Source organism: Panthera tigris, chromosome B1, assembly GCF_018350195.1.
Source record: "Panthera tigris isolate Pti1 chromosome B1, P.tigris_Pti1_mat1.1, whole genome shotgun sequence".
In the NCBI taxonomy this organism is placed as follows: domain Eukaryota; kingdom Metazoa; phylum Chordata; class Mammalia; order Carnivora; family Felidae; genus Panthera; species Panthera tigris.
In genome coordinates, this window is record NC_056663.1 from 35,663,544 (window position 1) to 35,945,177 (window position 281,634).

General features: G+C 47.5%; 11 protein-coding genes and 2 long non-coding RNA genes across 33 annotated transcripts; 7 read left to right on the plus strand and 6 right to left on the minus strand.

Annotated features, from left to right (window-relative positions):
• The first annotated feature begins 5,662 nt into the window (after window positions 1-5,662).
• LGI3 (leucine rich repeat LGI family member 3) lies at window positions 5,663-13,530 on the plus strand. The gene is made up of 8 exons (XM_007093954.3): window positions 5,663-5,971; window positions 6,878-6,949; window positions 7,801-7,872; window positions 8,218-8,289; window positions 8,393-8,464; window positions 9,227-9,396; window positions 9,545-9,709; window positions 11,884-13,530. Exons 1-8 carry the CDS (start codon window positions 5,766-5,768, stop codon window positions 12,699-12,701), a joined length of 1,647 nt encoding a protein of 548 aa, XP_007094016.3. The 5' UTR covers window positions 5,663-5,765; the 3' UTR covers window positions 12,702-13,530.
• A 4,018-nt stretch (window positions 13,531-17,548) lies between these two features.
• Window positions 17,549-21,646, plus strand: REEP4 (receptor accessory protein 4). 4 transcript variants are annotated; one of them, XM_007093885.3, is made up of 8 exons: window positions 17,553-18,090; window positions 18,863-18,935; window positions 19,325-19,401; window positions 19,496-19,616; window positions 20,044-20,157; window positions 20,564-20,699; window positions 20,860-21,014; window positions 21,101-21,258. In XM_007093885.3, exons 1-8 carry the CDS (start codon window positions 18,059-18,061, stop codon window positions 21,164-21,166), a joined length of 774 nt encoding a protein of 257 aa, XP_007093947.1. In that variant the 5' UTR covers window positions 17,553-18,058; the 3' UTR covers window positions 21,167-21,258. The 4 variants fall into 4 exon arrangements, with proteins under 4 accessions (XP_015398301.1, XP_042838577.1, XP_007093947.1 ...); XM_042982643.1 differs by lacking the exon at window positions 20,860-21,014 and having other exon boundaries at window positions 17,552-18,090; window positions 21,101-21,646; XM_015542815.2 differs by lacking the exons at window positions 20,564-20,699; window positions 21,101-21,258 and having other exon boundaries at window positions 17,549-18,090; window positions 20,860-20,964.
• A 1,326-nt stretch (window positions 21,647-22,972) lies between these two features.
• HRURF (HR upstream open reading frame) lies at window positions 22,973-29,002 on the plus strand. Of its 2 annotated transcripts, none has more exons than XM_042982646.1 (2): window positions 22,973-23,117; window positions 28,400-29,002. In XM_042982646.1, exon 2 carries the CDS (start codon window positions 28,743-28,745, stop codon window positions 28,845-28,847), a length of 105 nt encoding a protein of 34 aa, XP_042838580.1. In that variant the 5' UTR covers window positions 22,973-23,117; window positions 28,400-28,742; the 3' UTR covers window positions 28,848-29,002. The 2 variants fall into 2 exon arrangements, with proteins under 2 accessions (XP_042838580.1, XP_042838579.1); XM_042982645.1 differs by lacking the exon at window positions 22,973-23,117 and adding an exon at window positions 23,598-24,519.
• A 1,283-nt stretch (window positions 29,003-30,285) lies between these two features.
• Window positions 30,286-44,074, plus strand: HR (HR lysine demethylase and nuclear receptor corepressor). Its single transcript, XM_007093883.2, is given in 19 exon segments — window positions 30,286-30,600; window positions 30,603-30,976; window positions 31,708-32,494; window positions 34,144-34,297; window positions 34,377-34,561; window positions 35,989-36,153; window positions 36,929-37,018; window positions 37,195-37,310; window positions 38,113-38,194; window positions 38,534-38,697; window positions 38,815-39,051; window positions 39,264-39,429; window positions 39,621-39,690; window positions 39,880-40,010; window positions 40,130-40,249; window positions 40,349-40,464; window positions 42,462-42,626; window positions 43,059-43,187; window positions 43,342-44,074. Coding segments are annotated over 19 exon segments (3,597 nt in total). The 5' UTR covers window positions 30,286-30,317; the 3' UTR covers window positions 43,405-44,074.
• A 4,841-nt stretch (window positions 44,075-48,915) lies between these two features.
• Window positions 48,916-51,590, plus strand: NUDT18 (nudix hydrolase 18). The gene is made up of 3 exons (XM_007093953.3): window positions 48,916-49,198; window positions 50,062-50,275; window positions 50,540-51,590. Exons 1-3 carry the CDS (start codon window positions 49,037-49,039, stop codon window positions 51,133-51,135), a joined length of 972 nt encoding a protein of 323 aa, XP_007094015.3. The 5' UTR covers window positions 48,916-49,036; the 3' UTR covers window positions 51,136-51,590.
• Window positions 51,591-52,084: 494 nt separating this feature from the next.
• Window positions 52,085-69,945, minus strand: FHIP2B (FHF complex subunit HOOK interacting protein 2B). The gene is given in 18 exon segments (XM_042983294.1): window positions 52,085-54,764; window positions 54,993-55,093; window positions 55,310-55,398; window positions 55,401-55,449; window positions 55,829-55,972; window positions 56,177-56,267; window positions 56,442-56,570; window positions 56,688-56,833; window positions 57,318-57,507; window positions 58,055-58,131; window positions 58,348-58,456; window positions 58,746-58,942; window positions 59,046-59,273; window positions 59,500-59,622; window positions 59,718-59,822; window positions 62,575-62,747; window positions 65,409-65,487; window positions 69,843-69,945. Coding segments are annotated over 18 exon segments (2,214 nt in total). The 5' UTR covers window positions 69,888-69,945; the 3' UTR covers window positions 52,085-54,625.
• Window positions 69,946-70,035: 90 nt separating this feature from the next.
• LOC102971444 lies at window positions 70,036-71,708 on the plus strand. The gene is made up of 2 exons (XR_446498.2): window positions 70,036-70,300; window positions 70,583-71,708. It is a non-coding gene; the product is annotated as an uncharacterized LOC102971444 (long non-coding RNA).
• Window positions 71,709-73,322: 1,614 nt separating this feature from the next.
• DMTN (dematin actin binding protein) lies at window positions 73,323-101,625 on the minus strand. Of its 12 annotated transcripts, none has more exons than XM_042983295.1 (16): window positions 101,322-101,625; window positions 85,100-85,305; window positions 84,741-84,815; window positions 84,216-84,371; window positions 83,253-83,297; window positions 82,823-82,922; window positions 82,406-82,462; window positions 82,023-82,175; window positions 81,388-81,512; window positions 80,666-80,771; window positions 76,871-76,935; window positions 76,654-76,702; window positions 76,460-76,467; window positions 76,216-76,281; window positions 75,862-75,942; window positions 73,323-75,697 (listed from the first exon to the last, which is right to left on the minus strand). In XM_042983295.1, the coding sequence occupies exons 2-16, from the start codon at window positions 85,115-85,117 to the stop codon at window positions 75,584-75,586; spliced, it is 1,218 nt and encodes a 405-aa protein (XP_042839229.1). In that variant the 5' UTR covers window positions 85,118-85,305; window positions 101,322-101,625; the 3' UTR covers window positions 73,323-75,583. The 12 variants fall into 12 exon arrangements, with proteins under 12 accessions (XP_042839229.1, XP_007093940.1, XP_042839230.1 ...); XM_007093878.3 differs by lacking the exon at window positions 101,322-101,625 and adding an exon at window positions 93,430-93,663; XM_042983296.1 differs by lacking the exon at window positions 101,322-101,625 and adding an exon at window positions 91,261-91,281.
• A 217-nt stretch (window positions 101,626-101,842) lies between these two features.
• FGF17 (fibroblast growth factor 17) lies at window positions 101,843-110,676 on the minus strand. 2 transcript variants are annotated; one of them, XM_042982647.1, is made up of 6 exons: window positions 110,641-110,676; window positions 107,448-107,581; window positions 107,235-107,271; window positions 104,050-104,227; window positions 103,704-103,810; window positions 101,843-102,665 (listed from the first exon to the last, which is right to left on the minus strand). In XM_042982647.1, exons 1-6 carry the CDS (start codon window positions 110,674-110,676, stop codon window positions 102,372-102,374), a joined length of 786 nt encoding a protein of 261 aa, XP_042838581.1. In that variant the 3' UTR covers window positions 101,843-102,371. The 2 variants fall into 2 exon arrangements, with proteins under 2 accessions (XP_042838581.1, XP_042838582.1); XM_042982648.1 differs by lacking the exons at window positions 107,235-107,271; window positions 107,448-107,581; window positions 110,641-110,676 and adding an exon at window positions 104,789-105,024.
• A 2,071-nt stretch (window positions 110,677-112,747) lies between these two features.
• On the minus strand, window positions 112,748-127,743 carry NPM2 (nucleophosmin/nucleoplasmin 2). Of its 3 annotated transcripts, none has more exons than XM_042982650.1 (8): window positions 127,584-127,743; window positions 127,148-127,237; window positions 126,961-127,046; window positions 126,685-126,810; window positions 115,187-115,277; window positions 114,197-114,396; window positions 113,114-113,147; window positions 112,748-113,032 (listed from the first exon to the last, which is right to left on the minus strand). In XM_042982650.1, exons 2-7 carry the CDS (start codon window positions 127,203-127,205, stop codon window positions 113,136-113,138), a joined length of 573 nt encoding a protein of 190 aa, XP_042838584.1. In that variant the 5' UTR covers window positions 127,206-127,237; window positions 127,584-127,743; the 3' UTR covers window positions 112,748-113,032; window positions 113,114-113,135. The 3 variants fall into 3 exon arrangements, with proteins under 3 accessions (XP_042838584.1, XP_042838583.1, XP_042838585.1); XM_042982649.1 differs by having other exon boundaries at window positions 127,527-127,743; XM_042982651.1 differs by lacking the exon at window positions 127,584-127,743 and adding an exon at window positions 113,991-114,025 and having other exon boundaries at window positions 127,148-127,255.
• Window positions 127,744-137,003: 9,260 nt separating this feature from the next.
• On the minus strand, window positions 137,004-177,050 carry XPO7 (exportin 7). Of its 3 annotated transcripts, none has more exons than XM_015542799.2 (28): window positions 176,974-177,049; window positions 176,298-176,444; window positions 174,158-174,251; window positions 173,405-173,571; window positions 172,092-172,157; window positions 169,289-169,393; window positions 167,745-167,910; window positions 167,096-167,169; window positions 165,310-165,429; window positions 162,199-162,345; window positions 160,849-161,021; window positions 158,675-158,868; window positions 157,892-157,997; window positions 154,876-155,011; window positions 154,289-154,362; window positions 153,068-153,148; window positions 152,085-152,148; window positions 151,569-151,677; window positions 150,510-150,616; window positions 147,868-147,956; window positions 147,052-147,159; window positions 144,621-144,703; window positions 144,181-144,395; window positions 143,800-143,938; window positions 141,616-141,776; window positions 140,404-140,502; window positions 139,609-139,736; window positions 137,004-138,608 (listed from the first exon to the last, which is right to left on the minus strand). In XM_015542799.2, exons 1-28 carry the CDS (start codon window positions 176,992-176,994, stop codon window positions 138,515-138,517), a joined length of 3,267 nt encoding a protein of 1,088 aa, XP_015398285.1. In that variant the 5' UTR covers window positions 176,995-177,049; the 3' UTR covers window positions 137,004-138,514. The 3 variants fall into 3 exon arrangements, with proteins under 3 accessions (XP_015398285.1, XP_015398284.1, XP_042839239.1); XM_015542798.2 differs by having other exon boundaries at window positions 172,065-172,157; XM_042983305.1 differs by lacking the exons at window positions 147,052-147,159; window positions 147,868-147,956; window positions 151,569-151,677 and having other exon boundaries at window positions 172,065-172,157; window positions 176,974-177,050.
• A 57,539-nt stretch (window positions 177,051-234,589) lies between these two features.
• Window positions 234,590-239,148, plus strand: DOK2 (docking protein 2). Its single transcript, XM_007093874.3, has 5 exons — window positions 234,590-234,786; window positions 235,764-236,045; window positions 236,298-236,385; window positions 237,294-237,478; window positions 237,978-239,148. Exons 1-5 carry the CDS (start codon window positions 234,724-234,726, stop codon window positions 238,596-238,598), a joined length of 1,239 nt encoding a protein of 412 aa, XP_007093936.2. The 5' UTR covers window positions 234,590-234,723; the 3' UTR covers window positions 238,599-239,148.
• Window positions 239,149-252,162: 13,014 nt separating this feature from the next.
• Window positions 252,163-256,277, minus strand: LOC122237619. Its single transcript, XR_006216204.1, has 4 exons — window positions 256,136-256,277; window positions 255,736-255,817; window positions 254,068-254,369; window positions 252,163-252,628 (listed from the first exon to the last, which is right to left on the minus strand). It is a non-coding gene; the product is annotated as an uncharacterized LOC122237619 (long non-coding RNA).
• Window positions 256,278-281,634: the final 25,357 nt, after the last annotated feature.

Consider the following 281,634-nt stretch of genomic DNA (forward strand, 5'->3'; position numbering starts at 1 on the left):
GGGATGAGCTCCAGGAACAGGAGTGAGGAGGCAGTGCCTATGGACCCAGAAAGGCAATGCTGAAGGCAGGTTGTGCTTTGGCATCCCTTGTGGGGGTCCATATATGGCCATTTCTCTGAGAACCTCACGTTTTCAATTCAAGTATGCCACCTGCCTGGCCCCTTCCAGCACATCTGCTACCTAACCTCAGACTTGCCCCTGGTCATTCTTTTCCTAATTCTGAAAACTCTGTCCCCTCTGGCTATAAATTCATACCCACTAATGTGTGGTTTCTTCCTTCTTTGCTTTGGGCTTGTTTGTAAACTGAAGGCCATCCCCCCCCCCCCACCGCTTTTACTTTCATTTCCATTTATTCTATGCTGAATTTATTCCCCGGTCATATACTGTTGTTTCTCCAGTTTCTTCTGGGATATCTTTCTCATCTGTGCAACCTCATCTGGTTTGGCAACAATCTGCTCTGTTTCAGTAAGGATTATCTCAGTGTGGCAAGGAGAGCTCATGCTGGGATTAATCTCACCATGAACCCTGTAAATTTAGTGGCTCATTTTGGGGGCTTTGTTCACCTGGATGTGCTCGATGACCAGAGAATGTACCTCTAAACCCTTAAGTTCAGCATTACTCTCTACATGTTCAAGCAAGTGCAGTAAAAATCCAGCACTCCTTTTAGGCCACTGACCCTGTGCGCAGCCCCACCATTTGGCCTGGACACACCTATCAGCTCCACCATTATGATGATGGAATGGCACACATTGCTTCTATAAAGTGACATCCTTCAGATACTTGGTGGCTTTTCAGATAGATATGCCCTTAATGACCTGGGAAGTTTCATGAGTGTTCTTAAAATGAATGTGAAGATTTGAACCTCTTGATTTGAATGATTTTGTGGGTTTTCTACATCAAGTGAATAGTAACCATTTTCAGAGATCAAGTTGAGGGCTTTTGATAGCAGATTCCACACCTGACAGTTCTTTCTTATACCTCAGCAGCCTTGCACAGGGATGGGTGTGGTGACTGATGGGGTCCCAATCCCCTCTTCCTTGAATCTCATCTGCTTGGTGCTGCCTATGACCCTATTCCTCTGTGTTCCTCTTTTTATACCCTCAGATCCTAAATTTGCCTTGGGAATGCTACTCATTCCAGTATAATCCACTTTCTGGACCTTCTATTTCTCCCTTCTGTCCCTTTACCTCCTTCCTCAAAGCCACTTCTTTTGCTTTGTTGTACTAAACCAAATCTACTAATGGCTGCATCCTTTCTCTTGGGTTCCCCTCCACTTGCCAGGCCAAGTGGTCTCTATAGTCAGTGCCTTTACCTTGGAACTTCCATAAGTGTGTAAGTCAGAGCCCCACTCTCACTCCTCTAGGCTTAACTCCCTTGTCCTCCTGACACTTTACCTCCAACACTTCACCCCAGTTCCTGTCCCTGCCCTGGGGGCTCCCTCCACACCTTGGCCCTACCATTCAGTCATGAGCTGACCCCCAGCTCTCCAGCACTGGCAGGTTGCCCTTCCCCACAAGGACCCTCTCTCCAGCTGGAGGGCCTTCAGCCTCCAGGTTGCACAACAGCATGGCATCTGAGCTGAGAGTGCCTGAGAAGCTCAGGGAAGGAGAGAGGGAAGGGAAGGGTGTTTGCTCCCACCATCCTCCAATAGCCCCAACTACCCCTTTAAGTATTTGCCAAAACCTCTCACAGCAAGTGTCCTAGGAGGAGTGAAGGAGGGAGGGGTCCAGGAAGGAGGGGGAAGCATCCTCCTCTCAACTGTGTGTAGCCTCGGCTGGCTGTGTGCAGGTGCCAGATGTAGGAGACAGCTGCCTGCAGTGCCCACCCCTGCCCGCCCCTGGTTGTCCAGGCAACGCTGGGATTGATTGGCTGACTCACATGCACTGGGCCTAAGCCAGGTGGGCAGGAGGCCAGCAGGAGAGCCAAGGAGGACTGCAAGCATCTCGGGGTCCCTGTGGGCATCTCAGGGGGCCGCATGGTCCAGCTGTGGAGCTTGTTCTGAGCAGGCGCTGTGTGTAGGGCTTGCCGTCATCAGCTGGTGCGGGGAAAGGAATCTCTGTTGGAAAGAAGCCTCTGCTCTCTCAGGTCCTCAGTCTCCCCTGCAGGCTGCCCTTGGGCTGTAATTCTCACAAGCTTTATGGTTCCCCCCCCCCCCCCACACACACACACTTGTTTTTGCCTGTTCAGCAATTGGGGAAAGAACGTTGCCCTCAAATTTCATAAGGGGAGTCCAGATGCTAGCACTGAGACTTCTGGAACTGACCCAGTAGAGGTCTTGCGGTCCTCGTCTTCCTTCTCAGGAAGCGAGGAGGGACCTTTAGCTGAGCACGCATAGCTATCACCTCAGCCCCAACAAGAGCCCTCTGTTGTAGACTTCTCATGTCTTGGTCTTTACTGAGGCCATTTTTCTCCCCTGGAAATCCCACCCTTGATGCCTCTCCACCTCTCTGAGAGCCACCCACCCTAAAAGGCCAGACAAGAGCCAATCGCACCTGCTCTGTGACCACACCACTCCAGGCAGTGTCCCATCCCTCCTCCAAAATCTCCCAGTCTCCTGCTGCTCTTTAACCTGCCACTTAGCATCCACTGCTGTGCTCCTCAGCTATGTGGGTGCTTATTGTTGCCCTATGTTCCCTGGGACTGGCCCTGAGACCATGCTCCCCCGAGGATTCTGTGTACCTGTTGCAGGGCAAGGAGCATGCACACAGCCAACATGGAATTATATTCAGTGGTATAGCCAAACACCAAGTGGCTCTTGGCCAACAGTCGATAGTTTGTTCCTTCAGTATGTGGACATTGCAATGCTTCACTGACAGCTCTGGGACCCTGAAAGAGTCATTCTGCCTTTCTAGGCTTTAGTGTGGACAACTGTGAAATGGGACCAGTCTGCCCATTCTGTCTCCCTCTCCAAGCTCTTGTGAGGATCCAATGACATCATCAAGCTGATCATCATGATTATCATCATCTACTTCGCTGACCCCCCCCCCCAAGACATTTCTTCTCATTAGCTGACAGTAGGACCCAGACTCCCTCTTTTTCTCTGTCTCCAGGTTAAACCCCTCTGGGAGAACCTTGGGTGATGTAAGCCCTATGGTAGCCACTCCTTTTATGTGTGCCTCCTCTTTTCTTCCTTCCAGCTCTTCAGCTGCAGGGGTTAGGACAAGATTCACTCTGCCCTTTGTGTGCTGGGCAGAGCAGTGCCAGGGACCAGTGGGGACGGTTGCCCAGCTGCCCCAGCCACGTTCCCCACCCCCCATTGCTTGTATTCCCACAAGCTGGCATGGGAGGGCAGCACGGGCAGCTGGATGGGCATTGGCAAGTGAGCATCAAAGGGAAGGGACATCCCTGGTTGAGAGAATATGGACATAAGTTCCTACCAGAGAGGCCCCCACTGGCAGAGGCTGGGGACAGCTGGGGACACATCTTAAACCCAGTGATCTTGATCTCAGTTTCCTGGCTTGATGTGGAAAGAATACCAGACTGAGAGCCCAGCCAACCTGACCAAGTCTCCCCTTGTCCTGTACCTGTGAACTTTTGGTACAGTCAGTCCCCATGAGGACCCCCAGGGAGGTATAGAGCAGCGGTTCTCAAACATTTTGAGAACATCCTTCTTTTTCTTCTTTTTTTTAAAGTTTATTTGATTTTTGAGAGAGAGAGAGAGAGAGTGAAAGCGTGTGTGTGAGCTGGGGAGGGGCAGAGAGAGAGGGAGACAGAATCCTAAGCAAGATCCTGACAGTGCAGAGCCCTATGCAGATCATGACCTGAGTTGCAATCAAAAGTCAGACACTTAACCAACTGAGCCACCTAGATGCCCTGGACCCCTTAAAATTCTTAAAAAATACTGAGGGCCCCAAAGAGCTTTTGTTTATGTTATTTTTAAATGTTAGTTAATTAATGAAAATTGCGATAAACTCATTCTATGTTTTAACATAAATAACATAATTTTTAAATAAATTTATTTTACAAAGCAAAAGAAATTAGTAGCAAAAATGTCGTTGCCTTGGATTTCTGTAAATCTCTTTATTTTTTTTAAATGTTTATTTATCTTTGAGACAGAGAGAGAGAGAGAGCATGAACAGGGGAGGGTCAGAGAAAGAGGGAGACACAGAATCTGAAACAGGCTCCAGGCTCTGAGCTGTCAGCACAGAGCCAACGCGGGGCTCGAACCCACAGACCACGAGATCATGACCTGAGCTGAAGTCAGACGCTTAACCAACTGAGCCACCCAGGCGCCCCTCTGTAAATCTCTTTAATTTCTGGCTTAAAAAAATTTTTTTAGTGTTTATTATTTTTGAACGAGAGTGAGACAGAGAACAAGCAGGGGCGGGGCAGAGAGAGAGGGAAACACAGAATCTGAAACAGATTCCAGGCTCTGAGCTGTCAGCACAGAGCCCAACATGGGACTCAAACTCATGAGATGTGAGATAATGACCTGAGCTAAAGTTGGATGCTCAATCGACTGAGCCACCCAGGCACCCCTAATTTCTGGCTTAATAGAAGATATATTGTGTAGCCTTTGGAAAATTCCAGGATACTTTTGTGAAAGCATGAAAGTGAAAAGGTAAAATTATGTTCTAACATTATTAGGACAATTGTTTTGACCTCAGTGACTCCCTGGAAGGTTCTCAAGGCCCCCTGGACTCCCTGGACCACACTTTGAAGACTCCTGGTGTAGAAGTATGACTGTGAACTTTGGCATTGGGCACTGTGGGTTGAAATCCTGGTTCTGTCGCTTTCTTCAGGTACTATCAGCCTCACTCCTCTTATCTGTAAAAGGGGGCTTACTATCATCCTCAAAAGGTTGGAAGGATTACATGCCTAGAGGGCACACCACACAGTGGATGTGACATCTACTGTGGAAAGCTTGGCTGCTTTCCTCCAAGTTTGGGCCTCAGTTTCCTCATTTGTGACAAAGAGATGGACTGGAAAACATCCAAAGCTCTTCCCAGCTTCAACAGTCTGTGGTTGGGTAGTGAGATATGTTCCAGAATTCCACACACTCCCAGTCCAACTCAGTGACAAACATTTCCCTTTTCCCACAGAGACACACAGGCACATTCTGTTCACTGGCTCTTGGAAACAAAAGAACACAGATGCACATACATGGCGCTTATGACACACCCATGAACTCTTGTTTAGAGGATGTGTCCCCTAAGGGCCAGGACAGATATACAGGCACACAGAGCACGTGGACCCACAATGCAGAAATGCCCGCAGCAGGGAGTTTGTGCCCGTTCCCGTGCAGAGGCAGGTGTGTACGCGTGCACAGTCATGCCATCATAGGATGCACATGTATACCTCGCACACCTGCGCTCACGACAGACACTCTGGGTGCCAGACACACAAGCAGATGGCCCCAGAGACCGCTGGTAGTGCATACAGCGGCCAGAGCCGCAACCACTTCTTTCTTTGGCTACTCCCACCCCGGGACTCCCCGCGCCGTCCCCCCACCCCCGCTCCCCGCCCCCCTCGGCCTTGCGCGCGCCCCCGCCGCAGTCCGCGCCCGCCCCCGCCGGTCAGCCCTCGCTCGGCTCCGGGCCCGCGCAGCTCTCCCAGCCGGCTCGCGAGAACGAGCAGGGGAGGGGACGGAGCCCGCGGCCGAGGGCTGGAGGACTCGGCTCTCCGCAGCGGGCAGCCGGGCCCCTAGCTGCGGCAGCGGCTGCTGGCGGCGGTGGCCGGGAGGTGCCAGCCCGCGCTGGGTGGCGGAGAGCCGCGGGGCGGGGGCTGCGGCCGGTGACCCGAGGGAGAGCTTGCTTGCAGTCAGCATGGCGGGGCTGCGGGCCAGGCGGGGCTCCGGGCTCCGGCTGCTGGCGCTGTCCACGCTCGGCTTCTGCCTGATGCTGCAAGTCAGTGCCAAGAGGCCCCCCAAGACGCCCCCCTGCCCGCCTAGCTGCTCCTGCACCAGGGACACCGCCTTCTGCGTGGACTCCAAGGCAGTGCCCAGGAACCTGCCCTCCGAGGTCATCTCTCTGTGAGTGCCGTGGCTTCTGAGGTGGGGGAGCGGAGAGAGGGAGGAAGGCAAGAGCCTCTCTGGGAGTGGATGGGAAAACCCTCGCTCCCAGTCTACAAAGCGTGGGGAGCAGGAATACTCCAGGGGTCCTCAGGACTGGAGATTCAAGGCATCCTCCAGGTAGGGAGTTCTGTAGTCATGCAGGCTCAGCAGCCATGGCTGGGGAAAACAGGAGTTTATGGCCAAGAATGAATCATCACCACCGGCAGCATCAATGAGACCTACTGTGTGCAGGGCTCTGAACATGGGGGAGGGGTTGTTTACAAGAGCATGTGGGCTCCTGCCTGTGATGTCACACCAAGGGCAGAAAGGCTTTTTGTGGAGGGAGGGAGGGTGGAATCAGGGGGAGGGATAGAAGTGGGATATACCCACACAGTGCCCTGTCTGGGGACAGACGCCTGCCACTGGTCTCCCATCCACTCTGGCACTGGGCCAGCCAGCCCGTCACTTGCAGTTAAGTGGCCTCAGGGACTAGATGAGCTGTGTGGTCCTTGAAAGCAGGGTGCTAATCCCCACCGCCATCCCAGTGCCCCATCCCTCCACAGCACCCAGCACACTGTGGGTGTTTGGATGATCTTGAGGGTGTGGGTGATGGAACCTTCTTTTGGCTGAAGGGGAAGCTGAGCCTGGGGCCACTGGTGCTGAGGGAGGCAGTAGGGGAGGATAGTGAGACCGAAGGCAATGAGTTTATGAGGAGAAGAGAAAGATAGCCCTAGGTGGGTGGCCCAGGCTGGTGAAATGAGTGGTTTCCAGGGCAAGTGTGCACAGAACAAATGCCCTGTTCACCTTGTGAACCCCGCCCCTCCCCCCCCTACCCCCCCAGTCCCTGCAAAGTCCCCACAGTACTGACTCAGGTGTCCCCTGCAGGACGCTGGTGAATGCTGCCTTCTCGGAGATCCAGGATGGAGCGTTTTCCCACCTGCCACTGCTGCAGTTCCTGTATGGACAGGGCCTTGAGGAAGGGCTGGTAGGGGGTGGGGCAGTGGAAGGGGGCAGACCCTGGACTGGGGGGAGGAGAGCAAATGAAGATAGCCATTGGAGATTAAGATGCAGGTGTCCCTTACTTTTACTGGATGGGATAGCCACAAAAGGTGCAGCAGCATAGAGTCAGGAAGGGTGAAGGGAGCCGCAGTGGGGAGAAAGAAGGTGGGGGTTGCATGCAAAAGCCAAGAGTGGATATTTAGGGCCCAATTAGGAATGGACTTGCCTCCTCTGGAGACCCAAAAGAACTGGGGTCAGTAACTTGGGCTGGTGCCATAGGATGGACACTGCAGGGAGAAGGGTCATCATAGAGACCGCTGACACCAGGATTTGAAGGAAGAGTTGGGGGTTGAAAGGGAGGGAGGAGAGGGTGTGGAATTGTAATAGGGAATGTTTCTGTTTGGAGAGTCAATTGCAGGAAAGGGTGCTTGTGAGTTACCCCAACTCCTTTTCACTGTGGGTTATCCTCAAACTCACCACCAGTCTGAAAGGGACAGAGTGAGCTGGGGTGAGGGTAGGAGGCAGAGAGTGGTGATGGAGACAGGAATGATGCAGTGGGGAAGGACCCAGCTTGACCGGAGAGATCTGCCCCTGGCTGTTTCTACCCTTGAAGAAGATTCTGGGACTAGAACAGGCTCCTGGCTAGTCTTGCTGCTGGGCTTCTCTGGGGCTCCCGGCTGGGGCTGGGGTCCCAAGGTGGGGTGGCAGGACAGCCAGTCTGTGAGGAATCCCCAGGGTGAGGCAACAGGTTGGGGGCTGGCACAGCGGGCACAGGCTTGGAAGCTCTAATTCTCCCTCTGTCTCTCCAGGTTACTCAACTCCAACAAGTTTACTCTGATTGGAGACAATGCCTTCACAGGACTGTCGCACCTGCAGTACCTGTGTGTGGCAAGGAACCGGGAAATGGGAACTAGAAGGGAGGAGGGAGCTGGGACCTGGGTGGACTGAGAGGGGAGGGTAAATGAGGAAGGCCGGGGGAAGATGGAGGGAGTGGAGAGCCCTTGGATCCTCTGACCACAGGACCCGAGCAGAGGGTCATTTCATCCATCCCTCTGCCTAAACCATCCTGCCTGGATGCCCTGTCACCACAGGCTTAATGTCTCCAGAATCAGAATGGAAGCCTGGCTTAGGACCATGGGCAGGAATCTAGATGGAGCAGAGGGAAATAGCTGGCTGGGGGTCTGGGATGCTGAGTGGCATCTAAGACAAGTTCTCATTTTCTCCAGCTTCATTGAGAACAATGACATCTGGGCACTATCCAAGTTTACCTTCAGAGGACTCAAGTCTTTGACACACCTGTGAGTACATCATGTACATAAGCACACCAGACCAAAGCCCTTCATCTCCTGTGGCCTATGGCCTTAGCCACAATCTTCAGGTGACTCAGGGTCTCTCTTGCAGATCGCTGGCCAACAATAATCTGCAGACACTGCCTAGAGACATCTTTCGGCCCTTGGACATCCTGAGTGACTTGTAAGGCTGAGCCCTACTTCTTTTAACAATGCCACAGAGGGGCGCATCCCTGGAGGGAGCGGTGTGGGAGCCAGAATTGGGAAGATCATAAGGTCTTGAGAGGCTGGGAGGGCTTGGGTTTGGAGATGCCTCCCGGAAGGCTGTGTTCATGCACACGAGACACCATGTGTATATGTTCTTTTTTTAAGTTTATTTATTTATTTTGAGGGGGGGAGGGGCAGAGAGAGAGGGAGAGAGAAAATCCCAAGTAGGTTCCATGATGTCAGTGGGTCTCAATCCCATGAACCATGAGACCACGACCTGAGCCGAAACCAAGAGTCAGGTGCTTAACCCACTGAGCCATCCACGTGCCCCCAAACACGTGCTTTTTAAATCTATGTTTGATTTGAACCTTCACTGAAGTCCTAGAGCATAGCCACAATCAATCGGTACTTACACAAGAAGAAAACCAACCCAGGATTGTGGAAGGTCTGGAGGAACTGAGATGTAACATAATTGTGCAGGTTCTACACTGCAAAAGGCCCCTGACCTAGGAGGCAAGTAGGGACTAAAACTCAGCTCCCACTCCACTGGCCAAGCATGTCTCCACAGGGGTGTACCTACCCCCAGGGGAACCTTTCTCTAATCTGTGCAAAGATGCCATGTGAAAAGCCAGCAGTGGCCTTGATTATACCTACTTCTAAAAACCTAGAGAGCCTGGGTGGGCAGGACAGCTGGGAGCCTGTTCCTTTCTATATTCCCTCCGTCACCCTCATGATCCAGGGACCTGCGGGGCAACTCACTCAACTGTGACTGCAAAGTGAAGTGGTTGGTGGAGTGGCTGGTGCATACCAACACCACGGTGGCTCCCATCTATTGCGCCAGCCCGCCCCGCTTCCAAGAGCACAAGGTGCAGGATTTGCCGCTGCGGGAGTTCGACTGCATCACCACAGGTAGGAGATGCCCCCAGCAGACCTCCCCAGGGCAGCCCCACAGGCACTGCCAGAACCACCCCCAACATTGGCCTTGCAATCCAGCAACCTTATCACCCAACAAGCTCTTACCCTTCTTCACCCCACCCCTCACTTCTTGACCCTGCAGATTTTGTGCTGTACCAGACCCTGCCCTTCCCAGCAGTATCAGCCGAGCCCTTCCTTTACTCCAGTGACCTCTATTTGGCTCTGGCCCAGCCAGGTGCCAGCGCTTGCACCGTCCTCAAGTGGGACTATGTTGAACGGCAGCTTCGAGATTATGATAGAATACCAGGTACCTGCCCCAGTCTGGCTGTGCTGGCCCCACTTTAAGGGGTTGGGGTGGGGATGGGCTTCATTGTTCCTCTCCAGTGGGTTCCTATAGGTAGAGAGATAGATGAGACATGGTCTCTGCCCATAATAACTTTCCAGTCTTTGGGGGAGAGGCCAACATATACACAGATAACATTCATGTAATAGATGGGTGTGAGGAGGGAGATATGTACATGATGCTCTGGGACCGCAAAGGAGAGCTGTACCCTGGACAATCAAGGAAGGCTTCCTAGTGGAGCAGACACCTGAGCTGAGTCTTGAAGGTGAGGGTGAAGGACAAGTCAGAGGTGATGCCCAAGAGCCTGGCTTAAGTAACTGGGTGGGGCCTGTAAACCAAGGAGGAGATGGGAGTGGCTAGTGAGCTCAGTTTGGGATCCACTGAATTTGAGCTGAATCTAGAAGGCTGAGGGATACCTAGCTCAGAGAAAAAATGCAGAAAGTATATTCTGGCAGAGAGAACAACATGAGCAAATTCAAGAAGGAGTGCAACAGCTTAGTGTATGAATGTGTACATGTGTAAACCATAAGCAGCTCATTTGACTGCACCATATGGTTCAAAGTGGAGAGAGGCAGATGAAACCCAAAAGACATGAGGACCAGGTCATGGACAGGTTTTGAGCAGAGTGTGTGAACCAATCCAACCTGTATTTTAGAACACTCTCTCTGTATGCGGCATGGAGAGTGGCTTGGCATGGCCAAGTCATGTGGGCACACTATTAGAGGGATCTGCTGGAACCTGGACTGGGGCAATAGTAGTGGGGTGGAGAGATAGATTTAGAAAGGAGGAGCGAACTGACACAAGATGAAACAGAAAATTTAAATTGCCCTGTATCTCTAAAAGAACTTAAAGTCCTTATTAAAACAAAAGCAAAACAAAACAAAAACTTCCCCGAAAAGGAGACTCCAGGGCCAGATGGTCTCCCTGATAAATTCTATAACACATTTATGGAAAGAAAATAACAGCAATCCTACACAAACTATATTAGAAAGCAGAAGGGAGGATTGACAGGACTCAGGACTAATTAGTTGTGGGTGAGTGAGAGACAGGGAGGTGTTGGGGATAGCTTTAGGTTTCTGGTGGGGGGGACTGGGTGAAGCCACAAACTGAAGCTGAGAACACAGAGGGAGAAGAGGACCAGGTTTGGGGGCACATATCTGCTCAGTAATGGCCAGCTAGAGTTTGAGGTGCTTTTGGGTGTGTGGGCAGGGAGGGTCTGAGCTGCAGCTTGGGTGCTGGGGGAATCATCAGTATCTACACAGGTGCACCAAGGCTGTGGAAGGGATTCGGGGGTGACTGCCAAAGCCTGGGGCTCAGCATGAGCTTTCCTGGGGAGAGAGGAGGGGGGGAGGAGGATGGGTGAAGCAGCACCGGGAAGGAAGAGAGGAGAGGAAAGGAGAAGGGAGGGGAGGGGAGGGGAGAAGGAGAGGGGAGGGGTGGAGAGGAGATGACTGGGGACACCAAGATAGGTAAAGAGTGTGGCCCCATGTGCTTTGGGTGCCTGAGAAGGGGTCAGATCTGTCTGGTTGTTGACAAATACATTTGTGTGGACGTCCTCATACATTAAGGCCCTTTCAAAAGTAGGAGTTCTTAGGAGAATGCATTTTCATACACAACTATCCAAACATCAAGCTGTCATTTTGTATACCTTGGCTCTATCACCAGGCTGTGGATAGGCACAGACTCTTCCTCCTTCCCCTTCCTGGCATCTGGCCAGTCAGGTAGCTTTGGGCAAGTCACTTAGACTCTGAGCCTGCTTCTGGGCAAAATAATAGATTCCACTTCGGAGTGATTAATTGAGGAACTGTGTTCACACTTAGCACAGTGGCTTCACACAATAAAAGTTCAATAATGACATTATGGATAAACAACGGGTCAATAGCTAGGGATACCTATTTTGTGCTTAGTGTCAGCTTATATTTAAACTCTGGGAGCAAGGGCGGAGGGAGCATGATGCTGAAACAGATTATTAGCTGTGAAAAGTGGGTGGGCATCAGGGGGAGGGATGCTCTAGGGGAGAGCCTTAGTTCTGGCCCGGGGCTGGAGGGAACTGACCCCCTTTGCCGAGGGCATGGCGTGGGCTGGGGGCCCGCGGCTGCCTGACACTGCCTCCACCCTGCTTCCCTCCACCCTGGCAGCCCCCTCTGCAGTGCACTGCAAGCCAATGGTGGTAGACAGCCAGCTGTATGTGGTTGTGGCCCAGCTGTTCGGTGGATCTTACATTTACCACTGGGACCCCAACACCACACGCTTCACCAAGCTGCAGGATATCGACCCACAGCGTGTGCGCAAGCCCAACGACCTGGAGGCTTTCCGCATTGACGGCGACTGGTACTTTGCCGTGGCCGACAGCTCCAAGGCGGGTGCCACCAGCCTCTACCGCTGGCACCAGAATGGCTTCTACTCCCACCAGGCCCTGCATGCCTGGCACCGTGACACTGACCTGGAGTTTGTAGATGGCGAGGGCAAGCCACGGTTGATTGTGTCTAGTAGCTCCCAGGCACCTGTCATCTATCAGTGGAGCCGCACCCAGAAGCAGTTTGTGGCCCAGGGTGAGGTGACCCAGGTGCCTGATGCCCAGGCTGTGAAACACTTCCGTGCTGGGCGCGACAGCTACCTGTGTCTCAGCCGCTACATCGGTGACTCCAAGATCCTGCGCTGGGAGGGCACCCGTTTCTCTGAAGTGCAGGCCCTGCCCTCCAGGGGCTCGCTGGCCATGCAGCCCTTCCTCGTGGGTGGCCGCCGCTACCTGGCGCTGGGCAGCGACTTCTCCTTCACGCAGATCTACCAGTGGGATGAGGGGCGCCAAAAGTTTGTGCGGTTCCAGGAGCTGGCTGTGCAGGCCCCTCGGGCCTTCTGCTACATGCCTGCTGGGGATGCTCAGCTGCTCCTGGCCCCTAGCTTCAAGGGACAGACACTCGTGTACCGACACATAGTGGTGGATCTCAGTGCCTAGAGGGGTGCCGAGGCCTCTGTGTTCCTCGGGCAGCCACTCGAGGCTGAACAGAAGTCTCTGTGTGAGCAGCATGTGTGCCCATGTGAAGACACATGTAGCCAACCTGTGTACATGCCCTCACATACACCCTCCGCACCCCCCATGAGCATGGGCCACACTGTGGACTGGCCCAGGAGAGCCACTTGTCATAGTTGTAATCAGCATGAAGACTTGTATATGCACCAGGCAACCCAGCAACCCTGTGCCCTCTCATATGTGGACACTTGTCTGCCCCACACCCTACCTGAAGGCCCCGCCTTGGTCTGCTGCTTTCCCCGTGCTCCGGCCCCAGGGAAGGAGTACGGGAAGGAAGGGCAGGGCCACCCCTCTTGTTTTTCAGCTTATTCTTCCTACTCCCCAGTTTCTCCTGTTGGTGCTCCAGGTGTCTGTTTACCTACTTGTGCTCTGCCCTGCAGCCCACAGCCACATTCTTCACACTGCTGGGCTCACTCACCCATGCTGTACTTCTGCATGCACACGTGGACACACGCACACACACCTGCTGACACTCCCATTTCTGTGTGCACACATGCAGGTTCAGTGCTGCCTAAAGAGGCTCTCTTTCATCACCTTGCCTCTCTTCTTGGAGAAGACACACAGTACCCACCCTCCTCTGCTCATCCCTGGTGTGCCCACCCTGTAGCTGATAAGGATGGGAATGGTGGTGCCAGCCTCTGGACACCAGCTTGATCTCCTGGGGGCAAAGCCCCTCTGCCCAAAGCAATAACAACAGCAGACCCTGACTTCTTTTTTTTTTTTTTGCGTTTATTTATTTTTGAGACAGAGAGAGGCAGAGCATGAACGGGGGAGGGGCTGAGAGAGAGGGAGACACAGAATCGGAAGCAGGTTCCAGGCTCTGAGCTGTCAGCCCAGAGCCCGACGCGGGGCTCGAACTCACGGACCGCGAGATCGTGACCTGAGTTGAAGTCGGACGCTTAACCGACTGAGCCACCCAGGCGCCCCAGACCCTGACTTCTTCTTAGGGCTCTCTGTTCTTACTGGAGTTTCCTGCTCTGATCCTGAATGCTGCTCACCTGTGGACAGGAGACCACCCAGATAAAAGCCTTCCAGCTTTTCTTTACTATAGCTGCCAAAGCCTCAGACCACCCTGTCGTTCAGCCCCACCTTTGGGACTGGACCTTGAGCTGTGTAGGCTCCTTTAGGTGGGTCCAAGAGCTGGCCGAGCCAGGGACTCTGCAAACATGAGCCAACTGGGTGGGTGCCAAGAGTAGAGCAGGGATAGAGAGCATCTTGGGGGATCCTGGGACCTCTCTAGTCCACAGAGACAGGCCCCAGGTGCATTGCCTTCTAAAGCAAGCTGAGTGGTGGAGGGGGTGAGGGTCCTGTGGGAGTAGCACCTGGGAGTCAAGCTTCTGCTGCCCTCTGCTGTATGCTGGGAATAGGTAGTTCTGAGCTGGAGGCCAGTGGAGAAGGCACAGGGTGGGGAAACCTCCCTGTGCCCAAGCTGTGTGAGGGCGTACTGGTGGCAAGATGCCCAGGGGCACTTGGGGGCAATGTTACGACTCACTGCTGCAAATAAAAATTTCCTACCCCATTGCTGGCTCTCAGGTGTCCAGTGGCTTTGGTGGTAGCTGTTTCACTGAGAACAGAGCCAGGGCTGTGCTCTCTGTCCCTGCTATTCACGGAGGTGGGGGGGGGGGCAGCATTAGCGTTCAGACTCCCTTCTTCCATGTTCTCTTTCCTCAGAGGAGCGAGTGGGCACCCCAAGGTCAGCTGGTCCTGGAGTCAGGAGTTCATGGTGATGATACTCAGGTGCAGAGAAAGTGTAACTAGTCTCTACCACCTGTGGGTGACTCATGACCCAGCTGTTTCTTCCTGGAGATCACAGTCTTGGGGCCCACTGAGATTGGAGTCTGTCCCTCTGTTAGGTCAACTCCAACCAACATAGCCAAAGACAAGCTCAGCAGTCCCTCTCCTCTCCTCTCCCCTTCCCCCATTGCTGCCAGCCCTTGCCCTATGTGTGAGATTTCAAGCAAGTTGACTGATTTCCCTGGCCTTTGGTTTCTCCTTCTGTAAAGTAGATAATAAAACGTACACTGTCAGTTCTTGATTCTGCCACTTACTAGCAGGGGTGGCCTCAACCCTGTTACTTAGCCTATTTGTATCTCAGTTTTCTCATCTATGAAAGGTGGATAATCGAGATACATACCTGACAGGGTTAGTGTGAAATGTAAATGCATTAAATATACAATACATTAATATATGAAAGACCCTTGGAATAGTGTGTCTGTCACAGAATTATGATTTGTATTGGTCTTTAGGACCATATGAGATACAGAAGTGGCTCAGAGAAGAGTGCTTGGTGGGAGAGAAGGTTGATCTTTGGGGAGAACTGCTGTCTGTGGCTGAGGGTTCCTTAGCCGTCAGTCTCAGAGCCCCTGTGCCTTATGTCTCACCTGTAGCCTCAGATGCCCAGCCAAGCCTGCCCCTGAAGAGTCCTCAAAGTGGAGTCTCATAGGTGACATGTCTGGGTTTCCACCTCTTCAAACCACATTCATGTGTTCTTGGCTTAGCAGGTGCCCCTCAGGCCCCACAGCCATACTGTCCTGGGAATTCCTGTTCTGCTTTTTCAAATGGGCAATGGACCCTCATATTGTGCCAGGGAGAAGTTGCCAGGGAAAGTGGGTTGAGTCTCTCAGACACGTTGGCACTCTGTTGCCCAGTAGGAAGATAAACATCATTCTGTCACTTCCCCCCCAGGACTCCTTCTAGGGGTGGGAGACACTTCTCTCCCCGAATGCCCAGCTTTCTTCTCTCCCCGAATGCCTGCCTGGTCACCTGCCCTGGGGGTTCATCTGTGTGTCCAGAGAGTTGCTCAGCAACCCAGTGTAGCTGGGTGACTGTGTCAACATCTCATGACCAAAGGCCGTGAGAGGCAGAGTCCACTCACTCTGCCAAAGCCAAGAAGGATGATACCTCTCAGCTGCCAGCCACACGCCCCTCCATGCTGAGTCCTGCTCTCAGGAGCAAACCTCTGATGTCCCTTAGATTTCCTAAGCACAGTCATCAGGACCAGGAGTCTCCATGTGAGAGATCTTCCCAGCTGGGTAGCCTTCAAATAGGTACAGGGGAGGTCTTTGCCAGCAAGTAGGGGTAGATGCTGAGGTCAGGTCAGGTGACTCTGGAAGGCAGCTGGGAAGGAGGTGGTTCTGTAGCAGGTACCAAAGGACCCAAGGCACACATGCACACAGTCAGCCTAGTACCCTTTCCTCCAGAGGAATGGGTGTCCCTTCCCTCTTCCGCAACCTCCTTGTTCCTTCTAAGCTGGCCCCCTATTAAGTCAGTCACATCCTTCTGCTCCAAGGACACAAGGATGTGTCTCCTTGATGAACCTCAACTTTCACCTCGATCACAATGTCTGTGCCTAGAGATAGATGGTGGGATCCTAGCCTGTGGTGTCTCTTATCCTTCCAACATAGGGTGGGAGCAAGGCCCAAGGTGAGGGGGTGGTTAGATGGGAAGAGCAGGCCTCAGGGGAGTTTCTCCTGTGGGTCAGTTTCACTGCTAGCTCTCACACCCAGCAACACCAATAAAATTGATGATAGTAATTAAAAGAACATAATTACCACGAGTTTATTTATTCCCAGGAAGCCTCCTTTCCCTGGTCCCAGTCATTACGTATTCCATCCTTTCCATAGGTGGTGGGTGTTAACTATAGCTCCAATAAAAAGTAATAACTGCCAAAGTTGCCCACCTCCATGGATCTGGGGAACTCTGCTGTCTCCTTCACGTCAGCCCTATGAAGCAGAGGGGAGGTGGCACAGGGTCTAGGTGGGGGAGGCAAGGTCCCCATTGTCCGAGGGAGGAATGGAGTGCTAGGCAAAAGAGGTACAAGGAGTGCAATCCAATATACAAAGTTCTAGAGGCAACAACTTTTGCCTTCTCTTTTGAGCTCCCACCTTCTTCCCCATATGCACCTCCCCCCAGAGGAACTTCTGAGTTCCCTCTCCCCTTCCAGGTTGGAGCTCAGAAGACTTGATAAGCCAAGCATTATCATCCAGCAATAAATACCACCAGGTGAAGTTACTTTTCATCCCAGAGGGAATGTATTTCCTAAATGGTAAAAAAGGGATCTTTGTAAAGGTCAAGACCCTGCAAACAAAAACTTGCTACAAAGTGGCAATTGTTGATATGATTAAGCTCTTAGGGATATTTGTGTTCTTGACTCCCAGGAATAGGTGGAATTTCAAATTTCTGGTGAAGAAGGCATGGAGAGTACGGCTGCTCAGGGCTCTGCGGAGAATCTCTTAAATCATCATGGTCAGCCCACCCAGATATGTGGGCTCTGGAGAGGTAACTCTGAGAGACATCAACTCCTGAAGCCCACTCTTCAGGGTGAATCTCATGGGGATGTTGAGCCCCTCAGATCCCCTCTCCCTACTTCCTCCCGCTTTCGCTCTAGGTCAACTCAGCGTCTTTGAGGCACTCACGCATCTCCTGGCCCAGTGGTGCAAGACCTGGATTTGTCCAGGCCTAGCCTCCTTCTGAGTGTGCGTGAGCCTGGAAGCGGGGTCCTGCATCCATCCCATGCCCTTTCTCATTTTACAGAAAGGAAAGACAAGGCAAAAGGAGGAAGCCGGTTTTCTGAGAAAACTCTGGAATCCAAATTTCCTTCTTTTCCTCCTCCCCACCTTTTTGTCGCTGTTTCCCACCCTCTAATCTTTGCAATCAGGGCTGCTACTCAACCTATGGACCCCATCCACAAGTAGGAGGTGCATCGCCCCTTTAAGGGGCAGGCCCCTGGCCTCCCTGACCTCGTCCCGCCCCCTCCGGGGCCGCACTGCGCCTGCGCCGAGCGCCGGAGACCTGGGGTTGGGCAGAACCCAGTTCCGTGCAACTTTCAAGTGAGTTGCAAACTCCGCCCCGAGGCCGGAGCCGGTGGCCCAGCGCACTGAGACCTCGGGGACCCGAACGAACGAAGGCCTTGACCGCAACCCGCTGCCTGGGACGCAGCAGCGCCGCGGGGAGAGTCGAACAGCTGGTTCTCCGCAGCAGGAAGTGCGGGTGGGAGCCGTAACTGCTCCGGCAGCGCGGCGAGGCGGCAGAGCGCGCCCGCCCTTACCGGCTCCCTGGTCGGTTTCTCCGAGCCCCGGCCTCCTCGCCTCAGCCCACGGGTCTCCCCATTCTTCAGGCTCCCCGCACTGCAGATTTAGGGGGCGGCCGGCTCCGCCTCTGCCAAGGGGCAGCCGGAGCGCCCCTCTGGTTCTCGCCCTTCCGCTGATTACCCCATCCCAGCCCTGCGTGAGCGTCCCTCTAGGCATCTTGTAGGGGTTCTCCCTTCGTCCTGAGGCTGCGGGATGGTGTCCTGGATGATCTGTCGCCTGGTGGTGTGAGTATGGCCGCTTTCATACCCCCTCTACCTCCAGGTGCCAGGCCGCCCTTGAGGTGGAAGATGGGAACATCTGGTGGGAAAGGGGCTTTTAGTGCCCGCAAGGGTTAACGGACCTTCGGGCCTACCGCGTGGCATCGGGCACCCGTGCTTGTACTCTACCCCCAAAGTCTTCTTGGCTCATGGCGACCGCCCTCTCCCCCGCCCCCCCGCAGTCACATACACTGCAGACAGGAGTGTGGGACAGAGGACCTCACACCAGCCTGCAGCCCCTTGTCAAACAAGGTGTTGTGGCACGTTGTGGGCGGAGATTTCGGGTGCCTGCTTCCTTTCTGAGCAGTCACATGACTCACCACCCTGGCCTCAGCCTCCCCACTCTGTCCTACCTTTCAGTACTCCAGCACCTGGCTCCAAGATCCCTGTCTGCAGCCTGGCAGTGCCAGGTCTGGTGGCCCTGATTGCGTGTCCATGGGAGGGGACAGCCTGGCCCTCTCACCAGCTCAGAAGCCTGCTTCCCACCTACCTGCTGTGTGTGCTCCCGCTCAATAATGCACTCATAGGCCACTGGTGCAGGCTTGGGCAGGCTTGGACTGTTTGTAAACAGCAGGGTGGGGAGGTGGCCTCCAGGGCACTGACTCAGGCACAGGTTGTGCAAGCCAAGCAAGAAGAACAGGGTAGGCCCTTGCTACTTCACACCTTTCAGGGAAGTGGCCACCTGGTGTGGGGGGGGGGGAGGGCATGATGCCCCTCATACTCCCCCTCTGTTTTCTAGGCTGGTGTTTGGGATGCTGTACCCAGCTTATGCTTCCTACAAGGCTGTGAAGACCAAGAACATACGTGAATATGTGAGTGTGGCTGTGGGCAGGAGAGCTTGGTTCAGGTTGGATGGGATGACAGTCAACCTTGGGGGATATGGTAGGCCTTGGCAAGGTGGGGATGGTCTGACCTCGCCTCCCCTTCCTCCAGGAGCATAAGCAGGTGCGTGTAGAGTGGGTGTGGTTGGAGGGCAGGCTATGGGGGTACCTGTGCAGAATCTTGTGGGTGAAGCTTCTTGGGGGTGGGTACAGGAATGAGTGGCAGTTTCTCAGAGGCACCTCTCTAGGGCCAGCCAGGTGCCAGGAGAATGCAGTAGGACAGGCTCTCTGGAATCTCTGGGTCAGCCTGGGACAGGGGAGTTGGCTCTGCAGGCTCAGCTGTTGGCCTCTGACACCCACCCCCCCACCCCCACCCCCAGGTGCGGTGGATGATGTACTGGATAGTCTTTGCACTGTTCATGGCAGTGGAAACCTTCACAGACATCTTTATTTCCTGGTATGCATGCAGGGGGTCTGTGGGCTGTGGGGAGATGATGGGCCACTCTTGGCCCAGCTCCCTGGCTGACCTTACTCCCACTGTGCTCTGACAGGTTCCCTTTCTACTATGAGATCAAGATGGCCTTTGTGCTATGGCTGCTCTCACCTTACACCAAAGGGGCCAGCCTGCTTTACCGAAAGTTTGTCCACCCATCCTTATCCCGTCATGAGAAGGTACCTTGGGGGGAGCCAGGGAGGGAAACATAGGGGTGGGTGTGAAGGAAAGAGCCTTGGACTCGGGGTTCAGGACGCTGGGTGAAACCTGGGTTCTAATCTGAGTCCTGCTGCCCTTCAGCTGTGGGACCTTGATAGAACCTAGCCTTCTTCCTCTTCTGTGATAATCAAATGGGGGCACAAGTGAATGAGCATTTGAAGGTGTGAAACACCAGCTGGAAGTTGTGTTGGGGATGGTGGGAAGAGGCTGAGCATGGTCATTCACTGAAGCATGGGAATGTCTGCTCTTGGTGTGGTTGCTAGTGCACTGTAGGCAGGGGTGGGCAGGGAGGCATGGCACGCACTGGATTCTCTGGGGCTGCAGAGGAGGAGTGACTTCAGTCTTCAGGTGTCCACCTGAGCTCTCTCCCCTTCCCGGCCCCTACAGGAGATTGACACCTGCATCGTGCAGGCCAAGGAGCGCAGCTATGAGACGATGCTCAGCTTTGGGAAACGGGGCCTCAACATTGCTGCTTCAGCTGCTGTACAGGCTGCCACCAAGGTACCTTGGGCCCCAGCCCTCCAGCAGTCCTCCCAACCTCGTGCCTTTTGGGTGAGTCCAGCTCTCTATCAGGGAGCTGAGAGAGAGCAGCTGACCATGCCAGGGAACAGGATGAGAGGTGACAGGTGGGGTGTTGGCAGGAGTGTGGAGCGGGAAGTTGACTTCCTTGGCTGGGACAGTGACTGAGTGGTTGCTCCTGCTCTCTGGGCCTGTTTCCTGTTGGTGCCACAAAGGCACGGGGCTAGAAGGTCACTGGGTTGCTTTTAGTTCTGAGGCCTATGCCCCAGTGATTACCCACCAGTCAGCCCTTGATTTTCCTGAGTAGCTGCCCCGACTCAGACCCCTTCCTACTAGGATCCCCTGCCCCATTCCTCCAGGTGATACAGTGGTTCCCCATCATTTGCAGAGTCAGGGTGCACTGGCTGGAAGGCTGCGGAGCTTCTCCATGCAGGACCTGCGTTCCATCCCTGATGCCCCTGCCCCTGCCTACCAGGATCCCCTCTACCTGGAGGACCAGGTACCTCGCCGCAGGCCGCCCATTGGTAAGTGGACAGAGAGATCCAGAGCTGTTCCGGAAGGAATGCCTCTTCCATGCAAACTGTGGCTTCCCTAAGGGTTAGAAGAAGGTCTATCTTGGCCCTGGGCCTTCAGACTATGGAAATGCCCAGCTTTGCCTCCCTGGCCTCCCTCTCCTCTACACAGGGTATAGGGCAGGGGGCCTGCAGGACAGCGACACTGAGGATGAGTGTTGGTCAGATACAGAGGCAGTCTCCCAGCCACCTGCCCGGCCCCGAGAGAAGCCCCTGAGCCGCAGCCAGAGCCTGCGTGTGGTCAAGAGGAAGCCACCCATGCGGGAGGTCAGTGGCAAGGAAGGCACAAGGGAGGTGGGCTGTCCAGGTACTTAGCCTACACCTCTCAGGTTGTGCCTGCCCTCTCCCCGCAGGGCACCTCGCGCTCACTGAAGGTTCGGACAAGGAAAAAGACCATTTCCTCAGACATGAACAGCTAGGGTCTTCAGAGCCTGGCTCAGTCTTACCTCTTGCCTTGTGGAGCACCAGGTGCTATTTGGAGGGGACCTCTGGCTGCATGTCTGACCTACCTGCACCAGCTGCTCAGGCTCTGCCCCCTTGGCTCCTGCTGCTGGCTAAGGGCTGGGTGCTGCCCAGGCCATGCACAGGACTATACCTGTAATGTACCAAAGCAGGCTGGGCCCAGGATTCTATTTATTGTCTTTTTCATCCTTCTACCTTCCCGGTGTGTGGGACCAGCGCCCTTCTCAAACCTCTGCAAATGAAACCAAAAGTCCACCCAGCTGTGTTCATTCCTTTCTGTCCTTCAAAGTACTTGACAGTCTCCTCCAAGGCCTGTGTGTGTGTGTGTGTGTGTGTGTGTGTGTCCTGGTTGTATGTTTTATGTTGGTGAATGAGGTCAGGTTTATGCAAGTTTTGGTAAATAAATACATAAAAGTGGTCTGTTTGTCCTGGTTTGTACTCCTGGTCCTCATAGCACATATTATTAAACAGCCTTCTACAGGCCAGTCCAGGCCTAGGATGGAGGCTCAAGGGACAGACAGACTGCCAGAGGGGCCCAGTCTAATGGGGGAGGTAGCCATTGACATATAGTTGTAATGGGTCAAGTACTGTCACAGGAAATTCTTGGAGACCTCTGAGAACATAGATGGGGGACAGAGGGAGTAGGTGAACAGCCCTAAGAGGGGTCAGAGTCTAAGAAGATTGCAATCAGGAGATGGGGTTAGATCTTGATGGGAAGTAGAAGCCAGTGGGAACAGAGGTGTGGAGGGAGCTTGGGCAGCACAATAATCCCATGGGGACTAGCTGGAGCTGTAAACAGACCAGGCCAGGGGAGGCCAACTTCCTCCATGGGCCTGAGGTGGTCTCTAGGCAGCTCTGGGGACATTGAGTTCCTGTAAACACCCAGGATAATGCAGAGAACATTGCACCTCTTTGGAGTGGCCGTGAGAGGGCAGCAGTTGCCAAGGTCTGGGCTGCCCCTAGCTTCCAGGTCAAGGAGGGCGGGGTTGGGAGGCTGGCCAGAGCCCTGCCCTACAGGGGCCTGGCCGCTGGCTGGCTGGCTGGCTGGCTAGCTGGCTGGAGAGACGATGCAGAATTCTGGCCTGGCCTCCAATGGCTCTTTCTGCTGTTCCTTCCTGTTGTTTGTGGTCATTGGTCCTGTTTGCCCCCTTCACGGAGTCTCCCCTGTCCTGAGGCCCAGGCTTTTTGCCAGAGCTCGCTCTACTCCATCCCCTCCTCTAATCCCTGGGGCAGTCAGTGCTGGCTTTGCCCTCTCTTGCTCCTGCTCCTAGGTACTGGACTCACTGCGGTGTCCCAGGGCTGCTCCCCTTGCCCACCCCATGCCTGTTCTTCCTTCCCACTTTTGATTAAGCAAAGAGGTGGGTGGGAAGAAGGGAAATGGTGTGGTAACCCGGAGTGACCTGAGGAGTGTGGATTAACTCTTGGTGTGGGGATTATCCAGGTTTTATTTGGGGAAGGCACTTAATCGGTCGGGGTGGTTTAGCTCCTCACGTATTGGTGTTCAATGACTTCCTATGTAGGCATTCCCTTGCATCATGGTGTTGCCTCATTTCTTCATTTCTTCATTCAGAAAGTCTGTTGAGCATCTATCGGGTACCAGGCGTGTTTCCAAATACTCAGAATGCAGTCTAGGAATGGCTAGCACCTAGAATGTGACTCCCCAGCAGGTGCTGCTCTAAGCCCCTAACACATTCACTTGATCTTCATGACAATCTCCTGAGGTAGGTACTATTATTATGACATCCATTTTACAAATAGGAAAACAAGGCACTGAGAGGGCAAGTGATTTGCCTGAGGTTACACAGCTAATAAGTGGCAGAATTAGGCTTTGAACCAGGCAGTCTGGCTCCAGAGTCAGTCCGCTTAACCACTGTGCAGGACTAAAGTAAATGAGGCAAGAAGAAGGAGGTAAGTGTGTAGCAAACATGTAGCTGTGTGTGTAGTTGTGTGCCTGTCCTTGTGCTGGCCATTTTATAGGGATGATCTCCTTGAATCCTCCTGACGAGCCTGAAGGGAGGGGTTAGATCCATTTCACAGATGAAAAAACAGAGACTTGGAGAAGTGAAGCAACTTGTCCCCAGTCATGGCTGCCTGTGGGTGGTGTCCCTGTTTCTTGAGGCAAGCTTGCCCAGAAGTTGCTGCGGTAGACGTGGAATGGCAGGATCCACACTCCAGAACTGGGGGAAGCAAACAGGAATGTGTGGTGAACCGGCAAATGACACAAAAACTCCGAGGAAGGGGAAGGCCTGAAGTTAAAGGGTGTTGAGGGAGCTTTCATGGGAGCTGGAGCTTCACCTGCCCTCATTCCTAGAATGCGCTTTGAGTGGGGAGCAGGGTCTTTTGGGCCCCTAGGCTGAAATGGTGACACTTTCTCAGGCCCAAGATCTCCACCTCCACCCCCCTCCCCGCCAGCCTCTTTGCTAGCCTGGCTGCTCTGCAGCTCCTGCCTTTTCTGACTCCAGAGCACTCAAGTTCATCTGTGCATCCACATCAGCCTCCAGGCCTTTGCTCCAGCTGTATGACTCTCCTGCCCTCTGAACAGTCTTTCTTTCCTGGCCCCCCATAGCCTTCCTTAGAGACCTGCTTTCTCCCAGAAGCCTTCCCTGACTTGCCAACTCCTCTTCAAGCTACTAAAGCTCCTGATCTCTGGCTGGCTCACCAGTCTTGGGCTCACAGTGGGCTGCGTGGGTGTGCCAGTCCCCAGCTGGCCTCCCTTAAACCTGATTTGCTTTGTAATCCCCACCTCATCCAACCGGACTGCCTCATACCTCCATGCTGTTCCCCCTGACATGATCTTCCCCCTCTACTCAACTCTCTGTCCTCCTCCTATGTGCCCTGTGAACCTCACTCAGACACCACCTATCCCAGGAAGCCCTCTGTGAGCACGCCCCCCTGCCTCCTTAGAGTTGATTGGTCATCCAGACCACACCATAGCTATTCTTACACGAACCTCTCTGTTTTTGCCTTGAGCACATCCTATTTTCTCCCCCAATTCATTGTGACTTCATAAAGAACAGACTTGCAACTTACTCACTTTTGTATCCAGCCTGGAATAAGTGGTGGTTAAGCCAAAGTGAAATGTCGTCGTATGTGTGTGGCTCAGTGAAGGCCCACTTATTCTCTGACTTGTGAGCTCCAGCATCACTTCCTCCGTGAAGCTTCCCCCCACTTCCCCAGGGTGGGACTAAGAGCACCTCGTACTCATTTGTTAATATGCCGACTCCAACAGTCACCCCACAGTGCCCAGCACAGGGCCTGACATGTAAGAGGCCCCAGTGAATGTTTGCTGGTAAAAGAACAAAGGCACTAAGTGAGTATAAGCTCCTTGAGGGCAGGGATGGCCTATGCTTTCATCTTTGTGCACTGTACCTCCTTGTGCCCATCACAGAACCTTGAAAATGCCAGGGTCTCTACAACACACACATTTGCCAAATCGCTGCTGCTGCAGTTATACGGGTTCCAAGACATCCTGAGGCCAGAGGGGAAGGGGTAAAGAGAATTCCAAGTTCTGGGGCATTTCTGGCCAAGCATACATGTGATCCTGAGACTAGAGCCTTGGGTGTGGGCTGGGCTTCCCTCAGAGCCTGACCTGTCCCTCTGACAATCACTGAGACGTCTGCCTTCTTCGACACTGCCTCCCTCTGCATGGGGGGCCTGGCCCTAGGGCCCCCTAAGCTCTGGCCTGCCCATAGCCCTCAACCTCCTATTATCCACTAGTATGCCCAGGTAGGATCAAGGCTGGACTTCTGCTGCAATTGACTTAGGGCACAGATGTGCTGGGCTCCATGCTGGGCACCCAGTAGGGAGATGAGACAACCTAGGCCAGCCCCCTTGCAAGAACATACCTCTGCTTGGCCCCGGTACTAGTCCCACTCGGTTTGTGCCCAGGGCTTACTCTCCGGCTTCTCAGTCCACCTTGCCTGCTCGAGGGTCTCCTCCATTGCCTCCCAGTTGCCAGGTGCGTGTGGTCCTGAATTCCTGGCCTCCTCTTTCCTGCCTCTGCACTGCCCCACCTTCTTTTGGACCTTAGACGGCTCCCCCTCTCCCTGCCTCTTCAGCCCCTCTCAGCCTGTGGCCCTTTCATGTCCTGGTCCCCCTTCCTGCCTCTGGCCTCCAGGTGCACTTGGCCCCCTGCTGTAGTCTTACCGCCACTCTTGGGCTGCAGATAGTTAACCTCTTGTTTCAACATGGCCCTGGCCCAAGCTGAGTTGGGGAGTCTGGGCTGGCACTGCCCCACCCATAAGGGGGTTGACAAGAGCACCCAGGCTCTTGCCCCTTGTCCCTGATAAACATCAGGGATAATGGCTGGGTAGGGGGCAGAAATGCCGGCAGGAGGATGATGCCTGCTGCTCAGGAAACCCTGGGGGCCAGAGCCTGGTTGCTAGGCAGAAGGTCTTGAGCCTGGGGCAGAATGAGGTAGCTTTCTCTACTAGGGTGGTTAGATGCAGGGAGGGGAGGGTGGGGGAGGGAGGATGGGGCACTGGGGAGGTGTGGGCTGAGAAGAGGAATTAGGTCAGGGATGTGGGTGGGTGGGCATGAGGGGAGGGGGCATCTACTGTAGAGCTTCCTCCTGGCTTCAAAAGCATTTCCACACTTCCCTTCCTCTCTCCCCCTCACCCCAGGTCCTGGGAGAATTCTCCCCGGTATTCCCCCTCCCCCATGCCCCCCGGTCCAGGCTTTGCCACAAGGGTGGGGGGCAGAGTGGGGGGAGGCCAGCCTCAGCTGTCTGAAGGATGGAGGGGCTGGGGAAGTAGGGCTAGGTGCCCAGACGGCCGCGTGTGTGGGAGGGGATGTCCTCAGATGCCCTCCACCCGGCAGTCCCCGCTCTGACGTGGGTGCCCCCCCCCTCCCCGCCCGGATTAGTGGCAGCTTGGCCTGACTCTCCGGGGCTCCTTCCCCCGCCCCCGCCTGCTGCCCTCCCCTGGGCAGGGGGCTGTTCCACCCGAGGGGCACTGTGCTTGCCCAGGTAAGGGGCTCTGGGGACAGCGTGAGGGCAGCTGGCTCGTGAGTGCTGCTGTGCTTGTCAGCATGAATGTGTGTATCAGAGTGTGTGTGTGTATGTGTGTGTGTGCTCTTGAGGGCTCTATGTGAGCCTGGGGTGGGCCAGTACGCATCTGGGGGTGCTGGTCAGCTTGCCTTTATCCACGAATTCAGCATTGTGTCCCTGCGTGTGTGGCTTTCCTTCTGTGTTTGTGTCTTTTGTGTGTCTCCTTAGATCTGCTCCGTCCTCAGGCACAGAATAGCCGGCTATAAGGGCTCTGTGGGCCGGTGGCATGGGCTGTGAAGCAAGATGGGGAGCTGGGTGAGGGTGGAAAGGGCCTTCTCCCCGCACCTCCCTATAACCCCCTCGGCATTTCAGGAACCTATTCTGAGAGTCCTGTTCTAGTCCAGAGACTGTGACCTAACAAGGCAGACAAGGCAACTGGGGGTGAGGTGGGGGGAGTTGTCTGTCATACTCCCCTGGGATAGTCCCCATCTCCTTTGGGATGACAGTGACAGGCCCTCAGCACCCAGGACAACCCAGAGTCCCACCCTGCCCTTCCCAGCCTCTTCTAGGCCCTAAGCTGAAGGGCCCAGACTTCTCCCCCCTAGACTCTCTGACAAGCTTTGGCTGCCAGAGGACACAGATGGGGGACCACAGGCACACCCCAGCCCCCCATCTGCATCGTGGAGCCAGCCTGGGGGAGGGTCTGGGGCTTGGGATCTTGGCATTGCAGTCTGCATTAGACCCTCCATGATCATATTCCTGGGCACACTCAGGTCCAGGCCACCCCTCAGGGGAGCTGGGGGAGGAAGGGAGTGTTAATAACTTAGTCATGTAAACAACCCCTACCAGCCTGCCCTGCCACAGAAGCGGCCTCTGGGGGGAGGTGGAGGGGCTGAGTGAATCTATGCCAACATGACCCAAGTCCTGCCCAGTGCCTCTTCAGGACTCCTCTTCTTAGGCCCCCTCCTCTTCTCCCCATCTGGGAAAAGGATTCCTGCCTTTGTCTCTTGGGAGGAAGGCTTGCTCCCAGCTCTTCATGGCTCCCCTCTCCAGGGATGTTAGTGTGACTTCGAACCAGGCTAGAGGCATCTGAGAGCTCATCCCTTGGTTGGGATGGGGGTGGGTGGGGTGGTGCTGCCTCTGTCCTAGGCCGGGTGAAGGCAGGCCAAGGACGGCTTCCATAGGGTGGCAGGGGAGCTGTGGGGTGAGAGGTGGGGGGGCCTGAGGGGAAGGGAAGCGCCCGTTGGGCGTGTGGGTTTCTATGTGTGTCTGAATCTGTCTGTGTGTGTTTGAATCTGTCTGTTTGTGTCTGTGCTCTGGAACCACCCCCGCAGAGGAGCCGGGATGCTTCCTCGGGTGGAGGGTGCCCTGCTTTCCCATTTCCTCTCCTCCTCTCTGCTCCCTCCCAGGAGCCACTCCCATGGGCTGCTCTCCAGTGCTGGGCCTGGAAGCACTAGGAACTGGGATAGGGCAGACCCCCGAACACCAGGCTGGAGCAGGTGTTGGGGCTCATGTGGTCCCACCTCCTCTCTGGACACTTGGTGAAACCTAGGCCCATAGAGCAGGGACAGACCAGAGCCTAGGTCTCCCGGAACTGCTAAGGCAGGACATGGGGCCTGCTACTGGGACTTGGAAGGGGGCTTTAGTCAAGAATGGTGAAGAGCAGCTTGGCCAGGTGAGGATGAGGTAGGGCAGACCTGGGCCGCGGGGGGTGTACCCATGTGCCAGAGCTGAAGGACCACAAGCAAGTGGTCCAGCAGGCACAGGGTCGGCTGGCGTGGGTCAGGAGCCCATCACTGACCCGTGAGAACCCGACTGCCCCTGCCAGCTCTGGCACTGCCCCCTCCCAGCCGCCCCGCCCTAGCACCCCGGGGGGCACCCCGCCCCACCATGGCCTGGTCCGGCCCCTCCCGCCCTTTGCTCCAGTTCCCGGGCTTGGCACCTATAGTGGGGGTGCTGCCCGCCTGCCAGGCTCCGGGGCCGGGCCCACGGGAGGGTGGGGCGGCTGGGAAGCTGGCACGCTGCCCCGGGGGAGCCTCTCTCGGCAGGCGCCCGGGTGCCGCGGGGGGGAGGGGGGAACAAAGGGCTCATTCTCCCCGTGCGCAGCCGGTGGCATCGCCGGGGCGTTGGCGGAAGCCCCCAGGGCCCGGGAGGGGGCAGGCCCAGGCGGGGCCGCCGAATCACGGGCTCCTGTTTCCCGCAGGGTGCTGGAGGAGGAAACCGGCGGAGCAGCTTCCCCACTCTCAGTTGCGCGTCTGGCGATGGCGATGAGAGGTCTTGCTGCGCTGTCCGCCGCGCTCTCCCTCCATTAGCCGCGCTGCGCCGTGCTGCGCCCTCTCTGGTGCCTCTCTCCTGGGACCCGGGATCGGGCCCCCCTTCCAGGCACGACCCCCTCCCCCGGCCCTTCGGCCTTTCCCCTGACTCGGCCGTTTCCGACCCGGGGCGCACGTTCCCCCCGGCCCGGCTCCCACTCTCCCTCCGGGGGCACCCGCTCCCTAGCCCCGGCCCGGCCCTCCCCGCGGCGCAGCACGGAGTCTCGGCGTCCCATGGCGCAACCCACGGCCTCGGCCCAGAAGCTGGTGCGGCCAATCCGCGCCGTGTGCCGCATCCTGCAAATCCCGGAATCCGACCCCTCTAACCTGCGGCCCTAGAGCGCCCCCGCCGCCCCGGGGGAAAGAGAACGCGAGCGCGCTGAGCAGAGAGCGGGAGAACGCGTCCTCGCTCGCCGGCCGGGAGGCCCCGGAGCCGGCCCATGGGGAGCGGGCGCCCGGCGCCGGCCACGACGACCGCCGCCGCCGCCCGCGCCGCGCCCGGCCCGCGAAGCCCAGGTAAGGGCCGAGAGGGGGCGCCAGGGGCGGGCCTTCAGGGGATACTCGTAGCGGGGCATTTCTGAGGCAAGCTTGGGCTGCACGCAGCGAGTGAGTTCCCTGTGCTTCTCCAGTGTGCTTCTCCGGGCTAGGCCACAGATCTAAAAGTTAGGATGCCAGACAGGGCTGGACTGCAACGGAGCGGTGGCCCCAGAAAACCCGAGCGACCTCTGCCAAGCCTCTCTGGGCTCCCTCACCTTTCTCCTGGGGGTTCATCCAGCCGGCAGAGGGGGCCGTGCTGGGAGAGCGCTGCGGCTCTGGTGCCACCTGTCATCCTGGTCCTTTGCATGCACGTTCAATTTTCCCTCCTTTGCCTCTCTCTGGGGCCCAGCCCGCTTTCCCCGCCTCCTTCCCTCCCCCTGCCAGGCTGCAGTTACCAGCGGCCGCCAGCGGCCCTGGCACTGCCTGCTGGACTGGAGCGGCTTGACCCATCCCAGCTGAGTCCTCTTAATCCCCCTCTTCAGTGCTGGCTCACTCCTTCCCTTGGGGGCGGTGGTGAAGATCCCAGCCCCCAGCAGTTGCCCGGGGACTCTGCTTCAGAAGCCAAGAAACTGTACAGAGCTGGGAAGAGACACACTAGGGGCTGCCCAAGTGTAGGGAAAGATACCAGCCAGCAGCCCTGCCTGACAGCTCTCCCCAGTGACTCTGGCCTGCCCTGCCTTCACTTCCCACCCCTATAGGCTTGAGTAGGGCTGAGGGGTGGGTAGGCAAACAGTACCCCCAGATCCACAGACTGCAATGTGGGAAGAAGCCTCTGAGACTCCCAATTTCCAAGCCCTATTTTGCACAAGGGCACACTGACGTCCAGAGGAGTGATATGACTTGCCCAAGGTCATGCAGCAGGTGCTGAGTCAGGGGGCCAGGATCTTCTTGTCCCCTTGTGCAGCACCTCCCACCGAGCTCATCTTTTGGGTTCTTCCCCCTTGCCCTTCCCAATGGCTCGTGACCAGGGTCCAGGCTCAGCAATGCAAGGACATGTTATCTTAGAAATGGCAGTCTTTGCTGAGGGGCTCTGGCCCAGGTGGGTTGTCAAGTCCCAGGTATTTGGGCAAAGGGGTGACCTCCCCACACTTGAGCATCCCACCCAGGCAGGTCCTTCGAGTCGCATGTGGGCAGGCAGTGTGGAGTCTAGCTGTGGGTTGGCACTTGCCTTACTGGTTTGAGCTGCCTTGGTGCTGCCAGGGCGGTGCCTGCTCTGTAGCAGGTGGTAGGGTGCTTGGGGCACGTGCCTGAGAAACTCATGCTTTGTCGGTTATGCTCCAGGGATCCCCTCTTGGAGAGCCCCATGAGGGCTGGAGAGTAATGGAGAGTACGCCCAGCTTCCTGAAGGACGCCCCAGCCTGGGAGAAGATAGCCCCTGAGAATGGCATTGTGGGACAGGAGTCGGATACCCTGCCTCGAGATGGCCTGCGTCGTGGGGCACTGTGCCTGGGAGAGTCTGCCCCCTTCTGGAGGGGTGTCCTAAGCACCCCAGACTCTTGGCGTCCCCCTGGCTTTCCCCAGAGCCCCAAGGACACGCTCCCACTGGTGGAGGGAGAAGACCCCGCAATGGGGAGAGGAAGGCCAGCTGGCTGGGTAGCAAAGAGGGTCTGCACTGGAAGGAGGCAATGCTTAACCACCCACTGGCACTCTGTGGCTCCGCGTGCCCGCCTCGCTATGGCCCCCTGATTCCTGAGCATAATGGTGGCCATCCCAAGAGTGACCCTGTGGCCTTCCGGCCCTTGCACTGCCCCTTCCTGCTGGAGACCAAGATCCTGGAGCAAGCTCCCTTCTGGATGCCCACCTGCTTGCCACCCTACCTAGTGTCCAGCCTGCCCCCAGAGCGTCCGTGTGACTGGCCCCTGGCCCCACACCCCTGGGTGTACTCAGGGGGACAGCCCAAAGTGCCCTCTGCCTTTGGCTTAGGCAGCAAGGTGAGTGATGGAGCAGAGAAGGTACCTGAGGCTCAGGCCACACGAGGTAGCTCAGTGATCCCTGAGCAGCCCTGCCAGGGCCACACAACTCTGCTCTTCCATTCTGATGACAAGATAAGACAGCACCCAAGTAGTCAGCTCAGAGTCAACCCCAAGCAATTCTTCTTCTGAGCAATTCCATCTCACAAAGCCTTCCTTGCCTTTGGGCCATTTCAGGGTTGACTCACCCATTGTCCACCCAGAACAAATCCCTGGGAACTGGGATCTCAGAATGTGTGGTCTCATCCTGGGGTTGTGGGGCAGACGAGGCTGTCTGTCTGGGAGTGGGACATGAGGGTGCCCCATGGCCTGTGTCTACGGCACCTCCCCCTGCCCCAGGCAACCCACCCACATGCCTAGGAATAAGATTTAAAATATTTTAAGACCAGCATGGTACTGGTCATCAAACAATCTCAATAGATTCTGGAGGCCCTTTGGGGGTGGCAAGCACTAACTTTTAGTTGCTGGATTTGTGCGGAGGTCTGAGAAATCCTGGGGGAAGGATCTGGGGTGGCCAGGGCAGTGGGGAGGCACTTAGGGAGCGGTGCCTATAAACCAGGCTTGAGTTCTTCAGTGTTTTCACAACCCTTGAGGCCACACAGGCGCACACCTGCTGGTTGTCGGTTCTGCTCGTCCTTTGAAGCACTGGGGATCAAAGTCAGCACTAGCTCCATCCCTTCTCCTCTCTTTAGGGCTTTTACCACAAGGATCCAAGTGTTCTCAGGCTGGCAAAGGAGCCATTGGCAACTGTGGAACCTGGGTTGCTGGGCTTAGCCCCTGGTGGGCGTCTCCAGAGAACTGGGGAAGTGGAACGTCCTTCATTCCATCAGAGAGACGGAGAGGCAGGAGTCAGCAGGCATCAGAATCTTTGCCCATTTCTCCTGGGACATCCAGATGCTGTTCCCCGGAACCCCTGGCCCACTTGTCCCCCAGGCCTGGTTCATACTCTTGGCAACGTCTGGGCTGTACCAGGGGGTGGGAGCCTTGGGTGCCAGCTGGGGCCATCAGCCACGCTGAGGTGCCCCTCTCCTGGGCTTCCTACCACGCAGGTGGGCTGTTGTTCGTCTCACCCACCTGCTAGAGATAGAGATCTTGGCCCTTGTGGGAAGTGCCAGGAGGGCCTGGAGGGGGGCACCATTGGGCCCAGTGAATCCAACGAGGAAGCAAACAAGACCTCTGGTCCCAGGGCCTGCCCACCCAGTCATCATACCAAGCTGAAGAAGACATGGCTCACACGACACTCAGAGCAGTTCAGGTGTCCAGGTGGCTGCCCTGGCGATGAGGAGAACCCATCTGCCCACCTGCAGGCCCTCAAGAGGGCAAGCAGCCCTGAGGTCCAGGGGGCAGGTGGCAGCCCAGCTGCCAAGCGCCCACCCAACCCTTTCCCAGGCAGTGCGGGGCAGGGGGCCAGAGATTGGCAGATGCTCAACTCATCCTTTGGGAACAAAGTGGAGGCAGAACAGCATGATGACCACAGAGGTAAGTGTGCACGGGGCCCTGCTTGGGAGGGGGCAGCTGGGACTGGGGCTTTGTGGGGAAGTGGGGTCATTAGAGGTGTTTATGAGTGGATTGCACAAGTTGTCTGGTTTCCCACCGAAATGTGATAGTTCCCTGGGAGTTCATTAGCATCTACAGGCCAGAGCCTTCTAGAAAGTGGCTTCTTCTTCCCATCTGCCTCCTCCCAAGCTATGATGTGTTGGTGGCAATATAACAACATGGTTCAGAGCATGGGCTCTGGAGTCAGAGTGCCTGGGTCCTGACTTTGCTGACTGGTGCTATGTGACCTTGGGCTAGTTACTGCACCTCTCTGGGCCTCAGTTTGTTCATCTATAAGGTGGGGATAAAGACGGCATCTACCTCATAAAGGCTGCTGCAAAGATGAAATGATATCATTCACATAAAGGGCTTTGAAGAATTCCTGGCACTTTATTGAGTAAGGACTCAGTAAACATTTGTCCTCGTTTTTGTTTTTTTTTAATTATTTTTTTTATGTTTATTTTGAAAAGAGAGAGAGACAGAGTGTGAACCAGGGAAGGGCAGAGAGAGAGGGAGACACAGAATCCAAAGCAGGCTTCAGGCCCTGAGCTGTCAGCACAGAGCCCAATGCAAGGCTCGAACTCACAAGCCGAAGATCATGGCCTGAGCTTAAGTTGGAGGCTTAACCGACTGAGCCACCCAGGCGCCCTGCTAAACATTTGTCTTTGTGATTACTTGTGCCACTTAACCCTGTCTGGCAGATTATCCCTCCTGAAGGACCCCTTGTCCTGCCCCAGGAATAAACAACTACTCCCTTGGGCAATGGGATCATGGAAACTCAATTTGGACTCTGCCAGTATTAGGACTTTGGGCACATCCTGAACCCCTCTGTCATGCTGTGCTCTTCATGGAGGGAGCCGGCACTGATGGCCCATCACCTCAATCTTGACCTCCAGGACTGCTGGACCTGGATCCCAACTCTCAATGGCCTTGCCTAAGCACCCCTGCACCTGGCGTGGGTCTGTCCACACTCTTGCAGGCCTCTGCCTGGGCTGGGAAGCAGTTGGCCCCCTCTCCCTTCTTGGGTTACTGCACCTGTGGCCTATGTTGAAACCCTCAGGCCTTCTCACCTTCCGGCGCCCTCCGTCCCATGCCGGGATTGTCTCCTCAGGCTGACACGACGCCAGAGGTATTGCTAAGCCCACGGCGCAGCAATCCAAAAGTCTACACTGACTGAGGGACGCCTGGCTGGCTCAGTCGGTAAAGCACGTGGCTCTTGATCTCAGGGTTGTGAGTTCAAGCCCCACACTGGGGCAGAGCTTACTTTAAAAAAAAAAAGATATAACAAAGTCCACACTGACTGGATCTTGAACTTGGGGCAGGATAATCATCCCACCTGCTCCAACATTGGGCCCAGCACAGTAGACCCCTCCTCTCAGCCATCTGCCCGTGTCATTCTCAGACTCCCTGCCCAGCCTTTTTTTGTGAAGTTTCTGGCTGCCTGGTTCACTTTCACTAGCTCCAAATCAGGCTTAGTAGACTAGGGCCTAGGGGCTGGGCTGGCTCTGTATGTGGGTGGGCTGAGTGCTAAGGCACGGCCCAGGGTTCACATAAGCCCAGCAAGTCCCTGACCAGCTTCATTGTCTCCTCAGGACCCCAAGATGGTAGGGCCAGCAGCCTCCAGGACCCAGGGCTTCAGGATACACCTTGTTCGGCTCCTCTGGCATGCGTGGCTCAGTGCCAAAGCTGTACCCATGCAGCTGGAGAGGTGGGAGGGCCGGCCTGCCACTCCCGGCAAGTGCTGAGGTGAGCCTGTTGCCCCGGTGTGCCCCCAGCATCTTCCAAGTGGGGGCTCCCTCCTTACCTTCCTGTGCCCTGTCTTCAGATTGCCTCCGGAAGGGGAGCAGCATCAGGAGGAAGACTTAGCAGTCAGCTCTGAGGGAGGAGGGTCTGGCCCTGAGGCCCAGCTCAGCAAGGGCCTTGCCAAGCATCTGCTAAGTGGTTTGGGGGATCGACTATGCCGTCTGCTGCGGAGGGAGCGTGAAGCCCTGGCCTGGGCGCAGCGGGAAGGTGAGCAGGACCCGTGGGGCAGCCAGAAGCCCAAGAGGGCTGGATCCTGCGGTCACTGTGCTTTTACAAGGAGCAGGAGGTCTGCAGAGTGTGGGCCCCTTCCTCCCCTTAACGCTGTCTGTCCTGATAACGGCTCAAGGAGAGCTCCTGCACTGCTTTGCCCTTATTCTTAGCTTAGGCTTCTAGTTAACGTGAGTTCTGAAGTTTCTGGCCTGGGTGAGGGATGTTGGGAGGGTGTGAAACCCGGTCCAGTCCAGCTGCCTAAGAGCTTCTGGGTTTGTTGGGGGAACAAGACTGAGAGCCAGGTATATGTATGAACTCTGGAAGGTGAGGGCCCTCCCTGCGTTTCGAGGCTAATGGGCCCTAAGAAAGCTAGTAGGGTCTGGGCTGATGTGAAGAGACCGGTGGGGAGCCAGACATTCCGTGGGTCCCCCTGGCTTCAGGCTCTCCCTCCTGCTCCCTCTCACAACACTGCATGTGCATTTGAAAATGTGTGCACACACCTGCAGCAAGGTCACAAGCTGGCTCCCTCCTGTCCCAGAAAGTTCAGCTCCCTCCCCCTTTCCTCAGCCCATCTAGCCTGCCACTCCCTCAGCCTGGATTCCCAGCACTCCACATCAGCCAGCAGCCTGTCCTCCTCGGCTCACCCCAGCTTGCCCAGCCCCTCAGGCCTTGGCACTTTCTGTTCCTTCTGTCTGGAATGGCCTTCTCCTCCCTTTCTCCCTGATGAATGAACACTTACTCATCACTCTAGGGGCGCATTTTGTGAAGCTGCCCCCACCATCCCTACCCTCGTCTTTCTATCCCTTTCTCCTACTCCAGCGCCCACCCCGTGGTGCCGTGGTCATTGCCCCGTCTATGGGCCCATCTCCCCTCTTGGAATGTGAGCTCTAGGAGGGCATCTCTGAGCCCTGACCAGCTCTGAGTCCCCAGCGCTCAGCCCCACACAGGACAAGGTGTCTGTTGCATGAGTAAATGAGCGTGTGCTCACTGGCGTCCTTCCACCTACTGCGGAGGGCTTAGTCAGAAACCCCAGGCCAGGGAAGGAGTGGCCGCCTAAGGTTTCCTCTTCTGGTGTACAGAGTCTCCTGCAAGAACGCCACGTCCGGAGGGAGGGAGGTGGGTGAAGGAATGTGTTGGAAATGATGTGGATTGGTAATTCAGGACTGATGGGGGAATCCTTGGGGCAGGAATTGGGGAGGTGAGGCCTGCACTCTCCCTGGGAGGGTTTTCTGGAGACGTGCTGTAGGGAATTTCTTTACAGAGGCTGTCGAGTAGGTGGGGTTGTCTGCAAGGGGCCTGTCTCCCTTCCAGGGTGGCCCCACAGTGGAAGCTGCTCCTGCTCTTCTCCATCCCTGCCTGGAGGTCCTCAAAAGGGACCTATGGCTTGAGCCTCCTCTGACCCTGTTCTCTCCCGTGGTAAGCAGGCCAGGGGCCAACCAGGACAGAGGACAACCCAGGCATTCCACTCTGCTGCAGCAGCTGCCATCGTGGACTCTTCAACACCCACTGGAAATGCCCCCACTGCAGCCACCGGCTGTGTGTGGCCTGTGGTCGCATGGCAGGTGCTAGGAGGGCCAGGGACAAAGCAGGTAGGAAAGGAGCTGGGGGCTGAGGGTGGGAGGGCAGAGACGGGGGCCTCCAAGGGCTGCTCTAAGGTGTGTGGCCATTTCTTGGCTGCCTCTCCTCAAGAAAGCCTCCCTCCCCAGCCCCAGCCTCAGCCACCATGGCTCAATGCCCCTTAGAGCAGACTTTTCCCTCTCCCCAGATCAGAGGGCCACGCCTGTGTCCTTGCCCACCCTTAAGAGAAGTCGAGTGCCTACTCTATGCCTCCCAATTTGCTCAGCTTGCATCTTTTTAAACCTTACAACATTGTGAGGTGGGTATTATTGCCTCAACTTTCCAGATAAGAAAAACTCAGAGAGGTTAAGTGACTTGTTCAAGGTCACACAGCTAGTAAGTGTTAGGTCCAGGATGCAGACTCACGTCTTCTAATCCCAAGTCTTACTCTTTTCATGGTTCTCAGCTTTTTCTCCCTTGGCTCCACTCAGTCACCTGAGGACTTAAAATTTCCCAGTGTTCCAATAGAGATAGCCAAAAGGAGGTGCAGGGTCCGAAATGTTTCAGAACACCGTATTCTATGTGATCATCTTGGAGTCTGGCAATGCATATCAGCATTTTAAAGGCTCTGCATTCTGCAAGCAAAGGATCCTATGTCACTCTTGAACCCAAGTTTCCTAGAAAGCCCATGTTTTATGGATTGTCAAGCCCCTTGATTTAGATATCATGCCCTTGTCCTTCTTCCCTGTCTTTAAGCTGTGGTTACTTTGGTTTCCTGACCTGCACCTTCTCTCTTCCTACCCACAGGCTCTCAGGAGCAGTCCACAGAGGAGTGTCCTCAAGAGGCTGGGCACAGTGCCAGTTCCCTGATGCTCACCCAGTTCATCTCCAGCCAAGGTAAGCCATCTTGGGGAAATGGGGTGTGCAGAGGGCGGGTCCTGGGGAGAGCAGCTTTCTGTGTGGATGTGCCTCAGCCTAATCCCATGCCCTCTTGCTTGGTGAGGCCAAGCAGGACAGGGACAGCCTCCTGTCCACACTCACCACCAAACTCTATCTCCCTTCCCCACTCACAGCTCTGGCAGAATTGAGCACCGCCATGCACCAGGTTTGGGTCAAGTTTGACATCCGGGGGCACTGCCCCTGCCAAGCTGATGCCCGGGTGTGGGCCGCTGGGGATGAGGGCCAGCAGGTAAGAAGCAGGGCATGGGACAGGTGCCAGCACTAGCTGGTTGGTCCCAGGATTGGGCAGTGTGTTTGGAAGTTACTGACCTTGGCAGGGTTTGGCCCGTATCTTTTGATGGGACTGAAGGATATGGAAGCTGGGTAAAATCAAGCTACTTCTCACCTTCCTCTGGGGATTGGGATCCATGGATTGAGCTCTAGCACCTGTCCCACCTCCCTCGCTCCTGCTCAGAGCTCCTATCCACCTTGTGCGTGTTACAGCTTAGCGTTTGCTGGCGGGTCCTGTCTCTCCACTCAGCAGGCATGGACTCCTGAAGGTGGAGTTTGGACCTACCTTCCCTGTGTGCCTTGTGCTTAACACATAGCAGGCACTCAGTATGCATTTTACAAAATTTTATAAAGTTCATGCTTTTATTATAAAAATCATTCATTCAAGAAATGGCTTATTGAATGCATTTCGTGTGCCAGACAGTGTTACATACCCATGATGAAAACTACAAGCAAGTAATAGGAAGAAAACAACAGTAGCCCTATAATGCCACCCTTATCATTGTGACATATTTCTTTCCAGGCACTTGCCTGTATATTCAGTCTGTTTTTGTGTATCTTAGATCAGACTGTGTGTGGCATTCCGTAAGCAACTGTTTCCCACCTAATGTTATATCACATAATACTTTGCTCCTTGTAAACACAGTTTTAGGATTTATAAGAGTCTGTTGTTAATACTTGTGGGTTGGGTTGGACTGAGCTGTGTTTGCTATTTTTAAATCTCTGGTTGGATTGGGGGGGTTGGTGGATGGGTTTAACAGAAGGAGCCGACAGAGAAAACTCCCCCAATTCCACAATCTTCTTGCAACGGGGATACTGACAGGACCAAGGACATCAAGGAAGGTGAGCAGCCCCCCTGGCCCTCGCTCACACTGTGCATGGGGAGGCTGGGCCAGGGCTGGCATCCCCAGGACAGATCGGAATTGCTTTAGCCAGCGCGCCCCTCCCCCCCGCCCTGCCCCCAATAATCTTCCTCACTTTTCTCAAGTCATTCCAGATGAAATAAATCTAAATACAATCTAGGACAAGTCTCCCCACCCCTGTCCAGTCAGAACCCCACTGTGAGCCCCTCCTTTGGAGAGGCAGCAGGAGACAGACTTGGCCAAGAGATGAGGGCAGACCCTATGGGCAGTGGAGCCTCGAAGGGAAGGGGAAGCCTCTCACCATTTTCCTCCCTGCCAGAGACCCCTGACTCCACGGAGACCCCAGCAGAGGACCGTGCCAGCCGAGGGCCCCTGCCTTGTCCCTCTCTCTGTGAACTGCTGGCTTCCACTGCTGTCAAACTCTGCCTGGGGCACGAGAGGATACACATGGCCTTTGCCCCAGTCACTCCTGCCCTGCCCAGCGTGAGCGAGGGCACAGAGGGAGGCCTGGGGGCCCGGGGACAGAGGCTGGGCTGGCCCTCCCTGTGGGGTAAGGCAGGTCCTGAGCTGTTCTGCTCCTCCATCCCTCCCTTCACACAGGACGACCGCATCACCAACATCCTGGACAGCATCATCGCACAGGTGGTAGAACGGAAGATCCAGGAGAAAGCCCTGGGGCCGGGGCTGCGGGCTGGGCCAGGCCTGCGCAAAGGCCTGGGCCTACCCCTCTCGCCAGTGCGGCCACGGCTGCCTCCTCCCGGAGCTTTGCTGTGGCTGCAGGAGCCCAGACCTCAGCGAGGCTTCCACCTCTTCCAGGAGCACTGGAGGCAGGGCCAGGTGAGGCTCCTCACCTCCCAGCTCCCCATTCTCATGGCCTTGGTCACCCTCAGGGCCTCAGGGTCACCATCAGGTAGACCTGGTCCATCACACAGAAGGGGCAGCGGGGTTGGTCCCCACACTGGTCTGGTGTCCCTCACAACATGCTCTGGCCTGGCCAAGTTGGGTGCCTGTCCATTCTCCCTACATCCCTCTTCCTTTCCTCCCTACAGCCCGTGTTGGTGTCAGGGATTCAGAGGACACTGCAAGGCAACCTGTGGGAGACGGAAGCTCTTGGAGCACTTGGAGGCCAAGTGCAGGCACTGACCCCCCTTGGACCTCCCCAGCCCATAAGCCTCCACAGTGCAACGTTCTGGGAGGGATTCTCCAGGCCTGAAAGTAAGTGTCCCTGATGTGGGGTATGGGGAGCTGGGAGACTGAGCCAGGGGGCAGCGAAGTCCCATGGTGACCCTGGGGGGCAGCTGGAAGCAGAGCCCAGGGCAGAAACTAGACTGTCTTGCTGCCAGGGGGCCGGGGTCCTCTGGACAAAGAGGTTCCTCCCCCGGCAAATGGCATGTCTCCTCCTCTAGTTCGCCCAAAGTCAGATGAGGGCTCCGTCCTCCTGCTGCACAGAGCTCTGGGGGACGAGGACACCAGCAGGTGTGTATAGTACCAAGGGCTGGCCCCACTTGCCGAGGCTCTGCCCAGCCCCTTGCTGTCACTTCTCCTTCTTCACCCCCCACCTCAGTGTTCCCTGCTTGCCTCTGGGAGTGACCCCACTAGTGGTGGGCTTTGAGGGGATCTGGGTGCCTGGGTTGAACCTGCTGGGTATAACCCTGCCCCCTTCAGGATGGAGAACCTGGCTGCCAGCCTGCCACTCCCAGAGTACTGTGCCCACCATGGGAAACTCAACCTGGCTTCCTACCTCCCACCTGGTCCTGCCCTGCGTCCACTGGAGCCCCAGCTGTGGGCAGCATATGGTGAGTGCTACTCCACCCTGCCCAGCCCCTGAGCCCATTCCTGTTACCTCTGGGCCCATGTGTGTCTGTGCCAAAGTCCTGGAGCCTGTGCCCAGCTGTCCCTTTTCTGCCTCCATCAGGTGTGAGCCCACACCGTGGGCACCTGGGAACCAAGAACCTCTGTGTGGAGGTGGCTGACCTGGTCAGTGTCCTGGTACGTGCTGAGGCCCCACTGCCTACCTGGCACCGGGCACAGAAAGGTGGGTCCTGGGCCAGAAGCAGGGGTGGGGACAATCTGCAGATTTCAGCGTGCTGTTTCTGCCTACCCTGGGCCCTCCTGAGCTGTTTTTCTTCCACAGACTTCCTCTCAGGCCTGGACGGGGAGGGGCTCTGGTCTCCAGGCAGCCAGGTCAGCACCGTGTGGCACGTGTTCCGGGCACAGGATGCCCAACGCATCCGCCGCTTTCTCCAGATGGTGAGGAAGGAGCTGGGAGCCCTCCTCTTCCCCTGCGCTGCCCTCATGCTCCCTGGGAGTGGGGGTTCCCAGCCCAGGAAGCCCTCCCTGTTGTGTGTGTCCCATGTGCTCACTCTCCCTGCCCCCTAGGTGAGCTGGACAGCCTTGACTCCCACAGACAGGTACAGAGAAGGCAGACTGGGACCTTATGAGTTGTGTGCTGGGGCACGCAGAGAGCAGGGGCTGAGGAGGGACCTTATGATGAAATGAGAGCAGGAGCCATCACAGGCTAGGCACTGTGTAAGAGCCTTGGGTACATTATCTCGGTTAGTCGTCATAACCACTCTGTGTGGCAGGCACTGCTGCTTTCCCATTTTGCAGATGAGGAAACTGAGGCTGAGTGGTAGAGTGGAGACCTGAGCTTATGGCTATTCCCACCTCAGGTCACTACACTGCTCCTCCTGGGAGCAGGCAGCATCCCCTGCATAGGCTGGGGGTGGAGGGGAGCCCGGCAGAGGGCAAAGGGAAGCCCATCTGAGATGTCCTCCTGCTTCTCCCCTGTCCATTATCTACACCTTATGAGGAGGTGCTCTTTGGGGTGCTAGCACTTGAAGGCTGAGGGAGACAGCATGGTAGGTAGAGGGACAGACTGGACAGGATGAGGAGCAGTGAAGGAGAAAATGAGCAGGGGGCAGGAAGCTCCAGGGGGTGGAAGGCGGTGGAAGGCTAGTGTTAAGGGTAGGACAGGCACAGCAGTTCCAAAGGCCAGCTGAACTCTGATTGTCCTGGGAAAAAGACGTCCACCAAGTGTCACCCCTGCTAAGGCACACACATACTTATACACAGACATGCAGGTGTTAAACTTGCTGTCCACCACCACCCTCCTGCCCACAGGCATATGTATCTGCAGACACATCGACAAACACACACAGATCTGTAGATGTACACACAGATGCTAGAACACACAGAGGGAGCAGACAGAAGCACACCTTCATACATAGACAGCCTCATCTAGTCTGGGTGTGGTGCCTCTAGGCAGTCTCATATGGCCAAACCTGATGATTCATGGAGAAGGTTTGAGGGGCATATTCTCACTGGGTGGCCTGGGAAACACTGATCGAACTCCAGGATGCACTCAGAGGGCAAAAGAGCCTGGGCACCTGCCTGGGGCTACCTAGGGTCCAGCCTAACACACCAGCCTCCCCTTTCCCCATGGCCCAGTCTTGGAAGCCTGAGTCCTAAGTCCAGGGACAATTGCTGAGGTCCTACTGAAGGGGTGGATTTGTCCAGCAGCCAGTTGGGGCACGATGCTGGCATTTACCCCTACGGCTATTCCCTGGGCATCTACTTCTCTGTCCCCCGTGAATCCCTGTTTGCCCAAGGAGTTCCCCACTCTGGTTGGGCTGATGAAGGCCTACCCTCCCCATAGCCATGCCTGCTCCAGAGGCCTCAGCCCAGCAGGCAAGGCTGTACTTCCACTGGGCATCAGAACTTCTGTGTGGCCTTTGTTGCATCTAGGATCTTAGAAGAATCTGATAAATGCTTTAGATCATCTCATCTCAAGGATATACAGCTATCTAGTCACCTACAACTTAGCACACAATTCAGGACGTTCACAGGACTCCAAGTCAAGATCTCCTCATGTAGACAGTTTATGAGCTGGGATTATGCAGGGTATCTTTCTGGGTTTTCGAGAAAGGGGCCCAGGACCAGGGACACAGAGGCTACTGAAGGCATCTAGCCCCACGAAAGGTGGGGGTTTAGACTCCCAGCCTCAGAGCCTTAAACCTTTCCTCTAAGCTGTTTCCAGCCAAATCTCTGTTCTGCCAACCTAAGCAGCCCTAGCTTCTCACCACCCAGCCCCTTCTCTCACTCCTATGACCTCCCCTCCTTGCCCCGCAAGACTTGACCCCTTCAGCTCTTGGCCTTTGCGCCCTGACCTTTGGGAAGTCTGTGCCCCATCTGGCAGCCCTGTCCTTGTTTCCCCACCTTCCTCATTCTGCCTTCTCTTCTTTGAGGTGTGCCCGGCCGGAGCAGGCAACCTGGAGCCTGGCACCCCAGGCAGCTGCTACCTGGACGCAGGCCTGCGGCGGCGCCTACGGGAGGAGTGGGGCGTGAGCTGCTGGACCCTGCTGCAGGCCCCTGGAGAGGCCGTGCTGGTGCCTGCGGGGGCTCCCCACCAGGTGCTTCCCCAGCAAGCCAGGGGCTCTGCAGAGAGCTCACACTATGCGAAGCGCCAAGAGCAGACACCACAGTGATACAGCGTTCCCCGGCCTGCTCTGTCTTTGCCCCTCCCGATGCCCTGAGAGCTAGGCAGGGCAGAAAGTCACGCCCCATTGTAAGGAAGAGGAGAAGCTGAGTGGTCTTGAAGTCATCTAGCCCAACTGAGCTTCTTGTCCTCGGTTCCCCACCCTGCCTGTGCCACCTCTGGCATCCCCTGGGCATGGTTTTGGCCTTGCCCTTTGAGGTGCCTGGTGCTGGATCCAGGGCTTCTGCTCTCTGAGAGCTGGGTGGGGGTCATTATGGGAAGTAGACCTCAGGGACAAGAGGAGCAAGGGGAGGATGTGTGACCCCGAGTCTCCACTGACCCTCTGCCTACCTCCTGTCTGGCACAGGTACAGGGCCTAGTAAGCACAGTGAGTGTCACTCAGCACTTCCTGTCCCCGGAGACCTCTGCCCTCTCTGCTCAGCTCTGCCACCAGGGACCCAGCCTGCCCCCTGATCACCGCCTGCTTTATGCCCAGGTGAGTGTGACACTGGCCAGATGGGCAGTTGGGGTGGCATAGCATATCTACTCTGTGCCAAGCAAGCAGCCAGCCTGGGCCTAGGAAGGGCATCCTCAGTGGGAAGAGCCCAGGAATGTGACTGTAAACACCTTGTCCTCTCTTTTTCTCCTAGATGGACTGGGCTGTGTTCCAAGCAGTGAAGGTGGCTGTGGGAACATTACAGGAGGCTAAATAGGGGTATCCCCAGTGTCTGGGGTAGGTTGGGGGGCAAATACTCAGTCCAGGCACAGCTTCAGCAGATAATGATGCTGGGAGACTTGGGGACTTTTGGTCAATCCCTCAAGCACCACTCTGGGCACAGACAGGGCACCCTGTTCCCCGCTCCAACCTAGGCCCTACAGCCAGCAACCACAGTGCCGTCGAAGCTCACACCTGCCCTTCGCAGGCTGGCACCTGCTGTCCCTGCATCCCTTGCCATGGTACCAGGCCCACACTGGGGGTGAATGACTCCCTTCAACCCTTGCCCCCTGAACCCAGGAGGCAAACAGCCCTTCCCTGGGACACCTCGGGAATCATTCTGGCTTAAGCAACACCTTCTTCTGCTGCCTCATCCCCTGCTGTCCCACCCGTGCCCGTGCTCTGCTTACACCACCTGCATCTTCACTGGGCTCCCGGGTGGCCCTTCACACTGCAGGCATGCTGGACAAGGGGCCACTGAAATCCTGCCCTCTCGCCAGAGAACAGTGAGGTGTGGGGAGAGGGTGGCATCAGGACATTGCCCAGGCTTGGCTGGAGGGAATGATATGGGTGATGCCCTGTTCCTGCTCCCTCTTCTCACCTCCCTCCTTCATGATTTCCATTAAAGTCTGTTGTTCTGTGAATGCTGCTGGAGTGGTTGGCCCTGCTCCTGCAGGCCACATGGACTGGGGAGGGGTGGGGAGATAAGGAAGTGGAGTGGGGCAGGGGTGGGGGTGATGACAGGGACCTCAAACACCCCTGCCTACTCTTCTTCCTGGGGCCTGGATCCTTTTCCCACTGAGGAGCAGATGGAACGTTCCAGGGGTCTGCCCCTGAGGATGCTCCTGACAGCAGACGGTGGGCAAGGCACCCTGGGGTGCAGCAGCATGGCAGCTTTCCTGTGCGCACTGGCTGCAGAGATCTAGAGCCCCAACCCGCGGGCAAACTTCAGGCTACCCCAGCTCTCCTGTCTGCCCTGACCTGGAGCACTGGGAGTGCGGCCCAGGAGAGCCCTTGCCTAGCCGTCTGCCCTCGGTGCCCGCGGCTGGCCCCAGGCCCGCTACCCGGGGACTGGCTTGCTGCCTGAGAGACAGTTGACAGGCCCCTCCCCGCCCCCAGGGCCCTCCGGGGTGGCTCGGCCCGCTCCGCTGCCCTTGTACATCTTAGCGCCAGCATACTCCAGCTCTTGTTATACCTAATTGTTCCTGCGGTGGTTCGGGGAGTGGGTTTTTTTTGTTTTTTATGAAATAAAATTTTTTATTATAAATTTAATATACTTTCAGAACATTTAGAAAATAGGAAAAAGTCACTTGTAAGCTCATCTCCACTCACCCCGACCCAACCACTGTTAGCATTATTGGTGTATTTCCTTGTATTTTCTCTAAGGGTTTCATACATGATTGAATTGATGCGTTTTGTACTTGATTTTTCCTTTTAACACTGTGTTGTGGTCACTTTCTGTGTTGCTATGCAACCTTCATTTTAAATAGCTGCTTATATTCCCTTATGTGGCTTTGCTGTGGTTTACATAACCATCCTGCACCTAAAAAATTAGGTTTCTTCATTGTTTGCAAAGCAAGGTTATTTTCATTTTATCATGGGATAGAGAGAAAAGAAAAAATGGAAGCAATCCTACACTTTACTCTGCCACTGTTTTCATTTAATTGATCTCATTTAATCCCTTATCATGGTTTTGAGGTAGATATTATTTATTTATATTTTACAGAAGAGGAAAGAGGCAGGCTGGGGTTGAGTCACCCAAGGTCACGCAGCAATTTTAGTGGCAGGATTGGGATTTGAACCAAGCTTCCGGACTTGAGCCTCGTTTACATTAGTCTCGGCCCTTAATGGACTTTGCAGATGAGCTTGCTGTTCTGTCCTCCTTCCAACACACACACTTTACAGTTGATCATGTTCCAAGTGGCACTGCACGACCATCCTTACTTACACTTCACCTTATATAGCTGTGTCCTAATGTCACCCTAGAACCCCAAACATGGGGTCCTTCCTGCGGGAAGACAGAGATAGCCTAGTCACCAGGCCTCTCTTTTCTGCACACCTCTCTGCTGCCTCCATCTCATGGCAGGTCACAGCACCATCGAGGGCATATTGGATCTGACTCTTGCAAACAGCAGGTGGACCAAATGTTCTAGGACTGGCCCTGGGCATGAAGCCAGTCCAGGTGGGTACTGACCCTGAGACGTCTGGGGACACTTGGTGGCACTGTTCCTCATGGAGGCTCAGCTGGCTCACCCCAGTCCAGCACTGCCCTTGGGGTCTCTGCTTCTCCCAGCATCCCCACTGTCCACTGTCTACTCCAGCCCCTCTCACTCGCCCAGATAACACAGAAGCACAACCCTCAGCGCCGGAAGTGACGTCAGCATGTAGATAAGCAGTGCCGCCTTTTTTTTCTTATAAAGTACCTTTTCAGAGTTTTTATTTTGAAATGATTTTAGATTTACACTCAAGTCACAAAGATAGTACAGGAAGTTCCTGATTACCCTGCATCCAGCTTTGTCCCATGTTAACATCTTACACAAACATGGCACAGTGATCAAAACCAAGAAATCATTATTGACACACTAAACATTTTTAAAAATATTTATTTATTTTTGAGAGACAGAGGGAGACAGAGTGTGAGTAGGGATGGGGCAGAGAAGATACAGAGTCCAAAGCAGGCTCCAGGCTCTGAGCTGTCAGCACAGAGCCCAACACGGGGTTTGAACCCACAAACCCTGAGATCATGACCTGAGCTGAAAAATGCTCAACCGACTGAGCCACCCAGGCGCCCCTATTGATACAACACTATTAACTAAGCAACAGACTTTTGGGATTTCACCAGTTTTCCACTAATGTCCTTTTTCTGTTTCAGGATCCACCTATGCCTGCATGATACAGATGGCCTAGAGGGGAGATGTGGCTCTCCCAAGGTCATTCAGCCAGCTAGTGGCAGAGCACAGGCTGAGCCAAACCTCCCCCTCCCTGTATACCTTGGGCTGCTGCCCTCCTCACACTCCTACTTTGCAGAGGGACAGCATTTGTTGCTCTGTAAAGGCCTCCAGAATCACAGACACCCTTGCCCCACCCTGCCTGCCCATCCCTGGCCCTGTTTCCAAGATTGCCTACACTACCTTCCTGTACATGTGCTCACACGCGCATGTGTGTCCACGTGCTCTGAAATGACTGCCTCAGGCTTTGCTCCCATGGATGCTGGGAGTCCTGTACTCTGTGATCTACCAGTTTGGCCACACTTGTCCATCATGCTGGGCAGCCCCCCCCCCCGTTCCCCCCACCCCACCCCCCACCAGTGCTCTGCTCTCTCTGGGAATGGAGGATACAGAGCAAACTTTAACAAAGAACTTTATTTCTGGTTCTGGAGGCTTCTCCCTCAGCCCCCCTTCCTCCCTCAGCTTTTCTTGTCAGTCTTAGGGCCTCTGCTTAGTCTGGTGTGTTCTGTCTTCCACCCAATGCCTTGAGAAAGTCTACTTTCTGTTGTCCCCCTCTGCACTCCCAGAAGGGCTGGGTACCGTGCCTGGAGAGCCCTCTGCCTGTGCAGCCCTTCTCAGTTTACAAGGGGCTTTCCTGTTGCCTCGTGTGTTCCTCACCACAGGGGTGATTAGGTCCACTTAACAGGGGAGGAGTGTTTTTCCCAGTGATAATGGGGGAGTGGAGCCGTGGTTTCTTGCAGTCTGCTCTTCCAGGCGGCCTGGTGTTTATCTTAGGCTGCCTCTGAGGCTCTCATAGCCCTGCCAGACATGACCTCATTCTCTCTCAAATCATCCCTGGGAGGCAGAAAGGAGTCTGGGACCAATGCAGTCCCCACTTCACAGATGTGAAAACTGACCTGCAGACACACACACACACACAGCAAATACGTTGACAAGTTGCTTTTCAGTCCTAGGGGCCTGACTCAGTCCCGTGAGTTCCGTTGTTTGGGAATGGAGAGATCTTGGATAGGGCTGGGGGCAGCAGTGTTTGCCAAGTACTTCAAAAGACTGTGGGCCTGGCAGGGACATCCCACCTTCAAATGCAGGGCCCTGTCTCCAGGGAACCTGCAGTCAGTTCCCTGGGAGAGAGAATCTGGTGTGACTGGAATTCCTGAGGGTATAGTTCTGTGGCGGTCCTGTAGGCATATTTCATGACAGTGGGCCTTTGTGTGGCAGCAACAAGAGCTGTGGCCAGGAGGACCCACCCTGAGGCTGCCTGGTCATGGTGACCCACACTGGACAGTCTATAGAGCTCCTCCCATGACATCTCACCTTCCCAACAACCCTGTGAAAGAAGAGCTACTATGAATCTACTGTTCAGATGAGGAAACTGAGGCCCACAATTTATCCAGGGGCACATAGCCAGCCAGTGAGCATCTGCTTCCAAGTCCAATGCTTTGCTCCACCAAGCTCCCAAAAGGAAAGTGTGCAAAGCCAGCAGGCAGGGAAAGGGGAGACCCAACTGAGGACAAGAAGCCCAAAGTTGGCTGGCTTCACAGTTTCACTCCAGTTGGCCCTGTCCTCCTGTCCTGAGAGTAGGTTAAGGGAAGCTCTGAGGAGGAAAGGTCAGTCTGGGAGAGAAGTAAGAACTCGCCAAAACAACCCACACCCTGCTCTCATTGTGCCAGGCCACCAGGCCGTGTGAGCTGGGGGCGGGGGGGGGGGGGGGGGACAAAGATGAAGGAGCAGGACCTGGTCCCCACCCTCCACAGGGCTTTCAGTCTGCAGTGGAAAGGGCCCTAAAACTGTGTGGGAAATGCAGTGGGCAGGCCGCCAGGACATCGATGAAGGCTGGACTGGCTGATTCCAGACCTTCTTTCTATCCCGTCCCCTCCTCCCATCTCCAGCCACACCTTGACCATCTCAGCCCTGCTCCCTCCTTCCTCTGAGCACCTGTCACACCTCTTGACCAAGCCAATCATTTGGCACTTGGCTTATAACCCTCAGATGACTTTTTATTATATGTTTATGTCCACCTTCCCAAGGTCAGAATCTCCTCCAAGGCAGGAGCTACTCTTCCTCCTGCGACAGTGACATGAGGTACATATTTAGTGAAGAAAGAAGGTTATTTGGGAAGTGATCAATTTGGGCAATACCATGGTATGTGTATAACCACAGCTGCACAGTATAGGTCCAAGCCACAGCCCCGGGCCTCAGTGATGTCATCGGCTTGCTGTGACGTCATCGTCGCTGGCCACTGTGGCGCTCCTCTGCAGCCTGCAGGCACGATGACGTCACCGTCCGAACTCGCCCAGACAAGTGCTTGCTGGAGGAATTAGCGAAGCTGGCAGCTAGAAATGCCGGAGAGAGGCCGGGGCGGGGCGGGGGGGGGGGCGGCGGGAGGTAACTGAGAGGCAGAGGTCAGTGCGCTGCGCACACCACTCAGACCTGGCTCCTAGACCCCTTACGGACTGGCCCCGCCCCCTCAGTCACTGACGCGAGCCAGCCAATCCGGGCAGCCCGCGGTGACGCGTAGCCTATCAGCGGACAGGGCTCGCCGGGCGCTTCCGCGTTCGCGAGCGCGCCTGGTCCGAGTCGGCAGGGGGAGGGGGCGAGGGCGACTGACTGGGATCTCACCCGCGTCCCACCTCACCCGGCGCGACCCACCTGCGGGGGCCCGTCCGCTGCCTCCCAGGGGACCCGATGGCCTCGGAGGGTCTGGCCGGGGCGCTGGCGGCGGTGTTGGGGGGCCAGGGGCTGAGTGTGCACAGCTGTGACTCGGCACCGGCCGAGGAGCCGCCGGCGCAGGTGCGGCTGCGGAAGAACGTCTGCTACGTGGTGCTGGCCGTGTTCCTCAACGAGCAGGTGAGCGTCCGCCGGGCCCAGCGCCCGGCCCTCTGGAGCACGCAGCCAGCCCCGGTGGGGACAGAGGACCTACCGACAAGAGCCACCGCTTCTTAGTGCGTGGTGCTTCCCAGTTTTGCAAAGCACTGACACTCACACTTACATCTGAGTTTTATACGGCCCAGCCCCGAGACTGTACCTATATACAGAAGAGGGATCTGAGGCCCAGGAACCTGTTTATTTCCTCCCGCTAGGCCTCATTGTCTTGAGAGGAGGGCTGCCTTCTTTCCCCAGAATCTAGCATAGTGCCCGCTTCGGAGTGGGCTCAGATCTGTCCAGCGCTTCAGAGACCTCTGGGTCCCATGGACAGTAATGGCACAACCTGCACTTATACTCAGACTTTCTGCCCCACCGTGTGATGTTCTTTTGTGCTGATCCCTGTACAAGTTGCTGCAACAACAGCTAGAAGGGGCCAGGGCTGTAGGTAGGAGTTGATGGGGTGGGGCCTGGGAGTGTGTTTCAAAGCCTAGGCCCCAGTGTGAGGCCCCTCCATGAGGGGAGGGGGGATGTCTACAATGCATCTACAGACAGGAGTCAGTGCAGGATACATGGCAAGCCTCACTGTGGGGCCTAATCCCCAGCCCCTGAAACAGCTCCCAGGAATCTTAGCCCCTTTCTGAAATGGAAGTCTGAAAGCAAAGAGGGATACATTGCACAGCGAGACAGCTGCAGCCCCCAAGCACACAAGGACCAGTCAACAATTTGAGGTATCCACCAGTAAGGGAGTGTTGGGTGACTCTGTTTGAGCTAGGATCTAACCCCAGGGCAAGGGAAGGTTCCCAGCCCAGCTGTGGTGGGGGTGAGGATCCTCTCTCTCCCCTCAGGATGAGGTGCTACTGATCCAGGAGGCCAAGAAAGAGTGCCGTGGGTCCTGGTACCTACCCGCGGGGAGAATGGAGCCTGGGGAGACCATCGTTGAGGCACTGCAGCGGGAGGTGAAGGAGGAGGCTGGGCTGCACTGTGAGCCTCTGACGTTGCTGTCTGTGGAGGAGCGGGGCCCCTCCTGGATCCGCTTTGTGTTCCTCGCTCAAGCCACAGGTATGGCCCACCTGGTGGCAGTGTTTGGCAGGGGGCAGTTGACACCTTTCCCCCAACTTGTCCTCTGGTGAGATGAGCCCCTTATTCTGACTGGTACAAGCCTGGCATGTCCAGATTCCAGCCTGAAGATTTGACCCCCCAGCCCCCACAGCCCCATGACCCTGGGTCAGGGCTAGAATGCCTGGGTGGCCATTTACTCCGCCAGGCCCAGCATTTCTCTCAACAGAGACCCTTTCCTCCACCCCATCCTCGACATCCCTGCAGGTGGAATTCTCAAGACTCCCAAGGAGGCAGATGCAGAGTCCCTGCAGGCTGGCTGGTACCCTCGGACCTCCCTGCCCACTCCGCTGCGAGCCCAGGACATTCTGCACCTGGTGGAGTTAGCTGCCCAGTACCGCCAGCAAGCCAGGCACCCTCTTATTCTGCCCCAGGAGCTTCCCTGCAGTCTGGTCTGCCAGCGGCTTGTGGCCACCTTTACCAGCGTCCAGACAGTGTGGGTGCTGGTGGGCACAGTGGGGATGCCTCACTTGCCCATCACTGCCTGTGGCTTCACTCCCATGGAGCAGAGGGGTGGCATCAAGATGGCCATCCTGCGGCTGCTACAGGAGTGTCTGACCCTTCACCACTTGGCAGTAGAGACCAAGGGGTTGCTTGGACTGCAGCACCTGGGCAAAGACCATGCAGATGGCATCTGCTTGAACGTGCTGGTGACTGTGGCTTTTCGGAACCCAGGTATGCAGAGGGAGCCCCCAAAGGTTCGGGGTGAGAACTTTTTTTGGTGGAAGGTGATGGAGGAAGACCTACAAAGCCAACTCTTACAGAGGCTTCGGGAATCCTCTGTCATCCCAGTCAACAGATAGGAAGGTGCCATCTCTGTGCAAGGAGCTGGGTGACGGTGCTCCCCCCACCGTGGCTTTGCTTTCCTCTGGGGGAAGCAGGAGGTTGGCAGTCAGGGATCTGGTGGTGTTGGGAGCAGGCAGTTCTCCTGGTTGTCAGGGGAATTTCCTTCTCCATGGAGCTGGTCCCTACATCGCACCGAAAGGACAGTGCCTTTAACCCAACAAGGATTCCAGAGCTCAAGGACCTAATTGCCCCATGGGTACGATGAGGGCCCTCCTCCCTAGGGATGGATGTGAGAACCTTCTGAACCTGAGATGGCTACTCGTCATCATGAACCTACTTGTCATTTTCCATGCTTGCCTCAGGAAAGGCCTACATCTCATTCTCAGGCACTGAGAACATGGACTGGGTGCTGAGGGAGGTCATTCCAAGGGAGTGGGACCCTTGCTGAGTAAATACATGGTACTTACTTCGCTTTCCTGCCTAAATGTCTCTGTGGAGAGGGAGTGAACAGGAAGAGGGGAGCACATCAAAAAAGAAGCTCCTCCCCTTGTCCCACCACCGCCCCGCCCCCCAAGTCTTCCCAGACAGCAGGCCTGTGTCCCCCACTTGCAGGACTGGGGCAGGCCGACTTCCTGCCACCCACTCTAGCGTCTGTGGCCCAGTGGGGTTCTCTTTCTCTTGTCTGCCATGGTGCGAGGTGTCCACATCCCCTCCAAGGTTTAAGCTGTGAGAACACCAGAAACTCCAGGGGGACAAGGAGTTGTGAAAGCTGGCCCTGCCTCTCAGCAGAGTTTCATCTCTTTGGGCTTCCCTGTTCCCTCCCTGCATCACTCTGCCTACCTCTAGGCTCCTGCCTCTGCCATTCTACAACTCTGGACCAAGCCAGACCAAAACCTTTTATTCATTTCCCTTCAGTTCAGAAGAATCTTGATTTAAAAAAAAAAAAAAAATTTTTTTTTTTTTTTTTAAAGAACTTTACTAAAATTTAAGGAAAAAAACCACAGGAAGTGAACAAAGAAAATATATCGTGCTACTCAATGGACGTAATACAGATTTCTGGTTCTGAGCAAGGACACACTTGATGAGGCTTCCCTTCTGAGGTAACTCCATTCTGACACTGAAGACCCAGGATAACCTCCAAGGCCCCCTTCCCATCCCCTCCCCCTGCCATCTTATCTTTCTAGCGTTCGGCTGTGGTAGGAATCCTTTTGTCCCCTCTGAGGACAAACATCTCCCACATGATGGAACCAAACCCTTTCACTCTGGTTCACTTCTCTCAGGGTCTGAGGGACCCACCAGTCTATATCCATGTCGAAGGGCAAACTTTGCTCCCACTTTATTTAGCCTATAGTAGTTTTCAACCCTGGGTGCCCATTAGAATCACCTGGAGAGCTTTAGTAACAATGCTGGGCCGCCCCCCAGAGACACGGCTTTCACTGGTATTGTAAAAAGCAAACCAAGTGATTCTGACATGCACTGAGGTGAGAGCCACTCAGCAGCCCTCTCCAAGTTTCCAACTTGCTCTCTCCCGGAGTTCTCTCAGCTACCCCTCCTGAGTGCACCCCCACACGCATACATTTAGGGACCAGGTTTTTAAAATATGAAGTCCACTAAAGCATTCATACAACTCCCAACATACAAACCTCAAAATGAGACTTGCATACAGATGCTTCAGACGGCCCATTCTTTCCCGGAGTCTCCGAGGCTAGCTGGCTCTCGGCTGTAGGTAAGCTGGGCAGAAATAGTGTGGCTTGGCCAAGAGAGAGCCTGGTTCCTGGCAGGCGCAGAGGAACATCAGATTTGCGCTGCCAGAGCCTGTCTCTATTTACCACCCGCCCCCCAGCACACTGCCCCCCTCCGCTCTAGTGCTGGAAAAGGAATTTGTCATTCTCAGGGAGGAAGATGGGCCCGAATGAGCAGCGGAGGCCTGCGCAGGAGGACACGAACGGTGGAGATCGGGGCAGCTGTGCCCACGCAACCAAACCATTGATTGCTGTGTTGTCTGGGGGGACGCAGTGCGAATGCTGAGGGGGATGGAGGAGGGGAGGATCTGTGACTCCCGGATGCTCAAATGTTTTCTGACTTGAAGAGGTCAGACCCAACTTGCCCCATGAGCTCTGCTCCCCTGTCCCACGCCAACACCCACGTGCGCACACACGCATGCACGCACATGCACGGTGTCCTTCAGAGCGGCAGTTAAGTCCTCCCCAGCTTGGAGGAATGCAGGAGAGGGAGAGGTCACTGAGTTCCTCCTCTTTCATGTCACCTCCTGGCAACCTGCGGCCGGCTTCTAGAAGCGGCATAGGCAGGAAAAGGAAGCGAAAGGGGCTCTGGCCTGCTCCTCCTTGCCCAGGAGCGAAGCCAGCAACTGCAGTCCTGCTGTGAGGTAATGCCTGGCGCCGCCTGTGTGTTCCTGCAGGTTGAGACAGATTCGGGCCGGGTGGGGTGGCAGCCCCAGCTGTGAAGGGCATGCAGGGAGAACAACACTACAACTGGCTGCCTGTGCCCCAGCACCTCCCCGCTAGGCCTTGGGGGCTTGGGGTCAGGTGGGCATCCTGGCCTCATCTCTCCCCTTGGCTCTCTTGCTCCCCTGGAAGAGTATTCCGTCAAGAACTCTGTGGGCTGGGTGAGATGTGGAGGGCCAGGCCTGGCCTCCCCGGGTCTCTGATCCCCTCTGCCCAGGTGTTGAGGACCTGCCGAGACGGGTTCAGAGGCGCCAGAGAGAAACCAGCTGGAGCCAGAGCCTGGCACCCAGCCCCCCACTTCCCAAGCCCTCTCCTGCCCTGGCTGCAGTTGCACCAAGTCTCTCATTAGCAGCTGCCCCCGCCTGGGCGCGGAGCATGCTTTGGGCGTTTGCCATGAGGTGGTTGGGAATTTTGCAACAGCCTCCAAAAGGGCCGGGAAGGGAGAATGGGCTTCTCTGCCATCCACTGCCCCTTCACCACAGGTTAAGTCAAGAAGGCAGGAGAAAAAATGTCAAGTCTCAGCAGCATCTGTGGTACCTAGCAAGACAGAGACAGGGCTCCCACGCCCCCATCTCTCTGGCCTACAGTTCTGACCAGCCTGAGAGCCATCACTCACTCCCTCTGTGCCCCTGGAATTGAGCCACAGGTTTTGGCCCTGGCCACAAATCGTCCGTAGAGACAGGTGATAGGTACGGAACACATGAGGGTTTGGGTCTGGGTGCTCAGCTGGCAATTACCCAGCTCTCCTGAGAAAGCCCCGAGGACACCATGCTGTCTGGGAGGCCATCTCTTTTGCTCCTTGGCTTCTGGTACCTTGGAGACCCACTCCCTGAACCCAGTCTGGTGTGACCGACAGGCCACGGTCTTCTTGAGTTAACCTGGGAGTGGAAGCCCAGGCCTCCTCAGAGGCAGAGGCACCTGGGATGTAGAGGTGGAACCAAGCTCCCACCCTGGGAGGCGGGAGGTGGCAGCCATGCCAGGTGCGAGGCAGCTCTTGGGCAGAGGTGAGGACAGGAGTCCCCCATCTGGTCCTGCTCTTGGCTCAGACGTGCCCTTCCTGGGGTGGGGACAGGTGCAGGTGAGGACTGTGCGGGGGGAACTTGACAAAAGCGATGGCAGCCAGCTCCTTGCAGAATTCCTCAAGAACCACCACGCCCTGGAGGAGAGTCTGGTGGTCCAGCCTGAGGGAGACAGCATGGAAGTCATAGCTGGGAGGCAGCAGGAGTGTACCCAGGATGACAACCCAGTGTCCATGAGGTACATCCCAACGGCGGACACCTCTGAGGGAAGATGGAGTTCGGCAACGGGCCCTCTTTGCCCCCTGGCCTGTGCTCCTCCCACTTCCCTTGAGCACTCTGCCCTCCCACCCCAGGGTCCATCCTTGGGCACCACTTCCCTCGGTTACTTACTGCTCCCCGGGGACCTGACCCATCAGCTGCTTGCGTACCAGGAGCAGTTTGCCTGGGAACTGAGGTACTCTCTGAATTCTCTGCATCAAGTCCCCGATCACCTACAGCAGGAATGAGACAGGACTGAGGGGGGCAGTGGTGACACTCATGCAGGGTCCCCTGGCTCTGCACTACCGTGGCGGGGGAGGGGCTGTGTGCCTGTGCCTTCCCCTGGCGCTGGCCAGGGTTCCCACTCCTGTAGCCCCCCACCCCCTGTCCCATTGCCCTCCCTTCCTGCACCACCAGCGACACACGCCCTTCGGCTCCGGCATCCTTACCCTGACAAGCACAGAGAACAGACTCCTGCACCCAGGGGCCAGGTTGATGTAGGGATCCAGGAGATACTCATGGATAAGGGGGTGGGGAAGAGGGCAAGCCGGGACAGGACTGAGGTCACTTGCAGGTTCAGGCTGTATGGCTGTAGGGAACACAGTGGACAAGCTGAGGGTTGGCAGGGGGCGGTGAGCATTTTTGCACTCCCCCAGCCAGGCGCCTGGCCAGTGTGAACGTGTGCGGGGGTGGGAGTCTCACGTGATGTGTGTGTGTCATGGATTCCCTGGGGCTGAGGGCCAGAACATGTTAGGGCGTGTGGAGCAGAGGCAAGATGGGGCTTCCCGCCTGGAGAACGGAGAGGGGTGGGGTTGGGGGAAGGAGAGTATGGAGCTGAAGAACCAAAGAGGGCTCGACCCCCAGGGTCAGGCCACTCTCCTGAAGGACTCCAGAGGCAAACTGCCTCGAGTTTTCCTGTGGGCCCTCACCTTGTAACCTTGTAGCCAGGGCCCAGTCCTGTTGACTACCTGTTCCAAAATCCGGGACATGCGGTCAAACAGCATTCGGAGGAAGTGACCCTCAAAGAAAGGCCGTTCAGGCTCATGGGGGTCCAGGGGTGTGGGACCGAGGGGCCAGCCCCAAGGGGCGACTCGGGAGCTGCACTCCTGGAACTGAAACAGAAGTGAGAGTTGAGGAGGTGAGCCCAGTGGTCAGGAGGCACCCACAGGCAGAGGAAGCCATGTGGGAAGGATACACTCGAGGTTCTTGGCCGGAGCAGGGAAGAGAGAGAGATCACAGAGGGAGAAGGTGGAATTGATCAATACCACGGCTTTGAGGGATGAGAAGTGGATGTTGGCAGAAGCTTCAACACTTACCAGTCCATAAGCATCGTGAACGTATGTGTCATATCCAGTCTCCTCTAGGAAAGCTGAGGTCTTGGCTTCCTCGGGAACCAGGCAGAGGAAACTGAGAGACAGGACCCTAGGTGTGGAGGAGCTCCGGCTGGGCTGCTCTGTCTTTCCCTTCCCCCTCTCCAGCCCTGAGGGAACACTCCCTCCTGGGCTGCCCCTCATCGGGGCTATGGCCAAAGATAGAACAAACAAACCTCAAGTGACTTGGATTTCCTGACCAGCTCCCTACCTGTTGACGATCTCGGTCACTGCTGTTTTGCCATCTGAGTTGGTGGCAGGAGCTGGGGGAGGCTTTGCAGAGGGCTGAAAGCTGGAGTTGAGGAAGCCGTCCGTGAAGTAGGGGTCTTCCTCCAGATCTCTGTGGCCAGGGCAGATGAGTGGTACCAAGGAATAAATGAGTAAGTGTGGGGGTACTGAGGGCCGTAGTGGGTCCTGGGCAGCCTGAGGCTTCCCAGAGGAACAAGGTTTCACTTACAGGGTGTCCTCGTAGCTCTCGGGCTCAGGTGAGCCTCGGGCCACATAATGGCGGCCCTCGAGGTTGCAGAGGACCAGGCTGCGGAGGACCTGCTCGTGTGGCTTCTGGAGCAGCTCCTCAAACAGCCGCAGCGTGGTGATGCTGATCTGGGTAAGAAAGGGTCAGCAGGCGTACCTAGGAATTGCTCACTTGGATAAGAAAGATCAGACAGCAGGGTTTGGGGGGAGTGGGTGGCTGCTGGTCTAGGAGCCAGAAGTCTGCCGTCCTGGTTCTGTTACTAAGTTGATGTGTGCTATCGGGTAAGCCAACTGGCTTTTCTGTGTCTCAGTTTCCATGTTTGCAAAACGGAATATCGGCCTCACCTAGCTCAGAGTAGATGTAAGCCTCAAACAAGCCAAATGAATATGAAATAGGTCTGGAAAATATAAAGTCACATGGCAAGTATGCGATCACAGAAAACTATGTGACAAAAGCAGTCTGGCCGCCATGACCATGTCACTGTTGGGGGCACAGGTAGGAGTTTCAATGCCTCAAGGTAAGCTAACGACAGTGGGAAGAAGCATGCAGGAAATCCCTTGGGCAGGGGTTGATGGGAGGCAGTAGGATACGCCCCCTCCTGCCCCACCTCACCTCATCAGAGAGGTGATCGCAGTGCCCGATGAGGTGAGCGCACAGAGAGCGGGGGCCATCTTCGGGGGCTGCGAGCTGCGGGTCTGCACCCAGGAGGAAAGCCACAGCCTCTCGCAGCAGCGCAGGGGAGCGGAGCTGGCGCAGCATGGCCGTGAGCAAGGCGGTGGAGGTCAGCACACTCTGCTCAGAACTACAGGGAGACAGGGGCACCTGGTGGCTTAGTCAGTTAGCGTCTGGACAACTGGACAACTGTCAGTGCAGAGCCTGCTTGGGATTCTCTCTCCCTCTCTCTCTCTGTCCCTCTCCTGCTCACTCGTACTCCCTCTCTTTCAAAAGAAATAAATAAATAAACTTGAAAAAAAAAACAAAAAACTACAGGGAAAGAGCACTGAGCCAGGCCTGGGGGCTGAAAGCCAGGCAGGGGACGTAAGACCAAAGAGGCAGCTAGGAGTGAATGAATGTGGTGCTGACAGAACCCCTTCCTGGTTTCCTTCCATCTTGGCTTATATTTCTCGCTCCCTAGCCCTCCTGAGGTCCTAGAGTCCAGGAGCGGGAGGACTTTGTCAGCCCATGTGTGTCAGGGGGCCAAACCTGGCAAACATTAACCATGGAGCCCACAGACCCATGTGACTCTGGCCAAGGAGGTCCCTGGCCTTAGGGACAGGAAAAGGTTTGGTGGGGAGGGGCAGCTGGATCCAGACCATGGCCATGCCCAAGGGGACTGGACATAAACTTACACATGCAGGAGGTGGGGCTGCAGAATCTCCATGAATAATTTCTCAGCTACAGCCTTTGCCAAGGCGTCTGCAACCACCTAGGTGCCAAAGAGCATGTATTAAACACATTTTACCCCATGAGTGCTTTCCACTGAGAAACAACTGTGTCCTTGCAGTGTCTAACATAACAGGCAGACCTAGGGCCCTAGTTCCTGAGAGACCTACTTGTTCCTCAAGGTGGATGCAGTGAAGAGAGTGGGGTGAACCGCGGGGCACCCCCACAGAGAGCCCTGTTGATGTCCGCCCCTGCTCACCACGTGTGCCTCTGTGATGAGGTGGTCGCAGTAATCAAACCAGCCCAAAAAGGCAGCCAAGGCCTCCTTGCCAGGGAAGGAAGCCTCATCAGACGGGGCACTGGGCAACCTGAAGGGGGAAGCAAGAAAGGAGCTGGGAGGCCTGCCTCAGGTACCTTCTGGAATCTGGGCCCCTTCTCCCTGCAACCACTGTTGCTGGGAGAGCAGGTACAGAAGCAAAAGTAGTGTTTTCCTCAAGGGAAAGCTGGGATGGGCTGGGATGGGCTATACCCTCAGGAAGAGGGTGGCCAGCAGGGGTCCCCATCCCTCCTGGGAAATCAGAGGAGTGGCTACCAGAGGACAGGGAGGGCTGCTAGCCACTGAAGATGTAGCCCTGCTTTCCCTGGCCAAGTGCCTACCTCCAGCTGATGCCCTCTAAAGCGGCAATGTCTGCGGGGTCCAGGAAGGTGGGCATGGACTGGTACAGCTGGCAGAGGTGCTCGACGATGGCAGGGCAGCAAGGGCTGCTGTGTACCAGGTAGGTGGCAGCTGCCTGTGAAGCCACACTTACCAGGAGCAGCAGGTTCTCCTGGGCCTTCAGAGCCACCCGACCTTTCTAGGGGTAGGGGTACAACTTCAGGGACATACATCTGAGCCCCCAGATCCCCTCCCAGCAGTTCACCCTCCCCACCCCTCTCCACTCTGTGTGCAGCTAGCACCTTGCTCTTGCACAACCCGATCAGAGAGGTGATCAGGTTGCTTTCCCCAATTCCTCCATCTGGCTCCTCTGTCTCAGCAGGCAGCTGGGCGGTCAAGGCCTGGGCCTTACAGGGACTCATGTCAGGAGACTTGCTGTGGGGGTGGTCCTTGTCTTGGATGCTGGCTGCCTCTCTAGGCAGGGTGATGGGTTCTTTGGATGACTTCTTCCTACTGACAATCTTTTTACCCTGCAAAGAAGGTTGCATGAGGCCAGCTCATGGTACAGACCATTCCCCATGATGCCCCCTTGGGAATACAGGCTGCACACTGGCTGGCAGGGCCTTGCGTGGAGCTAGAGAGGAAGCCGCCTAGGTGCCTGAGTACCTGCTCCATCCTCTACTTCCTCAGAAGGGCCACAGGGGTCTGCCCTGGGGTCTGGGCCCTCCCGCTTCTGTTCCCCACAGAGGTGCTCACTTCCAGGATGTAGGTGAGCAGGGCTGGATCCTGTTGGATCTTGGAGCAGAGAACGGTTGTGAACTGCACCTCCTCCTTTTCTGTTTGGGATCCAGGAACTGTCCCACCAAGTCGGAGAAGCTTCTAGAAGGGAGGCAAGATAGAAACAGAAGGGAATGGGGTAGCAGGGAAGAGAAGGGCTTGACCCTCAGACACCCCTTAGTTTCTTGGTCCCTCACCTGCACAGGCCTGTGGACGTTGAGGTAATGCAGGAGGGGGTGCTGCACCTGGGCCAGAACCTTGCTGAAGAACTGGAACACCTGCTGTCGCATGCCTGGGGGGTACTGGGGGTCAAGGAACAGAGTGCCCATCAGAAGATGAAGCCATGACCATCACCTGGAGTGCTCCTCCCCCATGGGCCATAGCACAATCCTCCCTTCTGTCACTGCTCAGAGGGTGCCTTTTCTGCAAGCCTCCTTCCTTCACTTCCTGGAGATACTACAGGTTTGCTTCCAGAGCACTACAATCAAGTGAGTATTGCAATAGGTGAATATCGCGATAAAGCAAGTCAAATTAATTTTTTGGTTTCCTGGTGAACATAAAAGCTGTGTCTACACTATACTATAGTTTATTAAGTGTGAAATTGCATTATATCTAAAAAGCAATGTACATGATCTTAACTTAAAAATACTTTATTGCTAAAAAATGCTAACCATCATCCACACTTCCAGCGAGTCATAATCTTTTTGCCGGTGGAGGGTCTTGTCCCCAAGTCGGTGGCTGCCGACTGATCAGGGCGGTGGTTGCTGAAGGTCGGGGTGGCTGCGGCAATTCCTGAAAATAATACAATGAAATTTGCCGTGTTGATCGAGTCTTCCGATTTCCCTGCGGCCCGCGATGCTGTTTCATAGCACTTTACTCACAACAAAACTTCTTTCAAAATTGGAGTCAAGCCTCTCAAACCCTGCCGCTGCTCTATCGACTGAGTTTATGTCCTGTCCCGACCCCTCTGTTGTCATTTCAAGCATCTTCACAGCATCTCCACCAGGAGCAGCTCCCACCTCAAGAAACCATAGTCTTTGCTCATCCAGAAGGAGCAACTCCTCACCCGTTCAAGTCTGCTCACGAGACGGCGGCAATTCAGTGCCATGTCCAGGCTCCTCTTCCAGTCCCGGTTCTCTCGCTGTTCCCCCTGACGCACACCCACAGACACCTCCGCCACCACAGTCCGGAAGCCCTCACGGTCCTCCACGGGGGCTGCGATCAAATTCTTCCAAACTTCTGTTCACGTTGCTATTTTGACCTCTTCCCGTGAGTCACGAATGATCTTAATGGCACCTAGAATGGTGACTCCTTTCCAGAAGGTTTCAATTTACTTTGCCCAGATCCATCAGAGGAATCCCTGTCTGCGGCAGCCATAGCCTTACAACATGCATTTCTTAAATAATAAGACTTGAAAGTTGAAATGACTCCTTGACCCACGGGCTGCAGAATGGATGCTGTGTGAGCAAGCACAGAAACCACATTCACCTCGTCGTCCATCTCCATCAGCGCTCATGGGTGACCCGTGCACTGTCAGCGAGCAGTGGACTTAAAACACTCAGTGAGCAGAAGTGTGGTCATTCAGGCTTTGTCGTTCCATGTACAGAGCACAGGCAGAGTGGATGGATTTAGCATCATCCTTATGGGCCCTCGGCCTTCCAGAATAGTAAATGAGCCCTGGCTTCCCTTGAAGTCACCAGCTGCCTGTCCTTTGAAGCTTTGAAGCCAGGCATTGACTTTGCCTCTGTAGCTGTGAAAGTCCTAGGTGGCATCTTCTTCCAACAGAGGCTGCTTCACTACGTTGTAAACCTGTTGTTCAGTGTCGCCGTCCTCATGAATTATCTGAGCCGGATCTTCTGGAGAACCCGCGGCAGCTTCCACATCAGCTCCTGCTGCTTCGCCTTGCACCTTGATGTCACGGAGACGGCTTCCGTCCTCAGACCTCGTCAACCAACCTCTGCCAGCCTCAGACTTTTCTCCTGCAGCTTCCTCACCTCTCTCAGCCTTCACGGAATTGAAGAGAGTCAGGGCGTGCTGGATTAGGCTTTGGTTTAACAGGACGTTGTGGCTGGTTTGATCTTCTATGCAGACCACCCACATTTTCTCAGTAACAGCAACAGGGCTGCTTCGCTTTCTTATCATTCGTGTGTTCACCAGAAAGCACTTTTAATTTCCTTCAAGAACTTTTCCTTCCCATTCACAACCTGGCTAACTGCTCGGTGTGAGAGGCCCAGCTTTTGGTCTATCTCAGCTTTCGACGTGCCTTCTTCACTAAGCTTAATCATTTCTAACTTTTGATTTAGAAACATGCAACTCTTATTTCGCTTGAATACATAGAGGCCATTATAGGGTTATTAATTGGCCGACTTTCAATATTGTTGTGTTTCAGGGAATAGGGAGGCCCAAGGGGAGGGAGAGAGATGGGGAGTGGCTGGTAGGTGGAGCAGTCTTACATGGGCACTGTCTGTGGTGCCCCCAATTATAATACCAACATCAAAGATCACTGATCCCAGATCGCCATAACAGATATAATAACGAAGTTTCAAATATTATAAGAATTACCAAAATGTGACACAGAGACACGAAATGAACAAATGCTGTTGGAAAAATGGTGCCAATAGACTTTCTCAACACAGCACTGCCATAATCCTTCAACTTGTAAAACATGCAGTATTTGTGAAGCACAGTCAAGTGCAGTGCAATAAAACGAAGTCTGCCTGTATGAAACTGGCCTCCCCTGCACTGCCAATTCCCCGTCCCGCTTTATTTTTCTGCATGACCTTGTCATTGTTGAATATACCGCATGCAGGCTCCTCTTATTATCCACCACTCTCTGACTAGAATTTTTGTCTGTTTTAATCACTGCTGTGTCCCCAGCACCTAGGACCCTGCCTTGCACATGGCTGGTTCTTAGTACATCTTCACTGAATGAATGCTGACAGTAATGGGAGCATTTCCTCAACCTAGGTGATGGGAGGACAGGTGGAAGAGCCTGGAACACAGGGGCTCCAGTTTGGGTGGAAGGTTCCAGGGGCACCCCAGGGTCCTGCCCACCTCAGCCTTGCCCAGCGTGCACAGGGTCTCCAGGATTTTGTGCTGCAGCAGGTATTCCAGACAGGGCCCTGCCTCGCCAGCTGCTGTCTGCTGCCTCTCCTCGTAGACCAGGATGTCCAACATCTGCCTCAGCCGCCAGGGAATATCTGTTTTCTTGGCGGGGGTGTTTTCATCTAATAGAGATTCAGGAAACAAAGGTCGGGGGGGAAGAGGGGCACTCTGTGTTGAGGGGGTCAAGCCCACAGTCCCCCTGGAAACACTGGGGGGGGCGCGGAGGGTAAACCTGGAGTAAGGCCAGGTTAACAGTTTGCTTCAAAGACCAAAGGAAATGGAAGTTAGCACTTGGTGCCTCTATATTTAACAAGACAAAAGATCTTTTAGGGGCACCTGGGTGGCTCAGTTGCTTAAGGGTCTGACTTTGGTTTTGGCTCAGGTCATGATCTCACAGTTCATAGGTTCAAGCCCCACGTCGGGCTCTGCGCTGACAGTGTGGAGCCTGCTTGGGATCCTCTCTCTGCCCCTCCCCTGCTCACTTGCTCATTCTTTCTCTCTCTTAAAATAAATAAAATAAACATTAAAAAAATTACAAAAAAGTGGCATCATTTTTCCTCCAAACTCTGGGACATACAGAAGGGTACACTACCCAGGCTGCAGGCCAGCTCTGGGCCAAAGTGACAAGCCATGGGCTTAGGGGTCTCTGTCACATAATGTAGAAGCTGTCTTCTAGCAGCTTCCTGAGAGGTAACCTCCTGTCCTCTTTACACTCACAGGAGACAGTACTCCATTTTTTACAAGGCAGAAAAAGTCCATGCACGACCACAGGTTTGGAGGCAAAGCTGCTTCACTGTGCGAAGGTCTTGGTGGAGAAGCTGGGGCTTTTGTAGTCAGAGTCTCAGATGGAGTGTTCTTGTAAAACTAGTTTTGGTGCTTTGGGACTGGCCTTGGAGCACCCCCTAGCTTTTCTCAAAAGCATTGGTTTTTGAGCAACTTGGCTCACCTCCCCCACATCTGCACCTCTGGTCTAGGTACTGCTCAGGAAATGAATGGATGGGGTCAGATGAAACCTCAGGTGGACCTGAGTCAGTTCTGGATCTTTTCCCACTGTCCTGATAGATTGGGGCTCTCTGTCAAGAGATGTTCAGTCTAAAAGGTACAGACTTCCAGTTAAAAAATAAGTAAGTCCTGGGAATGTTAAGTACAGCATGGTGACTAGAGTTAATGTACTGTATATTTGAAAACTGCTAAGAGTAGATCTTAAAAGTCCTCATCACAAGAAAAAAAAATTGGTAACTATATAGGGTGATGGATATTAACTAGACTTATTGTGATGATAATTTCACAACATATCCATACATTGAATCAGTATGTTGTATATCTGAGTTATATGATATGTTACATCAATTATATCTCAATAAAAAAGGGTCTTCAGTTTAATTTTTTTAATAGCTAATGACATTTCTGATTCCTTTTAAAAATATTTATTTATTTTGGGGGAGAGCGCAAGCAGGGGAGGGGCAGAGACGGGGACAGAGGATCTGATGCTGGCTCTGTGCTGACAGGCTGATAGCAGCAAGCCCGATGTGGGGCTTGAACCCACAAACTGCAAGATCACAACCTGAGCTGAAGTCAGATGTGCAAATGACTGAGCCACACAGATGCCCCTCTGATTCTTTTTTTTCTAATGTTTATTTATTTTGAGAGAGAGAGCAGGGGAGGGGCAGAGAGAAAGAGAGGGAGAGAGAGCAAGAGAGAGAGCGAGAGTGGGGGGGGGGGAGGGAGGAAGAGAGAATCCCAAGCAGGCTCTGCGAGGTCAGCACAGAGCCGAATGTGGGGCTCAATCTCAGGAACCATGAGATCATGACATGATCCGAAATCACGAGTCAGACACTCAACCGACTAAACCACCCAGGTGCCCCAAAAGATCTTCAGTTTAAAGCAGTTGTTCTCAACTGGGGGCGATTTTGCCCCCAGGAACATTTGGCAATTTTTGGAGACATTTATGGTTATCACAATGGGTAGAAGGTGCTACTGGTGTCCAGTGGGTAGAGGCCAGAGCTGCTGCTAAACACGCACCCCCAAAAGCTCCCCCCCACAACAAAGAATGATTAAGTCCAATGTCAACAGTGCCAAGATTCAGAAACGTGATTTAAAAGGACCTTTAGGGGTCCCTCAGAGTGTCCAAAGACTGCTTTTTAATTTCTTGGGCTGGCTCAGGCTGGAAATAAAGTCTTTAGGAAAGATGTAGACTGGAATCAAACCCTAGTCTGAACCAGGAGGTAGAAAGCCAGGGATGCAGGACAGGGTTACCTGGCCACCAGTGTGTATCTGCCAATACCAACATATTGACTACAGAGCAGCCAATCAGATTCTGCCCCTCAGAAAGCCATCCTGATGGGCCCAGATTACCTGAGGCTCTGGCTCTCAGCTAGGGGAGAAGGACACAGGCACGTTACATGCCTGGACTTCAGTTCTCCTCCTACCCTAGATTTCTATAAGGGAAATGCCCTCTAAGTCAGCTCAGGGAAAAGAGGAACAGGTACTTGGGGACTACAGGCCTGGACGTCTGCAGAGCTGGAAGCTAGGGGCAAGTGGGGCTCAACCTCTGCCTTGAAGTATCAGGCCAGTGAGACGCCCAACTTCCTAGTCCCTACTCCCACTTCACTCGGCTCCTCTCCCAAAAGGTCAGGGTGGGGCCAGCCCCCAGTCTGAACTCCTCGGCAGCAGTTGTCACCTTATCCAGGACACCTGCATCTCTGCCTTGCGTGGTGACCCTGCCTACACCTTCCTCCCCACTCCCTGTAGGAGTCCCCCATCCAACAGGAAGCAGGCCCCACCTGTGCTTTCAATGTAGTAGTGCGTGATGCCCTTCCAGTGCTCCACGAAGGCCTCCAGCAGGTCAATGCTGGGCTCCCGCTGTGGAGAGAGCAGAGACACAACCTAAGTAGCCACCACAGTGATCACGGGCTCCGCTGCCACCATCACCCATCAGAACAGATGTTCTACCATTTACCAAGTGTTGGGTCAGTGCTAGGCCCTGGAGGAAGCACAGTGATCCAGGTTCTCAAAGGGAACAATAACACATTTTCCCCAGGACAATCTCTTGGCACCTCTCCTGGACCCCCTCTGTCCTGGAAATGCTGTACTCCTGCTACATGTCATGATTCCACAGTCCCTGTCCTGGAAGAACTAAGAATGTTGGTGGGGGAAACAGACACAGAAACAGATCCTCTCAAGACAGTTACACTACAATAGAAAGACATAGAGGAAAACAGTGAAGCGTCCCCAAAATAACAAAATAAAAATGATACACTTGGAAAACATGGCAGAGACAAAGCTTTTAGGTCCCTCTCAATTTGAGAGTCTGCAAAAATCTGTGTTCAAGGCCACTGAAAGGCTTCATTCAACCAGATGGGTAATGTTAGCATAATATTAATAAAGTGCCTTACTTACAACATGCTTGCATCTTTTATCCAAGGCTGAGAACCGCTGGAGGAGTTAGGGGTGCACAGCCTGAAGCCCCAGGGAATTCTATTCCCATTGTGAGCAAGCCCCAAACCTCTCCCTTTTCCAGAAGTGATCTCTCCATCTCTACACTGAGAGTAGCTTTGAATTGATAACTACTTTCTCTGAAAACTCCAAAAAAGAGTATTTGTTCCCTTTTCTTGCGGAGTAAATGACTACAGGAGAAAAATGCACAAATAATCCCTTACCACAGATGCTCATTTCTACCTCTCCATCTCTGCTCAGGCCACTCCTTTACCCCGGAAGCCCTGCATCCCCCTAAGCTTGCCTAGATCCTAACAGTCACCAGTGAGGTCCGGCTAAGGGCCACCAGTTCCAGAAAGGCCTTGCCAGAGTTCTTGGACACATCTTTCTCTAACCTCACACTTTACTACATCATAGAACTGACAGTCTACTCCTTATTTATTCAGTATCTTTTGAGTGCCCACTGTGTATAAGACGCTATGCTAGACGCTACAAGCAATATAAGGATGTTGAAGAGGGGCGCCTGGGTGGCTCGGTCGGTTAAGCGTCCGACTTCAGCTCAGGTCATGATCTCAGGGTCCGGGAGTTCGAGCCCCGTGTCAGCCTCTGTGCTGACAGCTCAGAGCCTGGAGCCTGTTTCAGATTCTGCGTCTCCCTCTCTCTCTGCCCCTCCCCTGTTCATGCTCTGTCTCTCTCTGTCTCAAAAATAAATAAATGTTAAAAAAAAAAAAATTAAAAAAAAAAAAAAAAAAAAGGATGTTGAAGACCCAGTGCCAGGGAGAAGAGAATATAAAACCACCCTGAATAACTCAGCTACAGGAAGTTGCGTGAGGACACAGGAGAGATGGAACATGATCTCTGGGAAAAGAGCACTGGAACAGAGAAGGCTTTACTGAGGTTACCCTTGAACTAAAACTTGAAGAACAGGGCCCGAGTTCAACAGTTCGAGATGAAGGAAAGACATTTCCTGCAGAAGGAACTCTGCACAGAGTGTCTGGGACGAGGATGGGTTGATGAGTGTATGTGTCCCTGTACATCAAGCCACCAAGTCAGGATTGTTTTTTGCAGGCAGTGGGGGGCAGTCAACGACATCTTCTGAGCAGTGTTCCAGGCAGGGTCATCTGGCAGTTTTGTGTAGGAGATGAAGGCAGGAAGAATGGTTGGAAGGCCATTAAGATAGGAGAAAGAAGCAGTAACACTGAATCAGAGGCCCTGAAACGCTCCCAGACAACCTTGTCTTCTTTCAAAGTTAGCTGTGGGGGGCATGACTCTTACTGGAGTGGCACCTCCAGTAAGTCATTCCAAACACACTTTCCACATGAATTGACTGCATCTTACCACGTCCTGTGTGATACTATTATTGCTGGACTAGTGCTCACCTCTTCTACCAGACTGTGAGCTCCCTGAGGGCTCAGGTTCTGTGTTTTCTACCTCTGCCTGCTCCTAAAGGGCTCTGCACATAGTGACTACTCATTCATATGTACTAAATAGCTCAGCAAACTCCTTAACACCTCCTTTCCATAGTTTCTTGTCTCTTGGAAAGCCCCCTGCTCCTTGACCAGCACTATAATTATCTCACTTTTCTGTGATGGGCTCTCATCTAGTCTCAAAATTCATTGATAGTCTCCTAAAACCTTGAGCTGGACTTACATTAGAAAAGAACAATTGGGTAAGAGGAGAACCCAGAGAACACAGACTGTTAGCAAACTGTAACGGACTGTCACAAAACAGACTGTTGGAAGAAAGCAAGGGAACCTACTATTAGTTATCATAACTCCAAAGGAATTATACCACATGATGATCTTTACTATCTTGGTTAATGATAACAAAGATGTTTTTTTAAAAGAACCATAAGGATTGCTATTCTGTTTTGTCAGAAGAGGGCAGGAAGGAGCACTCTCCCTCCTTATAACAAGGAGTCAAGCAACTTGCTGGGGTCCTAACCTGGTGACCCAGCCAGGGGAAGGGCTATGCCCTGATCTGGGGGGTAGAGAGCAAAAGAGGGGCTCCTATCTCTCCTGACAGCTATACTGGGTCAGCCAAACTTCTCCAGAATTGTCTATATATTGTATACTCAGGAGCAGAAGATCACTTGCCTAAAAATATTTCCCTTGACCACCAGTACCCCCTCCAGCCACTGACGCAGAAATTCCCTCATTGGAAGCATTAGAAATTCACTTCTCAAAACTAAGGCTCTCTCTGGCCCACCTACCCACGCTGTCCATGGAACTTTCCCTGACAGGTATGAAGTAGTTTGTCACATCACTTTCTTTTTTTTTTATTTATTTTTTTTTAATTTTTTTTTATTTAAAAAAAATTTTTTTTTTCAACATTTATTTATTTTTGGGACAGAGAGAGACAGAGCATGAACGGGGGAGGGGCAGAGAGAGAGGGAGACACAGAATCGGAAACAGGCTCCAGGCTCTGAGCCATCAGCCCAGAGCCTGACGCGGGGCTCGAACTCACGGACTGCGAGATCGTGACCTGGCTGAAGTCGGACGCCCAACCGACTGCGCCACCCAGGCGCCCCGTCACATCACTTTCTAAGATGACAGCTGTCTTGATAGGAGACAAGGAGGAGCAGAAGAAGAGATCATTTTAGAACCCCTCCCAAGGGGGGCTTCCCTGGAAGCACCTGGACATTGGGAAGGGCAGGGCTGGGGACAGGAGGAGGAGAGGCAGGAGGAGAAGCTTTTCACTTTCTTCACAAATCTCATTAAGGCTGATCCTGTTCCCATGTACAATAAGCTCTATTTTGGGGGGTGCGTTGAGGAGAAAGGAGGTGAAACACAAGTCTGTTTCTCCAGAGCAACTCTGATACAATATACTAAACCGATCAATTAGAGGAGGACTTCTACTTTGAGACAAAAGAACTGTTAACTCTACAGACAGATTCTTGGCAGGGTTGCTTTAAACAGAAGGCCTCTGGCCTACCCTATCCACACTGCACTTTTATCTCACTGAATGAAGTGAACCCGCCTGTGACCAGCCTTCAACTCCCAACAGAAAATGGCAAAAACACAAACTCTTCCTCACATGGCTGCCCGAAGGCCCCACCAGGCAGGCCTCTCCTGACTCAAGGTCAACTTGGCTCTCGGCTGGTGTGGTGCGGCTAGTGTGGTGGGAGATAACATTCTGTATACAGCCCCTGGGCCCTGCTGTTTCCTGGGCCAGGCACCCACCCACCTCTGGGTTGTGTATACACGGTCAGGGCTTGGGCCATCTGGGCCGGAACTTCTCAAGTGGAGGCTGAGAGACACGCGCCTGACTAAGGTCCTGGGGTTGTCTGGAGGCTCAGAAGGAGGGCAAGGGACGTCTATTTTTCAAGCCCAGGTGACCAGGAAGGGAGGAGCGTGGGCCGAGGAGGAAGGCGAACAGCCTGGGGAGGGGACTTCGGGGAAGAAACTCTTGGGTGACAAGGGAGCCCTCTGGCACAGAAGAGTTGGGGAACTGGGAGCGAACTGGGAACGGGGAGCAGGAAAAAGAGACAGGAAGCCATTTGGGGAGAAGGGTTAGGGGCTGGGGCGATACGGAGACGGGCTGGAAGTCGGAGCGATCGGGAAAGAAGCCACGCGAAGCAGGAGTGCTGTGCGGGGGGCGGGGAGGGGGGCGCGACGGGGGAGAGAGGAGGCCAGGGAAAGGGCGCCGCGGCACGGGTGGGGGTCCACTCCCCGAGGCGGGCCCGCGTCCTCCGCCCGCCCGCCCGCCCGCCGGATCCTCCCCCGGTCCCGCGCCCGCCCTTCCGGCCTAGGCCCCGCGCGCCCCGGCCTCCCTCGCCTCACCGCCCCCACGGCCTCCTGCAGCAGCGCTCCGAGCCGGCTCAGCATGTTGGCGGCCCGGCCCGGCCCGGCTCGGCTCGGCTCCCGGGCGGCGGCGGGCGGCGGCGGCGGCAGCGGCGGCGGAGCTCACAGGCGGAGCGCGGCCCGGGAGGCGCGGCGAGGAGGCGGGGCCCTGCCTGGCCCGCCCCGCCTCGGCCCGCCGGGGCAACCGCTGCCCACCGCCCCAGCCCCGGCCCGGCCTGGCCCGGCCCGGCCCGGCGTGGTCGGGAAGGAGGCCGGGCGCCGACGTGTTTCGCCCGTGGAGAGCCAGGGGGGACGCTGAAGCCCGGCGTCGCAGCGGAGGGGCGCCTTCAAGTGCTGCCAGGGCTCCCTGGGGAGCCAGATGGCAGCGAGAAGGGCGAGTGGGACCGGGAGGTTTCTTCCTCCCGAGGAAGAGAGGCTTGAGAACGTCTGTGGATCCTGTAAGTCTCTAGATGCCCCTGCCCCCGCCCTCTGCCCAACACAGTAGCCACTGGCCGCATGAGGCTGTGGAGCCCTGAAACAAACGCGCTAGGCCTGATTGAGATGTGCCGAAGGTCAAGTACACCTCGGATTCTTAAGACTTAGTACACAAAGAAAATGTAAAATAGCTCACTGATGATGTTTGATGTTGATTACCTGTTGAAATCGTAATATATTAGATATATTGGGTTAAACGGACTAGATTATTAAAATTAATTTCACTTGTTGCTTGTTCCTTTAAGTGGATACACCACTGGTGCAGAGGTTCTGCAGAGGAAGCGACAACTGGCCCGGTTGCCCTTCTAGCAGCACCAAGGAAAGAAACAGAAGATGGGTCTCCCATGTTGAGGCGCCCCCTACCAGGGCAAGGTGAGCCCAAGAATTACACAGGCAGAACCCTCAACAAGAGCAGGGTTTCCTGGAACGTCTGGAGCAGCAACTCTTGACAGTTTAAAGCCCATTTTCCCTACCACCTCCACCTCCAACCCTCAGGAATGGAAAGATCTTTCTGAGAAGAGGGCTGATATCTGTTCAAAATGTATTTCTGCTGACCACTGACATCTGATGAGAGGGTGAGGGGTAGCCTCTATCACAAAGCTGTAGGACCTAGAGCTGGGGGGAGGGGGTCTTGGGGCTTCACCGCACTAGCCCTGCCTTTTGGGCTCCATTTACCAGTCAGGCTGAGGCCCAGGAGACAACGACCTGTCCAGAGATGGCTGTGTACCCTGGAGTGGAGCCTGGAGTCCAGGCTAAGTCACGAGGGATGGGGGGGGGGGGGGGGGGCAGGGTTCTGCCCAGCCCATCCAGAGCTGGCATTTGGATCTCAGTTCTCTGACAACTGCCTGGGAAAAAGAGACCTTTTAAAATAGTCCATCTGCAAATGGGCCCCTGTGAGGAGCCCTATGGGAAACGAGAGGAAGCTTTCAGGACAGAATGTGTAAGAACAAAGGGAAGAAACAAGCCTGTTGTGTACAGAGAGGCCACCTGGAGAGCTGGAGACCTGAGTCCAGTCCTGCACTGTGTTTTTCTGGGCCAGCTTCCTCATAGGTAAGGGAAGCAGCTGAATGGATTAAATCAGCTTTCCCCAAGAAACTCTGGGATATAGTGAAAGTGCATCAGGAATTCATAACCTTTCATTTGGCTTCACTTTAAAAATTTTGTCTTAGAACTTCTAATAAATGTTAGCGGAAACATGTGTTATATGCCAAAAGTGTTGGAGCCCACTGATGTACAGTTGACCCTTGAATAACATGGGTTTGAACCGTACAGGTCTGCTTATACATGCATTTTTTTAGATACAGTGCAACACTCTGTCTGTAATTTCTCATCCTTAAGATTTTTTCTTTTTAAAAAAAAATTTAAAAGGTTTTTTATGTGTGTTTTTGTTTTTTGTTTTAATGTTTATTATTTTTGAGAGAGAGAGAGCACACGTGGGGGAGAGGAAGAGAGAGAGAGGGAGACACACTATCCAAAGCAGGCTCCAGGCTCTGAGCTGTCAGCACAGAACCCAATGTGGGGCTCCAACTCAGGAACCGTGAGATCATGACCTGAGCCGAAGTCGGACACTTAACTGACTGAGCCACCCAGGTGCCCTTATTTTTTTGGTGTGTGTGTGTGTTTGTAATCTCTGCACCCAATGTGGGGCTAAAACTCACAATCCCAAGATCAACAGTTGCATGCTCTTTTGACCAAGCCAGCCAAGTACTCCTCTCCCTTGTGATTTTCATAATATTTTCTTTTCTCTAGCTTACTTTACTCTGAGGATACAGTATATAGTGCATATAACATACAAAACGTGTGTTCATTAACTGTTTTATGTTAGTAAGCCTTCTGGTCAACAGGCTATTAGCAGTTAGATTTGGGGGCAGTAAGAAGTTGTATGTGGATCTTCGACTGCACGGAGGAGTCAGCACCCCTAACCTGCATGCTGTTCAAGGGTCAACTGTAGTTAAAGTCTGACAGATTAGTTCATTGGGGAGAAGACCTTTGAATAAAGCCTTCCCTCCTGTCAGTTTAAATGAGGGTGGAAGGCTATTGGAGGGTGAATAGTTTTAAAGGTGCAAGTCACTTAAGCCCTGATTCAAGAAGAGGGGGCATGGACACTGCCACTCGATGGGAGGAATGAGAATGGATTTGTGTGCATTTTTAAACCACCACAATTTTGTAACTACTTATCTGTATGAATCAGGATTTTCCTGATACTGTACAGCCAAATGCAACAAAAAAGGGCAACTGTCATATACAAATCTCAAAAATTTTTATTCATCAGAGCTTCTTTGTTCTCACTCATTTTTATAATTAACTATAAAATTCTATTTATAAATGTATTCCAATTACTAATAATAAGATGTAATTTTTACTTTTTTAGTGTTTTTATTTAATTTTGAGAGAGTGTGAGCAGGGGAGGGGCAGAGAGAGAGGGGAAAAGAGGATCCGAAGCAGGCTCTGCACTGACAGCAGAGCATGATGCAGAGCTCGAACCTACGAACCGTGATACCATGACCTGAGCCAAAGCCAGAAGCTTAACTAAGCCACCCAGGTGCCCCCAAGATACACTTTTTGAAAAAAGTTTTGCAAACCACTAATTAATCATGAAGATTTTGTATCTGTTCATGTGCATGTGCCTGCGTACGTGTGTGTGTGTGTGTGTGTGTGTGTGTGTGTGTGTGTTGCAGGAAGAGGCACTGAGAGATTCTTCTAAGGTTTTGTTTTAGGGACCCACCTCCACTTCAGGTCTCCAAATCTCAGGAACTTAAAATCCTTTAGGTGTTAGCATGCAGTCTGCCCCACCAAAAGCATCTCCCAGTGAACTGTGATCAAACACTGCCTCAGCATCCCTTGGTGCTCAACACCCTGGGAGTTCCGTGGCCCTGAGGATGCTGGCCTTGTCACTGCTGAATCTCTAATGTTGGAACAGGGTAAGCCCTCCAAACATTGGTTGAACACCTAAAACTGGGTACTGGCGTTGGAGACTATTCTCTCTACGCCTCCTAGTCGGCCCTCCTTGCTACCCCTTGAGAGGGAACTACGTTGGGGAAAGTCCTGGGTTAACAGTGATGAAACCTGGATGTCTGTCTCCATTCTCCACTCATTCACTTACACGTACCTTCAAGCTTCGGCTGAACTCTTCTACAATTTTCTCATTGCCTAAAAGGATTAAAATGATCTATGCTGTTACCTTGCAGGTTGTTGAAAGGATAAAACCATGTTGTAGACGTATGAGAGCTTCTACAGCTTAAAATAATTGTCTGCATTGGAGGGATTCTTATCCCCTTTGCTTTTGTTTCAGCCAAAGGGGATAGAAATTCGTCTCAGGGGTAGCAGACTGGAATCAGGTTCCAGCTCTTAGGTTCATACTCCAGCTCACCTAGACCTTCTGAATGCGCACCTCTTTATGCACCCACATCTGGGTTCTGTTCTGGCCAGGTGAGCCCAGCCCCTCCCTTCAAGCATCCACACCTGAAGTCCTCTGATCTTCCAATCTTCACCTCCTCCACCCACCTCCACACTCCGGTTCCCTGTCTACCGGAGGGTAGACTGTCTCCGGTTCCCTGTCTCTGGTTCCCTGGCCACCGGAGGCCTTGCTAAGTCAACCAAGACCATGTGACCCACCTCCTCCCTCAGCCTCCACTTAACCAGCCGTCCGCTAGATCTCACCCAGCATTTCTCCACTGATTGGTTTTCCCCGCCTGCTCTTCACAAGTCAGCTCACCGCCTACTCCTACACCATTGAACTCTGTGTGTTTGGCCTCCCCATTGAACGGTGAGTATCTTAGGCCCCAGAGGGTGCATTCACGTCAGGTGTTGATGAGCTTGACTGCCAAGGTGAGTATATAGGGCCTCAGCAGAGGACAGACAAGCTTTCCTCCCAGCTGGCTCCTATATCAGGCTCCACAGTGTGACTTTCTGCCCTTCCTCCACACCACCATCACACAGCCCAGAAGAGGAGGCAGACGGGACCCTGCTATGCTAGCTCCTGCTTTTGAGGGCAGTGTGTGTGCTGTCCCCACCTCTTCCGACCCTACGTACTCCCCATTTGAACCCTCACTCCCATGGATTTCCTCATCCTGGTGTCACCTCTCCCTCCTTCCCAGATCTGGTGACTCAGAAAGAACAGATAGATTTGGGGGCCCAGTGCAACCTTTTAATTCCAAGCAGAGTCCCCCTCCCACAGCATTATCACACACACACACAGTGGAAAGGGATGCCAGAGTCTGGGCAGGTACCAAACCCAGCCCCAGGCGAAAATATATATATAATTATATACACATATGTTTCTGTAGAGAAGAAAAGCTGGGAGTGTGATTAAAGTAGGGCAGAGAGTTAGGAGAGAAAGCAGCTGGGGAGGTGCCCCAATAAATTACATTCTTTAGACAGCGTGGTGGGGGATGCGTGGGAATGGACGGGACCTGCTAGCCAGGACACTCAGCCTGGCCTCTTGATCCCATCCAAGGAGCCTGAAGGCCTGGGTTCTGCCCGGGACCTGGGTGCTAGAAGTCTAGCGGACTTTGCCTGCAGGCTGACGGCGGGCTGAGGTTCTGCAACATCTCCACTCTAAGCCAAGGCTTCTGGGGAAGCCACAGGGCTGGAGCAAGAGGCTCTGAAGCTTAGGGGTCACAAGGAGAGGACAAGGTGAGCTGGAGGGCAGGGTGGCCTCCTTGTTAGAGGCTGAGTTCAAGCCTGCTCCTGCTAAGAGTCAGAGAAGCCAGAGGCCCAGGTGTAGGGGAAGCTGTCCAAGGTGAGGTGAGGAGGCGTGCTTGGGTGCACACAGCATCCTGGGGCTCTCCCTGCCTGCCTGGATGCTTCCCACCCTCACCTGCCTCCTAGCAGGTCCGAGGGTCCTACCCACCCATTTGGTCAAGACAGCCAACATGCCTGACCACTAATGCTGCCTCGTTTCTCCTCACTCTCTTGTGGGGACCTTCATGTGAGGTTGGGGTGGGGAGAGGGTACAAACATTAACTCTGTGTGTGCTGGAGTCCAGACTGGGTTTGCCCTGTGCAGTGAGGACCAGGGATGAGGGAAGGAGGCCCCCCCTAGCTCATTATGGGGAAGCAAGTTCATGTCCTACAACCCCAGCACTACAGAGGTCTTGGTTCCTCCTCACCTGGGGAATGGAGCCAACCCTACCTCTGCCCCACCTCCCTGCTCCCCCAAGGGATGATGCTTTGGGGTCTAGTGACCCCAGCTCCAGAGCCCTGAAGCAGCAGGGGACAGGGTCAGTCAAGGAGTGGGAGGGGTGGTCAGAAGAGAGAGGCCTTTTTCTTGAGTTCATTCCTCTTCCACAGGGCCAGCTTGCTAAACTCTTCAGGAGACATGGAAAATACTCTTGAGAAGTCCTCCGCAGACAGATGCCTCTGTAGAGGGGACACGCAGAGGCAGCTTAGGAACAGGGGCGCAGGGTGGGGCTGGCCAAATGACTAAGGGAGCACTCAAAGAGGCCCCCGGTTCTCCCCATCAGGCAGGGGAAGGCACCCCATTAGTGGCACCTAAGCCCACCCCACACATTTCCTCCGCATACCTCAAGCCTCATCCGATCCACACCTGGAGGCAGTTTGGTTCTCCCCTTATTGGTCACCACCAGCATTTCGTAGGGATAGATCTGGGCAGGGAGGGGAAGGGGCAGTCTTAGGCTCATAGAGTTTCCTGTCAGTGTAACCCTTCAATTCCCTGGGCCCCTTATCAGCCTGTAGGGGCCCTCAGGGCTCATGCCATTTTTGCCAGCCATGTCCCCCAACTTCCCTGCTGCCCCTCCCATCATCGACCCCTTAGTGCATTCACTTCCCTGGCTTCTCCCCCCGGCTGGCTGGCCCACCCCCACTGTAGATGGTTCTGTCCCCGGCCCACCACCCCTGACTCTGCCCCTGCCCCTCACCTTCTGCTCCAGCACACAGGGCAGGGAGTTCCCCCGGTCCATCCTCCCCCTCTGGCCCTCTCCGTTCTGGGGAGACCAAAGCCGCAGTGAGCCAGAGTGGGGCAGGGAGACCTCCCCAGCCTTACCCTGGGCTTCTCGAGTCCTTACCAGGCCTCTGTGGCCCCACACCCCCCGCCCCCAATGCTGCCTGTCACTCATCCATGGCTTCTGCTGCTCCATGTGTTCCCCTCCAGGAGGCACTCACCTGCAGGCCTGTGGGAGAGAAGAGTCATTGTCTGGAGGTAGCTCAAAGGTCAGCAGGCCTCCAAGCCTGCCAGCTCAGCCTCCCCAGCCTCCAGTCACAGCCCAGCCCACATCACAGACGCCGAGCTGCCCTGGGGCCTGCTGAGGCCCCTTTCTTTCCCTGCTCGCCTGGTATTGGATGGCCCTGCCTCTCACCTGGGCTTCCAGTCTCACTCCCAGAGGGGCTGAAGTCTGTGGACTGTAGCTAGAAAGGACATGAAGGGATCAGAAGGAAGCTGGAGGATTCCACACTGTTCCCCCTCACTTTAAGGGTCTCCTGTGCCCTCAGGATGCCCAAGTAGCTCAGTCCCTCAGAGGTGCCCAAAGACACACTCTTCCCTGGCAGGCGGTGATCTCTGGTCTGGGACCTTACCCGGCTCAGAGTGGTCCTGCCATAGGCGGGGAGAGAAGATGATTTTGATGTTCCTGCATGCAGGGCTGGAAGAGAGCAAGAGGGCTGGTCGGTGCCTTTGGACAGCCATTCCTGAGAGGGCTGCCTCCCTGGCCTCCCCTGCCAGAGGCAGGGCCGTGAAGGGCAGACCTGGGGGGCCCCGGGAGCCCCTGTTGGCTTTTGGCTCTTGCCCATTACCTTCAGCAAGCGGCACTGTGCTGGCAGCTCTGGGCTGTCTCTCTAAACAAACACACATCTGGACGAAATGCCCAAGTGTTAAAACTGATAGTTGGCCAGTGACAGTCAGATGATGAGGCTCACCGTCATAAGATGAAACTCTGGACTACAGAAATATATCTGAAATTTCATCAAAATGACGGATGGAATCATAATTTACAATTAGCAATGCTAGTAATCACATTTCAGATGTATGACGTTATCATACAGAAACGATCATTTCCTCAGCGCCATCAGCTGCTAGACTGTGGCAGCAGTATACTAGCACAGAAGTCCGTATACACCATGTTTGCGGGGCGCCTGGCCGCCTCAGTGGGTGGAGCATGCGACTCTCAACCTCAGGGTCATGAGTTTGAGCCCCATGCTGGGTGTAGAGATCACTTAAAAATATCTAGAGAGGGACTTCACGTGTGCAAGATCAGATATCACTTTGAACTTACACATTTCATAGGATCATTAGGCGTTCTATCTCTACATATTGTTGGTTTTCAGTAACAGGTTTTCCTAAAGAGAACTTTGTACCTAAGATTCTTAGTTTGCCCAGATCTCAAAACTCTTTCATGTCCAAATGCTAGAAATCATTGGCAATCTATGGCAATCATTTTGATTAACATTTTTTTAAAGTGTATGTATTTATTTATGTAAGTAATCTTTACACCCAATGTGGGGCTTGAACTCACAACCCCAGTATTAAGAGTCACATGCTCCTCTAACTGAGCCAGACATGTGCCCTGATAAACAATTTGTTTGAAGGTTCAGCCTTGACAGATTCAAAATTATAAGGAATTGTCTTCTTAAAACATTCTTTTAAGGGGCACCTGGATGGCTCAGTGGGTTGAGCATCCGACTTCGGCTCAGGTCATGACCTCACAGTTTGTGAATTCAAGCTCCCATCAGGCTCTATGCTGACACCTCAGAGGCTGGAGCCTGCTTTGGACTCTGTGTCTCCCTCTCTCTGTCTCTCTCTATGCCCCTCCCCTGCTCACACTCTGTGTCTCTGTCTCTCAAAAATAAAGAACCGTTAAAAAAATTTTTTTAAATACTTCTTACTTTTGTATAGGAAATTATCTGTTTCTACAATGATCATTCACTATTGAAGCATTTCATTTCTGTGATAAGTATACATTTATATTTCAAATGAATGATAGAATTTCAACCTACAAAGCATATCAGAAGATTTTCACTTGGAATTATTTTTAGAATGCTCATTTACGTTTGAAAGTGACCATTTCAACACTACCATCAAGTCAGAATGACATGCCTGTTCACAATTCTGAAACTGTTGAGGCTGATTAGCTATGACAGTAACATAAGCAGTCAAGCAGTCATGTGATCAGTGGTCACATAGGAGTTCAGGGATGCCAAACATGATGGTGTGGTAGATATTTGGCCATTCAACTCTGCAAGGCCAAAATGGAAGTTAAAGAGCTAATTTTGACTGAATAGCAAATTCTGGTAGAACATGAAGATTGAATCCAACCTTTGGGACATCTCTCTATCTGCTTCTTTCTTCCGGCCTTCACTATTCTACATTCTCTAAAAAGGCCTTACTGTAACTCTTCCCAATCCTACTGAAATATCATCCTGGGGACCTTCAGTCACCCTGTGGATGTCCAAGCACATATGACCCTTACGGCTCCTTGAATCCCACCCCCTCTGTGGCCTTCAACTCAGCCCCATCAGGCAGCCCTTCCAAATGGCCACCCCCTAGGTCTTGTCCCCAACTGCTGCACATTTGAAGCCTGGGAATCCCACTTTGCAGCCACAGCACCTTTCTTGTTTGCGGCTTCCTTGCAGCCTCATTCCCAGCACATCTGTCCATCAGTCTCATGGGGACCTCCAGTGTCTTGATCCCCCTGCTCCCCGCTTCCCCTGGGACCTTTGACCCATGGCGGGGTATATAACCACTTTCACCACCACTCAGCAGTTCACCCAGCCCCTCATCCCTTGACACCTGCCTTATGAAACTCTAACCCTGGATCAGCCAGCTCCTCTTGCCTGCAGGCCACAGAGATAAGGCCCACACTGCGTGGATGATCATCACTACAGTCCGAAAGACTGGCAACGGTTCCCCTCCCCTGCAGCGTCTGGTCCTAACCTTTCCAATCTCACCCAGCCTCACCCTCTTTCCGCTCAGCAGACAACCTCAACTTCCCATGGGGCCTGCTCCCAGACCCGAGTCCCCAGCCCTCAGAGAAAGGGGCCTTTTAAGGCTCACCTCCCACATCCTGAGGCTGGGCCTCCTCCTGGGACCTCCAGCTGGACATTGCTGGGGGTCTTACCACTACATACAAGCTGAAGACTCAACTTGCCCTTCAAGCTTCCAACTCAGTAAGACCCGGCTTTCACCTACATGTACTTCAAGCCCAACATGTTCTAAACCAGTCCCTTCATCTTTCATCCAACCCCTTCCTCCCTCATCACATCAGTTCCAGGTATGTCCCCACCTAGCACCCAAGCCAAGACCCTGACTCGGCTCTCCTTTCCCACAGCCAGTCAACCACTTAGTCCAGTTGATTCCACCTCCTATATATTTCTCAAACCCACTGCCTCTCCTCTGAACCTATGTACAGTTTTAGTCCTTATCCAGACTATTGGGAAATGTGTAGAGTGTCTCCAAAGATGGCTTGCACATTTTCTTCCAGCCCATGAGCCTCTGTACCACTGCCTTCATCAGGCAGTGGAATGCCTCTCCCCTCCCTTGAGTCTAGGCTGTCCCATGAGCTGCTCTGACCAATAGGATGCAGAGGAGTGATGCTGGGTGGCTCCTGAGGCTAGGCTTTTAGAGGCCTCATTGCTGCAGCTTGGGCTTTCTGCTCTCCCTCCCTCTGCTGCAGCCGCCCTGCTCTAGGGAAGTCCAGGCTAAACTCCAGTGATTTAGAGGGCTTAGTACCCAAAGCCCAGGCCACCCCCCCCCCCCCGCCCCGTCTCTCTGGCTAATCCCTGCCACCCCAAGGCACACTCTAGGCTCTGTAACTGCAGGCTCCTGCAGGCCCTGTAAGGTGGCCAGGATGTTTCCTGTTCCTTGCCTTTGCTCGCACACTGTCCTGTGTCCACAATGCCCTTCTCCCCCACTCACTCTTTCTCTTCAAGACCTAGTTACCCTCCTCCCCGACCCTCCAGCCCCAGGCCCAGTCACGATCCTCTCGAAGCACTCACTGTGTGCCTCTCATGTCACCACAACACCTCCCCAAACTGCACTGACCGTAATTCTCATGTCAGCTTCCCCATGGACCAGGAGCTACTGAAGGACAGGACTATATTTTCGACTCTTTATAATCCCCAATGTCTAGCATATGTTGAACACACAATAAGTGTTTGATAAGTTAAACAAAATTTGCTAATTCTGCTTTAGTCTTATTCCACGACTGGCATTCTTGCCCTAAGGAGAACACGAGTGCCTTGAGCCAGTGACATGATCTTTTGTCCCTTACACCGCAGGAGCACAGAGCTGGGCATATGATAAACAAACTCAGACTCCGATTCTGGCCTCAAGGTCTGGCCAGGTGATTCGGAGCCCCCCCACCCCGTGGCACTCACAGGTATGAAAGGGTGTCCGGTCAGGCAGAGAGCGAGTTTTCCTCCGGATAGGCAATGACTTTTCCATCTCTTCTTTCAAGATCATCTTTCCCAAGTTGGAAGTAACCTGGAGAAGGAGAAAGGAAGATGGGTCCAAGACTTCTACCCTCATTTCTCATCTCCAAAAGGTTCAGAGCTGGGTATCTGCAGGCAGGACTGGGGACTGGTTTCCGAGTGGCTCGGTGGTGCCCTGGAGCCTGTGGGGCCTGTCACTGTCTGATGCACTGCCACACTGGGTTTGGCCACCCTGGAGAGCAAGGAATCAGCGCAGCTCATCGTAACTGTATCCTAGTGGCTTCTGCATCCCAGAGCACAAGTCCGTGCCACCGTCAGTGACCTTTCCAGGACCCCCAACACCCTTTCTCCTGCTCTGGAGACCAGTGGCCTGCTCTCTCCTTGCTCCTCTTCCTGTGAACTTAGCCTACTGAAGCCTAGCACTGTGAGGGAGCACCCTTTTCTTTCCTTTTGACCCTAAATTAACTAGTGTTTCCCAAAAGCAGCACGAGGTCCTGGTGTCCATTCAGTAGCAGCAAGCTGAAGTCCTGGGAAGAAGGGGGGGTCCTTGTGTTCCTACAAGGATGTTCTTCAGGCATGACACCATTCAGAACAGAACAGCTAGTGAACCAGAACTTTTGTCCCCAAGAAGATATAGGCAGGGTGTCTGGGGGGTAGTGAGATGCTACCTTACTGAGTTCCTCTCTCTGACGCTCCCTGAGAGCCTTCATCTCTTCCCCAGAGTCGTCATCTTCCTCCTCTTCCTCTTCCTCTGCGCCCCTCCTCGATGCCTTCCGCTTCCTCCATTCTGTCTCTGGGGAACACAGGCAAAAGTAGGCTCATCAATCAGCCATTCGCTCAACAAGCATTTGTCAGGTGCTGGCTTTGTGTGTGGCAACTGGGCTGCACCTTGAAGAGAACACTACAAATTATTTTGTAAAAAAATAAAATAAAGGTAACGTTTTCTAGCCTTGTGGTAAAGCTGAGTAGGCAATGCACATTCACATGACTTAAATTTACAGGGGACTAAGCCCTTGTCTTGCTCCTCTTTCTCTTTCCCAGAGCTCCTGTCACAGAGCTTGGGAGGCAGACTTCTGGTAAATGTCTGCTGAGTGGCCAAATGAAAGGAAAGTGAATGAAAGACTAACAAGCAGGGCCACACACACCAAGAGCCATTGGACCACAGGGAAGGGCGATGAGCTGAGAGGGCCATGAAGGACGTGGGGTGGGCATGGGGAGAGGGTGGGTTCATGGAGCTTCAACAGCGGCTCTCGGGAGGCAGTATCCCAGGCCTCCCTTTCCCCTCTCCAACACAGTGTCCTACCCACGACGGCCAGCGACGGGGGGCATGGCCAATAGTCGGTTTCAATCTTGGCTGGCTGGTTGGGGTCAGGCGGCTGGGCTGCAGGGAACTTGGAGGACTCGATGATGAGGTCCTCGATGAGGTGCTTGCTCTGAGGGCTCCCTCCCATGGACTCTGCAGGTGAAGGTCAGGGTCAGCCCATACCCCCTGCCAGGCCACCTCGGCCTAGCCCAGCCCCTAACTCCCTCTCCTGTCCCCTTTCACACCTGTGAGACCATGGGTGTAAACACAACACACAGCAAAGAATACAGAGCAGAGGTTATATGCTGTTATGAACAGCTATTCTCCCACGGTCCCCTAGCCGGTGGCGCAAAGCAGCCCAGGTCAGTGAGGGGAACCCTCACCTCTCTGCTTGTAGATAGGTGGCTTCTTGTAGATGTTGGAATCTGGGCGGGTTGTCTCTGTGGACAGGGAGCAAGAGCAGATGAGAAGGAGGATATGCTGATGGTCGGTGAGACCAGGCCAATGAGGAGGCACAAATGGAATGGAAGAAGGCAGGAAATTCATGGGCTCCTGCCAAGAGCCAAGACAGAACTGGAGTTCCTAGAGCTGTCCCTCAGGGGATTGGGACTTTTCCCACTTTTCTAGTTGGGTGGGAGGGAAGGCACCATCCACCTGTGGTCCTGCCATCAGGGGTTCCAGCCAATTCCATAGTGAGCATATACCCCAGAGAGTGGGGGACGGACAGTAAAAAGCTTGGGTTCCTGCAGGAAAAAGAGGTCCCAGGGAAAGGGTGCAGCCACAATGACAGTAAAGCTTACCAGGATGGTGGAAATGGGGTAGGCTGGTCCGTGGGGTCCCAGTGGCTCTTGGGGCTGAAACCTGAGAGATGGTTCCAGGGGACCGGCTCTCTGCCCACACCTGCAGAACAGAAGTGTGGTTCACTGAAGCTCCCAGGTCTCCCACCCTACCCTCTCCAACCCAGAGAGACACTGCTTCACCTGACTCCACCATCTCTGTCCCCCCCACCCTAACGGCCCACAAGCCCCCAACCCCAGGGCAGAGGAAGGGTATCCAAGGACTCGACCTACTGATGATGTCTGACCCAGGGAGAAAGGGTTAAATGAGGTCCTGGGTCAGACAGACAGATGGACACAGAGCTGGTCAGCAACAGGATGAGGTCATCCCATGGGCTCTGCATATGTGTGGGGGAGGGGAGCCGGGCAAGTGTCAGGTGTGGGGCAGACTCACCTCTGGGGATGGTGGGGGGGATGTGGATTTGGGTGACAGTGAGCGCTGCGGATGGAGAGGAGGCTGGTCAGAGCCACAAGGGTAGGGGTAAATCCTCATCCCTAGAGCCCCGGAAGGGCCACTTCATCCCCCGCCCAACTCTGCACCCTTGCCTGGCCAATTTCTGAGCCACCTCTTCTCTCTCAGTCCTTGCCAGTTCCCAGAACTGGCCCTCCATCCTTCTTCATCCTAGTGCTCTCCTGGGCAGAGCCCTCTCTTTCTCTGGATGTACGAAGAAGCCATGGATCTTGGAGCAGTGTGCTTGTGCTCTGAGGGCCAATTGAAGGTGGCTCTGACCCTGTCCTCAGAGCCTAGCGCCCAGGGGAAGGGACAAGACCCACAAGCAGCCAGGATGGGGTCTGGGCTCCCAGCAGGGTAGCCCCCAGCCTGCCCCCAGCCCACAGTTCAGTCATGACACTACCCCTTTCTGGAACGCGGCTTACGAAGTAGCTGCCACAAGTTCTCTCTCATACTTAAATAGCTGGTGAGGTGGGAGGGCAGATGTATTGCCTCGATTTACAGGAGGGGAAACTGAAACCATACTTTCACACAGGTCACTCAGCTAGGAATTCCAGCCTTCTCGTCCAGTGCTCCTGAGGGCTTTTGGCAAATTCGCTTTTTCTGTCCACTCACACCCTTTTCCTCCATGACCCCCCCCCTCCCACCGGCTCTGTGAGGCTGCCATTCAAACATGGCCTCCCCACTGTCTGCATGGAGGTTATCCTCCAGCCTCCGGCCTGTCTCTGCCTGCTCTCCACAAACACTGGGTTGACCATTGGTTGATTTCTGCCCACAGTTCCTTTTCTTGTTGTGGAGTCTGGCCACCAGGAAAGGAAGCGTCAGAGGGATTCCACCTCCTACCCGGTGTGGCTGGGGGAACCCTTTCCCCCAAGTCCTGTCCAAGAGGAGCCTCCCACCCCTCACCTCCCGGCTTCTGGGAAGCTCCACATGTTCCAGGAGAGAATAGGTAAAGTGGGGCTCGTAGATCATGAGGTCAGGCCGCTCGATGTCCAGGATGGCCTTGTCCTTGGGGATGGCAGCCAAGTCCTTGTAGCCCAGCACCTGATTGTCCATCTTGGCCTGAAGGGAAATGGTGTGAATGGAACAGATGTGCCAAAAGCCTCACCTAGAATACTGGCCTTAGGAAGAAAATGGGCAGCCAGCTGAGATGTCAACTCTTAAAAGTTAATAATTCTATTATTTTAATTTTAAGAGTTTAGAGAGTCACCTTACAAAACGATAATCCTTCGCCTAGCATTTTGGGTACAATGAGGCAGGACCAGACCAGAGAAGGGGGGTGTGGAGAACCTTCTCTGCATTTCTGGGTTCTCTCTGCCCACCAGCCCTGGCAGGACCATCGTCAGGGAGGCTCTGGGTGAAGTGGCCCAGCAGTGTCCCCACCCCATCCCTGTCCCAGCTTGGGGGTGCTGGTGGCCGAGAAGTACTCACCACGATGCTGGAGGGAGAGCCAGGAACACTGGAGCCTCGGGAGGAGCTGACGCTCCCAGGGGAGGTAAGTGGTTGCTGGGGAGAGTGAAAGGCGGGCGGGTGGGAATGAGCGTGCGTGCCAGGGCCGGGTGCGGGCTGGCTCTCCTCCGGGCGGTGGGAGGGAAGGAGGGTGGGGCTGGGGCAGGGGAGGGCTTCCCTAGGCCTCTGGGGCCCCGAGGTGCGGCTCTGCAGGCAACCAGCAGGTGGCACCGTCGACTCCCGACCTGACCCTCGGCGGGGAAGCCTGGCCCCACCCGGTGCCCAGGCCGCGCACTGCCGGGACGTGGAGGGGGGCGGGGAGGGGGGCAGCTTCCGCGCACCTTCTGCAGCCGTTCCATGCAGCAGGGAGCTGGCCGGTCCGGTCACCCGCAGAGCCCCGTGCGCGAGGGTTGACGACAGGGCGTCAGGCTCTGCCCGGCTCCTGGGCGCTGCGCGCTCGGGGCCACGAGAGCAGAAAGTGCGTTCCACCGGGCTGTGGCGTCCTCATCCCTCAGTGACTCTCCCGGCTGGTGACCGAGTGCCGGGCCTGGGAGGGAAGAACGTGCCAGGGAGGGCGGTGGGGCCCCGGATCTCTGGGAGCTCTGGAGAGCAGGGCGGAAGGGAGCCAGCGCCCTTCAGGGTTCAGGCTTTCCATTCGCTCAGCCCCGGGTAAGCAAGCGAGCGCGCGTGTGGACGGCAAAGCGGGAAAAGCGGAGGGACTGCACTTGTTTTTGAGCCATTGTTCTCTGGCCGGAAAGGAAATGACTGCAGGGGTCACCCGTTCCGGTGCAGCCTCACATTCCGGCTCTGTCACACCTGCCCTGCCCTGGGGCTGCAGTCCGGTTTCAAGCCCTGGTTCTCACTCCTCTCGGCCTTGGCCTCTCTCCCTGGCTCTGTGCTGGCGCCTGTCCTTCTCCCTACTCAATCCATTGTCCATTGTGCCCCCTGTGTCTCAAATCCCAGGCAGGTTTAACACTGAGGGACCTACTGAACCTATCAGGTGAACAGACTGGGTGGAGATGCAGTGAAACTGACTTGGCATGAAGTGGCCCTGTCATGGGCTGGGGGAGGCCTCCTGGAAAAAGGGAGGGGAGTGTGGAGGGACACCACATTCGGTGTCCCTGTCCCTGTCCAGCAGGCAGTCTCACTTGCAGGCATTTGATAGAGTCCCCTTTGGGGTCGAGGCCACATCCCAGCTCTGCACAGCCTTCTGCCTGTGCTGAGGCTGTCCTCTGAATTGCTACTTCTCTACAAGGCAGGGCCCCTAGCTTCAGCAGGAAGGCATCCCAGCTGGCACTGCTGCCTCTTTGTTCCTGGGGAGTTGGGTCTTGTCTGCTGCAGTAGATTATGAGTTCCCTGGGGCCACAGTCCATGTCTTCCCCTTCATCCCTGATTCCCTTAGCAATCTTCCCATCCCCCCACTGCCTGTACTAGACACATAATAACCACTCAGTGAATGCCTGGCTGACTTTCCAGCCATGGTGGCCATGGGCCTTAGAGTGCAGAGAGTTGATGGCTACAGAAGGTACAGGGAAGAGGCAGCATGAACTCTGGACCAGAGTACCTGGGGGTGAGTAGACTCTGCTACTCAGCAGCTGTGTGACCTTGGGCAAGTTACTTACTCTCTCTGTACTTACATTTCTCATCTGTAAAATGGAAGACAGTCATAGTATCTATGTCATGGGGTGGCTCTGTGTATTAGATAAGTTATAAAATGTGAAATGCTTAAAACATTATAAATTCTACTATGTGGAGTATTAACTATTATTATTTCTATTTCCCCAAGGGCTAATGAACTTTTGTGTCTTTTCTGTAGCTGTTCTTTACCACAGGGGGTAATGAAAGACTGAGGTCATTGGTGCTCCCAATCTTATCACCTGTTACTTTGTATCAGGCCATTCTTCTGCTCACCCTCTTTCCCCCACCAAAACCACCTGCTTGCTGCAAAAGCAGCCCTCACTCCCATGTCCCTGCTTTTGCGCATGCCCTTTCCACTATTCTCTGTCCCCTTCCATGTCTCCCAGAACCCACTAGTCCTTCAGGGGCCATCCTAAGTTCTGTTCCTCTGGGAGGCCTCCCCTACTATTCTAGGCCTTCTTATAACACTTCTCAGAATTCCAGTGGGACTGAAAAAGAAACCTGAATAACTTTGCCCTTGATTATATGTTGCCTAATGCCAGAAAATGTTTTTTCACTAACCAGAATGAGTGCTAACTTCTGGAGGACAAAACAATAACAATAGATATCATTTTTTGAATGGTCATGTTAGGTACTTTGATAAGCACTTTTTTTTTTTAAGATTTTATTTTTAAGTAATCTCTATGCCCAGTGTGCGGCTTGAACCTACAACCCTGAGATCAAGAGTCGAGTCGCGTGCTCCACCAACTGAGCCAGCCAGGTGCCTCTGATAAGGACTTTAAAAGAATGATTTTGTTTCATCCCCCCTCAACAACAAAGGTAGACCCATTTTACAGATGAGAAAACTGAGGCTCAGGTTAAAAAGTTGTCCAGAGTCGTGAGCTGAAAATGACTGTGTCTTCAGCATTGGCATGATTCAAAGTGCCTGCCTAGTGCCATGTCAGGTGCACTGTGGGGATAGACTAAAATCTGCCACATTTCTCAAGTCTTTTTGAAATTCTAGAGTCAAGGCTTGTCTAAGACAGGACTCTGGCCATCAGAGTCACACTAGGTATTTGGTTCCCATGGAAAGACTCCATTCCAGAGCTTTATCCTTCTCTTGCCTTCTTAGCTCTCACTTTGTAATGCTTTTAACTAGGTGTCTGAGGATCAGAGTAAACTCTAATACGTATTCAAGAGCTGTTAGTTCTTTTTCACTCCTCTCTGATCTTTACTGTGTTAGCAGCCGTTGTCAAACTAACTATATACTTGGCTTAGCCTTAGAGCCAAACACTCATTCATCCATGTATCTACCCATCCTTCCATCCATCCATCCATCCATCCATCCACCCACCTATCCATCCACCCACCTACCCAGTCATATATTGCTTTATCCATTCATCAAATACTTCCTGAGTACCTAATTCTTCAGTAACCACAGACAACACTCAGTGATAAGCCTTATGGAGAACAGAAAGATGAGTCAGGGGAGCCAAGCTGCCCCTCCAGAAATGAGGCATGTATGTAGATAACTTGCGCGCAAAGCAGAAAATTACATGTGCTAGATAAGATAATATAAGGAGCCATGAGAAGTCACAGGAGGAGGGATCACTCCTGCTGGGGTGTTGAGAAAGGAATAATAAAAAAGATCCCTTAGAGGAGGTATTCGAGGTAGGCCTTGAATGCCCAGTTTGAGTTCATGTAAAAACCGAAGAAATGGATTCTTGAGAGATAAAGCAGCATGAGCAAAAGTAGAGATACGGGGAGCAGCACTGGGTCTGGCTAGGGAACAGCACATATGGCTAAATTATAGAGCTCATAAGGTTGAAATATGTTTGATGCAGGAGGTCAGGGGTCAGATTATGGAGGCCTCCAACCCAGACTAGGGGATTCAGACTGTATTTTGTGGGCAAGAAGAGCCATAGAATGCTTAGAAACTTTTTTCAAATAAAGAAGTGACAGACCCAAGCAGTGCTTTGAATGTGGCTTCAGCCTGGAAGACGAACTGGACAGGAAGGGGCAGTGTGGACAGAGACCAGCCTGGAAGCTACGGCAGCAGTCAGGCAGGGGCTTGTGAGGGCCTTGACTTGGGTATGCGGCCCATGATGGAAAGGAGGCAAAAGGGAGAGATCCTAGAGGCACAATGTGCAAAACAGACTTGATCTGGAGAACCCCTGGGGGAGGGGGAGGTGGCTGCCCTCAGAGACAGAAGGGGAAGCATGGAGTTCACTTTTTGAGGTCGAGGTGGGTGCAGTCGATGAGCCCATGGGAACATCCAGGAGGAACAGGAGGTTGAGGGAGGGGCAGGCTGGAAATAGAGATTTGGAAGCCATCTGACTACAGACAGTACTTTGCACATGAGGTTGTCAAAGGAGAAAAGAAGTTTAAAACCAGCATCCTGGGAAATACCAAGGGGACCAGAATAGTCACAGATGGCATGAAAGGGAGAGGTGAAACGGAATGGCCAGCTCCTTGGGGGCACGGAGTGTATCTAGTGCACAGTAAGAGTGCAATAAATATGGAGAAAAATGGTGGGCAAGTGGGGCTGAGAAAAGAAGGTCATGGAGCCAAGAGTCCCTGGCCCAGAGAAGGCGGGAAGTGTTGCAGGGAGTGAAGGCTCTCTGGTTTGGTGGCCTGTGAGAGCATTTCCAGAGGAGTAGTGAGGCTCCCTTGTCAGGGCTGGCCTAGATAGCACACAGGCAAGAAGAGTGTGACAGAGGGTGGTAGAGGGTTGGAGAGTGGCTCTGGAGGAGGCCAGATTGGCTGAAGGTGTTTAAAGAAAGGGAAGACCTGAACACGCTTGTAGGCATTGAAGAGGGAAGAGGGATCCCAGCAGGGGAGAGGCATGTGGTTCAGGCCCAAGTGGAGGGCTGGATTTGGAAAGAAAACTCTAGGCTTCCCTGGAAGGAGAGGAAAGGGAGAGTTGGGTATCCACAACACAGAGGCATGTAGCCTGGGCCAGTCCCATTGGGAGGCCATTATTTTCCCAGGAAAAGTGACAGATAAGGCCATACACAGATCTGACAGGTTGGTGAGCAGAAGCTAAAGGCAGTAGAAAAGGTCTGGTGGGGAGTGTGGATGGCTGAGCTGCCAGGGAGAACTGAGGGTTTCCATGTGTTCTGAGCCTCAGGCTGAGCCTGGTGGTAGCCCTGGCACCTTCCCCTCAAGCACCAGTGTGTGTGTGTGTGTGTGTGTGTGTGTGTGTGTGTGTGTGTGGCAGGGAGGTACAGGATGAGGCAATGACTGTGTATCAGAGTGGTAACTGCCCAGGCAAGAAGTGAGGGGAAGGGTACCAGACCAGCCACGTCACTGCAGTGCACAATCGCCCTGAACCCACACTCACATGTGCACAAACACTGGCCTTCAGGCACAGCCACTCAGAAACAGGATTCAAAATAATGATGTGTCTGCTCTGTTGCCCAGGCCTTTCCAGAGCTGTCCACAACCCTGTGGCAGTCCCCTGTGCTGGGTCTCATCCCCTTAGCCTCAGTCTCCTCTCCCTTACTCTGAGCCACATTCCTTTGAGCCTGCTTGGCAATGCCCAGTGTGTTAGGAAACACGCTGACAAACTGATCTCTTACTCTTCCAGGGCACTACATTTTAATTTAGGGCTAGCCTTAAGAAGTGAAGTTCTTTCTGGTGAAATTTTAAGGAAAAATGCTTTGGGGTGGAGTTTCTCTCTCTCTCTCTCTCTCTCTCTCTCTCTCTCTCTCTCAGGAGAGAGAGTGAGGGAGAGGGCGAGAGGGAGGAAAGGAGGGATTTCTTGGCTTCTCTCAAATCACATTATGCAGGCAATTGCTTACTCCACCCACAAGAGGCCCCCTCCCCCAAAGCGAATTTCCTCCCAAGTCAACACCCACTCTCCCCTCCTCCAGTCCTGACCCTCTCTCCCGACCGCACACACCCCTTGTGTCTGCACATGCACATGCACATGCACCCCCTCGGTCCCAGAAACTTCCTATGAACCAGACCAAAAGGGCAGGCTGCAGCAGGAAGGGAGGGCAGGATGGAAGGACAGGGAAAGAAAGAAAGGCGGTGGAGGCAGGCAAGCCCAGGTGGTGGAGAGGACTTCCCAGCTGCTCACTCCCATCACACACTGGGGCTCCTCATCCCTCCTTCTCCACCCCACCCTCCCCCAGCCCCGAAGCATTGCCTTATCTGAGCCACCAGCCCAGCCCCACCTCACATTGCCCACCTGCGCATCTCCATGGCAACTAGAACCTCTCAGCTTTGGGCTGGGGGTGATAAGACCTCTGCACCCATCCCAGCCGGCTCCTCCTCCAAATAGGACTAGCCTGGCTGTGCCTCCCTGGACTTGTAGAAATGAAGGCTCAGCGGGCAGAACCACAGCTGGGGACCTCCAGTCCAGCCTCTGCTCATATCCTAAGCCAACCCCCGCTGGCTCTGTGCCAGTCGCTGTGCCGTGGACTTTCATAACATCCTCTTTACCCTCCACACCAGGCTTCCCCACTTAGAGATGAGGAAACTGTGGCTGAGAGGCTGACTTGCCAAAGCCACACAAATAAAAGGCAAGCTGGAATTGCTACCCAGGCCTGTGTCAGGCTAAAGCCAATGGACAGTCTTCTCAGTGGGTCTCTGAAGATCCTACTTCAATCTGAACTTGGGCCTTGGGGCTAACCTTATGTAGTGCTAACCCTACATGGTGGAGCCACCCAGATTCCTGCCCGCTGGCCTGACTTGTGGACAAGGAACAGGGAGACTGGGGGACTGGGGCTTTGTGCCCCTGGGCAGGGTCAAGCCAGCCTGGTGCGGGTGGTGCAGAGAGTAAGCAATTTATGAAACGAGGCAAATGAGCTGTCCAAGTGGGCTGGGGTCAGTGTGGGCAGGAACTTTGCCCCTCTCCCTTTTCCCCAGTTTCACTCACAGTGTGACTGCCTGCCTTGCCCCTTCCCTGCTCCTTCTCCACTCTCTGCTTTCCATTCCCTTTTTCTTCTCTTTCTTCATCTTTCCTCCCTTGGCTCTGTTTCCCTTTCACACTGTCCTGCTCCCAGCCCCACCCCCACAGTTACTGTGGCAACAATTCAGTGCCAGAAATAAAGGAAGGAGCCAGCTAGGTCACTGGTTCCCAAAACAGCATCCCATCCTGGGGTGGAGAGGGGAAGAGTGGGCAGGAGCAGACCAGCAGTAGCCAGGGAGGCCTGAGGGGGTACGTGTGGGTGGGTGGGTGTGGGTGGTTGTTTGCACGCGTGCGCAGGGGGCACCCATGCTTGCTCCAAAAGGACGTGCAAGAAGGCCAGGAGAGGGCTCCCAGCTCTGGGCCAGCAGTTCATGGAGCATCCATCAGGCCTATGCCTGCCCTTCTTCCCTTCTCTTCTCATCCCCATTTTTTAAGGCCTGTTCAATATGCTAGGACTAGGGTTGGTGTTCCTCTAATACCAACATTATATATATATATCACCCTCTCACACTCTGCTGAAGCATCAGGCAGGGCAGGTGGGCCCAGAATCTGGGCCCCAGCCTGAGAACCCACCTGCTCAAGGCCCTGCCCCATCTTTGGTCCTGATGACAGCAGGACTGGGCCCAGGCAGCCCCTTCCACTCCCCCCACTTCACACAAATATGCATCTTTTCATTCAGTTTCTCCTAGACTTCTCTTGTGTTGATGTATCCTTTCTCTATACCTTCCTTCTGAAGAGACCCCTCTTTCTGTGTGCCCCCCAACTCCTCAGGCTTACTTGGTCCTCAGCATGCTTCTGCTCTGGTCTCTACTTATAGCTGGTTCTGTTGGTGCATTGTGGTACCACTGGTACAAAGTAGATTGATAGAGCTGCAGGGAGATGCAAGGATCTTGAGTCCCAAGTTCAGCTTTCTGAATTCTGAGGGTATCCTTACTCTGATGTTTACACACACACACACACACACACACACACACACACACACACACACACACACACACAAGCTCCAAAAGAGGAATTCCTATAGACCTCCATCCCCAGGTGAACTGCCTGACTCAGGTGTTGAACATAAGGAGAGGCCAGCAGCACTGAGGCAAGACACATGTGGACATAGCACTTTGCCCACACAGGCAAGAGCCCACACTGAAACACAGTTGCAGAACCCATGCACCCTGCTTGCAAGATCACGCCCCCACTCTCCCAGCAAGGCCCCCACACAGTGACACACAGTGCTACTGACACCCACTCCCACCCACCCACTGATCCTCTCTTGGCACCCTTTCTCCATGCTCACAACCACTGGCATCACGTGCTGACACCCCCTCCCTGAGCTGTGCACATGTATGCCCCCCATTTACCCACTCCCTGGTGGCTTCCCTGCTCCCCATTCCCAAAGCATGACTGCCTTCCTTCTCCTACACCTGCCCCTGCTCCCCTGACTCTCAAACCCTGGCAACACAGTCCCCTGGGAGGGAAACACTAGGTGCATCTGCCCAGGGAGGGGGCTTGGCCTGCTAGGCTGGCAAGGGGTTGCCTCTGGATCCTCACAGGCCTGAATGTCTGCTCAGCCCCAGCCTCTTCAAGCACTTCAGCAGTGGCCAGGAGTGAGCAGGGGTCAGGCCTGCAGCCACGCCCTACCACCCAACATCATTCTGCATTTGGTTCTCACCCCAGCATGACCAGCTGAGGGCTAGAAAGGGGCTCACCAGGTACCTCCTCCCAAGGAACACACCCCTCACCAACAGCATTCAGGTGTCTGTGTGTAGTGCTTCCCCCTCAAAACCTGCAGCACATTGGGAGCGAGGGGGCAACCCCTACCACTCCCCGTTATTCAGCAAAGAAAGAACAGCTCCCCTGCCCACCCCAGTGCCCCCCCCAATTCCATCACTTGCACTTCTGCCCAGCACAGCTAGGTGAAGGGGGCACTGGGGTGACAGCATGAACCCTCAGCCCTCTTCCTCAAATCAGGCTTGATGAGATCAAACCCAGCTAGTCCCAGGGTTTCTCCCCTTGAACAGCGGCCATAGCTGACCCCTCCTAAGGGGATCCCTGCCACCACCCAGAGCCTCACTCCCAGACAGGGGTTGTGGCCCAAAGTGCCCAGAGAGGGGAAGAGAGACGGGAGACCCTGCCACCTACCTCTTCCCAGACAGTGTCGCCCAGATGCTCTGAGGCCCCAAGACTGGGCTGGGCAGGCACAGGCCCAGATCCCAGCGCTGTCGCTTTTTCTCCAGAGCCAAGGTAATAGGCGTCTCTTCCAGGAACCCAGCCGTGCTTTCCCAGAGCACAAATAGCAGGAAAAACCCGGCTTGGGGTAGGTGGGCGGGTGGGGGGAGCTGGCACAGGAGGGGACCTACCCTCTGAGCCCCCACCCCCTCGTCCCCACCCTGCTTCTCCACAGGCTTGCGCTTGGAGCCTGCGTCTGGCGGTCTGGCGGTCTGGCGGGCGGGCCTCTGGCTCCCCCACTGCACCCTCCCCACCTCCAGCTGATAGCGTGTGGCCGGCCTGAGGGTGTGTGTTTGTATGTGTCTGCGCTTCCACCTAGCTCAAAGCTGCAGTTCAATCCGTTTCAAACAAGAGGAGCATTAACCCGGCATCATGACGAAGCAGAATCGGAAGCAGACTCGCGAGCTGTTGGCCTTTTTCCCTTTCCCACACCCCCAACCCTGCAACATTCCATGCTCACACACTTTCATACACACACACACAGACACACACACAGCCCCTCAAGCCTCCTCATAAACAGAATTTGAGTTGGGGTGGGGGCAGAGGGGGCTCTACTGATAACTGAGAGATGACAACACCTTTTTCTCCCAGCACCTGTATCTCCTTCCTACTCCTTGCCTAAGAGCAGCAACGGAGACCTCTGGGGTCCTGCCTCCCTGGGGTGCTAAAGGGCATAGATTCTCAGCGGTAAGGAGAGGGTAAAGATGCCGGAATTGGTCACTCAAGGAAGGCTTAACCCCCTCCTGGTGAGGGACGAATGGGAAGATCTGAAAAACCAGGTCCTCAGCACAAGAGACTGGGTTGGCCCTTAGATTACCAGAATCCCCTGGCAACTGTGAGAAGGACCCCATCTCTCACTGGGGCAGCTTCATCGAAAGGGAATTTCCGGCCAGGTGATGCCCAGGTCCCAGCACAGAACTACAGGATGTGCCCTCCCTGTCTGGGAAAACCTTCACAAGTCCAGGACCCTGTCATTGGCCTGTTGGTTCTCTGTGGGCACAGAGCAGAGCGTGGTTCATCTTTGACCCCTGGGAGGCAGGGGAGGGAACTCAGCCGGCTGGCCCTGGCCGTGGCCCCAGCAGTCTCTCCACCTCACAGCAGACTTGCCTACCTAGGCAGCCCTTGCTGTTGCCCTGGTAACCACTGCCCACAGCCGGTCAGCTGATGGTATGAGCTGTCCTTCGGGAAATCTAGAATCTGGGGAGGGGGCTCTGGGGTATCTGAATGGAAAATCACAGGGGGAGGGTCTTGAGGGGGACAGGTGAGAGTGTGCTCCAGACCTCTTGCTCAAGGAAAAGAGGACAGGAGCGGACAGGTAGGGACAGTAAGGGAGGGATGTCTGGGTTAGTGAAAGATAGAGAAGAATGAATTTCAAAGGATGGGCTCCAGAAAGAATGGAGAAATGAAGAAGGCAGGCAGCTGAGTGACTGAGGATGGGTAGAAGGAATTCAGGCTTAGCTGCTGGGGAGTGGCTAGGGAGAGGGCCCTGTGGAAAGGAATGAGAAAGCCTGGGGGTGAGAAAAGAAACATCTAACCATGAAAAAAAAGGTCAGGACATGATGCAGGAGGGGGTGTACCTTTGATGTGGCAGGAGGGGCTACAGCCTCGGAGGAGGGGGAATCAGGCCTTTCTGGGTAAACTGCCAACCTCAGACAGCCTCTCTGCTTCCCTCCCTTCAAGCCCACCCTTAAGTGCCCTGGCCCTGCTGCCAACCCTCCAGGAGACCAAGCACCAGGTGCTTTTCCACCTCAGCCCTTTAGGGCCCCTGATTTTTCCCACTACCACGGTTCCTGTCCTGCTCCCACTTGCCCCCCACCAGACAACGCCACCCCAGGAGATTTGTCTTCCAGTGCAAGGGTGACCAGAGGTAGGGCTGGAATGAGCTGGTGTGGGGAAGGACAGCTGTGGACAGGGGCCTGGAATGAGGTAGCTCATGAGAAATGGGTAGGAGTCTCTGTGGCCTGGGAGGAAGGGAGCATTCTCGTCTGTGAAACAAGGCCCTTCTCGGATAGAGTGGGGGAATCCAGGGGAAAGGGCAAGGGGAGGGGGAAGGGAGGGCTCTCCGGTACCTTCAGGGGCCTGGGGCGTGGGGCAGGAGCACGGCAGCTTCCTCGGTGACATACACCTCCATCCCTCTGCGCATCTCCTCTCCGCCTCCCGTTGCCAAGACAACCTGCCGGCTCAGCGGCGGCAGCAGGGAGGGGGGAGGAGGCGGCTGTGACTCCTACTGCCTCTTCAGTGATGGAGGGAGGCGGCCTGAGGTCTGCCTCGGTGCTGAGGTGGGGGTGGGGTAGCTGCAGGGGCCAGGGCTCCCACTGAGTCTCCCCTCCCCATTTCCATAAGGCTCTGGGGTTGGCTCCCAGTATGGCCTCAGGACAGCTCTAATTCAGGGCCATATAGCAGGCCGAACTTGCAAAGGGAGGCAGCACTGGGCAGCATCCTCCATTCCAGAAAGCTTGGTGTGCAGCTGGGAAACAGTGATAGGAACAGGGAGGGATGACCTATGTTAACGGGTCAGAGGGTGGCTTCCAGCAGGAAGGCTGGGGTGGACACAGGGCTTCGGGCCCAGAAGTCTGCCCCGCATCTGACCTCGGCTATCTCTGAGCATCTCCTCCTCTCATTCCCCTTGACCAAGAGGAGAATCAGAGTCTTCCAATCCTGCAAGGCCCATTCTCACTGCCCCCGACTCTACAGGAATGTCCTTCCACAGGGTGGGAGAGCCACCTTGGGCAGGAACAGTCTGCCACCAGCCAGCCCTGGAACCAAGGGGACTGCAGAGTTAGGGCTCCCTCTGTCGACCTGAGGCGTGGTAGCTGTCAAGGTCATTCCTTACTGAGAGGGATCCTGGGGTGTGTGTGTGTGTGTGTGTGTGTGTGTGTGTGTGTGTGTGTGTGTGTTGGGGCTCACAGGGAGGGCACAGCCAGGCCAGGAGACCCTTCTGTTGCCTGCCTCTGCTGCACCTCCACTTCCTCTATTGCCCTACAGTGAGGCTTGCTCTGTCACCAGTGGCTTCCTCCTGGGAAGGCCCTAGACTCCTCAAGACCAGTAGACCACTCCCCCTCCCAGTGCTTGCCTCTCTCCCCTTCAGGCTGGGATAAGAGGGGAGGCAAAATCTTTCCCCTAGAGCCAGGCAACACTGAACACCAGTGCCTACTGTCCAGACCCCAGGGTAGGCTTCCTGGGTACCACTTGGCCATACCCAGCTACTAAGGGGACTAGCATACCTTTAAGTTCAGGAGTGCCTTGAGGCCTTGAGGATGGCCCCTTTCGTCCACAACAAGGGCTGGGGCTCCTGCCCCTCTCAGGCAGGCAGTCCCAGGCCCCAGTCAACTAGATCTTGGCTCCTTTCTGCAGCAAGATCACTGGTGCCAGATGTCCCGACTGGACTTCGGCCCTGCCACCAGCCCCCTCACCAAGGCCTGTGCAACAGGCTTCTCTGTACTCTCTCTGTCTCACTCCATTGCCCCTTGCCCCGCCCCATGCACCAGCCTGCTGGGGCTGGGAGCACCAGGGACTCTCCCCCTGTGCTATCTAAACATTAACTCCTGGAGAGGCTAATGAGGGCACCTGGGCACCTAAGGAGAAGGGCAAGGTGATGAAGAACTGGGCCAAAGGAATAAAGGGAAAGATGAGGGCCTAGAAATGACATTTTCTCCAAAGAGTTTAGAAGTCACACACACACCCCACCCCTATGCACTGGACCCTCTGTCTCAGGGACCCCAGAGCCTTAGTTCACAGCATGCTGCCACCAGACCAGTCTCTCTCCCAACCTCCAACCCCACAATTGCATGGTCACTCTCCTTCTCAAAGCCTCTGCCACACAAAACTCTCTATCATGTAACCCAATCATTTCCTGCCACTTCTCCAGGCAAACTTGCAATTTTATCCAAACCCAGGGACTGCTCACCTTCCCCTGAACACTCCTCACATTTTCCTATCTCAAAACCTTTTTTCTTTTCTTTTTAATGTTTATTCATTTATTTATTTTGAGAGGGGAGGGGCAGAGAGAGAGGGAGAGAAAGAGAATTCCAAGCAGACTTTGGGCTGCCAGTGCAGAGCCTGACTCAGGGCCCGAATTCTGGAACCGAACCGTGTGATCATGACTTGAGCTGAAATCAAGAGTCCAACGCTTAACCACTTAACCGACTAAGCCACCCCAGGAGCCCCTCAAAACCTTTTTTCTCATGCTGTTTTCCCTCTTAAAATTTTCCCTTACATATCTTCTCTGCTAACTGAAATCCTGCTCATTCTTAAAGACCATGCAAACTCCAGCCTTTCCCAGTGTCCCAGCCCCACGTACTCTCCCACCCTGGAGAACCCTTCCTGCTTGGCCACAAGCAGAGAACATCCCACTCAGGTGATGAAGACCGGCAAGAACCTAGACTGTAATGCTCACTAGCTGCAACTGTAGATGAGTTAATATCTCTGAGTCTAAGCTTGTGCACACATTATATGGGAATACCCCCTGAATAAGGGGTTACATGTAAGCACATCTCCAGAGTTCTGTGCACATTAGTGTCCTTATTTCCAATAGCTCCTGTTTCCTTTTTCCCTCTTTTGGGATGTACCAAATGCCACTTTGCTATCTTAGGTATAAGAGAGATTTCCAAAAGTTCCAAAATTTCCAAAAGTGGGTTTATCCCCCCACCTATATTTCAAGTGTCTTGAGATCTTGACCGGGGATGACATAATATCTTGTCCATATTTTTGGTCAGTTGAAGGGCTAGCACAGTGCTTGTACATTGTAGGGGATAAATAAGTATTTGGATAACTGCTTAGGACCCCTCCCCACCCACGTCCACCTAAGGATGGAGGGTGGAGGCAGGATTCTGGTTCTCATTCTGCCTCCATCTTGAGGGACTGCAGGGCTCAGAGCCAATGACTTCTTTCTGGACCTTCAGTCGATTTAATTCCCTCAACAAATACTTATTCTGTGTAACATACTGCACTGGGTACTATGAGGGAGGCAAAGACCTACTACTTCTACATCTGAGACACTTGCTTTGTAGCACAACCATTACACAAGCACAAATAAGTACAGTTCCAGAAAACTGTGATATAGGCCATAAGGGAAGGGCAAGTCGGCAGTCAGAGACACTTGTGGCACCAGAGACTGCCACTAGCCCCAGAGGGGAGGAAAGTCTATGGAGCAGAGGAGACAGCAGCGTGCAAGCATTCTGGAGAAAGGTGTGCTGGGCAGTGGGAACCTCAGGAACAGAGCCAGGCACAGGGTTCTGGTTGGCTATTAAACCAGAGCTCCTGGAACTCCCCAGAGGGGACTTGTAGGGACAGGGCGGGGAAGGGAGGCTGAGCAGGATTGTACAGGAGTTTTGAAAACCATGCTAAGGAGTCTGCTAGTGATCAGGTAACACTGGCAGAGCTGTGGTTTAGGGTTGGGTAGGGCCAGGGAACAAACTGTGTGATGTCCTGGAGGAGGTGGGGGTGTCAGGAGGCAGAGACATGACTTGGAAAGCTGCTGTAGTAACTGAGACAGACCCCAGCGAGGCCTGGCAGTGGTGCAGTTCCCAAATGTGGGAGAGAAAGCAATGGTGTGCAAGGTGGTGACAGCTGACATGTTGCATTGCTAGGAGAGACTCAGCAGGAAGAACAAGGAGAGAAGAGAAAGGCAGAAATCTTAGGGAATGTTTCTCTAAAGAGGAGCCAGGAAGAGTAGGGTCCCAGTGAGAGAATGAAGAAGGAGGAAAGAGCTTCAAAAAGGTGTGTGTGGGGGGGAGGTCCTTCAAAGAGTCCAGGGATATGAGGCTGAGGACAGCCAGGGCTGAAGCCAAGGAGGTCACTGGCCACTGAAAGTATGAGGGACAGGGCTCAACAGAGTGATTTAAATAGTAGCCTGCTTGTGAGGACTAGAAAGTGAGTGGATGTCCCCCTCTGCTCCATCTGGCTGTTGGAGGACAGCACAGAGGAGGGGAGATCAATATGCAGGCTATTCTTAGCTGGAGGTCTTGGTAATCCTAACCAACACAGGATCTGAGGCACCTGCAGCCTGCCTCCCTCCACTTTGTCACATCCTCCCCGAGATGGATGTGCTCATCTTGCCCTAAGTCTTCCCCCACACTGCCCACCCCCACCCACACACTTGCTTAGAACCTTCCGGCACACAGAAGCAGCCAGGGGTAGTCTGTGGTCCTCTGGGAAGTCTTCTCCCCCAACCCCCCTTTCCACATGTTAAGTCCCTTGAGACCCCATTATCAGATCTATTCCTTTGGCTTCTTCCTTTTAGCATCTTTGAACTCACCCCCAGACCAGATGGAATCAGCTGGAATAGATTTCACTAGATATGACAAGGCCCCCTAGGTATGGAGCCTGGACTTGGCAGAGGCACTAAAAGGTGTGGGGAGAAGGTTCAGAGAGCCAAACCAGAGACCCAAGACTTGCCAGGCTTGGTGCTTGGGGAAGGGCAAGACACTCAGGGATGGCACAGGCCTCCAGAGCTGCCTTCCTCCCTCACTCCTCCCTGTCTCAGGCCCTCCCCACCAGGTCTCACCTCAAAAAGCAAGAAAGGAAACAGTGAGGGCTTTCTGGAGCCGGCCCCCAGAGGCCGTCTGTGCTGGGGAGGTCAAAGAGAGGGAGGGAGGGGCCGGAGAAAGGCAGAGAAGAAAGCAGAGGCAAGACAAAGGGCCCAGTCCACCTTTGAAGCTGTCTCTAACCCGAGCCAGGGAGGGTGGGGTGGGTCTGAGAGCCGGGCTGGGGGGAGGCAGTCTAGAGTTTTAAAGAATGTCTCAAATTCCTGCGGAAATCAGAGGGATTGTAAGAGCTCCCCCTCCCCAACACACCTCCTTCTCAGCCCCCTGCCCCTGCCCCCCAAGTCCAGACCTCCACACCTGGGGGCCCCAACCCTTTGTCCTCAGGTAATTGCTGGGCGTTGCCTCTGTGTTTAAAATCCCATTGAACTCGCCAGTTATCAGCTGTGCCTCCAGACCACCCTCCCTACACCGCCCCCCTCCCAGAAAACGACCCCCAACACGTCTCCCGCAGTCTTCAGCAGGATTAAGGCTCTTTGTGATTAGAAGGGGGGAGAGAAAAAAGCAACCTGGTGCAAAGCAATTATGACAAGCTGGAGGGAGAATGTCTGTCCTGGGGCCTGAGAGACCTCCCTCTTGGCTGTTGCCTTCTAAATTGCCCAGAGCTGGGGGCGTCAGACCTCTCTAGTCCTCACCAAAGGAGAGGCGGGGTGGACCCCTGGCCCCCACCGCCTTGGACGGCTGCTTCACTCACCTCCCATTATGACTAAACCAGGCTCCTCCCCAATTGCCCATTCGGACCTTATTTTTGGGCCATTCTTGGGAGAAGTGGGGAGAAGGGATGTCTCTCATCCTTTTCCCTCTCTCTCCGTAATATTTCCCTCCAACAATTTCCCAGAAAGAAGAGGAAGGAGAAACTGAGGCTGGGGGGGGGGGGGTCCATCAACGGAAGAGCGGGCTTGCGCTGGGAGACGTGCTGGAAGGGCCTCCCCCTCAACAAGATTACACGCCGGCGAAAAGGAGGAAAGAGGCGTGTTTTATGGCTCTTAGTTCCACTCCCCTAAAGCACACCTGGAGGCGTCTGGGAAAGCCCACCCGAGAAGCTCCGGCTGGGGGTGGGAGCGCCCTCCCCCCTCCCTCCCGCCGCGGCCACCCCTCCCCCCGGGGCCGCGCGGCCCAGCCCGCCGCCTCTAATTGCATCTTCCCCTCAGGTGTGGCCCCCGCCTCCGCCCCCCGCAGGGGCCTGGGGAACAAGGGGACGCATTCTCGCCCTCTCTCCCCCTTCCGCTCGGCTGAGCCCTCCTCCCCCATCCCCCTCCTCACCGGAAAAAAGCAATCTGGCTACCGGCGAAGAGGCTGCAGAGTCCGCGGGCCGCCCGGGCGCCGCGTCTGCCCGCTCCTCCGCGGGCGCTCCGGCCTGCTGCCCCGGCCCCGGCCGCTCGCCGGCCCCAGGGTTGGGTTTGGTTCGCCCCAACAGGTAGCACGGGACACGCAGTGCCAGCCAGGAAACCGGAGCCCGCGCGGAGGGAGGGGCGCGCCCGCCGGTCCCGGGGCCTGCGCCCGCCCCGGGCCGCCGGCCTCGCGTGGGGCGGAGGTGCGGGGCCTTCCTGGGCCACCCACACCCCGCTTTCCCTCCAGGCGACACTGCCCGCCGCCCCCCACGCGCGCGCGCGCGCGCTCCCCCTCCACCTGCTGGGCCACGCCCGGGCCGGGGCACTTGGCTTCCACGGCTCCCCCGGGCGCCTCTCCGAGAGGAGACTTTGTTACCAATGCCGTTTGGTAGTGGATCCCTCCACCCCGCCTTTAGATAACCCGTTTGCAGGAAAATGGTTTTATTCTGGGGCTCGAAGTCGGGGATGGGGGTGCAGGCCTGGGTAGTGGAATGTGAAGAATGGCCAACCCTCTTTTTTTTTTTTTTTCCTGAAATAAACACAAAAGTCCCTTCCTACAGTCTGGCCAGGAGGAAACTGGAGGCTGGGGGCAGACTGAAGAAGATTTGGGGAGAATTTAAAGAGAGCCAGCTCCAGACAGTGTCTGCAAGGCTTTGAACCTGCTGCCCTTTTCGCCTGTTTCAGGGAGCCTGAGTCCAGGGTAACACTACAGTTCCTCTCCTGGGGGTCTGCCATCCCCCTCCCCCCCCCCCCCCCGGGGCCTATTCCATTGTTGGGTCTGGGGCAGCTGCCCTGACGCCCAGCCCTGCTATGTGGCAGTCCTGTCCCCTTTCTGGCTTGAGGCTCTGACGCTTGTAGTTCCTCAGGGTCCTTCCTCCTTGGGGGCTCTGACTCCCCTCCCTCCGCCCCAGCCCAGTCTTGGGATTAGGAAGGGAAGGGGATGGGAAGGCTGGTGACGGGCAGCTGCCCCCAGTGTCCCTGACTACGTCAGGGGCTGTGGCCTCCGAGTACGCTTGGTCCGGCGGGTGGGGGCTGAGCCCACAAACTCAAACTGCTTCTGCCTTTCAGCGTGGTTGGGGAAGGGCAACTGGCCCTGGTAGAGGCGCTTGATGAAGTGAGCCTCTCGCTGGTTCTGGCGGCTGCGGGAAGCCTGGCGGGGCCGACCCTGCCTGGTGAAGGCCATGAACCAGCCCTCGTGCCGGGCATTCTGGAAGGCCGTGTAGTTGTTCTCCAGCACGATCTCTGTGAACACGCAGTCTTTGCTCTTCCCACTGGGCTGCGGGGAGGAGGGAAGGAACAAGAGGAGGCGAGTTTGTCCACCCAACTTTCTGCCTTACTTGCCTTTGGGGCCTATTTTGTGGGACTGAGGAAGGAATGACAGGAGCCGTGTGCCCAAGGATTTCTGCCTGGTGAGAGGCAGAAGTGGGAGAAAGGAGCAAGCTTTGCTTGGAGTCAGGTCTGAACTTAAATACAGCCTGGTCATTTGGAAGTTGTACACCTTGAGCAAGGTATTTAGCCATGCAGAGCCTGTTTCCCAAGATGTGGCATAAAGATCAAGATTATTATGCAGTTCAGCGCATACCCAGTGGGCACTCTGTACACAAGCACACTCCTCAGTCTGGGCCAATGGTGCTGCTGGGTGGAGGAAAAGGAGGCAACAGTCTTTGATGAAAACAAGGGGCAAATGTTTACAGAATACCAGACTATGTCAGGAGCCACCCCACCACCCATTTGACCCAATAGATAACCTTGACACTATGCCCATTTTTATAGACAAGAAGCCTGAGGCTTAACCAAGGTAAGCAAATAGTTGGTGAGAACAGCCAGAACTGGAAGCCAGGATTGACAAATGTTAAGGGAAGTGGACTTCTCCTACCCAACAGTGCTGGAACTGCCCCTGCAGGGTGGTTACGCTAGCAGGCAGTTAGTGTGCATCTTGCTAGTTGGATCCTGTGGACCCCACTGACCTTGGGGAAACTAGTGGCCTTGTATGAATGTCAACTCTCAACCCTGATCAGCGCTTAAGCCTCAACATAGGGACTGTAATATCATGTAAGTGCTAAAATTCTGACTCCTTGATGTTGGGGAAATACCTCATAAATCAGAGCTGAAGATCCTTATGGGTCAGTAAGGGTCCTCAGAGGGCTTCTTGACCCCACAGGGACTCATTTAAATGGAGAAACCAGAGTGGCCTGGTGTTGGGGTGTGTGCGTAGTCAGTCATGGCTTGGACTTAGTAGAGGGGAGTAGGGGGTGCTGTGGGGCACACAGTAACATTGATTCCTTCATCCACTCCCCCTCCTTCCAGTTCTCACCTTTCCGATGAGCTTGCCCCTCTTGTTCATACAGATGTATTTCTCGCTCTCAGCACCCTTGATGCGCACACGGCTTCCAAATGTGTCTGTCTCCACTATGAGTTTGGCTATGATGGGGGGAGGGGGAGAAAGACCTCCGTCCATTGGGGTTGCCGGCTCAGGTATGGCAGGAGGCCCCCCAACCAGCCTGACCTCCGCACTTGGGTGGGGGGCACCGAGAGGCCCTACTCCAAGAGGCTTCTCCCTGTTCTCCCACTGTGGCCCCTGCCCTGGCACAGGATCTGGGGATGGACCAGGTTAGGCCAGCCAGCAGTGTGAGTGGCCTCTGGTGAGGGCTGGGTCTCACCAAACTTGTTGCCGTCCTCCGCGGTGGCAGAGATGCGACGCCCGGTGACCTGCACGTGCTTGCCACTGGTCCGGCTGTAGAGCTGGTACTCACGGATCTGCCGCCTGCTCAGCTGGTCAGTCATGGCACCCTGGTCCCTCACGTACTGGTTAAAATTAGGAGACGGGTGATTCTCCCCCTTTGCGGTTACCAAGGGAAAAATAGTGTCAATTTGCTTTGGGTGACACCACCACTGGTCCATCCAAGGGAGAGGGGTGTGGAGGTGAGTGTGAGGGGGCCAGGCCGTTTGTCCTGGGAAGCAGAGGTGCAGGGTGAAGGGTGCATATGGCCATGTCTTTCCAGGCCAGCGGATGAGCCAGTCATGACCTCTTGGCTCCCCATCTGCCCTGGAGCAGAGAACTGGTGGCTGCACAGGCTTGGGGCACCCTTGGTGATGCAGTGCAGATCTGGAATCATGACTCTGGTTGCTAGACAGAACCTTCACAGTTATGGTACCCAATTCCAATGTCAAAGAGGTGCCCTGGGTGACCCAGCTGATTAGAGACAGAAGTGCTGTCCTGCCTCTAGGACTGGAGCTTGTCCCTTCTCCAGAATGCCAGGGTCTTGGCTCCATTAGCCAGGATAACCAGATTTTTCCTTCATCCTCCTCACTGGCCTTGAAGGATCCTACCCCCAGGCACACACACATGCACAGGCATATACATACATGTGCATACAGAAGCTGGTCTGTTAGGCTTACCAGAGAGCATTATGGAGGCTCTAAGACCTTTTGTTTAGGCTCCTGTAATGCCCCTGTAAGCATTTCTCTTCAGCGCTAACTGTGGAATCCTGAGCTCCTGCCCATCTCCCCTGCCTTTCCCTCTGGGTGCTCAGGACTCTCAGAGAACCCTGTCCCCCTTTTGGTCAGTGTTCCTCCCGCCACTAGGGGTGAGGTGCCTCCTTGGCAAGGGAGATGGAGGCTGCAGCAGTGAGAGGAGCTATCAGTGGTGGCCCAGGCTCTCCTGCCAGCTGCCTGCCTGTGTCACAATGTAACAGAGGCTCGTGGCCAGTGGGGGCAATACTGTTGCCTGCCCACTAACCAGGTTCTACCCATGCATGGTGCAAAGCCAGGACGATTACCTTCTTCTGGCCTGTCTCACCTATCTGCAACACTGAGTGGGAGAAAAACAGACCCCTTCCTGTCCTCTGTCTCCAGGAAGGTGCAAACCAGATGACATTTCTCAGCTGCTGGTGACAGCCTCAACCCTAGGCTAAAATGTTTCTCTCCCCACCCATATCCTACTGGCCTGTGCTGGAACAGACTTTTGTACCCCAGATCCCTAAGGCCACCTTTATCCCAGGCCCCGTAGAAACCACCTAGACAGACCTCGACCCAGATCAGCATCTGTTAGGGGCCATTCTCTGGTAGAGGGAGGAGCAGGAAGGATCAGCTTTGAGGAAGGGGGCGGTGAGGGAGCGGCTACAGGCTGACCCTGTAACCTGCTCAGGGTTAACCCTTCATGTGTGTCACTGCTCATTTCCGACTCCAGCTAGGCCGGCCACAGGCCAGGAGTGCCACCAGGAGCACCCCCCCCCCCCCATTGCCTATGAGAGCAGGGTCTGGAAACTCAAAGCAGCAAAGTGCACCCTGCACCCCACCCCAGAAAAACCTGAGGCCAGCATTTGGGGTGAGGGCCTCCCTTCCTGCCAGGGGGTGGGGTCTGGCTGGGCCAGGACCCTCGGTGGGGTCCAGCCTATCCCCAGCCCCCATCTCCTGGCCCAGGTTCAGGCCCTCCGCCCCTCTTGGCGGGCAGCCTCCTTCTGGCTGTCTGTTCCAGGTCAGGAGCAGAGAGGCCCCCCTGAAGCCCCCTCCTCTCCTTGTCCCCCTTCAGGCCCTGCACAAAAGCAGCCCCACGCCCCCCCCACAGCCCACAACCCACAAGTCGCTCTCCCCGCGGGACCTGGCCTGTCCCTTTCATGTTCCCGCTGCGGGGGGACCTCCCCTTCCACTGCTGCAGACAGCTGCTTGTCAGACGGCCCCTCAAGCATGGCTATGGTCCGGCCTGCCGGCCCCCCCTCCAAGGGGGGCGAGGGGGCACTTCAAGGGGGAAAGGACAGCTTTGCCACCTTCCCTGAGTCCTGAATGGGGCCTCAGCCAGGCCATAAACGCCCCGGCCAGCCTCACCATTGTGCTAATTCCCCTTCCAGAACAGGTTGGGCCCACCCCCAGCCCCCTCCCGGCCAGGCTGGGGGCTTTCTTCTTGCTCTCCCTGGATGTGTGAAGCAAAAGGCCTGGAACGGGGGCTAGAGCAAAAGGGGGAAGGAAAAGGGGGGGAGTTGTCTCTCTCTCTCTCCCACCCCCCCACTGCTTCAAAGGCAGCCCCTTTCCCTCTCCCAGAGAAAAGGCATTTACCTTCAAAAAAAGTCCCCACTGGATATGAAGAGAAGCGGGCCTCTGGCCTGGGAAAGCCAAGCGATCTCTCCCCAGAGCGGTTCTGGACCAGTGCATTTTAATAGCTGCACTTTTATGGAGGATCACAAAAAGGGACCGAGCCTCGCACAGGGGGCTGAGGCTTGGGGTGGGGGTGTGCATGGGGGGGCTAACATGGGGTGGGGGGAGTGTGGAGATGCAAACCCTGAATCTTGTCCCAAACAAACCCCTTGGGGCTTGACCTCATTGCCCTGTAGGTAAGGAGTCACCCCGCCCTGACTGGGGCTATCCCCCAGGACGGTGATTCCCCAGGACATCTATGGTGGTGAGAGTGGGGTAGTAAGTGGAATACACAACTGGTTTTGCATGAAAACCTGTCTTTTCAGGTACCTCCAAGTACAAGCCTCACCTGAGCCATCACCTCAGCCCTCTTCCTACCACTCCAGACTCCATCCCTCAAGACTGGGTTGCCCCATGCATTTAGCCTTGAGGGGAACACTTGAGGGGGGCCGGATGGAGAGAAAAGCAGAGACCTCAGGACATGTAGAGAGGGTCATGGAGGGAGGACAGATAAAGACCTTAGTCAATCCCCAAATCTGCCATAGCCCTTTCTATACACCTCCAGAGGCTGACACCAGCCCCCACCCTCAAAAACCATCTGGATCCAGGGAGAAGCCAGAACCTGCCTCTGTCCACCAAAAGGAAGCTACCACCCCCCCCCCAGTTGGGTGGGGTGGGAGAGATGGAGAAAAGCTAGTGGGGGGCGCCCGCCTACCTGAGTTTGACAGCAGAGAATCAGTAGCTGCAAGCACCTGTGTGAGAAGACAAGGCAGACCCTGGTGTGGGTGCCAGCAGCCAACCCAGGGTGAGAAGGCAGAGGCCCCCCCCCCCACCTCCTGCCCCTCTGTGTGGGATTCCCGGTAAGATTAGGTCTGCCCCAGGCTGCAAATGGCAACAAAACTTCAGTTCAGAGAGGCAGTGCACTTACAGAGTGAGGTTGGGCAGCAGGCGGGTGGCTCCCATCGCCGGAGAGATTTCTTGGGGCGGTTGCCCTCCTGCCCCCAAACTCAGGAGCAGATATGGGCAGTCCCCAGGGGTAGAGTCCCAGAGAAGCCAAGGTCTCTTCAAGCCACAGGTTTTCAGGGGGGAGAGGAGGAGAGAGAGGGGAGGAGGAGGAGGAGAGAGAAGGGAGGGGAGAAGGAATGGGGGAGGAGGGCGTAATTGGGAGACTGAGGTGTGAGGTGTCCACCTTCCTGGCCAGTGAGACAGCAAAGCAGCCGCTGGCTGGCGGGGTCTGCCAGCCTCTTGCTGGGCTACCCGAGCACAGAGGATGGAGCTGTGGAGCCTTCTTGATAAGGAGGCTGGCCCCTGTAGTCTCCCACGTTTTTCGTGACCCTCAGACCTGGACTAGAGGGTCCCTCCTCCCCTCCCAGGGTCAGCTCCTCCTGCCCTCAGGTTTGGTGCCCCACCTCCCCAAGGGTGAGCGCAGGTATCATTCAGGGCCAGGGGTTGCTGAGTCTGGCTCCGGGGGTGGAAATTCCCAGAAGCAGCCTTAAAAGGAGGAGCCTCCCTCCAGGGGGCAGGCGGTGGGCTTGGCTAGGAGCGGTTGCTTCCCCTGCCTCTGTCACCCCTTGCTCCCCCTCTCTGCTGTCTGGCCACCAGGATGGAGGTGTTAGGGCTGTCCCGATGGCAGCAAATAGTGGGTGCTGCAGGTTGGGGGTCAGGGAGGGGGAGGAAGGTGCAGCTGTGGGAGGAGGACGCGATGGAATCTTGAGAGCTGGCCTGACATCCGGGAAGAGACAGACTCAGAGGAGCTGGTGCACTGGCACAAGCTACTTTCCTCTGGGCCTCGGCAGTTTTGTCTGAGAGATGGGGGCAGTAGTGCCTCAGGATGCCGGCAGACCAAAGGAGATAACTGGGCTTAGCAGACGTCAAGTGTGTCATATATTCTGGGCCTCACTCACCCTCCTCTCTAGGGCAGCAGCCATCCCTAGGGCCTCCTCCCTCCCTGTGCCCACCAACCTCTTCACATGGCCTCTGGTCCCACCCTGCTCTGTACTGTGCAGGCAGGACCCCATTCTAGGACCCCTGTGCAGAGGACACTAAAGCACACGGGACAGGGGTCGGGGGGGGGGGGGCATGGGGGGTAGTTAGCTCAGACTGGCCCAGCCAGTGAATGGCAGAACTAGGTTCCTAAGGTCCACATGGATCATGTCTGGAGCCTTGCCACTGTGTCCATGCCCTCCGGGCTGCAGTATCTAAGGTCTCAGAAGCTAGGTGACCAGGGACTCTAATGGTTCCTTCCCTACAGAAGGTGGGTGATGGTGGCTGTGGAAGGGGGCATGTGCTTAGAGGGATCTCTGAGGGAAGTCTTCTGTGTAGGGAGCGGAGCTCGCACCTCAGCTCTGGGCTCCCTGGAGGTCTCAGTGCCTCTAGGATGGAAAGAGAAAGGGAAATGCTGGATGTGGATGTATTTACCTAAAGAGATGAGCAGGAGGGCGAAACTCTCACCTCCAAGTCTCCTCACCTTCCAGAGCTAGATCAATCCACAAAGTTGTCTGCCACCCCTCCCCCCTCCCCCAGACAAGCCCCAAGGCTACCTCCTGGCCACCTCCAGCTTTTGGGCTCCTAGCCCCATCCCCCACCCCTCGGGCCACTGGGACTCAAGGCCCTGCTGAACCTGAGCTGGTCTGGAGAGTGCAGGGGTAGCTCCCTGTAACTGGCAGAGTCCAGGCTTGGAATCAAATAGAAGGGATGTCAAAACTGGAAGGGGTCTTAGAGATTCTTCATCTGGTCCAGCCTCCTCACTCACTGATGAGGCCCAGCGAGGGTCTCACAGCTAGTTAGTCAATGGCACAACTCAGACAAGGTGCCAGGTGCCCAGACTCCCAATCCAGTGCTCGTCGTTGTCCGAGCATGCCCTAGACCGTCCCACAGCTCTGCTTTGCTCAGGCTGATGCTCCTGATCGTTTCCATCTTCCATATTTGTTCTGTTTGGGGTCTCGATTTGAACTCTGCCTCTTCTGCAGAAATCCCCAAATCTACTTCTGGAACTGGTGCTGGCTCTGGCTCTATTCTTGGCGGGCCTTTGACCTCACCCACATCTCCACCAACAACTAGCTCCCAGGTGGGGTACTAAAGGCTACCTCCTCCCACTTTCAGTCCTGGGATGACAGGTAAGAGCAGATGCATGAAGGAGATAGCTCAGGCTTGAGGTTCTGGGGTGGATGGGTGAGCTGGGGGGGTGGAATGAAATAAGGAGGTAGATGCAGGAGCCCCATCTAGTGAGGTCTGGACTCCAGGCCTCTGAGCCTGAGTGCCTGGTTCCTATCAGTGGGGGAGGGGCCTGTTGTCAGTGGCCAGCCCCCCAGCCAGGCCTGGGTCTCCATGGTAACAGATGCCAGCAGTCAAGCTTGGCCTTGGGGCTCAGCCAGGGGCTGGTGCCAGGGGCCTCTGGGGCATGGCTGGATAGCCTGTTTCATGGTGTGACATCTGCTCCTTGTCCCTTCCCATTGTGCACCTGCAGGCCTGCCTTTCTGACTCAGCTTGCGCTTTTATCCCCATGGGAAGGCCAGTGCTGGGCTCCAAGAGGGGAGGCAGCATGAAGAGTGTTCCATGGATTTTATCCCCGTTCCCTGGCCTCTACGACCTATGGCAAGTCCCTTCACTTTTCTGGTCTCAGCTTCCTAATTTGTAAAAAGGAAATGGTTATTATCACTGCTGTCAAAATCGCCACCATGAGTATCAACTGAGATGGACACTCCATGAAAAGTATGAAGTGCCACAAGAATGGAAACGAGGGGCATAGACCTTCTTATATGGTCCAGACTTGGTTGACCTAAACTTTGACTCTCTTGACTAGAGGAGAGGGAGGGAGAATAGTAGGTTCATTAACATTTATAGGGGGAGGTGGCAGGAGGTGATAAAGGAAGTGAGAAGTAGCCTGGGCTGGTTGGTTAATCCCCACCCCCTAGTGCCAAGTTCAACACCCCCCAACTGAGGCGTCTCACGCCTGCTCCTTCTAACAGCCCAGCTGGTGCAGACACTGAGCCCACCTGCGGACCTGCCACTTGTCACCACCTGCTACAAACCCCAGCCCACCATTTTCCTGTTGGAAAGCAGAAGGGCTGGGGCTGGGGCAGGGCAAAAGGCAATGGACTCTTAAAATTTGGAGCACCTACCATCCTTGCTGTTTGATCCCCACTGCCTGCCAGCATTTGGACATCAAGTCAGGAACGGCTTAGCTGTTGCGTGCCCTTATGTACAGAGCTATGGCTGAGCTAGGCTGCTGGGGCACTTGCCTGGGTGAGGTGAAGGGAAGAAGTATCTGTGTGCATCTGTGCTTTGCTATAACTGGCTGGGGGCTACCCCTCCCAAGGTGCGGGTTACACCGTGGACCTTATTCTTAACTATTATTTTCAGTTTATGAGACTTTGTAGGACTCTGGCTGCTGTGCTGTCCGTCTCTCTCAGTCATTTCAGAGTGGTTCAAGATAAGAGCTGTGGGTCCAGACAACCTGGTGGTGAACCCTGCCTCCGCCACGAGCTCTGTGGCCTTGGGGGCAAGTTGTTTCACCTCTCTGTGCCTCGTTTTCCAGGTCTGAGAAATGGGGCTTTATGGAGTGAGTCCCAGAAGGCGCTCAGCACCTAGCTTCCAGCATGTTATTACCAAAATCCTGCTAACCCTCTCTCTTTCTGCTTGCTCTGCCTGAGGCACATTGCATTGCTCGGTTCCTGCTCCTGGGAGTGTCCTTCTGCCAGCTACTCATGGAGCCTGCCACCCTCTTCTTGTCAGTCTTCTCCTTTGAGGGGCTTTCTCTGATCTCCTAATAGGCTAATTCCAGGCTGGAGAAGTGCTGTCTCACTTCCTCCAAAGCACTTGACAGTAACTGAAATTTTGGTGTTGGCTTTTGTGTTTCCACTAGACTGTAGGTGGCTTGAAGGTGAAGAATTTGTCTTGTTTACCCTGTGTCACTGTGGCATGAGGCCATGGTAAATGGTCACTGCCCACCTGGAGCCTGATGTGAACGCATGTGCCTTGTCGCTCTCTAGGTGACCTGAGGTCAGTGGCTCATTCTCATTTGCTCGAGGGTGGGACGGTGCCCACATCTGTCTCCTGGGATGTAGAAAGCAAGCAGCAAGAATGCTAAGCTACTATTCTCAGTCTCTTCTGGCATTAAAAGAAACTGAAGCTGAACAGGAACATGCAAGCCTAGTTGCTGACCTTCCCGTGCAGGCATTCAAAGACCTCCAACCTTCTGGGACCCATGCCTAGGGATCCTGGAGAGAGGACAGGGCCATTTCCCCATTGGCCCACTTTAGGTTTGGCCACTGGGGGTGTAGAGGAGGGCCAGGGAGAAGCCCAGTGGAGGCCCTGCAACTATAACCTCCAGTGGGAGGCTATCTGTGTGTCACAATGGGTGAGCCAGGCTCCAAATTGGCTGTGCAGGCCTGGGAGAGGGCAGGAGCCCAGAGCCACCCAATGGGTCATTCATCCCCTTGCCAATCCCCTATTGCCTTACCCTAACAATTTGTTGAGCCCTGTTCCCATGGCTCCGAGAATTGCCCTGGGTGAACCCTCGCATGAGAGTTAAAAGTGTTTACCTGTCCACCCCTGTAAGAGACCCTCAATAGCTTCTGCAAGGCCTGCCTCATCTGCCCTGTCTGGGAGGGCTTCCTTGAAGGTCCAGGCCTCTGGGCTCCTGCTTGACACAGATCTTCACACAAATGAACAGGAGCTCACCCTGAACAGGAGAGGCAAGCCTGGGAGAGCAGCATTAGCATCGATCCGAGGTTCCAATAGATGTCCTGGTCTGTGCATTTGATAATGAACACGTGATTAGGGCCAGGAGAGAAGATCCCCAGGCTAGTCTGACAGGGGCTAAGGCCCTTCCCAGTGGGGGGCAGGCAGCTCTAGCCTTCTGACTCTCTACCTGGAAAACCAGCCAGAAGGGAGTGTGGACACAGGAAGACCCACAATGTCTGGAGCTCCCTCCCTCAGGACAAGGGCACAAAGTTGAAGCTGTGCAGGGGGTTGAGACCCTTGGTTTTTTGTCCCAAAGATGGGGGGGTTGGAATGGGTGGGAGTTTGAGGACATGAGAGGGAGATGAAAGAACAGAACAGAGCCCAGCTGGCTGGCTGGGTGCCTCAGCCTCAGTCCAGGTGGCGGGCCAGCCACCAGGTAGGGGTGTGCTGGCACATGGCCTCCCTCTGCTGGGCACACGGGCTCACTGCAGCCAGCAATAAGGACAGGCCCTCTGGAACAGATGGCAGAAACAAGGTCCCGGCAAAGCAAACTTTATTGGGGCTCTGAGGTCAGGGCTCTTCCCTCCAGGTCCTGCCGAAACTTGATAGTTGGAGTGTGGGCCCCTTGTGTTGCCCCCAACAGCTCCATCACATTCAGACTCAGAGGGAGAGAGGCTGGGTGGGGGGAAACATGGGGTTGCAGCACACCCGCAGGAAGGCCACTCTGTATGGTGTTCTAGCTGGCTCTCCCTCCGTCACTGCAGCCAGGCCACTCCTGGCTCCTCATTTCTTGGATCCTGGCTTTTTAGGTTTGAGTGTGGGTTTGGCCTATGGAGAGAAGGGAGGGCACCAGAGTCCCACTCCCTCCCTTTGCCCCCAGGAAGACCAGCCCCTTCTCCTGGTACTTACCTTTTTCACAGGACTCTTGTCTTTAAGGCTGGGTCTGGAATAGGGTGGGGAGGCCAGGAGAGGGGATGAGGGTGAGAAAGAGAGAGAGCTCAGCAGGACACCAGTAGCCCAGAACCTCCTAATGCCTACACTGCAATGCAGGGCCCTGGCTACTTCCAGGAAAGCCAGGGGCTGTGAAATGGAGAGCTGGGAGGCTGCAGAATTCACCTCTCCACCCCGTCACCTGCTGGGACCATTCTGACTCTCTCTTAACAAGAGGTGTTTTCTTGTTAGACTTCCACCTGCTTTCTTTTATTTATCACAAATAGGTCTCTTTCATTATAAAAGTAATATTTAACTACATTGCACAAAATATAGCAAATAGAAATCACTTGTTTCTTTACCTCCCACCGGTATTAACATTTTGGTGTGTTTCCTTGCAGGACTTTTTGCTTTTTCTTCTAAAAACATGTGAAATAACATGAAAATGATTTAAGATCCTGTTCTTTTTAAATTCTGTAAACACTTTCCAGGATGCTATATTCTTCATAGGCATTATGTCACATTCTACTGGGAAAATGTGACCCAGCTTAATCTACTATATTGGTAGACACTTAGAATGCTTCCATTTTTCACTATTACTTGAATAATGCAGGGATCAGTTTCTTAGTGCATATGATTTTACCTGTATTTTGGATGGGGTCCTTGGGAAGGGGTTACCATGAGTGGAATTAGGTCAGAAGATAAGAATACTTTGATGCCTTCCAAAAAAGGCTGTGCCGGCCATCAGAGACAGCACACCTGTGTAGTCACAAACATGCACACACGCCAGACCCTTTATAACCCTATAGGCTTCAGCTGTAAGATTTTGGCCACGTTAACAGATGGAAAGAGTTACCTCACTGCCTCCTCTTCTTTTTCCACCTTTTTTTTCTGGGAAGCAAACACAAGCAGCATGGGGACAGTTAGGGCAGGGTCCAGGGCCAGCAGACTCCTGCTGGGCACCTGGCAGGACCCCAGGCCTCTGTACACTCACACTCAACTCGGGAGGCCTGGCCCAGGTTTCTGAGGAGGCTGTGTGTGGGGGGGTGTCCCTTCCCTCACCTTGACAACACCTGTCTGCTTCTGGGATGCTAGCCTCTTGACTTGTTTAATAGGGGTCTCCTCCTCTAGGGACACATCTACATCAACATCATCATCGTCATCATCATCGCTGTCATCTTCCTCCTCTTCCTCCTCCTCCAGCTCCTCCTCCTCCTCCTCCTCCTCCTCCTCCTCCTCCTCCCAGGACAGGTCTGAAGTGTCTGTGAGGGTATGGAAAGGGAGCAGGGATGCTGAGCTCCAGGTCTTGGCCTAGCTCCTGTTCCACGATCGGTCTTGCTCTCAGAGCTTCCTCGGGGAAGCCAGCACCTGCCGCTTCCTAGAGACCCTTTCTGGCCTGACAAAGTGGAAGCTCAGATGGAGTGAGGGGTCCGGGACCCCAGAAAGCTGGGGTGGTAGAGGAGGGCAGGTGAGGTGGTAAGCTGTGGCTCTGGCTGGGAAGGATTCAGAGGAGGGTGAGGGTGGGCAGAGAGCACAAGGGAAGGGAGGAAATGGAAACAGCAGCTAAGGAATTTAGACCTCATCCTAAGGGAAGTGGAGCCTGCCAGGGTTTTTGAGTAACTGTACCCTGATACAGAGGCACAACTGGGCTGAGAAGGATATGAGAAGAGTCAACAGCACAGTGATTTGATAGAGCCTATATCGGTCCTCCAGCTACATACCTCATAGCACCTAACATTTTACATGCGGGCTAGTACTAGCTATCATGCAAACTGCTTCTCCCTGAGTATCCCATTTATTCCTCACAGTAGCTCTTTGAAGATGAAACCAAGTCTACACCCACCCTCATGGTACAGGCAAGAGGACTGCAGCCCACAGAGGACATGGCGGGGAGGTAAAGGAGAACTTCCATTCCAGGCTACCGGCCATCACGTTGCCTTTGGAGATTTTCTCTAGTAATTCAAGAATCCATCCAGCGTTTGAATACCTATTCCCTTGGCCCTGTGCTAGGCACTATAGTCAGACCCGCCTCAGGTCCAAGCTCCAACTTACCATAACATTCCTGGCCACTGAGGAACACGGGTCCAGAGCCAGCCCGGAGCTGGAAAGTGACTGGAGGAGAAAGCTCCAATCCCATCATGACCTGCAGAAGGAGGGATGTAGGGGCAAGAGCAGAAAAGATGGGCTCACTCAGGCCTGGCACCTGTCTGAGGGATGGTGTCTAATAGAAACGTTCAGAATTTATTCCCCAAACCCCAACTACACACATTTCACAGGTTCTCTGGACCTCATTGTGTTATTAAGCCCTTGGCCCTCCCTGTTGAGGTGGATTCAAATGGAAGACTGTGAATCTGATAATCCCATTCTTGTTAAAGATCACAGACAGGCTTCTAAGCTGAGGGGCAGCTGTTAGAGAAGTCTGATGGCTACAGATTAAATTGTGTCCCCCAAATTCTTTTTTTTTTAACATTTTTTAATGTTTGTTTATTTTTGAGAGAGAGAGAGAGAACTCATGGGGAAGAGAGAGATGGAAACACAGATTCCGAAGCAGGCTCCAGGCTCTGAGTTGTCAGCACAGAGCTCAATGGTGGGGCTCAAACCCATAAGCCATGAGATCATGACCTGAGCCGAAAGTCACATGCTTAACTGAGCCATCCACATGCCCCTGCCGAATTCTTATGTGAAGCCCTAACCTCCAATGTGATAGTATCTGGAGATGAGGCCTTTGGGAGGTAATTAGGGTTAGATGAGGTCATGAGAGCTGGGCCCTCATGATGGGACTGGTGCCCTTATAAAGGAGACCAGAGATTTCTCTCTGTCTCTGTCTCTCTGCTGTGTGAGGACACAGAGAACAGGCAGCCATCTGCAAGCTAGGAAGATGATCCTACCCAAATCTGACCACACTGGCACCCTGGTCTCAGACTTTCAGCCTCTACAACTATGACAAGATAGATGCACATTAAGTCCTTCACTCTCTGGTACTTTGTTATGGTGGCCCAACCCGAGTAAGACACTAATCAAATGAGAAGAGCAGATGCAAAGTTGTATGTACAGTACTACTTTTGTCTTACATGTGTGGATATACATATGAATAAAGTTAGAATTCTATTAAGTGTGAACCCTAATTTTCAGTGGACAGTACGGTGTTTCTTTTCTTGATACTCTTCCAAACTTTCCACATTTTCTATTGTATCAGTGATGATACTCAAATTTATTGACTTCCTACCGTATGCCAGGCCCTATGCTAAGCATTTCACCTGCTTTCCTCTTTTAACCCCTCACAACAAGCCCACAACGGAGGGGCCGTTCCTTTACAGAGGAGGGAACTGGGGCTTAGGGATATTAATTTAGAGTTTCTGGCTCAGACAGGAAGGAGACAAGCAAAAACTGAAACTCTGTAGCCACCAATGCCTAGAAATGCTGGATAAAATGTATTCCGATGTTTTCACTGCTTGGTTGAACAGCAGGACAGAAGGAAGAGGCCCCGTGCACCAGAAAGGAGGGCAGCACGCACAAGCACCAGTGCTGTAGCTGCTGAAGGGAAAATGTGCCCGAAAACAGCCTCGGCCTTGGGTTTTAACATGCGCTCATGGACAGGAGACAGGCCTGGGCTCCAGAGAGGCGTGCGGTCACGGGGCCCACTGAATGGGGCTGGGGTCCTCCACGGGTGCACCTCAGGAAGAAGCTCCAGGGTCGGGGGCGAGGATGGGGGACGGAAGAATCCCAAACCCACCCACCAGGAACTCCTCTCCACTGAAGGAAGGGAATAAGGAAATGCATGTGGGATAAAAGAAGTCTCCTGTGAGAACTTAAAAACCCATGGCTGTACCTGCCACTCACACCAAGCTTGAATTCACTTGGTGGGCACTGCGAAGCCAACAGACCCGTATAAGATCCCAGGCTGGTGACTCCTGGGGCCAACAGCAGGCACAAGCACAAAACCAATCCCTTGGGGTGCTGTCAATTTTCCTCACACAGAATTCTCTTGGAGAAAACAGTGGAACCACGAAGATGCCTCACCGTGTAAAGTGACAAAATGTCCAAGGCACGGTCCTGCTAGAGTGAGCAGAAGGAAACGAGACGACTGTAGACCGATGCAGCCAAGAGCCAGAGAGAAAAGAACAGTCTAGCAGTTATGACATTAGGTTGATGAAAGTCAAACAAACATAGAAGTAGGAATCAGAAGCATAACAACAAGGTATTATGAGAAATAACAAGAACCAAATGCAGCTTCTAGACTGAACAAATGGTTAAAAAGAATACACCAGCTAAAGCAAGTATCAGTAAACTGGAACCATGCTGTGAAGAAACGACCCGGTACATAGCACAGAGATAAGAGGAACGAAATACGAAGGAGAGGCTGAGAGATACAGAGGACAGAATGAGATCTAAGATGCATCTAATCACAGTAAGGGACTAGAAACAACACAATGTGCAAAGTGATAACCAAGAGCTTCTAGAAACAACCAAAGACACAGATCCTCATGTCCAGGAAACCTAGGTCCTGAATAGATAAATAAAAGTAAATGTACATCTGAACATCCCATAGTGAAATGGTATATACCAAAAACAAAGAGGCTATCTTAAAATAAACCAGAGAGGAAAGACAGATGTCCAGAAAAGGAACAATAGGCAGACAGACTGAGGGTTTCAACAGCAACGTCAGAAACCAGAAGACCAGAACGGCGTCTTCAACGTTTTGAGGGAAAGTACCTCTCTGTGTAGAATTATACAGAACCAAACTACCATGAAGGAATGAGGGTAAAATAAAGACATTTCCAGGCAGAGCCCAAGTAAGTTCGCTCCTCCCAGACCTATTAAAAGAGGTCTCAAAAAGCTGACAATCGAATTGAGAAGGAAGAAGTGGATATGAGCAGCAGTGGTGAGCAAGCAACTTGGTCAACTAAGACAAATCCAAGTAAGCATTACTGTAAAATAAAATAGTACTAGTAATGACTAGTATTGAGTGGGTTTAAAACAAGTTGAAGCTAAAACACTACATGATAATAACAGGTCGGTTAAGAAAAGGGTGCTCAGGAAAGTTCCCTGGATTGTATGGGAGAGAGGAATATAGCATTAATTTTAAATTGGTCATGCATGATTGTTAAAAAATTAAGGAAAACTACGCTAAAAAGTAGAGTGAGACTCTACAGTTCCAAACCAGTAGAAAGGAAAAGGGGGAAAGAAACCTTAATCTAATAAAAGACAGAAAAAGGAAAAAGAAGAAAAAATGAAAAATCAATGAACATAGAAGCACAAAGTACATGTTACAAATAAATCCAAGTATGATAGCATCACAGTAAACATAAACAGATATTATTGGCTAGATAGATTAAAACAAAGTTTAGCTACTTACTGCTTATAAGATACATGCCTAAAATGTGAGCACATAGAAATGTTGAAGATATGGAGACATATTTACCAGATGTGGCAGAGGCTTCTCATTGCTTATCCAATATCCATTCTTCCCTTTTCCCATAATATCGGCGCCCTAATATTGTACCCGCCATAGACCGTATTCCCCAGTTTCCTGTGCAGTTGGCAGTGACCGCAATACTAATTTCTGGACCAGTGAGTTGCAAGCAGAATTTGGTGGATGGTGCTTGTGTGAAGACACCTTAAGAGGTATACAGAGGGGCGCCTGGGTGACTCGGTCGGTTGAGCGGCTGACTTCGGCTCAGGTCATGATCTCGCAGTCTGTGAGTTCGAGCCCCGCGTCGGGCTCTGTGCTGACAGCTCAGAGCCTGGAGCCTGTTTCAGATTCTGTGTCTCCCTCTCTCTGACCCTCCCCTGTTCATGCTCTCTCTCTTGGTCTCAAACATAAATAAACGTTAAAAAAATAAAAAAACAACAACAACAAAAAAAAGAGGTATACAGAGAAGTGAGAAAAAAAATTAAATCAATAATGTAAGATTCTGCCTTACAAAACTAGAAAAAGAGCAAATTAAAACCCACACAGACAGAAGAAAGGAAATAAAGAACAGAGATCAATAAAATACAAAAGTGGGTAAACAATAGAGAAAAGTTGAGACCAGAAGCTGGTTCTTGAAAAAGATGGATAAAAATATTAAACCTCTAACCAGACTGCACAAAGAAAAGGGGAAGAAGACACAAATTATCAATATCAGGAATAAGACAGCAGAGTTTACTACAGATTTTACAGAAGAGGAAGAAAGGAAATATTATGGACAACCCTATGCCAATGAATTTGACAATGTGGACAAAATGGAAAAACTCCTTGAAAGACATAAACAAATCTCTCTTAAGAAAAACAATCCAAACTGTCCTAAATTTATTAAAGAAATTTAACTTGCAGTTAACCAGATTGCTTCACATGAATTCTATCAAAACATTTAAGAAAAAAATACCAAAGTTACACGAACTGTTTCAGAAAACAAAAAAGGAGAGAATACTTTCCTTCTCATTTTATGAGGCCAGCATGACCCTAACACTAAAACCAGATAAAAGCATGACAAGAAAAGTACAGTCCAATGTTGTTCATAAATGTAGACACAAATATTTTTTAAAAAGATACTATTTTTAAGTAATCTCTACACCCAGTGTGGAGCTCAAACTTACAACCCTGAGATTAAGAGCCACACGCTCTCCTGACTGAGCCAGCCAGGTGCCCCAAAACAAATATCCTTAATAAAATATTAGCAAATGGAATCCAGTAATATATAAAAGGATAATATATCATGATCAAATGGGGCTTACCCCAAGAATGTACAATGGGTTTAAAATTTGATGGGGTGCCTAGCTGGCTCAGTTGGTAGAGCATGACATTCTTAATCTCAGGGTCATGAGTGTCAGCTCCACTTTAAGTGTGGAGCCTACCTAAAATAAAAAAACTAAAAGTTAATAAAAATAAAATTTGAAAAAAAATCAATAAATGTAATTTGCCACTTAATAAAGGAGGCCAAAAAACCCCTCAATAGATGCAGAAAAAAATTCTTGGACAAAACTCAACAGCATCTCAATAAATTAGAACCAGAAGGGAACGTCCTCATCCTCATATAGGACATCTGTACAAAAATCCTTCATGTGTCTTCATGGTAGAAGGCTGAACACTGGTAGAAGAGAAAAAGGCAAGGACAGACATGCTGTCACCACTTTTATTTGACATTATATTTGAGGTCCTAGTCAGTGAAGGAAGACAAGAAAAAAGAATGCAAGAAGTTGAACTGACTTTATTCACAGATGACATGAATAAATCCATAAGGAATCAACAAAAAGCTGCTAGGATTTCTATGCAAGTTTCGCAAGGTCAAATAATAGCAAAAAAACCCAACGCAATTATGTAACTATATACTACTACTGAACAATGATAAAATGAAATTTAAAAATACATTTGCATACGTTATACTATACACAAAAATGAACTCCAAATAGATCATGGACTTAATTAACTAGAAGAGTTAAAACTATAAAACCCCTAGAAGAAAACATTGGAGCAAATTTTCATGACCTTGGATTAGGTGACAAGTTCTTAGATTTGATACTAGCAGCACAAGAAACAAGATAAAACATAGAAATTAGACTACATCAAAATTCAAAACTTCTGTGCTGCAAATGATATCATCAAGAAATTGAGAAGACAACTCAGAAAATGGGAGAAAATATTTGCAAATCATCTGATAAGGGGCTTGTATGCAGAGTATATAAAGCACTCATACAATTTAAAGTAAAAAGACCAATATTAAAATGTCAAACTCAAATGCAATTTAAAAAAAAATGAAGACCTGAATAGACAATTCTGCAAAAAAGATATACAAATGACCAATAAACACATGAAGAGAGATGCAACATCATTAGCCATTAGGTAAAGCAAACCAAAACCACATTGAACTATCAGTTCACACCCACTAAAATGACTAATCAAAATTATAGACAATGGTAAGTATTGCAAGGATGTGGGGAAAGTGGAATCCTCATATTCTGTTAGTGGGATTGTAAAATGGTGTGACTACATTGGAAAATAATCTGGCAGTTCCTCAAATGTTACATACATAAAGCTACCACAATGACCTAGCAATTGCACTCCCAGAGATATGCTCAAGAGCAATGAAAACATATATTCATATAAAAGTTTGTACATGAATGTTCATAACAGCCTTCATAATAGCCAAAAGGTAGACATAAAACAGGTGTCCATCAGCTGCTGAATGGATGATTTCATATATATTCATATGATGGGTATTACTTGGCAATAAAAAGAAAGTAGTGCTATATGCTACAACATGGATGAACCTTAAAAACATAATGCTATGTGGGGCTACCTGGGTGGCTGAGACTTTGGTTCAGGTCATAATCTCGCGGTTCACGAGTTTGAGCCTTGCATGGGGCTCTGGGCTGATAGCTCAGAGCCTGGAGCCTGCTTTGAATTCTGTGTCTTCCTCTCTCTCTGCCCCTCCTCTGCTCACGCTCTGCCACTCTCTCTCTCTCAAAAATAAATAAACATTAAAAAAAAAAAAAACACCACACATTATGCTGTGAAAGGAGTAGTCACACAAGACCACACGTTTTGGGATTCCATTTATACGAACTGTCTAGAGTAGCCAAAAATAGGCAGAAAATAGATGAACAGCTGCCTAGTGTTGCAGGTGAGTGTGGGAAATGGGGAGTGACTGCTAGTAGGTATGGGATTACTTTTGAGGGTGATGAGAATGTTCTACACTTAGGCTGTGATGGGCATACAACTTTTAATTTACTAAAAACCATCTGATTGTACACGTAATAGGTGAAGCTTATGGCATGTGAATTATCTTTCATTAAATACTTTAATACCATTTTCAATAGCACCTAAAATCAAATATAGCAGTATGTTGGGGTAGATCTTACAAAGTATGTACACAACCAGTTCCCTGAAAACTACAAAATATTAGTAGGAAAAGTTAAGTTAAAGACATACATTAGAGTAAAAAGTGAAAGACTTAAACAAATAGAGAAACATATGCTCAATTATTAATGACTAAAAATTGTTAAGATGCCAATTCCCCCCAAAATAGTCTATAGATTCAATACAATCTCAGTCACAACCCAACAGACTGATTTTCTTTTCTTTTTTTTTTTTTTTTAAATTTTTTTTTTTCAACGTTTATTTATTTTTGGGACAGAGAGAGACAGAGCATGAACGGGGGAGGGGCAGAGAGACAGGGAGACACAGAATCGGAAACAGGCTCCAGGCTCTGAGCCATCAGCCCAGAGCCTGACACGGGGCTGGAAATCACGGACCGCGAGATCGTGACCTGGCTGAAGTCGGACGCCCAACCGACTGCGCCACCCAGGCGCCCCATCAACAGACTGATTTTCAAAGAAAGCCTATTTTGAAATCTATGTGGAAATGTTCAGGACCTAGAATTGCCAACACAATTTTGGAAAAGAAAAACAAAGTTGGAAGACACACTAATTTTAAGACTAACTACAAAACTATAATAATCAAATCAGTCTGTCATGAGAGTAAAGATACAAATACAAATCAATGAAACAAAATACAGGAATACATGCATACATACACAGGCAACTGATTTATAGCAAAATGCCAGCATAATTGTATAGTGAAAGGACAGTCTTAAAAAAAAAAAAAAAAGAAAATAGTGCTAGAGCAGTGGGTATCAGCTTGGGAAAAAAATGTTTCTCTACGCTTATTTTATACCATACAAAAAAATTATCTTGAAATGGAGGAATACAGACAAATTTAAGAGCTTAAACAATAGCACTTCTAGAAGAAAGCTTAGAAAAAGACATTTGCGACCTTAGTTTAGGCAATGATTTCTCAGGACACCCCCCCCCCCAAAAAAAAAGAACCATAAGAGGAGAAAATACCAAATTGGACTTCATAAAAATTAAAAACTTGTGCTCTTTGAAGAAATCATTATGAATGAAAAGGCAAGTCATGTACTAGCAGAAAATATTTGAAATAAATATTTTTGATAAAAGACTTGTATCCAAAATATATAAAGAACTTCTACAACTCAATAACTTGATTTAAAAATGGGCAAAACATCTAAACAGGCATTTTACAAAAGAAGATATCAAATGACCAGACAACAAGATGGTCAATATCACTAGTCATCAAAGAAATATAAATAATAACCACAATGAGATGCCACTATACATATGGCCTAAATTTATGAATGGCTACAATTAAGACTGACAATGCAAAGTGTTGGGGAGGATGTGAAACAACTGGTAGGAATGCAAAATGGTGTAGTAATTCAGAAAATAGTTTGGCAGTGGTGTGTAAGGTTTAACATATGCCAAGAGGATGGGAGGGGGGAAATAAAGTTTAACCTATGCTTACTAATGATTCTGCAGTATTACTCCTAGGTATTTACACAAGAGAAATGAAAACATGTGCATACAAATACACTCAAACTTCATAGCAGCTTTATTCATAGTATAAAACTAGAAACTACCCAGGGCACCTGGGGGGCTCAGTTGGTTGAGTGTCTGATTTTGGCTCAGATCATGATCTCACAATTTGTGAGTTTGAGCCCTGCCTTGGGCTCACTGCTGTCAGCGCGGAGCCTGCTTGGGATCCTCTGTCCCACTCTGTCTCTCTGCCCCTCCCCTGCTTAGACTCTTTCTCAAAAATGAAAAAAAACCCCAAAAAACAAAAAACTAGAAATTATCCAAATGTCTGCTAACAAGTGAATGAATAAATAAATCTTGACATATATATGTACTTGTAAAATAGAATGTTACTCAGACATAAAAAAGGAGCACATTACTGTCTCACCAACAACATAGATAAATCTCAAAGCATTATGCTAAGTGAAAAAAGCCAGGTACCAGACACTATGTATTGCATGATTCCCTTTAAATGAAATTCTAGACAAGACAAAAGAGTAGTGAAAGTAGATCAATGGTTGCCAGAGGCAGTGATAGGTGGAAAGGGCTGACCGCAAAGAGGCATGAGGAAATTTTGGGGGGTGAAGGAAATTTTTCTCTACTTTGATTGCAGTGGTAGTTACAAAATTATATACATTTATCAAATGCATCAAGTGGTATACTTAACACTGGTGGATCTTACTGTATATAAATTATATCTCAATAAAGCAGATATAAAAACTGACTCAAAGAAATGGAAACATCTAGACCTAAAACTTAAATGACAATAGTTTAAAATCAAACCAGTTGCACACAGTTTGTTCACTTCCTTACTCACTCATTATATGTTGAGTGTCTACAATATACCAGTTTCTACAACATACCATAACATATGGTATATAGGCATTATGGCTAAGGCAGTAAATGAAAAGGCAAAGTCTTTGCTGTCTTGGAGCTTGTATCCTTGTTGGGGAGAAAGACAGGCACAGATGAAAACTGAAGGCAGTGATGGGTTCCAATGGAGAAAAAGTGGTTACGGAAGGGTAGGAAGAGGGGATGCGGTTTGTGGTCGGGAAGACTTTTTTTTAAAGCAGGATTCACGTCAGACACGGGGACCAAACTCACGACTGTGAGATCAAGACCTTAGCCATGATTGAGAGCCCAACCAACTGAGCCACCCAGGTGCCCTGGGAAAGACTTCTTGAATGAGGTGACATATGAACAAAGGCTGAAGTGAGGGGCAAGTGAATTCCTAGCATGGGGAACAGTAAATGCAAGACTCCCAGGAAGGGGGTATGTTTGAAATTTTCAAGGTACAATCAAGAAAGCCAGTGTAGTTTGAGCAGGATTAGGGAGGGGAGAGTAGCAAAGGGTGAGTTTAAGAGAGGTTTCTAAGAGCCAGAACATAAAGGATCTTGGATTTCATTCTAAGTGAAATGGGAAGCCACTGACATAAGTGTTCTAACAGAGAAGCGACATGGTCTGACTTTTGTTTAAAAGGATCCTTCTGGCACCTGGTGCATACATAGAATAGACCAGAAATTGGGGAACTTTTTTCTGTAGATATCCAGTATTTTAGGCTTGTGAGCCTTATGGTCTCCGTGGAGACTACTCAGTTCTGTTACCAAGGGAAAACAGGTACGGATAATATACAAAATGAAGGAGCGTGCCTGTGTTTCAATAATACTTCATTTACAAAAACACGCAGTAGGCTGGATTTAATCCTGTAGTTTGTGGAACCCTGGAATAGACTATAAGGAACCAAGGGTGGGGGTTGGTGGACCAGTTAGGAGACTCTGCAATAAAACTGAGCACCTGGGCCAGGACATGGCAGGGGTGGTGACAGGTGGTCAGATGGGGGTACACTGTGAAGGCAGAGCCAACAGGATTTGCTGGTGATATGTGGTGTTAGAGAAAGAAGTTTTTGTCCTGAATAACTGGAAGAGCAATTATATTCTGGGAGAGGCTCAGGTTTGGGGGTGGGAGAAGAGATTATAGATAAAAATCAAGAATCTGGATTTGGATTTGTTAAGTTTGGGTTATCTCTTAGATATCTATTAAATACACTGAGTTGGACACAGGATCTGGAGCACAAGAGAGGGATTGGGTGTATAGAAATAAATATCAAAGTTTTGATTTGTATAGATGGTCTTTAAAAATAAAACCCTGGGAATGAAGGAGATCTAGGGAGAGCTCATAGATGGGGGTGGGGGGGGGAGTTTTGGGGCAGTTTTACAGATGGGACTCCCAGATCTTCAGGGACAGATGATACCGGTCTTACATTCACTGTTCCACCATATAGAAGGAGAGAACACTCCATCCCCCAGTTCATGAGGCTAGTGTGCCTTGACACCCAAATAAGATAGGCCAACCTCACGAGTATGTAAGATTTAAATTTTTAAAAAATATATTAGCAAAGCAAATCTAGAAATTCACAGTATGATCAATCAGTGTTTATCTTAGGAATGCAAAGTTGGCTGAAGAGTATTCTATTAATATAACTCACCACCTTAACAGGTTAAAGAAGAAAGAACCTATGATCATCTAAATCTAAAAAAGCACTTGATAACCATTTTTGATTAAAAAGAAGAAATCTCAATTTTAAAACGCAGAGCAGGACTAGATGGGGACTTCCTTAACTTGAAAAAGGAAGTTATCGTCTTATCAGATGTGCCACACTTAATGGAGAAACGTTAGAAGCACTCCTTTAAAAATATACATATATGTATTAAGAAAGGAACAAGGACATCTACCATTACAATCTTCCTCGATAGTACACTGGAGGTCCTAGACCGTGTAGTATAATTAAAAAAAAAAAAAAAAAAAAGATACAAAAACTGCCATTAACAATGATGATTTGCATAGAGAACTCAAGATAAATTACTAGAGATAAGAGAACTTCTGGATACACAATCAATGTGGAAGTCATCAACAGTGTCCTGTCACCAGCATCAAAAAGTTTAAAAACGTGATTTTGAAGAGAGGTTAACTTGCCCAAGCTGGGAAAAGGTGAGCTGGGATGGAAACGGGGCTCCCTGCCTCCTAAGTCCAAGGCTCAAAGTCATTGGCTATACGGCCCCCTGGCGGGACTGCATTCCTGCAGAACGGCTGTATCCCACCTTTGTCCGTCCACACCCACTCATGAGGGCGGTGAGTGCCCGGGGCAGGCAGCCTCCCGAAGCCTGCGGGGGCGGGGGGGATGGGGTAGGGAGGCTCACCATGGGGAGCACCGAGGCCTGAAGAGAGGCGATGGTGATGGGCTTGGCTTTCTTGTCTTCCTGGCTGGCTGGGGGCAGGATTTCTACGAGGTTCATCTCTTCTTTGGCTTTCTCCCCCAAGCAAATCTGAGAGCGTTTGAAGACAGGCCACCTCAACACCGGAGGGAACCCCTGTTCCACCTGCAGAGACCAGAGAGCCCCACCTGCTCCCCCGCAGCTGGCCACGTCCCTCCCGAGTCCATCCTACCATCCCCTCCTGGGGGCCGGGACACCCACCGTACTGAGCAACAGCTTACAGTCCTGCTTCCCTTCCTTCTGGGGTTTGACGGTCCAGGTCCTCTTCTCCTGGTTTAGCTCACAGCCTGCGGAAGGAGGGCAGCGAGGGGGCCGGGCCGGCTCAGGGAGGCTCCCCGTTTCTCCTCCGCCTCCCTCCCCACCCTCCACCCGCCGGACCCTCACTCACCCCAGAGCATGGCTGTGGGCGCCTTCTCGGCCGCGCTGCTCGTGCTGCTGCGGTTCATGACTCTGGGCGCGGGCGCCGGGGTCCCGGCGGCTGTGAGGAAGGGGCGCCCGCCGTGAGGCGAGGCCCGGTTCCCCGCTCCCGCCCGCATCCCGGCCGGCCGCCCCGGATTCCGAGCCCCTGGCGGGCGCAGCCGTCCAACCCCGCAGCCCGGAGCCAGCGGTGCCGGGTGGGGTGGGGGTGGGGGCGACGCTGAGGTTGCCCGGGCTGGAAAGGTGCTGGGCGCCGGCCCGCTGCGCCCGGGGGCCCCGTCGGCGCCGTAGCGGTCCCGGCTGTACTTCCCCTGGCGCCAGACCCGCTCGCCAGCCCGCCTCCGCCTCACCGGCCCTGTGCGCTGGGCGCCTCGGGCTCCCTCACTCCGGCCTCCTCGCAGCCGCACCTGAGAGCCGCCGGCCGCTGCAGGATGTTAGGAGGCCCGGGAAGGGGCGGCGGGGGGCGTCCTCTCCGTCTTAAAGGAGAGGCCCTTCTTTCCCCATTCCGCTCCTCCATTCGTTGCTCTTCGTGCCTCGGCGCACCTGGAGGGCTCGTTAAAGCACCGAGCTAGGTGCCAGCGCCACAGTTTCTGGTCGTGGAGGGCTGGGTGGGGCCGAGGTAATTTGCATTCTAACGGGTTTCCAGGTGAAGTTGCTGCTGCTGGTCGAGGACCGCGCTGTGAGCACCACCTTCATGGCCCCTGGGGATTCACCGAGGCCTACTGGGTGAGATCGCCTAGCTTGGACTTGCGTTGCCACCCAGTGGGAAGCAGCATTAAGGCTTTTTCCTGCTCAACGCCTTCCTTTTTTCATACCCTCTCGGTGTGGGCCTTTTCCAAGGCCAGGAGGGCCCGTCCCCCAGGGTTTTGGGCCCCAGAGAAGAAGAGCCCTGTTTCCAGAAGGATAATTTGTCCCACGGACAGGAAGGGGGTGGGGATGAGTTAGGACACCAGAGGTCACCAGCTGTGGCAGCTGGTGAGGAATACACTATAGGGTCCAGTGAGTGACTTTACCAGGGCCAGTCATCTAACAAACAGCAGCTCACAGGGCACTGTGGTTGGGGGTGGTGGAAAGGACGCTGCCTTTCAGCCGGCCACATCCCCCTTTGTCCTACTCTGCACATGAATCATCTCTGGGAGTCAGAAATAACCAGGGATCTCTCTCTTTGAATTCCTTTTCTTTCCTTCCTCCCCCAACCCCTTTTTAAAAATGAAGTATAGTTGATCAGATTGCATTTTTACCCTTCCTTTCCATTCTGGAAACTTCTCACCTACACATAAAGTTCAGTGCTTTTCAACAAAAGTGCCAAGGTAATTTAATAAGGAAAGGTTAGTCTTTTCCAAAAATAGTGCTAGAGGAACTGGATATGTCTCTCTGGAACCTTGATTGGAGCTTGTGCTGTGCAGGAATCAGCTTTTAGTTTTTCCTTTTTAACATGTCCACTTTATTGAGAAATAATTTATGTCTTAAAAGGCACTCATTTAAAGTGTATAATTTGATGAATTTTGACAAATGTATATACCTGGGTAGCCACCACCACAGTCCAGTTACAATATCCATCACTCTCCCAAATTTTCTGGTTTCCCTTTGTGGTCAGTATCCTCACATCAATGCCTAATTGGCATCAGGCATTTACCTGCTTTCTGACACTGTGGACATCATTGACTGTTCTAGAATTTCATATAAGTAGAATCCTACAGGGTCTTTTCACCAGTCCTTTTGTTGAACAAAATGTGTTTTGAGAGTTATTTACCCATATTGTTGTTTGTATCAGTAGTTTGTTTCTGTTTATTGTTTATCCATGATTTGTATACTCATGCATGTGCTGGTCAGTTTTATGTGTCAACTTGGCTAGGCTATCATACCTACTTGTTCAGTCAAATGCTAATGGTGTGGCTGTGAAGGCATTTTGTAGAGGTGATTAACACCTATAATCAGCTGCCTTTATATAAAGATTACTGTCAGTAATGTGGGTGGGAGGTTTCCCTGAAAAAGTTCTGCCTGTGGACTGCGGCTTCAGCTCCTACCAGAGAGCTTCCAGTTTGCTTTTTCTGATGACCTGCCCTGTGGATTTCAGACTTGTTGCTAGCCCCCAGAGCCGCATAAGCCAATTCCTTGTGATATGTCCCTGACTGATATACCCGTTGATGCATATTTGGGTAGTTTTCAGTTTTAGACATATATCATGAATAAAAATAACATGAACAAGTCTTTGCATGGACATATGTTTTAGTTTTTGTTTGATAAATACCTAGGAGTGGAATTGCTGGATCATTTTGTAAGCATGTATTAAACTACGTGAAACTGTAAAACTACTTTCTGAACTCATTTTACATTTCTACCAGCAATGTATGAGAATTCCAGTTGCCATACATCTTCATCAACACTTGGTATTGTCAGTCGTCTTAATTTTAGCCATTCTAGTGGATGTATATAGTGACATCTCTTGTGTTTATTTGTTTCTGTTTGATGACAAGTGAGGTTGAGTATCTTTTCAGGTGTTTACTGGTCATTCGTGTATCTTCTTTGGCAAAATACCTGTTTAAATACTTTGTCCATTTTTAAATTGGGCTATTTCAGATTATTCTTACTGAGTTGTAGGGATTGTTTATATATATTGGATACCTGTGTTGTGTCATGTATATGTATTACAAAGATTTTTTTACTCCTGCCTATAACTTGTCTTTTCATATTTTAAAACGGTATCTTTTGAAGAGCAGATAAATTTAAATTTGATGAAGTCCAATGGCTCATGGCTTTGGTATTTGAAGGAATCTTGTTTAACCCAAGGTTGTAAAAGTTTTCTCCTAAGTTTTCTTCTAGAAGTCTTGTAGTGTGAGCTTGTACTTTTACGTTTGTGATTGATTTGAAGTTAATTTTTGTGTGTGGTGTTAGCTAAAGGTCAGGTTCATTTCTTTTACCCCTCAAGTGGATCTCCACCCAGTTCATCTAGCACTATTTTTGGAAAAGACTAGCCTTTCTCTGTTGAAATACCTTGGCACATTTTGCTGAAAATCATTTAACCATGTATATGTTGGTCTATTTCTAGACTTTATTCTGTTCTATTGATCTGTCTGCCATAGTGCCAACACTACAGTCTTGATTACTGTAGCATTAGAGCAAATCTTGAAATCAGGTAGTTGAGCTCTCCAAATCTGTTCTTCTATTTCAAAAATGTTTTGGCTGTTCTAGATGTTTTGCATTTTAACATAAATTTTATTTTACTTTTAATTTGAGAGAGAGAGAGAGCACACAAGTCGGAGAGAGGTGGAGAGAGAGAGAGAAAGAAAGAAAGAGAATCCCACGCAGGTTCAGAAAGAGAACCCGCAGCGGGGCTTGATCCTATAACCCTGGGATCATGACCTGAGCTGAAGAAATCAAGTGTTGGACACTCAACTGACTACGCCACCTAAGTGCCTGGATTTTCATATAAATTTTAGAATCAGCTTGCCGTTTTCTACAAAAAAAACTTTCTGGGATTTTTATTGGGGTTCCTTTGAATGCATAGTTCAATTTGGGGAGAAAGGACATCACGGTTTTGAGTCATCCAACCCATGAATATGTTATGATCTCTGCATTTGTTTAAAGATTTTCCTCTGCAGTGTTTTACAGATTTTAGTGTATATATACTTGTTATATATCTTGTTAAATTTATTCCTATGTATTTCATGTATTTGGATGCTATAGCAAATAATATATATCTTATTTCATTTTAAAGTCTTATTTATTTTGAGAGAGAAAGGGAGAGAGAGCAGGGGAGGGGCAGAGAGAGAGGGAGAGAGAGAGAATCCCAAGCAGGTTCCGAGCTGCCAGTGTAGAGCCCAATTTGGGGCTCAATTTCATGAACCCTGAGATCATGACCCGAACCGAAATCAAAAGTTGGATGCTTAACCAACTGAGCCACCAGAAGCCCCACAAGCAGTATATATTTTAAAATTTTATCTAATAGTTTATTTTTTAAGTTTATTTATTTATTGAGAGAGGGGGAGAGAGAGAGAGAGAGAGAGAGAGAGAGAGAGAGAGAGAGAGAATATGAGCAGAGGAGGGGCAGAGAGAGAGGGAGAGAGAGAGAATCCCAAGCAGGCTCCATGCTGTCAGGGTGGAACTGGACTTGGGGCTCAAACTCCCAAACTGTGAGATCATGACCTGAGCCAAAACCACGGGTCAGACTCTTAACCAACTAAGCCACCCAGGCGCCCCTAATAGTTTTAGTGTATAGAAATATACTATTTGGTTTTCGTCTACTGACCTTGTATTCTGTGATTTTACTAAATTCACTTATTAGTTCCAGTAGCTTTCTGAACCCCAAATCATGACATTTATGAATAGTGTTTCACTTCTTCCTTTTTGTACTGTGCACTATTAATTAACTAATTAATTAATTAAGTGCCTATGTGCTCTGGTTAAGACCTGAGGTACAATGTTAAATAGAGGTAGTAAGAGAGGGTGGCCCTTTCCTTGTTCTTAATCTTAGGGAAAACATTCACTCTTTCACCATCACATTCTGTTGGTGGTAGGTTGTCATAGATGTCTTTTAATAGGTAAAGGATGTTTCTTTTTATTCCTAGTTTGTTGAGACTTTTTATCATGAGTATTGAATTTTGTCATGTGCTTTTTCTTTATCTACTGAGATGATCGACATTTTGTCTTTCATTTTGTTGATACAGTGAATTATTTATTGGTTTTCTGAATCAAAAAATTGTTTTAGAAATATTTGGTTTTCTGTTTTTAGAGCGAGAGAGCAAGCACACAAGTGGGGGAGAGGGGCAGAGAGAGAAACAATCTTAAGCAGTCTCCACGCTCAGCACAGAACCTGACACAGGGCTTGATCCCATGACCCTGAGATAAAGACCTGAGTTGGGATCAAGCATTCAACTCAGATGCCCCAGGTTTTCTGAACGTTTTAAACCGACCTTGCATTTCTAGGATCAATCCCACTTGGTCATGATGTATTATCTTTTTCATGTATTCTTGGATTAAGTTTGCTTATATTAAAAATGTTTGCATTTACGAGGAATATCATTCTAAAGGTTTCTTTTTTTTCTTTTAACATCTTTGTCTGGCTTTCATAAAATGACTGGCAAGTGTTCCCTCTTCTGTTTTCTTATGTTTTGTGCAAGAGTAGGGAAGTGTCCTTGGATCAGAGTTCAATTCAGGCTCACCAAGAGCTCTGCACTCATCCCTGCATTGTCTCATGCTTACTCTGCCTTGACTCAGTTGCTGCCCCATTCTAGAACCTGAGAATTCTATTAGAATCCTCTATTCTTTACTCTTCACATCCAATTGGTCACAAAGTGTGTTGATTCCAACCTCCACCCCCTACCTCCCCAATCTTTCTTAGCTCTCCCTCCACAGTCCTTGTCTTGGTTCAAATCCTTATTACCCACTAGCTGATGGGTTAAACAAAGAATGATCACTAGCCTGCTTTGCAAAGTAGCCTCTTGAAACTTGAGGCTTTTAGGATCGAATACTAACCTCTCTCTCTCTCTCTTTTTTTTGAGAGACACAGAGAGAGAATGAATGAATGAATGAATGAATGACAACCTGAGCGGGGGAGGGGAAGAGAGAGACCGGGTCATAGAATCCTAAAATTTTTTTTAACGTTTATTTATTTTTGAGACAGAGAGAGACAGAGCATGAACGGGGGAGGGGCAGAGAGAGAGGGAGACACAGAATGGGAAGCAGGCTCCAGGCTCTGAGCCATCAGCCCAGGGCCCGCCGCGGGGCTCGAACTCACGGACCGTCTGAAGTCAGACGCTTAACCAGCTGAGCCACCCAGGCGCCCCAAGACCGGGTCGTAGAATCCTAAACAGGCTCCAGGCTCTGAGCTGTCAGCACAGAGCCCGGAGGCGTGAGATCATGACCTGAGCCCAGGTCCGACGCTTAACTACTGAGCCACCCAGGAGCCCCTAAATCCCAATCTCTTGTGCCCAACCCCTCACTGACATGTGCACTTTCCTTTCAGCCGTGCAATTTTTGCACCCTCGAGAAAGGTACAAGGTGTACAATGCAGCGGCTTTTTGCACTGCCTGAATATTTTCCCCTGCCTTCTTCCAAACGGCTTATTCTGATAGGGCTCGACTTGGGGGCAGGGGGTGGGCTCCTTGGTACTCCCAGAGCAAACTGAGCCTCCAACGATCACCCTTTTTAGCCCGTTTGCCCACTTCATTGAGTCCTTCCCAGCCATGAACCAAGTCCTTGAACAGTAACTCTATGATTATTACTGCAGATACTAGGTGTGAAGCCACGGTGCTCGTGAACTCGAACCCCTACAAGGCACAAGGTTGGGCAGAGGTCCGGGCGCCTTAGTAGCCCAGCTCCGCCTTCCCCAAGAACGTCCCAGGACCACCCAGCGGCCAAACCCTCCTCCAACCGCAACCAAGAGCCGCCGAGAACAATTAGGAGTAACGACTGCGTTTGCGCAGGGCGGCAGAGGCGGGGCAAGCGACGACGCCGAGGAGATGCCTGAAGACAGGGCCTATGTGCGCAGGCGCGACGGGGACGGAAGGAACGCGTGGAAGCTCTTCCGGGGCGCGGCGGTTTGTCGGGGCGGGCGTACGGGGTCGGGGTGAACTCTACTTTTCTTCTTCGTGAGGTCAAGGGGTTGATGTTAGCGGCTTCTACTCGTTTCCTTTCGGTATTGACTGTGGCAGCGATGGAGATTAACCCGCCCGTACCATGCTGCCGGGGCTTCAGCCAGATTAGTCCCAGCTACTCTCCACTGTTCACCTGCCATCTGGTCCCGACTCGTAAGGAGCACATTTTAGCTGCTGAGGGGAGAAAGGGGGACTAGGAATATCTCAAACCTGAGTAGGCCGTAAGACGTGGGGACAGGGACAGTGGGGAGCGACTCCAGAGAGGAAGTGGGGTTCTACTTGGGGTCTTGAAAACGGCAGGTGGGCAAAGGGCATGGAAATTTAGACTGAGAAGAGACGGTTCTGCAGACGGGGAAAGGAGGTAGGATGCACGAGATAGGATGTGGAGGCAGATGCCTAGTTGAAGGGAAGGGTTCTACTGCAGCGTTTGTAGCCTGGTTGGTAAAGTTATAACTTGGTTTGCTTTGTGGCCCCTGTCCCACACGGCAAGGTGTTAAAGGGTAGGCCCTGGGCTTACTGATAAATAGAAACGATAATGGTCTGCTCTCTTAAAAAGTGGTTTCATTTTTGATTTTTCAGTTGAATTAATTCAGCCTCTAGAGGTTGCTTTACCTTCATTGCACAATATAATCAGTCTGTAAGAGCTGAGTTTTTTGACTTTGAGAATACTGTTCTTAAATTCATCCACCCTTTTACTTTATCAGACTGTATAGTGGCGTGAGCTTCTCGAGGCCAAATTATTTTCCAGTTAGTTTTTGTCTCGAGTTTGGTTGTCCTCCAGACCTTGAATGGACTGAATGTGTTATCTAGTAGCAGAAGTTAGGAGATTGCCCACTTGTCCCTCTTCATTCCTTTGTAACGGATAATGGGGTGGTTTGGCCCATATAGGTAATGCTGTATGCTTAGATCTATTATAAATTGTCTTCATGGTTATCAAACAGAATTAAAAATATAATTGTGATGCCTGTGTAACAATGTAAGTACTGTTCACTATGCTTTGTAGTTAGTTTGTGCTCTTGAGGGATCTTATGCGAAAGAGTGGGAAGTGAATTTGCCTTGCACATGATGTTGTTTGCTTTGGAGTTTCCTTTTCTGTTGCTGACCATCAAAAAGGTATTTGTCCTGAAGTGGATGCTAAGTATTTGGTAAATGAACAGGTAGCAACAGTCAGGCTACCCTGAAAACCGTAAGGGTTCTCTGAGGAAGAGGGATTAATATTCTAAGCTTGATCCCGTCCAACATTCTGATCATCTGATGTCTCACGGTCTGGCAGGTGATTCATTTAGTTGACCCACTGCTCCTGAAATACACCAAAGTGGCTGACCAGTGAATTCCAGGGTATCTAAGAAATTGCAAGATAGATGTAATGGACCCAGGAGACAAGCTACAGAGGCAAGAATTCTTCGGCATTCATTACCTAGCACTCAGTTGGTAGTTGTATTAATTATGGTTGGTGTGTACATATTTCAAATTTACTTTTGAAATATCTAGAGTAGGGCTTTTAAAATGTTTACAGACATTTATGGCTTGTGCAGGTTCCCTGTATTCTCTTTGCTTTCCTTTTTTGTCGTGGCACTTGGCACTTTGGCAGCATTGGAAGGCAACTTAGGTGTGTTTGTAGATCTAGCCAAAAATCTTGGGTGGGAGAAGGGTTGGCTGGTGGCAAATGGATAGAGAGAGGTGCTTTGGTTCTTTACACTCAATTCCTGTTATTTCATGACATTGGGTTAAAGTCATATCAAAACTTAAAATTTGACCCTGGGCCAAATCCTTCTTCATCTGTCTGATTTATACTTTAGTGGGAATAGATAACCCTTATTTAGGCAGAGACAACAAAAAAACATGTACATACATAATACAATTTAGTCATCTGCTGTAAAGACTTTAGGTGTTTTGTCAACGTAAGGTATAGTTTGTGTAAGGAAACACTGTCTAAAGACACCTGACTTGACAACCACAGTCCCCCAGGATAGCCTAGAAACTAATAAACAACTCTTTTTAACTGAATAAAGCCTGCACAGGACTTTGAGGGGAAACCAAAGTTTAAAGATAACTGACTTTCACATTTATTAAGATGGGTCATGTTCAATTGCTAATTTGACCAGAAAAAATATCTTATTTGGCTTTTTTGGGGGTGCCCCCTCTTGTAACTGTCAAGAAAGGAATAGCTTTACTGTTTAAAAAGTTTAATGTGGTTGTAGAAGATTTTAACTATGGCAGTTTGTCATGACTGGACAGCATTAGGGCTGCACTGAGGAGATCACCATGTTTGGTGAGTCTCTTGCCTCTAAAATTGTTTTTGTGGAAGGGAAAGGAGGGCTCTGCCATTTTGCTGATCAAGCAACATCTCAGGATAGCTGGGGCAGAGGAGGTTTTTCAAGTACCAGTGAGAAAGTTATTTTGTCTCATTTACTACAGAATTAGAATTCCAGGTCACTGGGGCATGTGACTGGTGTGTTTTGCATATTAATGAAGCCTGACCATTTTATATTTCTCTTAGGCTTAGAGATAGACTTGGCTAAGATAAATCCATTCTATTTGCCTTCTGGTCATTAGAATACAATGACCTGCCTTCAAAATAACTTAGGACCAAGATACCACCCAGAACACTGAAACAGCAAACATAGGTAGCAGTACATCTAGATAAGGTAGACAAGAGTGGCACTCTAGAGCCTGTGATTCATTGCATATAAATCTCCGTTAAGATACAGTGTTTCTGGTAATTAAGTTCTCTTATACCTAGACATAGTATGGGGATGAGAAATAGCCCTCATTAACTATAGGGTTCTTCATTTGATAATTCTGGCCCATGAAGCCTGCATAGTACAGTGAAAAACTTACCCTTGAACCTGTCAGGGTCTAATGAATGAAGCCCAGCTCACAGAAGAGGAGCGGGGATCAGGACGTTAACAAAACTGGGCTTTCTGCAATCATTACTTCTTTTCTGATTGCTAGTAGAGGTAGAGTGGCTTCACTCTTGTAGTTGTGGACATCAGCACTGTATGGATCTATATATATTTATATCTATCTGCATAGATATATCAACTAAAACAATCATACTTTTAAAAGAAATGGAGTCAGACTTAGTTGAATGAGAAACAAGCGAGTTTTACAAGGGTAAGACGAACCTGTCATTTACTGGCTTTTAAGAATGTGTGTTTCAAGCATCTTAGTGTGTTTAGAGTGAGACGTGTCCCTATAGACACACTAGACTTGATCGCTGAAGCCAGGTCAGTAGAAACCATTGAAGTTTATTGGCGGTCACAATGCTTACACTGTATGCAGCAAACACCCTTACAAGTCTATCCGCAACCTGATCACGCAAGAAAGGATTCACCACACAGTCGCCAGAGGAGAAGGAAAAAAAAATTAACAGGCTTGTTTCTGGGGGTAGAGGAGAGAAATAAAGATAAAACCTAATTGATGAGTGTCCCATGGGCAAGAGCTGAACTAGAGATGCGTACAACTAGCAGCAGCAATTGTGGAAAAAGTACAAGGCAAATAGCTTTCTCCATTAATTTTCTTCTGTAGGTTAATTTTTTTAATATTCAAAACATTTATTATGGTTTTTATTTTATAAAAATGTATATTTTTAAAGGGTGGGAGATTGTTAAATACTTCATGCTAGGCAGACCTTGTTATTAAGAACCCCTCCACTGTAGTAACTTCCTCCAGTTCATACATTCACGAGTGCAGGGTACATATATAAATATCCACGCGCACACATCCACACACACTGCCTCAAGGGCTGGGGAAGACTCAAAGTTATCGGCCATACAATCAGGCCTCTGGTGGACTCATCCAAATCGCTCAACAGGAGAGCAACTGGCTCAATTCCTTCTCTCTGGTCTCTACCTTTACAGAGACTGAGAACCCTAAATCATAGAGTTACATCCGACTTATAAAAGCAAGAGGCATCTGTCTGAGGATGAGGATAAGCAAAGTGGGAAAAAGGATGAAGCTAAGAACACCAAACACTTTTAGCTGGAGTTGTCTGTCACTGCAAGAGGCCAACGGACCTAGGGCAGCATCTACGGTTGAAGGGGAAGGATGGTGCTCCACATGGCTTAGAGTTCCTAATAACAAGGGTAATACAGTAACAGGAAGTGATAATTTTGGGGGCAAGGAAAGGGCAATAAGAAAAAATATACATTTGGAATTTTTACCTTTTTTTTTTTTTTTGCCTCTCTACACTGTGTCACTAAATATATCTCTGCACGTTCACACATCCTCGTCCAGTAAAGCTTCAGGCCACCAGAATACACATTTTTTTCTCACTCGCATACACAACCCCTCACATCAGCATTGGTGCACTAGACTCTGTAAAAATTTTTCAGTCACACTTTTTGTTTTTAAACTTGAGTCAATATAAACCTTGTTCAAAATGTTATGAAAAAATGTACATGTTTATACAAGGCAGGTTGTGGCAGGACACTGGGGGTTCCTCCCCCACCCCCTGGGGTGGCCCCAGGAGGAGGGGCTGGAGTCTCACACATTTGTGTCTCTATCTCCTCCCACCACCCTTCCCACCCAATCCCCCCAGGAACCAGCAGCGCCCTGCCCCCTAGTGAGTGCACTCACATCCCTATTCCCTGGGGAAGTAGCCAGTTGACCTTTGCCATTTTCCCCACACCCCTGGTGGAGGGGGCCAGGATCAGCCAGGCCCTCTCCCTTGTAATTGTTTGCCCCTCTGGGCCAGACCAAAGGGACGCTGCTCTGTACAGGTAGAGTCCAAGGAGGTGTCAGCTCATCATATCATTGCTATTCACGCCGTAAGTGGAATTCTTCATCGAGTCGTTGACTTCTCGACGGAATGCTGACAGGTTCTGGGTGAACCTGCAGAGAGGATGAATTGTAGGTTGAGGGAGTAGGGTGGAAGGGAAAGGTCTTTGCCTAAAACATTTCTGGCAGAGAAGTGGCTACTGAAAGGCAGAATGCATGAATCTAAGGTCAGTTAACCTCGGTCTTAAGAACTTAAGGGAAAGTTGAGCTAGTTTTGCACCCCTTTCTACCTGACAACCTTGTGGTAGACTTGGAGATCTGGTCAAATCTGGGGCTTTGAGGGCCACCTTGAACTCGTGACAGCACAACAGGAAAATCTGACGGAGGTGGGAAGTAACCCTCACACAGTGAGGGTGTGAAGAAAATGAAGCTATCTCCTTTCTTAATGCCGGAGACCTGTCCAATATGGTAGCTGCCAGCCTCACATGGCTGCTGAACACTTGAAATGTACCCAGTACAACAGAAGAACTGAATCAAATTACATGGAAATTTAAAATTCTGTTCCCCAATTGTATCTTAATTAGTTTTAAATTAAAATGCCATTTTAAAAATGAAATCATATTTAAACATGAATTCAGGGAAACCTGACATTCAATTCAGTTACTGGACAATTTCTAAGTATGTTCGGTATACTTGAATATGGGAATCTACTTTGTCAACTGTAAATTTTATGAAGTCTAAATACAAATCAAGCATTTCAAATGAGTAGTTAGCATCTGAATTAAGATTCCCTGTTAAATGTACAATATACAGAATCTTGAAGACTTAGTAAAATAAAAAGAATGTTAAAATTCTAAATTTTTAAGTCTGGATTACACATTGACATAATATTCTGCATACATTAAGTTACATACAATGTGTTAAAATGAATTTTGTCTGTTTCCTTTTATCCCCTTTTAATGTGGCTACTAGGAAATTTAGAGTTACTTATGTGGCTTGCTTTTCTATTGGACAGCACTGCTTTAGATGGCCTCTAAAAGACTGTTAAGGAGTGTCCTGTTTCGAGGACTGGAGAAACTGCCTATGACTTTTCGGCAGGGCTCTCTACACTCACCTGTCTCTATTTTTCGTAAGAAGATTTCGCTCGATGCCTTCCATCAGGTTTTCAAAACACAGATGCATAGCCTGCTGCTTCTCTGGTGGCTGGCTGTTCACGATACTGTTCCTTAGGTCAGAAAAATACTGTGGGGCAAGGAGTGAGACAGGGTAAGGAGAGATGAGGCTTATTAGCCTTCCCTCTTCTGCAGGGTGGAAGGAATGTTCTTCTCCAACAAGAAACAGAATTATCTACCAAAACTGGGTGCCTTTTTTGATTCAAGCAAATACTTGCCAGATAATTTATCTTCATCTTACTTAAAAATCAAGAGTTTTAAATTTGTAAACACTCTAAGGGTCATCTGATCCAGGTTCTTGATTTTATCTTATCTTTTAAGTAATCCCTACACCCAATGTGGGGCTAGAACCAACAACCCTGAGATCAAGAGTTCCATGCTCCACCAACTGAGCCGGACTGGTGATCCGGATTTGGTTTCTTTTACAGGACTCTCTAGACTTCCTTATATTTGTTTGTGGTAGAGCTGAGCTAGAATTTAGGTCACAGGTGGTCTGATCTCCAGGTATATTCCCTTCTGGTAACATTTCCTCAGCCTTTACCTTTGTCTGAATTGCTATACATGGTGACTTCTAACAGTTAAGTGATTATGTACTTGTCAAACCATGAACAGAACATGCTCAGAAAACAGGCTATCTTCCCTCTGCTTTACCATCATGGGGTGTTCCTATAACGTTCCTCACAGTGCCCTGGCAAATGATAGCTAAATGTGTCTGCCCATGCTTCTGGCTCTCTCACCTTTTCATTAAGTAGTATCAAGCCGAGTAGGGGCCGAGACATAGACCACTGGTTCCTACAGTCTTCAAAGATGATGATGTTCAGCACCGTTGACAGCATCTGGAAATGGAGAATCTGAGGCAGTGACCTAGTGGGTAGCTACCCAAGATAGAATTATAGATTCCAAACAGAAGAGTTTATTGGGTTGAAGGCCTCTTCTGTCTGGAGTAAACCAGGCAAATAGTTTATGAAGTTTCATTTTAATCTTCTATTATGAGGTAAATTTTCTAAGGTATTTCCTTTCCTGCTTTTTAAATTGGTTTAATAATTCCTTTAAAAATGGACCTTTCCAGTTCACCTTGTTTTCTGTGGGGAATGGGATGGGTCACACAATGATCATACTAGGTAAAATCCCTTTGCACTGTAGCTCCCCGGTACTTGTCTGAGAGGAGATAGCTTTTTTTTTTAAGTTGTTTTTTTTAAATGTTTATTTTTGAGAGAGAGCAACAGAGGATCCCAAGCAGGCTCTACACTGACAGCAAGGAGCCCAATGTGGGGCTCAAACTCACAAACTGTGAGATCATGACCAGAGTTGAAGTCAGAGGCTTAACCGACTGAGCCACCCAGGTGCCCCAGAGACAGCTTTTATAACATTTTGGGGATGTGATACGAATGTGAATTATTTCAGTTTCTTTAGAGAATAATACAAAGGTGAGACTAATAGCTAAAAGCTAAATAATTCCATTGATCCCCTTTCCTTATCTATTTTTATCTATTTTTGCAAATCTTATTTTTGCAAAGATGCAGCATACAAATAAAACGATGGCAAACATATGGTTTGATCTCTGTGTGGTCAGTTATTTCCCTCCGTCCTGCATTCCTGTTCCCACTTTGCAAATGGGAGTAAAAGCTTTATAGCTGGGTGCTGCTAACTTGTGCCCCGCTTATGGCAACAGTCATTGCTGTAGAAGGAGGACAGGTCCAAGGCATAGGGGTAGGTGTGACACTTGGAAGAACAACTCAGACAGAACCTGATTTTTTCAGATTGTTTCTGTCTGATGATTGCTCAGCAAACTCAAAATCCACTGTAATTTTAAGGTGTAAACTTCACTTCGGCAGCATTATCCTGGTGAGACGTAAGACTCTGCATCTTGCTTGGCCTTTCCTCTCCCCCAGAGAGGGTCTTCCACTGTAGAACACCCCACAATGCCTCCTAATGCTCATGTTCCTTACCTGCTGGATCATCTCTGGATGCTGCTGCATGATATGCAGAAAGCGGTCACTCTCCTGGTTCAGAGGTGTCGTCCTCTTCTTGGTGCTCCGTGACAGTTGCTTAAAGAGGTATGTCACGATGTGGTCCAGGCAGGAGCAGCAGCCTGTGCATACCATGGTGTCTGGAAGAGGGGCAGGGGCGGATTAGAGCAGGGATACGCAGCTGCTGACGGTGACCCAGGAAAACATGGGTTGCCCTTAGCCGAGATCCCATAGAGGCAGAGGTACCCCGGCAGACTGGGAACTGCACCCGTTTCAGTCAACGCCTTGTGCTGGGTGTTTCCCATTAGCCTCTCACCCTCATCAGATAGCAAGGCCCGATCCTAAGTCTGAGAGTGTGTGTATGGTGATAGACAATATAAATGACTGATATTGACATTATTGACTCAGGTGGTATGGATGTAGGTCTTCTGCTTCATTAAAAAATAACGAACAATTTAGTATAGCAAGTACTTCCATTGTGCCGGATATTGTGCTAATAAGGACCTTGTAGGTATTATCTCTTATTTATCGTCTTGAGAACTCTGGGAGGTAGGTGATCCATTTTACAAATGAATAAACCAAAGTCTAGAGATCATATTGCTAATAACTGGACCGGCCGTGAGGAGAATCCAAGTGTGAGTTGTTAAGCCTCTGCTCTGAGTTACAGGGGTGGCACAGCTTCGCACTGCCTAGCAACATTCCTGGTCTGTCAGAGGACCCGTATTCTTGGTTTCCGAGGCATCCTGTGGGAGCTACAGACCTGTCTGTGTAGTTTACAAAGGGGACACTGCAGCAGAGCTTGCAGACCGCGCTCTGACCACGTGAGGCACAGGCCAGGGCACTGAGGGATGAACCCTTAAATGAGTCAACCATTCTGTTTCTGTTTATACAGAGGGCCCTCTATTTTTAAGGAGCTATAAAACAGCCTTCCAAAGCCAGGTTGGATCCCTTGGCTAGACTGTCCTAGATATGCCTCTGCACCCTGCTGGAGGTAAATGTGTATCAAAGGGGTGGCATGGAGGTGTGGATGACTCACCATGTAGGCAATCCAAGTCATCCAATATGCATTTGCAATATATGGTGATTATTTTGCAGTTGACTTAATCCTCCCATTTACGTTCTGCTCAGCGTACTACAAAAAATGTATTTTTGGGGCACCTGGGTGGCTCAGTCAGTTGAGCATCCGACTTCGGCTCAGGTCACGATCTCATAGTCCATGAGTTCGAGCCCCGCGTTGGGCTCTGTGCTGACAGCTCAGAGCCTGGAGCCTGCTTCAGACTGTATCTCCCTCTCTCTCTGCCCCTCCCCCCAGCTCATGCTTTGTTTCTCTCTGCTCAAAAATGGATAAATGCTAAAAAAAATAAAAAATTTTCTTCTTTGAACACATACACACCTAATATACACCTATTAAGACTGCTTGAAGGTACCCAGGAACAAAAGGGTTGACAGGAACCAGATGGGAGTAGGGGGAAAAACTTGTGAAGCTGGCTGTGTGAACACCTTCCACTGCCTCCAACTGCGGTAGGTTAGAATCCAGACATCCAGATACTACGGGTGCCTTTGTGCCCTCCTGCCCCCCCCCCCCCGCCATCTCTTTCCAGCTCTACTCCCCCCACCCCCCTTCTCTTCTGCACCAGTGTACCCGCCATCTGAATTTCCTGATTCTTTCTGGGCTGTAGGTGCTAGTAGTTGCAGTTCCTGATGCTGGGAAGCCTCCCCACTAACCTGATACTGCCCATTCACCTTTTTGGTTTATGCTTTGATATGAATGCTTTCAGCCAGGCCTTGTCTGACCCCCACCTCACCTCCTCAAAACTAGTTTAGGTATGCTTCCTGGCAGCTCTCTCAGCACTCCGTCCTCACTGTAGTAAGCAGAAAAGTGTAGGAAATAGGCAGTTGTCTATGTGTCTGCCTCATCCACCAGATAAAAAGCCCCTAAAGGACAGGGACTATGTGTTGTTAACTACTGTATCCTTAGTGTATAGCACAGTACTTGGTCCTCAGGACAGGGTCAGTAAATATTTGCTGGATGAGAATGTACTCATGAATCTTATACTCTCTGTGGTTAAGGCCAATTCCCCCAAAGCAGTAACCCTTTTGGATCCTGGGGCAAAATTCTCCTTTTCTGTTAAGTGGTTAAAACCAACCGACACGGGCACTCACCAAGTGCAGTAAGTCCTTCAGAAATGGAAGAGAGAATATACATGATGACATGAGGTTCCAGGCTTGCAATAAAGTTCATGTGGTCCTGGGTCAGGACTTCCAGTAGTGAATAGTAAGACTGGCTAAGCTTGGGATAATCCTGTGGGAAAAGAGGACAAAAATCAGGTTAGCATTGTGCACCTCCATATACAGGGAGCAAGATCTTAAATAAAACAGCTCAGTTCCCTTCAGATGGGAAGACAAAAGAGCTAGCGGGAGCTAGTGTAAGCTCTCCAGAGAAATATTCAATCAGTGTTGGCAAAATAACAAACAAAACCGCCAAACAAAAACACGCAAACAAGATGAGGGGCTCAGATCTTGCCAATGATGCTTAAGGCTTACCAGGAGGTCACTATGGGGAATAGAGAGGAGCAGCTTGATGAAGGTCTGTAGAGCATTGTCCAGGGCATCGTCTCCATAGAGACGGAAGACTCCAAAATTGACATAACTCCCACTGAGGGCAGCCTTCAGCATGGAGAAGCAGATGGAGATGCCCTTGAGCTTCAGTGCATAGACCTGATCCTTTGGGACCTCTCCTAGTGTCAGGATGCGATTGCCTGAGTGAGTAGACAGACACGTGGTAATATATTATTTATTCAACCACATTGTAACTGATAGTTTCTGTAACCAACTCAACCCTCTTACTCAAAGGCCCTTGGTGTCAGCTGGCACTGTAATACTGTCCTGGTTATTGCCAGGGCTAGCCTGAGACCTACACTGCATACACTAGGGTGACTGAGCTGGAATTCACTCCCAGGGTTATGCTCCTCTAAAGCCCTTACCATACATTGTTATCATCTTGCTTGTTTCTCTGAAGAGTAAAATGCCATTGGGGGAAGAGACGTCAAATTGGAGCCGCTGGGATCTGAGCAGAGAACACAGAAGGAGAAAAAGTCAGGGGTATGTTGCTGGAAGACTGGGATACTTGAGGCTTGGGTGATTCTTTTTGCACTAAGATGTTCAGATTACCTATCCTAACATGGAATAACTAAGTTATTTAACCTGTGACAGAGCTTGTATCTTGAAGACTAACACCTAGACTCAAGTTCTGCTTCTCAAAGTGAAAGCATTTAAAAGAAAAAAAGTGAGGCAGATGAAATTACTCTTAAAATTGTCCATTTTGATTAAAGTATAGTTTCTACAACAGTCATTTCTGACGAACTCAAAGCTCGTCAGACATTAATCTACATTTACCTTTATAGCTTTGGTGGCAACTAAGGGAGGGTACAAGCACTATTACCACTTTATAAAAGAAGAGAGGCAAAGGGACTGCGAATGCTACAGGACAAAGTAGGTGAGGCAAGCATTTTAAACAACTTGAGTTCTGGGGTGCCCAGTTGGGTTTGGCTCACGGTTTCACGGTTTCAAGCTGCATCGGGCTCTGTGCTGGCATCTTGGAGCCTGCTTGGGATTCTCTCTTTCCCTCTCTGCCCCTCCCCCACTCATGCTCTCTCAGATAAATAAATAAACTTGAAAAATAAAAACAAAAACACTTGAGTTCTGAGTTCCTGACTGTTCTCTTGACCAGAGCACCTCTTCTTTCGTTTGCTCCACCTTTTAAATGAGCTTCTAGTTGGTCTTTTTAATGACTCTAGTTGGTTAAGGCCTCATACCTAACAGTCCTCCTTGATTCTTCTTTCCTTTCCTCCCCACACTGGATCCATCAAGATCTAGCTCTACAGTATGCCCTGAATCTATCTACTTCCTGTGCGGTCCTTCTGCTCCCACTCTTGTTCCCCCAGTCTCTTACTTCAGAGTAGAGTGATACCTTTAAATAAGGTAAACAGAGATCATTTTAATCCCATGCATAGAAGATTTCTGCAGCTTCCCACTGTAATGAGAATGCACTCGTCCTCACTACTGCTGTCCTAAGTTGCTATATGACTGGGTCTCTGCCGGCCTGTTTGACTTGTCTACTATGGCCTCCCCTCATTTGCCATGCTCCAGCCAGTGGTATTTTCTGTCTCAAGTCCCCGTGAGCTCATCCCATCTTAGGGTTTTATAGTTGTTCTCACTGTTTAGAATGCTTTTTTTTTTTTTTTTTAACGTTTATTTTTGAGACAGAGAGAGACAGAGCATGAACGGGGGAGGGTCAGAGAGAGGGAGACACAGAATCTGAAACAGGCTCCAGGCTCTGAGCTGTCAGCACAGAGCCCGACGCAGGGCTCGAACTCCTGGACCGTGAGATCATGACCTGAGCCGAAGTTGGACGCTTAACCAACCAAGCCACCCAGGCGCCCCTAGAATGTTTTTTCCCCTTATTTTGCTGGGCTACCAGAGTCTTTCTTGTCATTCAGATCCCAGCTTAAATATCACTTTCTCTGAAAGGCCTTCTCTGACCCTCTTCTCCGTCAATTCCCATTTTATTAACTTTTTTTTCATAGCACTTACCATTATTTGAAATGATTTTCCATGCTTGTTTTACTGTCTTTTCCCCTGAATGTAAAATCTAAGAGAGGAGAGGTTTTGTCTGACACAACAGCTAAGAAAGTGGCTGGCAAAGACTAGATGCTCTCAAATATTTATCTTGTAAATGAGTAACTCTTGATTATAAGCCTGATGGGAGGCTACTGCCACCCCTCAGTAAGGCAGTTTTAAAAATTAATTATCTCAGGTGTGCCATGAAAGGCAGATACACAGACCTGAAATTCTAGTGAAGTCAATGTGCCGGATTACTGTTTTCCTCCATCCCTAAATTTTTCAGCGAATCTAAAATTTGGTATTTTGGAAGTCTCTCTTACTTTCTTCTTAAGTAAATCTTTACCAATCCAGCTGCAATCTCCCAAATAGATACCTTTCTTAAAACGGTATTCTAATGCACCCGGCATCATTCTCAATTAGTCCTTCTGAAATGAGAACTTTGAAATGTGGTAGGCATGGCACCATTACTAAGTGTTAACTTTTATATGTGGGTGGCAAAATCAGAATGTTGGTTGCCAAATTCACTTCTTGTAAGAATGGGTATCTTGGGGCTCTTTTCAAGGTGACTTATTTCCTGCAAGCAGCTGTGGCTTTGTGTGGCTGGAGCACCCTTTTTCCAAACATACAAAAATATACATACGTGAACTTTTATAGATATTTTTTGCAAATTCTATTAGCAGTGAGTCTTATTATCTTTCACAATCTGCCCAAAACATTAGATGAAATAATTTCTCCTAGAATTCTCTCGGGTAAAAGGGCACTTGTGCCCTTTGAAAATTTCCTCTTGCTTACCTATTATGAACTAATTCAGCCATGAGCTTGAGCACAGGTGTGGTACAAGCTGGATCATGGTACCATAGCTCAATTGCCCGCTGGAGAATTGGCATGTAGGATGGATATCTGTAAATGAAAAGCTAAGGAAAAATTCTGAATCCAGAAAGGTACAGAATTTAAAATAATCTCTCCGCATTGGCCAAGCACAAACTGTCAAGTTAAAGTTCTCTAATTTCCTGCCTCCTGCTTGTTAATCTTGCAGTCTTTCTAACCAGACTGTGTGTTCTTAAAATTTTCATAGGCATCTAATAATGTGCTGTAATTTACATAATGATTTTCTTCTGAAGAGCATAACGTATTTCATATTGTTATTTATCCTCTTATCCCTTCGTGACAGGGAAGCAGCTATTTCCGTTATATAACTACTGGAGAAACGGGCAGTCAGATACGAAATGATTTGTTCAAGGTTATGAATCCAAGGTTAGGCTTTCTAATTCCTAGGGAAGCTGTCTTTTCTTAGTAGATTGAAATGTCTCTTTTTTCTAAGTGTGGCAAAATTCACATGCAGCAGCTCCACAGGCATTTTATATCTGGGGCCCAGAAAAGAAAGTGGTAGGAAACGACCTCGTTCATTTCCCCATCTCTCTCACGGGAGCAGGCAGCGCTATGCCATCACACCACTATGGAATGGGAGCTTATGAGTTGCCTTTGGGGGCAACTCCTTGCCTTCGTAGCCTCCCTAACCCTGCCCACCCTCATCCCCCATGACTACACCGCCCATCCACCCTCCAGTTAAGGCTTGCAGTAGCACGCTCCTGGTCTGTATTAGGATACATCCACTCAAACAGCATCATGAAACTGGTCTTGGCATTGAAGGCGAAAGCTATCCCTCTCAGGTCTCTTACTAGGCCAACCAGAGTTCGCTGTAGTAGAAGGCAAAAGTAGGTTAAAATAGAAGAAAAACCAAACCTATAACTACTTGATGGGGATTTCACAAATGTGTAATCAAATTCTTCCACCATTTCAACAAATACTCCTTCCCAGATATTCCGAACTGATCTCTTCCCTACTAGAATGGAATCTTTTCACTTAGAAAATTAGTTTTGTAAGCCTGTTATCTACTAAGAAAAAGCAATGGTTCCTGATCCATCACAGCAAAAACAGAAGCTGATAAAGTTTTAAGACACTAATATGGTAAGTTCTAAGTAAAAAGGAGAAGAGCAAAAAAGCTTGATTGAAGAAGAGTTAGGAAAAAAGAAGATAAAAATGGCCAAAAAGTCCACACAAGAAGAGGCAGAAGGACCACATATCTGAAAGGTCTGGTACCACACCTAGTTACAAAGGCATCAGCACCACAGGAAATCAAATGCAGATCCTGCAGGGAGGAAACACAGCAACCTCCATCTTACCTGCCCTGGTTGGAGGCCCTGGAAATAAGACTGATGTGTAAATGTTGGAGGGTAAAGTACACTTTCACAGTGAAAGAGATGGAGGCCTAAGAGGCAGATACTTGTGCCGTCATACTGCTAGGTGGCATGAGGGCCAGGGTTAAGACTCATACCATCGAAACTCCAAATCCTCTGTTTCTCAGTAGGACTTTTACTTGTCCCGTGGGCCCTGAACAGCAGGAAGACTGCTTTTAAAAGCTGATAATCAATAGGCTCAAGGACATGGGAACATTTGGGTGTCCTGACTCATTTGCCAAAAATGACTGTACTTCTGGGGCGCCTGGGTGGCTTAGGCAGTTAATGTCTGACTCTTGATTCTGGCTCAGGTCATGATCTTAAAGTTCGTAAGATCGAGCCCTGTGTCGGGCTCTGCACTGACAGCCCTGCTTGGGATTCTCTCTCTCTCTCTCTCTCTCTCTCTCTCTCTCTCTCTCTCCCTCCCTCCCTCCCTCCCTCCCTCCCTCTCTCTCTCTCCCCCTCTGCCCCTCCCCCCCCCCCACACACACTCTCTCTCTCTAAATAAACAAAACAAAACAGACTGTACTTCTAACAGCCTGCTTTAAGCAGACAATTCTCTTCCTAAACTGATACCATAACTTGTCTTCAAATCTAAGACACAGCCACTTTAAAAAACTTATTACATGAGGTGTGACAAAGATGTGGAAAATGCTTGCAGTTCGTGGCCAAAATGGTTCTTTTCATTAATTTCACCTGCTTTGCATGGAACTAAAGTGATGGGGAAAAGGGCTGCTATTCAGTGATATCCCTCAATTATCCTTGGTACTGGTTAGTACTCTAGCTCAAGTTACTGACATGCTCCACACTAAACTCAACTCTGAATAGTACCTATCTCAAAACACTGGTAGAAAGAGGGGAGACAGCCGGGCAAAGTGGTGTTGCTCCGTGACTTCCCTGATGATTTAGAGACAGAAAACTAAGAGGCTTTCTAGAGAAGAAAACAGAATTTTAGAATATTAGGTAAAGCCTGGCACCTTGGGGCAATACTTCTGGCTATTTGGTGACTATAATTCAGCTTCAGCATCATTATGAACACTGCAAAAAAGTCCTACGTCCTACAAATATTAATAGCCTAGTATCTTCTGGTTTTGGTCCAGAGATCTATGGACAAGGAGAGCAGGTATGTGTGAAGATGAGGAGAGCAAAAATCAAGAAATGATAATTCTGAGAGCCAGAAATCAATAACTAAAGGTAACTTTAAAATTCCATATATGTGGAAATTCATACACCCTTCTAAATGACTCCTGTCAAAGAAGAAATCTTAATGGAAATTAGAAAATCCAAAGAATTGAATGAAAATGAAAATGTTACATACAAAAACTATAGATTCTGGAGGCCTATTTCATGACAGTGTTAATATACTTAATGCTATTCAACTGTACACCTAAAAAATGGTTAAGCTGGTAAATTTTACATTATGTAAACCAACATGTGGAATAATATGCCTAGAGGGACAGTTATAGCTTTAAATGATTACATTAGGAAAGAAGGAGGGCTGAAAAGTTAGAATGGAAAAACCCCAAGAAAAACATATGAAAATAAACATAAAGAGCAGAACTGAATGAAGTAGAAAACAAAGATACAACAGGGTTTTGTTTTGTTTTTGCAAAGACTAACAAAGTTGACACATTTCTGGCAAGACTGATCCAGGAAAGAGAAAGCACAAATATGCAGTATTAAAACTGAGAGGCGACACATAACTAAAGATACAACCAGAGATCAAAAAACAATAGGAAAACACACAAAATAACTTTATGCTACTACATTTGAAAATGTAGACAAAAATCATAAGTATTACATAAGAAAACACTTTAACATAAAAACAAAAGACTTTATAAATCTCTACTGGTTTGTCGATTTCAAAATCCCAGGAGCCCAAGAGATTAAATAGAAGTGAAATCAGTGGGAAATGTATGGATGAGCACTATTTTCTGTAGTAATAGCTAATCTAGTTTCTGTCAAGGGCTGCCCAAAAGCAGAAACTGGTCAATCAGTGGGTGAAGGACTCACCTTTGCCTCTTGCTCGTTGAAACTATTAGTGCTAAACATCTGGGCCACAGCCTCAAATGCGGCTGTGAGTGGCAGCATGAATTGCTCATACTGATCTTCATCCTCTCCTGAAAGGTAAACAACCCAGGGTGTGACTCCAATATAAAAAATTCAAAGCTATGCATGCAAGGAAAATAAGATGGTATGAAAGATGAGCAGACCCGAGGATAATTCAAGGGGGCCCCTTTATCATCCCCACGGGTATGAGTACTAATTTCAGAATAAAATATATAGAGAGAATTTTTAAACTAGAAAATGGCCGGAAGTCATCCAGTCCAGGGATGTCCACACTGTGTTTGACAATACCAGAGATTCCTATGTGTATGAGGTACTATGTTTTTATTTACTTCTCCTTAAGTGACAGCTGACAGTCAGTTAAGAAAGGACCGAGTCTGGTGTATGAGAACCTGATGAGACTCGTACTGGAGTCAGGTGCCTGTGGAGGCTCTCTTCACACTTCTCTCTTTTCACTAATCTTCCATAAACCTGGAAGGTTCTGTAATGTTATATAGTAGGATTGAACTTAAATAGCTCAGAATGAAGACAAGTGCTGCGTTTCAGTCATTAGTTGACCCCAAACTGCTAATATCACACGGCAGCTACAAAGGCTCTTAAGCCTTGTGGGTTCACATGTGCTAGTGAACTGGGGGGGGGAGGTGGGCATGAAAAGTTGTGTTGACTGTCTTGGGTGGGTTGCACCTTCATGTGGGGTAGAGGGTTATCTGGCCAACAACAGGCATTTAGGCCTCAATTCTCTTAACTTTCTGAGGACAAGTATGAAATAGGTTTTAAAAATCACTGCACATCAGATGAAAACTGGCACATATAGTTCTTCTCTTCCAGTTACAGGAACCATTATAGCATGATCTGTTCTTGGTGAAATCAGACCGTTATTTCAGACAGTTTTGTTACTGATGAAACAACAAAAAAGACCTCCCCCACATCTAGTTTTCCATGCTCAAGTAAGAATTTAGAACAATGCCAGACTACTACGCGAGCCTCTAGGATTTATTGCAGTACCTAAATCCACCATGAGGAGACGCCCAAGTGCCGTGTAGAACGTAGTCCGACACCTCATGTCTGTCAGATTGGACTGATTGTTAATACCCAGAAATGAAAAGTGCTCGCTCTATTAAAAAAAAAGAAGACAAGTTAAAAAGATAAAGACATGGGTCACAGGCGGAAGGCAAGCCAGGAATTTCAGAATTACTGAGCCGTTTCAAGCTAATGGCCACATCATCATTCCTTAAGGGTATGAGTGGGATTAAAAATTTTTTTAATGATTGTTGTTATCTACAACTAATTTATCTTTCTATGAATAATAGTAGGCAGCTTCACCATAATTCAGATAATTTGGATTCCAAAGAGCAGCTCAGATGAGAGTAAGTGTGATCTGGCAGTGTGAAGGGAGTCAGGGAGCAGTCTCTGGCTGTGGGGGCACTACGGACCTCAATTGAAACATCCCTCTTATATGGCTGAGGAAGTGTGTGTGGCTGGCTGGAGAAGAGAACCGGGAAGAGGTGCTAAATCACTCACCGTGTGATTGTTCAGCATGAACTGTACCGCACTAAGCTTCACTAGTTTCCTTACACTACTGTATGTGAAGACAAAGAAAGAAGGTCAAGGAAAGTGTGTGCAAATGAAGAATCTTTAATGCAGAATGCAACTTTCTAGGATAAAGTAGCTTCTTTCTTGGCTATGAATTCCATACCCAGATTATCTTATTTTCCTTAAGCACTTGAATATAACACCTGCCAAATGGGGGGGGAAAATGTGTTTTCTTCTAAGCAGTATTTAACTGATTGATGACAGAATACCCATACCAAACTCCTATCTGTAAGAAAAGAGATAAAACCCAGCAGTTCCCCCCCAAGAATCATGAATATCCTAGGACAGCTTTTCTCACTGGGGCTTCTAAGAGCAAATTAAGCCCTAAATCCCTGCCTAAGGCATCCATGGTGTGTGGTGAATTAGGTTCTCTCTTATGCATTTAGAATGGCACTAGTTACGTACAGTCTTAAAAGTCACTAATTTTTATAGGGTTTAGTCTCTTGTAGACCCCTGATTGTGGAAGCCTGCCTCAAGAGCAATTCAAACTTTATAGTAGACTTGGTCCAGCCCAAGAGGGAATACAGTCACTACTTTTACTGCAGGGCCTGGAATCAGGCTGCTTCTAGCAACAGGCTGACAATCAAGGTGGACTCTGTCATCACTGGGAATGCAAAAATCATGGCCACAGAGTGTATACTGATCAGACAGCTCTGCTATGTATTTCTGGATCTTAGAGATAACCAGGCATAAATCTGTAGAAACTGTTAGCTTATGGGGTGGCTCCTATTTGGAGTCTGGAATTCTCCCTGGATTCTGTGTGGGTATTGGCTTTGGCTCCTAGGAGAATGGAGAATACCTGAGCACACATAAAGCTAAATTAAAGTGGAAGCAGCAGGAGGCCATGATTTCTAAGACTGTGGCAAGCCACAGTTCCTGCTGTGCACAGAAACCGGCTTAGAAAAGGATATCCAATGGAGAGATCATTGAGAAGCTGTAGTGTCTTGGAAGTGATTGGTTCACAGCGGCCCCAGTACTTCAGGTTGGTGATGCTGGAGGACAAAAAGAAAAAAAAAGCAGGAGATACTTTTGATTTGCCTGGTTTCCTTGAGGGTTGGAAGAAGAAGAAAATCATCCACCAAGAGTCACCACACATCTGCATCACCAATTCACAGACATCACAACCACAAAAAATGGGTATAAAATCTCCGTACTTACATTTGGTTGACTAGAAAAATTATCCTTCAGATAATCTTCACTACTTGGTTCCAAAGCTACACTGGCCCATACCCAGGCCCTTGGAATTCTGGGGCACTCCAGGGCTGATTTCTGCAGCAAGGGTAAGAGATTTCTGCGGCAGTGATAACATGCAGACGTATGCAATTCTGCACCTGCGCCATCCACTGTCAGCTGCAGAATTCTAGTAGCCCTTGCTTCCGGGTTCTTGGCTGGCAGAGTCCTTTAGACCCCCTTTGCTTTTTGCATCAAATTATTAACCAGCTCATGAATATGGGTGTTTAGGATTGGGATGGCTGGAAGGGGAAAAATGTCACTTTGCACACAGCCCTGGGTAAAATATTTAGCTCCTAGTTGTGTGCTTTGAGATACTGAGCTCCTAAAAAGGGGAAAATGTAAACAAAGGGGGCAAAACTTAAAAAAAAAGAAAACAAACAAAAAAAGGGCCAATTAGGAGCTCCAACTTTGAAGACAGTTCAAACAGCACTAGATTTTGCAGATTCAAGACTCTTCAAGAGTGTGATAGTTCTTGAGAGGAATAAGCCTGTTTTAAAGTGGGGCTCTCCTCCTGGCAGGGGGGGGCGCACACCTAGTGGAAATCAGCACCAGAAAACGAATGCCTACTCTGGGCATCTCTGGCAGCAGGGTGATTGGGTGAGAGGCTGAGCACCTCTGGGGAGGGATGTCCATTTTGCTAATGCCATGACAGGGTTTCACCGGTGATTCCAGAGGCTATAGAGGAGATTCCACATGAACAAAATTAAATCCTTGCCTGTACAAGCCTGGAATGCTCTGGGGCCGGGCCATATCTCTAAGCACAGCTTGTCACACACTCAAATGCACAATTTTCTGACGCAAACGATCAATGCTGGAATACCAAGGCACTGGCAGCATAATGCCAAGATCACATTTTACAGTTGCAAGGGACTCTTGCTGATGGCAAGCCAAACACTTACATTTTTCCTATGAAGACGCTTAGGACCATGGTCTCATCATTCAAGCCCAGAACTTCTGAGAGTCGGCGGTACAGCTGGTGTTGTGTTAAGGGAAGAGAAAGTAATCAGAAAATATGGATTAGAAAAATCACATCTCAGTACTGTGTTTGTCCTTATTCAGGGGTAAGATGTGGGAAGAAAATGGACGAAACTGTAGGGGAAGTCTTTGTTGAAGGGATTAAGCTAGTTTCGAAGTATTACTTGACACTGGATAGATGCTGAGCTATCTTACCAGTCCCCTTCGACCCTGAGATTATAAAGACTATCAAAACCTTCTGCTGTTCTCAGTATCAATTCATGTACAGAAACTGAGAATTGCCAGTGTTGAGACCAATAGATGTTTGAACTGGCCATTTGTTAAGCATAGGGAGCATTAGAGAGATGGACCCAATTCTTTGATGAATCTCTCAAAATTCTACACATGAAGAGGAGACATGTGGACTATCCTGATACTAAAACCTGTGTCTGAATTGTTATCAGATGTTTCTTAGTTAGCAATTCCGCAAGCCCAAGTGAGAAAGAAGTAGAGCCAACTGAGAGTCTGTTACCTTAGAGGATTTTTGCACCTGGTCCCCAATGTAGATCTTACGAAACTGTTCAAAAAAGCTCAGCATGGCCAATTCTAGCTTCTCGTTACCCGCTTGAGCCAAGCGAGAATCTGTCAGGTTCATCAGTTGGAGCACCCTAGAGGAAGAAGAGCAATGATTCTCTCAACAGCAGGATATCCTGGTCACTTTAGAAAATCCAACCTACCCTCCAATGGTCATATGTGTCTCCTCTCCTTACCCATCCTATCTAAAAGGCATTCTCTACAGGCTCTATGCTCTGCTGAGAGGACAAAATTCTCCATTTCTGCCCCCATAGGAACCATAGCCAGAGAATGAATATGAGTGTCCGGTTGGATGTTTAAAACTTCTAGTCCACTGAGACCGCAGGCTGAGTCAGAACTCATAATTAGCTTAAAAATAGTGGACCCTACCCGCCCCCGACCAGTATTGGGGTAACGGTCTTCCTGAAACTTCTGTGAGACCTTGAGTAAAGCAATTTATTTTCTGAGTCCCAATTCCTCACCCATAAAACGAGGGAGACTGGACTAAGCCCATGGTCCTCAATCTTTTTTCCCACCGAGCCATGAAGGGAATGGACCCATGAAGGACAATGTCCACAGGTAGGTAAAAGCTCCAGGAACCAAGAGCAGATATACCACCGTGACCTCATCCCTGTGCTACTGTGACCTTGTCTCTTTTCCCCGAGCCTTTCCCTGGTGAAAGAAGGCTGGAATGCAAGCGTGTAAGTACTGAATGAGTGTTATTACAAGCAAGTCATCTGACATTTTGATGACATGAGAACAGGTGGTAAACTATTTCTGACACATCATGAGTGAATCAGACTCAGGCCTGATGCTGTAACACTCAGTGTGAGAAACGAGGATACAAGACACTGTCTTCAATTTATATTAGGACACACACACGGTGTCACACCAAGCTGCTGAATCAGAAAGCTTATTTGCTTTCATCCTTATCAAATCTTTGGTCGGCTCTTCAAAAAATGCCAGTGTGACATGCCGTGGAGACTTTTGTCAGGATTAAGGCACCTAAGGGCATATGGGCATCTGATAACAGACAAATGGGCATTTTCAGAATAGGAATTACGGATTGAAATGTCTGGGAACCAAAATATTCTAAGGCATCATGTTAAAATGTGCTTATCTCTAAGGAGAGCATCTCAAAGTTCAGAAACCTTCAGGGTGGCGGTTCCCCAAGGTCACACAATACTGAAACATGACCTGCTCTTCTACTTGCGTTCTGACAGGAGGGTGCACTGGGGTGTCCAGTGGCTACCAGACGCATGACATCATGACAGACTGAATGCGGACACAGATCTGAGAATCCAGCTGACTTCTGGGCCACACATTAAAACAAAGACACTTCTCTCATTAATTTTTTTGAAAAATATTTAAAAAAACATTATTTCTGTTGACATGTTTTGGGCTTATTGTTATTTTTAAATGAATAAATTTAAACTTTCTCAGTTTTACTTATTTTTATTTTTTAAAAAATATTTTTTTTGGAATGTTACTTATTTTTGAGAGATAGAGAGACAGAGCATGAGTGGGGGAAGGACAGAGAGAGAGAGGGAGACACAGAATCTGAAGTAGGCTCCAGGCTCTGAGCTGTTAGCACACAGCCTGACACGGGGCTCGAACCCATGAACTGTGAGATCATGACCTGAGCCAAAGTCAGACACTCAACCGACTGAGCCACCCAGGCGCCCCTAAAAAAGATTTTCAGTAATCTCTACACCCAATGTGGGGCTCAAACTCGTAACACCGACATCAAGAGTTGCATGCTCTACTGAGCCAGCCATGCACCCCAGTTTTACTTTTTAATACGAAAAATATCAATAGCTGTATCTTATTTTCTTTTTAAGTTTTATTTTATTTTATTTGAGAGAGCAGAGACAGTGTGAGCAGGGGAGGGGCAGAGAGAGGGAGAGAGAGAATCTCAAACAGGGTCCACACTACCAGCACAGAGCACGATACGGGGCTCAAACTCACGAAACCATGAGATCATGACCTGAGCCGAAACCGAGAGTGGGAAGCTTAAGTGACTGAGCCACCCGGGTGTCCTTTTGATAGCTATATCTTATAAACAAAAGCTCTTTGAGATTCTCAAATACTATTTATTTATTTTTAAAGTTTATTTATTGAGAGAGAGACAGAGAGGGAGAGAGGGGAAGAGCATGCATGTGCGCAGGGGAGGGGCAAAAAGAGGAAGAGAGAGAGAATCCTAAGCAGGCTCCATGCTCTGCACAGAGCCTGATGTGGGGCTCGATCTCATGACTATGAGATCATGACCTGAACCAAAATCAGGAGCTGGATGCTCAATGGACTGAGTCACCCAGGGGCCCTGAGATCCTCGATACTTTTTAAGAGGACAAACAGTCTTGGTGAAAAGGTTTGAGAACCTCTGCAATAGAGTATTAAAAAATCCTGCCTTTTTATTTCCGTGTTAGGTGAAATTTTAGAAATCATTAAATGTTCATTTATAGGTTTTTTTAGAAAGATGGATAAGAATCACAGGTACAAAGTAACTTGAAATCCTCTGGGTGGAAAAGTTATGTCAAGAGATTTGAAAGGCTGCAGAAACTCTGCAATTCCATATTTGGAAATATTTGAAGAACCACAGTTTCCTATTAGTCTCACTCTGCTATTGCAAAAGTAGTCCACATTTCATTAACTCTGAGATACTGTCCTTAAAACTAAAAGCTACTCCCTACTGTCATTTTCCTAATTCTGTATCCATCATTTCCTTGCTGAATTACTGCAGATGTTTCCTCAGTAAAAGCTGAAGGTAGAATTTCTGCTATATTTATAAAATGTATTTATAAAATGTCTGCAGTTGGACCTTCATTTTCATGGGCAATCAGGTTTGTGAGATTACATTCTATACAATGGGAGGAAAGCACTAACAGAAGCAGGCCAAGCTCCCATGGCTTGAGAACACCAAAAGGAGCAGTGGCAGTCACAGCAGTGAAATAGAAAGCCTCTGTGAGACCACTTACCGACAGACAAGCTCGCCATCCATAGCATCTTGCTCATCAGTGCTGGCAAATGAAACCCGGCCACCAATCACTGCGCCAATGATGTAAACCAGCCATGTCAGCCTTCCTGCAACAGGAAGAAGACCTATTAGTGTCCACTCCAGTGGTTACTTCATTGAAGAAATTTCCTCACAGTGAGGTTCATTTCTTACTATGGGCTTCTGTAATCTTAAGAACACTATGGTAAAGCCATAATGCCTAACTTTTCCTACAGAGTATAGCTATCACCCCACTCTGCTAAGGGAAATTCATTAGGTAACAGACATTCTCCTATCAGACAAGGTCATTACTTTTATAGTCCAGTACTTTCTTGAAGTTAAAGACATCCATGTAGATAAGATTTTGGTTACTCTTCCCCAGCTACCTGTGGCATTTATTTATAATAGCCTTTCGTGCAGATGGAGGTAACTAATGATGGAAGAGTCATTTTGGGGTAAAGGGAGGAAAGAGAGGTGGTGATAAGGGGTGCCTGGGTGGCTCAGTTAGCTGAGCATCTGACTCTTGATTTCGGCCCAGGTCAAAATCGTGAGTAGGAGGAGCCCTGCGTGGAGCCCTGATTGGCTCTGTGTTGACAGTGCAGAGGCTGCTTGGGATTCTGTGTCTCGCCTCTCTCCCTCCCTCCCCCACTCCCCGACTTGCGCTCTCTCAAAAATAAACATTAAAAAAAAAAAAGAGAGAGAGGTGGCAACGAGTGAAGGGGTACTGGCAGCACCGCCTAACAGGCCGCATCCCCCACCCACTCACCCTCCTGCACGGCGATGTCCATGGGGCTTGCGCTGGCGCTCTGTAGCAGCTCCTGATAGGATTGGGCAGACTGGTCGAACAACTGCACAAGGAGCGCACACGTCTTCTCGTATTCACAACGTCCGATAGTAGACAGCTGGTCCAGCTGCTGCTGCACCAGGCCTGTGTCCTCCAGAGGGTCTTCCAGTCCATCCCTGATCCCGAGGGAAGAAGAAGGCGGCTCTCTTAAAATATGCTATTGATTTCCTTACCACGACAGCTCTTGTTCTTCTGCATTTAGCCAACACTTCCACTGGTAGAGGCCCACATCCCCACACTCCCTTTTGCACAGAAGGAATATATATAAAAAGTGGGAAGACCAGTGTCGTCACCCTAGGATGCGTCTTCTTTAGATAGATTCTGTGTGTTCGTGTCCAGTCTTTTGATCTGAACAACTGCTCCCTTAACATTCGTCTGCCTCAACCCTCTCTGTCTTATGCTTCTCACCCCAGGGGCTCTTGGTCCTTGACTATAATAACCTTTGGGACTACAAATATCCTGTCCTCATGTGCGGTCTTTGTGGCCCAATGTATTTTGAAACTTAGAAATCTCCAGATTTTAATGAAGCAATATGAATGCTTCTACCATATAATATGAACCCTCAATGGACTCTCTGGGGTATCAAATACAACATTCCTGTAGCAAAATGTATCAATATTATGAATAGTCACAAAAAACATAAGTTTTAGAAAAAACTATAAATGTGCTCATACTAGCACATGTCAAGTTTTGCCACCAAATGCATTTTCATTCCAAACTGATGAGAAAATTTGGTTCTAGATCTTGGATTTCAGAATTGCAGTTGAGGCACTGTGGATCTACACCAGGTCCTACCTTACCTACTGCTCCTAGATTTAAAAATCTTGTCATACTGCAAGCTCTTTGTGTATTGCTACATTGTAGTGTGACACCCCAGCAGCTGCAACACTGCCCCCATTACAGCTAGAGTTCACAGTTGTGGGTGCACCATGGTCCACACACTGGGCCAGGACATAGCTGTGTGATCCTTCGAATAACCTTGCCCAAGAGCACACAGCTATTAACTGGCTTCCCTGGGCACAGAGCCTGCACGTCTAACCACTCCTCAACACTGCCTCAATGAAACCAGCTGAATCCTCAGGAACAGAAACTATGTCACTAAGAGAAGGATGCTTTCGGGGCTCCTGAGGGCTCAGTCAGTTAAGTGTCTGACTCTTGATTTTAGCTCTGGTCACGATCTCATGGTTTGTGAGATCCAGCCCCACATCAGGCTCTGCACTGATATCGCGGAGCCTCCATGGGATTCTCTGTCTCCCTCTCTCTCTGACCCTCTCCTGCTTGTGCTCTCTCTAAAAATAAATAAATGTTAAAAAAAAAAAAAAAAAAAAAGAGAGAATGATGCTTTCTAGTGGGCTTCACAAATACTTGGATTTTGAAATGATTCAAGTCATTAACAGTTGAGACTATCACTCATGGCAATTAAATGTACTTGACTCTGAGCCAATTAAGATCTGATTTTAAAAATACCTCAGACCTTCAGAATCCAAGTAAATTCCCCTGAAAAACAGCTAACAAAAAAATCTACAAGAAAGGTCCCTAAACAAAGAATAACTTCACTTTATACAGGTCATTTTTGAAAGGGTCTAACATTTCTTTAGCTATAGATTTCCGGTCTAGTTAACAGTCAAGGTAGACAGAAACCATGTGTTCCTATAATACAATCAGCTATCCACTGCTTAGGATCATCTCCTAGTAAGCTCTGGATTGTGTCATCTTATTTACCCATTTATTTCTTCAGGAAAATAAAGCACCTATAGCTTACACATAATTCTTATCATCTATAGCTTATAAATGTTCCTCTCATGTTTAAAGGAAATCAGTGGCAAGGACAAACAGTATACTGATATACCTAGTAGTCAAAGATATTACTAAGGATGGCAAAAAAGAGAGACCTAATAAGTATGTTAAAGACTATTCTTTCAGATTTTATGCTCTCATCTGCTATTCTGCTGACATGAAAAAATGGCCATTAACAGCATTAGCTCCAAAAGAGAATCATGTCAAGAATGCCTTTGCCAAGTGGGTGTCTCATCTCTGGCAAGTCCAACACCAGGCAACTGGAGAGAGAATACAGAACCCTGTCCCAGGTTCCTTACCTCAGTATGATGTGCACAGATTCCAAACGGGATGTGATATAGGCTTTGGTGACCTCAGGAGTATAAGTTTCCAGCATGTGGGGCTCTGTGGCTTTCACGTATGGCACAGAGGCTGCCAACCGCTGCCATAGGCTCAGGAGATAGTGCACGCTATTCGGGGCAAATTCCCAGTGCTAAGGAAAGCCAAAAGAGTAGGAAGTATACTTCTCATTTCTGTACACAATACATTAGTCCCATGCCACTTGACACAAAGGATAAAGACTTGGGGGAAAAAAAAAGACAGATTTTTATGGGCTTTGTTCTGTGCATGACAACTCATCCAATGTACTTATTAGTATTTCAGAGATTAACCATCTAATAAAAAGAGCTGTTCTATCCTGGTTGTGTAAACCTTCCCACAAGGAAAGCCTTGCGTACGTGGTTCTCAAACATTAGTATCCATGAGGATCACTGGGAGAACTTGCTGGACACAGAGACACTTAGGCTCCACCCTGGACCTACTGAAGCAGAAATTATGGAGGTAAGACAAGCACTTGCATTTTTCATCAAACTCCAGAGGATTTTGAATCAAGCCATAAAATTTGAGAACCACTGCCTTATACTACGTGACTAAGAAAAAGATGTCACTAACTCTTCCCTCTTCTGTCTAGCTCCCTGTTCCAATCTTGCCTTTTTCAGAGTGATAATCTAAATATTATCCCTGCAATTCCTACAAGTTCCTCTAACCAAATCCTTGCACTTTTTTAAATGCAAATGAGTAGGCTGCAAGAACTACTCTGCAGAGTTGCCCTATACTTCTATTCACTTTGGCTTGAGGGAAAAAAGGGAATACAGGCACACCCATGGGTTTGGTTCCAGACCACTACAGTAGTGAGTCAAATGAATTTTTTGTTTCCCAGTGCACATAAGAAAGTTATGTTTGCACTATACTATAGTATATTAAGTGTGCAATAGCATTATGTCTAAAAAGACAATGTACATATCTTAATTAAAAAATGCTTTATTGCTAAAAATGCTAACCATCATCTGAGATTTCAGGAAGCTGTAATCACTGATCACAGATCACTGTAATACACATGAGAAAGCATGAAATATTGGGAGAATTACCAAAATGTGACACAGAGACATGAAGTGAACAAATGGTGCTGAAAAATGGCACACACAGAAGACTTGCTCGACGCAGGGGTGCCATAAACGTTCACTTTGTCAGAAATGCAGTATCTGTGAAGCGCAATAAAATGAAATGCAAGAAAACGAGGTCTGCCTGTATTCTTAGAAGTTTAAAACCAATGAGCCAGAGAAAAGGTTCCTATGTGTAGGTGAGAGAGAGACAAGCAATCAAAGACAAACCTGTAGGCTGGTCACTGTGAAGTTAGCTATCAATCGGATGACCTCAGGGTAGTTTTCCACCTTTACTAATTCTCCCAGTTGATAGTTACTCTTCAATCGGGCCAGTAGTCTGCAAAACTCATGGTAATTGTTTGGGTCTGATAAACTCTGGTGACAGCACAGAAGGAAAATGAAATGTAAAATGTGATTCACTATACTTCCAGAATGACATTTGGGATGGCATGAGGGGAAAGGAGAATCTACTTTAACTTCTGAGCTACAGGTCCTCCCTTAGAATGACACATCTCGGGGTGTCTGGGTGGCTCAGTCAGTTAAGCGTCCAGCTTTGGTTCAGGTCATGATCTTGCGGTTCGTGAGTTCGAGCCCTGAGTCATGGTTTTTTGGTGACAGCTCAGAGCCTGGAGCCTGCTTTGGATTCTGTGTCTCCCTCTCTCTCTGCCCCTCCCCCACTCGTGCTGTGTCTCTCCAAAATGAATGTTAAAAAAAAATTAATAATAATAAAAAAAAAAAAGAATGACACTTCTGTTAGCATGTTTAAAAACAATTTTTTTTAAAAGTTGTTTTTAAAAAGGGACGGTCGCATCTATTATTTCATGTGTTCATAAAAATCATCCTGTGAGATAAAATTTCTAGCATCAATAAAGAGTCTGAAATAGAAGCCCAGAAGGATCACATTAATTGCCTAAAGTGGCTATTAAATAGCATAAAAGGAGCACATTCTAAGATATGACTGGTCTTATACTGATAAAAAAATTATGAAATTTTCATTCTCACATCTGTCAGATTTATCATTAAATAAGACTAACACTTCAGTGGCAAAGTTACACAAATGTTTAGTTTATTTACATTATATCACCATTGTTATAATAAATTTAGTCCTATATTAGTATGTTTATGTGTTTTACTTCATACTTCTATCAAACACTTTGGATTTGTTTGCATATTAGACAAACATATCTGTTTTCTTACACAGGTCTTCCTCTATTAGCATACTTTGTTTTGTTCACCAACACATCCCTGGCACATAGTAGGTGATCTGTGTATTTGTTAAATGAATAAATGCATTTTTAACAGTCTTCAATAAATGCTGCTGAGAAAATTGGACAGCTACATGCAAAAAAAAAAAAAAAAAGAAACTGGACCACTTTCTTATATCATACACAAAAATAAACTCAAAATGGACTATAGACTTAAATGTGAGATCTGAAGCCATTATACTCCTAGAAGGAAATGTAGGCAGTCATCTTCTTGACAATGGCTACAGCAACATTTCTTTAGATATGTGTCCTCAGGCAAGAGAAACAAAAGCAAAAATAAAGTGCTGGGGCTATACCAAAATAAAATGGTTTTGCATAGTGAAGGAAACCATCAACAAAATGAAAAGACAACCAACCCACTGAATGGGAGAAGATATTTGCAAATGATATAAATAAGGGGTTAACATCCAATATATATAAAGAACTCATACAACTCAACACCAAAAAACAACCGGATTAGAAAATGGGCAGAGGATCTGAATAGACATTTTTCTGAAGACATATAGATGTCCAACAGACACATGAAAAGATGCTCAATATCATTAATCCTCAAAACCACAATGAGATATTACCACTTACACTTGTCAGAATAGCTAGTTAAAAAAAGACAAGAAATACTGGGGCACGTGGCTGGCTAAGTCATTAGAGCATGCTACTCCTGATCTCAGAGTCATGAGTTCAAACCCCACAATGGGTGTAGAGCTTACTTTAAACCAAACAAAAAATCTTGACCCAAAAAGACAAAAAATAACAAATGGTGGTGAGGATGTGGTGAAGAACAAACTCCCATGCACTGTTGGGAGGAATGTAAATTGGTGCAGTCACTGTGGAAAACAGTATGGAGGTTCCTCAAAAAAGTAAAAACAGAAATACCATATGATATAGTAATTCCACTACTGGGTATTTACTCAAAGAAAACAAAAACACTAACCTGAAAAGATATATGCACCCTTATGTGTACTGCAGCATATACAACACAATAACCAAGACATGGAAGCAACGTTAAGTGTCCAGTGACAGATGAATGGATAAAGAAAAGTGGTGTGTGTGTGTGTGTGTGTGTGTGTGTGTGTGTGTGTGTATGTGTGTGCATATATATAGAGAGGCAGACAGAGAAAGACAAATACCGTATGATTTCATTTATATGTGGAATCTAAAAAACAAAACAAATGAACAGACAAAAAAAAGCAGAGACAGACCTATACATACAGAGAACAAACTGATGGTTGCCAGAGAGGAAGGTTTGTGGGGATGACCAAAAATGGGTGAAGGGGGAGTGGGAATACAGACTCCTAGCTATGGAGTCAATAAGTCACAGGGACAAAAGGTACGGCACAGGGAATATAATCAATGGTATTGTAGTAGTGTTGTGTGGTGACAGATGGTAGCTACACTTGAGGTAAGAATACCATAACATAAAGAGTTGTTTCACTATGTTGTACATCTGAAACTAATGTAACATTCTGAGACAACTATACTTCAACTTTAAAAAAAAAAAAAAAATTTTTTTTTTTTTTTAAATAGAGGGACAGGACTAAGTATATTTAAAAATGAAATGCTTGTATGGTATTTCCTAGTGTAGAGAAGTGGTACTTTAAGAAAAGTAGGTGTTGGCTGAATCTCTGGGACTGAAAAAGACAAAAAGGGCAATCGAGTTACAGAATGTATATATTAGAAAAAGCACTTTATCTCTCTTCCCACCTAAAAGCAGCCCTATACACTTAGGTAAATAATGTATATTAAAAAAAAAAAGAAACAAAAACAAAAACCACATTTCTTGAGGGAAAATTACTAGCTCTCTCCCTATTTTTCCTGTATAAGTCCTGCATTCTTGAAGCGAGAGCATACAAATCCCTCGTTTGGGATCAAGAAACTGCCTACAGATACAGATTCACTTAAACCTTCTGAAGAATGACACACCCAACTGCTCTCTAGGATTTCTGCTAAGTGTGGCCTCTAGACGGATTTCCTTCTGACTCCTAACAGATAGGCATATACTAATCACCCCCACCCCCACAACAGCATATATATGTATGTATTTATTCAAATAAAAATAAATCCTCAAAAATCTTACCTGTGGGTTTTCCAGTATTCGTTTAACACCATCAACAAGATGAGAGAGAAACTTGGCCCTCTCTGCATTATTAAACAGGGATCTTCTGACTGAGGCAATCTGTACTAAGCAGGATAATACCTAAAAGCAGATGCAATCCAAACACAATTGATTAAAAAGATGATATGGCTATTCCATATTATCTTTTCCCTCCTTCCCCTCCTATAATATTCTTCTTACATATGCCATTAATTCTTTCCTTTCAACCCCTGCTACCATTTCAATGACGTAGAAAAAGTTCAGGAAGATGCAACTTAGGATATTGGAAACAGCTTTATTACAAGAAAAAAAACCCCATTAGATCCAAGTTACCATAACAACTAGTTAAATCCAGAGTTTAGAAATTCACTTAGGTATTATTCTTTGACCACCTACCGGCTTCTTTGATTCTTGTTAAGATATGTATTTAAGGTTTTAAAATATCATTCAATTCATAGTTTAAGTAAAGTTTTAGATTTGGTTTTCTCTGTTTCATGAAGAATTTTGGCTCATCAGGCTTTGCTATGTAGTGCTATAATGAAATAACCAAGTTATATCTGTGTCCTAAAAAAACCCAGGCTTTATACTGAAAACACTTCTCTTTCCCCACTATGTTAGATATTTACAGTTTGCCCCTCCAGATCTGTATCTTCTATCATTCTCCACACTGCTCTACTCCTTCAGAAGCTGACTTCTGTTAACTAAGCAGAGCCAAGCTCCACTGCCCTCTTGCCTCTAGTAGGCCTCAACCACTGGAAAGTTCTAGCAGGAGATTAAGGGCAGGAAGAGAGAGGCACCCCTTCTCAACTCCTGGCTGGGCCATGATTGGCAGTATCCCTCCTTCTGCTGTCCAGCCCTCCCCTAAGCCACAGCTTCAGCTCTTTCCAGGGTTTTCTCCTCTTGCCCCCAAGGGCTCCCCACTATTGCACTCCCTTAAGGGTGTATGGCACCTCACCACCCCTTGTTGGATTCCCTTAACGTTGCCCACATATCTTTACAAATAGTCCTTTCACTAACTACCCCTCTTGAGTGAGCTACCTTTTCCTGAAGTAAACGTAAAGATAAAAACAGCAATGTTTCATGTTTCTACTAAAGCAAAGGTCTACATTTGGAAAAGTACCATAATAACCAGGGAAACAGTCTACTGTAGAAAAACTATGCAAAACATCCATTACTTTCCTGTTTTATTTGTGTGTTTCGTACAGTAGCATTTTACACCAAACAATTTGAAATATGAGACCAGTATCTCTTAGGACCTGGATAATTTTGAGATTTGAGGAGGGTAATTATTCTGCTTTAAAGAAGAAATGCATTACTTCCAAGAGCCCTCAAATGTTGTCCAGGATAGTATACAAATTTGTCTTCCCCTTACAGCTTCCATTTATCACCTATGTAACATGTGCCTGAGGATTTTAAAAACTTTTCTTGGGCAGGATCATCTTCATTTAGACAATACAAGGTGAACCCTCCCACTCCAGCCTGTGATTTGAGGTGTAGTATAAAGTCAGATTCAAGATAAGACCAAAAGAGCTTGACATCTGCAGCAATTTGTCATTAGACAGGAATAATTTAGAGAGAATTAAGCTAAGACTTTACTGCAAGAACCTTTAGGGTACAAGCTTTACCACAAAAGGCTAGATAACTACCCCCACTATTTCTATGCCTTGCTTCTAGGATTTTATACAACAAAATGAACAAGCATAAGGCTCATTCACCATTGCTACTTTCTAGAAGTAGGTTTGTTTTAGAAACTGTGGTCCTGACTCACCAGAGGTGAAAATGAAGGAGGGATGGAATGATACAGGTCAAAAAACAGCTGCAGAGTTGAAGAATCTAAGAATGCTGGAAAAAGACAAAGGAGTGCGTTACTATGTCTGCTCGTTGCCAGTGGTACACATGGGACTATGTATCAGTGGACATCTCCCTGCTTTCCTATCTCCCAGTGTTTACCTCCTTTCAAAGTGACAAGGTAAGAGGGGCTTTTTGTTTCCCTCACTGTTGTTTTTAGAGAACTAGGTTTTAGCTCCTCTAAGAGACAGATTCATTTTTCTGACTCTCAGAGAACTTAAACCAATCAGGACTGTGTTCAAGTTTTATCCTAAAGAACACAGAATAAGAACAAGTTCTTTTATTTCATTTTTAAAGCTAGAAATTATGTCAAATGAGTAAGATCACAGAGGTCTCTAGGTGATTAATGTAGGAAGGTCAAAGTTACATTCGTTAGTAACCCAGTAACTAAAAAAAGGCTCTGAGGCTGAGGGATCTGTAAGATTCCTCCAACAACCTTTTCCTCACTTTATCAAGGCAGATGCTGACCTTCTAAATTGTCTCTAACAACAAGCAAAGGGTTGTCATCCCACAGACGCTGTGCAGGTCTGAGCAGCAGCAGTCTGTCCCAGGTGGTAAAATTCTGTTACCTGATCTCCAGCTGGTGGGGATCTGTACTGTGCACAGGTCATCTGAGGACTCGTCAGTAGAAGTGCCGATGAAATCAAAGTTTAGGCAGTTATGAGTGAGTTTGAGCAGTTGCATGAGCAAGCCATGCTGACTTTCATCATTCAAGTTTAGATTCTTTCCTGAAGCCTGTAAAAGTGACCACATAATGAGCCCCAAACAATCACTCCTCTCTTCCCAGCTTGCTGCCAGACTCCTGAGAAGGCTGTTAAGCCAGAAAAGGAGGGCAGTATTTCAACTCAATAAAGCAAGTTTTCCCCTGCAAAAGACGCTATACTTCTATCACCTTAACGTCACTATGAAAATCCTAGATCCTTATTTACTATAAAAACATGAAACTGGTATTTAAAGACCTCCCTCTTTGGACACTTATCCTTTACATGTTGTAGACACAGTGACCACAAGGGATTCTGAAGCAATATGGGATGTGTGGTTGTTCCATTTGCTATGAGATCCTAATAATTTCTGGATAGCGTCTGTGAACTCAGTGACCGGCTGGCTAACTGTTTTTGACAGTATCAGTGGGGAGGAGTCAATCCTCAGTTTTCTCCAAAGCTTTTCCCCTCCAGGGGGTACAACAGCTTTTGCCAGGCAGCTTGCCCAACCTGAGGACTGTTTGGGAATTCTGAGGTAGAATGAAGTAATTGAGGAAGATGAAGATCATTAAATGGAGCAACAGAAAGAATCCAAACTTGCTTCTAAAAGTTGACACATAATGGAAAGAGACTAAAGACAAAAACAAAACAAAAACAAAAACCCAACTCCCCCAAACCCCCCACAACAAAACAAAAACAAACAGCCAGAGGCTAATCCCATTTAGCTTTCTACAGAGAGAAGCTTCCTTACACATTGTTACAAATGTGTAGAACTCATAGGTGAGCATTGTTTTCTTAGTTCAACTCTATCCATAAATGAACCACAACACCAATTTTCTGCTTTAAAACAGGTAATTTCCTTATATGATAACTGTCTACCCCTTCAGGATATGAAATCTAAATGGATGTTAAAAATTCAAAATCTACTTTTCCTTACAGATGTTGCTTGTTTATTTGCTGCCTGTAACTCAGCAGGGGGCAGGGGAGCTGGCCTGTTTCAGTATGCTAACAATGCAGCCTGAACCTACTTTCAGAGCACTAAGAATCCAAACACCATAAAGCTAACATGCCTTTACTCCATGAAGGGAGATTTTATGTGCATATAAAAAAAGCAAACAGCAAGTCCCAAATTCTGTGCTATACTAGATTCCTTGGGATATGTGTTCATTTACTGTGCTTTGCTTAGGGGAACAGCTCTGAAATAGGGCAATTCCAATCCTTTTCCTAATGTCAGTGGTCAGCGTGCCACTTTCTTCCGCATCTCAGAGGCAGGTGTCGTAGGAGAGATCGTGATGGTTAAAGGGCTGCACCAACTCTCAAGGGGTTGGCTTGGAGCTGACCCCTAACAGGTCCCCACTCATTCTCATCCTTTCAAAGAGGCCTAGGAAGGAGGACCCAACCTACAATCTTACCTGTTTTAGTAAATTGCAGGAAAGTGTGAAGATATCAAATAACGATGAATCTCGGAAAGAAGAGGCTATTTTTCTGTGCTTGGTTAAAGGATGGGTGGTGTCTGCCTGTGCAAAAAATAAACCAATCCAAGTTTTAGAATTAATTGCAAAGAAAAAAAACTTTCATGCAGACTTCAAATAAACTAGGATTTCCAATAAAACCAACTTGTATATACAAAATACATTTTTAATGTTTAAATCACCATTCACTTATGTATAGTAAGAGGATGCAAAGGACAATAAGCGGCTAACAGCTAGCCAGGATCTGTCTATTGCTTACAGATGGAAGACGGAAAGAGAGATGAGTATCTCCACTGCAAAGTTTTAATTTCCTCTGCACAAGGGGGTAAAATTTAACAAACTGCTGGCAGATATTGCTAATAATTACTAGCATGTTGTATTGTGGCTTAGTCTCAGAAACAGACAGTGGCAAGGCTTGGGTTTGGTAAACAATCTGCTCAGGGCTAAAGTTACCATAGAATTTCTACAACAGTCATTAATTAACTAACAACCATGAACTTAGGATAACTGACAATAGCCCACAACATTCTCTGCCTTCTCTAACCTATTTCAACATGTAGTCTCTATCCCAGAAGTGAGCACTTAAATTGAATGGTTGTATTGGTCTCTCATTTTTTTCCTCTGTTCTTCTCTTTTCAGCCAAACTTTAAAGGTTTCTGTGGTTAAGGACTCCATCGCTGGCTTCTTTAGTATGCCCTCTATTTCTGACACACAGACACTTCAGTAAGGGAACAAAGGAATTTCAAGGTTACCAAGAGAATTTTTAGTCCAACCACCTACCGAAAGCTTAAATCTCTTCTATAGACCAATCAACTCATTCAAGAGGGGGCTCATTAAAGAGTAATGCAGCACTCCCCTTGATTCTCTCTCTTTTTTTTTAACGCTTTATCTATAAGTAATCTCTACACCCAGTGTGGGGCTCAAACTCACGACCATGAGATGAAGAGTCACATGCTCCTCCTACTGAACAAGCCAGGCACCCCTCCCTTGATTTTATTTCTAAGTTCAAACACGAACTTAGACAGAAAAATGCTGATTTAAATCTGACAATCCCCTCCCCCCCAAAAAACACAAACCCAACAGAAAATTGAATTTTATAGTGGTTCAAAATATTCCCCAATTCTAGCTTCACTGTCACTGTGTCATCATAAATGTCTTGAATATTATTCCATAGCTAGATTATGTACCATATTCCAAGTATGCTGATCATAATAGAGAATAATTACATTAAGTACATTACACACATTTCCATTAAGAAAGACAAAAGTTTGAAGTTTTCTTTTTTAAAAATATTAACATTAATGTATTTTGTGGGGCCAAGCTTCAAAGAAGAGAACATTAAAAAAATTTTTTTAAAATGTTTATTATTTATTTTTGAGAGAGAGACAGAGAACAAGTGGGGGAGGATTAGAGAGAGAGGAAGACACAGAAGCCAAAGCAGGCTCTAGACTCTGAGCTGTCAGCACCGAGCCCAATGCAGGGCTCAAACCCATGAACCATGAGATCATGACCTGAGCCAAAGTTGGATGCTTAACTGACTGAGCCACCCAGTCACCCCCAAAAAGGAGAACATTAACTCCACAATCTCTGTATTTAGTTAATGCATGCATGCTTTACTACTACCACAAAGGTAATAGCAGTTACATTAATAAGTTAGTTGTTAAGAGCATAGGTTCTGGAATAAGACTATGTGGGTTCAAATTCAGATACTTTTGCTTGCTGACTGTGACATCTTAGGCAAATTATTTACCTTTATGTGCTTCAGTTTCCTTATATAGAAAACGGGACAACCATAGTACCTACCTCACAGGACTACTGTGAGAATAAAATTAGTTAATATAAGTGAAGTCTTTAGAACAGTGCCTGTCACATAGTAATCACTCAAAAGTATAAGCTATTATTATTTTGATAATGATTGATCACAGTGGGGATCACATGTGACATAGAATATAATAGGGACTCCAGATTTTAAATGGCTGTAAGCTGATGCATTTATAGTAGTACTAACAGTTAAAATTTCTCAGGGTTAATAAAAATGTCTGCATAAATATGCACCATAGCAACAGTGATGCCAATGTAATTAACAGCTGACAACCGAAGGGTGAGATGTCACAATTAATATTAATACTGGCCTGTTCAATAATTATAAAATTTTAGCCGGATATAAAAGTAAATGACTACCAAAATAATAGCCAGAGCGAAAGAAAGCCACTGGTGTTTCCTCTGTAGTAATCTATAACGTCAATGGATACTCAAATAATTATTTGGTATTTAGCACAATGTTTTATGCATTCTAAAAAGATCCCCTCACAAATCTTTAATAGCACATGGGAACTGAGTTTTAAATGATTATAAACACATACTAATGTATACAGAAGTGGCACACAAATATTCTGGGTCCACTTTTGTGGTCCCTTTTTTGGACTCATTTAACAATTGTTTCATTAACGTTTTGACTTAGGACTGTTCCTCCCATCTCTCACAATGAACCTTAATTCCAGCAAGGATAGCTAGCTGATGGGAGGATCAAATATTCTGGAGACAGAAGAGGACCAGGACATTAAGAATGAGGAAGGTTGCACTTACAGAGGAAAACCCAATGGAACTATTGTTTCAAAGGGCATTAATCACTTACCGCAAAAGCACACAACTGCCAAAAAAGATCATCCCACACATAGCAGAAAACACCAATACTGAGAAAAAATATGGCACTTACTTCAATGAGGAAGGCTGTAGCACTTACTTGATTAATTTCATTGGTTAGCTGAGATAAAATTGTGACGCCAATGATGCAGTATTCAACACTATCCTGGAAAAAAAAACAAAAACAAAAACAAAAACATAAGGTAGAAGTTGGGATGTGCAGCTTGATTTCAGCAATGGCAGTGCACTCACAATTTTGAAATGGCACAATCCTGTGTTGCTATCAAAACTGCCTGGATAAGGTAGCAAGGAATTGCAGTTTAAAACTGTTGCTTTGCTGGGGCACCTGGCTGACTCAGTTGGTTGAGTGTCTGACTTCAGCTCAGGTCACGATCTCATGGTTTGTGAGTTCAAGCCCCATGCTGGGCTCTGTGCTGACAGCTCAGAGCCTGCAGCCTGCTAGGGATCCTGTGTCTCCCTCTCTATGCCCCTCCCCTGCTCATGCCTCTCTCTCTTTCTCTCAAAAAGTAAATAAACATAAAATAAAATAAAATAAAATAAAATAAAACTATTGCTTTGCAGCACACAAAACCTAGCAGTCATGCAGGGAGACTGCTAAATCTGCCTTTATCAACATTGAGGCCTTTTGTACTTTAAAAATACTCGTATTACCTCATATCCATTATACAAAGAGAAACTGGCAAAATACATTTAAGATAAGTGACAAATGAATGCATAACATAATTTACAAAGAGACTACATACAATAAGAAAAAGACAACCAGATTTTTAAAATGTACATAATATAAACAGGAAGTTCACAGAAAAAAATAGGTAGTAAATTAACAAATGAAAATTTTGTTTTGTCTCATTTATAACTCAAATGCTGAGATACTAATTCTTTTTAGCTATTAAATTGGAAAAATTAAAAAGCTGAGCTCGCAGGGTGAAGGTACGGGAGAAAGGCAGACACTCTTTAATTGCTGTAGGAAACAACTTTTTTTGAGGATAATTTGGAAGTATCTTTGACAGCCAAAAACGCACATAGCCCTTTGACTGTATAATTCCATGGCTAGGAATTCACCCTTCAAACACACTTACTCCAAATATGACAGGTATATATATTCTAGGATATTCATTCAAGTGTTTACATAACAGTCAAAATATAAAACTAAACTAAATGCCCACCTATATAAGAAATTAGTTAACTAAATTATGGTACCTTAAGATTGGAACAGAGTTTGTGCTGACGTGTAAACACGCAAAGCTAAGGCATATTAAAGGTGAAAAAGACACAGAAGAGAATGTATAAGATAATACCACTTTGTGTAATGTTTAAATGTGTAATGTTTATTACATATGCGTATGCAAGCTGCTTCTCACATTCCTATTACATCAGATATATACATCTTACCTGTAAAAACCTTGTGACATCTGTGATTGCATTTCTGAAGACATAGTCATCCTTCTGACAGTCAAACCAGCCCAGTTTTGTGATCCTGGCATATAACTGAATAAGCGCTTGCGTCACAAAAGTCGCCAACTTTGGCCGAGTGGCAAGGTAGTTGAGCACATAGTTCCCTACAAAACAAAAAAAGTCACATAAAGCAAGCTCTGCCAGGGAAGGGCAAACATCTTTAAATATACGAAATGTCTGAGGAATGGTAAATTTAGACTATTTCCCCTAAACCTCCTGTAACTCTTGTTTTTGTTGTATTCCCTTAATTCTTAATACTACTGAGAAAATGGCACTTTGAATTTAAGATTACTAGGCTTTCCAATTCAGGATTTTATACTTGTCACAATGAAGACCCTGGAGTATGGCCGTTCTGAATGTACTTGAGCTTGAATGTACTGAGCTTGTCTGCACAGAATTCAAAATCCTTAACAGTTGTTTTTTCTTAGTTATTAGTGGCAGTAAAGGCTGAACAAAACAGTCTGATGACAAAAGACAGGACTGTCCCCCTGATGACAAAAGGGAGGACTTAGACTTATCTAGAAATAATTATATAAGGCCCCTAATTCTGGAAAAAAACTGGATTCTATATATTTTTTATGCTCAGCAATTTCAGAACATTATCAAACAAGCAACACGAATTTAACTATTATTAGCACATCATTAAACAAACTAATTTCTTGAAGGAAAAACCGATAATTCTCTACTTACGAATATCTATGCGTTGCTCCAATGGTAGAGGGTTGTTTGTGCGTGATACAAGCTTTGTAAGGCATGTAGCTGCCAGTAACTGGGAGTAAGAGGACTGTGAAAAGAGGGGGGAAAAGACTCAGAATTCAATTTTATTGAATTAGTCAGTCATGAGGCTTTTTATTTGGATATCTATGCTTAGATTGAAGAAAAATTAATCAGTTTTGCCATTTTCTTCGTTTCTCTGCATTTTAGAGGGCCTCAGGAAAAACGAGTCCCACACATAGTACGTGTTCACTTAACTGATTTCAGTTACGAACAAGGCAGTATGAAGTGAATGGCCTGATCAAACTGAACCCAGTGCCACTTCTGTATCACTTAGAGGGGGTCACTTCAGAAAGATATTAAGAAGACAGATCTCTTATTTAAACTGAGAAATCTTCAGTCAAAAGCCTTGTTATAAGGATGCTTCAAAAAGTTTCAACTCAAAGTATTCCTGTAGTATACCATTAGAAAGTTTAAAAAAAAAAAAAAAGCAGCATTAGAGGAAGTCATTACATTAAGCTGTACAGTTAATCCTAAACTTTTATCTTCACAGCAGCATAACTAGCAATCAGATACAGCTTTCCAGAATGTATATGGTAGTTTTAAAGTAAATTTATAACAATTATTTATGAGAAAGAAAAATTATGCCCTGTGCAAGGGAATAGCATTATCATATTCTCGTATGTGGATTTTATGAATTTTAACCTTATGGAGAATCAAGAGTATTCTAACTGATCATAATGTATAAAAGGGAGCCATGTACAAATTCTTCCATGTGGCTCTATTATAATAGTGTCATGTAACAGTGACAGACTCAGAACTATTAAAACAATTTAATTAAGGTTTAAGGATAATTTCCCACGACACTAAAAGTCCTTAAGACAGCAGGCTATCCATAGGCACTGCATAATGCCACCAGTTATAAAAAACTTTATGCTTAAGAAAAAAAAATCTATAAAAAAATCACTTGACATGTGACTTTTACTCAACAGCCCTGAACATGGGTTAACTGATTACAGCCGGTGTGTCAAATCACTAATAACGCAAGAGAGGTTACTCTAACTGCAGAATAGAGCATATAAATGTAACTATACATTATACAACATCTAAATGGTTTTCACACATAATTCCAATAAATCTGCTAGGTCACTCTAAGAAGTCAATAGAGATTAGAAGGAAGCATCCACTATAATTGTGTTTAGTATTGCACCAATTTATTCCAGCCTGTTTTACTTACTGACTGTCAACGTGAGGATCTGGAGTTAACGATGTCAGATATGATAGGGTGGGGCCCCAGTGGGAGTCACCTGTAAGAGCTGGTTGTGCATCTCCCATAGCACAAATATACAAATCTAAGTGGGTCAATCCTAAGACTGAGCGACTGGAAAGCAATATACAAAACACTACATGCAGAAGCAGAGCAGAGCACTCTACAACCTCTGACCCGGGTCTCTGTAACCTTCAGATATTTGCTGCTAGTCGGGATTCTGACTCTCGGTGCCCTTTCATGATACCCTGGTTGGATTCTTACCCTTCCCTTCCTAAGATCTCCATCTTGCCTAAAATGTTAACTTAATCAAATTATGTCTCATTAACAGCATTATATTGATCACCACACTGCCATTTTTAAGCTGGAAGGAGCTCTGATTCCCTTTTTAAAAACTGTAACTTCTTGTAGTTTTCGTTGTCAAGATTTTCCCCAACCCCTCTGAGGCAGTAAGCAGTGACTCTGGTACAGAGGAGGAAGAACAGAGGTGACCAGGGAGCTTGTACGCTGTGTGACACGGGCTATGTGGGTAAGAAAGGTCTGTCTTCTTTGTAAAGGATATGAGGTGGTACTTAAGTGTGAGAAACAGGAAAAAAAAAGTCCCAGAAATTTGATTCAAGATGAAAAATGAGAGAACAAGATATATTTCAGTGAGATTTTCCCGATGGGGCTGTGTGTCCTTTTGTTGTCGACCAGGCAGCTGGCTATGGTGCTTTTTAAAGGTGAAATTAAGGAGGCAGAGGTACCTAGAAGAATTAAGGAACAAAACTTATCCCAGTCCACCCTTAAACTTAGAATGTATTTTCCTAAACCTCTCTGATCCTACAGGATTTTTCAAGCCTTACGTACACTTCCTCTTTCGAGGAGCAGCTGGCACTTGCTCAGGCAATCAGGGCTGTTGGTGAATTCAACCAAGGCTTTCTCTGCCTGCAGTCGAGTGGTTGTGTCTGTTGTTTCATAGAGCTGTTTGCACAGATTCTCGAGTTGGGCCAGGCTCTGGAAAAGATCAGTCAAGAAAGAAATCAGTCTATACACACAATGTACTGTCCTCAAAGCCACTAGACAAAGATAAGTAATAATCAATGGAGAGAGACTTGCTTTTCAACTCTGAGGAGAATCTGGGTGACCTTTATCTAATAATAACTATTTATAGCTTTTTAAAAATTTTATGCTTTAGAAGACAAAATGATAAAATACCTAAAATGTCTATCTATGCTTTTTTAGTCATTGCCTTAAAGATCAATCACAAACAATACATTTTTCATTGCAAATACCCATCCTCCTAAGCTTTTCCAAAAGGCTTTCAAATAAAAATTCAGAATTTACTTGCTCTCCCATCAATTTCAAAACTCAATACTAGAGGCATTCCTGTAAAATTAAGCACATAAACACACAATGTGTCACACATCTTTAAATAGTTTTAAATATTTTCCCTTTGCCTAGTAGTTATTAGCTTACAATTCTGTGTCTGAATAAATAAAGATGGACAACCTCTCTGGGAAAGCTTCAGAATGCATGTACGCACCTTCCTCCCTGGATCCCTCATGTTTAAAGTTCAGCAGACTCTCTTCTCTTGTTGTACTTTAAACTCGTGCTTCAGCTCCAAATTTAAAGTGGAAGGGTCAAAATAGATTCAACCCTAGCATATGCTCAGACGGAGATAAGATGAGGGAAACGCCCCCAAACAAACCCTTCTCTCCAAATCTTGAAACAGTTCCAGGGAGGCAGGAAGGGGATGGGTGTGTGCTTCAGTCAGAACCCAAAGGGATGCAAGTCTACTTCCACTGAACGTGGAAGTGTTGAGAAGCAAAGAGGAAAGAAACCTGTAAGAGTGCACTTAACTGTCACCTCTCACTGACTGAAGAGGAGGGCAAACATCTGTTAGTCTTTAAAGAAATGGTTTGGACTTTAAGAAGAAATCTGAGCCTATTTTCTACAATAGCAAGCAAGATTTGGTTTAAAGAGTTTGAGGGATCCTACTATTAGAAATGACAATTCTGACAAGAACAGAAATAATAATAATAATAATAATACTAAACAAACTGACCTGGGTAAATAGTCTAAAATTTATTACACAGGCAATCTGCTCAAGGCTTTTCACCATCAATTTATTTCATTATGGTGTTAACTTTATAAATCACAGCTTTTCCACTAAGCAGGAAAGCCCTTAGGGCAGGATACCCATTTTACTCAACCTGATTAAGAAAATTCAAACATTAACCTAAAGAAAACAAGAAAGACAAGTACTGACACTCTTAAGATCAGGGGTCTTGCTTCCGAGAGCACAACAAACACAACTGCTACTCCAAAACAAAACAAACCAGCCACCCTTCAAAACATCTTGGGACTCTGATTAGCCTTATATTTCATTTGTCCCTCTCTGACCTCCAGGAGTCTCACTTAATAACTTCTTGAACTTAAAAGCACAGATAAAACTGCACTTGCAAAGTCAGATCTCGATGAAGTTCCTCCATAAGTACCTGATTTTTTCACAAGCTTATAAACACAAAGAATAAAGTATAAGACTAATTAATTATATATAGTCCATAAACACATGTGAAAGCAATATGGTTGCAATATTGGCCCACAACCCTACTGACAATATATCAGTTTAATTTTAAATTTTTATTTTTTTTTGAGAGACAGTGAGCAGAGAGGGAGAGAGAATCCCAAGCAGGCTCAGTGCATCAGTGCAGAGCCCAACATGGGGCTCCATCCCACGAATCACGAGAAGATGACCTGAGCTGAAATCAAGAGTCTGATGCTTAACCAACTGAACCACCCAGGTGCCCCAAATCAGTTTAATTTTAAATCCCCAAGTTCACAAGATTTTGTTTCAGCCTAGCAGGCTGGGTCCCCCCCCCCCCCCCGAAATGATTCATTTAGGGGCGCCTGGGGTGGCTCAGTCAGTTGGGCATCTGACTTCGGCTCAGGTCATGATCTCGCGGTCCGTGAGTTCGAGCCCCGCGTCGGGCTCTGTGCTGACAGCTCAGAGCCTGGAGCCTGCTTCAGATTCTGTGTCTCCCTCTCTCTCTGCCCCTCCCCCACTCATGTTCTATCTCTTGCTCTAAAATAAATAAACATAAAAAATAAAATAGAATAAAATGATTCATTTAAAAAAGGGGAAAATTTATTTTAGAAACAGGTAACACAGAAACCATCAGCAGCCTCATAAGTCCACAGCTACCACACACTTGGAGCTTTCCAAAATCCTGAACAGGATACTCCCTAAATAGTCATGCTGCTTAAGGTATAATGACTCTCCTTAAAGTCTCATCAAGCAGTTCTGGTAGCTCCCCCAGCGCATCTCTTGTTTATGTTTACTATAACAAAGTTGTTCACATGACAATGGCTAGGCATCTGTCACGGGTAGTTCCTTACTGCTAAAAACCTACATGCAGGTTATGGTGGGCCTTCTTGGTTGTTGTTTTGTTTTGATCTGCTTTAATTGAGGAGACAAAAACATACTGCAGGGTAAGTCTGTTAATGAGTTCTCAGCTCAGGAAACAAGTCTGTTTAAAAACCAAAAAAGTAATTTGACCATTTACACAAACAGTTTGAAGAACTATAGCTCTATTTCTGTGTCTCCAGAAGAACAAATGGGAAACAATTTTGTTTTCCCAATTAGTGAAAACATCTAAAACCCACAGGGTTAAGAGTCATTTTATTTGGGTTAACCCATTCTACCCATGGAAGGAGAGGAGAATGAGACATTTATCTTTATGCTCTTTTGGATCCTAATGTTTCCAAAGCAAATCTAACAGTCTTTTGAATCACCTTTTTTGGGACCCTGAATAAAACAATTTATCCTGCAATTATCTGATCAGCTATTAAATTTCACATTTAGGATAGCAACAACACATCACAGCATTTTTTCCCTCTGCACAGTAACAGCTGTATTAAACCTTCTCCCACCCACCAGCTTTACTGAGGACATCTATTACATGACGCCAGTTCAGTCACAGAAAAGCCTCCAGAGAAGAATGCCTATTTTCTATTCCTGAGTTTGCCAAATGTATAATCCACAAAGAAACTTCCATCTGGTCCCATTGGAACAGAAAAGCAAATATGAGTGAAATACTTCACAAGACTGGAAGGGTTCTTCCACTAGCAAAGTACTAGAAACGCGAGGCAAATTCCCAAACCTAGACCACATGGTTAAGATGAAGGTACTGAAAGAATATATCGTCATTAATATTTAGCAACAGTATTATTTTATATAATCTTTCAAACTTGAATAGAGAAAATGCAGCTCATTTATTCTCACTTTTTAAAAGTTTATTTGGAGAGGGAGAGCATGAGCAGGGGAGGGGCAGAGAGAGAGGGAGAAAGAGAATCCCAAGCAGGCTCCACACTACCACTGTAGAGCCTGACACGGGGTTCAAACTCACAAACTGTGAGATCATGACCTGAGCTAAAGCCAAGAGTGGACACTTACCCGCCTGGGCCACCCAGGTGCCTGTTATTCTCATTTCAAAAGAAGGTGCAACCAATTGAGACTAGAACGCTCAGAATATAATGATTTACCTGAAGAGTTTCCTTTAGATTAGAGCAAAGTGAAGACTGTACATCAGATACAAAGCAGAATACCTTGGAACTTACTTAATTTTTAAAATATTGCTTTTTATAAAGCCTAACAGTATATACTTTTAAATTTAAGCCTCACTGCTTAAAAAGAATTCACCTGGAGATTTCCAAAGACTAGGATAACTCACCTTTAGGAAGGATTTGATGACATTCCCAATAGTGCTGAGTAGTGAACTAGAAAACAAACATAACCCTTGGAAGACTAGTCAGATTTCCAGGTTTTCTGCAGAGCACATTCTTAATCTGACAGCCACAAGTACCACTTGAAATGATGAGAAACTACCATTTTGTTACAAAGTGTGAAGTACAGGCTCAATCCAGTGAATTTCTCATAAAAAACAGTAGATTCACCAATTCAGCATCTGGATTCTGATTAGGATGTCTTAAATATATTTTAAAAAGCTGCTGAAAAAAAAAATCAAGCCACTTTCAACTGCTCATAAACTACATTAATTTAGATCTTCTTTAGTTGGAATTTTTCTGTGTACTAGGAAAACACTGTGCTAAGTAAATTAAAAATGCATACTGAAGGGCACCTGGGTGGCTCAGTCGGTTGAGCGTCTTCGGCTCAGGTCGTGATCTCACGGTTTGTGGGTTCAAGCCCCACGTCAGGCTCTGGGCTGACAGCTGGGAGCCTGGAGCCTGCTTTGGATTCTGTTGTCTTTGTCTCTCTCTGCCCCTCCCCTGCTCGCGCTCTCAAAAATGAATAAATATTTAAAAAAATGCGTACTGAAACTGCTAGGTGAACCATTTTAAGCATCTATAAGTAAGGTTAATAAAATTGATATACTAATTTATTATTTATTGTTTCAATAAGTCATTCTTATCATCAATAATGAGTACCCAATTATCACAGATATCTTTTAAACTCCTAAAGATGCAGTAACATGTAGTTGTTAGGTTAAAAAGCAAGTGACAAAGCTGTATGTAGGGTATATCATTTGTGATATATGTTAGCAAATTCACAGACGGAAATCTGGATGAATACAAATCAACCAATGATCTGGAATATGAGATTATGGGAAACTGTCAATTTCTATGTTATGTATTTCTGTAACTTTTGAAGTTTTGACTATGACCATGTATTACTTGTACGCAGGCACCCCTCTTCCCCAACAACTATATAAATATTTTTTAAAAGGGCAAATTTGAGCTACATTCTTTCTAAATTAACTCTTCTAATTAGGAACATATTACTAATTAACAGCTGATTCTGTTTACCATCAGAATTCATAAAACCAACTAAAAAAACCAAAAAGGCAAATGGCTATTCCAAAAATGAAATTTTTAAAAAGTATGTCTCTATTTATTACTTTTATTTTACTCTTTCTTACCAAGAAATGCTGTAAGTTCAAATGCTGGTAGTTTAAATGGCCTAAAAAATTCCACACAAAGTTTCCTCTTGTTTATAAAGTTATCTAGAAGGCAATCTTGTGGGCCAAAGCCATTCTGGTTTTACACATATATCAGCAGATCTCTAAGATGTTATACATTGCAGTGGAGTCCATGGAGGAAAAGGAGCTAGCCCGAATGAGAATGTTTATATATGCAAACTACTTATTTTTAAAAGTTAAAGAGGGGTGTCTGGGTGGCTCAGTTGGTTAAGCATTTGACTACAGCCCAGGTCATGATTTCAGGGTTCGGTTCATGAGTTCGAGCCCTACATTGGGCTCTCTGCTGTCAGCACAGAACCCACTTTGGATTCTCTGTCCCCACCCCCCCTCCTCTCTTGACCCCTCCCCCACTGGTTCTTGCTCTCAAAATAAATAAATAAACTTTATGTAAAAAAAAGTTAAAGAAAAAAGTTTACAAAGCCAGTGCACTTTACAAGATATCCAAATGGCCAATAAGCAAAAGAAATGGTGCTCAATCTCAATTATCAGGAAATGTAAAGTCAAACCACATGAGACATCCATCAGAATGATTTATAATGGAAGAGCGAAGATCTAGCATTGGTTAGGATGTGAAACAAGAACTCATACACAATTGTGGAGTCTGAACTAGTTCAAACATACTGGCAAATTGGCCACTATTAAAGCTCAAAATATGTATACTCTATGACCTAGCTATTCTACTCCTGTGTATATAATTAACAGAGATGTGTGCTAAATTCACCTCAGACAAAACAAAAAAAACCATGTAAAAGAATGTTCATGGCAGCACTAAATGTAATCACTCCTAAATGGAAAGCCAAATGTCCATCAACAATAGTATAAATATTTCATTTCTTAATCTGGGTTCTGGTTACACAGGCACGTTCATTTTGAGAAAATCCACTGAACTGTGTAATTTGTATAATTTTCTGTATGTGTGTTCTACTTCAATGAGAAGCTTTAAAAAAAAGATGAATGAATGCCACAGTTTTCCCATAATTTTCCAGGTATTTACTCTCATCTATTTCTTTCTGATATTAATGGAACAGAAATTTATCATAACCGACAGCTACACTTTAGATTAGAATGCTGTACTTTTATACCAATTCATGCTTTTAGAACCGTAACTTCCATCATTTTCTCAAGAAATAAATAAGCTAAGACTTCTGGATGCATCTGGGGACATTCTATGTCTGAGAGTACTAAGAGAGTACTAAGTACTAAGTTTTACTGAGTAAAACTTTGGTTGCAGATGCTGTGTAATGTCTACTGCTGTGAAACAAGATAAAATATGAATTTCCAGCAAGTGATAATACTACGTCAGAGGCTTGCAGGCATTAGATAAGGACAACAAGTCTGCTAACATATGAGACTGCAAAATTCTACTTAGCCTCAAAATACTAATCAATTTGAACTTGTAATAAACATGGAAGATCTCTGCACTGTGGGTAATAGGCAGCCAAAACACATGTAAACAAGCTATTTCAAGAAGTAAACAGACAGATTAACTGTGCTTGGTCACTTAATGGTTTATTGACTTATAAACTTGACTCAAGCATTTTCATTTAGCCTGTCAGTAAACTCTGGTTTTGGTTCCTTCTCATAGTCACTTACTGTGCACAGGAATGCAAGTTGCAGTGTAAGCTGAATCCTCTTAAGTACAGGTCTCAAACTGCTGGTGGCCTCAAACCGGCCCATGGACATATTTGCTTTTTGTCTTAGAGTGTGGTTTTAAAGTTTGACATAGTTGCCAATATTTCATAATAATATCTGTTTTTCGAGCTTCCAATGAAAAATTCAAGGATCTGATAACACTGGGCCTGCATTTTCAAGTGTCACTAATCAGATGACGTTTGTCTCAGGCAGGCTCTCTTTCCTTCACCAAGGTGCCTGAGTGTCTTTGAGTGCCTCCTCCCCCTGCTCTAATGTAGATTTGTCTCATATCAGTGGCTCAGTACAGGATGTCAAGGTTAAAAAGTAGTGAGTAGTGGCAGTTGATTTTGGCTTAACTCTGGTTACTCTTTGCTGAATCTGGTTAAAACAATCTTTTGAGTACAAGGAACGACATAAAACTTAGAGAAGTTAGATTGAGAGTTTAAGCAATTTGGATAATGGTCTTCGTAATTAACTGTGTGGGCAAGTTAATCTCCTGAAGCTTCAGTCTGCTCATGTGTAAAATAGGTGGATTTTATTATATTATTTTAAAAAGACACTCCCAGTTCTAAAATTCTGTGATTGTAATATACTATTCTTCCTCTTTTAGTTATATAACTAAATCAGATTTAAAAGTAAGCGAATATTAAAATTAATTTAATCATGAAAACAGGGCAAATTATCTTAAAGAGAGAATTACACTTAAAAAAATCAATCTGGTAACACTCCTGCACATCCCTCTCATGACAGCATGGGAGCTTTACTCAGAAACCACTTCAATGACCTAGCAGAACAAGGATCCTTTTGGAGGGGAGGTTCAGTACAGTGTAATGATTAAGACCTTAGATGCCAGACAAAACCCCACTCCTCTATTTACTATACATAGCTATTTACTAGCTATGGGAGTATGAATAAGTTACTCAGATCTTTCAAATTAGTTTTCATTTCTTTTAAATAGAAATATTTACTTCACAAGGCTGTAAAAGTCAGTAAATTAACTGTTAATGACTGAGTTTATTACTGGCTATTATCAATTATACTAGCTACTAAAAACAATGGGGGCACCTGGCTGGCTCAGACAGTAGAGCATGTGACTCTTGATTTTGGGGTTGTAAGTTCAACCCTCATGCTGGGTGTAGAGATTACTTAAAAATAAATAAGAACATTTTATTTTATTTTATTTATTTATTTATTTATTTTAATTTTTTTAACGTTTATTTATTTTTGAGACAGAGAGAGACAGAGCATGAATGGGGGAGGGTCAGAGAGAGGGAGACACAGAATCCGAAACAGGCTCCAGGCTCCGAGCTGTCAGCACAGAGCCCGACGCGGGGCCTGAACTCACGGACCGTGAGATCATGACCTGAGCCGAAGTCGGTCGCTCAACTGACAGAGCCACCCAGGCGCCCCTAAATAAGAACATTTTAAAAGCGCATGCACAGGGATGCCTGGGTGGCTCAGTCAGTTAAGTGTCTGACTCTTGATTCTGGCTTAGGTCATGATCTCACAGTTGATGAGATGGAGCGCTGTGTCGGGCTCTGTGCCGACAGCACAAAGCATGCATGGGATTCTCTCTCTCTCTCTGCCCCCAGCTCGTTCTCTCTCTCTTTCAAAATAAATAAATAAACATTAAAAAAATAAAAGCTGACGTATAAATGCATACAAAAACTGCACTATTTCTTCTAGAGGAGTCATAAATGCCTTTCCCAGTAAGAGTAACTAGGGTGTTGGCAATAAGTGCTGATTTGTGGATTCCTTATCTGTGAATTTGTCCACTTGCTAAAATTTATTTGTAATCCCAAAATCAATACTTGTGGCAATTTTGCGGTCATTCACGGACATACACAGAATTGTGAAAAATGTGTCACTTGACACAGCATCCTTTTTGTGATTTGTTTTTTGCTTTTTACGTGCTTTTTGTTATTTATTTTTGCCATTTATTTTTCTTTTGAGAAAACTATTTTATTATTTACAATTTTTGAAGTGTTTATTTATTTATTTGAGCAACAGTAAGAGAGTGCGTGAGCATGCAAGAGGGGGAAGGGCAGAGAATTCCAAGCAGGCTCTGTGCTGCCAGCATACAGCCTGGTGTGGGGCTTGATCTGGCAAGCTATGAGGTCATAAACTGAGCCAAAACCAAGAGTCTGACTGAGCTACCAAGGCGCCCCTATTATTTAAAAATTTTTAATTAAAGTATAGGTAACATATTTGATTTTGTTCTTTAAAATGGCTCTCAAGCATAGTGCTAAAGTGCGGTCTAATGTTCCTAAGCCCAAGAAGGCTGTGTGAAAATGCATGTTAGATAAGCTTACTCAGACATATTAAATATGGTGTCTTTAAACAGAAAGAGAAAAAACAAAACAAACTAGAAACATTAATAAAATGAGGTTATAGGTTGACTGGCTGATGAAAATATTGTGACCAGAGGTCAGCAGAAACCTAACACTGTATATCCTCTGGGAGCAATGTTCCAATATTTGCGAATTCAGTGTTCTTGGTGACTCAGACAATAGAACCACCATGAATAATGAGGACCAACGGTATTTCTGGCACATTAGGTAGTAGTCAGTACATGTTTCCCCATAGAAAGATAACTATATTGTCACTGTTATAGGCATTTGTATCAAACAGACATTTCTTAATTTACATAGCTTCCATATTAATGTCTATAAAACTTGAATTCTTGCACAGTTGACTCAAATGTTTGCTGAAACTGCCTTTATATTATTTATGCATTGTGATTTTAGTTAATGAGCAGTAATGAACACACTTGATGGAAAAGACGATAGTGTGCATAAGTGTCTGGCACATAATCGGAGCTTCATAAAAATGTCTTGTATAAATGGTTAAGCCTAATTTTTAAAAGCTTCTAAAGGGACTTTGGGTTAAAATGGCAGATTGACCACACATCTAATTTTGTTCCATCCCAAAGCCCAACTAAAACAACACTACTGGGGTCTTAGTATTTTTGATAAGTTAGATTCCAGACACTTTCACTCACCCCATGCCTCTAAATGACTGACCCTCTCTCTCTGGAATGGAAGACAGCAAGCCAGTCAAAAGCATATCTGAGGATATGGGCACCATGTAGCTAAGAGGTCAATTATACAGCCACAAGGACACAGAATCCTATGGAATCTTCCTCTCCTGGGTTTCTTCAACCCAGAAATGCCAGCATCCAGACAGTACTCTCTAGGCAGGAATTGGGAAGATTTTCCCCAAGAAAGGCAATACTTAAAGACAAATGATACAGGGATTACCCAACAAATGGCACAGTCAGATCCTCCCCGTGATGCTTCAAGCAAACAAGCCTCACTCCCACACTCAGAATTTCCAATTAGCTTTGTAGTCTCTTAATCTTAATTATGAGCAAATAATCAAAAATTACTAGAAACCTAAAGAAGGCCTTTAACATGGACGACAGTATTTAAAACAATAGGCCCAAAATGGAGTCGTTTATGCTAAGTCCTATGTCACCAAACTGAGACTTAATTACGGGTTGACTCTCCCAGGAATGGAATCTTAAACCAGTCAATCAGGAAATCATCTGATCAGCACTAGTTAGGTAATCTGCCTGATAGACCCCTGCCATCCCCTAAAGGAAAGTAACTTTGCAATAACCAATCCACTTTTTTGGTCTACTATGACTTCCTTGTTCCCACTTCCTTCTTACCTCTAAGTCTTTTATTCTGTGCAGCAACTGGGAGCTCCTTTCTGTCTGCTAGATTGGATGCTGCTCAATTTGAACTAATTTTCGCCCAAATAAACTCTTGCAAGTTTTAAGATGCCTCAGTTTATCTTTTAACAGCAGTGATCTAAACAAGCAAACAAAAAGCCAATAGAACAAAAGGAAGCTGTGCAGGGAGAAGGAAACTTGAAGAAAAAGAAAAAAAAGAGATGAGGGCAGGGGATAGAAAAAATACTAAGCTCACCAAAGAGATAAGAAAATATATTGCAACTATGGAATAAAAACAGGATGCTCTAAAAAAGAAACATTCAAAGAGCATAAAAAGAGATCTCAGAAATTAAAAATATGATAGCAGAGAAAATATTCTATCAGAGGGTTGGAAAATTAAGTTAAAGTCTCTTAGAAAGTAGAATAAAAGGACAGAGATGGAAAATAAGAGAGACAGATAAAATCAGAGACCAGGTTCTGGAGGTCCAACATCCAAGTAACAGGAGTGGATAGTAAAGGAGAGAAAATTATCAACAAAATAATTCAAGTTAAGTTAACTTCTTAGAACTGAAGAACATCAGCTGCCAGAAGGAAAGGGCCTACCAAATGCCCAGCATCACAGGTGAAAATCAAGCCAAGGCACATTGCTGTGAAGCTTCAGAAACCTGAGGTCGAAAAGAAGATTCTACAAGCTGCCCAGGGGGTGAGGGGGATAGGAGTTGGTGGGTCAAAAAATGAAAACAAAAACAAAACCCAAGCCAGGTCACATACAAATCATCAGGAATCAGATGGCTCTGGGTATCACAAAAGCAACACTAGAAACAAGCCAACAGAACAACATCTGCAAGATTCCGAAGGGAAACGATCAACACAGAACCTCAAACCTACCCCAAGCAAATAATCAAGGGTGAGGGTGGAACAAAGCTATTTCAAACATGTGAGCCCCAACAACCTATCACCGGTGTTTCTATGGAAAGAAAGTGCTTCATATCAAAATAAGACTAATCCCATATATAAAGGTAAGCATGGAATGCAGAAAATGGGAACTCCCAAAGCTGCAGAGACATCAAAGAAATCCCTGGAGGGATGGGGAAGGGAGATCCTAGGATAACTGTGAGATCCATCCAAGCAACCAGGCCTTATTCAAGCAAAGTGGCTCAAGGAACATGTCTTCTTCAAGAAGACATCACTAAGTTCCCTTGAGAATACCTGGGTAAGGATTCTTATGCTAAGATTTCACCTTAATCCACACTGAAGTGGAAAAGCCCTCCACTGACAAAGTAACAACTCTCTATTAAACTTAGGAAAGTTTTTCTATAGAGCTATGTAATCATTTTAAACTAACATTCTAAGAACAAACGCAGTTGTGCAACATTAAAGGATGGCTTTGAAATTAATACTGCATTGTATGGTTACTCACGGCATTTAAAAAATCTGTAATAGGCTTTAGGCATAAACATTTTGCACCCTATGATTTATAAATGGAGTTATGATAAGAAAAAAAAGGAACAATATACTTGGTTTTTGCCACCTTCACTTTCTTTATACATAAAGTTGTCTCTCAAATGCCTTTTATGGAACTTGATTCTGTCATGCTGACAGTATTCAAAGACCAAAACAATGTACTTTGCTATGAAAATGGCTAAGAGAGTAGACTACGTAGGCCAAGCAGATCACCTTACGAAGGGAAGCCAACACCCCAGCCATGTGGGAACCCAAATCTGCAGTATAAAACAACATACCTTTAAATTAGCTTTTTTGCTATATTACCATCTCCCTAAAACCTCTCTCTCTTTTTTTATTTCCCAGTGGGCTCTATGCCCAATGTGGTGCCTGAACACACAACCCCCTAGATCAAGAGTTGCCAACCAGGCACCTCTCAAACCTCATTAAAAAAAAAAAAATCTTTTTTTAAAGTTTATTTATTTTGAGAGAGAGAGCCAGGGAAGGGGCAGAGAGGGACTGAGAGAGAGAAAACCCCAAGCAGGCTCCATACTGATAACGCAGAGCCTGATGCAGGGCTTAAACCCCCAAATCGTGAGATCATGACCTGAGCTGAAATCAAGAGTCAGATGCTTAACCGATTGAGCCACCCAAACACCCCTAAATTTTTTTTTTTTTAATTTTAGAAAGAGAGAGCCTGAGTGGGGGAGAGTTAGAGGGAGGGATAGAGAATCCCAAGCAGGCTCCACACTCAGTATGGAGCCTGACATGGGCCTTGATCCCATGACCCTGGGATGATGACCTGAGCCAACATCAAGAGTCGGATGCTCAACCGACCGAACCACCTAGGCGCCCCTAAAACCTCATTTTTAAGAGCACATCTACACAGGGAGAACAATCCTATAATAGTTCAGTACTCTTGTTCGGAGTGTTAAACCACGTCTCTAACAATTTAAGTTGGAATAATAATGTCTCCTGATAACATCAGATTTTTTCCTTATAAATTTAATAATGATTTTCAGCATATAGCAAGCATGGTCAAACAAGATAGCCTGTTGGTTAAAGGAGCCAAACTATGAAAGTTGTACAGAATTTCACTTTATTTAGTCCTGGTTTCCAAGAGTGATTTGTTTTTGAGTTCTTTATTAAGTTATACTATAGAAGCATGCCGTTTGGCCAGTGTACATTTATTATTTTAGTTTTGTGTTCTTTTTAAAAATGTTTTATTTATTTTTTGAGAGAAAGAGAGAGCAGGAGAGGATAGGGGAGGGGCAGAAAGAGAGGAACAGAGGATCTGAAGCGGACTTTGCGCTGATAGGCTGACAGCAGTGAGCCTGACATGGGGCTCTAACCCATGAACTGCAAGATCATGACCTGAACTGACGTCAGATCTCAGCCAACTGAGCCACCCAGGTGCCTCTAGTTTTGTGTTCTTAATATCAATTTGGTATAAGATTCAAACTTTAGAGTACTGGGAATATTTTGTACAGAATCATTTAAAAATATTAAAAGTGGGGTGCCTGGCTGGCTTTGTAGGTAGAATATATGACTCTTGATCTTGGGGTTGTGAGTTCAAGCCCCATGTTGGATACAGCCTACTAAAAAAATAAGTAAAAAACAAAACATAAAAATAAAAAAAAATATTAAAAGTGCCATTTAAACACTGATGGTAGGGGCACCTGGTGGCTCAGTCAGTTAAGTGTCTCTTGATCACAACTCAGGTCACGATCTCACAGTTTGTGCATTTGAGCCCTGAGTCAGGCTCCGTGCTGACAGTGTGGAGCCTGCCTGGAATTCACTCTCTGTCCCTCCCCCTGCTCTCTCTAAATAAATAAACTTACAAAAACTTGTAATTCTCTCTCTCTGCTGCTCCTTCCCCTGCTCTCTAAATAAACTTATAAAAACTTGGAATTCTCTCTGCTCCTCTGCCCGCTCTCTCTCTAAATAAATAAACTTATTAAAAAAAAAAAACACACGCTGAATTGTATATAATAAAGCAAAGAAAGGGATCAAACACAGAATCACCAATTATCTTAGGCCACCAGGTCACCAAACTTTATTTGTTTACTGTAAAACATTACAATGACTAAATAAAAAGTGATTTTAGATGAAAGCATTTACACTTAGTTTTCTTAACAGGCTATCCAAATAAATATGACTGGCCTGGTATTCAGGGAACTTCAGGAGTCTTAGGGCTTTCCCCCTTCTTTTTATGTTGCTAGTTTTTAGAATTTCCATGGCTAACAGGAACTGCATTTACAGACAGAATCTATTTTGCTTAAAAGAATGAAACAGACTGGGAAGTATCTTTGCAAAACATATATCTGAGAAGACTGCTATCCAAAATATACAAAGAATTCTTAAAACTTGACAATAACAGCCCAATTAAAAATTTGGCAAAAGACCTGAACAGATACCTCACCAAGAAGATATACAGATGGCAAATAAGCATATGAAACAATGCTCCACATCATATGTTATCAGGGAAATGCAAATTAAAACAATGACAAACTGCGACATATCTATTAGAATGGCTAAAATCCAAACCACTGAAAACCCCAAATGCTGGCAAGGATGTAGAGCAATGGGAACTCGCGTTCACGTAGAGCAATGGGAACTCGCGTTCATTGCTGGTGGGAATGCAAAATGGTACAGCCTCTTTGGAAGGAAGTCTGGCAGTTTCCTATAATACTAAACATACTCTTACCATACAATCCAGAAATTGCACTCCTTGGTATTTACCCAAAGGAGTTGAAAACTTATGTCTACACAAAAACCTGTACGTGAGAAGAGCCAACACTTGGAAGCAACTGAGATGTCCTTCAATAGGTGAAAGGATAAATAAACTGTGGTACATCTAGACAGTAGAACATTATTCAGGGATAAAAAGAAATGAGCTTTCATGCTACAAAAAGACACGGAAGAACCTAAATGCATATTACTATGTGAAAGAAGCCGATCTGAAAGGGCTACATCTGTACCATTCCAAGTAGATGACATTCAGAAAAAGGCAAAACTACAGAAACAGTAAAAAGAGCAGTTGCAGCCAAGAGTTTGGGGGGTAGAGAGGGATGAAGAATATGGGGAGCCCAGGGAATATTAGAGTGCAAAACTACCCTGTATGATACAGTAATGATGGATGCATGTCACTGTATGTTTGTCAAAACCTATAGAATGTACAACACAGTGGACTTTAATCATTATGTATCAGTACTGGCTCATCAATTGTAATGCAAGATGTTAATAAGATAAACCGTGTAGGAAAGGATAAGAAGGTATGTGGGAACCACTTTCCCCTCAATTGTTCTGTAAACCTAAAAATTCTCTACAAAGTATGTTAAAATATACAGTCTATTAAAAATAAATCTAATTTGACAGTTTAAAAAGTGCTACTTTCCCTCCTCAAATTTTATTTTAATATTGTCTGGTTTACTAACCAATGTTCTGTAATAAAACATGACATTTTATATCCTAGCTTTCACCCTCTTCATCTGACAGAGCAATCAAATGGTTAAAATTCTCCAGTTTAATACACAGACATTATAACACCACTATTCATGTTCAACGACAATGTAGTTGACAGCTCTAAATTAATTTTTTAATTAAAAAATTTTTAAATTTTTTATTATTTTTTTTAGGGAGAGAGATGGGGAGAAGGAGAGAGGGAGAGAGGGAGAGAGGGAGGAGGGAGAGAGGGAGAGAGGGAGGAGGGAGAGAGGGAGAGAGGGAGAGAGGGAGAGAGGGAGAGAGGGAGAGAGGGAGAGAGGGAGAGAGGGAGAGAGAGAGAATCTTAAGCAGGCTCTAAACTCAGTGTAGAGCCTGATATGGGGCTCAATTCCATGACACTGGGATCATGAGCTGAGTTGAAATCAAGCGTTGGATGCTCAACATACTAAGCCAACCAGGCGCCCCTAAAAATATTTTTTTTAGGTAAGCTCTATATTCAACATGGGGCTCAGACTCATGACCCCAATATCAAGAGTCACATGCTCTACCAACTGTGCCAGTCAGGCACCCCTCTACAGATCTAAATTAGAATCCATACTGTACCTATCTGTAAAAAAATATTCTCTGCTAGAGGATCTATGTAGGAAAACTCTTTAAAAGTTAGATTTATAAGATCATTTCAAAGGAATGCTCACTTAAAATCACTTACTGTGGGGCGCCTAGGGTGGCTCAGTCAGTTAAGTGGCTGACTTCGGCTCAGGTCATGATCTCATGGTTTGTGAGTTTGAGCCCTGCATCGGGGCACTGCACTATCAGTGCCTGCTTGGGATTCTCCCTCTCTGCCCCTGCCCCACTTGTGTGCGCACTTACTTTCCTTTATTACCCCCTACCACCCAAATATTATATACATATAGAAAAGATCAGCAAAATATATCTTGGTTTGTCTTATGGGTCTTCTATTTTCTATAGCATTTTCTGTCCTCCTTTCAAAATTCTGAATACAATTCTGGTACATTTCAACAACTGAAAATATTTTCTCTGTAAATTTCTGCAGCTTAATCACCCATTTGTCTCAGTTTTTAAAAAACCAAAACAATACTCGCTTCACCTGAACAACCAAGGTTATTGTAAATTTTCACGGATTTGTCACATGCAAACAACAAAATGTGCAACTAAAAAAAAAAGTAATGTGTGCAACATACCAATAAACTTATTTTTGGACAGCCCTGATGTCTTCATCACAAACTTGTTGCAGGAAACAACTAGTGGTATTTTACCACCTCTGACATCCTAAATTGGTATGTGTTTTCTGAGCTAAATTCTCAAAAGAAATAGGCGGGCGAAAGGCATTTGATATCCTAGAAAAGAAGACAAGTGACATTTGCTAAACAGGTTACTAACACCAAGGAGGAACTCTAACACTGGGGGGATGATACTGAACAATTTCTATTTAAATTTGTTAAGACTGGGTTGGGTTATTGCCAGCCACTCCTATCTTGATTGTTGTGTCTGTCACCTTTAAGGATTCTCATTGTTCAAACAGCATCGGGATCTTCTCTTTCACAGTCAACACAGGACTCACAGTTAACTGTACACTTTATATACTCATAATTAACATAAGATCTTAATGTAAGTTCCAGTACCATAAATAGCATAAATACTCTTCAAAAGTAATTTTCCAAAAATACTGGGATGAGAACACGAGGCTATGAAAAACCATTAGGAGTAGCTGGAGACAGAAACAAAACAGTTGATAACACATCTATATGGCTACTGGCTTTTCCAAATGTGATCAAATGCTGGATGACTGCACCAGTATTTTAACTGCATGAGCAGAATGGCAGACTAAAGAAAAGAACACTGAATTTGAAAGTCAGGAAAGGAGGGTTTTAACTGGAGGTTTCATGGGCAGCTCTGCTTTAGGACTATTTATGTGATAGGGGAAGTTCCCCAACTTGATACCTCTATATGATCACAGAGAAAACAGGCTCCGTTCATTCAGTGACAAGTATGTGAGTGCCTGCTATAGGCCAAGCACTATTCTAAATGCCTGAGATACATCAGTGAACAAAGACCTCTGCACTCTTGGAGGTGACACTACAGTCAGGAAAGACAAATCATAATAACCGTAATACATTAACTACAGGGTATGTTAGAAGGTGATAAATACTATGGAAAAAAATGAAGCAAGGAAAGGAGGATGAAGAGAGTATACATGGGATGGAGGTAGAAGAGGTGCAAGGTTACAGAGTTCAGTAGGGTAGTTAAGGTAGGCTTCATAGAGACGTGAAAAAATGATCCAAATGTTTAGAAAGTGAGTTAACCAATGAGGTAAGCACATCAACTCACAACTCCTAATAAGGATTCCCTATGGATAAGACAACACACATGAGGACCTCAAAAGGGAAACACTATCCCTTGGCTGGGTACCTATCAAATGTGTGTTAATCCTTGTGCTATGTACTTATACATGTCTCATTTTCTATACAAAGTTAGGATATTAAAATCCTGTTGGTAGTTATTCTCATTTTTTTTAAAGTAAAAGGCAAATATAAACTTTACATGAGTTAATTTAAAGGTTACCAAAAAAGAAATAGGAATATATATGTATATACTGTAAGCATGCATAATTCATCCAACAAATGCTGTGTTTTTTTGTTTTTGGAAATTAACAAGGGCCTATTGCAAGATACTTCCAAAGAAAGTCCATGTAACATTTGTAGGCTGGTAAAGATAACCTGAAACCAAGCTGACAATCTAGCAGCTGAAATTAAAAACAACAGTAGTAATCCCAGAAACAGACATGATGTAACCTAAGCCTCTCAACATAACCTCACCAACATTTCTTACTTATTTGATGGGGAGAACAGTTTACTCTTCCTTTTAGAAGAACAAAAATCAACTCCTGTAGTTTAGGAACATGAAATATTTCTTCACAGAATGGTACTAATGCTAATTAAATCTCAAGGCAAGTGTTTCTTTGAAAATGTCCATAAGAGCCTGTGAAACAAATGAGATTAAAGAAACTACTTCTAAGGATGTGAAATGACTTTGAATCCATTCAGCCCAACAGGAAACAGAAATATTTTAGGAGTTAATAAGCAAAAGGCAAAAAGCAAACCCATCGAATATGTATGCTTTTTGTTTGTTTGTTTAAATTCTAAACCAAGACAAGCCAAACTTAAATCCCAGTAAGAATGACCTTAAAATTACCTTCTGGAACTTAAATCTCTGTTCCTACTTTGGTAATTAGGTTTAAAGCAAAGTGCTCCTTAACTGTACATTTTCAGAAAGTTAAAAGACTTTCCAAACTGTAATAAATCAAAGTTCTGTCTGCATTTCCCTACCAAAAATAATCAACAGTGCTCAGTAAAGTTTAGGACTAAACAATAAATGACAGTGAGACTCAAAGACTGAGGTGGAAAGCTTTTAAAGAACCCTGCCCTCGGCATGAATAAGCTTTATGGGACTCCTGAAAGAGTTAAGAGCAGCAGCAGAGACACCTTAGCTGTCACAGGGGGAAAGGAAGTCCTGAAGCCTTTAAAGCCACAGTTAACACTACTTTTTATACCACACTGCTTCCCCCATCCCTGTCCCCGTCCCCATCACATTGCTTTTAACCAATTAAATTTCAAACGCCAAACCTGTCTGTAACTACTTTGGCATAATGAATGCGCAAATATAACTTTCATAAGTACAGCATACAGCAAGAATGTCATAGTTGCTTGTCAGTTTCATGTTATTCAATATGTAGGCTTTGGAGAAAGGCAATGACAGGCAATGACCTAAGGATAATGTCCGGGTCAGCCTTTTATAGTTACTGGAGCAACAACTAAATCCCCAAGAACAAAAGTTGGTTAAGTCAGGAAAGTCTGTGTTACATAAGGAAGAAAAGTCTTCCACTTAATTATAAATGTGGAAATTAAACTTCACAGAGTGAGAATAACATACTCATTTTGCCTAGAATGTTAATTTCTGGAACTAGTGTGTCAATGTATGAGATTTTCTGAAAAGTGTAATTCAACAGTTAAATAAAAATCAGAAGCAGGGGGCACCTTGAGTTTGGAACACAGAGATTAGCAAAACTTTGGAGAATTATTTTGAATTGTGGGAACTTTTGGAACCCTGTTCCTATCTCAGGACCTTTCATTTGCTATTGTTGCCAGAAGTCCCCAGGCCCAGGTTATTTCCTCGTGATGACTCAAACAATTACATATGAGATCACACATTCAGTACCTATACTCTCTAGGGTACTGGCTTTTTAAAGGATCCCTGGAGGAGTCAGATGTTTTCTTTTAAATAATCCCACCATATCCTTCCAGTCTGAGAACATGTCATTACCAGAGCCTGAGACATCTTCTGAAATATAAAATATTAAAATTCAGGAAGATTTTGGCACAGATGCTTTTGATAGGATGTTGAATTCTGGCTTACAAATACTCATTTTTTCTGGAAGAGATGAATAAAAAAAACCCCAAAACAAACCCAGAAAAGCTCATTTCCTCCCCTTGTATTAGCTTCAGCCATGTGAAAATGCCAAATATCCAATCATTCCTGGAAAAATGGCAGGTTTATGTGGTTCAACCCAGTATATAAAAATAATACTTTAAAATGCCTTCAAAAAACAAAACAAAACAAAACTTTCAAAGAGCACTTTGAAATTTGTGTTCTGTTTCTAATTAAGGGCTGGGTTTCAATTTTATTTTTTAAAATTTTTGTTTATTTTGAAGTAATCACTACACCCAATGTGGGACTTGAACTCACAACCCTGAAATCAAGAGTTGTATACTCTTCCAACTGAGCCAGTCAGGGGCCTCTCGACTTCAATTTTAGATCAATATATTAGGGTGAGTGCGATTACAAAGTTGGTAAACAAATCTGACTTGAAATCTACTTATTCTAAAACTACTTTCACTACTCGAAACAAACCCCTGGTCTCTGGTTTTCACATCCATCATGCTCATTCTTCTGGACTTACAGGGCCTGCTTACCACTCCAGTTTTATGCTCGTTCATTTCTTTCTCTTTTTCTTTTTCTTATTTTTTAAAGATTTTATTTTAAAGTAATCTCTACACCCAGTGTGAGGCTCAAACTCACAATCCTGAGATCAAGAGGCCCACGCTCTATGGACTGAGCCAGCCAGGTGCCCCGATTCTTGTTCATTTCTGCAGATATTCCGTGTGTGCTTGAGAAAAATGTGTTTGTGTATGTCCATCAAATCCAACCTGTTAACTTGTGCTCATATCTTCTGTAGCTTTATTCTTTTTGGCTTCTTGCCCTATCAATGACTGAGTGACTTTTTACTATGATAATAGATTTAGAATTTTGCCCTATACTTTTATTAGTTTTTACTTTATATGTTCTGAAGCTATTTCATTAGGTGCATACAAGTACAGGAGCTGAATCTTGTTATTTAGTGACTTTCTGATTTCCAATGGCTTTTTTTTTTAACCAGTTATTGTTACAAATTTCTCCTGCTACTTTGTAGATTTACTGTTGATGGTGTCTTTGATCAAGAGAAGTTCTTAATACAGCCCATTTTATCATTATTTTCCTTTATGGTTAATATTTTGCTTGCCCTGTTTAACAAATCTTTTCCTATCCTAAGATCACAAACCTATTCTTTTATACTATTTTTTTAAAAGTTTTGTTTCTTTTACTTTCACTTTTAGATCTAAAAGCCATTGGAAGTGAATATGTTGTGGGAGTGGTGGTCAAGCTTTACTTCTTTTATATTACTATTATTTTAAAAATGTTTATCTTGAGAGAGACTGAGTCAGCAGGGAAGGGGCCGAGAGAGGGAGAGAGAGAATCCTAAGCAGGCTCCACACTGTCAGCACAGAGCCCAGTGCAGGGCTCCAACCCACAAACCATGAGACCACGACCTGAGCCAAAACCAAGAGTTACACACTTAACTGACTGAGCCACCCAAGGGCCCCTTATAACTTTTAATCCACTCGAACAATCAGACTTTAACTGAGATTACTTAGTACTTGTGACTACTAATGTACCCTGGATTCATTCTTCCTTCTTCTTTTCGGCTTTATTTGTCCTACTTTTCTGCTTTTTCTTTCCTTTTTTTTGGATTAAAAATTTTTTTTGTTTTGCTAGTTTCTGAAATCTATTTTTCTCAATACCAGTTATCTCACACTCTTAAAAAGTCCAAAGTTAGGCAATAATTCATCCCTCCTTCTGAATAACACAATGGCCTTAGAACACGAACTATGATCAGTTCTCTCCTATGTTATATTTATTATTGTTCATTATTTTGGTTTTGTCTTTTTAGTCCTAAAAATTAGATTACTATCATTTCATATGCTTGTACAGATTTACTTGTATTTACCAATTTCTTTGCTGACCTTTACTTCTCACATAAACAAATTCTTCTTATTGTATATTTTCTTTCTTAACGGTCCTTTGTAGAAGTTTTTAAAGTAAAGACTTACTGATGGTAAACTCAGTTTCTGTTTATCTAAAAATGACTGACCACACCTTCATTCTTGAAAGATTCTTTTCTTGGGGATACAATTCTAAGGTGACATTTATTTCTCTCTGTACTATCTTTTGGCTTCCTGGTTGCAGTTGAGATGTCTCTCTTCCATTCTCTCCTTGTAGATACTAGATATTCTGTCCTCCATGTCCCTTAACCGTTCATATTTTTCCGGTACTTGTCTCCCTGTGCTGTTTTCTGAATAATACCTTCAGGTCTTCCAGTTCTCTCTCTTCCTCACTGTGTCTAATATACTAATCTATTCACTGGGTTTAAAATGTCAATGGTTACATGTCTAAACTTATACTCTACTTGATTTTTTTGTCAAATATATCTTGTCATTTTTGATGATCACTCTTTGCTTCATTAAAAAAAAATTCATTACTTTGTTGGGGCACCTGAGTGGCTGAGTCGGTAAAGCATCTGACTCTTGATTTTGGCTCAGGTCATTATCGCATGGTTTGTGGGATCAAGCCCCATGTTGGGCTCTGTGCTGACAGTGTGGAGCCTGCTTGGAATTCTCTCTCTCCCCCTGTGCCCCTCCCCTGCTGGAGCCTGCACGCACTCTTTCCTCTCAAAATAAATAAACATTAAAAAAAAAAAAATTTCATTACTTCAGGGGCACCTGGGTGGCTCAGTTGGTTAAGCGTCTGACTCTTGGGTTTTGGCTCAGGTCATAATCTCTTAGTTCAAGGGATCAAGCCCCGTGTTGCTGTGCACTGACAGCACGGAGCTTGCTTGGGATTCTTTCCCTCTATCTCTGCTCCTCCCCAACTCATGTGCGCACACTCTCTCCCTTTCCCAAAATAGATAAACTCAAAAAAATTTATTGCTTTGTTAAGTATTTCACATGTAGTTTATGTTTTAATTTTCTGTCTGATGATTCGCAGTATCTGTGAAGTATCTAGGGGTAGGGAGGGGAGGACAGAGTAATCGAAAACTGCTGCTTCTAGTTTCTGTTCAAGCTTACTTCCAGGGGACTTTTCTGTGTGTGGGATAATATAAATTCATAATTGGTCAATGTAAATCTATGGAAATTTTGAGTACCTATGTTTCCTTGTTTCTGCTAGTAGTGGCCAGGGACTGCTAACAACTCTAGCTGTTTCCTAGGGTCCTGGATTTAATGCAGAAATTTCAGTGTTGGTTTCTTCATTTTGCAGTAGGAACAGTTGTTTGGTTTTGGCATTTGACTCTAGAGTGACTTTCACATCAACACTCACTCCCAACACTCCAGTTTGAGTGGGTTCATCAAAATTAATTAATAGGGCTGGGGGGACTTGGGAGATTCCCCTTACTCCTTGGAAGCCTGTTAATGCTTATTCAAATTCTAACAGATCTACTTATGTGATAGTGACAGGGTACTTCAGAAAAATTAGTTTGCCATACAACAGGAAAGGGCACACTATCTTCCTACTCATTTTTGCTCCCAAGGGATTTTCCTTACTTTTTTTGGTGTAAGTATGTAAAGTAAGTAAATACTATGTATTTAAAAAGAATTATTTTAATTTTAACATTTTACTAAGCATTTTTGAGTGTTGTGTAGAAGAATTTTAAGTAATGTACCCTGCCATTCTGCTAGAAATTTCAGAAGTCCTGTTTTCCCCCCCAAACATGTTATACTAGATCGCTCCCATTTTATACCCATGTAGTTTTTCTATATCTACATGTAGATATAGAAACATTTGTATAAATTTGTATAAATAAATTACATTTACTTGTATAAAATTTTATCTTGTTAGATTTGGAGAATTTTTCTAGTCAATATACTGAGATCTTTCTAGTTCTTTTTTTTTTTTTTTTTTTTAAATTTTTTTTTTTCAACGTTTTTTATTTATTTTTGGCACAGAGAGAGACAGAGCATGAACGGGGGAGGGGCAGAGAGAGAGGGAGACACAGAATCGGAAACAGGCTCCAGGCTCTGAGCCATCAGCCCAGAGCCTGACGCGGGGCTCGAACTCACGAACCGCGAGATCGTGACCTGGCTGAAGTCGGACGCCCAGCCGACTGCGCCACCCAGGCGCCCCTAGTTCTTATTATCAAACAATACATCCCTTCACCCTGTATATAAACAGCCTATTAAATTTATATTCCAGCAGTTATTTGTTTACATGATCATTTTATTACCCTTTCAGATTAAAAAATAGGAACTATCTTAATTACTTTTTTTTTTTTTTTTTTAAGTAGGCTTCATGCCCAGAGTAGAGCCCAATGTGGGGCTTGAACTCAGGACCCTGAGATCAAGACCTGAGCTGAGATTAAGAGTACGACGCTTAACCAACTGAGCCACCCAGCATCCCCTTAATTGCTTTTGATTTTTGAACCTAGGAGGTATTCAATAAATGCACACTGAATGTCCTTAACTAAGTTACTGGTAAAAATATTAAACACGATAAGCCCATGGTCAGAGCCCTGAACCTTAAGACAGGCCTGGTACCTAGCTATCAATGGTCCATTAACTAGCACTCTTTGTTATGGTCATGCAACTAGTTATTCAACTCAAAGATTCAACAAATATCTGAAACTGTATTAAATTTCACATTTCAGCCAATTATCTAAGGTCTATGACATTGTTCTGAGAGATTTTATCAAATGCTCTGCTGATATCCAGACACATTCTATCTACAGCATTTCCCTTTTCTACTAGCCTTATCAACTCATCTTAAATCTTTCATGAAGCCTTTTTGAATATTCAGATCAAACTGAGCTCTTTTAGTACAACTTTGAACTCAGCAACACACATTTTTACACTTTATATGCTGCCTTACTATTTTTTTTTTTTGCCTTACTATTTAATGAGTTTATAAATTATCTTCCCATGACATTTTTTGCTATTTTAAAACTATTTTAAAAGAATTCTATGCATGTGATTTAAAAATTCATACAGTAAAAAAGGATTTTAAAAGAGTATCTTCCCTCTACCCTAATCCTTTGTTTCTTCTTCTAGTGTCAACCACTGTAAAAGTTGTTTTTATCTTCACTGAACTTTTCTTTATACCCGCATAGCTATGTGTGTGTGCCCACAGACACAAACACCTGTTTCTACACACAGAAAATATGTTCTTACACTAACAGGAACTTACTGTATTTAGTTTTAGACTTTGCCTTCCTAAATTAATAACACAAATGGGTGATTTGTTCCCATATCCACACATACATATACCTTACATTTGAAGGGTGACACAGAATCCCTCTAATCTAGCGTAGTGATAAACTGTACCAATACAACAGAGTGATGCTGAGTGCTCCCTGCATTCCTCAAAAGCTGTTTAGGGTCTGGGACCGTGACATTTAACACAGTATTGAACAAACAGCAATCAATCAATAAATAACTGCTTTCCTACAGAATGTCTTCTAAATGTATGATATTTGGGGAGAAAATGAGAAATTTCATCTCTAGTCCCACCCTCACTAGGGAAAACAGAAGGGAAGAAACAGGAAATAGAAATCTTATTTCTTCAAACAAAGTAGAGCAACAAACACTTGTGAGAGAGATGTATTCAGTTAAAGCAATCCAGAGAAGGAGCCTCAGATGATGCAAAACAGAGTATTTTGAAATACATTGTCAATCACTATAGCATACTAACACTACAGCTTTAAATATTTTATTTGATGACACCCAAAAGGAACTTCCATAAACGATCAAGTTCTTAATTTGTGACAAGCCTGGGAAAGCCACACTGTATGCCAATTCCTTAAAAATACAAGAAGTTATTTCATATCCTTCTCAGGAAATGACCAAGCTGAATAGAACAGCTAGTGAGAAACCATGGAGTTCTCTACTTCAGTGGTTCTCAAAGCATGGTCCATGGACCCCTGGGAGTTACTGAGATTCTTTCAGGTTTAAGATCCAAGCTATTTTCAAAATAATACTAAGATGTTATTCACCCCTTTCACTGTATTGGCATTTGCACCAATGGCACAAAGGCAGTGCTGGGTAAAATCACTGGTGCCTTGGCACAAACCAAGACAGAGGCATCAAAGTGTACTAGCAACCACTGTGGTCTTCATTGCCATATACTTATTTTTTAAAAAGGCCAGTTTTCACTTAAGAATTCCTTGATAAAGGAAGAAGAAAAAATATTTTTATTAAATCTCAACCTTGAGGATGTATCTTTTTAATACTCTGACAAATAGGAAGCACGCACAAAAACTTCTGCATACCAATGAGTTTTCATGTAATAAGTACAGTTCAGGTATGGTTTCAGAGTCCATATTGCAGCTAACCTTCACAAAACCATTCCTTGTCAAAGAGGTATTGAAGAATATCCATAATTATCTGGATTCTATATATTCCTCCTTTTTCCAACTACATATTTGTGTGAGGCTGGATTTTGTTCATACACTTCAACCAAAACAATGGATGGTAACGGACTGAATGCAGAAGTATCAGAATCCAGTTCTACTCTATTAAGCCAGATATTAAAGAGAGTTAAAAAAAATACAAAATGATGCTATTACTAAATTTTTGTTTTGTCTTAGAACACTTTTTCATAAAAATGTTTATAATGGGTTATGATTGTTATTTTAAATGAATTAATGAACATATTCTAAAAATTTTGTTTTAATTTCTGATAAAGCAAATACTGTAACTAGATTAAATCACATTAACAAAAGCTCTTTGGGATCCTCAATAACATTAAAGAGTATAAAGGGGTCCTGAGACCAAAAAGTTTGACAATTGCTGTAGTTAATGAAAAACGTCACTTTGGTGAACCCTGTTCCACTTTACACACAGCAGGACTTACAAACTGATTTTTCTTACTTAGCAAGAAATACTTCAGAATACTATTTGCTACCTGCATATCTTCTCCAATATTGTGATGTAGGACCTAATAAATTATTATAAGGTGAACACCAGTCAAGTCCAGAAATAGAATTTTGCCAAACACCCCAGAAGCCCTTTCTATGTTGCTCCATCCCAATCATAACACCTTCCCACTCTTGCTGTAAGTAACCTGACTTTTATATTAATCACCTCCTTGACATTTTTTTATTGTATGCTTCCCTTGACACTGCAGTTTTGTTTTGCCCATGTGAAAAAATTTTGGTGTCTTATAAGGTCTCTTTTAACCCATAGGAGAGCCAGTATGCCCTCCACTTCCCTATAATTTATCTAGTGAAGGACCCAGGCTGTTTCACCTATAGAGTTCCCCAGGTTTGGATTTTGTTGACTGCCTCATCTTGGTGCAGTTCAGCATGTTTCTTGTTTTAGTATAACCTAAAAATTGACAGATGAATCCAGAAAGTGGATTACACTCAGGTCCTGTTGCCTCTTTGACAAGACTATAGGAGACACTTAATGCCCAATTTGGTCTTTTTGCAATCTTGGGAGCCACTGATGCTCGCTGCCTATATCTATTCAGTTGGTGGGAGACTGTAAAATGGTGATTCTTTAATTTTATAATTTCTTTTTCATTTATTAACTGGAATATATTTGTAAAATGATTCTCTCCCTCAGCTACTACTTGGTTACCTACATGTTCAATTCATATAGAAAAAACGGGAAACACTGGATTCTTTTCCCTTGTAAGATTTTAAGATAATGAATTGGTTTCCTATCATCCTCTGAAGATGACCAATCATTTCCCTTATTACTTTTAAATATCATTAAGAATTAATAGATTTAAACACCTTTGATTAATCTTGCTGCCAAATTTTCAAATAGCACATTTGGGCCATGAAGAGCTAGATTTATACATTAGATTTTAGCTGTGCAAAAATCAGCTTCACACCTCAAAACATACCTTTCCATAAGCAAAGGCATTTTAGTTATGGAAAGGGCTGACAACTAATTAGTTCTTAAATGAAAAAATTCAGGGTAGATTAAAAAATATGATTTTCTTAACACTTCCATGAAGATAAGTTCAGATAAAATTAAAAAGTCTGAGAAGTGTTTCCTAATTATATTTTTAAAAATTCTTTAGTGACTTCCCCTTGATTTTCAGAATACAATGAAATCTCTTTAGCTCAGCTGATAAAGCACATCACCATTTGGTCTCTGGGCTCATCTCCTGCCACTCTGTTCCACTAACCCTTTCATCTTTTTTGGTAATATAAATAAAAAAAATTGCTTTGGTGATGTTTTCCTGATATGTTTTAAAAATTATCCATATATATCTAAACACAGTTCATATTACAATTACTTTTATAAGAATCTGACTCAATTAACTTTGGCATTAAAGGAAAAAAACACCATGACTCAACTGTTGGAAATACTCTCAAGTAATCTTAAAAATCCAAAAATAAGTTATTGCTTAAAAATCATGGGCACATTCTATAGACAAAGCCTATATCCACCTATTTTTAAGTTACAAAGATATATAAGGAACAAAGTGAGAATAAAAGAGCTGGAAATGAAGCTATTCCACTTTATTATCAATATGAAGTTTCCAAAAGGGAGTAGTATCATGTTCCCAGTGGAAAAAAGAATATGTAAACAAAAATCTAAAATGAGACAGGAATGAGATTTTCCCAAAAAGATATCTTCCACGCTCCAGGGCAATTATTGTAAAAATTTTAAAGCAGAAGAGATTTAAAATGCCCATGCTCCTCATTCTCATGAAGTACACACAGACCTCAACAAGATTTCAGAAACAGTCTTAGTGTTCCATGAGTTCTCAACAGGAATTTTATAATGATGTATTTCCATTCTTATGACTGTTTATTTATTGATTATTTATATTGTAAAAAAATAATATAAGCATATTTTGGATCATTTGGTTGGTCACCTTAATACCAAGTACAGTCTTATGGTTTTGTCGCTCACATACCTGCTTAGGGTTGACTAGTGCCAATCAGTTATACTTTAATAATTGAGGGCTAATTAAAAAGGTGCAGAGGTAGACTTAATATGTAAACAAGGTGTCCTACAAAGTAAAGGTCAAGTTATAGAATAAATGAAAGTCTCCTACTCCTCGAATACAGGAAAATGGTGGGAGAACGGGGTTACATGGCACACAGCTATACTGGCATGCTGAACTCAAAAGAGGACTTATAGAAACTTCTTAATGGGTATAGGGTTACTTTTTGGGGTGAGGACAATGTTTTGGAATTACACATTACTAATGTTTGTACAACAGTGAATTATATATTTTTAAATAGTGAATTTATGTTATATGAATTTTACATCAATAAAAAAGAAAGAACACAGAACACAGCAATCAGTATTACAGACATCATCACTTAGCTTATTAAATGTTATGTTGCCAACTGGAATATAATTGATCTTGTGGTTTGTTTTAAATTTTTGACTCATTTATTGTTGCATAAGAGTGATAGCCCTGAGGAATTTATGCCTAGTTTTATGTTTGTTAACATCTCTTACATTAAAACCAAAATAATTTAATTCAATGTTGGGAATTTGTGACATACCATTTGCCCTTTTAAGACAGACTATACAGTAGGAAATTTTGAGAAAATGTTATGAAAGATTCATAAACATGATCCACATCCTTTTTCTCTGAAACTTTAGTAATAAAACAGTTTAACAAAAATGGGAACTTAATACAAATTTTATCTCTTCTTTATAAACTACTCTAAGACCTCTGAAGATTCTTATTTACCCATGTAACATTCCTACTGGCAAAAACTGAATACCACCAACTTGAACATAGCTATTCAACAAATATACAATGCTTTAAAAAAGAGGAACAAAAATACCAAGAATCAGGCACTGAGTAACAGAAATTCAGGTTTCCATGCTGATCCAGGGTACTTCAGTTTCTGTTGATCCTTTACAATTAAAGTTACTAGTAAACAGGTTCTAGTGATTTTATTTTATTTTTTATTTTTTTTTCAATATATGAAATTTATTGTCAAATTGGTTTCCATACAACACCCAGTGCTCATCCCAAAAGGTGCCCTCCTCAATACCCATCACCCACCCTCCCCTCCCTCCCACCCCCCATCAACCCTCAGTTTGTTCTCAGTTTTTAACAGTCTCTTATGCTTTGGCTCTCTCCCACTCTAACCTCTTTTTTTTTTTTTTTCCTTCCCCTCCCCAGGTTCTAGTGATTTTAGCAAGACTCTCAGTAACTAATAAGCTCAAAAAAGGAATACCTTCCCTGCTTTGACCATGGTAGGTTGTCAGGCAGATGGGGACACTGCAGTGACCAGAACAGTGATGGGAACAGAAATGAAACAGCTAAGAGCACTTCAGAATCCTAAGCAACTAGACAAGCACAGTTTGAAAAGTATACTAAGCTCAGCTCCTATGAGGTCAGTCAGCAAAACATCAGATCCAAGTCTTCCCTATTACGCGAATACTAAGATTGAATCTTCTTGGTAGTAGAGAAATCAAAAGTGCTTCTGCCTGAAATATAACAGATCAAGATGTTTTAAAGAGCAAATAAAAAGTTTATGAACTCAAGTGTATTTTGGAAATACATTTAATAAGCCCAAATAAGACTGATTGATTCATTCATTCAACCAATATGAATTTATGTGTGCTTTATGGTGGTAATTTATAATCCACCAATAATTATGTAAATGACACACATTACTGCGAACATTTTCCAGCCATGTTGAAAATTCCAGAAGATATGCAAGTTTGAAATTTTTTGAGCTCTTATTGTGGTAGACATTTAAAAATAACAGTTCAACTTCGGAACTCATAGATTTGATTAGTCAAAGTCTGACTCTGTCTAGAGTGACAGGTTCACAGGTTGATGACAAAGTAAGTTTTTATTTTGCTGATCCTGGTATGTAGTAGCAAGATACTTATGAGTAGCAAGTAGCCTAGCTACTCAACATTTACCTCTCAACTCTTGATTCATCCTCAAAAATCACCCCAAATGAAGCAGATATTATTTCCCCTTTCAAATGAAGAATCAGAAAATTCTGCATATAGAGCAGTTCATGTTTGACATTGGCTCCTAATAGAATTGCACAAATAAGAGAGATTCCAGTTTGGGAAATGACAAGTTAAACAAAGCAAAAAACAGTTTTCAACTGAGAATTTCTAAGGGTCCTTCAGTATGCTAATGTACACCATGAATTTTTAAGAGAGAGGTACAATATGTAGTTTCCCAACTTCTAAGACCAAATGCAATATGTAGTTTCCTTTTGTGCATTGAATAGGTGACAGACCAGGGAGCCATGAAATACAGTACTTAGCAAATGCTGCTACTGTGATCTCACAAAATTTGAAGATTTGTGGAAGTATGGGGATTAGTCTTTTGAGACTATCACAGAATATGTATAGTTTAATCATTACAGTATCACTGGTGAAGACACGCATCACACATAATCATTCTTTATAAGGCAGAAATCTAGTGACCTGGATGTTATGATGGATTGCAGATTCTAAGATTTGAACTGCTTCTGTGAAACAAGAGGACAAAAACCGTTCTGTCAATCGTATCTTCTGGATGTAAAGGGAGGTCATGGTGAAAGAAATAATTACCGGTAACCCCTAAATGACTGCTAATCAGAATCACTTGGGGGTGCTCTTAAAATCAAGATTCTGATTCAGTAGGTTGAAGCAGGGCCCCAGGTGATTCTCCTAGTGGTTGACCTGGAAGACGAACAGTGGAGAGCCTCGTTTGCAAAAGAATAAAATAGAAGGGCAAGATGCCTCCAGCTCCATCTCAGAAGGGAGTCCGGAAACAGTAAATCATGGACCACGACTACAAGAATTCAATGTTTAGTGTATATTGCAGGACTGTACAACTGAAGTAGTTCATTTATGGGTTTGAATTTCTACTCTGTAACTTACTAGCTGTGTGAAATTAGGCAAGTTACATAACCTCTTTGTTATGTATAGATGGATTTCCCCATCTATAAAATTAAACTAATAACATGGACCCAACTGTGTTGTCATGAGGCTTACATGAGCTACTGTATAAACACACATAGCAAAGTGCTTGCTGTGTGAAGAGGGCTCAGTATATACTGCTGTTCCTACTCCTGACCAGTACTCTTCTGGTGAGGAAAGGAAAAGGAAAAGGAAAAGGAAAAGGAAAAGGAAAAGGAAAAGGAAAAGGAAAAGCCCTATGATATTGTTTCAGGGAAAAACACTGCATAAAAATGTTTTGCGAAAGAAGGCCCCAAGGGACAGAATAGATAGTAGCAACTAACAAAAATAAGGAAAGCAGATTTAAGACCCTAGGATTTGCAGAAATTGAACAAAGAAAGACCCTGCCCATACACAGTCCTTACAGGGACTCTGAATGGGCATGAGAGCAGCCACAGATTCAGTTAGGAGGCAGTCCCAATACCTCAGACAACGTTTCACATACAAGAAAACTAGAGCTCTGACAGTGCATTTGCCCAAGGTTACAGCACTACTAAATGGATTAAAATTTAGGAGGGGGCAATTTTAGGAGGGGGCAAATCCAATGCCCCCTCCACTAAACTAGACTGTATGAAAAAATAAATTCCTCTTAAAGTCCTATCTATGAGAAAGAAGCAAAAAGTCAAGCTGTTTAGTGAAAATGAATATACATACCAACAAACACATAATGAGTCTATTTGTATTCAGTGGAAAAGGAAGAGTGTTGGCAAGAGATCCAAACTTGGAGCTTAATACTCAAGTTTTAATTCTAGCTCTTGCTGATTGTGACTTTGGGCAACAAGCTTAATTTCTAACTAGTCTGCTCACCTGGAAGAAGCTTACACCTTGACATAAAAATCAAAAGAAATAATGTATTTGAAGATACTTTGCAAATTAGGTTTAGACTTCTGGTTCCAGCAAAATGCAAACTAGTTAGCTTCCAACCTTCCTGACATAAACATCTAGAGCTGCTATTTAAATAAGGCAAAAATCTTTTTAAATGCATGGGTGTGTAACTAAAGAGCAGCAGAAGAAGCCAACTAGGGCCAAAAACTAAGAGAACTAAAAACCAGAGAAGCAAGCATGCCCTGTGACTGTCCTCGTGCAGATTGGGCAAGCTGGCTTTTGGTCTTGATGATCTAAGGGCTTTTGACATCATGCAAGGACTGGAGATGCTCTGGGCCCGCACTGGGAGGGGAGTTGGAACCAAGTCCCCAGGGATTCTTGATTCATGCTAGAAAATAAAGCAGCTCAAAAAGAAGGAAGAGTAATAATAATGATAGCAAAATATTAGTAAAATCTGCTCACCAGATTGGGAGATAATAAGAAAGCCAGTCTACCTTAATCTGAACTCTGAGTAAAGGAAAAAAAAAATCCAAGAATCTGTAACCAAGGACCGGTGTCACACCATAGTTTAGGAAATCTAGGAAATCGCAAGTCACGAAACTAACATGTAATTAGTTAATTGCCTTTGAGCCAATGATGCTTCTGGGCTAGGTGGAGTAAATGCAAAACTTCTCTAGAAGAGGGCACCTCCAATCCAGACCATGGAGGTTCCCCCCTAAAGTCTTTATTCCAGTTTAGCTCATAATCTAAGGCTGAAAACACACGAAGAAGGCAAGAATCAGCAGACCAACAGAATTTAAACCTCTAAGAAATTCCTGTAAGATAATATGACAGTGATGAGTACAGATGTTAAAGTGATCAAAACCTTGAGAACAAGCCACTGAAAAAAAGAAGAGGCAGATTTGAATAAAGATGGAATAAAACTGTGAAAATAGAAAATATAAGCCAATTAAATCAAAAGCTTCAACAGACAGGTTAAACACCTGAGTAGTCACAGCTGAAGAATGAGTTAGTGAACTAAAAGAGAAATCTGTAGAAACTATACATAAGAGAAAAGAAATAAAGACATGAAATATGAGAGTGGTGAAGACATAACAGGAAACAGAATGAGAAGATCCAACATATGTCTAAAAAGGCTTCCAGAAGGGAAGACAGCAAATGCAAAAGGCAACATTCAGAGAATTTTCCAGAACTGATAAAAACTACAAATCCCCAATTTCAGAAAAATGCAACACGTATCAAACAGATTCATTAAAAATCAACCCACCGGCGCCTGGGTGGCTCATCGGTTAAGCATCCGACTTCGGCTCAGGTCATGATCTCACTGTTCATGAGTTCAAGCACTGCATTGGGCTCTCTGCTGTCAGCACAGAGCCCGCTTCAGATCCTTGGTCTCTCTCTCACTCTGCCCTCCCCTCCCCACCTCTCAAAAATAAACATTAAAAAACAACAACAACAAACCACCTATTTTGTAGCAAAGCATGTAAAACACAGAGAAAATCTTAGAATGACCACACAATTTATTCTTTAAACTGGGACACTTGTCAGAGACAAATGTTAAACCAGATGGGACCCCAAGACAAAAGGAGGGAAACATTGACACCGTTCTAGTCTGTAAGTCCCAGCCGAAATGCATAGTTTTTATTAGAGACACAAGGAGACCAACAGCAGAATTCCTGACAGCAAAAGACAGAAGACAATGAAATAACCTTTTCAATGGGTGAGAACAGCAGTATTGTTTCTCTTTATTTCTACATCGGCTATACAGTCTTTCACAAGTGAGGGCTAAATAAAAACATTTCAGACAAAAATGGACTCAGTTTCTTGTTCAGATTGTTGAAACAAAAACAACGGATGATATGAGAAAGAAGGAAATTCATTCCAGAAGGATAGCACAGAGATGAAAAAAAAAATTCTATGAACATTGTTATCAATTAATTAGAAAATGGTGACAGAATGAGAATTTAGAAAATTACAACTCACCATAAATGACTCAAGAAAGAAAAGCAAATCTGAATAGAGCTACTGAATAGAGCACCTCTAAAACCCATGCTAGATGGTTTTATGGTGAATAGTACCAATCATTTTGGTACTAACACCAATCTTATTCAAACTGTTCCAGAGAAGCAAGGAAAAAAGGGAGGCAGGGAAGGAGGGAAAGAAAAACAGGCAACCTCCTCATCGGAATCTGAGGCTAGTATAATCTTGATACGAAAAAAAGACAAAGGGAGAGCATACAACGACAAAGGAAAATTATAGGCCCATTTTCATTTATGAACAGTTACAAAAACCCTAAGTAAAATATTAGTAACCCAAATCCAGTATGATAAATTTGACAAGCTGATCCTAAAATTCACATGGAAGAGAAAAGGGCCAAGAATAATGGAGAGCATTTTGAAGAACAAGAAGTTTGGGAGCACCTTAAAACTTTTAAAGCTCCATCAGGACAGTATGAGGGGTGCCTGGCTGGTTCAGTTGGGAGAGCAAGTGACTCTTGATCTTGGAGTTGTGAGCATCAGCCCCACGTTGGGTGTAGAGATTACTTAAATAAATAAAACTTAAAAAAAAAAAAATTGAGGCAGTATGATTACGAGCACAGGGATAGAGAAATAGACCAATGGAAAAGCCAGACCACCTGAAAGGAAACTTACACCACATATGTGGCAATACAGATCAGTAGAGAAAGGGTGAGTGAACTACACAATAAACAAGGTTGAGAAATTCCATGTGGGAAAAAGTCAAATTATATCTCTTTCCAAAAATGAATTTTCAGTAGATAAAACTGAAAGTATGATAAAAATGTAAGGTTTTACTTTTTCACATAAATAGCAATATATCCAGAATAGAATGATTTAACCAAAGGACATTAAATTTTCTTCGAAAAAATAGTTTGATTTCCTGCGAATACAAGAATAAATGTCCCAGCTAGGTGAAACTATAATAAGGCATATGCACACATATACACGATACACCAAAACACAACTTTAAATGTATATGTACATAACCAGTACACTCCTTAGGGATAACAAATTATCTTGGGGAAAAAGGGTGTTCTATTCAAAAGACAGTCTCCATTTATTAATGCAAATATCCTTATTTTGGTCATTTAATTTCTCATGACTAATTCTAACAGCTAAACTGAAAACACAGGAAGAAAAAAAAAATCACACAAATAATCACGATCTACTTTACGGTGCACTTCCACCTTTCGCTATTATAGCCCCCACAACTGAAAATTAGAATCAAGATACTATACCAACTTTCACTCCTTGCTTTTTCCATTTAATTTATAGAATGAATACTTTAATAAATCATTCAAATCTCTGAAAACCTGGTTTGAATGCCTGCATAGCAACCCATCACATTCTAACGCTTGCTTGCTTATCTCTGTAGCCTTGTCTCCCCCACCTCTGGTGCACTAAGTTTCTGTTAGCGTGGTCTCTTCCAGTTCTGAGTAGAGGTTTCCTCCCTCAGGGCCTTAAATATGTCATTTCTTTTTCCTGCAACACTGTTCCCTTCCTTCTCTTCATCTCCCCACCCAATAAAAAAAAAAAAAAAAGAAAGAAAGAAATCGGTACTCTCAAAAGATTTCAGTACACCTTTTCCTTCCTATCACTCATCACAATTTGTAAATTTATATTTATTGGTACAATTTCAGGAGTATCTATCTGTAAGCAAGGACCATGCCGATTTTGTTCTTTGCTTTATCTCTGGTATTTAGCAGTGTCTGACCCACAGAAGTGAAAGATACAATTAAAACATTTTCTAAACCCATTTTTGTCTAAACCTTCCTAGGCATGATTACTTGTACTTTTTCTTTAATTGTGCTAATTGTATAACAAAATTAATATTGTTATGGTTTGAGAAGTTTAAATTCTTACATTACCTCTAAGAAACAATAATATAAAGCTAGCTATCCTAGCTCTTTTAGAGGTCATATGAATTTTTTAAATTGTATCATCATACTCTAAGATTCCTTCTAGCTTAAAAATTATGTGATTCTAATCCCATTTCATTAACCTGTTAATGGTATCATTCTGATTACCATGGACATGTAACACGATTATTGCAGTCATAAATGAAACATTCTAAATATTCAGTTGTGTGTAAACAAAAACAGTACACTTGGTGTAGAAATGTTAACTGGCTTTAAAATGCTTTCTTAATACACCCACATAAATAAAATATAATATTAAACAGAAGACGAGCTACTGTTATACGTCATTACAATAGTCTGCTTGAAAACAGGGGTCAGGGCAATATTCCATTGTAAACAAATCTGTAAATGTGATTGGGGAACTAATGATTTGAAGGCTTGAATTAGAGGAATTTTCAAATGGTAGCCACATCACCGATTAAACACCAGTAACAATATTAACTTTATAAAATCTAGGAAAAGAGGAAGATATTTCAGTTGTTTTCTCAAACCTCAGTAAAATACAATATACAAGAGGCCAATACTTTTTTCCCCTATAGAATATATCCTTGATTCTCTAAAAGTCAATGTGTACATTAAATACACATTACAGCTAACTTTTCTTTAATGTCCCATTTTTTAATGCTATTTCTTTATATCTCGTATATGCTCGTATATCACAGGTATCAAGAATGCATAGCCTGTAGTTTCTTAGCCTAGCTGAGATGTAATATTCTGAGATATTAAGACAGCATGTCCTCTAATCTGTTGAGACTTGCAGTCTAACTACTGACAATAAACGTTTAAAAGTTTGCTAGTAAGAATGAAAGATTTCAGAAATAAAGGTGTACAGAAGACAGGGTTTTCACCGGCCTAAAAATTCAGGAGATAGCTTCTCAGCTCTTTTCCCATGAGAAAACTCCAAACACCGAACACACTCCTTTAGAAGATTCAACAAAAAAGAAGCATAAGAAACTCAAAACAGAACATTAAAGGAAAAAAGATAAAAGCAACCACATATACTTAATCTTGGAACCCTGAACTTTGATTCAGAGAGGGAAAGAATTCAGAGTTCTGTATTTACCCTCTGACAAAAAAATGTAAAAAAGACTATTAAGTAAATGTTTTTAAAGAAGTTTTGGCATACACACCCCATACATGCTGGCTTTTTGATTCTCTGGAATTCTAAATAATTTTTCCCTTAAAATCTTGTACAATAATCAATTTGCTTCAACACTATTATATGATCTATGAAAAATGCTTTCCAGGAACTTATCAAGTCAGCAAATAAGGAGGACCAGGCTAATTGCAAAACAAAAGATTCAGAACAATCTTCTAATAGAAGGAACAGGAGGTTTTAAAAAAAGAAGTCTTTTCTGGGTGCCCCTCAAACACTAGTTATGATGGAGAAATAAAGAAAAACTAATCTGTTTTCCAAAAGTTAAAATGGGATGGGGAGACAAAACAGACCAAGGGCAGATCAAGGAGACTTAAGTTTTAAATGCCTTAACAATGACATCTTTAAGAGGTATTGATGGCCCAACTGGCGGGTTAGCTCAGTCCGGAGAGCATGAGACTCTTAAAGACTCAAGAGACTGATGGTTAGAGAGTTAACATCGTTAAGGTTTAGGGAAACTCCTGAGAATAGCACTCTCCTTTTTTTGCACTAAACACATGCCAATTTCACTGCTGTTTGTCAAAAGTATTTTACTCCTGCTGAGGATAACAGATTTTGAGGCTGTTCCAAAATATAAATGAGAATAAAACATCAGGGTTTCACTTAAGTTTTACAGTTTGCTATAAGACTTACTAAGAAACAGGACAGGTGTATATTGTGAATAGCTAACATCTGAAGGCTACTGAAATGGGCTTTCACTATGATTATGTGAGTTCTAAGCGAAGTTGAAAAGGTAAACAATTGTCTACTGGGTATCTTTACTCAAATGTACACCAGCACCTCAAAATCTGTGTGTTCAAGACTGACCTTACTACTTCTTCAACATACTGTTCATTCACTGTCTGCTTAGCTGCCCAGAAATGTAGAAGCTTGCCTTCTCACTTTATTCTTTCAAACTTTCAAATCCCACCAAGGGTAAAACTCCATAATATTAATCTCCCATCTCCTATCCTCAAAGCCATGACCTTAATTCAAGTCCCAACTGCTTCTTGCATAGGCTACTGCTTTATCTCCTAATTTGTCCACATCCACTCAGTTTTCTATACCATCAATGCAGTGATGCAATTATTACATCACTTCTACTTAAAAACCTTCAACTACACATCTACAAATTCCTTATTATGACATTAACAGGTTCTTCATGTTCTGGTTTTTTCCTACCATTAAAGTCTCATTTCTCACCTTGCTCTTCTTTATTTCCTATAAAGCAGCGATATTTAATTGCTTTCATTTTCTGGAATGTTCCATGAACATATACAGCTTTCCTTATGGTATTCTCTCTGCCTGCTATGCTCTTAAGGACCTGGAGAACTTTTTATTTTTATTTAATTTTATTATTTAATTTTTTAAAAGTTTATTTATTTGAGAGAAAGAAAGCATGTGCGAGCAGGGGAGGGGCAAAGAGAGGGAGAGAGAGAATCCCAAGCAGGCTCTGCACTGTCAGCACAGAGCCCAACGCAAGGCTCAAACCCACAAACCATAAGATCATGACCTGACCTGAAATAAAGAATAAGACACTTAACTGACTGAGCCACCCAGGCACCCCAATTTTATTTTAACATCTTTTTAGATCTGGCTTAAGCACTCACCACTTTAAGAAAACTTTCCTACTCTGGGGCACCTGGGTGGTTAAGTGTCCAACTTTGGCTCAGGTCATGACCTCACGGTTCATAAGTTCAAGTCCCGTGTTGGGCTCTGTGCCTGGAGCCTGCTTCAAATTCTGTCTCCTTCTCTCTCTGCCTCCCCCCCCCCCACCCCCTGCCTAAAAAATAAATAAACTTCAAAAAAAGAGAAAACTTTCCTACTCTCCAAATGACATTAGTGTCTCATTATGTTCTATGCATACATGTATCATATCACCTATTATCATTTTATATCCCTTATTGGCATACATTTCTAGCTATTATGGTCCTGGAGCATAGTCGTTGGATCTTATTCATCTTTATATTTCCATTGCTTGGCACACAGCACACAATCAAAAACTATCAGCCCAATGAAGTAATGACTACTGATCTGTGTATCTTAAGTTGTCATTTCTCCTATCTTACCAATTCACCAAGACGATGATACTATTCTAAACAACATTTGTCAAATAGCAAATAGGGGACACATTTAGGGCACATATGAGACACATCAGGTCAGTTCCAGGATGTGACAAGGACTATGAAACCAGAAATGACAAAAGTTGTTTAAAAATGTATCTTTCTGGAAGCCTCTAAAACACCTGTTACACATTTCCTTATGTCTATATACAGGAACATCAATAGAACACCCATATGCTACTTTCTCAGTGTTATCTGTGCATTTAGATTTTTACTTCAGCATAACATTTATTTCTAGGATAGATCGTAATGACATGACTAATCAATCACAAAAACTTATAAACATCTCTACGTTAAGAATAAGATATCTAAAGGTATAATAATTACATAATTTTCTTTTTTTGGCCAAAGAAGAGAATGACCATTTGTTAATATATTTATTGACCTCCACTTCACTATAATCAGTCTTGTCTGCCCCCAAGAACAGAATCACACAGAACAGTTCCCAAGTGATGTGAAAGAAAGCCTTTAAATTCAATCTTAATATAGGACACCTTAACCATTTTAACTTAAAATATTTTTGGGTTATTTTCAAAGCTAATGCTATCATTATGAAAAACTTAAAGGACAATAATATTTTAAAATCAGTAGCTGAATGGAATCAGAATTGCTAGTATTTCAGACTTAGCACACTGAATCACTGATTTCATGGTTTAATACCTTCCTCAATATTCCCCACCTTATCGTTAATGGTTTCAAAATACACGGGAATTTTAGGGATGCCTCGGTGGCTCAGTAGGTTGAGCGTCTGACTTCGGCTCAGGTCATGATCTCCTAGTTCTTGGGTTCCAATCCCACAGTGGGCTCTGTGCTGACAGCTCAGAGCCTGGAGCCTGCTTCAGATTCTGTCTCTCCCTCTCTCTCTGACCCTCCCCTCTCACGCTCTCTCTCAAAGATAAATAATAAATGTTAAAAAAAAAAATACACGGGAATTTTAGAAAGTTTGTTTTTGACAAGTGCTTTGGGGAAGAATACATGCTTAGAGTGTTTTTTGTTAAGGTCCTAAAAATACGACTTTCTATCAGTAAAATTCTGAATTTCAAAATATGAGTTGACTGTTTCTTCTCCTCACTCAGCTAAGAGAACAGGACATATCTTAGGCTCATAGTATAAACAGTAAGTAATCTTAAATACCTTACAAAATATCCATTTGCATTTACTTACCTAGGAGAATGAGGATCTAGCTTATTTTTATAGGCACCCAGTAAAGATATTCTGTAACCTGTATTCATTCCACTTCTGCTTCCATTCCCTTTGGTTCAGTAGCAAGTTTTTCTTAGTTTTTTTTTTTTTTTTTTTTAATGTTCATTTATTTTTGAGAGACAGAGAGAGAGAGAGTGTGAATGAGGACAGGGTGGGGGGGGGGGGAGCAGAGAGGTAGGGTGACATAGGCGCCCCAGCAAATTTTTCTTAGAATAGTACTATCAAATAAAAGTTTCTGTGATAAAAGAAATACTTTACCTGCACTGTGCAATATGGTAGTCACTAGCCACATGAGGCTAGTGGATACTAGAAATGTGGTCAACGTGAATGAAGAACTAAATTTTTAAATTAATTAAATTTAAATAGCAACATGTGGGTAGCAGTTATCATTTTAGTCAGTGTAGTAGAGATATCAGAATGCCACTGTCAACAAAAAGTATAGTCTGATCTGGTCCCTATCAAACTGGCCTTGGGTTAAAACCATGCTGGGCCATTCCCTCCACTTCCCAAAAGTCAGGCAATAGATATGAAGGGACAAATACCCCAACAGTCTGCAAACCTTTTCGGTAAAGGGCCAAATAGTATTTTAGGCTTTGTGGTCCAGTAAGTCAAAAGGTCTCTGTCGCAACTATTCAGCTCTGCCACTGTAGCATAAAAATAGCCATAGTCGGGGCGCCTGGGTGGCTCAGTCGGTTGAGTGTCCGACTTTGGCTCAGGTCATGATCTTGTGGTTTGTGGGTTCCAGCCCCGCGTTGGGCTCTGTGCTGACAGCTCAGAACCTGGAGCCTGCTTCAGATTCTGTCTCCCTCTCTCTCTGCCCCTCCCCCACTCACACTGTCTCTCTCTCTCCTTCAAAAATAAATAAACATTATAAAAAATATTTTTTTAAATAGCCATAGTCAATTTGTTAAAGAACTTGCACAGCTATGTTCCAATAAAACTTTTATTTAAGAACACTGAAATTCAAATTTCATATAACTGTATTGTGTGCCATGAAATATTACTTAGATTTTTTTCAAGCATCAAAAAAACGTTAAAAACTTTCTTTAGTTCTCAGGCCATACAAAAACAGGCTGTGTGGGGCCAAACTACCAGCCTGGTTTGCAAACCTCTGAAATACCTGAAGAGTCAGGGAGTGCAATGAAGAGATACTCAACCCCCTTAGTTACTGAGGAAATGCTAGCTGAAACCACAGTAAGATCTCACTATAGAATGGCAATATCAAAGGTTGAAGACATGTAACACTTGGAATTCTTAGGCACTGCAGTGAGAAAGTAAAATGGGAGTCACCTGAGAACACTGACAGTTTCTTTAAGAAATTAAATATACCATAGGACCTAGCCATTCCTTTCCTAGGTACTGAACTCAAGAGAAATGAAAACTTATGTCTACATAAAAACTTGTATGTGAATATTTATAGCCCTTTTATTCAGAGGGACTTAAACTGGAAACAACCCAAATATCTCCCCCCAGGTGTGAATGTATATATAAAATGTGATACATTCATACAATGGAATACTATTCAGCAACAAAAAGTAGCCAGCTACTGATACTACCCAATAACCCGAATGAATCTCAAAATCACATGCTGAGTGAAAGACTTAAGAAACAAGAGTACAGGGGCGCCTGGGTGGCTCAGTCGGTTAAGCGGCCGACTTCGGCTCAGGTCATGATCTCACGGTCCGTGAGTTCGAGCCCCGCGTCGGGCTGTGTGCTGACAGCTCAGAGCCTGGAGCCTGTTTCAGATTCTGTGTCTCCCTCTCTCTGACCCGCCCCCGTTCATGCTCTGTCTCTCTCTGTCTCAAAAATAAATGAACGTTAAAAAAAAAAATTAAAAAAAAAAAAAGAAACAAGTACACAGTAAGTCTACTACATAAAATTCCATTAAATGCAAACTAATTTGTGGAACAGAAAGCAGATCAGGGTTGCTTGGGGCTGAGGGTTGGGGAAAGGATAGATGGCAGAGTTAGGAGGAAATGTTGTGTATTCTGATCTTGGTGAAGGAGTCATAGGTATGTGTTTGTACACCTTAGATGCATGCAATTTACTGAACACATAAAGATGATTTAAAGGAAAATCTGATTCTACTGGCATCAGATTTACACATAGCAATCTTTATGAATTGATATATTCACTTTTTATTTTTAAAAATAATTTTAATAATTTTAAATAATTTTTTAAATAATTTAAATAATTTTATTTTTAATAATTTTTTGAATAATTATTTTTAAATAATATATTTTTAAATAATTGTTTAAATTTAAGGAGTTGAGTAAGCAAGGGATAGATACAAAATTAGTTTGAAGTCTCACACTATCATCATTTCTTATGGGAAATGTGCCTCTTGTACCTCCAAGGCACATTAATAGTAACCCAAATCAAAAAACTTTGAGGAAAGATTTTAGGAATTCTGTGAGCCGAAACCTTTCCTGTTTATAACACTCTGCTCTCCCTGTTTGGAACACAGATTTTAAGTTAGACTACAATGCAGAATTCCAAGAATTAGTAAATAATCTTTTACCTTACAACAGTTTTTCATTTGTAACACCTTTGGGATAATGTCTTTATTTTAAATACACCCTGTTGCTCAGATTCAATTTGTTTAAAAACACTTCATTACAGGTCTTTTGAAAGCTGGATGAAACTTGCTCATCTCTACAACGTTATCAGTTTAAAATATTAAGAATAAAGAAAAAAAGGTCCCATATCCCAGTAAGTTTTCTTTATTCTTTCAAATTCTTGGGTATTCCTCAGACTAGTTTTTCTTTTTTTAAGTTTCTTTATTTATTTTTGAGAGAGAGGGAGGGAGGGAGGGAGGAAAGGAGAGAGAATGAGAGTGGGGGAGGGGCAGAGAGAGAGAGGGAGACATAGAATCCAAAGCAGGCTCCAGGCTCTAAGCTGTCACACAGAGCCCGACATGGGACTCCAACCCATGAACCTTGAGATCATGACCTGAGCTGAAGTCAGATGCCTAACCCACTGAGACACCAAGTGCCCCTCCTCAGACCAGTTGTTGACAAGACCATGACCTTACAGGGATTCCTCAGATGGGTCAATGATAAGCTGATGATTAAAAAAAAAAATCATCTACTAACACAAAACAAATAATGTTTTATTTTTTTTTTAATTTTTAAAAAAATGTTTAACCTTTATTGATCTTTGAGACAGAGAGAGAGAGAGTGAGAGAGAGAGAGCATGAATGGGGGGAGGTTCAGAAAGAGAGGGAGAGACAGAATCTGAAACAGGCTTCAGGCTCTGAGCTGTCAGCACAGAGCCTGACTTGGGGCTCGAACGGACTGTGAGATCATGACCTGAGCCGAAGTCGGACGCTCAACCGACTGAGCCACCCAGGCGCCCCGTAACAAATAATGTTTTAAATAATTTGTGGCCACACCTTGGGCAAAATTTGGATGAATTTTTTTCAGCCAAGTACAGACATGTGAAATATACATCTGGCTTCCCAGATTCTTTTCAGAGAAAACTATTCTGTTACAGCTTCCTAAAGTCAAATTAATTTCATGCTTGACTTTAGACCATGTCCTTTTGGGAGAAATAAAACACCAAAATTCAGGAGCCAGTGGAGGTGAATGAGGTTAAAAACCTAAGCCCTGAAATGATTTCTGCCAAACTTAAGACACATACTTTCAAAACTCTGCAAAGAATTCTAAAGACAACTGAAATATATCCTTTTAAAAACCCTGTTTTTCGCTTTCCTGGACTTAAACACAACCCTTTTAACTGTACAGCTGACTCAAGCATTAGGGAAAAATGTCTAGCATTAACTCTCTCAATTCAGAGACTACATACTTCAAGTACTATGACTTACCATACAAAGTATCAAGGAGATCAGTATTTTTGTCCAAAACAAGTTCCTACGCTTAAAAGTTAAAAGGCCACCATAGCTAGAAGATTACAACTTCCTGAAGTAGCACAAGGGATATTTCGTTAATCTAACTGGTTTCAGAGGTATTTATAGGAAAGCATTCGAATTGTTTTTCATCTAATTTTTATCTGAGAGGTTTAAATCAAGGGACTTAAAAAAAATTTTAATGTTTTATTTATTTTTGAGAGAGAGACAGAGTACTAGCGGAGGAGGGGCAGAGAGAGAGAGAGGGAGACACAGAATCCGAAGCAGGCTCCAGGCTCTGAGCTGTCAGCACAGAGCCCACGCGGGGCTCAAACTCATGAACCGTGAGATCACGACCTGAGCTGAAATCGGATGCTTAACCAACGAAGTCACTCAGACGCCCCTAAATCCAGGGACTTGTGAGAATCAATTTTTAGTCTACTAGCATCAACATCTAACTAATAAGTGTCAATTTCTTGTCCCAAAATAAATGTTTTTCACTTATTGTCCAACTAAAAGACCTCTTTACTTATTATTTGAGGCATAATAGAGCTCAATTTGTGAAAAGTGTCAGAGTTCTTCAGTTCCTAAGAAATACTCTAGGAGTTTAAAAAATGGGGGGTAAGGGTAGAGGAAGACATATTTAAGACAGATGAAATGGCCAATGTTTACAGCAGCACTCTCAACAATAGCCAAATTATGGAAAGAGCCTAAATGTCCATCAACTGATGAATGGATAAAGAAATTGTGGTTTATATACACAATGGAATACTACATGGCAATGAGAAAAAATGAAATATGGCCTTTTGTAGCAACGTGGATGGAACTGGAGAGTGTGATGCTAAGTGAAATAAGCCATACAGAGAAAGACAGATACCATATGGTTTCACTCTTATGTGGATCCTGAGAAACGTAACAGAAACCCATGGGGGAGGGGAAGGGAAAAAAAAAAAAAAAAAAGAGGTTAGAGTGGGAGAGAGCCAAAGCATAAGAGACTTAAAAACTGAGAACAAACTGAGGGTTGATGGGGGGTGGGAGGGAGGGGAGGGTGGGTGATGGGTATTGAGGAGGGCACCTTTTGGGATGAGCACTGGGTGTTGTATGGAAACCAATTTGACAGTAAATTTCATATATTTAAAAAAAAAAAGATGAAATGGAAATGTTAGTATGAACATAAATGTTTTAGGAAAACTCACGATACTGTAAATATGAATTAGGAACATGGTGGTTTATTTGGGATAGAATGGTAAGGATGATAACTGGAAATTCTAGCCAGAATGCTGGCAAGTGTAAAAGACTGAACAGATCACCTAATCCAGGCTCAAAGAGACTAAATGAGTTGCTCAATTAAATGGCACAAAAGGACTTAGCAGGATGCCTGGCTAAGAGATGCTCAATCAACGTTGGCACCTCCCTCTACCCTCCCCCAACCAAGATCCCACACCACTTAAGTTTCACAATAACTATCACCTAAATCTTCCAACAGTTCTCCAGTCTTCACAGACACCAGGGCCTTTCACCAGCCTCTATCAAGGAAAATTCCATTACTGCCATCTCTACAATATCCACCTTAGAGAGTTGCTATAAGCATTACATGAGATCATGTAAAGTGGCAAGCAGCTGAGTCCAATAAATGCTAGCATAAAGGTTCCATGTCTGCCTTCTCTCAAACACATCCTTTCCACGTATGGTAGTAAATGTGTGAGTGCGAGTGCGCATGAATATTTAGGAAGGGGTGAAGAGCCAGGGATGCAAATATGACATACTTTAAGACCCAGTTTTTGACAATTCTCCTCCTTTCCCCAGGATTTTTATATGCTCCCTGGGTACCAATCTCATTCCATTGCGAATTCCCTGCTTTAGTCACTATAAACGGGAGGGGTGAACTCAGATGTACTGGAATGGGGGAAAAGTAAGGGGAGTGGTAGTCCCCACATTCAAGGACATGTTGAGAAAACCATGGTTTCATTACAAATTCACAACTCAATACCCTGAACTTGGTATTACTTCCCCAATTAAAATGCAAGGCCCCTGAAAATAAGATACCACACCTTGTACTTCCTTCCATGTATCCACATAGTATTAAGAACAGGACATTAGCAGATGCTTAATAGTCACTACTCATCAGCCTCAAGAATGCAATATTTAAAAATTCGATCTGTATGTAACACTCCAGGAACACATACTGTGACCCTGAACTATCCTTTCACATGGGTCAAAAGAGAAACACTTATAAATTAGTTTCTCAAAAAAATGTGGTAAGCATTTTTATTTAAAAACAAATTTATCTTTAAATTCTAGTTCTAAGGTTCATGAATGGCTTGAAACTGCAGGCAAATTTTTGTGTAGGTATGTTTTTCCTCCCTGTAGAGCACACAGCTTCCATCATTCTTAATAAACAAAAACAAAACCAAAAAACAACCCAAAAACCAAACTCCCCCCGAAAGCTAAAGAACCACTGCTCTCTACTGTTTTCCCTGGCTTTAAAGTTCAAGCTATCATAGATAGGCCTTACTCAACTTGAGTTCTAAAATCATATTAAAAAATCAAATGACAGGGTAGTAGTTACCCTTAGGAAGATGGATGTGTGGGTGGTTTTGAGGGGGCATCAGAGGGACTTCTCAGGAACTGTTTATATTATGGATGTGGATGCTGGCTACACGAGTATTCACTTTCTGAAAACTCATCAAGCTGAACACATGATTTTTCTACCTGTCAAAAGGCATATTTCACTACAGGTTAAAAAAAAAAAAAACACCACAGTAACAAAGATGGGTTATTTATACAAAGCAGACATTACATATCGTAAAAAGTGAAGTCCTTAAAAATAATGTGCCAGGAGAGGCCCCTGTGAAACCTCTAGAAAACAGCCAGTGAGGAGCACAGTGGCCCTTAGTCCAACAGCCTGCAAGAAACTAATTGGGCCCTGTCAGTGATCACAGGAGTAAGCTTGAAAGCAGATTCTCCATCCTCAGTCAAGCCTTGAGATTAACTGCAGCCCCAGTTGACAGCCCCACTGTGAAGGACCCTAAACTAGAAGGGTCTAGGTAAACCACTTCCTGATTCCTGACTCTGAGAAAACCTGTGGGATATGTTTGGTGTTTAAAAAAAAGATGATGCAGTTTCTAAACACTACCTTCCTTATACACATTGAAGTGAACAAAGTAGTCTCAGTGGTTGCACCTACTGGGACATTAGCTTATTGGTTTAAATTGGCAATATTTCCTTCTTGAAAAGCTGTGGTACAATATTGCTTTCAAAACCCAAGCAAGAAAAAAGAAAATACAGCTGGTGATTACGAACATCAATTTTTGCATCAAATGGAAGTTAATCTGTCTTTAAGATACAGAACAGGGATCTTCTCAATGCTTCTTTCTTCTACCTCCACCTAAATTAGAGATTCCATTACAATAATATGTTTTGTGTTTTACTGCACAAGTGTTTGAATAATAACACATGCATATCTTAAATTTTCTGAAGGCTTTTCTCATAAGAGAAAATATACTAAGGTCAGAATTATCAAGTAACTATAAATATGTTCTAAAATATACACATATTATTTGTATAAATCCACAAAAGAGGGAGATGCAGTGAATGAGGGAATGTAGCTATTCTACTATCATCCAACACAAATGTAGCATATTTTGAAATCAGTGTATTAGTTCTTATATCTGTACTTTTGAATCCTGCCCAAAGAGAGCATCAGAATTTGACATTTCAGCAGTCCTGTGTCTTTCTCAGCTCTGAATTATCTGCAGTGCACAATACAGCAAAGGGCCTTGTACACATTAAGCTTTATGGTATCACTGAAAAAAAGTTGCAGAAGTTACTGAGTTTTTCCATTTAAAATTCTTGAAGTGTATGAACTACCTTCTCAAAATGGACTACCCATAGCTCCATTTCCTTGCATATTTTTAAAAGCTGAAAATACAACTATTAACTTTGCTATAATCAGGCCAAATAAACCTTTGCACTGTTAAAGTTTTAACCTACCAGTTGTAACAATTCTTCTACGTGACTCCCTAAAGTTACACCAGTTGTCAATATTTAATTACTCAGCCTTAAATTTAAAATATAATGACTATCTGAGGGGCACCTAGGGGGCTCAGTCAGATAAGAGTCTGACTTCAGCTCAGGTCATGATCTCGTGGTTTGTGAGTTGAAGCTGTGCGTGGGGCTCTGTGCTGACAGCTCAGAGCCTGGAGCCTGCTTCGGATTCTGTGCCTCCCTCTCTCTTTGCTCCTCCCCCACACATGCTCTGTCTCTGTCTCTCTCAAAAATAAATAAACATTAAAAAAAATAGTAAAATAAAATGACTATTTGAAAACAGTATCTTCTGTTATTACATAGTCATAGTGCAGAGTTCAGTAAATCATACTTTAAGACTGTGTGTGAGGCCCAGCATAACAATAAATCCAACAAAATCCCAGAACTATTCTTCATTTATACTATCTTATAATAATTATTATATATTTAATATACTTACATACTTGAAAGCATATATGTTATATATAATATTATATGCTCTTTCCTTTTCCTTCAAGATCCTGAACACCAGCGAGCACTATCAAAGCTAACATCTGATTCTTCTTAGTCTTTTTCATTATCACCCCTGTACACTAAGAGCTGTCTTCTTTTTGTATTAACTAGCTAGTAACTGAAGATACTGAATCCTCATTAATTTCATCTAACATTATTTTTAAAAAAAGGGAAGGGAGCAACTGAAGATAAATACAAATGAGTTTGCTTTTTTTTTTTTTTTTAACAATTTTCTGTAATCACTGCTTGCATGGCATTAGATACGATCATCAAAGAAAAAGGAATCCATCACAGTAGGTTGATTGCTTATAGCTACTCTTCTAAAAAGGCTTGACTATGACATTGACAGAGTTAAAAGACAGATCGAATATTATAATTTTCTCATTTCTAATGTTTTGTGACACTTAAATAAAACACCAATCAGAAGAGACGCTCAGGACTCCAGCCTGAGAATCATATGACACTTGCTTAGTGTCAGTAAAAACAAAAACAACAACAAAAACAACAACAAAAACTACAAAACTGCTCACCCTGGTGGTTCAGAAAAGTACTAGACATAAAATGACTCAACTATTTAGTAGTACATAGGAAACTTTCATATAATCACTGTCTTGAACCTGTAATAGGCTCCTTTTTAAACTTCATGTTCCAGGAGTGTTAGGAGAGAAGTACCCCTCAATGAATTTCAGAATTGTCTTTCATCCTTTCATTCCATACCAGGGAAAGAGCATCTTTTTCTTGGGAAAGTTTTCTACTACAATGAAGTATCAGGCTAAAATCTGTGAGTTTCCAACACTAAAACTAATTTAGTTGTCTAACAAAGAAAAGCAAAGTGCCCCATTCTAGAAAGAGAAAGAAAATCTCTCACAAACTTATTCTGTTGCAATAAAGATCACTAATTCAGAGAACAACACACTACAACTCTTAAAAGTAAAAGAAAACACTGGCTGGCATACCCCTCTTTGTTTTGAAAAGTTAATAAATTTTATTTAGATAGATTCTTATTCTTGGGTGGATGGGAGAAAAATATCACTTTACTAAAAATAGGGTAGACCCTCCTTTGAGCCAAAAATGCTAGGAAGATTACTTTGATGCACCTTAACTTTTGTGAGAAATGCCAGCCTTTCCGGTTCAAGATGTGGGCCAGATCATATTAAGAGATCCTTCTTACAGGAGACAGACCAGATGTATATTCATAAAAGTAAACTGACTTCCTTTGCTTTCCAAAGGAAGCATCCAAAGCATCATTCAGACAGGCTATCTATTCAAACCATGTTTTGGAATGTTCTGGACACTATTTTATCCCCCAGAAGATAAGAACACTAGACTCAAAGTCAAATACCTTTGGTCAACTTGACTTTAAGTAAATCTCATATCAGTTCTATAGTTTGGTTTGCCTTTATTTAACAAGATAAATACTTCTTACCTACCTACACTTTTAGGATGGAAAAAAAATTTTTTTTTTAAAAAATCACATAAAATTCTTATTGTTTCTTAGCAATGGTTGCTATAAAATTCAAGATGCTACACTATTACTACCATTATCACCTTGTATCAAGTTTTACTGCTATTTCTGAATTAGGTCATGATACTGGCTTTAAAACACAAATCTTGTGGTCCTCCATCTGTGGTTGCAATTTTTAATAATTCTGTCCTGATAACTTGCCCCTCATAGACCAAAGACCTACTCCACTGATCCCTGGACTTGAAAATTAGTGCCTTCTCTAATTAAACAGACAGATATCACACCACTCTAGCTTCTTGTAGACATTATATCAGGAATAAGATCATTCTTTGTACTTGAGAAATGATACTTTATAGTGTGCAAAATAGGGCGACACTTCTTATGCTCTCTATACTTCCCACAACACAAAATCTGTGCAGTTACCTAGAAAATCTGAAGGCTTCTGACAACAGACTTATATCAATAACTGTCATAAAAATATCAGATCTAGAGCATAGAGAGGAAAAACTTTATCGAGTTTGCAAGAAATAACCCTGCCCTCCTCCAGCGACTATTAGGTTTGGTGTGGGCTGTCCTTTCCTAGGGCCTGTGCCCTGTCTTTGAAGAAAAGTGGCTTGGGCCCAAAGCAAGCCCGGGCCAGCTCTTGAGCCTGATCAAGACCCTCCACAGCAACGTCTGCACCCAACATTACATCTCTCATTTCAGACACACCCCCTCCACCCCGCGTTTCATAGGAGGTGTGGGCACTCAACTCCTTCACTATGGATGGGGGACAGGAGGGCGGGCGGGCCCAGGCCTGAGCACCCATTTTGGAGGACCGGGGCGCTCGGTCCCATAGGCTGTACGATTAGGAGTGTGGGAGCGAAGGGCGTATCCGTGAGAGGGGGAAGAAGGTCGGGGGGGGGGGGTGGTCTCTTATATTCGGGGGCGTGAAGAGGAAGGCGGCGGGAAATACTCGGGAGAGCCAGGTTTGTCAATGTGAGGTTTTCTTTTTGTTATTTGTTTAGGGCTAGCGGATGTAATGGGGAAGACCCCTCAGTCCACAGCCGACAAGGGGGTCTCCCTCCCTAACCCGTCTTGGGGGGCAAGAGGACTCGAGGAAGGCCTCCTCCCAGCGGGAAGACAGTGACTGATAAGCGATGTAAGCTGTGCGCGCCGGGGCACGGATTCCTGCACCTCCAGCCCCGCGCGAGAGGCGTGGGACCGGGTGGGAGGGGATGGAGGAGGCCCCCGGCCCAGGAGGCGGGAAAGGCCCCGGAGCTCCGGGACGGGCGGCGGCTCCGGAACCCCGAGTGGCGGTGGCGCGGGCCTGGCGAGCCCCGAGCCGGCTCGAGCCCTTTGGGCCGCGTGCACCCCCCACTCCCCACTCTCCGCGGCCGCCGCCTCCCCCCCGCGGCTCCTCTCACCTGCACATGATCCGCCATTTTGCTCCATTCATGCTCCTCTCCGGCCCCCCCTCCCCCCCAGCGCGCACCTCGGCCGGGGCCGCTGCCGCCGCCGCCGCCGTCGCCGCTGCGCCTGCGCGCTGGGGGCTCGTCGCGCTACGCTCGCGGCGTAGTGCTGCTCGGCTGCGCAGGCCCCGGCGGCCGGGGCCGCGGTTGGAGAATGCGCAGCGCCGTTGGGACGGCGTAAAGGCGCGGGCAACGTCAGCGGCCCGGAGACGCTGGGGGTGGGAAGAAGGAGCGGGCTGGGGGAGCGCGAAGGGAGGGGGAGCCGGGGGAACAAAGCTTTGTTTACATGGTTTTTAAAGGGGCCGCGCTTGCTCCGGCGGGTGGGCGGGCGGTCGGGCGCTGGAGCGGGAGTTGGGGGTGCCTGCTGCTTGGCGGCTTGGTGAGGGCTCCAGGAGGGGGGCTGGGACCAGTCCCCGCCCAGAACCTACCACCTGGTGGAGTCCTCTCATCTCCAGTGTTCTTTTGATTTGCCCCTGGACGCCCCCATCCCCCGCCACCGCTCAGCTGCTCTGACAACACGCCCTGGAGGGGTCTTCCGTGCTCCCACAGCCGGTATCCCCCCACTTAGGGTGTCTACATTATTCTTTACTTTCCAGTGAACTGCCAAACTCGACCGAATTTATGTCTGTGTCTTTCTAGCTTTCTGCTCCAGTGGGCGAGGGACATTGCTCTCTGATCCTGGGTTACCAGCAAGTCAAATAGTGACCTCCTTGTTTTCTTGTCTGTCCTTTTCTCCTCCATAAACATTCATGGAGATAACCGCCAAATGGTGGTGACAATGGAAACGTGCAGAAGGCACAGTTCCAATCTTCACAAATAGATTATTATGTTAACCGGTACTCTAGGCTGCCTCCTGAGAGGGGTCAGATGCTGGGAAAGGTGGAGGTGGTGGGGAGAGATAAAGGGGCTTTAGGACCCGAGGGCTCAGTCTGACTGAGATAGCCATCTCCTTGGGTCAGATCAGGTCATTCTCTGCCTGCTGAGGCCAATTTCATTCTTTTCCACAAGGAATTATCAGTGTTAGATAATGCTAGTTTCTGTTTTCCATTGGAGTTCACTCTGGCTTCCAATCAAGGCCCCCAGATTAGATTTTCACTGGATTCTGAGAGTACTGGTTGTTTAAAGTTTATATTGACTGGGAGCTAACACCTGAAATCAGAATGAAAATGGTAGTGAATTACTTTCTGTCATGGATAGAGTAGACTGGTGCTCACCATTCATTTCAACCTGGGTCCTCCTGGTGTATCCTGGTTTGCAGAGGTAGGACACCTAAAAACTACATTACCCAGACTTCCTTGCAGCCAGGGTTCTGTATGCAAGACTGCCTCTGCCAATTAGATTCACTGGGAGAAGATTTTGGAGGCAGAAGTGAGGCAGAAGCTTTTGACTGTTGCTTCTGGCAAGCCTAACCCCTGGAATGTTTTGTGTTGTGCTGTGTTCCAGTGTCCAATCATAAGCCTCCTGAATGTACTGAACAGGGATGGTGAGTCAGGGGCTTCCTGACCTTGGCATAACAGCTGCAGTGGTATATTCTTGGAGTCACAATTGCAGGGGCAGTCTTCCAAGTCCTTACTTGCCTGATTGGGTGGGAGTAACAGCTTTCTGTGGGCCAGGCCCCCATCCACTCCCCCACCAGTCCTCCTTCCCACACTTAGTTCTCCCTCTCTCCTCCTTTTGTCAATAAATGGTACCACCCTTTACCCAGTTGCTCAGCTAAAAACCCAGGAATTATCTTGATTCCTAGCGTCTCAACAGTTCCCCACATCCAATCCACTTGCAAGTCCCATTTAATCTACATTTAACACATGCCCAAATCTGGCCACTTCTTTTCATCTCTACTGCTAACACTCCGGTCCAAGCTACACCACATTTTTCTTGAGGTCCGGTAATAGATTCCGAACTAGTTTCCTTGCTTCCTGTCTTGCCCTGTGATAGCCTATTTTCCATACAGTGGCAGAATGTTATTTTATTTTATTTTTTAATGTTCATTTATTTTTGAGACAGAAGAGAGCGTGCGTGAGAGAGAGCGAGCGAGCGAGAGAATGTGAGCAGGGGAGGGGCAGAGAGAGATGGAGACACAGAATCCAAAGCAGGCTCCAGGCTTTGAGCTGTCAGCACAGAACCTGACATGGGGCTCGAACCCATGAATAGTGAGATCATGATCTGAGCTGAAGTCCAACGCTTAACTGACTGAGCCACCCAGGTGCCCCATGCAGAACATTATTTTAAAATAATAAATTAGGGGTACCTGGGTGGCTCAGTGGGTTAAGCATCTGACTTTGGCTCGGGTCATGATCTCACCATTTGTGAGTTCAAGCCCTGCATTGCGCTCTGTGCTGACAGCTCAGAGCCTGGAGCTTGCTTCAGATTCTATGTCTTCTCTCTCTGCCCCTCCCCCACTCATGCACACACGCTCTCTCTCTCTCTCTCTCTCTCTCTCAAAAATAAATAAAGATTAAAAAAAGCTTAAAATAAAAATAAAATAATACATTTAGATCATTATTCGCATGCTTAAAAATCCATAAGTAGTCTCCGTTGCATTTAGACTGCATTCCAAATCTTTGCTGTGGCCCAAGAAGCCACATGATCTGATCTTATCTCTACCATGTTCCCTCTTGTTAACAATGCTCTGGTCATTCTGGCCTTCTTGAGGCTCCTCACATTTAGGGTGTTCCTGTCTCAGGGCCTTTGCATTTGATGTAAATTCTGCCTGGAATATTTTTCCAAATCTTTTAAGTGGCTAGTTCCCTGCTTTCATTGACTTCTTAGTTCTGTTGTTATCTCCTCAGAGAGGCTTTTCTTACTACTCCACTGAAAGTTGTCCTCTGCCCCGATCCCTGTCATACTTGTAGCATTGATCACTGTTCAAAGCTATTTACTTGCATACTATTTTCACCGTCAGGGTCTCCAATTAGAAAGTAACCACAATGGGTGTGCCTGGGTGGCTCAGTCAGTTGAGCATCCAACTTTTGATTTTGGCTCAGGTCATGATCCCATGGCTGTGAGATCGAGCCCCTCAGCATGGAGCCTGCTTAAGATTCTTTCTCACAAGCATCCACTTGTGTGCGCTTTCTCTCTCTAAACAAACAAACAAACAAACAAACAAAACATGAAACAGGGATTCTGTCTTGTTTATGCTGTGTCCCTAGTATCTCTCTGTACATAATAGATGCTCAATAAATAATCTGAGTTAATTTATTTATGTCTCTGTCTCATTCTGTGGTGTGTGTGGGTTCATATCAGAACACACAGCATTTGAAATGTTATGTCAATATTAAGTAACATGATTGTATTCTATTATAAGCCCTTCTCAGAGAGTTTCCAGCATTGGGTCTCTCTTTACTTGTACCGGGAGAAGTGAAATCCTACTTAATGGAGAAAGGGAAGGACTAGGAACAAAACTTGAGAGACTGGTCTTGTGCTCCCTTCTCCACACTCAGGAACCACTGGGGTCAGATCTTTCATGACCCCTGGTCACTTATTTCTTTCCTCAGTTCTCCATGCCTCTCAAGCTTGTGCCAGCTCCATTCCCATTGTACACTACTTCTTTCCTGCTGTGTGCCCAGCACTACCCCTGGGGTAGCTGCCCCACCTGTCCATTGCTTGGGACTCATCTAATCTGCAAGCCTGCCCAAGGAATCATACACAGTCTCTGCTTCTTCCTTCCTTTTTTTTTTTTTTTTTTTTTGCCCCCAAAGACAAGCTCCCAAGCCCTTTTGTGTTAAGGATTTAGTTGCCAATCACTGGTGAGAATGATAACCAAAAGTGGCAAAGTTCTTGGAACTGTGTTCTCTGACCTGCATGGTTCCTAACCCCTGTTCCCAGTGTAAAGGAAAGGATTCCCTGGCTTATATTGAGGCACAGGTGAGGTGTGGTGTCCCTTCATTTCCAATAAAAGCAAAGAGGAGCCAAGGAGCATTCCAAACCCCACTTGTGCCTCAGCATAAACCACTGAGACTCTCCCCCTTATGGTGGTTTCTCTTCCCATAATTGGTGCCTGGTAACCTAAGGGCCTCTAATTTTCTGCCCCTCTGCTGTGTCTGGAGCTATGTCTTCTGGGTCTCTGCTCACAGCATTCGCCTGTGGCCAGCAGAAAGTAATGGGGTTCATACTTCCACTGCAGGGACCCCACAAGTCCACCAGGAAAAGTGGAAGGCCCTTAAAGTGTGTCACTCATAGTACACTCCTGCTGTTCCAGCTGTTCCATCTTCTGCAGACAACAGCCATAGAATTTTTGCATCTACCAGAGGCAAGGGATGGCATGTGGTTGTCTGGAATAGCTGGGGCTCAGGCCTCCAGGTTTAAAAAGCTTTCAAGTAATCTGGTAAGCTCGGGTGCCCCCCTGTGGTTCTGAGTAGAATGTGTCCAATTTGCCTTAGGGAAAGGTGATCAGAGTAAGGCAGGGGAGGGATATCCTGTTACCCTGTTTCTCAAACTGAGATCTGGCCCACCCGCCAGCTGTATCAGCATCTCTGGTCTCACTCCAGACTTGCTGTATCAGAATCTGCACTTTTAACAGGATCTGCACATTAATGTTGGAAAGGCATGGCTCTGGCAGCCTCCAGGATGGCCCTGAACACTCTGCTTTTCTCATCTCATAAGGAGATGCTGATGGCCAAAGACCAAACGGCTCCTAGGAAACACTGCCTTTCCTTAGGGACTGGAGAGATGGAGTAGACCCTGCCCCATTTCCATACTCCTAACCACTTCCCAAGGAGCTTTTCATACACCAGCATCCTTGGTTTTCCCTTGATCTCTGGATCAACCTGTTCAAATCCAGGCAACAGGGCTGAGTGCCGTGAGCTTTACGTGACTCAGCCCTCTCCTCCCAGAGCTCATAACATTCATCTTTCAAAGCTGTTTTGGAAAAGCGCACGGCATTTACAGCAGATGGCCTAAGCAGTGCATTGCTCTGTTCTCCTTCCCAAGTCAAACAAACCCCTGTGGTAGAGAAAATGGCCCAATTATATAAGCACCCATTATGGGGTTACCCCAAGAGTGCTGGTCTAATTCTCTGGTTCCCCAACATTTCTGCACCATGCCCCATCAGATTGCTTCTCTAAACCATCTGGTTCTAAGTTAAATATTCTCTGGGAACCTTAGATTTCCCCAAAGCAGTGTATCTTCTTGCATGGAGTCTGGATTCCATTTAGGTGCCAGCAATAAAAAGACCATCAGAATAAAAATCAGGAGCCCTGGTGCTTTCTCCTGTCCCCACCAGTCCTGTGACTTCAGAAGAGTCTCAAACAGGTGGGTTCATACCCGCATTCCCTTTTCCAGGGGTAGATATTATGGCTGGTGACCATTGTATGCCTGGAAGCTTTAGTAACTAAGGAGCATTTTTGTTTTGGCAACTATAAAGCTTTTTTTTTTTTTTTTTTTTAAATATAAGAGATTGCTATTGTAACTTAAAAACACAATCAGATAATCTCCAGATGAAACTCTAGTGCCTTTATAATGCTCACAAAGGCTGGAAAGATGGTGAACTCCAACCAGTTGGATGGGCTCTGGGAACATAGCAAGCTTCAAGGTGGGGATGTTCATGTTTCTAGAATCCCAAGAAGGTGTTGTAAGTGTGTGGTGTTGACTGGGGCAGGGAGTGCTCCCCTCAGAGTGAAACACAGTTGCAGCTGTGTGTGAAAGTGGTGAGATCTGTCTGATGTGTCCTGTGTGCTGGGTGGGTGTATGTGTGGCTAAGCTCTTTCTTACTGAGCTGAGAGACCTGGGTTCCGGTTGGTGGCCTTGAACACCTTCCTCAGATCTTCCTGAGCCTCCATCCAGTCATTTTTAAATTAGGGACTTAGCCTGGTTGATTTCTAAGTTTTCTTCCAGCTATGTCATGCTGAACATCCAGCTTGTGTGTGAGGGCCTTTTGCTACTGGTTTTACTGTTGAACTTGGTTCTGGGTCTCTTTGTTGCTATAGGTCAGCCCTTCCTTGTTTGGTTTGACTCCCCGGCCAGGTTCTGTACCTGAGTTGTTGCTGGCTGAAAAGCTGGAAATTGGCTTTTTGGAAATTATCTTACTCAATGAAAATGCAGGAAGCTTGTGCATGAAACTCACTCGGCAAACACACACACACACACACACACACACACACACACACACACACAGCAAGAAACCACAGGGCCTATTGGTTTGGGTTTGTCATCATCGAGCAGACAAGAACATTGCAGAAAACTCTAGGCAGAGAGGAAATGAACTAGGGGGAACCCACGGCGGGGAGGAGGGAAAGAGGGCGGGCGTGGAAGGAGAGAACTGAAGTGCTGGGGCACCGTCATGGTGAGAGGATGGAAGAAGTGGCAGTGAAGCAGGGCCCCCTGTATCTTCTGCAGCAGCAGACTTTTGGAAAGGTAAGGGCAAGGCTGGGCTGGGACTGGGTAGAGGGGCTGGGGGGGTTGCTGCTAGAAATTCCCGGGGATGAGAGGGAGCCCCCGAACGTTCCAAAACCTGTATGGGAAGGTGGGGACTGTGCCACTCCCCACGTTAGACCCTTAGCAGCCACTGGCTTCCCCAAACAGGCCCCAAGCTGAGTTCTTTGCAAATGGCTGTTCGCCAGTGGGGAGGAGGGTACATGAGGGCTCTGACTCCATTTCTTGCCTCTGAGGCCCTGTGGTAACACGGGGATGCTTTGGGAGGGAATGGAGGGCAAGGTGGGGGGATAATTTGACATTGCTGTGGAAGTTCCTTCTCCCTTTCCTGCCCCAGTGGGATGAGTTTGGCTGGTGTCAAGCTTGAGCCGGGGTCTCTGTGGCCAGCCTCCTTTTCCTTCCTTGGCCTCCTTGAATGAGGAAGTCCTCTGTCCCTCTGCTGACCTGCACAAGGGCTTCTCTGTCTCTCTCATGACCCAACCTGTCAAGGGGTGAAGCAGGAAGGTTCCATAGGGTTGATTGAAGTTCCTGGCACAGGGTTTTCTGTGGGGCCTCACACAGAGAGAATGATGAGCTCTGGTCTCGGCCCTCATGCCACCCTCTCATCTCTCCTCTGGGCTTCAGGGACTCACAGGCGTTTTGCCTCTGGACTCGGATCTTGGTTGGGCCTGCCTTGCAGTCTGTCCCCATGGGGCTCCCTTCTGACTCTGCTTTTCCACTCGCTGTCACTGCAGGCCTCTTTCTCGGCCGTGTGGGGCGGGTCTCCAATGCTCACTAATTCCTAAGGCTCCTGTTATCCCCTCTGACTCCTTGGGTCTATTGTGATCTTCACCTCTCTCTCTGACCCGAGTGCTGCCCCACGCCCTCTCCCTTGGTTCCTCGTCTCCCCATTGATCACTATCTCTCCATCTCTGGGTGGCTCCCTCCCCGCACCTCACCTGCCATGCGTCTGGGTTCAGAAATGGCGCCGGTTTGGGGCTATGCTGTATGGAGAGTCAGGCTGCGCCTTGGCCCGGTTGGAGCTCCAGGAGGGCCCTGAGAAGCCACGCCGGGGAGAGGCCGCCAGGAGGGTGATCCGCCTCAGTGACTGCCTACGGGTGGCTGAGGCTGGCGGGGAGGCCAGCAGCCCCCGGGACACCAGCGCCTTCTTCCTGGAGACCAAGGAACGCCTGTACCTGCTGGCAGCCCCCGCTGCAGAGCGCAGTGACTGGATGCAGGCCATCTGCCTCTTGGCCTTCCCTGTGAGTCATCCAGTGATGCAGAAAAGGCAGGGGCATGCAGGTGGGAGTGGGGGCACTCGGTACTTGCTGTGGGCAGGTGTTCTAAGAGCCAAGGTCAGGATGTTGGGGGCGGTTCCTGGCGGGGCGGGGGGTGGGGGGCCCAATCCAGAATGCAGACAGGGACAGCAGGCTGAGTGTGCTCTGGAGGGAGTCCTGGGCCACAGGTGGGGCTTGGCATTGGTGACAGTGGTGAGACCTTGGCCTCCTCCTCAGGGCCAGAGGAAGGAGCTGCTGGGGCCGACGAGGAAGGGCAGCTGGCCCTGCATGGAGGAGAATGAACTGTACAGCAGCACGACTGCAGGTGAGGGGCTGCCTTCCCTCCTGGGGCGCCCTCCCCAGGGTGTGGTGGGGAGGAGCTGTGGGCCAGCGGCTGGCCGCCTCTGAGTCTTCCTGCCCTGTGGTTGCCCCCAACCCCGACCAGTCCCCTTATCGGCTTCTCTGCATCGTTTCCGGGAGTGGCCTGAGGTGGGGGAGCCTGGACTGCCTCCAGCGTCAGGCCTCCCCCACCCCCTCCCCATCCCCCTGTGGCTCATTCCCTCTTGCCCAGGCCCTGATGGTGGGAGAGGGCAAGGCTGGGGGATCCAGTGAAGGTGCTGCTTTTGAACTCTCTGTCCTGGGGACCTGAGAGAGTGTCTGAGAAGGTTTTAGTTTTATGGATTTAAAGTGTCCTGTGGCAGTGGAACTTTCTGCTGACGAAGCAGTCCCTTTTTGTGATGTGTCTAGCCCACTGACTTGGGCGTGTGCGGGGAGCAGATGGGCACAGGGTGACATTCAAGCTCCACCTCACAGAGGGCACTGGATGGCGTCAGCAGTGGGTGGGTTGGCTGCAAGCTGGGAGGGTAAGGTCGGCTGCACCTGCAGCTGTGATAGCAGGACTTGGGGAGGAGGCTGGGTAAGGGCAGGAGATTAGATGGGGAAGACAAGGCTGTGACTCTGGCAACAGGGACAGGAAGGATGTGGGCACAAGGTCGGGGTGCATGTGGCCAGGGCACGATGCTGACTAGGGTAGGAGGTGGAGGTACCTGCATTTTGGGGAATATGACCTGTCACAGGGCAGCTCAGCCTCCAAGATGCAGGCTGCAGGGTCAGGAGGCACATGGATAATGTGTTTTCTGGAGTCTTCTGGCATGCTTATTTAGAGCAGAGTTGAGGCAGGCCATCTGTTTCCCCTGAACTGCCTGATCCACCTCCCCTCTCTGCCCCCCACAGCGGCCCCCCGCAAGGAGTTCTCTGTGACAATGAGACCCACAGAAGCCAGCGAGAGGTGCCGGCTCCGGGGATCCTATACCCTGCGGGCTGGAGAGAGTGCACTGGAGCTGTGGGGTGGCCCTGAGCTGGGCACCAAGTTGTATGAGTGGCCTTACAGGTTCCTGAGGCGCTTTGGGCGGGACAAGGTGAGCAGGGGCTGCCTGTGAGAGAGGAGATTGTCAGGGAGAGGACAAAGGGGCCCTCAAAGGAAGAGAGCATGGGAGGAGGAAGGGAAGACAGATAAAAACCAGCAGAAGAAAACAGCCAGTGGGGAGAGAGCCAGGGGAAGGAGAGGGAAGGGGGAGTGGGTGGGGACTAGAAGAACCAGAGAACAGGAAGAGGTAGGGAGGTCAGAGGAGTAAACAGGGGCTGGTGTTATTGAGAATGAATATATACCAACCTCCACACTTGAATGGATGGCAGGGAGAAGGAAGGGACAGGAGAGAGGGCTTTGCTTGTTAAGGAAAAAACCCAGAGGGATGGTTCACCCCCCTCTGGGTTTTTTCCTTAACAACTTGGGGAGAAGCTCTCATGGTTCTTGTGGAAGGAAGTCGGAAGTGACAGGTTTGTGGTTGGGAGCTGGGTCTGGGAGAAGGGACTCTACTGTGTGGACTGGCCGATAATCTCCCTTTCCCTTCCACCCAGGTAACCTTTTCCTTTGAGGCAGGCCGGCGTTGTGTCTCTGGAGAGGGCAATTTTGAGTTTGAAACTCGGCAAGGCAATGAGATCTTCTTGGCTCTGGAAGAGGCCATCTCCGCCCAGAAGAACAGTGCCCCTCCTGGGCCCCAAACCCAGCCAGCCACAGTCCCTGCGGTGCTGCCCCGGCCAGAAAGCCCCTACTCCCGGCCCCACGACTCACTGCCATCTCCGTCACCTACCACTCCAGTCCCCACCACCCGGCCGCGGGGCCCAGAGGGGGAATATGCGGTGCCCTTCGATGCAGTAGCTCGTAACCTGGGGAAAAGCTTCAGGGGTATCCTGGCGGTTCCTCCCCAGTCCCCAGTGGACCCTCTGTATGACAGCATTGAGGAGCATCCGGCCCCACAGCCCGACCACATATACGATGAGCCTGAGGGAGTGGCTGCCCTGTCCCTGTATGACAGCCCACAGGAGCCCCAGGGTGAAGCCTGGAGGAGGCAGGCCTCAGCTCACAGGGACACCAGCAGCCTCCAGCACGTCTACCCAGCAGGGCAAGACTTTTCTGCGTCTGGCTGGCCACAGGGAACGGAGTATGACAATGTTGTACTTAAGAAAGGCGCTAAGTGATGGGGGGCAGGGGAGATGTTGACCTTATTGAATGCCGGTGCTGAAGCTATCTTGTGCTCGCTGGGGCACCAGTCAGAGGCCAGTGTGAAGGAGTGGGAGGACGACCACAGGCCTCCCTTCTAGTTTCTTCAGGTTACTTCTCCTGGCCACTGCACTCCAGGAACTTCCCTCTGCTCCTTCCGGAACACTTGCCTTGGCCTGCCCTAGTCTGGTCTGAGGAATTGTCCCTCCCAGGGCCTGCTGTGTGAGTCATCCTCCCAAAGCAGGAAGGGGGCCCTAAAGAGACACACCCTCCTCCTACCCCTTTTCCACTTCCTCTTCTGTCTTTCCTAAAGGAAGCTTGGGCATTTAGGGCAGAGGACAAAAGGATGTCAGCAAATTGCCCTGGTTTCTTGCCTTATACAGGCATCTTCCCTGCTGACGTCCCCTTCAGGGGACCACCCCGGCTCCAGGCACTGGGACGATGGCTGCAGCTTTATGTAGGTTTTAGACTTCTCTGTGGCATTAAACACATCTGGAATATTTCTGTGTGGCATAAGTGCTGTGGGATGGGGATGGGAGAGCCACAGCCCTCTTGGAGACATATGCTTCAGTTGACCACCATGGACACCTTCTGTCCTAGCAGCAAGATCTTCTCTGGGCCTAAGCTGGGTCCCAAGCATCTGTCCACAGAGTGTGTGTGTGTGTGTGTGTGTGGGGGGGGGGTGGTCTGTGAAAGTCAGGGCACTTTGGGAAAGAGGTTCAAGCATCTCTAACCCTTTGCCAGCTTCGAGTCAACACCAGGAAAGTAGTGGGGAAGCAGAATGTATGTGTGAAGAGCTGGACTGGAGGATGGGAAGAGTAGGCACTTACTGGACCTCTTATGCACTACAAGTGAGACTAACCAGCTGTGTGGCCTTGGATTGATCCCTTGCCTTCCTAAGACTTGCCTTCTTTGTTCACCATGTAGCGTTCTGAGAAGGCTTCCTGCTCTGTAATTCTCCATAGACCCTCAGTATCAGGTCTATCACTTCTCTACAGGTCAGCTTCTATGCCCTGTGCCCTCACCCCCCCCCCCCCATCAACACCTGCTTTTGGTCCATGTCTATATCATGTCATGTCATGTCAATACATTTCTGCTACCAGCCAGTTCAGCCAATGTTATAGAGCATTGCAGGGCTCTAGACTGCCCTGGCCTCAGGATGCCAACATCCCAGAGCAGGCTGAGACAAAAGGACAGATGTCTGTTACAAGACATTGCATTACATTAGTGCTGCAAGAGGTGAATCAGGGTCCTGGGGGCCAGAGAGGACAACTGTTCACTGGAGACATCTAAAGAAAGATTTCATCTGGAATGTGGATCTTCAAGGGTGGAATTTGATGAAGATTAAGGAGTGTGTGTAGAGCATTGTGGGTAGATCAATGAGCATGAGTGAAAGTGTGGGGGAAGGTATGGATGTGCTCAGAAAAGAGTTCCACATTCAGAGTATAGGGAACATGTGGCCATCTAGCTGGGAGGGCAGGTTCCAACCATGTTGTGTGTGTGTGTGTGTGTGTGTGTGTGTGTGAGGGGGGTGACAGAGGGAGGGGGAACGACAAGACTTTTGAGCAGAGAGTCCCATAAGAGCTGTGCATTAGGGCAATAACTCCACCATCCCTGTGGGAAATGGACTGGGGATAGGATGGTTTGGGGCTGAGTTGGAAGGAGAAATTCAGAAAAGATTGGATTCAAAAGATGTTGAGGTAGGGCCTACAGACCTTGGAGTAATATTGGGTATGGAACTCAGAGAAATAGAGTTTCTGGAAAGATTCAGGTTTGGGGAAGAAGGCGAGCTTCATTTCTGACACGTAGAGGTTAAGATGGCTTTACTGCACCCAGCTAGAAGAGTCCTGAAAGCAGTTGGAAGGGAGCTCCAAGGCGCAGGAGGGAAATGAGATAGAGCTTCTCAGTTGCATTGTGATCTAAGTTTTCTCTCAAACCATGCCTTTGCCCCTTGTTAAAGGAAGTTGAGCCAGTGGGTGAGCAGGCTAGAGAGAGTAGCAGGTGGGCTTCCTGGAGCCCTGCCTCTTTTGTCTGTGCCAAAGGGCTGTCCCTATTGCCATCATCCAATACCAGCATCAGAATAAATTTGAGGCAGGCAGGAATGCTTAAGGCCTTTAAGGGATTCGATCGCACCCCTCTCCAGGCCAGGGGCAGGAGTTGGGGGGCTCTTAGGCAAGCATGCCATATTTGTAATTTCCTTCAGGTAGCCCTTGAGGTGGACGTCCCAGCTCAGCCCACCAGGGGGCAGTGTTACCCTGTGGAAAAGGCCACTGGGGGCTTAGCTGCTGCCAGGTGTGGGGGCTTGGTCCCGAAGGAGGGAACTTTCATGTTTGCTACCCAGAAGATTGGAGGATAGCTTGAGGAATCGTCATGTAGGAGCTTGCCCCTTCAGATGCTCAAATCCCACCTGGAGCCCTGTGGACCCTGCCTCCTAGAAGTGTGGGACCCTAAGCTGAAAATTGCCCCCTCCCGCCTCTTTCCTCTCCTTGGAGATCCAGGGACTTGTGAGTTTTGTTCTGATGCTAGCTTTGCTCAAAAGGGAAGTGGTAGATTGGGGCCCTAGGGAAAGGAGGTGTGAGGGCTGGGAGGGCGGGGCAAGTGGAGCATTTGGGGAAGTTGGCAGGGGTAATGAAAGTCCTCGAGGCAGTTGTTAAGGACAAAGACCATGCTATCTGTGTCCCTCTCAGAAGGCATGACCAGGTGGGTGGGTCCTCCTACAGAAAACTGTGTCAATGCCAGCGCAGCCAGCCTCAACTGTACTGTCGCCTGTGACATGTGCATCATCCCTTAGTCCACACCACATACTGGCCCCACCTAGAGCTGGGAGCTGGGGGGAATGACAGACTCATCCCTCCCCCCCACCCCTTGCAGAGCCCACGCACAGAATAGTTATTCAGGAGATGGTTAATAAGGGGATTAATGGCCAGGTGAGCCTTAGGAATCCATCTCAAACAGAAGCACAGAGGTAAAGCCCTCCTTGAAGTGTTTCTATGCCAGCCTGGCTGTCAAAGGCAAATTCATAGGTGAGGAAACAGACTGGTCTCCAGGGGACAGGGCCATGTAAGACCAAGTGACAGTTCTATAAGAAAGGTTCTCTTGGCTCCAGGGTCTGCTACCTGGCAGCCGTTATGATACCAGGAGATGCTCTGCTGTGACCAGGACACTTAGAAACTTCTTATATTTGCTCATCATTATGCAGAGGTGACATCAGGGCAGATGAGAATGGCATCATGAGTGGTGCCCAGCATAGAGATGTGTACACAGATTCATATAACTGTGCATGTACCCACACAAGCATAGTATATAATTCTTCCTGTTTCTTTTCTTCTCTCTTGCCTCCCTTTGTATTCTCTTTTTTTGAGAGCATGAGTGGTGTGTGTGTGTGTGTGTGTGTGCCTGTGGTCTACACTGTAAGCCTGCTCTCAGGCTCATGGTGGGGGTATCCAGGGCCCCTGGTGAGTTCCCACCTTGCAGCTTCAGAATATACCAAGGTCCAGATTGCCTGGGCCTCTCTGCTCGCTCAGATTCCTCCCTAATGGCTATACTCAAGCTGTTGCTGCCACCACCTTTCAGCCGTGATGCTAACCAGCCTCCTGCCTCCTGCCTCCTAGGCACTGATTCAATTAGCCAAGGTGCCCACCTTCTGCAAAGGCCATTTATAAAATCAGCTGGGACAGCTGGAGACCTCAGGGAGGGCAGGGCTGAGAAGCAAGGGAGGAGGTAAGTGAGCTGAAAGAAATAGGTAGAGGAATGGAGGGGGGGTTCTGGGCAGGGGCATCTGATCTGATTAGGCATCAGGCTGGCTTCCCCTGGCCAGCAGCTGCACATCACTGCCCTGCTCCAATCCTCGGCTCCCAGGCCAATCCAATGCTGGCCAGCACAGAACAGGGCCCATCCATCTCCCTGCCCTGGCCAGCCGTGTCTCTCTCTTCCCTGCCTCTCTCTTACCTCTGCAGCCCTCTTCTTGACACTAGCTCCTGGATCCCTGGGCGAGACACAGGTGGCTGGTGAGTTTGGGAGGGGTTGCGGGTGGTGGAGCAGCAGGTTCTGAGGAATCTGGTCCGGAGCTGGTGTCCCAGAGCTGAGTTAAGTAATTCGGGGACCTGCACCCTGGGACAGGGTCAGCCTTCTGCTTTCAGAGAGAGCGGGGGAGGTTGGTGTGAAGGTGTGCCTGAAGGGGCGACAGCCATTGGGATAATAATAATGTTCTTGAGTTTGCACAGCATTTACAAACTACTTTGGGGGCAGTTTGGGGTAGTCGGTTAGGCACGCAGACTGCAGCCTGACTCCCTGCATTCAAATTCTGGCTCTGCTGCTTGCTAGCTATGTGTCTTTGGGCATCTGCTCTGACCACCTGTGTGCACATCTGTAAAATGGAGATATAATAATATGTTTCTCAGAGGTTTGTTGTGAAGACTAAGTGAGGGGACAGACACAGAGCTCCTAGAGCAGCGCCTGACACACACAGAGCTCCCGTGTTATCCACAATCTCATTTTACTTCCAATGGCACGGCAAGGCCGGTCGGGTAAAATGTGCCCAGTTCATACGCAAGGTAACAGAAGCACAGAGAAGCAGAGCCCCCTATCTCTGGGGGAATGAACCTGGGCTTTGTGGATGAGGGAAGACCTGGTTGGGGAGGAGAGCTAGGACTCTGATAGGAAGGAAGAATATTCAAGGAGAGGGGAGGGGAACAATGTCAAGGTCTTTCAGGACCTTTCTGCCCAGGGTAGGTGGCTCCTCCTGGGGGGACTTGGCCCACATGGGCAGAGCTGCACTTGCTGGCCCTATGATGCCCAGAAATGGGAGAGCTTGGAAGGGAGCTGCTTCATAGACTAGAAGGCTCTGGCTTGAGGCACAGCTGGAGGGCAGAAGCTGCAAGGATGTCTCCCCCTTTCATCTGAGCCCTGCACCCACTCATGGCCTGGCAGCTGGGACCCCAGGGCAGGGGCAGACTCCTTGCTGGGTAGGGGCACCTGGTGGCCTGGCTGGCATGGCCTGCCGACTGGTGTGATCAAAACACAGTTGTAGGGCTGCTGCCCGGCAGCCAGAAGAGGGGCTCTGGGAGGGGGAGGCTGAGGACAAGGTGGCAGAAAGGACAGAGACTCTGAAGGAGTTTGACATCTTTCATACTGGGCTGCAGATGTCCAAAGGACAGATTCATTCTTTATGTAATGTATTGTTGTACCCCCAGCACCTATGGCAAAGCCTGGCAATAAAGTAGGCACAGATAAGTATTTCTTGATGGAAAGAACGAAGCCCATTTTACTTGGGAGGATACAGGGGTCTCCAGTGTGAATGATTTGTGGAACTGTGGGACTCCCCACCAAGAAATATTTTCCCCGACTGACTTCAGGAATATCTCATCACCAGCCTTTTGGGTCCCCCCTTCCTCTCCTAGCAGGCCTCTTTTAAGATGCAAAGTGAAGGGGTGCCTGGGTGGCTCAGGTCAAGATCTCATGATTCCTGAGTTAGCACTGACAGTGCAGAGACTGCCTGAGATTCATTCTCTCTCTCTCTCTCCCTCTCTCTCTCTTTCCATGTGCCCCCCCCCCTACTCGCACGTGTGTGCGCTCTCCCTCTCATAAAATAAATAAACAAACTTAAAAAAATAAATAAAATGCAAAGTACAGTTGGGTGAGAGACTCAGGCCCCTACTGCTGGAGGCAGGAAGGAAGGGCTGAAGGTGAGAATGGTCCGACTCGGTCTAGGGTAAGGGGTTGGTGGGTGCTGCATCTCTGATGCTTCCTAGAAAGACTGTAGCCAGGTGTACAGATGCAGGGGGCACAGATAGCGCCCTGGGCTCAGGCCGTGCTTTTTAGCAGGAACCCTGCTAGAAACCCTGCAGAAACCCTGACTAGGATAGTGAACTGACAGGTTTCCTCTGTTGATGCCCACCTGTCTTCCTGTGCTCATCTTGGCACCTCAGCCCCATTCTTCCACAGCTGGGCCCTCTGAGTGCCCTGGGAGCTGAGAAACCCCTCTCCTCTGACATTTCAAGGAACAGAATATCAGAGCCAGAAGGAGCGTTAGCAACCTTCTCGCCTGAGTCCTTGCCTTTCACTTAAGGAAACTGAGGTCAAGTTAAGTTTTTATCCCTCCCAGAGGTATTTACATTTTATTAGAATTTGTTTATAGTTGTGCTTAATGCTAAGGAACAGATTGCTGATGCTGAGTCATGTGATACCCACAGGGAGACCCACCTAGTCTTTTAGGTGCATAGGGGAGGGACATAGTGGCAGGAATTCCTGGTTCCGCTTCTCTACTATCTCTGAGCAAAGCTGTTTTGCTTCTCCAATGTCACCCCTACAAGTCCCTGAGCAAATGCCCAGGGGTATGAGCCAGAGGCTCAGGTTAATTAAGGGCAGCTTAGACCAAGGCTGTTCATTTTCTGCTGGTTACCTCACTGATCCATATAGGAACGCTATGCGGTCATATTCTCCTTCTATTTTCCTCCAATAACAACCTCCCCCCCCCCCCCCACTCCAAGTTCCTTGCCTGTGTTATCCTGGACCCTGATCCCCAGCGGCAGCTTTCCTCAGCCAGGTAGCAGCCAGCTCTGGGATCCCCGGTTCCTGTTTCCACCTGCAGACAGGAACGACTTGCTCCATGAGCAAGGATAGCATGGATTGGAGGGTTGGAGATGGAAGTAGGGGAGGAGATGGAGGCTGGAGAGGTAGATGGGATGGACCTGGCTGGACGGGAAGGTGGGGACATAAGAAGGAGCAAACAGAGATGGTGACCAGGCAAGGAACAGGAGGTTCCAGCAAGATGAGGAGGGGGGATCCTTAGGGAGCTTCGAGGAGAGCCATTGGGATGAGACCACTCTGCTGGTCACGAAGGAAGGAGAAGCCTCAAGAAGTGGTGGTTTGTGAAAAGCAGAGTGGTTACCAAAGCCAGGTTCCAGTTCTACCAGGTGCTTGGGAGGCTGGTTTGTCCCAGCCTGGGAATATGCCTGAGAACCAGTGAGAAAACTCCTCGTTCTCAAGGATTGTTGGCTGAGTTGGAGTGGGAACCTGGTGGGTGTGGGTGTTTAAGGTGGTGCTAGGGGAGGGCTTTAGGGGGTCAGGGGAGCATAGGCAGCCAGGTGGGTTCATCTGGGCCTGGTTGAGCATGGAGTAGGGTAATAGAGCACTGAGCAGGTCCCCTGGGAGGCTGGAGATGAGCCTGCAGGAAGTAAGAACTGGCATTTCGAGCCAGGCATCCAGTGTCTGGGGTCTGCAATGCCAGCTAAAGAACTGACCAGCCAAGCCCAGCCCGAACCTTAGGCAGAGGCTGGGCCACCTGTCTGCTGGCATCTGGACCCTCAGGCTTTGTCAGGTCCTGATAGACAACCTGTGTTCCCCTGGTACTTCTTTCTTGCTTGGCTGGCCCAGCACAAGGTCCTGCTTCCCAGTAGACAAAATAGTTACCTCCTTAAAAAAATAAGCAAGCAAACAAACAAAAAACCTTTTGATTCCTTTGATGGTGATGGCAGTGAGGCCAGCAACAATACAGAGGGCTCTGTGCTTGGGGTATCTCTGCTTGTCCAGCATCTCTGTGCTTTTAACCTTGTATGTTCATGAGTGGGGGGGCAATGTGGGATACTAGACAGAACACTGAACTAGGAGCCCTGATCCCTACTCTGCCACTAACTGGCTATGGGATGCTAGGCAGGTCACTTTCCACTCTCTGGGCCTAGTTTATCTGCAAAATGATAAGGCTGGATTAGAAGAACTTTAAAGTTCCCATTAACTCTATAGTCCTTTGTTTTAGGGAAATTGCCCAGGACAGCAAGTCAGCAGAAATGACTTTGACAATATGGGTTCAAAATCTTAATTTAAACATATAGTGGGCCCACTGCTGGGGCTCAGACATGTTTGGAGAACTGGTAGGGTGGGTTCCATAGAATGAGAGACAGAGGGACTTCCTGGAAGAGAACTTACCATAATGGAAGGAGACAGCATTGCAGCATCTCTGTGCATGGTTGTACAGGTTGGGCAATGAACAATGCCAGAGGGTACCATTCATAATCAAGGCTCAGGTGAGCACGACAAGCTTGGCCAAGGAATAAAGCACAAGTTTTCAGGAGATGGGGTGTTTTGAGGACTGTATAACATCTACATGGCCACCATGCACAGTGCCACAGCCTGTGCACTGCATAAGTCTAAGGGTGCCATTCACATAGACCACAGTGGAGCTGTGCTTGGGTATATATCTCTCGGTCTTGTCTTTCAGTATCCCCTCTTTTCCTTGGAGCACTGGCTGTACCTTTGGGTATTTCCTGCAGTTGGGTTTGAGACAGGAAAGGGAAAGGGAGAGTTTCCTTGCTTTGCTCTAGGATGCCAAGTACTGTCAACAGATCCAAGGGTCTAGTTAGTGTCTTAGGAGTTTCTGGTGCCCAGTAGACACACAAGTGCAGGAGTAGAAGACATACACATGGTGGCCTCGGTGGAGGTGGCATCAGTGCTGGAAGACAGGGAGCCAGTACCTGGGCTAGCCATAAACACCTGAGAGGCACTTTTCGTGGACTGGGTCCTTCATTAGCAGCTGCCTGCAAAGGGCTGTAAAATCCTGTATCACCTTCCTTGGAAGGTGGTCTTAGAGCTCTCCCTCCATCCAGCTGCCTTTTCTCCCTCCCATGGTGCCACCTGGGTGCACCCTCTTTTAGCTACCCGGAATGTCTCTCTCCAAGTTCAAATCATCCCTGACCTGATTACTTCTCTGCTCCATGTAGCTTCCTTCCATGCTTCTCCTCTCAGCCGTGGGTCTGGTCCTCTTTGTTCCTGTCACAAAGGGAGTCATGAGGAGGAGATAAAAGCTTTTATTTGTGGAAGTCATAATCAGCCTCAGAGGCCCTTTGTCATAGTGTATCATATCATCTCAAGCACTTGGGTGGGTGGGTGCCAGCTGGGGCTGTGGTGACCATGGCCCCTCTCCTGGGCACAGGGCTTCCTAGAATCCAGAGCATTCCACATTCTCCTCTGTTTGTTTGTTTCTTTTTTCCAGAACAGTGAGTGTTACTGTATTTTACAGATGAGGAAACTGAAGTTCAGACTTGAGACTTGATGACTTGCCCAAGGTCATGAGTCTCCTAAGTGGCTATTTGCAAACAGCCCAGCCCTTCCCAGCATGCCCAGAACACCCACGCGAGGTGAGGTCGCACCAGGCAGCCTTGGAGCAGTACTCAGTCTCTATGGGAGAGTCCCCCATTTGTGACTTGAAGACTTCTGAGAGGCAGTGTGGCAGGGTGGGAAGAGAACTGGCCCTGGGACTCGCTCTTGTGCTACCTTGGGCAAGTCACTTCACTTCTCTGAGCCTTGGTTTTCTCATCTGTAAGGTTGGCTTAGTCACACCCATCAGCCTCATGGGGTTGCCGCGTGGCTTAAATAAGATCACGGGAAAGCGAGTGGAAATTGTGTGCCACTCTTCAATCACAGATCATTATCATCTTCCAGAGTCCCCTATGGCAAACAAGTGCCTGACCTCTTACCAGCTCCTATCTCCGGGGCCACTCAAGATTCTAGGGGGCATGAGGCTGAGAGCAGTGTGGATGGGACACAGGATGGCTCCATGGGTGGTGGTGGAGGCTAGGAACTCTCAGATCCACCTGTCCTTGGTTTGGCCAGTTGGTTCCCTTTGGAGCTTGGAAGAGGCAGCACAAACAGCCAGATGCAGCATAAAGATGTCAGGGCAAGAAGGAACCTTTGGTGCCTGTGGGAGGCTGACAGGGCACCAGAGGCTTGAGCCTGGCTCCTTAAGAGGCTGCCCCTTCCTGCTGATCTAGACAAGGGGACAGATGATGCATGACCTGAAGAGGAGGGGATTGGAGCCACAAGAAGAACTGAAATGGAAAACTGACCAGGTGGCAAAATCTCCGGGAGATCAATGGAGACCATCTGAATGGAGGGACTGCAGTTAGGGGCCTGGCGGCGAGTGGCTGGGCTCTCCAGAGCCTTGTGTATGCTGCCCTGCTCTCAGAGAAGAGAACACTTCTGGTTGGAGTCCTGGTGCCATTTCCCACCCTACCCCCACTCTAGGGTAGCCCAGATGCCTTCTCTACTACCCTGTCCCAGGCTCTGCTCTGTGGTCTCCATCTGAGAGAGCAGACTGGCAGTTCAAGGTATGCACCTGATGATGCTGAACACATGGGAATGTGAGCGTGCATTTCTATTGCAGCATCTGGATGCAGTCACCTTCTGAATGTCCCAGGCTTGTCATGGCTGGCACTTGTCATGGCATGGCTTGTCACTGCTGGTTTGGGCCTTCAGGGCCTCCCCCTGTCCCTAGAAGGTGGGACTGCAGGAGGGGCAGCCCTATTACACCATCATCTCCTTCTCCAGGAGGTCTAAACATAAGACAACCCTCATCAATTCACAGCACCCTCAAGAGGGGTAACAGAATTGTCTCAGCAGGCTAGGGTCCTTGATGGACAGGCTCAGACATCACCCACACGGGGGATCTTCCTGAGTCAGAGAAACAATCTGAAGGGCTCTTTCTGCTTTCAGAGGTCCTCCCAAGGACAGGCTCTGGGCTGGATCCCCTGAAGCAGCCCAAGCGTGGCTTGATCAGAGCTGTTGGATGTCCTGGAGGTAGGAGACAATGACCTGGGGCACAGGATTCCTCTCCCTGGGGCCCAACAATGTGCTTTGCACACATAGGATGTTTGGTAAGGAGGGCTTCATTGATTGGCTCATGAATCCCCTTTGCTTTGTGCAGTTTCCCGCTTCATCCATAAACATTCTGGCCTTTACTGTAGGCTCTGAAGCCCAGAGTGCCAGCATGCCAGCTCTTCTGGGCACCTGAGGTTTTGAGCCTAACCCAACTGAAATGCCAGGAACCTCTGGAAGGTTTGGACTGGGCCACTCCTCCTCTGCTTGGGAGCCACTGCTCTAGACAGCCATAATCTCCTGAACTCACTACTGGCCCTGGCTGCATAGACAAAGACAAAATGAGGCCTTCTGTGTGGGGCCAGGCTGGGGAAGGGGAGAGAGCTGGATAGCTGATACACCTTTCTCAGGAATCAGGGAGAGCTGAACTGGACTTTAGAGAAGGCCTAGCTGTTGGTTGTATATTTCAGGGGTCTTACTCTCCACTTTGTGTTCATCTGCTTTTAGGCACTCTGAGCAGGGCAGGAGGGGTCCTCAAATATCTCCCCCATATAGTCCACCCATTATAGCTTCACTCCATTTGCTCATGAAAGGTTTTATCATTTCTAAAGGACTCCCTTATAAAATGCAAATACCTCTATAAAGTAGTCATGCCTTAAGTTCATTATTGGCCAACATCTTAATTATTATCATTTTAGCAGGACGTAGATAACAGCCAGAAATTTGGTCTAGATAGAGGTATCAGTGTGCGTGTGCATATGTGTGTGTGTGTGTGTGTGTGTGTGTGTGTGTGTGTGTATGTTTGAGTTGAGGGCAGGACATATGTTTTCCACTCATTCAACAAGTATTGATCAAGCACAGGGGAAGTGCCAAACAGTGTACTTGGTCCTGGGGATGCAGAGGGAACAGAAGATATGAAAATGTGCCCTTGTAGAGTTTACATTCTTTTGGGAGAGGGGGACAATAAACAAATAAAAAACAAATAAAATTTATGGGGAGTCAGTTTGTGCTCTGGGGAATAGTCAAGCAGGGAAGGGGATAGGACGACGACTGGAGGAAGGAGCAAATTATTGGTAGGGGGTTTGGCTATGAGGAAGGGCTAGCCTCTTCACTTTGTCTGCATTGAGACTGGAAAGGAGGCACTCACTTTCAGGTGTGCAAGGGCCAAGGGACCTTCCCTCTGTCCCTGCCCACCTCCTCCTTCACTCAAAGCCCCAGGATCCATAGAGCTTTTGGGTCCCAGCAGAGAAGACTGTAGGGAGCCAGCCCCCTGGCAGACTACCAGCTGGAAATGTTCCCTGGGCTGGCAGGAAGAAGGAGTGAGTGGAGCTTGCTAGCTCTGGACCAGCCAAGGTGAGTGAGAAATGTGGTGCTTGCTCACCTCGCATGGCTCATTACCCAGCCTTAATCTGGGCTATTTCTCTCTTTTTTCATACCAATATTTGAGGGGAGCAGTGAAGCTATGTGGAGTTATAGGGGTCACTCTACAGCAGAACGTCAAGGCTTGGGATAGCATTGTGGTGGGGGGGGTGGAATGGGGAGGGCACAGGATAGGTGGGCAGGTCTTGTTTTAGAAAATACCTGGTTTCCTTCCTACCCTTCTTCCTTCCCTCCATCCTTCTGTCCATTTCTCCATTCATTTTACCCTTCCTCCTTCATTCCATCATTGAGGTCATCTCTCACTAGGTGAGGGGGCAGGAAAAAGAAGCAACAGATTCTTGCTTCAAGGGGGAGATATTCAAAGTGTGGTGTGTTTAAGTGCTCAGGGGTCTACAGACATAGCACCAGAGTATAGATGCCTGACTCGTGGAAGGAGGCCTGACTCTACTTGGGCATCAAGGAAGGCTTCCCGGGGGAGGTGATACAGTAGCTGTGTTCCCAAACTGGGAGACTAGAAAAGGGTGCTCCAGGCTGAGAAGCCCACGGGTTCGATCACTGGGTAGAGGGCTGGCTTGGAACCTAACGGACCGCCCCTGTCAAGAAGGAAATTTGAAGAGGGGCATAGCAGGTCCAGTGGGCAGGGCAGGGAGCAAGTCTGGAGTGTGCATGCCTCAGGGAGCTGTGCTCCTCATGGGCAGACCCAGCAGGATCATGGAACACAGGCATGTGTTCCGAAGGAGAGGGACAGTTCAGTCCAATTCAGTACAGTCCAGTCCTTTGGACTGGAAACAGGCTGAAGGGGCCAAGAGACCTGCCCAAGGTCCCAGAGCAACAGACAGGGAGGCTTCCATCCCAGGGCTCTCCTGAGGGTGCCTCCTTTGAGGCTGTTGTCAAAGGACAACAACAGCGCTAACTGAACCTTCACGGTGGCAGGCACTGTTCTAAAGGCTTCCTGTGTCTTCACAAAACCCCCTTGAGGTGGGTGGGAACCTGAGGAAGAGCAGGGAAGCAGCTTGCTCAAGGCCGCACTGCTAGCATGAGGGAGCAGGGTTCATACTGTCCCCCTGGAGGGGACGTGGAGAGATGGTGCAACTGCCCTGCCTGAGCATTGGTGGTCTTGTCACAGTTCTGGGACCCCCCACACTCCCTGAAAATCCTCTCAACTCTCCAGTCCCCCTGTTGCTTATGATTTTTGCAGACCCCCCAGCAGAGATGGGCAGCAGATGCTGGGTGGGGGTGGGGTGGGGTGGGGGGGATGCAGAGACCATTATCTGTAGCATTCACTGATTTCCATGGTGTCAATATTCCTTGTGTGGCCATTCCTCAGCTGTCAGTTTGACGTCAAGTGGCTTGCAAACCTCCTGAAAATCTTGCCATCGGCTCTCAATGTGGAGCAACCCCAGAGCAGTGCAGCAACAGCCCCCACCTTCCTTCCCGACCCTGACCCCCCACACAACCCCCGACCTCAAGCCCCCCTCTGTCCCTTCGCCTGCCTCCTCACACATGGCCTCTGATTAGACTAGGTTCACATAAACGGGTATGATTTGAAAGTTCTCATCTTAGGAGGTTTGAAAACGGTTTTATTTCCTCTGCTCAAAAAGAAATAATGATAAAAGATTCATGGAGCGCTTCCCATTGTAATCATTTCCTGGAAGGGACCTTAGTGATTTAGTTCAAATCTTGGTTTTATAGATATGGAAAGTCTGCCCCGAGAATGGAGGGACTGGCCCAAAGGCACACAGCCTGTAACTCAGGAGCCACGGTGAGAAGCCAGGTCAGGCTCCTGGTCCCCTGGCTCTTTCTTCTGCTGCATCTCAGCACTATTCTGGGTTCAGTAGGGAGACATCCACGGCAGACGAAAGAGAAATGCAGGATGAAATTTGGCTTTGCCACATACCAGCCTGTGGCTTTGAGCCAGTATCTTAAATGCTTTGAGTCTTAGCTTTATCATTTTAAAATGCTGATCTTATTAATACTTGCCTTCTGTATCTCACGGGGGCGTTGTGAACACCAAAGGAGATGAATAGGTAGCAAAGTACATCTAAGGGAAGGAAATATAAATGGCTCTTAAACATATACGATGATGTTCAATCTCATTCAGAATAAGAGAAATACAGATTAAAATTACACTGATAAATAATTTTTTCACCTATCGGATTGGCAAGAGGCCAGAAATTTAATAACACGCTCTAATGGTGAAGTTGTGAAGAAACAGGCACTCTCGTATTTCTCATGGGAAGAGAAATGTGTATAAGTTCTATGGAGGGGTTTTTGGCAATAGCCATCAACATTATAAATACACATATCTTCTGACCCAGCAATTCTACTTCTGGGAATTTATCCTACAAATATATTTGCCTAAGTGCAAAGGGTCTATGTTTATGGCTATTTGTTGCAGCCTTGTTTGCAAAGGGAAAAGATTTACAACAATGTAAATGTCCATCGAGAGGGGTCTTTTTAAGAGACTGTGGTTCACTCATGTGAGGAGTATTATGTAGCTATAAACAGGAAATAGAGGGGCGCCTGGGTGGCTCAATCAGTTGAGCGTCCGATTTCAGGTAAGGTCATGATCTCACGGTTCATGGGTTTGAGTCCCGCATCGAGCTCGCTGATGTCAGTGCAGAGCCTGCTGTGGATCCTCTGTCCCCCTTGCTCTCTGCCCCTCCCCCACTCACGCACTCTCTCTCAAAAATAAACATTAAAAAAATAAAAAAACCCAGGAAATAGAAAGTTTTGTATGATATATAAGAGATACTGTCAAGTGCAGAAAAGCAAGCTATAGAGCAGTATGTACAGCATGCTGCATTTTGTGTTTAAAAAAGGAGGATATAGGAATATTTGTGCCCACATTGTGAAATTCTGGAAGGATCTCTGAGGAGCTAATAACAGGTGGCTACTTATGGGGGATGAGGTTGGAATCTGGAAGGATAAGATATGGAGTGTTAGGGAGAGTCCTCACTGTTTGCCTTCTCACATATAGTTTTAATTTTTTGAACCATGTGAGTGCATTAACAATTCATACATGTAAATAAAACATAGCCTTGTAAACTGTAAAGCACCATGCAGTTGCTAGTTACTTGGGCCATTGCTTATGTAAAAATGAGCTAAATTGAGTGACCAGGACCAGAATCTGCAGGAAGGCAAAAGGAGAATGTTTGAGGGTTTTGGAGAAGGGCGGGCAGTGGCAGTGGGGAGTCCTGAGGGAAAAGTGTTCCTTCATGTTGCATGGGAAGTGGCCAGTCAGTGTGACACAGGAGCCCAGGGTTGTGATGAGGGTTGCAGTTTCTGCCCAGATTGGTCAGATTGGTGGCAGTCTGTCACAGCCAAGCTGCCTCATGCATGACGTGTAGTCAAACAGACTACCCAAACAGGGTAACGGCGCTGAGCCTCCACAGTTTGCTCAGGCATTCTGGCTGGAGTGCTCCGGCAAAGAGAGGCATGCTAGGCTGGGAAAGGGCTCTTAACTTGTTGAGTTCTTACTGTGTGCCAGGGGACGGGTGTGAGTGCTCTGCTGGTATTTGGCTGCCTAATCCTTTCACAGTGCTTCAAGGTGGCCCAGTGATTATCTCCGTTTTATAGATGATGAAACTGAGGCACAGAAAGGCCAGGCACTTTATCCAAGGGGCAGCGGTGGTGGAGCTTGCCCCTGGTTGCAGGCAGCCTGGCTCTGGTGTCATCCTCCCAACTGCTGTGGGACACTGCCTGTGGGGGGAAGGTCCGCGGCTTCCTTGTGTCCTCCTCAGTACCATGTCTCCAGATCTTGGTGCTTTCTCCTGCTGTGCCTGGATTAGAACATCGTTCCTGGGTCAGAAAAGAGACCCTTCATATCTGTGAGGGGACAAGGAACGTCCTAGAGGGGGCCTCTTCATTCCTACCAGATACTGTGGGCACCATTGTGGGGCTGCTGACCCCATGTCCTGCTGCTTCTTCCTCTCCTCTCGGAGGGGCATGAGGGTGAGGATGGGAGGCATTAGAGAACCCCCCCCTCCCCCTTACATCTCTGACATCCCAGAAACAAATCCTAGAAGACAGAGGCCTCTTGTCAATTAGTGTAAGGCAAGGGCCTTGCTATCTGTGGAGGGATCTGGGGGAGAGGCGGGGCTGCCTGGCAAAGTGAGAGCATCATGTCTCCAATTAAAGTTGTGAGGATTCATCTTCCAACTCAGCCCCCCTCAGAAATTGACATTTATTAGGTTGTCAAAGCTGATTTTTCTTCCTGGCCCTTTCCTGCCCCCAACTCTGTGTGTGTGTGTGTGTGTGTGTGTGTGTGTGTATGAACATGCATGTAAATAAATACCTATATTTTGCTTTTTAAAAATTAAAAATGTGGTATTTAGCCCTATCAGAGATTCAGCTACTTGATTCCTGATAGAGTGGATGGCAGCTACCCCGGGAGCAGGGGTCTCCACAGAGGGGTGAAGAGATCTGAGATAATGCTAAGCCTGTCATCTGGGAGAGAAGTCAGACTCATACGGAGATGGAAAGAGCCCACAGTGTGACTTTAGAGGTTTCCCACACCACCACCCTGAAAATATCTCTCCTCCACATGCCAATGAACCTGGAATTCCTCTATTGGGGCATCAATTCAAATTTCTATGAATTTATTCATCCCTTTCCTGGGGTCTCTTTCAAAGTGAAATTCCCCAAGAGAGTCACTAACATCCCAGAAGCACAGAGTTCAGAGCTGAAAGAGATTTTAAAGATGGTCTCATGTTCTCTCAGAGAGAGGAAGCTGAAGTCTGGGGGGGGAAACTGGGGGATCCGCCCAAGGTCACTCAGCACATCAGTGACAGTGATGTGGCCATCACCCAGATGCTCTGACTCCAAGCTCAGTGGGTCCTGGTTTATCACATCAGTTTTCTTTGAGGACAAGAGGGAGCCTGGCCATATGTAGCCCCTGACCCCCAAATAAGGGAAGGCCAACAAGGTGGGAGGGGGTGGGGTGTGATGGAGAAAAGGTGTAGAAAACCAAGACTGATGTGAAGACAATTTTGCCTATGTCATACTTTTTTCTAATCATATGTGTTGCCATTTTCATTTTATCTATTTTGCATTTGTGATTGAGGACCTCAAAGATAGCCGTGTAGCAGCTAGCCGGTCTCGGCTTTCTCTGAGACGATATATGCCAAACTTCAATCATCATCCTACCTTTGCTGTTTTTGCCATATTTTTATGCCACTTTTGTTAATATGATGATATTTTCTTCAGATGAACTCACTTTAAACTTTATCTATTTAAAAACAAAACTTTGTTTTACTATTGTGTAAGGAAAACCAGTTATCACTTGCTAGAAATAGATTGTAATCATAAAAATAAATATAATGAGATCAAAACAAGGTTATTAAAATTTAGTTAGGTGCCTTTCCTGCCAAAAGCTCTTAGCCTGAGGACTGTTTTTGCTTTGTAAAAAGGAAAATTAGCAAGTGTTGGAAAGGCATTAAAAACCTGCTAGCCCCAGATGACAGCCTCTGGAGGTAACCAGGATCTGTGTTAACTTCCTCAGGCTTCCACAAACAGGGTGGCTTAAAGCAGCAGAAACTTGTCTTACAGTTCTGGAGCCCTGGAGGTCTGGAACTGAGTTCAGTAGGACCATGCTTTCTGAGAACTTCAGCGGAGAGTCCTTCCTTGTTGATGATAGCTGTGGGTGGTTGGCTGGCAATCCTCGCTGCTCCTTGGTTTGTGGCCCTGTCATTCCAGTCTGTGCCTTCATTGTCACATGGCTTCTCCCTGTGTCTACCTCACAAGGCCATCTTCTTATAAGGATGACAGCCTTGTTGGATCAGGGGCCCACCCTACTCCAGTGTGACCTCATCTTAACTAATTGTATCTGCAACAACTTTATTTCTGAAAAATGTCACATCCTGAGGCACGAGGGTTGGGACTTCCACATATCTTTTGGGGGTGGGGGTGGGGCAGGAGGGTGCAATTCATTCCATGATAGGGTCTTTGAGAGAGAATTGAAAAGGGAGAACTTTTCATCATCTGGTCAATGCTATTGAATGCCTGTCCAAGGACCAGTATTGAGACTCAAGGGGGACTTATGGGGCTGGGAAGGCTGTGAAGTTCCCCTGTCCTCCTGGGCTAAGGAGTGTGGAGGTCTACGAAGCTCTCAGGAGCAGGTGGTGTTCTTGATGCCTGAATGGATTTTTCCTACGTCAGCCCTGGGCCCAATAGGTGCCCCCACAGTTGGGGTGAGTATACTCACTGAGGACACTCAGCCGCTCTTGGGTCACAAAATCAGCATCATAGAGACCTCTTTGTAAGCAGCCAACATTTACTGAGATTCTCTTGAATGCAAAGCACTGCAGGTCCCCTGACTGTCACTATGCACAGTGTGGTCTCATGGGCCCACCATGGGGCAGCAGGACAAGGGGAAAGATCCAAACAGGTGGGCTAGGTGAGTGGGGGTGGGGCAGAGTAGCAGATGTTGTGGCTTCTAGGACAGAGAGGCCACTGCAGCTCCAAGGGGAGTTTCTTGGAGGCACAGGTAGGAGGATTTTATTGAGCACCACTAGTAAGGGAAGTGGACAAAGTCCCTGCTTTCCTGAAGCTCTTCTGAAGTTGGGGGGAAGGGGAGATATATAGCTGATACACCAGGTGAAGGGCTAAGGAGAAAACTAGAGCAGTCTAAGAGGACAGGGAAGAATATTCCCAGCAGAGGAGCAGCAAGCACGAAGGTAGGGGTGGGACAGCAGAGGCCAGTGGGGTTGGAGCAGAGGGAGTGGGAAGAAAGAGGCAGGAAGGGAAGGTAGGGAGACTATGGGTTGCCGGGTTGTGGGGCAGGGCTGGTAATTCCACATGGGTAAGGATGTTGTATTTTCTCCAAAGTGGCAATGCAGGATTTTGAGCAGTTAGTAATCTGACCTAATTTTAAATAGATCACCCTACTGCTGTGCTGAGAATAGTCTTTGAGAGGCGTGTGTGGAAGCAGAGGGAGGGTCTTATGGTGATCCAGACAAGCTAGGGTGTTTTAGACCAGGTGACAGTGGGGAAAGTGATGAATGGTAGTGACAAATGACTGCATTCTGGATATTCTTTGAGAGTAGATCCAATGAGATTTACTGATTAGATCAGCTGTGAGAGACAGGTGTTAAGGTTGACTCTAAGATTTGGGGCCTGAGCAGCTAGGAGGATGGAGTTGCCATTTACTGAGATGGGGAAGGCTGCAGGAAGTACCGGCCTGGAGGGAAGATCAAGGGCTCTGAGTGGAGTCCTTAAGGTTCGTCATGACTTTCAGGTGAACATGGTGGGTGGGCAGTTGCATACACCAGGCTGGAACTTAGCGGGGAGTCTGGACTGAAGATACACATTTATGAGTTAGTAGAGTTTAGATGGTATTTTAAAGCCATGAGGCAGAATGAGCTCACTGTGAAAGTGAAAGCTAGGGTTTGTAAAAAAGATAAGCAGTTAAAGGATTGATCCCTGGGGCACTGCAATCAGTAAGGCTAGGAGGACAGAGGAGTAAAGACGACAGGGAGGGGCTGCTGGTGATGTGAGACAAGAACCAGGAGACACTGGCTGTCCTGGAAGCTGCGGGGGGAAAAAGTGTTTTGAAGAGGAAGGGGTGTTCAGCCTGTTAATTAATGTTGCGAGTGGATCACTGTTATGGGAGGGAAGACAGAGAGAGGCATGAGTACAGATCCCGTGGTGAGAGTCTCTGTGTTCTGGTTGCTTCTGTCTTCTCAGTGAAGTGAGAGTCATAGGCTGAGGATGAACAGTAGGAATGAAACGTTGGAAGTTTGAAGGGAGCACACAGGAGAGAAAGGGGACTCAGGAAATGTGGGATTGCTGAGTGGCACTAAGTGCCTGCTTGACAGGTGGCAACACCAGAATTTCTGTATTTGAAGGGGTAACACAGATCTGGTCAGGAAGGGAGCTTGATGATGAACCTGTGAGGCACCACATAAGGCTGAGAAATCTCAGTCATCCACATCAAAGAGAAGAGGAGCTGAAGGGGTCGAAAACTAAGGCAAACTCCTTAGAGATCTTCCATAAGCATGGGAGAAGGAGCCTTCTAGGTGGGGTGACCCCTATAGCTGAGAACTAAGCCGTCCCCTCTACACAAGCTGTGTGCAGTCACACGAGTGTGGTAGTGGGTGAAAAGGAAAGTACAAGACTAGGTGGAAGCACACCAGGTGACATGGGGCCACATCATCTCATCTGTCAGAAAAGAAACTCTTGTGACACCTTCTTCTTACTCTCCCCTTTCAAAGTACCAGGTCAGACATTTCAGCAGATTTTTCTAAGAGCAGAGCCTGCATCTTCAAAGTACCTTAGCTAATTACACACACACACACACACACACACACACACGCACGCACACACAACTTCAAACATCAAAGTAGTCATTGTGGGCCGTGAACTTATTGCAAAGATGTTGCCATGGCAGAAAATACTGCTGGAACTCCTTTTTGGAAAATCCAACTGAGCATGTGACACGCTCTCTGACTGTTCTCTGTGGGGGTCAGTCTTTGCATTCCAAGGGTAGATTTGATTTCTGGAACAGCCTAAAGTCATTTAGAGCCAAGTGTGATGACTAAAATTGGGGATTAGATTTCTTTTGGCCACTGATGAGGTCTGATACAGATAGACTAAAACTAGTCTTGTCTTGTTTAAAGGGGACAATACTTCTTTTAAGGGATTTAATCAGGTATAGTATGTGAAGTATCTGGTGTAGTTTTTGATCCATGGCAGGCATTTCATAATTGGTAATTATTAATATTCCTAAAACAGTGAACCTGAAATGAATGGAAGCATCATTGAAGTAAATGATTTGTTCCCCAAGGTGATGGCTTTGAAGGGACAGACTTTATCTAGAGTGACGAATTTTGCTAAGTCTGTTAGAAAAGCAGATTTATAACTTTATAATCATATCTGTTCATCTTTATCAACCTTGCAAGGAGGGGGATAAAAAGCTCCATATCAGAGAAAAGATCAGCTGGAGGAGATCATGGGCGAGAAGAATAATGCCAACCCTTTAGTCACCCCTTAGGACCACCCATGTCTCCTGGTGGTTCTTGGTTATCCAGCACTAGACATAGTGGGTCACCAGGTACAAAAGAGACCAAACGTGTCCTCTCCCTTCCCCACTGCTGCCCTCAATGCTTTTCTGCTGGTTTGCTGATGCAGGGAAAAGCTCTAGGATGAGAAATTCTTGTCTTTGGCTTAAACTTTCAATCCTTCAGTTCAAGAGCAAATAATCAGGAAGAAAATAGCATGGGGATAACTTACAGCTTTGTGTGAAGAGGGTTACTAACTCCTTTCCTGAGACCAGGTCTTGACAATGCGAGCGTAGAGACAGTGGAAGGGCCACAGGTGTTTCTGCAAAAGGGGTAGGGAAGGAGGAGGCGTCACCGGGAAATTAGAGACACCAAAGGCAAAGTACCTAATGTTTCGTTTTGTGCAGACCCAGACTTGCTCTGTGCTTCTGTCCCCAAGGGGCACATAAAGGAGCTTCCCAGCCCATGGCTATAAATGATAAAGGCACTCAGTGATACCTGCTGCCATGGCGAACAACAGAAAGACCTGGCCCTCATCTGGATTCTGCTTTAGCCAGGTCAGCAACTTTGGTTGCTCCCTCTCTGGGCCTCAGTTTCCCATGAAAGAAAATGGTGGCTTAGGGCTGTATCAGTGTTTCCTAGACTTTTATTTTTTACCTTGATCTGCCATAAGAAATGCATTTTACATTAAGACCTAGTGTATGTATTCATAATGTGTGTGGATACATACGTAATACACACACACACACACACACACACACACACACACACCATACATATGGTATCAAATTGACAGGTCATGCGTGACCAAATGAAACATTATTTCTAGGTATATCTGTGAGAGTGTTTCTAGGTGTGTCTGTGAGGATGTTTGTGTATGAGATTAGCATTTGAATCAGTGGACTCAGTAAAGTAAATTGCCCTCCCCAATGTGGGTTGACACCATCCAATGCATTGAGGGGCTGAATAGAACAGAAGGAACTGACCCCTTTTTCCTTCTCACTGCTTGAGCCGAGTCATCGCATCTCATCTCCTGACCTCAGACTGGTATTTACACCATTGGTTCCCCTGGTTCTGAGGCCTTTGGGCCAGGACTGAATTGTGCCACCAGCTGTCCTGGGTCTTCAGCATGCAGCCTTCTTTACTGTGTGTTAGTTTTTCATAATAAATATTTCTCTCTCTCCCTTCCCTCCCCCCAAACTTGTGTGTGTGTATGTATGTATGTATGTATGCATGCTTGTATATCTTATTCTGTTTCTCTGGAGAACCCTCACATACACATTTGTGTATATACATATTTGTGTGCACATTTCTCTATCTATCATCTTTCTGCTTCTCTCTCTATGTATATCATCTATCTATCATACAGCTAACTAGCTGGACAAAGATTACAATACTTGTAGTTTAAAATACCTGGGAGTAGATGGTTGATAATGTCCTTTCTAATTCTGCTATTTTAAGCTTATTCCTAAGGCAGTCTTTGGGTTGAATATGCAGTTAAAGGCTGTAGGGATATGTCCATGCAGAGCTGCTAGTACAGGGTACAGCTTATAGTAAGTGCCCTGTGACTGTCTGTTGTTACTTTTTTTTAATGTTTATTTATTTATTTTGAGAGGGAAAGAAGGGGGAGAGGTAGAGAATCCCAAGCAAGCTCCGCACTGTCAGCGCTGATGCAGGGCTCCAAACTCACGGACCACAAGACCATGACCTCAGCTGAAATCAAGGGTTGGACGTTTAACTGACTGAGCCCCCAGGCACCCCTGTCTGTTATTACTTTTACTCTCACTACCTGGATTGGCTTCAGCAGCTTGGAGCCCACTTCACTTCTCCCCCTTTAGCTTTTCCCGATAGGTACTCTTTTCCTGCGTCCTGTAATTTTTTAATTTTATTTGAGTATAGTTGACATACCATAGTATATTAGTTTCAAGTGTATAACATAGTGACTCAACAAGTCTATACATTATAATGTGCTCACCATAAGTGCAGCTGCCATCTGTCACCAACAACGCTACTACAATACCATTGACTATATTCACTATGCTAGACCTTTTACCCCCATGATTTATTTATTCCATAACTAGAAGTGTGTATCTCCCAGTCCTTCATCCATTTTTCCCACTTCCCACCCACCCCTGCCTCTGGAAACCATCAGTTTCTTTTCTGTGTTTATAGGTCTGATTCTGCTTTTTGTTTGTTTTGTTTTTTAGATTCCATATGTAAGTGATATCATACGGTAGTTGCCTTTCTTTGTCTGACTTATTTCATTAGCACATACCTTCTAGTTCCATCCATGTTGTTGCAAATGGCAAGACCTCATCCTTTTTTTATGGCCAAGCAATATTCCATTGTATGTACACACCAATTTTCTTTATCCATTGATCTATCAGTGGACACTTAGGTTGCTTCCATATTGTGGCTATCGTAAATAATGCTGCAATAAATATAGGGGGGCATATAGCTTTTCAAATTAGTGTTTCATTTCCTTTGGGTAAATACCTAGTAGTGGAATTACTGGATCATATGGAAGTTCTATTTTTAATTTTCTGAGGAACCTCCATAATGTTTTCCACGGTGGCTATACCAATTTGCATTCCCACTAATAGTGCATGAGGGTTCCCTTTTCTCCTCATCCTTGCCAACACTTGTTATTTCTTGTCTTTTTGATTTTAGCCATTCTGACAGGTGTAAAGTGACATCTCATTATGGTTTTGATTTCCATTTCCCTGATGATTAGTGATGTTGACCATCTTGTGTTCTTTAATTTATGATTTTGAGATTATTTCTCTCCACACCCCAGCTTTACTGAGGTATACTTTACAAATAAAATTCTAATATACTTAAAGTATACAATGTGATGATCTGATATATATATATATATATATATACACACACACACATATATATATATTGCAAAAAGATTTCCATAATCAAGTGAATCAACACATTCTTCATTTCACATACTTTTTCTTACTTTTTTCTTTCCCTTTCTCTGTCTCTTTCTTTCTGAATGTTTAAGATCTACTCTCTTAGCTAATTTGAACTATATGATAGAGTATTAACTATAACCACCATGCTATACATTAGATACTCAGAACTTATTCATCTTATAACTTTTACCAACCTCTCCCCATTTCCTTATCTCTCGCTATCCCCCAGTTCCTGAAAACCATCATTGTACACTGTTTCTATGAGTTCAACTATTATCTTTTTACTTCACATAGAAGCGACATCATATGGTATTTGCCTTTCTCTGCCTCTGACATATTTCATTTAGCAGAATGCCCTTCAGGTTCATCCATGCTGTTGCCAATTGCAGAATTTCTTTATTTTTTGAAGGCTGAATAATATTCCATTGTATATTTATACCACATTTTCTTTATCCAGTCACCTGTCAGTGGAGACTTAGCTTGTTTCCATACCTTGGTTATTGTGAATAATTCTGCAATAGAGACAAAAATACAGAGATCTGAGAGCATTTCTTTAGTGCTTTATCTGTAGGAATTCTTTGATGTCTAAGTTTGAATTATGGTCCTTCAGAGAGGGTCTGTGTGTTTGTGTTTTTCAAGCAAAACCACTTTAAAATAATTTTTTTGTTTTGGCATCTCCCAGCTGGTACAAGTTTCAGCCCCCAATCCACCTGAGAGCCAGTTTTTGATTAGGAATTATCAGGGATAGAGTTATCAGGGAGAGAGCCAAAGCATAAGAGACTCTTAAAAACTGAGAACAAACTGAGGGCTGATGAGGGGTGGGCGGGAGGGGAGGGTGGGTGATGGGTATTGAGGAGGGCACCTGTTGGGATGAGCACTGGGTGTTGTATGGAAACCAATTTGACAATAAATTTTATATATTAAAAAAAAAGTAATTATCAGGGATATTCTACCCAGAGCAGAGACAGGCAGGGGTGGGGTGGATTTGTTTAGAAGGTAGAGGTGTCCCGGCTTTGTGATGGGGTCTTTCATGTGCCTCCCATTCTTCTTAAGCCCAGACCTTGTCTGGGCTCCTCCTTCCTCTCTCAAGCTCCTTCCTTCCATGTTGATCACTAAAACCCAAGCTCTTGGCTAACGGAATCACCTGATCGCCCCTCACCTCAGACTTTAGTGGGCACATACGTCCTAAGATTGGGCTTTCTGATGATTTTTGGCCTTTCAGGAATTTTATTTCCCCCAGCTCAGCTATACATTGATGAAGTTAATTAATTTTTATTCATCATATTTTTGTTCTTTACCAAGAGAATTTTCTGCATATCTAGACTGTTGTATCACCTGAAGTGAAAGGTCCTACTGAGTACTTCTCAGCAGAGAAATCTTACACCACAAGGGCCAGCGCTCTTACAACAGGCAAAGAAGGATGCAAATCTGAGATTTGTGAAGCACTACCTCCAGCAGAGGGCTAGGTGGAGAAACTCTTGCTTTAGGGGTCTGGCGGGGCAGGGATATGGAGGGGCAGGGGTCCGGAGGGGTGAGGGTATGGACGTGCAGGGGTATCGTGGGACAGGGATCTGGCGGGGTAGGGGTATTGCAAGGCAGGGGTATGGACAGGCAGGGGTATGGACGGGGAAGGGATACCTCGGGGCAGGGGTACTGTGGGGCAGGGTATGGCGGGGCAGGGGTATGCTGGCGCAGGGGTCTGGACGGGCAGGAGTATGCTGGGGCAGGGGTATGGAGCAGTAAGGCAGTAATTGGACAACCCAGAGCTGATCTTTGAATAGGGGCGTAGTTGCCTGAATTCCCCATCACTTGTTAACTGTGACAGTTAACTCTGAACTTGCTGTGTGACTTTGGGGGGTCAGTTTAACCTCAATAGTCTTCTCTGCCCAGTGGAGGGAATAGTTGTACTGCCCAATAGCGCTTTTGGAAGATCAAACATGCTTAAGCTCCTAGCGTCGTGCCTGGCACACACCAGTTTTCTATAAATATTGGCTGCTAATTGTTTTACTTTTCTTCTTGGTTGCCTTATGGCTATGGTTTTCCCACCATCTGAGAAGGCTGTAGTCCCTGCACTTGGCATCTGGGGACCCAGTTCACTGTCTAGCTGTGTGAACTGGGACATGCCACTTCACCTTGCTGTACTCTTACATGTAAGCACTCTGCTTATCTATGAAATGAAAGGGTGACCTATCTGGTTTCTAAGGATCTTCCTCTCTCATAGTCTGGGATCCTAGTCAGAGGGCTGTGAGAGGAGAAGCACCTGTCAACACGCAGCATTTCTCCAGGCAGCCCTCACTGTCCTGCCAGGTTGGATTTCCCAGAGCCCATCTGTAAAAGTCGGATCTTAGGAATTTGTACGTATTTTCCCACAGGAGTAGTTTTTAGGTGGTGATTGGCTTCCAGGGCTAGCTTATAAAGCCCAGCTTAATCCACAGTGAAGGAGGAACACTGCATTTACATTGGAAGTGGTGGAAAATAAAATGTTCACAATACTAGTAATTTACAAAACAGGAAAATAATTCCATTGAGTTAGAACTCATTTTTTATTTACCTAGAATTCTGGTGCTTGAGGGAAGCAGGTTAATTTAGGACAGGAGGAGATCTATGGAAATATGTTGGGGAGAGTCTGGGCTCTCTCAAGGGATTTAGACTAAGGCTGATGGCATGGGTTCTTTAAATGTCTGATTTTGGTTAAAAGTCCAAAATTTCCTCCTATACAACTTTTCTTTTCCTTGAGATAACAGTGACCTAAATCCTCCTCTCGTGTCTAACGGTTTGGACTTACCATCGAAAGCGGCGAGGCAGAGACAAGAAGGGAAACAGGAGACAAGAGGCAGGAATCATCCCAGCATCACCAGTGTGACCCTCCAGCGTGTTTTATTGGGCCTCTGCCGTGTTGGCCCACATAGCAATGATTTTTATAGTTTTAAATTTTTTATTTTATTTTTCCATCTTTACTGAGGTGTAAGTGACAAATAAAAATTGAATATATGTAACGTGTATGACTTGATGTTTTGAAATAGTACATGTTATGAAATAATCACCACAATCAAGCTAATTAACATACCTAACACCTTTCATAGTTAGGTGTGTGTGTGTGTGTGTGTGTGTGTGTGTGTGTATGGGAGAAAGAGAGAGAGAGAGAACATTTAATATTTACCCTCTTAGCAGATTTCAAGTACAGATCTTCCTTGACTTACGATGATGGTTTTACATCCCGATAAATCCATTCTTAAGTTGAAAATGCACTAATGCATCTAATGTACAGAACATTGTAGCTTAGCTGAACCAAACTTAAACAGGCTCGGAATACTTACATCAGCCCTCAGTTGGGCAAAATCATGTGACACAAAGCCTATTTTATAATAAAGTGTTGTTGACTATCTCATGTCATTAATTTCATACTGTACTTCAAGTGAAAACAGAATGGTTGTGTGTGTACAGAATGGCTGTCAGTGTATTGGTTGTTGACCCTCATGGCTGGCTGCAAGAAAGTATTCTAGCTTATTGCTAGCCCAGGAAAAGATCCAAATTCAAAGTTTGAAGTATGGTTGCTACTGAATGAGTATTGATTTTGCTCCATTGTAAAGTTCAAAAATCATTAAGTCCAAGTGTTGTAAGTCAAGGACCATCTGCATACAATATAGTACCCACACAGCATTTTAAAGGAAAACTTACCTGCCAGGATGTTAAAATGCCATTAAAAAGCATCCAGATTTCTGACTATGGGACACCTGGCAACTTGGGCCATGGCACTGAACTTCCACAGGGTGATGGTAGGCTGATACTTACCCAACCAGGTCCTCTTCATTTAATGAAGACATATTCTTGTTGGCTCCTGTAGGCGTTTGAGTTAGAAAATCCCAAGTGATATAATTTAAAAAGAAGAAAGGGATTAAAAAGAATGTAAGTGTGATTATGCATGGAAGAGATGCTCTGAGAGGGAGTCAACTAAGGGAAGTAAGAAAAGATGGAAAGAGAAAAGGGGAGGTCAGTCTTGCATCATCACTGAAAGCCAAAAAGGCAGGGGAAGGGAGGTCAGGTCAAATAGTTTCTCCTGTGGCCACCAGGCCGCCTTGCAGCCCAGCACAGCTAGGTTGTTGTCTGAGGGAACTTGATGGCAGGGAGAGGCAGTGTGCCAACGTTCCATATACTTCAACGTACATGAGGTTTCCAAGTTAAGAATCAGGATTTCCATGCTTGGTTGGCTATTACTATTCTCTGAGCCAAATCCTGGGTTCCCAAAGGAAAAAAATGTGCCTATATTTCTGATGTAAGGACAATTGGACTGTGGTACTGGCACTCTCTTGATCATTAGGGTGGACTTGGCTGACCTTGCTGATGGAGTGGGGTTTCCTTTCCCCTCGCTGTTCCAGGTGGGGCTGAGCACAAACTCTGTGCTGGTCACAGGTTGGGGGACTGCCTTCTCTTAACAACGCCACCATTAGATGCTTCCTGTCCCCATCCCTGTGTCACTCAGCAGCTTCTGAGTTGAAGTTTTGGAGAACACTAGTTCCACCTGGGGAGCTTGTTAACACGCTAAGGTCCATCTCAGACATTATGGAACAGATTCTCGGGGTCTGGGGCTTAGGAATCTGTACCCATAGATGATCCTGGCATGGGGGTCCCTAGCCTGCATTTTGAGAAACAGGTTCATGAAAGTCAGTAGGACATAGTATGGAGATTAGAGTTTGGGCAACACTTCCCTCAGTTTCCCTACCTGTAAAATGAGGGTGGGTGGGCTCGCGTCTAGGTGCTCTTCCAGCTTTGTGAGCCGGAATCTGATGTCCCTGCTGATCGGGTGGGAGGATTCTCCAGTCGTGGAGATTTGTTTCTCCTCTCAGACATGCCTGTCAGAAGGTTTGTGTGACTTCAGCTGGCCACCTAGGGGCTCAGAGGGTTACTTCCTGCTGCTCCTAGACCAGGTGTATCGGCAATTCTGTCTACAGATGCTGGGGAAGGGCCAAGAGGTGAGGCTCCTGAGGACCAGGGAAGAGTCTGCTTCTTAGCCTTTCTGCACGCTGATAGCCTTTCTACTCTGGGAGCATATGCTACAGGTCTCTGGTGCAGAAAGAAGCTGTGTCTGAGACGTATGGCAGCCGAGACCTGCAGGGGCTGCTCCTGGTGTGAATGTGACATGGAGCTCTTTATGTGCGTCTATGTTCCAGTGGTCCAGAGTTTTCCTTCAGCTCATGGGATGGAAGTATTATGGACTGATTGTGTCTCCCCCAAGTGTATATTGAACCGCTAACCTTCAATGTGACTGTATTTGGAGATAAGGCCTTTAGGGAGGTAATTAAGGTTAAATGACGTCATAAGGCTGGAGCCCTAATCCAACAGGACTGGTGTCCTTATAAAAAGAGCACATGCGCGCTCTCTCTCTCTCTCTCTCTCTCCCCGTATGAGGACACAGTGAGAAGGTGGGTGTCTGTAAGTGAAGGAAGGGAGGTCTCACCAGAAACTGACCTTGCTGATGCATTGATCTCAGAATTCTAGCCTCAAGAACTGGGACAAAATAAATGCCTGTTGTTTAAGCTACCCAGTCTCTGGTATTTTGTGATAGTAGTCTAAGCTAAGACGTGAAGGAACACTTATTCCTTCATCCATTCAAGCAGGTAGTGCATTTATACATAATGGATTATCTATAAGGAATCAAATTTGTTTGAGCTTCAGGTGATCACCACAAAGTCACTGTGGGTCAAGTTTTTTCCATCTTGGTGCACACTTTCCCAGAAGCCTCACATCCACACCAGCATTTGAGGGCACAAGATGCAGGCCCTTTAACTGTTCCCCCCAAATTACTACTGTTTGGCACCAAAACATAAAAGCCCAAGAATTCAGGTGCCATTCCGTGGTGTTGCTTGAGTGTGCACATGGACATGGGGCCGCATTCGTGTGTGGAATTGCTTGTGACAACACCAAGTTTTTAATTATGTATAAGCCATCTCATAGAGATCTACACAACAAGGCCGCGGTGTGCCCATGAGTTTGGTTCCCACATACATTTGTTTACATATAAAAGGCTAGATTTGGGGTCTGGAATCTGGGTTGAAACTAAAATTTTGCTTATCAGCTTCACAATCTTAGGCGAGATAGTCTCTTCTTCTGTGAAACAGAATGGGACTGTTTCTCAGAGGTGAGGAGGTGAGGACCAAAGGGCAGGAGTGAGGAAACCCCCCCCCCCCCCCCCCCCCCCCCCCCCCCCCCCCGCAAGCCAGGGAGCTGCTCTTCTCCCCGGAGGCTCTCTGCTGGCACCCTGTGGCTGGTTGCTTCTCTTACCCCAGAGAGGAGGTGTGCGCACAGGCTGGCTGTCTCCTGCCGGGCCTAGGGTCCTGGGGCTGTTGCCATTCTCCATTTTTCATTCCTCCCCCATGTGCCTGCGCCTGGCTTGTACTGGGTATTCAACAATTATTTCTGAATATATAAATGAATGAGCGGCACATTGTAGACACTCAGTGCCCAATTACTGAATGAATGAGGTGTCTTGTGGGCCCACTGAAACATTCTAGCTAGGGTCTTGTCAGCTGGGTCAGAGATGGGGGGATACAGATGGGAACTAACATCTCTCAAGTAGCTGACCACTGGGGACAAAGCACATCTCCCCCCATTGGGAACCAAAGGATAGGAAAGGAAGCTCTCCGAGGATGCACTCGAGCTTGCTAGTGTCCCCAATGTCAAAAAGGAGAAAACTGTCATCTCTCTGTTACACGGTCCTTAATAGCTTCTGTTTATTGAACAGCTACTATGTGCCAGGCACCATGCTGGGTGCAGGGGCTAAAATCACAGCCCAAACTGGCCATTAATTATCTCACAAGAGGCCATTATCTCATTTAATCTTCAGAACAGCTGTGTGAACACTAGGTGAGTACTCACTCGGGAAAAAGGTTTATAAACTGTAGAGTGCTATAAAATGTCAGCATTGCTATGAGGATGATTAGTTTTCCTCCCCGACGTCTGCAGCCTGCCCAGCGGCCTCCCAGTGTAGCGTTGGCACCCACCTTGCCTGTCTCCTTCCCGGCTAATTGGGGAGGCTCTCCAGGCCTGATTTATGCGGACACTCACACATTCTCCCACTGAACATTATTCTAATCAGACACCTCATTATTGGAAGGCTGCCTCCTCGGGCTGCCTGGACAGGGTTATTACAGGATATTATACAGACCATTTGCATGGCCACCTTCAGGTCATTTCCATCACTTTAAGCTACTTACAGGCCCATTTTCTTCCCCATAATATTTGCCTAATTCGATTACTCCACGGCCTCAGCTGGCTCAAAATGGAATCAGAAGTTACACCTGGGAGCAAAGTCAACTGGATCCTGACACACCCTCAGTACGTCACAACTGTGCTTCCAGATCTGAGGGGGGACTTAGGAGTCTGGTGGGGCAGGGGGAAGGGACACCTTGACAGACCAATATTTTATAGTTCCAGAAGATGCAAAGGATCCTCTTCTAGTCCCTTGAGTTCATCTTTTGTAAATTCATTCAGAGCCCCCCGTGCTTCTCCAGCATACACCTTAACACACTTGACTCCAGTAGAATGTGTAATGTCTGCTTTCCTGCAAGACAGAAAGCTATGTGAGGGCAGGGACTCTGCTTATCTTCTTGATTTTTGTGTCTCTAACATCTGGCACAGCACCCAGTGTACAATAATCGCCCAATAAATAGATACAATCTGGTTGATTGCCTGATGGTATGAGGGTCCTTCATTGCTTTCCACCTTCTCTGATAGGAATGTACCTGTGAGTTGGTGCTGAAGTCCCTCTTTCTGTTGCATTGCTTGTGCTCCCTGGTGTCTGGGAATGATGGACCCAGTTCGTTACTTCTGCCCGTGTACTGACACTGTGCTGGGGGCCAAGTCTGGGAGCACAAAAGTCTAGAGCAATGCTTTTCAACTGGAGGCAATTTTGTCTCCCGGGAGTCATCTAGCAATGTCTGCAGACATTTTTGGTTGTCACGAGTGAGGGGATACTTCTGGTACCCAGTAGCATGCCAGGGATGCTGCTGAACATCTTACAATGCACAGGACAGCCCCTGTAATGAAGAACGATCCCACCCAAAATACCAATAATGGCAAGGTTGAGAAATGCTGCCCTACAGTTAGCCCAACACATTTAACAGAAGGAAGGACAGCAGGGTCAGTTGGACTCTTGTGGCATTTGAGGGGGTCATTGTAGGACACCTTCTCTTCCTTGTCCCAGTTCTGGACCATGAACCAGGCAGAAGGAGATCAAAATACTTCTTTTATCACCGAGAAGACTGCCGGAGGCTGGTGTCTTAGTCTGTTATCTGAGGGAGATTGATAATTCTACACTCCTGAGTTGAATTCATTCATCTCGCTTGACAACATAGACCTCTGTACAGGGCCTGGCGTGGCAGAGAGAGAAAGAGGGCGCTCACCGCACCGCACTGTGCTCACCCAGACCCTCTCCCCTTGCCAAGAAACCCTTCTTTGCCTGAAATGGCAGCCAGAACAGCCAGCCCAGATGAGATGAATATATAAAGGCCTAGGGAGAGTTGACGATTCAGGGTCTCTCCAGCTCAGGGTTCCACCTGGAGCCTGGCCTCTGGTCTCCTTCTGCCCTGAGACTCATAGCTTGTCAGCCTTTGAGTTTACATTCCAAATCTGCAAAATAAGGAAGATCATAGGTATTGTCTGGTTTTGTTGTAAAAGTCAAAAGAGTCACGATTGAAAAAGTGTTTAATGTTAGTAGGAGACAGGGCCGGGCTGAGCAGGCAGGGAGCTATTTGAGGCGGGCGGCTAGTAGCGGAGCATAATCACGCACATAAATAACTGCAGCCCAGACAGGAAGCACGGGGGAAGCCCGACTCTCATGGGCTTTCAGAGAAGAAAAAGCTCATGCATTCAGCTCTAGGGGAGCAGTGTGTAGAGAAGCAGCTTTGGATTTGGGCCCAGAGGATGGTAGAAATTTTAAAAGTTAATAACTTACTATTTTCATTATTATAAAAGCAGTATGTGCTCGTTTAGAACATTGAGGAAACACAGACAAATCAAAGAAAGTACACTTCCTTTCTAATCCCATTGGCCAGAGTTAATCACTGGTAATTCCAGCTTGGGAACAAATGTGCTTATGTCAACCTTCCGCCTGCATTAGTGAACCCAGTATCTCCGCCCTGGGCCTCCCCCTCCTCCTGTCCCTGGGGGGTTTGCTCAGACTAAAAGGGTCAACCTGACCTAAAAGCCAAGCAGAGTGCCTGTGGAAAGCCACTTCACAGGCTGCAGGGATGTCCCTTGCCTGGATTCCAGGGTTGCAGCTCTTAGTTCGCACACCTCCTTAGGCATTGTATTAGTTTGTAAGGGGTATCGTAAGTACCACAACTGGTTTAAACGAACAAAGAAAGAAAGTTATTTTTGGAACTTATAACCCTCCCAAGGGCTTTAATATGATCTTCAAAAGGGAGGGAACCTTCCAAATCATGACTAAGACTGAATTTTTTGTCAGTTCTGGAGAGCGAGTTCTTGTGGCCAAGTTTAGTTGGATTTAGACAAATGAGTAATGTGACATTTCTTGTAGCAGAGTGTTGTGGAATGAACCTGTACCTGTTGTGCTGGGGGGTATCAAAGGTAATTTTTGTCAATCTGGTGGGTGAAAACTGTTCTTCTCTGACACGGCCAAGCAGAGAGGAAGCTTGTCCAAGCAGACATTGTGTGGGGCTGAAGATCAATGGGCAAAGGATCAACAAGGGCCAGCCAGAGACAGAGAAGGGAAAAGGGGACTGAGGGGAACCTCACTTCCACCTGCTAGCTCTGTTGCCATTCAGAGAGGCTTGGGTGTCATCCTTGCCCCACAGCCGACCCCACCAGGCTGGTAGCGTAGGTGCTGGCCATGAGGGAGACTGGGGGAGGCACACGCTAGCTTGTCTCCACTGTGGCCTCTCAGCATGCCCGTACAATCCTCATGCACCCACCCTCTTTGTACTTCAAGAATACAAACAATAGAGAGGCTGCTAACATAAGGAACATCCATTTACCCATCACTGTTTTGTGAAATTTTAACAGTTGCCATAGTTGCTTCATTTTTTTTAAATAAAATATTACAGATTCAAGAGAAGCCCCCTGAACCCTCCTTCTGATCCCATGTCTGACCTTCTTCCCCAGAGGTAATTACTTTTCAGAATTTGGAGTTTGTCATCCCACTCATGATTTTCGACTTTTGCTACATATGTGTGTTTCCATAAACTACACACACATACGTACATATAAAGTTTTGCATAACTGAAAGTGTATACAGGCAGTATTATACTGTGTAAATCTGCAATTTGCTTTTCCCCTCAACATTATTAAGGCTTATCTATGTGATTCTTATAACTCTGGTTTAGTCATTTTAAGTGAAGTATAATATTCATCATGTGACTATACCAAACTGATTTGTCCATTCTTCTGTCAAGGGATGTTTAGATTTCTTTCCAATCTTTTTCATTGCTACTCTTGAGCACCTAAGTATTCGCTTGTCCGGGAAACATGATCTCCTTATGCTGTGGGTGAGAGAGTTTTTCTAGGACATACACCAAAGACTTGAATTTCTGGGTTGTGGAGGGCATACATCTACTTTACCAAATAGAACTAAGTTGTTCTTCGAAGTGATGTCCCATCAAACTGTGTAAAGGTAGCTGTTTGTCCACCACCACTTGACATTTCAGACTGAAAAAATGTTTTTTTTTTAAATTTGGTGAGTATGAAAGTATCTCCCTGTGTTTCAATTTATGTTTCAAAAATTATGAGTGAGGTTTAACATCTTTTTATGATTATTCACATTTGGGTTTCTTCTGTGAATTGCCTACCCATTTTCTGTGCCCATTTTTTCATTGGGTTGTTTGTATTTTTCTTATTGGTATGTAGGGATTTCCTGCATATTCTGACTACAAATCTATTCTTGATTGCATACATTACAGCTATCTGCTCCCACCCTGTGGCGAATCTTCATTTGTTCATGGAGTTTCCTGTTTTGCATAGGTCTTTAACCTTTTTTAATTAAAATTTTTTAATGTTTATTTATTTTTGAAAGAGAGAGAGAGGGGGAGAGAGAGAGAGAAAGAGAGAGAGAGAGAGAGAGAGAGAGAGAGAGAGAGAGAGAAAGAGAGCATGAGCAGGGGAGGGGCACAGACAGAGGGGGATACAGAATCTGAAGCAGGCTCTAGGCTCTGAGCTGTCAGCACAGAACCTGATGAGGGGTTCAAACCCACATATGGTGAGATCATGACCTGAGCCCAAATCAGATGCTTAACTGACTGAGCCACCCAGATGCCCCCTTTCTTAATTTAAATTTACCCCTTTCCTTTTTCTGGGAGAAGCAAGGACCTCTCAGTGACAGTGATGGGGGAGAGAAGGGACCTGGGTGCTTGGGGACTGGAGGCTCCTGGCAGGAATGAGGATGTGTGTAGGTCCGGGCTGGCAAGCCTTCTTCAGGGTGGGGGTAGGGGCTGCATGATTCTCAGACCTCTGGGTTTGTTGGAGGCCTGTGGGTTTGGGAGGTGATGGCCCGAAGATCCTTCTAACTAGGATGACCATATAATTTTTCATTTAAACTGGGACACCTTTGTGATTATAAGGGGACACTATTACTAATTACAGTGGGACAGTGGAAGTAAACTGGGACTGTCTCAGGCCACAGGATGGAAGGTCACCCATTTTCTGGAGTTTGCATTCCTAGTTCTTACACTCAGTCTCCCTTTGCTGGTTTCTGCCAGTCTTTACCCACCTCTGTGCCTCCCCTCTTCCTATTGCCCTAGAGGGCTTTGGGGCCCTTTTCCAGCCACCTTAGAGCCTTAACGTCGCCTCTTCATAGCCCACTGGGAAAATATACTGATAGGGAGACCAGCCTTCTGTTCAAATCCTGCTCTACGAAAGTCCCCTGTTGGCCACCAAGGCATATGTCAACTCTCCTCTGAGTTCCTACAGCACTGGTCCTGCATTGTTGACTTGGATATTTAACTTGTAACCTTTGTAGGCATTGCCTCCCCCCATTAGCTTGCAAGGCCCTTAAAAATAGGAACATGTTTCACACTTCTTTGCCTCAGTTCTTCCAACCTGTCCCTGAACTAAAATTCCCCCAATCTGTTCTGCTTCTTGGGTTGGGGAAGGGGTCCATTCTCTGTTAGGGGAGCAGGTTCTTTGTTATGGTTCTTCTCCACAGCATGTCGTGTTCCTGCACTCTTTACCACGTCTCATCCATGCCTCCATCTTTGCGGTCATCTCCCCCCTCAGTAGGCTGATGTCAGGGGCAGTTTTCTGGCAGCTGGCATAGTAGCTGGTTCAGCACATCAGCATGTGGAAGTGCATCTTCAGGCTGAAAGATAAGCATATAGTCATAAATGCCAAGCAGAGCCTCTCATTTCAGGGATGCATACATTGTGGCATAATTAAGAGGGAAGGCTCGTCCTTGGAAAAGATTTGCAAAAAGGGTTTATAATTGCAAGGACAGAGAATTAGTTTTAAGGCTTCTTGACTTTTGTGATAATCTCTAGGGCTTCTTTATCAATTTGTACCCAGATGATGTTGTTCTCAAGTCATAAGCAATTGGCTTATCAGTCTCTCTGGCATCTTGTGGCTGAGCATAGCCCAGATAGGGTTAGGTGAAGCGCCACTGGTCAGAAGTGGTGGATTGTGTTTATTATAATATCCCAGTGCAGACTTAGAGGTCTGTAATTGCTTGACATTCCTGGAAGTGTCCTTGGGATGGCAAGCCCAGTACCATGGGACATTTTCCTAGCAGGAGTTAAATTGGTTTTGCAATTGTTGCTTCTTAAGGAAGGAAAGGAAAGCCTAGAAATGGAGTCGCCTCATGAAGGCTGGAAGCTATTGTTTCCTTTCGAGAGCAAACATGTCACGGATCACATAGAAAGACGCTGCTTTGTGGTGGGGGAGGCGGAGGGGGGGCTATCTGTGGCAGCAATGATGGTGCAGTCTGAGAAGGTGACAGTGAGGTCCGATGTCACATTTCTCTTGCTTTCACTTAGGACACTGATATGTGTAGACAGTGTGGGCTTTCATGAAAACCTCTCATGAGTTTATTTTTGCTGATTTCAAGACCAGGGCACTATCCAAATATGGTTCTCCACCTGGAGTTGTTGATGCATGGGGAAATTCTAGGGGCAGCTCATGCCCTACATTTTCAGGTACTTAACTCTGGGTGTTATTCAGTGAGTGACGATTATTTGCGGGTCTCTATGGATTTCCTCTCCATGGGCTTGGGCAGGGTCCAGGAAGAGGGAGGAACCAAGTCACTGCTGTGCGGGTCTGTACATGTCCTACTGTGTTAAAGGCCTCAGTCATGGAGCACTGTGGTCTCTATAGTCTTAGCAAACCATTGGGCATTAGCAGCAGCAATACTCATTGGGTTCGTGAAATGTTTCCAGGTCACTGATTTGATGATATCCCATGCTTTGTCTTTTCACAGAGACTTTAACATTCTGTATTTTAGAGGTATTTTATTTATTCGGGTGCTAGGGACACAGCAAATCAGCCATGGCCCCTGCTGTCATGGAGCTTGTAGTTGAACAGTGGAGACAGATTTTAACAATAAAGCGTGATGAGGGCTAGGAGAGGAGAAGAAGGAAAACAATGGGTATCTGTTGCAAAGTAGCCTTGGCCCTGACTTTCTTCACAAAGGCCCACTTCTCTGAGGCCATCTGAGGAAGTTTGTTGGCTCTAGCCTCTGATGGGGCTGTTGTAATGCAAACTGGGGCCTCTGATTCCTTTCTAAGAAGCTTTGGCCCTGCCCACTCATCTGTTCCCAGAGGGTCACACTGACAGTGCGTGGCTTCTGGACAGGTGCACTTTCGTCATTGCATTGTGGAATGAGCACTCTGGACCTCAATGGTTGTGCCAAAGGGTGGTGGGGCGAGCCAGGAGGGCATGCTTGCTGATACCGGAGGGGCCCTAAGCCTAGCTGCTGGCCACTTGGGAGCCACACCTCTAATAAGCACACCTGGAAATGCTGCACAAGCACAAGATTCTCATGTGCACAGCTTGTGGCTCCCTGACAAGTGAAAATAAAGACCCCTGAATGCTAAGTAATGGGAACCCTGTACGCAAACCCTGTACATCCTTACTGGGGCCCGAACAGTGGAGACTTTCAGAGTCTTCTGTTCTCTGTAGGGCTTTGCTCTCCCAGCCCTTGAAGCTGCAAGGACAGTGCTGGGGCTACTGTTTTAGGACGCAGAGGCAGATATCTGGATGCGCACTCCCTGAGCCAGCAGGTGTTTCTGTGCTCTGTGCATCAGGGTCCACTTTTACAGTGCAGCTCACTCCTGGAACGTCTGCAAGATGGGGTTGTCATAACAAGAAGGCACATCTGCTGAGAGCTTTCTGTGTGTCACGCACTGTGCCAAGGCTAAGTGCACTGTGCTAAGTCATCTCATTTAATCCTAAAGCCCTCTGATATAGGTACATCTTCTTCCTTCCATTTTATAGAGGAGAACCTTGAGGCTCAGAGAGGTTAAGATGCTTCTATAGGCAAAACAGTCTGCACACGGCTGATCTGGGATGGATGGAAGGCTTATGCTAGTCCAAAGCCCAGCTCCTTTGGCTGCCTGTGTCAGTCCACATCCTGCAGTCTGCGACTGGAGGCTTTCCTTAGACCCCATAAATGTCAAGGTTGAGTTAGTGAAAAGGTGACAATGGAGGACTTTACTGTGAATTCTGCATTGCAGGGAGTCGGGCAAACTTATCAACTGAGAAATCCCCCGGACTGCAGCGTGAAGGAAGGCCTGGTTTTGAGTCGAGTGCTGCAGCCCTAACCAGGCGCTAGACCCTTTCCCTCTGACAGGATCCAGCCACGGAGTCATTGGCAACCAACAACTTCAGTGGCAAGTCCACTGCCAGCATGTGTGTCCTGGGTGGGTCCCTGGTGTCCCCAGGTGCCCATGAGCTCTGGCTTTCCACCAAGCTCAGCTGGGTATAACTGGTCCAGCAGTGTGGCCCTGGCAGTTCAGCTTTTCGGTGGGATGGGACCCACCTGAAAACTAGCCTTGTTGACTGGGGCTCTATCTCTCTGGGTAACTTTTACCAGCTCTTCTAGCTGAGACTATAGATAGGAGATGTTTTCTGCACCTCCAAGCACTGGTTAGGATTCTGCTTAAACCTAGACAGACCTCTCTGAAATTAGTGAGGACTCCTGCTAGGAAAGTATGTCCATTGGAGACATGGACATCAATAGTAGCTGACTGGACTCAAGTTGGGCTCTGTGATTGGGGCCCAGGGGGTAGGGTGGGGCCAGCTCGCCACTGGGTCTCTTTCCTTGGATCCATAATTGTTCTCCTGCCCACTGATAAAATCCTAACATGTCTTGCATCTGAGGCTCATGGATTCTGCCAATTGATTCTATCATAAGGTCCAAGCTTCTACACAGTGAATGATGTTACCCACGATAAGCATGGTTTTAATCATGCCTCCAAAAGTTCATTAAATGTCATGGTCTTAGGTAAGATGGGGCTGGGAGGGCGATGGGAGAGAAAACTTGTAAGCAGCAAATGTCTGGGCCTTTCTAGTGGTCAGGGGTACAGCCTACTTCATTTCTGGACACTGTTATTTCTGAACCTTTAAGACCGTGTTCTTAACTGGGTGAGATTTTGCTTCCAAGGAGAGAGTTAGCAATATCTAGAGACATTTTTGGTATCACAGCTGGGGACTTGCATTGGCATCTACTGGGTAGAGGCCAGGGATATTGTTAAACATCCTACTATGCACAGGACAGCGCCTTAAAACAGAGTTATCCTATCTAAAACATTGGTAGTGCCGAAGTAGAGGTGTTTCTTCCAGTGTTGGTGGAATGTCTCTGCTTGAGGCCAGGGGCCAGTGTGAATCTGGGCCATTTGTGTGCAGAGGTGTCCCCTCTTGTTCTGGTTTGTGGTACCTTGTTTTCAACCCACCTTTGTCCTTCACTCACTGCCTCTACCCAGACTACGCACTTCCAGCCTGGATGTGTGGGCATGTCTCATTCATCCTTGTCCCTTAACCTAGAGTAAATATGTTTGTTGGACAGTCAAACAGACCTTAGTGGAGGTCTATCCTTTGGGGGAGTGATACTCCATTTTGTCTGCTTAAGGATAAAATGAAAGCTTACTGATTATCCTGGGTTGAACAGTGTGCCCCCACCCCCAGTTCATCTTCACGTGGAACCTGTGATTGTGACTTTAGTTGGAAATAGGGTCTTTGCAGTGTAATCAGGTTAAGATGAGGTCATACCGGATTAGAGTAGGCCCAAACCCAGAGACTGTGCCCTGATACAAAGAGGGAAACTTGGACACGGAGATGCACACACAGAGAAGACGGCTACGTGAAGACACGTGTCGAAATTGGAGTGATGGATCTGTGAGCCAAGGGTGCCAAGGCCGGCTGAAACCACTGGGAGCTAGGAAGGGGCATGGGAAGATTCTCCCCTCAAGTATTTGGAGATGCCTTCCCTGCTGATGCCTTGATTTCAGACTTCTGGCTTCCAGAATAAATTCTGTTCTCTTAAGTCATCCAATTTGTGGTAATTTGTTGCAGCAGATCCAGGAAGTGAATCCGCGGACTTGTAGATCCCAGGAAGTTGTCAGACAGACATAAAAACCTTCTTCATACCTCAGTGTCTTCATCTGAGGCAGAGGGTCTCTGTTTCCTGGGCGATTACTGGCACCAGTGTGGACTTACCTGTCTGCTGTCATCTGGCCTTGTCTTTGATGGTGCCCACATTCGTTTCCAGATAATGTTGAACCTGGTTTGTGGTGACCAGGGAAAGTTCATCCCATATTGTAAAGGAATACAAATGAATGTGTGTTGTGAGCTGCCCAATACCCCCATTTCTAGCTCCTAGTTAGTCTTAGTCTGGCCCTAACTTCAGGTTAGCAGGACCTTCTCTCTCCTGGTGTCCTGGGCTTCCAGTGATCCTCAGAACTTATAAGTGCCCTATGTGTTCTCAAGCAACAACCAGAGGCTTAGTGGGTAAGGTGTGTGGTTATAGGCCGATGGGCTCTGGCTCCCTATGGGTCTGCCTGTCCAGGCTGGCCCTTGTGAGTCAAGTGGTGGTGTGCTGGCTTCTGGTCTGTTATCACACTATGCCAAGATCTTTATATGCTGTCCCTCCAGCAGTTGGGCCTAACAGTTTTCTGGGTCACAGACCCATTCTGGAACACTTATGGGGATGGGATCCATAGTCCAAACCCATGGTCAGGGCCCCTTCTCCCAACACCTACCCCCATCTTCCTCCTCACTGTCTTGACTACCTTTCTTTTAAGCCTATCCAACAATGGCCTGGATTCTCCTTTTTTCCTCCCACGATTGGATTTGAGAGCCAGACAAAAAGGATCCTGCCCTCTTGTCACTAAAAAAGAGCTGTTGACTCACTCTTTAGGCTAAGAAAGCCCCAGTTCTTAGAAACATAAAGGCCATCCTCCTCTCTTTGAGGGGAAAGTGAAAATGCTTTCCATTTCTCCATGGAATGAGAGAAGAATTTCTTGCTAAAGAAGCAAAAGCTAAAACCAAACACAAATTGACTTCTCTTGGGTTACCTGACCACCAAGTGTTCAGCAGTATTCTCTGTTCTTTTTCTTTTTAACTTTTAAAAAATGTTTATTTATTTTTGAGAGAGAGACAGAGAGAGAGAGAGAGGGACAGAGGATCCAATGGGGGCTCTGTGCTGACAGAGGGGGCTCGAACTCATGAACTGTGAGATCATGACCTGAGCTGAAGTTGGTTGCTTAACTAACTGAACCACCCAGGTGCCCCAGCATTCTCTCTTCTGCATTAAAAACGGGCTTCTGTGCTGCCTCAGAGATCATCAAGTTCAAAATCCTCATTCTGCACATGGGAAAGCTGAAGCCCAGAGAGGAGAAGTGACTTGCTCAAAGCCACCCAGGTGACTTGTGCCAGAGCTGGGACCAGAAGCCAAGTCCCTCAATTCTGGGGCCATTTGGGTTGACCTCACCCCAAATTACTGGGTAGGGAAACTCAACAGGTAGAAAACATTAGGAAAGAATCCCGGCACATGCCAGCACACCTAATCTCTTTCAATGGCAGGGAAGACATTTATCCCCTGACCCCCACTGGCTGGTTGATGCCCTGGCTGGAAATAATGATGATGGCTCCCATTTGCACAGCACTTTATATAAAAAAGTCTTTCTCTTCTATTGCCTCATTTGATCCTTGTGTTACACTGTAAGTGGGCAGGGCTAGCATTGCTGGTTGCCACTCTATAGATAATGAAACCAAGGTTCAAGAGGTTGGGTAAAGTGCCCAAGGTCACACATGTACTGTAGAAGAGGAATTAGAACCCAGTCTCCCCACTTAAAACTCCTGGAGAACCTGGCTTGGCAGCTGCTTCTCTAGCCTCTTCTGCTTTGCCTCTCTCTGGGAGTGCCAGGCAAACACTGACCCAGGCCCCTACCTTCCTCCTGCCTGCTTTCTTCCTCCTCCTCTTCCATATCCATGGCCAAGTTATTCCTGGCACCTTTGATCTGGTCCTTCTTTCTGTCCTTTTATCCTTCAGGCCCCATACTCCCGTCGCCTGATGCAGGCCTGGCCCCTTAGACAGGTACTGGTTGGTTCGCACACTGCAGCTTAGATTACGAGCAGATTCCTGGGGGGTGGTGAGGGAGAGAGTCTGGGACAGGGCTCTGGACTCTCCCTGAGGTGGGGCACTGCCCACTCAGACACTCTCCATGGCTGGGTCTCAGTTTTTCCCTCTGCAGAATGGAGAGGGCTTCTCCCTGCCCTCTCAGTTTGGGGACTAATTCTGCCAAAAAAGGGTTAAAAAATATAACTGAGCTTAATCCGAATGGAGGTCTGGTCTGTTCATTTGCATATAAGCATCTCCTCCGCCCCCAGCCCTGGCAATTTGCATCTCATTATCCAGGTGCATCCTTGGTGATTTCCCTCTAGACTGGTCCTGCCAGCTTCAGCTCTATCTCTTTTCTGGCCCTTAGAGCCTTTCTCCTGCTCTCCTGGCCCCAGAGGGGCTCTTAGGCTGGATAGGCCTCTGCAATCCTGGCTGTAGGCTATTCCCCTGGTACTTGATTTCCCCTCTGCAGAGCAGTCTCCAGGGCCCAACCAGGGAAATGGCAAGCCTGAACTGGGGCCAGTATATATGTTTTTAGGGGGAGGGGGCTGGCATAGGAAGAGGG

What these genes read in the sequence shown, in the direction of transcription:
- LGI3 (XM_007093954.3), top strand. Translation starts at nt 5,766, where the DNA reads ATGGCGGGGCTGCGGGCCAGGCGGGGCTCCGGGCTCCGGCTGCTGGCG. An exon ending in CCCTCCGAGGTCATCTCTCT is followed by an intron (nt 5,972 to 6,877) that starts GTGAGTGCCGTG and finishes TGTCCCCTGCAG; the next exon opens with GACGCTGGTGAATGCTGCCT. An exon ending in CTGCCACTGCTGCAGTTCCT is followed by an intron (nt 6,950 to 7,800) that starts GTATGGACAGGG and finishes CTGTCTCTCCAG; the next exon opens with GTTACTCAACTCCAACAAGT.
- REEP4 (XM_042982643.1), top strand. Translation starts at nt 18,059, where the DNA reads ATGGTGTCCTGGATGATCTGTCGCCTGGTGGT. An exon ending in CCAAGAACATACGTGAATAT is followed by an intron (nt 18,936 to 19,324) that starts GTGAGTGTGGCT and finishes CCCCACCCCCAG; the next exon opens with GTGCGGTGGATGATGTACTG. An exon ending in CCTTATCCCGTCATGAGAAG is followed by an intron (nt 19,617 to 20,043) that starts GTACCTTGGGGG and finishes CGGCCCCTACAG; the next exon opens with GAGATTGACACCTGCATCGT.
- HRURF (XM_042982646.1), top strand. Translation starts at nt 28,743, where the DNA reads ATGGCGCAACCCACGGCCTCGGCCCAGAAGCTGGTGCGGCCAATCCGC.
- NUDT18 (XM_007093953.3), top strand. Translation starts at nt 49,037, where the DNA reads ATGGCCTCGGAGGGTCTGGCCGGGGCGCTGGCGGCGGTGTTGGGGGGC. An exon ending in CCGTGTTCCTCAACGAGCAG is followed by an intron (nt 49,199 to 50,061) that starts GTGAGCGTCCGC and finishes CTCTCCCCTCAG; the next exon opens with GATGAGGTGCTACTGATCCA. An exon ending in GTTCCTCGCTCAAGCCACAG is followed by an intron (nt 50,276 to 50,539) that starts GTATGGCCCACC and finishes ACATCCCTGCAG; the next exon opens with GTGGAATTCTCAAGACTCCC.
- DMTN (XM_042983295.1), bottom strand. An exon ending in AGAGAGAGGAACTCAGTAAG is followed by an intron (nt 80,772 to 81,387) that starts GTAGCATCTCAC and finishes CTCCTTCTCCAG; the next exon opens with GTTACTTCCAACTTGGGAAA. An exon ending in CCTGTGTGCTGGAGCAGAAG is followed by an intron (nt 75,943 to 76,215) that starts GTGAGGGGCAGG and finishes CTCCCTGCCCAG; the next exon opens with ATCTATCCCTACGAAATGCT.
- FGF17 (XM_042982647.1), bottom strand. Translation starts at nt 110,676, where the DNA reads ATGCTGGCAGGCAGTGGGGATCAAACAGCAAGGATG. An exon ending in TTCTCTGCTGTCAAACTCAG is followed by an intron (nt 104,228 to 107,234) that starts GTAGGCGGGCGC and finishes GTAACCGCAAAG; the next exon opens with GGGGAGAATCACCCGTCTCC. An exon ending in GGAGGACGGCAACAAGTTTG is followed by an intron (nt 103,811 to 104,049) that starts GTGAGACCCAGC and finishes CCCCCATCATAG; the next exon opens with CCAAACTCATAGTGGAGACA.
- NPM2 (XM_042982651.1), bottom strand. Translation starts at nt 127,205, where the DNA reads ATGAACCGCAGCAGCACGAGCAGCGCGGCCGAGAAGGCGCCCACAGCC. An exon ending in GTAAGCTGTTGCTCAGTACG is followed by an intron (nt 126,811 to 126,960) that starts GTGGGTGTCCCG and finishes AAACGCTCTCAG; the next exon opens with ATTTGCTTGGGGGAGAAAGC. An exon ending in AAAGAAGAGGAGGCAGTGAG is followed by an intron (nt 113,148 to 113,990) that starts GTAACTCTTTCC and finishes ACCCTATTCCAG; the next exon opens with ACCCAGCCTTAAAGACAAGA.
- XPO7 (XM_015542798.2), bottom strand. Translation starts at nt 176,994, where the DNA reads ATGAGGGATCCAGGGAGGAAG. An exon ending in AGCGTCTTCATAGGAAAAAT is followed by an intron (nt 153,149 to 154,288) that starts GTAAGTGTTTGG and finishes TTTGTCCTCCAG; the next exon opens with CATCACCAACCTGAAGTACT. An exon ending in ATGATGCTGTTTGAGTGGAT is followed by an intron (nt 147,160 to 147,867) that starts GTATCCTAATAC and finishes TTTCATTTACAG; the next exon opens with ATATCCATCCTACATGCCAA.
- DOK2 (XM_007093874.3), top strand. Translation starts at nt 234,724, where the DNA reads ATGGAAGAAGTGGCAGTGAAGCAGGGCCCCCTGTATCTTCTGCAGCAG. An exon ending in TCTGCCTCTTGGCCTTCCCT is followed by an intron (nt 236,046 to 236,297) that starts GTGAGTCATCCA and finishes CCTCCTCCTCAG; the next exon opens with GGCCAGAGGAAGGAGCTGCT. An exon ending in GGCGCTTTGGGCGGGACAAG is followed by an intron (nt 237,479 to 237,977) that starts GTGAGCAGGGGC and finishes CCTTCCACCCAG; the next exon opens with GTAACCTTTTCCTTTGAGGC.